Below are 288358 nucleotides of genomic sequence, written 5' to 3'. Positions count from 1 at the left end.
TCTTCACTCTGTGCCTCTGCCGCTCTCATCGCACTCTTCACTCTGTGTCTCTGCCGCTCTCCTCCCACTCTTCACTCTGTGTCTCTGCCGCTCTCCTCGCACTCATCAGCCTGTGCCTCTGCCACTTTCCTCACATTCTTTACCTGTGTCTCTGCCGCTCTCCTCGCGCTCTTCACTCTGTGTCTCTGCAGCTCTCCTCGCACTCTTCAGCCTGTGTCTCTTCCACTTTCCTCACATTCTTCATCCTGTGTCTCTGCCGCTCTCCATGCGCTCTTCACCCTGTGTCTCCACTGCTCTCCTCACGCTCATCAGTCTGTGTCACTGCCACTTTCCACACATTCTTTACACTGTGTCTTTGCCGCTCTCCTCAAACACTTCACCCTGTGTCCCTGCCGATCTCCTCGCTCTCTTCACTGTGTGCGTCTGACGCTCTCCTCGCTCTCTTTACCCTGTGTCTCTGCCGCTCTCCTCACATTCTTCACCCTGTGTCTCTGCCGCTCTCCATGCACTCTTCACCCTGTGTCTCTGCCACTCTCCACGCGCTCTTCACCCTGTGTCTCTGTCACTCTCCTCGCACTCTTCACCCTGTGTCTCTGCCGCTCTCCTCACATTCTTCACCCTGTGTCTCTTCCGCTCTCCTCACACTCTTCACCCTGTGTCTCTGCCGCTCTCCTTGCACTCTTCACCCTTGTCTCTGCCGCTCTACTCACACTATTCACCCTGTGTCTCTGCCGCTCTCCTTGCACTCTTCACCCTGTGTCTCTGCCGCCCTCCTCGCACTCTTCACCCTTGTCTCTGCCGGTCTACTCACACTCTTCACCCTGTGTCTCTGCAGCTCTCCTTGCACTCTTCACCGTGCGTCTCCGCCGCCCTCCTCGCACTCTTCACCCTTTTCTCTGCCGCCCTACTCACACTCTTCACCCTGTGTCTCTGCCGCTCTCCTTGCACTCTTCACCCTGTGTCTCTGCCGCCCTCCTCGCACTCTCCACCCTTGTCTCTGCCGCTCTCATCGCACTCTTCACTCTGTGTCTCTGCCGCTCTCCTCGCACTCTTCAGCCTGTGTCTCTTCCACTTTCCTCACATTCTTTACCCTGTGCCTCTGCCGCTCTACTCGCACTCTTCATCCTGTCCCTGCCACTCTCCTCCCACTCTTCACTCTGTGTCTCTCCCGCGTTCCTCACCCTCATCAGCTTGTGTCTCTGCCACTTTCCTCACATTCTTTACCCTGTGTCTCTGCCGCTCACCTCGCACTCTTCAATCTGTGTCTCTGCCGCTTTCCTCCCACTCATCAGCCTGTGTCACTGCCACTTTCCATACATTCTTTACACTGTGTCTCTGCCGCTCTCTTCACACTCTTCACTCTGTGTCTCTGCCGCTCTCATCGACCTCTTCACTCTGTGTCTCTGCCGCTCTCCTCGCACTCTTCACTCTGTGTCTCTGCCGCTCTCATCGCACTCTTCACTCTGTGTATCTGCCGCTCTCCTCGCACTCTTCACTCTGTGTCTCTGCCGCTCACCTCGCACTCTTCACTCTGTGTCTCTGCCGCTTTGCTCACAGTCATCAGCCTGTGTCACTGCCACTTTCCACACATTCTTTACACTGTGTCTCTGCCGCTCTCTTCACAATCTTCACTCTGTGTCTCTGCCGCTCTCATCGCACTCTTCACTCTGTGTCTCTGCCGCTCTCCTCGCACTCTTCACTCTGTGTCTCTGCCGCTCTCATCGCACTCTTCACTCTGTGTCTCTGCCGCTCTCCTCGCACTCTTCACTCTGTGTCTCTGCCGCTCACCTCACACTCTTCACTCTGTGTCTCTGTCGCTTTCCTCACACTCATCAGCCTGTGTCACTGCCACTTGCCACACATTCTTTACACTGTGTCTCTGCCGCTCTCTTCACACTCTTCACTCTGTGCCTCTGCCGCTCTCATCGCACTCTTCAATCTGTGTCTCTGCCGCTCTCCTCCCACTCTTCACTCTGTGTCTCTGCCGCTCTCCTCGCACTCATCAGCCTGTGCCTCTGCCACTTTCCTCACATTCTTTACCTGTGTCTCTGCCGCTCTCCTCGCGCTCTTCACTCTGTGTCTCTGCAGCTCTCCTCGCACTCTTCAGCCTGTGTCTCTTCCACTTTCCTCACATTCTTCATCCTGTGTCTCTGCCGCTCTCCATGCGCTCTTCACCCTGTGTCTCCACTGCTCTCCTCACGCTCATCAGTCTGTGTCACTGCCACTTTCCACACATTCTTTACACTGTGTCTTTGCCGCTCTCCTCAAACACTTCACCCTGTGTCCCTGCCGATCTCCTCGCTCTCTTCACTGTGTGCGTCTGACGCTCTCCTCGCTCTCTTTACCCTGTGTCTCTGCCGCTCTCCTCACATTCTTCACCCTGTGTCTCTGCCGCTCTCCATGCACTCTTCACCCTGTGTCTCTGCCACTCTCCACGCGCTCTTCACCCTGTGTCTCTGTCACTCTCCTCGCACTCTTCACCCTGTGTCTCTGCCGCTCTCCTCACATTCTTCACCCTGTGTCTCTTCCGCTCTCCTCACACTCTTCACCCTGTGTCTCTGCCGCTCTCCTTGCACTCTTCACCCTTGTCTCTGCCGCTCTACTCACACTATTCACCCTGTGTCTCTGCCGCTCTCCTTGCACTCTTCACCCTGTGTCTCTGCCGCCCTCCTCGCACTCTTCACCCTTGTCTCTGCCGGTCTACTCACACTCTTCACCCTGTGTCTCTGCAGCTCTCCTTGCACTCTTCACCGTGCGTCTCCGCCGCCCTCCTCGCACTCTTCACCCTTTTCTCTGCCGCCCTACTCACACTCTTCACCCTGTGTCTCTGCCGCTCTCCTTGCACTCTTCACCCTGTGTCTCTGCCGCCCTCCTCACACTCTCCACCCTTGTCTCTGCCGCTCTCATCGCACTCTTCACTCTGTGTCTCTGCCGCTCTCCTCGCACTCTTCAGCCTGTGTCTCTTCCACTTTCCTCACATTCTTTACCCTGTGCCTCTGCCGCTCTACTCGCACTCTTCATCCTGTCCCTGCCACTCTCCTCCCACTCTTCACTCTGTGTCTCTCCCGCGTTCCTCACCCTCATCAGCTTGTGTCTCTGCCACTTTCCTCACATTCTTTACCCTGTGTCTCTGCCGCTCTCCTCGCGCTCTTCACTCTGTGTCTCTGCCGCTCTCCTCGCACTCTTCACTCTGTGTCTCTGCCGCTCTCCTCACACTCTTCAGCTTGTGTCTCTTCCACTTTCCTCACATTCTTCACCCTGTGTCTCCACCGCTCTCCTCGCACTCTTCACCCTGTGTCTTTGCCGCTCTTCTCACATTCTTCACCCTGTGTCTCTGCCGCTCTCCATGCACTCTTGACCCTGTGTCTCCACTGCTCTCATCGCACACTTCACTCTATATCTCTGCCGCTCTCCTTGCAGTCTTCACCCTTTCCCTGCCGCTCTCCTCACATTCTTCACCCTGTGTCTCTGCCACTCTCCTCACACTCTTCACCGTGTAACTGCCACTCTCCTAGCACTCCTCACCCTGCGTCTCTGCCGCTCTTCTCGCACTGTTCACCCTGTGTCCCTGCTCCACTCCTCGCACTCTTCAGCCTGTGTCTATGCCGTTCTCCTCGGGCTCTTCACCCTGTGTCTCTGCCGCTCTCCTCACACTCTTCACCCTGTGTCTCTGCCACTCTCCTCGCACTCTTCACCCTGTGTCTCTGCCGCTCTCCATGCACTCTTCACCCTGTGTCTCTGCCACTCTCCTTGCACTCTTCACCGTGTGAGTCTGCCGCTCTCCTCCCACTCTTCACCCTATGTCTCTGCTGCTCTCCTCACACTCTTTACCCTGTGTCTCTGCCACTCTCCTCGCACACTTCACCCTGTGTCTCTGCCGCTCTCCATGGATTCTTCACCATGTGTCTCTGCTTCTCTCCTCGCATTCTTCACCGTGTGAATCTGCCGCTCTCATTCCACTCTTCACCCTGTGTCTCTGCTGCTCTCCTCACACTCTTCACCCTGTGTCTCTGCCGCTCTCCTTGCAGTCTTCACACTGTCCCTGCCGCTCTCCTCACATTCTTCACCCTGTGTCTCTGCCGCTCTCCTCACACTCTCCACCCTGTGACTCTGCCGCTCTCCTCACATTCTGTACCCTGTGTCTCTGCCACGCTCCTCAGACTCTTCACCCTGTGTCTCTGCCACTCTCCTCGCTCACTTCACCGTGTGCATCTGTCGCTCTCCTCGCACTCTTCACCCTGTGTCTCTGCCGCTCTCCTCACATTCTTCACTCTATGTCTCTTCTGCTCTCCTCGCACTCTTCAGCCTGTGTCTATGCCGCTCTCCTCGGGCTCTTCACCCTGTGTCTCTGCCGCTCTCCTCACACTCTTCACCCTGTGTCTGCCACTCTTCTCGCACCCTTCACCCTGTGTCCCTGCCGCTCTCCATGCACTCTTCACCCTGTGTCTCTGCCACACTCCTTGCACTCTTCACCGTGTGAGTCTGCCGCTCTCCTCCCACTCTTCACCCTGTGTCTCTGCCACTCTCCTCAGACTCTTCACCCTGTGTCTCTGCCACTCTCCTCGCTCATTTCACCGTGTGCGTCTGCCGCTCTCCTCGCACTCTTCACCCTGTGTCTCTGCCGCTCTCCTCACATTCTTCACCCGGTGTCTCTTCTGCTCTCCTCGCATTCTTCAGCCTGTGTCTATGCCGCTCTCCTCGGGCTCTTCACCCTGTGTCTCTGCCGCTCTCCTCACACTCTTCACCCTGTGTCTCTGCCACTCTCCTCGCACTCTTCACCCTGTGTCTCTGCCACTCTCCATGCACTCTTCACCCTGTGTCTCCACCGCTCTCCTCGCACTCTTCACCCTGTGTCTTTGCCGCTCTTCTCACATTCTTCACCCTGTGTCTCTGCCGCTCTCCATGCGCTCTTGACCCTGTGTCTCCACTGCTCTCATCGCACACTTCACTCTATATCTCTGCCGCTCTCCTCGCAGTCTTCACCCTGTGTCTCTGCTGCTCTCCTCACATTCTTCAGCCTGTGTCTCTGCCGCTTTCCTCACTCTATTCACCCTGTGTCCCTGCCGATCTCCTCGCTCTATTCACCGTGTGCGTCTGCCGCTCCCCTCGTACTCTTCGCCCTGTGTCTCTTCTGCTCTCCTCGCACTCTTCAGCCTATGTCTATGCCGCTCTCTCGGGCTCTTCACCCTGTGTCTCTGCAGCTCTCCTTGCAGTCTTCACCCTTTCCCTGCCGCTCTCCTCACATTCTTCACCCTGTGTCTCTGCCACTCTCCTCACACTCTTCACCGTGTAACTGCCACTCTCCTAGCACTCCTCACCCTGCGTCTCTGCCGCTCTTCTCGCACTGTTCACCCTGTGTCCCTGCTCCACTCCTCGCACTCTTCAGCCTGTGTCTATGCCGTTCTCCTCGGGCTCTTCACCCTGTGTCTCTGCCGCTCTCCTCACACTCTTCACCCTGTGTCTCTGCCACTCTCCTCGCACTCTTCACCCTGTGTCTCTGCCGCTCTCCATGCACTCTTCACCCTGTGTCTCTGCCACTCTCCTTGCACTCTTCACCGTGTGAGTCTGCCGCTCTCCTCCCACTCTTCACCCTATGTCTCTGCTGCTCTCCTCACACTCTTTACCCTGTGTCTCTGCCACTCTCCTCGCACACTTCACCCTGTGTCTCTGCCGCTCTCCATGGATTCTTCACCATGTGTCTCTGCTTCTCTCCTCGCATTCTTCACCGTGTGAATCTGCCGCTCTCATTCCACTCTTCACCCTGTGTCTCTGCTGCTCTCCTCACACTCTTCACCCTGTGTCTCTGCCGCTCTCCTTGCAGTCTTCACACTGTCCCTGCCGCTCTCCTCACATTCTTCACCCTGTGTCTCTGCCGCTCTCCTCACACTCTCCACCCTGTGACTCTGCCGCTCTCCTCACATTCTGTACCCTGTGTCTCTGCCACGCTCCTCAGACTCTTCACCCTGTGTCTCTGCCACTCTCCTCGCTCACTTCACCGTGTGCATCTGTCGCTCTCCTCGCACTCTTCACCCTGTGTCTCTGCCGCTCTCCTCACATTCTTCACTCTGTGTCTCTTCTGCTCTCCTCGCACTCTTCAGCCTGTGTCTATGCCGCTCTCCTCGGGCTCTTCACCCTGTGTCTCTGCCGCTCTCCTCACACTCTTCACCCTGTGTCTGCCACTCTTCTCGCACCCTTCACCCTGTGTCCCTGCCGCTCTCCATGCACTCTTCACCCTGTGTCTCTGCCACACTCCTTGCACTCTTCACCGTGTGAGTCTGCCGCTCTCCTCCCACTCTTCACCCTGTGTCTCTGCCACTCTCCTCAGACTCTTCACCCTGTGTCTCTGCCACTCTCCTCGCTCATTTCACCGTGTGCGTCTGCCGCTCTCCTCGCACTCTTCACCCTGTGTCTCTGCCGCTCTCCTCACATTCTTCACCCGGTGTCTCTTCTGCTCTCCTCGCATTCTTCAGCCTGTGTCTATGCCGCTCTCCTCGGGCTCTTCACCCTGTGTCTCTGCCGCTCTCCTCACACTCTTCACCCTGTGTCTCTGCCACTCTCCTCGCACTCTTCACCCTGTGTCTCTGCCACTCTCCATGCACTCTTCACCCTGTGTCTCTGCCACTCTCCTTGCACTCTTCACCGTGTGAGTCTGCCGCTCTCCTCCCACTCTTCTCCCTGTGTCTCTGCTGCTCTCCTCACACTCTTTACCCTGTGTCTCTGCCGCTCTCCTCACACTCTTCACCCTGTGTCTCTGCCACTCTCCTCGCACTCTTCAGTCTGTGTCTCTGCCGCTCTCCATGCACTCTTCACCCTGTGTCTCTGCCACTCTCCTCGCACTCTTCACCCTGTGTCTCTGCCACTCTCCATGCACTCTTCACCCATTGTCTCTGCCACTCTCCTTGCACTCTTCACCGTGTGAGTCTGCCGCTCTCCTCCCACTCTTCACCATGTGTCTCTGCTGCTCTCCTCGCCTTCTTCACCGTGTGAGTCTGCCGCTCTCTTTCCACTCTTCACCCTGTGTCTCTGCTGCTCTCCTCACACTCTTCACCCTGTGTCTCTGCCGCTCTCCTTGCAGTCTTCACCCTGTCCCTGCCGCTCTCCTCACATTCTTCACCCTGTGTCTCTGCCGCTCACCTCACACTCTTCACCCTGTGACTCTGCCGCTCTCCTCACATTCTTCACCCTGTGTCTCTGCCACTCTCCTCACACTCCTCACCATGTATCTGCCACTCTCCTAGCACTCCTCACCCGGTGTCTCTGCCGCTCTCCTCGCACTCTTCACCCTGTGTCCCTGCTCCTCTCCTCGCACTATTCAGCCTGTGTCTATGCCGCTCTCCTCGGGCTCTTCACCCTGTGCCTCTGCCGCTCTCATCGCACTCTTCACTCTGTGTCACTGCCGCTCTCCTCGCACTCTTAATCCTGTCTCTGCCGCTCTCCTCCCACTCTTCACTCTGTGTCTCTCCCGCTTTCCTCACACTCATCAGGTTGTGTCTCTGCCACTTTCCTCACATTCTTTACCCTGTGTCTCTGCTGCTCTCCTCGCACTCTTCACTCTGTGTCTCTGCCGCTCTCCATGGATTCTTCACCATGTGTCTCTGCTGCTCTCCTCGCATTCTTCACCGTGTGAGTCTGCCGCTCTCGTTCCACTCTTCACCCTGTGTCTCTGCTACTCTCCTCACACTCTTCACCCTGTGTCTCTGCCGCTCTCCTTGCAGTCTTCACACTGTCCCTGCCGCTCTCCTCACATTCTTCACCCTGTGTCTCTGCCGCTCTCCTCACACTCTCCACCCTGTGACTCTGCCGCTCTCCTCACATTCTGTACCCTGTGTCTCTGCCACGCTCCTCAGACTCTTCACCCTGTGTCTCTGCCACTCTCCTCGCTCACTTCACCGTGTGCATCTGCCGCTCTCCTTGCAGTCTTCACCCTGTCCCTGCCGCTCTCCTCACATTCTTCACCCTGTGTCTCTGCCGCTCACCTCACACTCTTCACCCTGTGACTCTGCCGCTCTCCTCACATTCTTCACCCTGTGTCTCTGCCACTCTCCTCACACTCCTCACCATGTATCTGCCACTCTCCTAGCACTCCTCACCCGGTGTCTCTGCCGCTCTCCTCGCACTCTTCACCCTGTGTCCCTGCTCCTCTCCTCGCACTATTCAGCCTGTGTCTATGCCGCTCTCCTCGGGCTCTTCACCCTGTGCCTCTGCCGCTCTCATCGCACTCTTCACTCTGTGTCACTGCCGCTCTCCTCGCACTCTTAATCCTGTCTCTGCCGCTCTCCTCCCACTCTTCACTCTGTGTCTCTCCCGCTTTCCTCACACTCATCAGGTTGTGTCTCTGCCACTTTCCTCACATTCTTTACCCTGTGTCTCTGCTGCTCTCCTCGCACTCTTCACTCTGTGTCTCTGCCGCTCTCCATGGATTCTTCACCATGTGTCTCTGCTGCTCTCCTCGCATTCTTCACCGTGTGAGTCTGCCGCTCTCGTTCCACTCTTCACCCTGTGTCTCTGCTACTCTCCTCACACTCTTCACCCTGTGTCTCTGCCGCTCTCCTTGCAGTCTTCACACTGTCCCTGCCGCTCTCCTCACATTCTTCACCCTGTGTCTCTGCCGCTCTCCTCACACTCTCCACCCTGTGACTCTGCCGCTCTCCTCACATTCTGTACCCTGTGTCTCTGCCACGCTCCTCAGACTCTTCACCCTGTGTCTCTGCCACTCTCCTCGCTCACTTCACCGTGTGCATCTGCCGCTCTCCTCGCACTCTTCACCCTGTGTCTCTGCCGCTCTCCTCACATTCTTCACTCTGTGTCTCTTCTGCTCTCCTCGCACTCTTCAGCCTGTGTCTATGCCGCTCTCCTCGGGCTCTTCACCCTGTGTCTCTGCCGCTCTCCTCACACTCTTCACCCTGTGTCTGCCACTCTTCTCGCACCCTTCACCCTGTGTCCCTGCCGATCTCCATGCACTCTTCACCCTGTGTCTCTGCCACACTCCTTGCACTCTTCACCGTGTGAGTCTGCCGCTCTCCTCCCACTCTTCACCCTGTGTCTCTGCCACTCTCCTCAGACTCTTCACCCTGTGTCTCTGCCACTCTCCTCGCTCACTTCACCGTGTGCGTCTGCCGCTCTCCTCGCACTCTTCACCCTGTGTCTCTGCCGCTCTCCTCACATTCTTCACCCGGTGTCTCTTCTGCTCTCCTCGCATTCTTCAGCCTGTGTCTATGCCGCTCTCCTCGGGCTCTTCACCCTGTGTCTCTGCCGCTCTCCTCACACTCTTCACCCTGTGTCTCTGCCACTCTCCTCGCACTCTTCACCCTGTGTCTCTGCCACTCTCCATGCACTCTTCACCCTGTGTCTCTGCCACTCTCCTTGCACTCTTCACCGTGTGAGTCTGCCGCTCTCCTCCCACTCTTCTCCCTGTGTCTCTGCTGCTCTCCTCACACTCTTTACCCTGTGTCTATGCCGCTCTCCTCACACTCTTCACCCTGTGTCTCTGCCACTCTCCTCGCACTCTTCACCCTGTGTCTCTGCCACTCTCCATGCACTCTTCACCCATTGTCTCTGCCACTCTCCTTGCACTCTTCACCGTGTGAGTCTGCCGCTCTCCTCCCACTCTTCACCATTTGTCTCTGCTGCTCTCCTCGCCTTCTTCACCGTGTGAGTCTGCCGCTCTCTTTCCACTCTTCACCCTGTGTCTCTGCTGCTCTCCTCACACTCTTTACCCTGTGTCTCTGCCGCGCTCCTCGCACTCTTCACCCTGTGTCTCTGCCGCTCTCCTTGCAGTCTTCACCCTGTCCCTGCCGCTCTCCTCACATTCTTCACCCTGTGTCTCTGCCGCTCACCTCACATTCTTCACCCTGTGTCTCTGCCACTCTCCTCACACTCCTCACCATGTATCTGCCACTCTCCTAGCACTCCTCACCCGGTGTCTCTGCCGCTCTCCTCGCACTCTTCACCCTGTGTCCCTGCTCCTCTCCTCGCACTCTTCAGCCTGTGTCTATGCCGCTCTCCTCGGGCTCTTCACCCTGTGCCTCTGCCGCTCTCATCGCACTCTTCACTCTGTGTCACTGCCGCTCTCCTCGCACTCTTAATCCTGTCTCTGCCGCTCTCCTCCCACTCTTCACTCTGTGTCTCTCCCGCTTTCCTCACACTCATCAGGTTGTGTCTCTGCCACTTTCCTCACATTCTTTACCCTGTGTCTCTGCTGCTCTCCTCGCACTCTTCACTCTGTGTCTCTGCCGCTCTCCATGGATTCTTCACCATGTGTCTCTGCTGCTCTCCTCGCATTCTTCACCGTGTGAGTCTGCCGCTCTCGTTCCACTCTTCACCCTGTGTCTCTGCTACTCTCCTCAAACTCTTCACCCTGTGTCTCTGCCGCTCTCCTTGCAGTCTTCACACTGTCCCTACCGCTCTCCTCACATTCTTCACCCTGTGTCTCTGCCGCTCTCCTCACACTCTCCACCCTGTGACTCTGCCGCTCTCCTCACATTCTGTACCCTGTGTCTCTGCCACGCTCCTCAGACTCTTCACCCTGTGTCTCTGCCACTCTCCTCGCTCACTTCACCGTGTGCATCTGCCGCTCTCCTCGCACTCTTCACCCTGTGTCTCTGCCGCTCTCCTCACATTCTTCACTCTGTGTCTCTTCTGCTCTCCTCGCACTCTTCAGCCTGTGTCTATGCCGCTCTCCTCGGGCTCTTCACCCTGTGTCTCTGCCGCTCTCCTCACACTCTTCACCCTGTGTCTGCCACTCTTCTCGCACCCTTCACCCTGTGTCCCTGCCGATCTCCATGCACTCTTCACCCTGTGTCTCTGCCACACTCCTTGCACTCTTCACCGTGTGAGTCTGCCGCTCTCCTCCCACTCTTCACCCTGTGTCTCTGCCACTCTCCTCAGACTCTTCACCCTGTGTCTCTGCCACTCTCCTCGCTCACTTCACCGTGTGCGTCTGCCGCTCTCCTCGCACTCTTCACCCTGTGTCTCTGCCGCTCTCCTCACATTCTTCACCCGGTGTCTCTTCTGCTCTCCTCGCATTCTTCAGCCTGTGTCTATGCCGCTCTCCTCGGGCTCTTCACCCTGTGTCTCTGCCGCTCTCCTCACACTCTTCACCCTGTGTCTCTGCCACTCTCCTCGCACTCTTCACCCTGTGTCTCTGCCACTCTCCTTGCACTCTTCACCGTGTGAGTCTGCCGCTCTCCTCCCACTCTTCTCCCTGTGTCTCTGATGCTCTCCTCACACTCTTTACCCTGTGTCTCTGCCGCTCTCCTCACACTCTTCACCCTGTGTCTCTGCCATTCTCCTCGCACTCTTCAGTCTGTGTCTCTACCGCTTTCCATGCACTCTTCACCCGGTGTCTCTGCCACTCTCCTCGCACTCTTCACCCTGTGTCTCTGCCACTCTCCATGCACTCTTCACCCTGTGTCTCTGCCACTCTCCTTGCACTCTTCACCGTGTGAGTCTGCCGCTCTCCTCCCACTCTTCACCATGTGTCTCTGCTGCTCTCCTCGCCTTCTTCACCGTGTGAGTCTGCCGCTCTCTTTCCACTCTTCACCCTGTGTCTCTGCTGCTCTCCTCACACTCTTTACCCTGTGTCTCTACCGCGCTCCTCGCACTCTTCACCCTGTGTCTCTGCCGCTCTCCTTGCAGTCTTCACCCTGTCCCTGCCGCTCTCCTCACATTCTTCACCCTGTGTCTCTGCCGCTCACCTCACACTCTTCACCCTGTGACTCTGCCGCTCTCCTCACATTCTTCACCCTGTGTCTCTGCCACTCTCCTCACACTCCTCACCATGTATCTGCCACTCTCCTAGCACTCCTCACCCTGTGTCTCTGCCGCTCTCCTCGCACTCTTCACCCTGTGTCCCTGCTCCTCTCCTCGCACTCTTCAGCCTGTGTCTATGCCGCTCTCCTCGGGCTCTTCACCCTGTGCCTCTGCCGCTCTCATCGCACTCTTCACTCTGTGTCACTGCAGCTCTCCTCGCACTCTTAAGCCTGTCTCTGCCGCTCTCCTCCCACTCTTCACTCTGTGTCTCTCCCGCTTTCCTCACACTCATCAGGTTGTGTCTCTGCCACTTTCCTCACATTCTTTACCCTGTGTCTCTGCTGGTCTCCTCCCACTCTTCACTCTGTGTCTCTGCCGCTCTCCTCACACTCTTCAGCTTGTGTCTCTTCCACTTTCCTCAGATTCTACATCCTGTGTCTCTGCCGCTCTCTATGCGCTCTTCACCCTGTGTCTCCACCGCTCTCCTCACACACTTCACCCTGTGTCTCCGCCGCTCTCTGCACCCTGTGTCTTTGCCGCTCTTCTCACATTCTTCACCCTGTGTCTCTGCCGCTCTCCTCACACTCTCCACCCTGTGACTCTGCCGCTCTCCTCACATTCTGTACCCTGTGTCTCTGCCACGCTCCTCAGACTCTTCACCCTGTGTCTCTGCCACTCTCCTCGCTCACTTTACCGTGTGCATCTGCCGCTCTCCTCGCACTCTTCACCCTGTGTCTCTGCCGCTCTCCTCACATTCTTCACTCTGTGTCTCTTCTGCTCTCCTCGCACTCTTCAGCCTGTGTCTATGCCGCTCTCCTCGGGCTCTTCACCCTGTGTCTCTGCCGCTCTCCTCACACTCTTCCCCCTGTGTCTGCCACTCTTCTCGCACCCTTCACCCTGTGTCCCTGCCGCTCTCCATGCACTCTTCACCCTGTGTCTCTGCCACACTCCTTGCACTCTTCACCGTGTGAGTCTGCCGCTCTCCTCCCACTCTTCACCCTGTGTCTCTGCCACTCTCCTCAGACTCTTCACCCTGTGTCTCTGCCACTCTCCTCGCTCACTTCACCGTGTGCGTCTGCCGCTCTCCTCGCACTCTTCACCCTGTGTCTCTGCCGCTCTCCTCACATTCTTCACCCGGTGTCTCTTCTGCTCTCCTCACATTCTTCAGCCTGTGTCTATGCCGCTCTCCTCGGGCTCTTCACCCTGTGTCTCTGCCGCTCTCCTCACACTCTTCACCCTGTGTCTCTGCCACTCTCCTCGCACTCTTCACCCTGTGTCTCTGCCACTCTCCATGCACTCTTCACCCTGTGTCTCTGCCACTCTCCTTGCACTCTTCACCGTGTGAGTCTGCCGCTCTCCTCCCACTCTTCTCCCTGTGTCTCTGCTGCTCTCCTCACACTCTTTACCCTGTGTTTCTGCCGCTCTCCTCACACTCTTCACCCTGTGTCTCTGCCACTCTCCTCGCACTCATCAGTCTGTGTCTCTGCCGCTCTCCATGCACTCTTCACCCTGTGTCTCTGCCACTCTCCTCGCACTCTTCACCCTGTGTCTCTGCCACTCTCCATGCACTCTTCACCCTGTGTCTCTGCCACTCTCCTTGCACTCTTCACCGTGTGAGTCTGCCGCTCTCCTCCCACTCTTCACCATGTGTCTCTGCTGCTCTCCTCGCCTTCTTCACCGTGTGAGTCTGCCGCTCTCTTTCCACTCTTCACCCTCTGTCTCTGCTGCTCTCCTCACACTCTTTACCCTGTGTCTCTGCCGCGCTCCTCGCACTCTTCACCCTGTGTCTCTGCCGCTCTCCTTGCAGTCTTCACCCTGTCCCTGCCGCTCTCCTCACATTCTTCACCCTGTGTCTCTGCCGCTCACCTCACACTCTTCACCCTGTGACTCTGCCGCTCTCCTCACATTCTTCACCCTGTGTCTCTGCCACTCTCCTCACACTCCTCACCATGTATCTGCCACTCTCCTAGCACTCCTCACCCTGTGTCTCTGCCGCTCTCCTCGCACTCTTCACCCTGTGTCCCTGCTCCTCTCCTCGCACTCTTCAGCCTGTGTCTATGCCGCTCTCCTCGGGCTCTTCACCCTGTGCCTCTGCCGCTCTCATCGCACTCTTCACTCTGTGTCACTGCCGCTCTCCTCGCACTCTTAATCCTGTCTCTGCCGCTCTCCTCCCACTCTTCACTCTGTGTCTCTCCCGCTTTCCTCACACTCATCAGGTTGTGTCTCTGCCACTTTCCTCACATTCTTTACCCTGTGTCTCTGCTGCTCTCCTCGCACTCTTCACTCTGTGTCTATGCCGCTCTCCTCACACTCTTCAGCTTGTGTCTCTTCCACTTTCCTCAGATTCTTCATCCTGTGTCTCTGCCATCTCCATGCGCTCTTCACCCTGTGTCTCCACCGCTCTCCTCACACACTTCACCCTGTGTCTCCGCCGCTCTCTGCACCCTGTGTCTTTGCCGCTCTTCTCACATTCTTCACCATGTGCCTCTGCCGCTCTCCATGCGCTCTTGACCCTGTGTCTCCACTGCTCTCCTCACGCTTTTCACCCTGTGTCTCTGCTGCTCTCATCGCACTCTGCACTCTATATCTCTGCCGCTCTCCTCGCAGTCTTCACCCTGTGTCTCTGCTGCTCTCCTCACATTCTTCAGCCTGTGTCTCTGCCGCTCGCCTCACACTCTTCACCGTGTCCCTGCCGATCTCCTCGCTCTCTTCACCGTGTGCGTCTGCCGCTCTCCTCGCAATCTTCAGCCTGTGTCTCTGCCGCTCTCCTCGCACTCTTCACCCTGTGTCTCTGCTGCTCTCCTCACACTCTTCACCCTGTGATTCTGCCGCTCTCCTCACATTCTTCACCCCGTGTCTCTGCCACTCTCCTCACACTCTTCACCGTGTATCTGCCACTCTCCTAACACTCCTCACCCTCTGTCTCTGCCGCTCTCCTCGCACTCTTCACCCTGTGTCACTGCCGCTCTCATCGCACTGTTCACCCTGTGTCTCTGCCGCTCTTCTTGCACTCTTCACCCTGTCTCTGCCACTCTCCTCACATTCTCCACCCTGTGTCTCCGCCACTCTCCTCGCACTCTTCTCCTTGTCTCTCCCGCTCTCCTCACACTCTTCACCCTGTGTCTCTGCCGCTCTCCTCACACACTTCACGCTGTGTCTCTGCCGCTCTCCTCACTTTCTTCACCCTGTGTCTCTGCCGCTCTCCTCACTCTCTTCACCCTGTGTCTCCATCGATCCCCTCACGCTCGGCACCCTGTGTCTCTGCCGCTCTCATCGCACTCTTCACTCTGTGTCTCTGCCCCTCTCCTTGCACTCTTCACCCTGTGCCTCTGCCGCTCTCATCGCACTCTTCACTCTGTGTCACTGCCGCTCTCCTCGCACTCTTCATACTGTCTCTGCCGCTCTCCTCCCACTCTTCACTCTGTGTCTCTCCCGCTTTCCTCACACACATCAGTTTGTGTCTCTGCCACCTTCCTCACATTCTTTACCCTGTGTCTCTGCCGCTCTCCTCGCACTCTTCACTCTGTGTCTCTGCCGCTCTCCTCACACTCTTCAGCTTGTGTCTCTTCCACTTTCCTCACATTCTTCACCCTGTGTCTCTGCCGCTCTCCATGCGCTCTTCACCCTGTGTCTCCACCGCTCTCCTCGCACTCTTCACCCTGTGTCTCCGCCGCTCTCTTCACCCTGTGTCTTTGCCGCTCTTCTCACATTCTTCACCATGTGTCTCTGCCGCTCTCCATGCACTCTTGACCCGGTGTCTCCACTGCTCTCCTCACGCTCTTCACCCTGTGTCGCTGCTGCTCTCATCGCACTCTTCACTCTATATCTCTGCCGCTCTCCTCGCAGTCTTCACCCTGTGTCTCTGCTGCTCTCCTCACATTCTTCAGCCTGTGTCTCTGCCGCTCTCCTCACACTCTTCACCCTGTGTCCCTGCCGATCTCCTCGCTCTCTTCACCGTGTGCGTCTGCCGCTCTCCTCACACTCTTCACCCTGTGTCTCTGCCACTCTCCTCGCACTCTTCACCCTGTGTCTCTGCCACTCTCCATGCACTCTTCACCCTGTGTCTCTGCCACTCTCCTTGCACTCTTCACCGTGTGAGTCTGCCGCTCTCCTCCCACTCTTCTCCCTGTGTCTCTGCTGCTCTCCTCACACTCTTTACCCTGTGTCTCTGCCGCTCTCCTCGCACTCTTCACCCTGTGTCTCTGCCACTCTCCTCGCACTCTTCAGTCTGTGTCTCTGCCGCTCTCCATGCACTCTTCACCCTGTGTCTCTGCCACTCTCCTCGCACTCTTCACCCTGTGTCTCTGCCACTCTCCATGCACTCTTCACCCTGTGTCTCTGCCACTCTCCTTGCACTCTTCACCGTGTGAGTCTGCCGCTCTCCTCCCACTCTTCACCATGTGTCTCTGCTGCTCTCCTCGCCTTCTTCACCGTATGAGTCTGCCGCTCTCTTTCCACTCTTCACCCTGTGTCTCTGCTGCTCTCCTCACACTCTTTACCCTGTGTCTCTGCCGCGCTCCTCGCACTCTTCACCCTGTGTCTCTGCCGCTCTCCTTGCAGTCTTCACCCTGTCCCTGCCGCTCTCCTCACATTCTTCACCCTGTGTCTCTGCCGCTCACCTCACACTCTTCACCCTGTGACTCTGCCGCTCTCCTCACATTCTTCACCCTGTGTCTCTGCCACTCTCCTCACACTCCTCATCGTGTAACTGCCACTCTCCTAGCACTCCTCACCCTGTGTCTCTGCCGCTCTCCTCGCACTCTTCACCCTGTGTCCCTGCTCCTCTCCTCGCACTCTTCAGCCTGTGTCTATGCCGCTCTCCTCGGGCTCTTCACCCTGTGCCTTTGCCGCTCTCATCGCACTCTTCACTCTGTGTCACTGCCGCTCTCCTCGCACTCTTAATCCTGTCTCTGCCGCTCTCCTCCCACTCTTCACTCTGTGTCTCTCCCGCTTTCCTCACACTCATCAGGTTGTGTCTCTGCCACTTTCCTCACATTCTTTACCCTGTGTCTCTGCTGCTCTCCTCGCACTCTTCACTCTGTGTCTCTGCCGCTCTCCTCACACTCTTCAGCTTGTGTCTCTTCCACTTTCCTCAGATTCTTCATCCTGTGTCTCTGCCGCTCTCCATGCGCTCTTCACCCTGTGTCTCCACCGCTCTCCTCACACACTTCACCCTGTGTCTCCGCCGCTCTCTGCACCCTGTGTCTTTGCCGCTCTTCTCACACTCTTCACCCTGTGTTTCTGCCGCTCTCCTCACACTCTCCACCCTGTGACTCTGCCGCTCTCCTCACATTCTGTACCCTGTGTCTCTGCCACGCTCCTCAGACTCTTCACCCTGTGTCTCTGCCACTCTCCTCGCTAACTTCACCGTGTGCATCTGCCGCTCTCCTCGCACTCTTCACCCTGTGTCTCTGCCGCTCTCCTCACATTCTTCACTCTGTGTCTCTTCTGCTCTCCTCGCACTCTTCAGCCTGTGTCTATGCCGCTCTCCTCGGGCTCTTCACCCTGTGTCTCTGCCGCTCTCCTCACACTCTTCACCCTGTGTCTGCCACTCTTCTCGCACCCTTCACCCTGTGTCCCTGCCGCTCTCCATGCACTCTTCACCCTGTGTCTCTGCCACACTCCTTGCACTCTTCACCGTGTGAGTCTGCCGCTCTCCTCCCACTCTTCAGCCTGTGTCTCTGCCGCTCTCCTCACACTCTTCACCCTGTGTCCCTGCCGATCTCCTCGCTCTCTTCACCGTGTGCGTCTGCCGCTCTCCTCACACTCTTCACCCTGTGTCTCTGCCACTCTCCTTGCACTCTTCACCCTGTGTCTCTGCCACTCTCCATGCACTCTTCACCCTGTGTCTCTGCCACTCTCCTTGCACTCTTCACCGTGTGAGTCTGCCGCTCTCCTCCCACTCTTCTCCCTGTGTCTCTGCTGCTCTCCTCACACTCTTTACCCTGTGTCTCTGCCGCTCTCCTCACACTCTTCACCCTGTGTCTCTGCCACTCTCCTCGCACTCTTCAGTCTGTGTCTCTGCCGCTCTCCATGCACTCTTCACCCTGTGTCTCTGCCACTCTCCTCGCACTCTTCACCCTGTGTCTCTGCCACTCTCCATGCACTCTTCACCCTGTGTCTCTGCCACTCTCCATGCACTCTTCACCGTGTGAGTCTGCCGCTCTCCTCCCACTCTTCACCATGTGTCTCTGCTGCTCTCCTCGCCTTCTTCACCGTGTGAGTCTGCCGCTCTCTTTCCACTCTTCACCCTGTGTCTCTGCTGCTCTCCTCACACTCTTTACCCTGTGTCTCTGCCGCGCTCCTCGCACTCTTCACCCTGTGTCTCTGCCGCTCTCCTTGCAGTCTTCACCCTGTCCCTGCCGCTCTCCTCACATTCTTCACCCTGTGTCTCTGCCGCTCACCTCACACTCTTCACCCTGTGACTCTGCCGCTCTCCTCACATTCTTCACCCTGTGTCTCTGCCACTCTCCTCACACTCCTCACCGTGTATCTGCCACTCTCCTAGCACTCCTCACCCTGTGTCTCTGCCGCTCTCCTCGCACTCTTCACCCTGTGTCCCTGCTCCTCTCCTCGCACTCTTCAGCCTGTGTCTATGCCGCTCTCCTCGGGCTCTTCACCCTGTGCCTTTGCCGCTCTCATCGCACTCTTCACTCTGTGTCACTGCCGCTCTCCTCGCACTCTTAATCCTGTCTCTGCCGCTCTCCTCCCACTCTTCACTCTGTGTCTCTCCCGCTTTCCTCACACTCATCAGGTTGTGTCTCTGCCACTTTCCTCACATTCTTTACCCTGTGTCTCTGCTGCTCTCCTCGCACTCTTCACTCTGTGTCTCTGCCGCTCTCCTCACACTCTTCAGCTTGTGTCTCTTCCACTTTCCTCAGATTCTTCATCCTGTGTCTCTGCCGCTCTCCATGCGCTCTTCACCCTGTGTCTCCACCACTCTCCTCACACACTTCACCCTGTGTCTCCGCCGCTCTCTGCACCCTGTGTCTTTGCCGCTCTTCTCACACTCTTCACCCTGTGTCTCTGCCGCTCTCCTCACACTCTCCACCCTGTGACTCTGCCGCTCTCCTCACATTCTGTACCCTGTGTCTCTGCCACGCTCCTCAGACTCTTCACCCTGTGTCTCTGCCACTCTCCTCGCTCACTTCACCGTGTGCATCTGCCGCTCTCCTCGCACTCTTCACCCTGTGCCTCTGCCGCTCTCCTCACATTCTTCACTCTGTGTCTCTTCTGCTCTCCTCGCACTCTTCAGCCTGTGTCTATGCCGCTCTCCTCGGGCTCTTCACCCTGTGTCTCTGCCGCTCTCCTCACACTCTTCACCCTGTGTCTGCCACTCTTCTCGCACCCTTCACCCTGTGTCTCTGCCGCTCTCCATGCACTCTTCACCCTGTGTCTCTGCCACACTCCTTGCACTCTTCACCGTGTGAGTCTGCCGCTCTCCTCCCACTCTTCACCCTGTGTCTCTGCCACTCTCCTCAGACTCTTCACCCTGTGTCTCTGCCACTCTCCTCGCTCACTTCACCGTGTGCGTCTGCCGCTCTCCCCGCACTCTTCACCCTGTGTCTCTGCCGCTCTCCTCACATTCTTCACCCGGTGTCTCTTCTGCTCTCCTCACATTCTTCAGCCTGTGTCTATGCCGCTCTCCTCGGGCTCTTCACCCTGTGTCTCTGCCGCTCTCCTCACACTCTTCACCCTGTGTCTCTGCCACTCTCCTCGCACTCTTCACCCTGTGTCTCTGCCACTCTCCATGCACTCTTCACCCTGTGTCTCTGCCACTCTCCTTGCACTCTTCACCGTGTGAGTCTGCCGCTCTCCTCCCACTCTTCTCCCTGTGTCTCTGCTGCTCTCCTCACACTCTTTACCCTGTGTCTCTGCCGCTCTCCTCACATTCTTCACCCCGTGTCTCTGCCACTCTCCTCACACTCTTCACCGTGTATCTGCCACTCTCCTAACACTCCTCACCCTCTGTCTCTGCCGCTCTCCTCGCACTCTTCACCCTGTGTCACTGCCGCTCTCATCGCACTGTTCACCCTGTGTCTCTGCCGCTCTTCTTGCACTCTTCACCCTGTCTCTGCCACTCTCCTCACATTCTCCACCCTGTGTCTCCGCCACTCTCCTCGCACTCTTCTCCTTGTCTCTCCCGCTCTCCTCACACTCTACACCCTGTGTCTCTGCCGCTCTCCTCACACACTTCACGCTGTGTCTCTGCCGCTCTCCTCACTTTCTTCACCCTGTGTCTCTGCCGCTCTCCTCACTCTCTTCACCCTGTGTCTCCATCGATCCCCTCACGCTCGGTACCCTGTGTCTCTGCCGCTCTCATCGCACTCTTCACTCTGTGTCTCTGCCCCTCTCCTTGCACTCTTCACCCTGTGCCTCTGCCGCTCTCATCGCACTCTTCACTCTGTGTCACTGCCGCTCTCCTCGCACTCTTCATACTGTCTCTGCCGCTCTCCTCCCACTCTTCACTCTGTGTCTCTCCCGCTTTCCTCACACACATCAGTTTGTGTCTCTGCCACCTTCCTCACATTCTTTACCCTGTGTCTCTGCCGCTCTCCTCGCACTCTTCACTCTGTGTCTCTGCCGCTCTCCTCACTCTTCAGCTTGTGTCTCTTCCACTTTCCTCACATTCTTCACCCTGTGTCTCTGCCGCTCTCCATGCGCTCTTCACCCTGTGTCTCCACCGCTCTCCTCGCACTCTTCACCCTGTGTCTCCGCCGCTCTCTTCACCCTGTGTCTTTGCCGCTCTTCTCACATTCTTCACCATGTGTCTCTGCCGCTCTCCATGCACTCTTGACCCGGTGTCTCCACTGCTCTCCTCACGCTCTTCACCCTGTGTCGCTGCTGCTCTCATCGCACTCTTCACTCTATATCCCTGCCGCTCTCCTCGCAGTCTTCACCCTGTGTCTCTGCTGCTCTCCTCACATTCTTCAGCCTGTGTCTCTGCCGCTCTCCTCACACTCTTCACCCTGTGTCCCTGCCGACCTCCTCGCTCTCTTCACCGTGTGCGTCTGCCGCTCTCCTCACACTCTTCACCCTGTGTCTCTGCCACTCTCCTCGCACTCTTCACCCTGTGTCTCTGCCACTCTCCTCGGGCTCTTCACCCTGTATCTCTGCCGCTCTCCTCACACTCTTCACCCTGTGTCTCTGCCACTCTCCTCGCACTCTTCACCCTGTGTCTCTGCCACTCTCCATGCACTCTTCACCCTGTGTCTCTGCCACTCTCCTTGCACTCTTCACCGTGTGAGTCTGCCGCTCTCCTCCCACTCTTCTCCCTGTGTCTCTGCTGCTCTCCTCACACTCTTTACCCTGTGTCTCTGCCGCTCTCCTCACATTCTTCACCCCGTGTCTCTGCCACTCTCCTCACACTCTTCACCGTGTATCTGCCACTCTCCTAACACTCCTCACCCTCTGTCTCTGCCGCTCTCCTCGCACTCTTCACCCTGTGTCACTGCCGCTCTCATCGCACTGTTCACCCTGTGTCTCTGCCGCTCTTCTTGCACTCTTCACCCTGTCTCTGCCACTCTCCTCACATTCTCCACCCTGTGTCTCCGCCACTCTCCTCGCACTCTTCTCCTTGTCTCTCCCGCTCTCCTCACACTCTTCACCCTGTGTCTCTGCCGCTCTCCTCACACACTTCACGCTGTGTCTCTGCCGCTCTCCTCACTTTCTTCACCCTGTGTCTCTGCCGCTCTCCTCACTCTCTTCACCCTGTGTCTCCATCGATCCCTTCACGCTCGGTACCCTGTGTCTCTGCCGCTCTCATCGCACTCTTCACTCTGTGTCTCTGCCCCTCTCCTTGCACTCTTCACCCTGTGCCTCTGCCGCTCTCATCGCACTCTTCACTCTGTCACTGCCGCTCTCCTCGCACTCTTCATACTGTCTCTGCCGCTCTCCTCCCACTCTTCACTCTGTGTCTCTCCCGCTTTCCTCACACACATCAGTTTGTGTCTCTGCCACCTTCCTCACATTCTTTACCCTGTGTCTCTGCCGCTCTCCTCGCACTCTTCACTCTGTGTCTCTGCCGCTCTCCTCACTCTTCAGCTTGTGTCTCTTCCACTTTCCTCACATTCTTCACCCTGTGTCTCTGCCGCTCTCCATGCGCTCTTCACCCTGTGTCTCCACCGCTCTCCTCGCACTCTTCACCCTGTGTCTCCGCCGCTCTCTTCACCCTGTGTCTTTGCCGCTCTTCTCACATTCTTCACCATGTGTCTCTGCCGCTCTCCATGCACTCTTGACCCGGTGTCTCCACTGCGCTCCTCACGCTCTTCACCCTGTGTCGCTGCTGCTCTCATCGCACTCTTCACTCTATATCTCTGCCGCTCTCCTCGCAGTCTTCACCCTGTGTCTCTGCTGCTCTCCTCACATTCTTCAGCCTGTGTCTCTGCCGCTCTCCTCACACTCTTCACCCTGTGTCCCTGCCGATCTCCTCGCTCTCTTCACCGTGTGCGTCTGCCGCTCTCCTCACACTCTTCACCCTGTGTCTCTGCCACTCTCCATGCACTCTTCACCCTGTGTCTCTGCCACTCTCCTTGCACTCTTCACCGTGTGAGTCTGCCGCTCTCCTCCCACTCTTCTCCCTGTGTCTCTGCTGCTCTCCTCACACTCTTTACCCTGTGTCTCTGCCGCTCTCCTCACACTCTTCACCCTGTGTCTCTGCCACTCTCCTCGCACTCTTCAGTCTGTGTCTCCGCCGCTCTCCATGCACTCTTCACCCTGTGTCTCTGCCACTCTCCTCGCACTCTTCACCCTGTGTCTCTGCCACTCTCCATGCACTCTTCAACCTGTGTCTCTGCCACTCTCCTTGCACTCTTCACCGTGTGAGTCTGCCGCTCTCCTCCCAATCTTCACCATGTGTCTCTGCTGCTCTCCTCGCCTTCTTCACCGTGTGAGTCTGCCGCTCTCTTTCCACTCTTCACCCTGTGTCTCTGCTGCTCTCCTCACACTCTTTACCCTGTGTCTCTGCCGCGCTCCTCGCACTCTTCACCCTGTGTCTCTGCCGCTCTCCTTGCAGTCTTCACCCTGTCCCTGCCGCTCTCCGCACATTCTTCACCCTGTGTCTCTGCCGCTCACCTCACACTCTTCACCCTGTGACTCTGCCGCTCTCCTCACATTCTTCACCCTGTGTCTCTACACTCTCCTCACACTCCTCACCGTGTATCTGCCACTCTCCTAGTACTCCTCACCCTGTGTCTCTGCCGCTCTCCTCGCACTCTTCACCCTATGTCCCTGCTCCTCTCCTCGCACTCTTCAGCCTGTGTCTATGCCGCTCTCCTCGGGCTCTTCACCCTGTGCCTCTGCCGCTCTCATCGCACTCTTCACTCTGTGTCACTGCCGCTCTCCTCGCACTCTTAATCCTGTCTCTGCCGCTCTCCTCCCACTCTTCACTCTGTGTCTCTCCCGCTTTCCTCACACTCATCAGGTTGTGTCTCTGCCACTTTCCTCACATTCTTTACCCTGTGTCTCTGCTGCTCTCCTCGCACTCTTCACTCTGTGTCTCTGCCGCTCTCCTCACACTCTTCAGCTTGTGTCTCTTCCACTTTCCTCAGATTCTTCATCCTGTGTCTCTGCCGCTCTCCATGCGCTCTTCACCCTGTGTCTCCACCGCTCTCCTCACACACTTCACCCTGTGTCTCCGCCGCTCTCTGCACCCTGTGTCTTTGCCGCTCTTCTCACACTCTTCACCCTGTGTCTCTGCCGCTCTCCTCACACTCTCCACCCTGTGACTCTGCCGCTCTCCTCACATTCTGTACCCTGTGTCTCTGCCACGCTCCTCAGACTCTTCACCCTGTGTCTCTGCCACTCTCCTCGCTCACTTCACCGTGTGCATCTGCCGCTCTCCTCGCACTCTTCACCCTGTGTCTCTGCCGCTCTCCTCACATTCTTCACTCTGTGTCTCTTCTGGTCTCCTCGCACTCTTCAGCCTGTGTCTATGCCGCTCTCCTCGGGCTCTTCACCCTGTGTCTCTGCCGCTCTCCTCACACTCTTCACCCTGTGTCTGCCACTCTTCTCGCACCCTTCACCCTGTGTCCCTGCCGCTCTCCATGCACTCTTCACCCTGTGTCTCTGCCACACTCCTTGCATTCTTCACCGTGTGAGTCTGCCGCTCTCCTCCCACTCTTCACCCTGTGTCTCTGCCACTCTCCTCAGACTCTTCACCCTGTGTCTCTGCCACTCTCCTCGCTCACTTCACCGTGTGCGTCTGCCGCTCTCCCCGCACTCTTCACCCTGTGTCTCTGCCGCTCTCCTCACATTCTTCACCCGGTGTATCTTCTGCTCTCCTCACATTCTTCAGCCTGTGTCTATGCCGCTCTCCTCGGGCTCTTCACCCTGTGTCTCTGCCGCTCTCCTCACACTCTTCACCCTGTGTCTCTGCCACTCTCCTCGCACTCTTCACCCTGTGTCTCTGCCACTCTCCATGCACTCTTCACCCTGTGTCTCTGCCACTCTCCTTGCACTCTTCACCGTGTGAGTCTGCCGCTCTCCTCCCACTCTACTCCCTGTGTCTCTGCTGCTCTCCTCACACTCTTTACCCTGTGTCTCTGCCTCTCTCCTCACACTCTTCACCCTGTGTCTCTGCCACTCTCCTCGCACTCATCAGTCTGTGTCTCTGCCGCTCTCCATGCACTCTTCACCCTGTGTCTCTGCCACTCTCCTCGCACTCTTCACCCTGTGTCTCTGCCACTCTCCATGCACTCGTCACCCTGTGTCTCTGCCACTCTCCTTGCACTCTTCACCGTGTGAGTCTGCCGCTCTCCTCCCACTCTTCACCATGTGTCTCTGCTGCTCTCCTCGCCTTCTTCACCGTGTGAGTCTGCCGCTCTCTTTCCACTCTTCACCCTGTGTCTCTGCTGCTCTCCTCACACTCTTTACCCTGTGTCTCTGCCGCGCTCCTCGCACTCTTCACCCTGTGTCTCTGCCGCTCTCCTTGCAGTCTTCACCCTGTCCCTGCCGCTCTCCTCACATTCTTCACCCTGTGTCTCTGCCGCTCACCTCACACTCTTCACCCTGTGACTCTGCCGCTCGCCTCACATTCTTCACCCTGTGTCTCTGCCACTCTCCTCACACTCCTCACCATGTATCTGCCACTCTCCTAGCACTCCTCACCCTGTGTCTCTGCCGCTCTCCTCGCACTCTTCACCCTGTGTCCCTGCTCCTCTCCTCGCACTCTTCAGCCTGTGTCTATGCCGCTCTCCTCGGGCTCTTCACCCTGTGCCTCTGCCGCTCTCATCGCACTCTTCACTCTGTGTCACTGCCGCTCTCCTCGCACTCTTAATCCTGTCTCTGCCGCTCTCCTCCCACTCTTCACTCTGTGTCTCTCCCGCTTTCCTCACACTCATCAGGTTGTGTCTCTGCCACTTTCCTCACATTCTTTACCCTGTGTCTCTGCTGCTCTCCTCGCACTCTTCACTCTGTGTCTATGCCGCTCTCCTCACACTCTTCAGCTTGTGTCTCTTCCACTTTCCTCAGATTCTTCATCCTGTGTCTCTGCCGCTCTCCATGCGCTCTTCACCCTGTGTCTCCACCGCTCTCTGCACCCTGTGTCTTTGCCGCTCTTCTCACATTCTTCACCCTGTGCCTCTGCCGCTCTCCATGCGCTCTTGACCCTGTGTCTCCACTGCTCTCCTCACGCTTTTCACCCTGTGTCTCTGCTGCTCTCATCGCACTCTGCACTCTATATCTCTGCCGCTCTCCTCGCAGTCTTCACCCTGTGTCTCTGCTGCTCTCCTCACATTCTTCAGCCTGTGTCTCTGCCGATCTCCTCACACTCTTCACCCTGTGTCCCTGCCGATCTTCTCGCTCTCTTCACCGTGTGCGTCTGCCGCTCTCCTCGCAATCTTCAGCCTGTGTCTCTGCCGCTCTCCTCGCACTCTTCACCCTGTGTCTCTGCTGCTCTCCTCACACTCTTCACCCTGTGATTCTGCCGCTCTCCTCACATTCTTCACCCCGTGTCTCTGCCACTCTCCTCACACTCTTCACCGTGTATCTGCCACTCTCCTAACACTCCTCACCCTCTGTCTCTGCCGCTCTCCTCGCACTCTTCACCCTGTGTCACTGCCGCTCTCATCGCACTGTTCACCCTGTGTCTCTGCCGCTCTTCTTGCACACTTCACCCTGTCTCTGCCACTCTCCTCACATTCTCCACCCTGTGTCTTCGCCACTCTCCTCGCACTCTCCTCCCTGTCTCTCCCGCTCTCCTCACACTCTTCACCCTGTGTCTCTGCCGCTCTCCTCACACACTTCACGCTGTGTCTCTGCCGCTCTCCTCACTTTCTTCACCCTGTGTCTCTGCCGCTCTCCTCACTCTCTTCACCCTGTGTCTCCATCGATCCCCTCACGCTCGGCACCCTGTGTCTCTGCCGCTCTCATCGCACTCTTCACTCTGTGTCTCTGCCCCTCTCCTTGCACTCTTCACCCTGTGCCTCTGCCGCTCTCATCGCACTCTTCACTCTGTGTCACTGCCGCTCTCCTCGCACTCTTCATACTGTCTCTGCCGCTCTCCTCCCACTCTTCACTCTGTGTCTCTCCCGCTTTCCTCACACACATCAGTTTGTGTCTCTGCCACCTTCCTTACATTCTTTACCCTGTGTCTCTGCCGCTCTCCTCGCACTCTTCACTCTGTGTCTCTGCCGCTCTCCTCACACTCTTCAGCTTGTGTCTCTTCCACTTTCCTCACATTCTTCACCCTGTGTCTCTGCCGCTCTCCATGCGCTCTTCACCCTGTGTCTCCACCGCTCTCCTCGCACTCTTCACCCTGTGTCTCCGCCGCTCTCTTCATCCTGTGTCTTTGCCGCTCTTCTCACATTCTTCACCATGTGTCTCTGGCGCTCTCCATGCACTCTTGACCCGGTGTCTCCACTGCTCTCCTCACGCTCTTCACCCTGTGTCTCTGCTGCTCTCATCGCACTCTTCACTCTATATCTCTGCCGCTCTCCTCGCAGTCTTCATCCTGTGTCTCTGCTGCTCTCCTCACATTCTTCAGCCTGTGTCTCTGCCGCTCTCCTCACACTCTTCACCCTGTGTCCCTGCCGATCTCCTCGCTCTCTTCACCGTGTGCGTCTGCCGCTCTCCTCGCACTCTTCACCCTGTGTCTCAGCCGCTCTCCTCACATTCTTCGCCCTGTGTCTCTTCTGCTCTCCTCGCACTCTTCAGCCTATGTCTATGCCGCTCTCCTCGGGCTCTTCACCCTGTGTCTCTGCCGCTCTCCTCACACTCTTCACCCTGTGTCTCTGCCACTCTCCTCACACTCTTCACCCTGTGTCTCTGCCGCTCTCCATGCACTCTTCACCCTGTGTCTCTGCCACTCTCCTTGCACTCTTCACCGTGTGAGTCTGCCGCTCTCCTCCCACTCTTCACCCTGTGTCTCTGCTGCTCTCCTCACACTCTTTACCCTGTGTCTCTGCCACTCTCCTCGCACACTTCACCCTATGTCTCTGCCGCTCTCCATGCACTCTTCACCGTGTGTCTCTGCTGCTCTCCTCGCATTCTTCACCGTGTGAGTCACCGTTCTCTTTCCACTCTTCGCCCTGTCTCTCTGCCGCTCTCTTTCCACTCTTCACCCTGTGTCTCTGCTGCTCTCCTCGCACTCTTTAGCCTGTGTCTATGCCGCTCTCCTCGGGCTCTTCACCCTGTGTCTCTGCCGCTCTACTCACACTCTTCACCCTGTGTCTCTGCCACTCTCCTCGCACTCTTCACCCTGTGTCTCTGCCGCTCTCCATGCACTCTTCACCCTGTGTCTCTGCCACTCTCCTTGCACTCTTCACCGTGTAAGTCTGCCGCTCTCCTCCCACTCTTCACCCTGTGTCTCTGCCACTCTCCTCAGACTCTTCACCCTGTGTCTCTGCCACTCTCCTAGCTCACTTCACCGTGTGCGTCTGCCGCTCTCCTCGCACTCTTCACCCTGTGTCCCTGCTCCTCTCCTCGCACTCTTCAGCCTGTGTCTATGCCGCTCTCCTCGGGCTCTTCACCCTGTGCCTCTGCCGCTCTCATCGCACTCTTCACTCTGTGTCACTGCCGCTCTCCTCGCACTCTTAATCCTGTCTCTGCCGCTCTCCTCCCACTCTTCACTCTGTGTCTCTCCCGCTTTCCTCACACTCATCAGGTTGTGTCTCTGCCACTTTCCTCACATTCTTTACCCTGTGTCTCTGCTGCTCTCCTCGCACTCTTCACTCTGTGTCTATGCCGCTCTCCTCACACTCTTCAGCTTGTGTCTCTTCCACTTTCCTCAGATTCTTCATCCTGTGTCTCTGCCGCTCTCCATGCGCTCTTCACCCTGTGTCTCCACCGCTCTCCTCACACACTTCACCCTGTGTCTCCGCCGCTCTCTGCACCCTGTGTCTTTGCCGCTCTTCTCACATTCTTCACCCTGTGCCTCTGCCGCTCTCCATGCGCTCTTGACCCTGTGTCTCCACTGCTCTCCTCACGCTTTTCACCCTGTGTCTCTGCTGCTCTCATCGCACTCTGCACTCTATATCTCTGCCGCTCTCCTCGCAGTCTTCACCCTGTGTCTCTGCTGCTCTCCTCACATTCTTCAGCCTGTGTCTCTGCCGATCTCCTCACACTCTTCACCCTGTGTCCCTGCCGATCTTCTCGCTCTCTTCACCGTGTGCGTCTGCCGCTCTCCTCGCAATCTTCAGCCTGTGTCTCTGCCGCTCTCCTCGCACTCTTCACCCTGTGTCTCTGCTGCTCTCCTCACACTCTTCACCCTGTGATTCTGCCGCTCTCCTCACATTCTTCACCCCGTGTCTCTGCCACTCTCCTCACACTCTTCACCGTGTATCTGCCACTCTCCTAACACTCCTCACCCTCTGTCTCTGCCGCTCTCCTCGCACTCTTCACCCTGTGTCACTGCCGCTCTCATCGCACTGTTCACCCTGTGTCTCTGCCGCTCTTCTTGCACACTTCACCCTGTCTCTGCCACTCTCCTCACATTCTCCACCCTGTGTCTTCGCCACTCTCCTCGCACTCTCCTCCCTGTCTCTCCCGCTCTCCTCACACTCTTCACCCTGTGTCTCTGCCGCTCTCCTCACACACTTCACGCTGTGTCTCTGCCGCTCTCCTCACTTTCTTCACCCTGTGTCTCTGCCGCTCTCCTCACTCTCTTCACCCTGTGTCTCCATCGATCCCCTCACGCTCGGCACCCTGTGTCTCTGCCGCTCTCATCGCACTCTTCACTCTGTGTCTCTGCCCCTCTCCTTGCACTCTTCACCCTGTGCCTCTGCCGCTCTCATCGCACTCTTCACTCTGTGTCACTGCCGCTCTCCTCGCACTCTTCATACTGTCTCTGCCGCTCTCCTCCCACTCTTCACTCTGTGTCTCTCCCGCTTTCCTCACACACATCAGTTTGTGTCTCTGCCACCTTCCTTACATTCTTTACCCTGTGTCTCTGCCGCTCTCCTCGCACTCTTCACTCTGTGTCTCTGCCGCTCTCCTCACACTCTTCAGCTTGTGTCTCTTCCACTTTCCTCACATTCTTCACCCTGTGTCTCTGCCGCTCTCCATGCGCTCTTCACCCTGTGTCTCCACCGCTCTCCTCGCACTCTTCACCCTGTGTCTCCGCCGCTCTCTTCATCCTGTGTCTTTGCCGCTCTTCTCACATTCTTCACCATGTGTCTCTGCCGCTCTCCATGCACTCTTGACCCGGTGTCTCCACTGCTCTCCTCACGCTCTTCACCCTGTGTCTCTGCTGCTCTCATCGCACTCTTCACTCTATATCTCTGCCGCTCTCCTCGCAGTCTTCATCCTGTGTCTCTGCTGCTCTCCTCACATTCTTCAGCCTGTGTCTCTGCCGCTCTCCTCACACTCTTCACCCTGTGTCCCTGCCGATCTCCTCGCTCTCTTCACCGTGTGCGTCTGCCGCTCTCCTCGCACTCTTCACCCTGTGTCTCAGCCGCTCTCCTCACATTCTTCGCCCTGTGTCTCTTCTGCTCTCCTCGCACTCTTCAGCCTATGTCTATGCCGCTCTCCTCGGGCTCTTCACCCTGTGTCTCTGCCGCTCTCCTCACACTCTTCACCCTGTGTCTCTGCCACTCTCCTCACACTCTTCACCCTGTGTCTCTGCCGCTCTCCATGCACTCTTCACCCTGTGTCTCTGCCACTCTCCTTGCACTCTTCACCGTGTGAGTCTGCCGCTCTCCTCCCACTCTTCACCCTGTGTCTCTGCTGCTCTCCTCACACTCTTTACCCTGTGTCTCTGCCACTCTCCTCGCACACTTCACCCTATGTCTCTGCCGCTCTCGATGCACTCTTCACCGTGTGTCTCTGCTGCTCTCCTCGCATTCTTCACCGTGTGAGTCACCGTTCTCTTTCCACTCTTCGCCCTGTCTCTCTGCCGCTCTCTTTCCACTCTTCACCCTGTGTCTCTGCTGCTCTCCTCGCACTCTTTAGCCTGTGTCTATGCCGCTCTCCTCGGGCTCTTCACCCTGTGTCTCTGCCGCTCTACTCACACTCTTCACCCTGTGTCTCTGCCACTCTCCTCGCACTCTTCACCCTGTGTCTCTGCCGCTCTCCATGCACTCTTCACCCTGTGTCTCTGCCACTCTCCTTGCACTCTTCACCGTGTAAGTCTGCCGCTCTCCTCCCACTCTTCACCCTGTGTCTCTGCCACTCTCCTCAGACTCTTCACCCTGTGTCTCTGCCACTCTCCTAGCTCACTTCACCGTGTGCGTCTGCCGCTCTCCTCGCACTCTTCACCCTGTGTCCCTGCCGCTCTCCTCACATTCTTCACCCGGTGTCTCTTCTGCTCTCCTCGCACTCTTCAGCCTGTGTCTATGCCGCTCTCCTCGGGCTCTTCACCCTGTGTCTCTGCCGCTCTCCTCACACTCTTCACCCTGTGTCTCTGCCACACTCCTCGCACTCTTCACCCTGTGTCTCTGCCACTCTCCATGCACTCTTCACCCTGTGTCTCTGCCACTCTCCTTGCACTCTTCACCGTGTGAGTCTGCCGCTCTCCTCCCACTCTTCACCCTGTGTCTCTGCTGCTCTCCTCACCCTCTTTACCCTGTGTCCCTGCCACTCTCCTCGCACTCTTCACCCTGTGTCTCTGCCGCTCTCCATGCACTCTTCACCATGTGTCTCTGCTGCTCTCCTCACACTCTTTACCCTGTGTCTCTGCCGCACTCCTCACATTCTTCACCCTGTGTCTCTGCCGCTCACCTCACACTCTTCACCCTGTGACTCTGCCGCTCTCCTCACATTCTTCACCCTGTGTCTCTGCCACTCTCCTCACACTCTTCACCGTGTATCTGCCACTCTCCTAGCACTCCTCACCCTGTGTCTCTGCCGCTCTCCTCGCACTCTTCACCCTCTGTCACTGCTCCTCTCTTCGCAATCTTCAGCCTGTTTCTATGCCGCTCTCCTCGGGCTCTTCACCCTGTGTCTCTGCCGCTCTCCTCACACTCTTCACCCTGTGTCTCTGCCGCTCTCCATGCACTCGTCACCCTGTGTCCCTGCTCCTCTCCTCGCACTCTTCAGCCTGTGTCTATGCCGCTCTCCTCGGGCTCTTCACCATGTGTCTCTGCCGCTCTCCTCACACTCTTCACCCTGTGTCTCCACCGCTCTCCTCGCACTCTTCACCCTGTGTCTCCGCCGCTCTCTTCACCCTGTGTCTTTGCCGCTCTTCTCACATTCTTCACCCTGTGTCTCTGCCGCTCTCCATGCGCATTTGACCCTGTGTCTCCACTGCTCTCCTCACGCTCTTCACCCTGTGTCTCTGCTGCTCTCATCGCACTCTTCACTTTATATCTCTGCCGCTCTCCTCGCAGTCTTCACCCTGTGTCTCTGCTGCTCTCCTCACATTCTTCAGCCTGTGTCTCTGCCGCTCTCCTCACACTCTTCACCCTGTGTCCCTGCCGATCTCCTCGCTCTCTTCACCGTGTGCGTCTGCCGCTCTCCTCGCACTCTTCACCCTGTGTCTCAGCCGCTCTCCTCACATTCTTCGCCCTGTGTCTCTTCTGCTCTCCTCGCACTCTTTAGCCTATGTCTACGCCGCTCTCCTCGGGCTCTTCACCCTGTGTCTCTGCCGCTCTCCTCACACTCTTCACCCTGTGTCTCTGCCACTCTCCTCACACTCTTCACCCTGTGTCTCTGCCGCTCTCCATGCACTCTTCACCCTGTGTCTCTGCCACTCTCCTTGCACTCTTCACCGTGTGAGTCTGCCGCTCTCCTCCCACTCTTCACCCTGTGTCTCTGCTGCTCTCCTCACACTCTTTACCCTGTGTCTCTGCCACTCTCCTCGCACACTTCACCCTATGTCTCTGCCGCTCTCCATGCACTCTTCACCGTGTGTCTCTGCTGCTCTCCTCGCATTCTTCACCGTGTGAGTCACCGTTCTCTTTCCACTCTTCGCCCTGTCTCTCTGCCGCTCTCTTTCCACTCTTCACCCTGTGTCTCTGCCGCTCTCCTCACACTCTTCACCCTGTGTCTCTGCCACTCTCCTCGCACTCTTCACCCTGTGTCTCTGCCACTCTCCATGCACTCTTCACCCTGTGTCTCTGCCACTCTCCTTGCACTCTTCACCGTGTGAGTCTGCCGCTCTCCTCCCACTCTTCACCCTGTGTCTCTGCTGCTCTCCTCACACTCTTTACCCTGTGTCCCTGCCACTCTCCTCGCACTCTTCACCCTGTGTCTCTGCCGCTCTCCATGCACTCTTCACCATGTGTCTCTGCTGCTCTCCTCGCATTCTTCACCGTGTGAGTCTGCCGCTCTCTTTCCACTCTTCACCCTGTGTCTCTGCTGCTCTCCTCACACTCTTTACCCTGTGTCTCTGCCGCACTCCTCACATTCTTCACCCTGTGTCTCTGCCGCTCACCTCACACTCTTCACCCTGTGACTCTGCCGCTCTCCTCACATTCTTCACCCTGTGTCTCTGCCACTCTCCTCACACTCTTCACCGTGTATCTGCCACTCTCCTAGCACTCCTCACCCTGTGTCTCTGCCGCTCTCCTCGCACTCTTCACCCTGTGTCCCTGCTCCTCTCCTCGCACTCTTCAGCCTGTGTCTATGCCGCTCTCCTCGGGCTCTTCACCCTGTGTCTCTGCCGCTCTCCTCACACTCTTCACCCTGTGTCTCTGTCACTTTCATCGCACTCTTCACCCTGTGTCTCTGCCGCTCTCCATGCACTCGTCACCCTGTGTCCCTGCTCCTCTCCTCGCACTCTTCAGCCTGTGTCTATGCCGCTCTCCTCGGGCTCTTCCCCATGTGTCTCTGCCGCTCTCCTCACACTCTTCACCCTGTGTCTCCACCGCTCTCCTCGCACTCTTCACCCTGTGTATCCGCCGCTCTCTTCACCCTGTGTCTTTGCCGCTCTTCTCACATTCTTCACCCTGTGTCTCTGCCGCTCTCCATGCGCATTTGACCCTGTGTCTTCACTGCTCTCCTCACGCTCTTCACCCTGTGTCTCTGCTGCTCTCATCGCACTCTTCACTCTATATCTCTGCCGCTCTCCTCGCAGTCTCCACCCTGTGTCTCTGCTGCTCTCCTCACATTCTTCAGCCTGAGTCTCTGCCGCTCTCCTCACACTCTTCACCCTGTGTCCCTGCCGATCTCCTCGCTCGCTTCACCGTGTGCGTCTGCCGCTCTCCTCGCACTCTTCACCCTGTGTCTCAGCCGCTCTCCTCACATTCTTCGCCCTGTGTCTCTTCTGCTCTCCTCGCACTCTTTAGCCTATATCTACGCCGCTCTCCTCGGGCTCTTCACCCTGTGTCTCTGCCGCTCTCCTCACACTCTTCACCCTGTGTCTCTGCCACTCTCCTCACACTCTTCACCCTGTGTCTCTGCCGCTCTCCATGCACTCTTCACCCTGTGTCTCTGCCACTCTCCTTGCACTCTTCACCGTGTGAGTCTGCCGCTCTCCTCCCACTCTTCACCCTGTGTCTCTGCTGCTCTCCTCACACTCTTTACCCTGTGTCTCTGCCACTCTCCTCGCACACTTCACCCTATGTCTCTGCCGCTCTCCATGCACTCTTCACCGTGTGTCTCTGCTGCTCTCCTCGCATTCTTCACCGTGTGAGTCACCGTTCTCTTTCCACTCTTCGCCCTGTCTCTCTGCCGCTCTCTTTCCACTCTTCACCCTGTGTCTCTGCTGCTCTCCTCGCACTCTTTAGCCTGTGTCTATGCCGCTCTCCTCGAGCTCTTCACCCTGTGTCTCTGCCGCTTTACTCACACTCTTCACCCTGTGTCTCTGCCACTCTCCTCGCACTCTTCACCCTGTGTCTCTGCCGCTCTCCATGCACTCTTCACCCTGTGTCTCTGCCACTCTCCTTGCACTCTTCACCGTGTGAGTCTGCCGCTCTCCTCCCACTCTTCACCCTGTGTCTCTGCCACACTCCTCAGACTCTTCACCCTGTGTCTCTGCCACTCTCCTCGCTCACTTCACCGTGTGCGTCTGCCGCTCTCCTCGCACTCTTCACCCTGTGTCTCTGCCGCTCTCCTCACATTCTTCACCCGGTGTCTCTTCTGCTCTCCTCGCACTCTTCAGCCTGTGTCTATGCCGCTCTCCTCGGGCTCTTCACCCTGTGTCTCTGCCGCTCTCCTCACACTCTTCACCCTGTGTCTCTGCCACTCTCCTCGCACTCTTCACCCTGTGTCTCTGCCACTCTCCATGCACTCTTCACCCTGTGTCTCTGCCACTCTCCTTGCACTCTTCACCGTGTGAGTCTGCCGCTCTCCTCCCACTCTTCACCCTGTGTCTCTGCTGCTCTCCTCACACTCTTTACCCTGTGTCCCTGCCACTCTCCTCGCACTCTTCACCCTGTGTCTCTGCCGCTCTCCATGCACTCTTCACCATGTGTCTCTGCTGCTCTCCTCGCATTCTTCACCGTGTGAGTCTGCCGCTCTCTTTCCACTCTTCACCCTGTGTCTCTGCTGCTCTCCTCACACTCTTTACCCTGTGTCTCTGCCGCACTCCTCACATTCTTCACCCTGTGTCTCTGCCGATCACCTCACACTCTTCACCCTGTGACTCTGCCGCTCTCCTCACATTCTTCACCCTGTGTCTCTGCCACTCTCCTCACACTCTTCACCGTGTATCTGCCACTCTCCTAGCACTCCTCACCCTGTGTCTCTGCCGCTCTCCTCGCACTCTTCACCCTGTGTCCCTGCTCCTCTCCTCGCACTCTTCAGCCTGTGTCTATGCCGCTCTCCTCGGGCTCTTCACCCTGTGTCTCTGCCGCTCTCCTCACACTCTTCACCCTGTGTCTCTGTCACTTTCATCGCACTCTTCACCCTGTGTCTCTGCCGCTCTCCATGCACTCTTCACCCTGTGTCCCTGCTCCTCTCCTCGCACTCTTCAGCCTGTGTCTATGCCGCTCTCCTCGGGCTCTTCACCATGTGTCTCTGCCGCTCTCCTCACACTCTTCACCCTGTGTCTCCACCGCTCTCCTCGCACTCTTCACCCTGTGTCTCCGCCGCTCTCTTCACCCTGTGTCTTTGCCGCTCTTCTCACATTCTTCACCCTGTGTCTCTGCCGCTCTCCATGCGCATTTGACCCTGTGTCTCCACTGCTCTCCTCACGCTCTTCACCCTGTGTCTCTGCTGCTCTCATCGCATTCTTCACTCTATATCTCTGCCGCTCTCCTCGCAGTCTTCACCCTGTGTCTCTGCTGCTCTCCTCACATTCTTCACCCTGTGTCCCTGCCGATCTCCTCGCTCTCTTCACCGTGTGCGTCTGCCGCTCTCCTCGCACTCTTCACCCTGTGTCTCAGCCGCTCTCCTCACATTCTTCACCCTGTGTCTCTTCTGCTCTCCTCGCACTCTTCAGCCTATATCTATGCCGCTCTCCTCGTGCTCTTCACCCTGTGTCTCTGCCGCTCTCCTCACACTCTTCACCCTGTGTGTCTGCCACTCTCCTCGCGCTCTTCACCCTGTGTGTCAGCCGTTCTTCATGCACTCTTCACCCTGTGTCTCTGCCACTCTCCTTGCACTCTTCACCGTGTGAGTCTGCCGCTCTCCTCCCACTCTTCACCCTGTGTCTCTGCTGCTCTCCTCACACTCTTTACCCTGTGTCTCTGCCACTCTCCTCGCACACTTCACCCTGTGTCTCTGCCGCTCTCCATGCACTCTTCACCATGTGTCTCTGCTGCTCTCCTCGCAGTCTTCACCGTGTGAGTCTGCCGCTCTCTTTCCACTCTTCCCCCTGTGTCTCTGCTGCTCTCCTCACACACTTTACCCTGTGTCTCTGGCGCTCTCCTCGCACTCTTCACCCTGTGTCTCTGCCGCTCTCCTTGCAGTCTTCACCCTGTCCCTGCCGCTCTCCTCACATTCTTCACCCTGTGTGTCTGCCGCTCTCCTCACACTCTCCACCCTGTGACTCTGCCGCTCTCCTCGCATTCTTCACCCTGTGTCTCTGCCACTCTCCTCAGACTCTTCACCCTGTGTCTCTGCCACTCTCCTCGCTTACTTCACCGTTTGCATCTGCCGCTCTCCTCGCACTCTTCACCCTGTGTCTCTGCCGCTCTCCTCACATTCTTCACCCTGTGTCTCTTCTGCTCTCCTCGCACTCTTTAGCCTGTGTCTATGCCGCTCTCCTCGGGCTCTTCACCCTGTGTCTCTGCCATTCTCCTCACAGTCTTCACCCTGTGTCTCTGCCACTCTCCTCGCACTCTTCACCCTGTGTCTCTGCCGCTCTCCATGCACTCTTCACCCTGTGTCTCTGCCACTCTCCTTGCACTCTTCACCGTGTGAGTCTGCCGCTCTCCTCCCACTCTTCACCCTGTGTCTCTGCCACTCTCCTCAGACTCTTCACCCTGTGTCTCTGCCACTCTCCTCGCTCACTTCACCGTGTGCGTCTGCCGCTCTCCTCGCACTCTTCACCCTGTGTCTCTGCCGCTCTCCTCACATTCTTCACCGTGTGAGTCTGCTGCTCTCTTTCCACACTTCACCCTGTGTCTCTGCTGCTCTCCTCACACTCTTTACCCTGTGTCTCTGCCGCGCTCCTCGCACTCTTCACCCTGTGTCTCTGCCGCTCTCCTTGCAGTCTTCACCCTGTCCCTGCCGCTCTCCTCACATTCTTCACCCTGTGTCTCTGCCGCTCACCTCACACTCTTCACCCTGTGACTCTGCCGCTCTCCTCACATTCTTCACCCTGTGTCTCTGCCACTCTCCTCACACTCTTCACCGTGTATCTGCCACTCTCCTAGCACTCCTCACCCTGTGTCTCTGCCGCTCTCCTCGCACTCTTCACCCTGTGTCCCTGCTCCTCTCCTCGCACTCTTCAGCCTGTGTCTATGCCGCTCTCCTCGGGCTCTTCACCCTGTGTCTCTGCCGCTCTCCTCACACTCTTCGCCCTGTGTCTCTGTCACTTTCATCGCACTCTTCACCCTGTGTCTCTGCCGCTCTCCATGCACTCTTCACCCTGTGTCCCTGCTCATCTCCTCGCACTCTTCAGCCTGTGTCTATGCCGCTCTCCTCGGGCTCTTCACCCTGTGTCTCTTCCGCTCTCCTCACACCCTTCACCCTGTGTCTCCACCGCTCTCCTCGCACTCTTCACCCTGTGTCTCCGCCGCTCTCTTCACCCTGTGTCTTTGCCGCTCTTCTCACATTCTTCACCCTGTGTCTCTGCCGCTCTCCATGCGCTCTTGACCCTGTGTCTCCACTGCTCTCCTCACGTTCTTCACCCTGTGTCTCTGCTGCTCTCATCGCACTCTTCACTCTATATCTCTGCCGCTCTCCTCGCAGTCTTCACCCTGTGTCTCTGCTGCTCTGCTCACATTCTTCAGACTGTGTCTCTGCCGTTCTCCTCACACTCTTCACCCTGTGTCCCTGCCGATCTCCTCGCTCTCTTCACCGTGTGCATCTGCCGCTCTCCTCGCACTCTTCACCCTGTGTCTCAGCCGCTCTCCTCACATTCTTCGCCCTGTGTCTCTTCTGCTCTCCTCGCACTCTTCAGCCTATGTCTATGCCGCACTCCTCGGGCTCTTCACCCTGTGTCTCTGCCGCTCTCCTCACACTCTTCACCCTGTGTCTCTGCCACTCTCCTCGCACTCTTCACCCTGTGTCTCTGCCGCTCTCCATGCACTCTTCACCCTGTGTCTCTGGCACTCTCCTTGCACTCTTCACCGTGTGAGTCTGCCGCTCTCCTCCCACTCTTCACCCTGTGTCGCTGCTGCTCTCCTCACACTCTTTACCCTGTGTCTCTGCCACTCTCCTCGCACACTTCACCCTGTGTCTCTGCCGCTCTCCATGCACTCTTCACCATGTGTCTCTGCTGCTCTCCTCGCATTCTTCACCCTGTGTCTCTGCCGCTCTCCTTGCAGTCTTCACCCTGTCCCTGCCGCTCTCCTCACATTCATCACCCTGTGTCTCTGCCGCTCTCCTCACACTCTCCACCCTGTGACTCTGCCGCTCTCCTCACATTCTTCACCCTGTGTCTCTGCCACTCTCCTCAGACTCTTCACCCTGTGTCTCTGCCACTCTCCTCGCTTACTTCACCTTGTGCATCTGCCGCTCTCCTCGCACTCTTCACCCTGTGTCTCTGCCGCTCTCCTCACATTCTTCACCCTGTGTCTCTTCTGCTCTCCTCGCACTCTTTAGCCTTTGTCTATGCCGCTCTCCTCGGGCTCTTCACCCTGTGTCTCTGCCGCTCTCCTCACACTCTTCACCCTGTGTCTCTGCCACTCTCCTCTCACTCTTCACCCTGTGTCTCTGCTGCTCTCCATGCACTCTTCACCCTGTGTCTCTGCCACTCTCCTTGCACTCTTCACCGTGTGAGTCTGCCGCTCTCCTCCCAATCTTCACCCTGTGTCTCTGCCACTCTCCTCAGCCTCTTCACACTGTGTCTCTGCCACTCTCCTTGCACTCTTCACCGTGTGAGTCTGCCGCTCTCCTCCCACTCTTCACCCTGTGTCTCTGCTTCTCTCCTCACACTCTTTACCCTGTGTCTCTGCCACTCTCCTCGCACTCTTCACCCTGTGTCTCCGCCGCTATCCTTGCAGTCTTCACCCTGTCCCTGCCGCTCTCCTCACATTCTTCACCCTGTGTCTCTGCCGCTCACCTCACACTCTTCACCCTGTGTCTCTGGCACTCTCCTCACACTCTTCACCGTGTATCTGCCACTCTCCTAGCACTCCTCACCCTGTGTCTCTGCCGCTCTCCTCGCACTCTTCACCCTGTGTCCCTGCTCCTCTCCTCACACTCTTCAGCCTGTGTCTATGCCGCTCTCCTCGGGCTCTTCACCCTGTGTCTCTGCCGATCTCCTCACACTCTTCACCCTGTGTCTCTGTCACTTTCATCGCACTCTTCACCCTGTGTCTCTGCCGCTCTCCATGCACTTTTCACCCTGTGTCTCTGCCACTCTCCTTGCACTCTTCACCGTGTGAGTCTGCCGCTCTCCTCCCACTCTTCACCCTGTGTCTCTGCTGCTCTCCTCAAACTCTTTACCCTGTGTCTCTGCCACTCTCCTCGCACTCTTCACCCTGTGTCGCTGCCGCTCTCCATGCACTCTTCACCATGTGTCTCTGCTGCTCTCCTCGCATTCTTCACCGTGTGAGTCTGCCGCTCTCCTCCCACTCTTCACCCTTTGTCTCTGCTGCTCTCCTCACACTCTTTACCCTGTGTCTCTGCCGCTCTCCTCGCACTCTTCACCCTGTGTCTCTGCCGCGCTCCTTGCACTCTTCACCCTGTGTCTCCACCGCTCTCCTCGCACTCTTCACCCTGTGTCTCCGCCGCTCTCTGCACCCTGTGTCTTTGCCGCTCTTCTCACATTCTTCACCCTGTGCCTCTGCCGCTCTCCATGCACTCTTGACCCTGTGTCTCCACTGCTCTCCTCACGCTCTTCACCCTGTGTCTCTGCTGCTCTCATCGCACTCTTCACTCTATATCACTGCCGCTCTCCTCGCAGTCTTCACCCTATGTCTTTGCTGCTCTCCTCACATTCTTCAGCCTGTGTCTCTGCCGCTCTCCTCACACTCTTCACCCTGTGTCCCTGCCGATCTCCTCGCACTCTTCGCCGTGTGCGTCTGCCGCTCTCCTCGCACTCTTCACCCTGTGTCTCTGCCGCTCTCCATGCACTCTTGACCCTGTGTCTCCACTGCTCTCCTCACGCTCTTCACCCTGTGTCTCTGCTGCTCTCATCGCACTCTTCACTCTATATCTCTGCCGCTCTCCTCGCACTCTTCACCCTGTGTCTCTGCCGCTCTCCTCGCACTCTTCACCCTGTGTCTCTGCTGCTCTCCTCACACTGTTCACCCTGTGACTCTGCCGCTCTCCTCACATTCTTCACCCCGTGTCTCTGCCACTCTCCTCACACTCTTCACCGTGTATCTGCCACTCTCCTTGCACTCTTCACCCTGTGTCTCCACCGCTCTCCTCGCACTCTTCACCCTGTGTCTCCGCCGCTCTCTGCACCCTGTGTCTTTGCCGCTCTTCTCACATTCTTCACCCTGTGCCTCTGCCGCTCTCCATGCACTCTTGACCCTGTGTCTCCACTGCTCTCCTCACGCTCTTCACCCTGTGTCTCTGCTGCTCTCATCGCACTCTTCACTCTATATCTCTGCCACTCTCCTCGCAGTCTTCACCCTGTGTCTTTGCTGCTCTCCTCACATTCTTCAGCCTGTGTCTCTGCCGCTCTCCTCACACTCTTCACCCTGTGTCCCTGCCGATCTCCTCGCTCTCTTCGCCGTGTGCGTCTGCCGCTCTCCTCGCACTCTTCACCCTGTGTCTCTGCCGCTCTCCTCGCACTCTTCACCCTGTGTCTCTGCTGCTCTCCTCACACTCTTCACCCTGTGACTCTGCCGCTCTCCTCACATTCTTCACCCCGTGTCTATGCCACTCTCCTAACACTCTTCACCGTGTATCTGCCACTCTCCTAGCACTCCTCACCCTCTGTCTCTGCCGCTCTCCTCGCACTCTTTACCCTGTGTCTCTGCCGCTCTTCTTGCACTCTTCACCCTGTCTCTGCCACTCTCCTCACATTCTCCACCCTGTGTCTCCGCCACTCTCCTCGCACTCTTCACCCTGTCTCTCCCGCTCTCCTCACACTCTTCACCCTGTGTCTCTGCCGCTCTCCTCACACACTTCACGCTGTGTCTCTGCCGCTCTCCTCACTTTCTTCACCCTGTGTCTCTGCCGCTCTCCTCACACTCTTTACCCTGTGTCTCCATCGATATCCTCACGCTCGTCACCCTGTGTCTCTGCCGCTCTCATCGCACTCTTCACTCTGTGTCTCTGCCGCTCTCCTCGCACTCTTCACTCTGTGTCTCTGCCGCTCTCCTCACACTCTTCAGCCTGTGTCTCTTCCACTTTCCTCACATTCTTTACCCTGTGCCTCTGCCGCTCTCATCGCACTCTTCACTCTGTGTCACTGCCGCTCTCCTCGCACTCTTCATCGTGTCTCTGCCGCTCTCCTCCCACTCTTCACTCTGTGTCTCTCCCGCATTCCTCACACTCATCAGCTTGTGTCTCTGCCACTTTCCTCACATTCTTTACCCTGTGACTCTCCCGCTCTCCTCACACTCTTCACCCTGTGTCTCTGCCGCTCTCCTCACACACTTCACGCTGTGTCTCTGCCGCTCTCCTCACTTTCTTCACCCTGTGTCTCTGCCGCTCTCCTCACACTCTTTACCCTGTGTCTCCATCGATATCCTCACGCTCGTCACCCTGTGTCTCTGCCGCTCTCATCGCACTCTTCACTCTGTGTCTCTGCCGCTCTCCTCGCACTCTTCACTCTGTGTCTCTGCCACTCTCCTCACACTCTTCAGCCTGTTTCTCTTCCACTTTCCTCACATTCTTTACCCTGTGCCTCTGCCGCTCTCATCGCACTCTTCACTCTGTGTCACTGCCGCTCTCCTCGCACTCTTCATCCTGTCTCTGCCGCTCTCCTCCCACTCTTCACTCTGTGTCTCTCCCGCATTCCTCACACTCATCAGCTTGTGTCTCTGCCACTTTCCTCACATTCTTTACCCTGTGACTCTGCCGCTCTCCTCGCACTCTTCACTCTCTGTCTCTGCCGCTCTCCGCACACTCTTCAGCTTGTGTCTCTTCCACTTTCCTCACATTCTTCACCCTGTGTCTCTGCCGCTCTCCATGCGCTCTTCACCCTGTGTCTCCACCGCTCTCCTCGCACTCTTCACCCTGTGTCTCCGCCGCTCTCTTCACCCTATGTCTTTGCCGCTCTTCTCACATCCTTCACCCTGTGTCTCTGCCGCTCTCCATGCGCTCTTGACCCTGTGTCTCCACTGCTCTCCTCACGCTCTTCACCCTGTGTCTCTGCTGCTCTCATCGCACTCTTCACTCTATATCTCTGCCGCTCTCCTCGCAATCTTCACCCTGTGTCTCTGCTGCTCTCGTCACATTCTTCAGCCTGTGTCTCTGCCGCTCTCCTCACACTCTTCACCCTGTGTCCCTGCCGCTCTCCTCACACTCTTCACCCTGTGTCTCTGTCACTTTCATCGCACTCTTCACCCTGTGTCTCTGCCGCTCTCCATGCACTTTTCACCCTGTGTCTCTGCCACTCTCCTTGCACTCTTCACCGTGTGAGTCTGCCGCTCTCCTCCCACTCTTCACCCTGTGTCTCTGCTGCTCTCCTCAAACTCTTTACCCTGTGTCTCTGCCACTCTCCACGCACTCTTCACCCTGTGTCGCTGCCGCTCTCCATGCACTCTTCACCATGTGTCTCTGCTGCTCTCCTCGCATTCTTCACCGTGTGAGTCTGCCGCTCTCCTCCCACTCTTCACCCTTTGACTCTGCTGCTCTCCTCGCACTCTTCACCCTGTGTCTCTGCCGCGCTCCTTGCACTCTTCACCCTGTCTCTGCCGCTCTCCTCACATTCTTCACCCAGTGTCTCAGCCGCTCTCCTCACACTCTTCACCCTGTGACTCTGCCGCTCTCCTCACACTCTTCACCCTGTGTCTCTGCCGCTCTCCTCGCACTCCTCACCCTGTGTCTCTGCCGCTCTCCTCGCACTCTTCACCCTGTGTCTCTGCCGCTATCCTCGCACTCTTCACCCTGTGACTATGCCGCTCTCCTTGCTCTCTTCACCCTGTCTCTGCCACTCTCCTCACATTCTCCACCTGTGTCTCCGCCACTCTCCTCCCACTCTTCACCCTTTGTCTCTGCTGCTCTCCTCACACTCTTCACCCTGTGTCTCTACCGCGCTCCGTGCACTCTTCAGCCTGTGTCTCTGCCGCTCTCCTCGCACTCTTCACCCTGTATCGCTGCCGCTCTCCTCAAACTCTTTACCCTGTGTCTCTGCCACTCTCCACGCACTCTTCACCCTGTGTCGCTGCCGCTCTCCATGCACTCTTCACCATGTGTCTCTGCTGCTCTCCTCGCATTCTTCACCGTGTGAGTCTGCCGCTCTCCTCCCACTCTTCACCCTTTGACTCTGCTGCTCTCCTCGCACTCTTCACCCTGTGTCTCTGCCGCGCTCCTTGCACTCTTCACCCTGTCTCTGCCGCTCTCCTCACATTCTTCACCCAGTGTCTCAGCCGCTCTCCTCACACTCTTCACCCTGTGACTCTGCCGCTCTCCTCACACTCTTCACCCTGTGTCTCTGCCGCTCTCCTCGCACTCCTCACCCTGTGTCTCTGCCGCTCTCCTCGCACTCTTCACCCTGTGTCTCTGCCGCTATCCTCGCACTCTTCACCCTGTGACTATGCCGCTCTCCTTGCTCTCTTCACCCTGTCTCTGCCACTCTCCTCACATTCTCCACCTGTGTCTCCGCCACTCTCCTCCCACTCTTCACCCTTTGTCTCTGCTGCTCTCCTCACACTCTTCACCCTGTGTCTCTACCGCGCTCCGTGCACTCTTCAGCCTGTGTCTCTGCCGCTCTCCTCGCACTCTTCACCCTGTATCGCTGCCGCTCTCCTCACATTCTTCACCCTGTGTCTCTGCCGCTCTCCTCGCACTCTTCACCCTGTGTCTCTGCCGCTCTCCTTGCACTCTTCACCCTGTCTCTGCCGCTCTCCTCACACTCTTCACCCAGTGACTCTGCTGCTCTCCTCACACTCTTCACCGTGTATCTGCCAGTCTCCTAACGCTCCTCACCCTCTGTCTCTGCCGCTCTCCTCACACTCTTCACCCTGTGTCTCTGCCGCTTTCCTCGCACTCTTCACCCTGTGTCTCTGCCGCTCTTCTTGCACTCTTCACCCTGTCTCTGCAACTCTACTCACATTCTCCACCCTGTGTCTCCGCCACTCTCCTCGCACTCTTCACCCTGTCTCTCCTGCTCTCCTCACACTCTTCACCCTGTGTCTCTGCCGCTCTCCTAGAACTCCTCACCCTGAGTCTCTGCCGCTCTCCTCACACTCTTCACCCTGTGACTCTGCCGCTCTCCTCTCACTCTTCACCCTGATTCTCTGCTGCTCTCCTCACACTCTTCACCCTGTGACTCTGCCGCTCTCCTCACACTCTTCACTCTGTGTCTCTGCCGCTCTCATCACATTCTTCTCCCTCTGTCTCTGCCGCTCTCCTCACACTGTCCACCCTGTCTCTGCCGCTCTCCTCCAATTCTTCACCCTGTGTCTCTGCCGCTCTCCTCACACTCTTCACCCTGTGTATCTGCCGCTCTCCTCACACTCTTCACCCTGTGTATCTGCCGCTCTCCTCACGCTCTTCACCCTGTGGCTCTGCCGCTCTCCTCGCACTCTTCACCCTGTGACTATGCCGCTCTCCTTGCTCTCTTCACCCTGTCTCTGCCACTCTCCTCACATTCTCCACCTGTGTCTCCGCCACTCTCCTCCCACTCTTCACCCTTTGTCTCTGCTGCTCTCCTCACACTCTTTACCCTGTGTCTCTGCCGCTCTCCTCGCACTCTTCACCCTGTGTCTCTGCCGCGCTCCTTGCACTCTTCAGCCTGTGTCTCTGCCGCTCTCCTCGCACTCTTCACCCTGTATCGCTGCCGCTCTCCTCACACTCTTCACCCTGTGACTCTGCCGCTCTCCTCACATTCTTCACCCTGTGTCTCTGCCACTCTCCTCACATTCCTCACCCTGTGACTCTGCCGCTCTCTTCACACTCTTCACCGTGTATCTGCCACTCTCCTAGCACTCCTCACCCTGTGTCTCTGCCGCTCTCCTCGCACTCCTCACCCTGTGTCTCTGCCGCTCTCCTCGCACTCCTCACCCTGTGTCTCTGCCGCTCTCCTCGCACTCTTCACCCTGTGTCTCTGCCGTTCTCCTCGCACTCTTCACCCTGTGTCTCTGCCGCTCTCCTCGCACTCTTCACCCTGTGTCTCTGCCGTTCTCTTAGCACTCTTCACCCTGTGTCTCTGCCGCTCTCCTCGCTCTCTTCATCCTGTGTCTCTGCCGCTCTCCTCACACTCTTCACCGTGTATCTGCCAGTCTCCTAGCGCTCCTCATCCTCTGTCTCTGCCGCTGTCCTCACACTCTTCACCCTGTGTCTCTGCCGCTCTTCTTGCACTCTTCACCCTGTCTCTGCCACTCTACTCACATTCTCCACCCTGTGTCTCCGCCACTCTCCTCGCACTCTTCACCCTGTCTCTCCTGCTCTCCTCACACTCTTCACCCTGCGTCTCTGCCGCTCTCCTAGAACTCCTCACCCTGAGTCTCTGCCGCTCTCCTCACACTCTTCACCCTGTGACTCTGCCGCTCTCCTCACACTCTTCACCCTGATTCTCTGCTGCTCTCCTCACACTCTTCACCCTGTGACTCTGCCGCTCTCCTCACACTCTTCACTCTGTGTCTCTGCCGCTCTCATCACATTCTTCTCCCTCTGTCTCTGCCGCTCTCCTCACACTGTCCACCCTGTCTCTGCCGCTCTCCTCCAATTCTTCACCCTGTGTCTCTGCCGCTCTCCTCACTTTCTTCACCCTGTGTCTCTGCCGCTCTCCTCACACTCTTCACCCTGTGTCTCTGCCCCTCTCCTCACACTCTTCACCCTGTGTCTCTGCCAGCCTCCTCGCGCTCTTCACCTTTGTGTTTGCCGCTCTCCGAACACCTTTCACCCTGTTTTCTCTGCCGCTCTCCTCACACTCTTCACCCTGTGTCTCTGCCGCTCTCCTCACACTCTTCACCCTGTGTCTCTGCCGCTCTCCTCACGCTCTTCACCCTGTGGCTCTGCTACTCTCCTCACACTCTTCATCCTGTGTCTCTGCCGCTCCCCTCACTCTCTTCCCCCTCTGTTTCCACGCCTTCCTTGCACTCTCCTCCCTGTGTCTCTGCCGCTCTCCTCACACTCTTCACCGTGTGTCTCTGCCGCTCTCCTCGCACTCCTCACCCTGTGTCTCTGCCGCTCTCCTCGCACTCTTCACCCTGTGTCTCTGCCGCTATCCTCGCACTCTTCACCCTGTGACTATGCCGCTCTCGTTGCTCTCTTCACCCTGTCTCTGCCACTCTCCTCACATTCTCCACCTGTGTCTCCGCCACTCTCCTCCCATTCTTCACCCTTTGTCTCTGCTGCTCTCCTCACACTCTTTACCCTGTGTCTCTGCCGCTCTCCTCACACTCTTCACCCTGTGTCTCTGCCGCTCTCCGTGCACTCTTCAGCCTGTGTCTCTGCCGCTCTCCTCGCACTCTTCACCCTGTATCGCTGCCGCTCTCCTCACACTCTTCACCCTGTGACTCTGTCGCTCTCCACACATTCTTCACCCTGTGTCTCTGCCACTCTCCTCACATTCTTCACCCTGTGACTCTGCCGCTCTCTTCACACTCTTCACCGTGTATCTGCCACTCTCCTAGCACTCCTCACCCTGTGTCTCTGCCGCTCTCCTCGCACTCATCACCCTGTGTCTCTGCCGCTCTCCTCGCACTCCTCACCCTGTGTCTCTGCCGCTCTCCTCGCACTCTTCACCCTGTGTCTCTGCCGTTCTCCTCGCACTCTTCACCCTGTGTCTCTGCCGCTCTCCTCGCACTCTTCACCCTGTGTCTCTGCCGTTCTCCTCGCACTCTTCACCCTGTGTCTCTGCCGCTCTCCTCGCTCTCTTCATCCTGTGTCTCTGCCGCTCTCCTCACATTCTTCACCCTGTGTCTCTGCCGCTCTCCTCGCACTCTTCACCCTGTGTCTCTGCCGCTCTCCTTGCACTCTTCACCCTGTCTCTGCCGCTCTCCTCACACTCTTCACCCAGTGACTCTGCTGCTCTCCTCACACTCTTCACCGTGTATCTGCCAGTCTCCTAACGCTCCTCACCCTCTGTCTCTGCCGCTCTCCTCACACTCTTCACCCTGTGTCTCTGCCGCTTTCCTCGCACTCTTCACCCTGTGTCTCTGCCGCTCTTCTTGCACTCTTCACCCTGTCTCTGCAACTCTACTCACATTCTCCACCCTGTGTCTCCGCCACTCTCCTCGCACTCTTCACCCTGTCTCTCCTGCTCTCCTCACACTCTTCACCCTGTGTCTCTGCCGCTCTCCTAGAACTCCTCACCCTGAGTCTCTGCCGCTCTCCTCACACTCTTCACCCTGTGACTCTGCCGCTCTCCTCTCACTCTTCACCCTGATTCTCTGCTGCTCTCCTCACACTCTTCACCCTGTGACTCTGCCGCTCTCCTCACACTCTTCACTCTGTGTCTCTGCCGCTCTCATCACATTCTTCTCCCTCTGTCTCTGCCGCTCTCCTCACACTGTCCACCCTGTCTCTGCCGCTCTCCTCCAATTCTTCACCCTGAGTCTCTGCCGCTCTCCTCACACACTTCACCCTGTGTATCTGCCGCTCTCCTCACACTCTTCACCCTGTGTATCTGCCGCTCTCCTCACGCTCTTCACCCTGTGGCTCTGCCGCTCTCCTCGCACTCTTCACCCTGTGACTATGCCGCTCTCCTTGCTCTCTTCACCCTGTCTCTGCCACTCTCCTCACATTCTCCACCTGTGTCTCCGCCACTCTCCTCCCACTCTTCACCCTTTGTCTCTGCTGCTCTTCTCACACTCTTTACCCTGTGTCTCTGCCGCTCTCCTCGCACTCTTCACCCTGTGTCTCTGCCGCGCTCCTTGCACTCTTCAGCCTGTGTCTCTGCCGCTCTCCTCGCACTCTTCACCCTGTATCGCTGCCGCTCTCCTCACACTCTTCACCCTGTGACTCTGCCGCTCTCCTCACATTCTTCACCCTGTGTCTCTGCCACTCTCCTCACATTCCTCACCCTGTGACTCTGCCGCTCTCTTCACACTCTTCACCGTGTATCTGCCACTCTCCTAGCACTCCTCACCCTGTGTCTCTGCCGCTCTCCTCGCACTCCTCACCCTGTGTCTCTGCCGCTCTCCTCGCACTCCTCACCCTGTGTCTCTGCCGCTCTCCTCGCACTCTTCACCCTGTGTCTCTGCCGTTCTCCTCGCACTCTTCACCCTGTGTCTCTGCCGCTCTCCTCGCACTCTTCACCCTGCGTCTCTGCCGTTCTCCTAGCACTCTTCACCCTGTGTCTCTGCCGCTCTCCTCGCTCTCTTCATCCTGTGTCTCTGCCGCTCTCCTCACATTCTTCACCCTGTGTCTCTGCCGCTCTCCTCGCACTCTTCACCCTGTGTCCCTGCCGCTCTCCTTTCACTCTTCACCCTGTCTCTGCCGCTCTCCTCATACTCTTCACCCTGTGACTCTCCTGCTCTCCTCACACTCTTCACCGTGTATCTGCCAGTCTCCTAGCGCTCCTCATCCTATGTCTCTGCCGCTGTCCTCACACTCTTCACCCTGTGTCTCTGCCGCTTTCCTCGCACTCTTCACCCTGTGTCTCTGCCGCTCTTCTTGCACTCTTCACCCTGTCTCTGCCACTCTACTCACATTCTCCACCCTGTGTCTCCGCCACTCTCCTCGCACTCTTCACCCTGTCTCTCCTGCTCTCCTCACACTCTTCACCCTGCGTCTCTGCCGCTCTCCTAGAACTCCTCACCCTGAGTCTCTGCCGCTCTCCTCACACTCTTCACCCTGTGACTCTGCCGCTCTCCTCACACTCTTCACCCTGATTCTCTGCTGCTCTCCTCACACTCTTCACCCTGTGACTCTGCCGCTCTCCTCACACTCTTCACTCTGTGTCTCTGCCGCTCTCATCACATTCTTCTCCCTCTGTCTCTGCCGCTCTCCTCACACTGTCCACCCTGTCTCTGCCGCTCTCCTCCAATTCTTCACCCTGTGTCTCTGCCGCTCTCCTCACTTTCTTCACCCTGTGTCTCTGCCGCTCTCCTCACACTCTTCACCCTGTGTCTCTGCCCCTCTCCTCACACTCTTCACCCTGTGTCTCTGCCAGTCTCCTCGCGCTCTTCACCTTTGTGTTTGCCGCTCTCCGAACACCTTTCACCCTGTTTTCTCTGCCGCTCTCCTCACACTCTTCACCCTGTGTCTCTGCCGCTCTCCTCACACTCTTCACCCTGTGTCTCTGCCGCTCTCCTCACGCTCTTCACCCTGTGGCTCTGCTACTCTCCTCACACTCTTCACCCTGTGTCTCTGCCGCTCCCCTCACTCTCTTCCCCCTCTGTTTCCACGCCTTCCTTGCACTCTCCTCCCTGTGTCTCTGCCGCTCTCCTCACACTCTTCACCGTGTATGTGGCGGGGGCACATGGCTGGCCTAGGAAGGGATATGGCTAGTCGGCAGGGGAGGGGGGCGGGCAGCCCCCTGTTCCGGCTGATAACCTGGAACGTAAGGGGGCTGAACGGGCCGGTCAGGCGGGCCCGTGTGTTTGCGCACCTGAAGGGGCTGAAGGCGGATGTGGCCATGCTTCAGGAGACGCACCTGAGGGTGGCGGATCAGGTAAGGTTGAGAAAGGGGTGGGTAGGGCAGGTGTTTCATTCGGGGTTGGGTGCAAAAAATCGGCGGCTGGCGATCTTGGTGGGGAAGAGAGTGTCGTTCAAGGTGTCGAGCACCGTGGCAGGCAATGGCGGTAGGTATGTGATGGTTAGTGGCAAGCTGCAGGGGAAGCGGGTGGTGTTGGTCAATGTATATGCCCCGAATTGGGACGATGCGGGGTTCATGCGGCGTATGCTGGGCCGGATTCCGGACCTGGAGACGGGGGCCTGATAATGGGGAGGGATTTCAATACGGTGCTGGACCCGGCGCTGGATCGTTCCAGGTCTAAGACGGGTAGGAGACCGGCGTCGGCCAAGGTGCTGAGGAGGTTCATGGACCAGATGGGAGGGGTGGACCCATGGAGGTTTGCGAGGCCGGGGGCCAGAGAATTCTCATTCTTCTCCCATGTACACAAATTCTATTCCCGGATTGGCTTCTTTGTCATGAGCAGGGCGCTGATTCCGAGGCTGGAAGATACGGAGTACTCGGCGATAGCCATTTCCGATCATGCTCCGCATTGGGTAGACCTCGAGCTGGGGGAGGAAAGGGACCAGCGCCCGCTGTGGCACTTAAAGGTGGGGTTGTGGGCGGAAGAGGAGGTGAGCAGGCGGTTCCGATTGTGTATAGAGAGGTACCTGGAGGCTAACGACAATGGGGAGGTCCAAGTGGGGGTGGTCCGGGAGGCGCTGAAGGCGGTAGTCAGGGGGGAGCTTATCTCCATTGGGGCCCATAAGGAGAGGAGGGAGAAGAGAGAGAGGGAGAGGCTGGTGGGGGAGATGGTGAGGGTGGATAGGGTAGAATGGGGGTACTGTGACGTCTCCATTGTCCGCAAATTCTGAGGGTAGCCGCCACCACCAGGCTTGTGGTGTACCATGTTGGAGGAAGCGGCAGCGGGACCGTCACCAGCGGCTCCAGGCTCGTGCCCACACAGGACGCCATCTCCAGCCCCTTCCATGCCGCCCCCTCCCCATCCATCACCCACTTACGCACCATCGCCACATTGGCGGCCCAATAATATCCACAGAGGTTAGGCAATGCCAAAACCCCCCCCCCCCCCTATCCCTGCACCGCTCCAGGAACACCCTTCTCACCCTCGGGGTCTTCCGCGCCCACATAAACCCCATAACGCTCTTGTTAACCCGCCTGAAGGCCTTAGGGATCAGGATGGGGAGGCATTGGAACAGGAACAAAAACCTCGGGAGCACCGTCATTTTAACTGACTGCACCCTACCCACCAGGGAAAGTGGCAGCACATCCCACCTCTTAAACTCCTCCTCCATCTGCTCCACCAGCCTCGTGAAGTTGAGCTTATGTAAGGCCCCCCAGCTCCTAGCCACCTGGACCCCCAGGTACCTGAAACTCCTCTCCGCCCTCTTTATTGGGAGCTTACCAATCCCCCTCTCCTGGTCCCCCGGGTGCACGACAAACAACTCGCTCTTCCTCATATTAAGCTTGTACCCGGAGAAATCCCCAAACTCCCCAAGGATCCTCATCACCTCCGGCATTCCCCCCACCGGGTCCGCCACATATAGCAGCAAATCATCCGCATAGAGCGACACCCGATCTTCCTCCCCACCCCGCACCAGCCCCCTCCAGTTCCTCGACTCCCTCAACGCCATGGCAAGGGGCTCAATCGCCAGCGCAAAGAGCAGGGGGGACAGGGGACACCCCTGCCTCGTCCCCCGGTGTAGTCGGAAATACTCTGACCTCCTTCTGTTCGTGGCCACACTCGCCACCGGGGCCACATACAGCAGCCTCACCCACCTGACGAACCCCTCCCCGAACCCGAACCTTTTCAGCACCTCCCACAAATACCCCCATTCTACCCTATCAAAGGCCTTCTCCGCATCCATCACCGCCATTATCTCCACCTCCCCTTCCACCGCCGGCATCATTATAACATTCAAGAGCCTTCGTACATTCGTATTCAGCTGTCTCCCTTTCACGAACCCCGTCTGATCCTCGTGAATGACCTGCGGCACACAGTCCTCTATCCTCGTGGCTAAAATCTTCGCCAACAACTTTGCATCTGCATTTAGGAGTGAGATCGGTCTGTATGACCCACACTGTAGGGGATCCTTGTCCCGCTTCAGGATCAAGGAGATCAGCGCCCGAGACATCGTCGGGGACAAAGCCCCTCCTTCCCTTGCCTCGTTAAAGGTCCTTACCAACAGAGGGCCCAGCAGGTCCGCATACTTCTTATAAAATTCGACCGGGAACCCATCCGGCCCCGGTGCCTTCCCCGCCTGCCTGCTTCCTATCCATTTGACCAACTTCTCCAACCCAACCATCGCCCCCAGCCCTCCAACCCCCACCTGCCCCTCCTCCACCCTCGGGAATCTCAACCGGTCCAGAAAGTGACCCATCCCTCCTCCAGTGGGGGCTCGGACCGATACAGTTGCTCGTAGAAGTCCCTGAAGACCCCATTGATACCCACCTCACTTCGCACCATGCTCCCACCCCCATCCTTAACTCCCCCGATCTCCCTAGCTGCCTCTCACTTCCGAAGCTGGTGCGCCAGCATATTCCTATACCGCCCCCTGCGCCTTCCTCCACTGCGCCTCCGCCTTCCTGGTGGTCAACAGATCGAATTCGGCCTGGAGGCTGCGCCGCTCCCAAAGCAAACCCTCCTCCGGGGGTCTCGGTGTGGTCCCCGATATGGGGGAACCACCAGTTTGTCCCGGGGAGAAGGGACGGAGGGTTCCTGAGTTGGCACAGGGCAGATATTAGAAGGATGGGGGGCCTGTTTGTGGACGGGATGTTCGCGAGCCTGGGTGAGCTGGAGTAGAAGTTTGGGCTCCCTCCGGGGAACACCTTCAGATATATGCAGGTAAGGGCGTTTGTTCGGCAGCAGGTGGTGGAGTTGCCATCATGCAGGGTCCGGGACAGGGTGCTTTCGGGGTTTTGGGATGGAGAGGGGAGGATCTCGGCAAAGTATCAGGTGATGCAGGAGGAGTAGGAGGCCTCGGTGGAGGAGCTAAAGGGTAAGTGGGAGGAGGAATTGGGTGAGGAGATTGACGAGGGGACGTGGGCGGATGCCCTGGGGAGGGTGAACTCTTCCTCCTCTTGTGCGAGGCTCAGCCTAATACAATTTAAGGTGCTGCAGAGGGCACACATGACCAGGGCAAGGATGAGCCGGTTCTTTGGGAGTGAGGACAGATGTGTTAGGTGCTCAGGGAGCCCAGCAAACCACATCCACATGTTCTGGGCATGCCCAGTGCTGGAGGACTTTTGGAAGGGTGTTGTGAGGAAGGTTCCAGGGTCAAGGTGGGCTGGGGGCTCGCAATATTTGGGGTGGCAGAGGAGCCGGGAGTGCAGGAGGCGAAAGATGCCGGTATTCTAGCCCGGCGTAGGATTCTTCTTCCGTGGAAGGATGGCGAGGCCCCAAGCTTGGAATCCTGGATCAACGATATGGCGGGGTTTATTAAATTGGAGAGGGTGAAAATTGCCTTAAGGGGAACGGTGCAAGGGTTCTTCAGGTGGTGGCAACCGTTCCTAGACTTCCTGGCAGAGCGTTAGGAGATGGCCAGCAGCAGCAACCCGGGGGGGGGGGGGGGGGGGGAGACTCGGGGGGGCTGTTTTTTTTGATTGGGCATGTATATTTGCTTTTGTGCTGATGATGGCTGTTAATTTATTATTTGTGTATACGGGGGGGGGGTTCTTTTCTTTTTGTATTTTGTTGTTGATATTTTGTGAAAATTTGAATAAATTATAAGGCAACACAAGGATGTAACTACATAAACACCGGCATTGGGTGAAGCATACAGGGGTGTAGTATTAATCTGGTCAGATTAAGAGGGTTGTTTAGGAGTCTGGCAACAGCGAGGAAGAAGCTGTTTTTGAGTCTGTTCGTGTGTGTTCTCAGACTTCTGTATCTCCTGCTCGATGGAAGAAGTTGGAAGAGTGAGTAAGCCGGATGGGAGGGGTCTTTGATTATACTGCCTGCTTTCCCCAGGCAGCGGGAGGTGTAGATGGAGTCAATGGATGGGAGGCAGGTTTGTGTGATAGACTGGGCGGTGTTTACGACTCTCTGAAGTTTCTTGCGGTCCTGGGCCGAGCAGTTGCCATACCAGGCTGTGATGCAGCCCGATAGGATGCTTTCTATGGTGCATCTGTAAAAGTTGGTAAGAGTTAATGTGGACATGCTGAATTTCCTTTGTTTTCTGATGAAGAATGGGCGTTGTTGTGCTTTCTTGGTGGTAGCGTCAATGTGGGTGGACCAGGACAGATTTTTGTAGATGTGCACCCCTAGTAATTTGAAGCTGCTAACCATCTCCACCTCAGCCACGTTGATGCTGACAGGGGTGTGTACAGTACTTTGCTTCCTGAAGTCAATGACCAGCTCTTTAGTTTTGCTGGCATTGAGGGATAGATTGTTGTTGCTGCACCACTCCACTAGGTTCTCTATCTCCCTTCTGTATTCTGACTCGTAGTTATTTGAGATCCGGCCCACTATGGTCGTATCGTCAGCAAACTTGCAGATGGAGTTGGAACCAAATGTTGCCACGCAAATACAGAGAGTATAGTCGGGGGCTAAGTACGCAGCCTTGCGGGGCCCCGGTATTGAGGACTATTATGGAGGAGGTGTTGTTGTTTATTCTTACTGATTGTGGTCTGTACGTCAGAAAGTCGAGGATCCAGTTGCAGAGTGGGGGGCCAAGTCCTAGGTTTTGGAGCTTTGATATAAGTTTGGCTGGGATTATGGTGTTGAAGGGGGAGCTGTAGTCAATAAACAGGAGTCTGATGTAGGAGTCCTTAATGTCGAGATGCTCTAGGGATGAGTGTAGGGCCAGGGAAATGGTGTCTGCTGTGGACCCGTTGCGACGGTATGCGAATTGCAGTGGATCAAGGCGTTCTGGGAGTATGGAGGTGATGCGCTTCATGACCAACCTCTCGAAGCACTTCATTACAACTGAAGTCAGGGCCACCGGATGGTAGTCATTGAAGCACATTGCCTGGTTCTTCTTTGGCACCGGTATGAGGTGGTCTTCTTGAAGCAGGTGGAGACCTTGGAGCGGAGTAGGGACAGGTTAAACATGTCCATGAACACATCTGCCAGCTGGTCCGCACATGCTGTGAGTGCACGACCAGGGACCCGTCATCTTCCGAGGGTTCACTTTCAGGAAGGCCGATCTGACTTCGGAAGCTGTGATGGTGGGTATGGGTGAGGGGAATGTGCAACGAGACCTGGGTGTGCCTGTACACCAGTCACTGCAAGTAAGCATGCAGGTACAGCAGGTGCTGAAGAAACCAAACATTATGTTGGCCTTCATACCGAGAGTATTTGAATACAAAAGCAGATGTTTTTCTGCAATTATACATGGCCTTGGTTAGGCCACATCTGGAATATTTTGTGCAGATTTGATCTCCTTATTTGAAAAAGGATGTTCCAGCTATGGAGAGAGTGCAGAGACTGTTTACCAGACTGATTCCTGGGTTGGCAGGACTGCTGTATGAGGAGAGATTGAGCCAGTTAGGATTGTATTCATTGGAGTTTGGAAGAATGAGGGGGGATCTCATAGAAACCAATCGTATTCACACAGGAAATGGGTAGATGCAGGAAAGATGTTCCCAATGATGTGAGTGTCCAGAATCAGGGGTTACAGTCTGAGGATGCAGGGTAAACCATTTAGGATTGAGATGAGGAGAAACGTCTTCACCCCAAAGAGTAGTGAGCCTGCGGAATTCTCTACTACAGAAAGCAGTTGAGGCCAAAACATTGTATGTTTTCAAGAAGGAGTTGGATTTAGATTGTGGGGCGAAAGGATTCAAAGGAGGAGTCAAGGAATCAAAGCGGTAACAGGTTGGATGATCAGCCATGATCACAATGTATTACGGAGTAGTGTCGAAGGGCCAAATGGCCTGTTCCTATTTTCTATGGATCTTGGGTTGGGGAACAGAACAGCATTAACATTAGAAATAATCCCACATCAATTATGCAATACATGAAGGATTTGTGGCTGTTAATGCATTCCGAACATCATAAACGCAATAAGTGTCCTGCTTGAAGTAAATGAAATACTTATGAGATGGTACCGTATTATATTTCCATAAGTTACATAGTACATGAATTTCTGTGAATTACATTGACTAATCTACACCCAATGAGGCAGCATTTTGTTCTTAGCTGGCTTCCATAAACAATAATCAGATGACTGACCTGTTAATCTACTTTTGCTGAAAGGAGAAATATTTACCAACACACCAAGAGACCCTGTGCCCTTGCTGAAATAATTTCTTGGGATTTTTTATATACACAGACAGCTCAAATCAACATGCAACTTGAAAGGGATCAAAGCAGCACTCCTTCAGAATTACAGCAGATTTCCAGCCTTGATTATGAGCACAAGCCTCGATAGGACTTGAAACCACAGTCCTCTGACCCAGAGATGCAAAAAGTCCCAATAATCTAAACTGATATGATTTCTACCTTTATCTTTGCAAACTTCCAAATAACTTGCATCTAACACATGGAGCAGAATTCTGTGTGTACCGGGCGGGCATAAAATAACCCGTGATGATGTCACGGGCAGAATGAGGAATCTGTTTTCAACTTATCTCAATCGCGGATGGGAGGGGAGTGGTCCCCTTCAGACTTGTGGCGCTCTCCTCTCAGGGACCTGGGAGCCTGGGCTCAGTTTGGCTGACAGCTCTCCAGGACAGGAATTCCTCCCAAGGTTGCCGCGCACTCGCCATCCTAAGAACTCTACCCATAGAATTCTTGCAATTTAGATTTCAGCACAAATGAATTTGCAGCATTTTATCTGTGAGATCTGGTACATTTACAGGTGCCTGCCTCAGTGCATTTGACCTTCAAGTCTGATGAGAGTGGACCTGTGAGAGAGACGTCTAGGAGGACCCATCATAGGTCTGAGGAGAGGGAGAGTTTATTCTTGTTTGCATTTTGGAGAATCGGTTGTTGCTCCAGAGACCCTGCAATCTATCTCTGAAGAGAATGGCTTGAAGCCTCAGTGGATGCAGAAAAGCGCCTTTCCCCTTACCCTCCAGCGGTGCAGAGACATTCGCCTTTGCAGGGTATGCAGCCTGCAGAGATTGGTAACTGTCATGGAGCCTGATCCATCAGCCTACTCAGGAGCTGCTGGGTCTGCATGTACACCTGCATACCATCCCTTTGGCCATGAGCCAACAGTAGCCAAGCAAGAGGGGGACATAGTGCCTAGGCCCCACAGCTGTTTCTCCAGCAGGCAGTGGGCTACCATGACAAACCAAGAGTGAAGAGGTGTTGCAGCCTACCACAACACGGGGCTCATTTCAAGATACTCCTCAGCCCCTAAACTTGTGGTCTGCAGCAGAATTGGCCACAAAGAAGATTTCTGCAGTGGTGCAAAAGCCTGAGTATGCTGAGACTCCTCCAGACCATGGACACCCAGATGACAGCTGCCAAGGTCATCCAGGCCACAGGGCATTGTATCCAGCAGGCAGCTAACACCTCAGCTAGGGATGCCGGAATCACACCTAGTCGAAGCATTTGGAAGTGCATCAGAAAGAGCATTTAGAATCACGAGGGTGGCATGTGCACTTGTATGTCCGATTATGTTTGCTGTGTTTCATTGTGTTTTTGCAATTATTCCTCTGCCCATCATTCAGCATCTTCTGGCTGCTGGGTGGTTCTGATAATCCTTTGACCATTAGGGGGTGGAGTATGGTCATTTCCGTGTATGGGGCACGAGGCTTGGGGATGCTGGGTTATGGATGGTGGCTAAGTATAACCACACATGCCACCCTGGTGCTTCCCAATGCTTACTGATGAGCTTCCAAATACTCCAACGAGGTGTGTCCCCGTCATCTTTAGCTGAGGTGATAGCCACTTGCTGGATGCGGTGTGAAGTAATATGTCTGATGAAACATGGGGGAGACGTGGCCTGATGATGGTGATAAGCAGCCAGCTCATGGACCTGATGCTAGCTCGAAGCAGATGTGAATAAGGTTGTCACAACGTTTTCTAGCACAACTACAAGGCTCTAACTACGAGTATAGGTGGCTGACGGTGTTGTCCTACCACCTCCAACATATCCTCTTCATCAGAAGAGCGAGTGTCCTCCACTGTTGTGTCCTCCAGATACAAAGCCTTTCCTTTGCTGCACGAGGTTGTGAAACATGCAGCAGATAATAATGATTCTGGAGATTTTGAGCAGGCCGACTATCTCAGTTGCGTCCCGGGTCGGACCATGGCAGGCGTTGTACTATTCCTTAGCTTCAGTGCAAGGATTTCCCACGAGCTTCAGTTGCTATGTTCTGAGCAAGTCTCCCCCGTCTCCAAGGATCTGTCCATTGTCATGTGAGCGGCTCAAACAACCATGGGAGCTTGGAGTGCTGTAGCATGCATACATCACAAGACACCTCAGTCTGGCTAGCAGATTCAGTTTGGCATTATACAAACGTATCCTCTTGAACAGTGCGTTGGTCATTTCCCTAATACATGTGGTGTGCAGCTGCCTGGGATACCCTGCACACATCCCTGGTGAGAACTTGGGATAGCGCCTGAGGCATAAAATCTCAGCACTGCAGTGATTTTCTGCACCACTAGCATAAATTCCATTGATTGCAGGCCATCGTGAAGCACCGCAAAAAATCGTTGATAGACTCCCTTGAGTGGTGCGGTCTTCTTCGGTATTGGCACTCTGACAACTGCATATATTTCATGTGACTTCCAAATTCTGGTACATGGCACAAGCCTTACTGCTGTTTCCCAGGGCATCCTGGAGTGCCCTGCCCTGACACACGCTGCATCTCTTGTTACTCCTACTCCCCAATAACGGTGGGCCTGCAGCTTAGTGCACCCGTTCCTCTCCACTTGCTTGTAGGATCAGGGAAAAGTGGGTCGATGAGTGCCATTTTGGAAGTTGGCCACCTCTCTCTGTTTGACAAAGATTTGCACTCTTATAAAAGGTGACTGCAGAATGGCTGACTTTCCTCTCACGAGTGTGAGCCCTCACCTGAACACCTTTTGTCAGCCTAACACTGGGAAGCTCCGAGGAACAAAGAGACCATGGCATTTTTGTCCATAGATCTCTGAAGGCAGGAGGTCAGGTTAATAGGGTGGTGAAAAAAGCATTTGAGACACTTGCCTTTATCAATCACAGCTGGAGGACTGTGAGCAATTCTGGCCGCCACAGTATAGGAAGGATGAGATTGCACTGGAGGGGATGCAGAGGCAATTCACTAAGACGTTGCCTGGGATGGAACATTTAAGTTATGAAGAGAGGTTGGATAGGCTTGGGTTGTTTTTGCTGGGACAGATAAGACTGAGGGGCGAACTGATCGAGGTGTACACGATTACAAGGGGCATGTAGAGGTGGATAGGGAGCAGCTGTTCCCCTTAGCTGAAGGGTCAGTTACGAGGGGATACAAGTTCAAGGTGAGGGGCAAGAGGTTTAGGGGGGATTTGAGGAAAAGCCTTTTTACCCAGAGGGTGGTGATGTCCTGGAATCCACTGTCTGGGAGGGCGGTAGAGGCGGGTTGCCTCACGTCCTTTAAAAAGTATCCAGATGAGCACTTGGCACGTCATAACATTGAAGGCTATGGGATTAGGTAGGCAGGTCAGGTGTCTTTCATTCATTGGTGCAGACACGATGGGCCGAATGGTTTCTTCTGCAGTGTATTATTCTGTGATTCAATATCCCTGGCATCCCATCATTCCTGTATGCTGCTTGTTAAATTCTAACAGTTATGTTAATTTGACTGAACGATCTTTTACACAATCAGAATTACCTTCCCACCACTTGCATGAGCACCTCCATCTTGCTGCCCCCCAATGTTTACCCCGGTGCCCTTACTTATAAGACGAACAAAGGTCAAAACTGGTTTGCAGGTTAACCCAGTTTATTCACAAACAGCTCTGTTTGCAAACAACTCTTGATTCTCGATAGTTGGCTGCCTGACATTACAAATGCTACCCGTGCCGATTAACTTGATCAAGCCATCGGGTTCAATTCACTGAGCTCCGCCAGCTGTCAAGCTCAGGGTTTTCATTACGAAGGTTATCTCGCATGACCTCTTCCATCATCATAGAGTTGCAGGGGTCAGATTGAGTCTTCGCTGGGGGTGGTTTTCAAGTGACCCTTCTTATCCTCTTCTTAGCACCCTTCTAGAACATTCGCTGGCCTTCAACCAATGAGATCACTGGGTTGGGGTTGCAACACTCAATGGAGTTGCAGATTGCACATATGGAGGATGCCAAGAACCCATTCCCATACATAGTAATAGCGAGAATCCAAGGTGCCAGTGGGGAATACACAACTACTGCATGATAAAATAGGACTGAGTCAGCACGGCTTTGTCAAAGGGAGGACCTGTCTGGCAAATCTGTTAGAGTTCTTTCGAGGAGGTAACAAGGAAGTTAGACAAAGGAGGAGAACCAGTGGACGTGATTTATTTAGATTTCCAGAAGGCCTTTGACAAGGTGCCGCATAGGAGATTGTTAAATAAGTTAAGAGCCCATGGTGTTAAGGGTAAGATCCTGGCATGGATAGAGGATTGGCTGACTGGCAGAAGGCAGAGAGGGGAGATAAAGGGGTCTTTTTCAGGATGGCAGCCGGTGACAAGTGGTGTGCCTCAGGGGTCTGTACTGGGACCACAACTTTTTACAATATACATTAATGATCTGAAAGAAGGTACTGAAGGCACTGTTGCTAAGTTTGCAGATGATACAAAGATCTGTAGAGGGACAGGTAGTACTGAGGAAGCAAGGGGGCTGCAGAAGGATTTGGACAAGCTAGGAGAGTGGGCAATGAAGTGGCAGATGAAGTACAATGCGGAAAAGTGTGAGGTTATGCACTTTGGAAGGAGGAATTTAGGCATTTTCCAAATGGGGAAATGCTTAGGAAATCAGAAGCACAAAGGGACTTGGGGAGTCCTTGTTCACGATTCTCTTAAGGTTAATGTGCAGGTTCAGTTGGCAGTTAGGAAGGCAAATGCAATGTCAGCATTCATGTCAAGAGGGCTAGAATACAAGACCGGGGATGTACTTCTGAGGCTGTATAAGGCTCTGGTCAGACCATATTTGGAATATTGTGAGCAGTTTTAGGCCCCGTATCTAAGGATGTGCTGGCCTTGGAAGAGGAGGTTCACAAGAATGATCCCTGGAATGAACAGCTTGTCGTATGAGGATCGGTTGAAGACTCTGGGTCTGTACTCGGTGGAGTTTAGGAGGTTGAGGGGGATTCTTATTGAAACTTATAGGATATTGCGAGGCCTGGATAGAGTGGATGTGGAAAGGATGTTTCCACTTGTCGGAAAAACTAGAACCAGAGGTCACAATCTCAGACTAAAGGGACGATCCTTTAAAACAGAGATGAGGAGGAATTCCTTCAGCCAGAAGGTGATGAATCTGTAGAACTCTTTGCCGCAGAAGTCTGTGAAGGCCAAATCACGGAGTGTCTTTAAGACAGAGATAGATAGGTTCCTGATTAATAAGGGGATCAGGGGTTATGGGGAGAAGGGAGGAGAATGGGGATGAGAAAAATATCAGCCATGATTGAATGGCGGAGCGGACTCGATGGGCCGAGTAGCCTAATTCTGCTCTTCTGTCTTATGGTCCTTATTTGGTTAAGGCCATTATCTCCGATCCCAGGACAAGTCCAGATTTGCCCTTGCTTGCTCGCCTCTGGCTAGTTTCAATGTTTATTCGAACTTGGCCTGTCCAAATTCCCATCTGTACTGGCTGTGGAGGCTTTTGGCTGCAGTTTAATTTACAGTGCGTACTTTCTCCACGCCGATGGTCATCTGGCCACGACAGATTTTTTGTACTTAACTTGCAATGTTGTGTAGAATTACCTTTTATCTGAGAAAGTTAGATGAATCATTCAGATCGAGCACATTACAAAGGTTGAAATCAGTTGGAGGGAAAGAGATTAATCAAGTAATAGCTTGGTGATGCTATGTTTAAATTTGAAAATACAAAGATTTTAAGAAACCAAGATGGAGGAAATAACTAGTTCCATACTTTTGCGATCCAAGTAAAGAATGAGATAGGAAGTAGCACAATAATCTTTGATTTGAAATGCAGTCAACATGAAGAGAAGAACATGTTTACAGCGCAGTAGGGCTCACAAAAGCGTTAAGTTCAAAGGTGCACTTACCATCATAGAATTTACAAAAGAGAAACACAAGAGGCTGTGATGAAGAAAGTATGGTTGAAGGTTACTGCTGAGCAATACACCTCAGAGAAACATTTGCCGACAAACTGTTCAGGAGCACTATAAAAAATTAATGATAAAGAAATACTTACATGGACGCAAGTCCATAATTCTTTGCCATTTTCCATCAATAGCAAACTAAGCAAGTAAATGTTCAAGTGTAAACCAAATTTCTTTATTTTGTAGTAATAGATTGTACAGGTGCTTTCAGTAAATAATTATAAAAATCTATTTAAATATATTTCCATTTAGCTTTACTCTCCGTAATAAAGCTGTAGATTATTGAATTCTAGGCCACATGATAAACAGGTAAATTATTTATGTACAGCACAAAAATATTTTTTTAAATCTAGTAGAGAATATTACATTGCACAGTGTCACAGCGTGTGATTAATTTTACAAAGGCATTAATGACTGAAGAAAAACAGTCTTTTAAAAATATATTTAACACGTTTCAATATTTAAACAAAATCTGGTGCCCTAAAGTGTTGTTGAATTAAATTCAATCTTATAAAATTGCAACTTTTTCATCCTTGAGGATTCCTTTGCCTTCTTTTAGAAGTGAACAGTATTGTGTGTCTGTCCACACTGAGGGCAGGCAGGATAGTTCAATATGAGTTGTGGGTTGCATTTCACTTATAACGACTAACCGGTTTGCCTCAAACTGGCCAACTAGCGGCTAATTTTCTCGGTGAAAAGCAGGAGATACGAGAGAAAAGTGGAGGAAGGAAAGTGGGGATGGGGGGAAAGAGTAGGAGAAGGAGCAGAAGGAGGAAGAGGGAGGGCGAGAGGAAGCAGGCAAAGGAGGGAAACAGGAGGAAGGAAGAAAGAGGAAGCAGAAAGAGAATGCAATTCAGAAAGAGGCTGTGATTATGCATAGAAACAGCATTGTTTTCTCTTTATTTAAAAAAAAACTGCTGCTTAAACTTTTCCAGAGTCAAACAATATTTAATAACAAAAATAAGATTTCCTATATATAACATATCTGTTTTGTTTAGACAACCCGAACACTTTCTGGAAAAGTTTACAGCTCTGCAGAAGCACAGGTCAATCCTTTGTAGAATGCATTGCACAAAATTAGAATATTTTATCCTCCCAATGTGATGGTAGAAATGAAGAAGATTATGGTCTGGATTTGTCCACAACACATTTCAGCGAAATCAACAATTAAGCGGTTACATGAGTCTTACTGCCCTTTTCCCCCCTCCATTTAAAAATCTGATCAAAGATCATGTAATGCTCGGATCCTCTTTCAGATGGACCAATTATTTTTGATCACATGTGCTTGCATGTAGTCCTCAATCTTGTGGGTTTGGGATTATCAAGTCCAAATCAATTACCTGCAAAGAGAGAAAGAAAAATTAGCAATTTATTTATTAACAATTTTTTTAACATTTCTGTCCGCTGGCCCCATTGATCAAGCATCTTTTTTCTTAATTTTGTCTCCATTGTAAATTATTGTTTCTGAGTTGTGTGTTCAATTCTGGGCATCCGCACCTTGGGAAAGATATTAAAGCCCAGCAGGGGGTGTACAGGATATTTACTAGAATGGTTTGTTCCAGTGATGAGGGTCTTCAGTTCCGTGGAAAGACAAGAGAAGTTACTAGGGGCTTTTCACAGTAACTTCATTAAACATAGAACATACAGTGCAGAAGGAGGCCATTCGGCCCATCGAGTCTGCACCGACCCACTTAAGCCCCCACTTCCACCCTATCCCTGTAACCCAATAACCCCATCTAACCTTTTTGGACACTAAGGGCAATTTAGCATGGCCAATCCACCTAACCTGCACGTCTTTGGACTGTTGGGGGAAACTGGAGCACCCGGAGGGAACCCACGCAGATACGAAGAGAACGTGCAGACTCCGTACAGACAGTGACCAAGTGGGGAATCGAACCTGGGACCCTGGAGCTGTGAAGCCACAGTGCTATCCACTTGTGCAACCGTGCTGCCTGTGAAGCCTTCTTGTGACAATAAGCGATTATCATCAAGTTGGGATTATTATCCTGGGGGCAGAAAAGGTTAGCAGGAGGTTTAGCAGAGGCATTCAAAAATCAAGAAGCATTTTGACTGAGTAAATAAGGAGAAACAGTTTCTAGCAGTTGAAGGGTCCATGTCTAGAGAACACCAATTTAAGGTGATTGGCAAAAGAGCCTGAGCTGAGATAAGGAGGACTTATTTTTATTGTTGCGGGTTATGATCTGGACTGCACATCCCAAAAGTATGGTGGAAGCAGATTCAATAGCAAATAAACACTTGAAGAGGAGAACGTCACTGAGGAAAGAGAGAAGTAGGAATAATAAGGTGGCCCTTTCAAAGAGCTAGGACAGGCATCTGTGATACAGAAGGACCTAAGGGTCCTTGTACCTGAATCACAAAATTTAGTATGCATGTACAGCAAGTCTTAGGAAGGCAAATGGAACGTTGGCCTTCATTGCGCCGGGTAAGGAGTACATTGCTATAACTGTATAGCACACTGGTGAGACCACACCTATGCACAGTTTTGAACTCCTCACTTATTCGGGGGGGGGGGGGGGGGGGGGGGGGAAAGAGTAGTGGAGAATAGACATGCAATGGAGGATGGAAACAGTTCAGAGAAGGTTCACCAGACTGATTTCTGTGATCTAAGGGTTCTCTTATGAGGAACGATTGCGCAGGTTGGGCCATTATTCATTGGAGTTTAGAGGAACGAGAGGTGATCCTTTTGAAATATAAAAAGATGCTGATGGGCCTCGACAGGGCAGATGTTGAGAGGATGATTCCCTTCATGGGGAAATCAGAACTGGGGACACAGTTTCAAACTAGGGGCCGGTTTAGCTCAGTTGGCTGGACAGCTGGTCTGTGATGCAGAACAAAGCCAACAGCGTGGGTTCAATTCCCGTACGGCTGAGGTGAATCTTCAAGATCCGCCTTCTCAACCCCACCCCTCACCCGAGGTGTGGTGATCCTCAGGTTAAGTCACCACCAGTTAGCTCTCGCCCTCAATGGGGAAAGCAACCTAGGGTCATGTGGAACTACGGCGACTTTACTTTTAGGGCAGCACGGTAGCCTTGTGGATAGCACAATTGCTTCACAGCTCCAGGGTCCCAGGTTCGATTCCGGCTTGGGTCACTGTCTGTGCGGAGTCTGCACATCCTCCCCGTGTGTGCGTGGGTTTCCTCCGGGTGCTCCGGTTTCCTCCCACAGTCCAAAGGTGTGCAGGTTAGGTGGATTGGCCATGATAAATTGCCCTTAGTGTTGGGTGGGGTTACTGGATTATGGGGATAGGGTGCAGGTGTTGACCTTGGGTATGGTGCTCTCTCCCAAGAGCCGGTGCAAACTCGATGGGCCGAATGGCCTCCTTCTGCACTGTAAATTCTATGAAATTCTATGAAAATAAAAGGTGTCCCATTTAAGATGGAGGTGAGAATAAATTCTTCTCTCAGAGGGTTGTTAGCTTTTGGAATTCTCTTCCCCAGGCTGGGACATTGAATATATTCAAGGCTCAGTTAGACAGGTTTTTGATCTACAAGACTGTCGAGAACCAGGGGTGGGGGTGGAAAACAGGAAAGTGGGAGTAAGACCATAATCAAATCAACCAACATGTTGAAAGGCAGAACAAACTTGATGAGCCGAATGGCCTACTCCTGCTACGATCTTAGGCATCAGCCAGTCACAGGCAATGTGATTCTTTTGGAATTTCACTCAGCATCTTGATTCACACAGTTAACGCTGCTGAGCGGCTGAACAAATACAACCACACATCAATAATTCGGTATTTGGATATAATGCAGTCACTCCAGCCAGAACGTGTTGTGATGCACCGATAACCTGGTCCAACAGCATCTTAACTAGGATCTTATTGTTTAATCATCTGACAGACTTAGTTATTCTGTTACTAAATGGCCTCAACAAATTACACAATTTCCTTCACATTTCTTTTTTTAAATTAATAATCTTCATTGTCACAAGTAGGTGTACATTCTTGGAGCTAGTTAGTATTCTATTCAAATGCAAAGCAGTAAGAAAGAAATTCTAAGTAACAGATATCTACTTTTATTGCAAACAACCCCATCTGAAAGCTAAGCCTGTTATGCTCTGCTCTCCCGTACATCACAGGTAAAGAAAGGCTTGATTTTGGCCTCTTGCAAATTTCCCCCCGAAATTTCCAAGTTGCAAACTCCCGAATGCAACTGACATTCAGATGACAGGAGGAAGGAAAAGTGATATCTGAAGGTTGCCTTTTCAAGCACATAGGATGATCAGTCTTAGCATTACAAATTAGTGAAATCCACCTTGTTGAGGGCAATTAGGGATGGGAAATAAATGCTAGCATCACCTGGAATACCCACATCCCAGGAATGAATAAAACATAACTGATATTGAGCACTTCTCTTTTGTAATGGCCCTGCAAAACTTGACTGTTAACTGGTGCAATTCTGGGTGCTGTATATTTTCATAATTTAAAAAAAATAAAGATTGAGACGTTAAACAGATAAAAATGTAACTGAGCACTGCACTCAAATCAGTCAAGTGTGCAAATAGATCAACAAAATTGGATAATTACAGCACCAAAGTAGCAGTTGATTGCAAAGAGACAAACCATCAATTAGCTCAGCAAAAAATTTAGAGAGAGCTTCTCATTCAGGGATGGTTCCCAAATTGAGGATGTATTTGAACCATTTCTTGGTTCAGATTCTGAACCTGACCAAAAAGTATTGCAAACTTCAAAAGCTGTAATTTCGAGGCTAACTTGTACTGACCTCAAATGAATGCTTTTAAAAAGGAGCACCCAGTCAGTAGGTGCATTAGTCATATATTCTAAAGTTCTCTAGATTGAAGAATTACCCCTATGGATTCAAAAATTAGAAAGGTTTACATTATTTAGGAAGGGGAGAAGGGAGAGGGAGGTTCCTGGAACCTATCGGAGACAGTGTGACTGAGCACTTAGGCAAGTGGTCAGTTTCAAGAGAGTCCCCACTGATTTGAACGGAGTAAGTCATGCCTTCCTCAATATTAAAATAATTCCCCCAAAAGATTGTAGATATGGTGTCAATTAAAATTTTCAAGACTGTAAACAATAGTGTTAGTGCGGGTATGAAAAGATGTGGGGGACTGACGCAGGTAAATGTAGTTGAGGTACAGGAAGGTCATTCATTGTCTGGTTGAATGAAAAGGGCTCTTGTTCCCAAATGTTTCATCATTCTGCAGTTAAACGTAGAGGGGTTGGGAAAGAGAAAATGATGGGTGGAATGCACTGTGAAAATGTCACTAGTAACCATGCTTAGTTTGTATATATGATTAAGAGAAAAGATGAAAAGCGTCACCGAGGAAGTTGTTCTCAGTCAACTGGCCATAATAACAGAAAAACCTTAACTAAACAAAGCCATGAAAATACTTGGAACTTTTTATTGTTTGTTCACAAATATGGGAAAGGCATAGCTATAATGTTGCTCATTAGAGTATTGCTGAAGATTTGAAAGTAGTTCCCCCTGAATGAATAGCACGACCTACACTTTCCAGTGCATGTTTTGAAGTTCTTTTTATTAAAAAAGGGTAAGAGGTAAGATTTCTTAGATTGTCCTGTTAAAAAAAAACACTGTTTTAAGAAGGACTTCAAGTTGGCTTGGAAATGTCAGGTCCCTGAGGCTCAATCATTAAAGGTTAGCTACAGCAGATTTTCCATTATGTGTTGGAACTGGGTAAATTGCATTCATTCACCAGTCCTTTAGTTTCATTGTGACAAAACTCCGATTTATGACCACCTTCAGCCAACGAGACGATGTTTCAGCCTCTTGTGCTGGAGGAGCTGGGGTTGTTCTCTCAAGAGAAGTTGAGAGGAGATTTGTTAGAAATGTTCAAAGTCATGGAATCCAGATAGCGAAAATAGATAGGAACGGTTCCATTGGCGTAAGAGCCAAGAACTACAGGAGTTGAATGGCAAAAGAACCAACAGGGACAGGCGGAAAAGCTTCTTTGTTTTTAACCCAGAAACATTGAAACACAGAAAATAGGAGTAGGCCACACGACCCTTCAAGCTTGCTCTGCATTCATTATCATGGCTCATCATGCAACTCAATCGTCTGATCCCGCCTTGCCCCATTACCTCTGTTCCCCTTTGCTCACGAGCTATATCTAACTCCTTGAAAACATACAATGGCCAGGATTCTCTATTTGGGAGATGAAGGGTTCCCGTCGGGACTGAAAACAGTGCAATTCGCATTTTCGTGATTTAGGTTGTGCAAATGGGCCAGCACTCTGCCGGCACAAATTGAAAGCAATTCCCGACCCAGTGGGCAATGTAATTGCTGGGGCCGGTATTAGCGCTAGATAGCCTGACAGCTGGAGCTGTTTTTAAGTGCTCCACTCATCACACTCTCATTACAGCCACAAAGATGGTTCAGAGAAGGCCTGCTCCCCCTCTGCACTCTCCCACTGTGCTCCAAATTCCTGATACCCACACTCACTCTGGCTATCTCACTCAGGATGTGCTCTCCTCACACTATTCATGTGCGAAGTCCACTGATAATGCGTTTCCAATAGTCACTTTCTTTTTCCAATAGTCCCTTTCTTTTGAGTTGAGGGGAGCAGCGATGACTCTCACACCAGCTAAACTTTGACATAATCAACACGTTTTGAGGCCCGAATCAGGCGATTGACAATTAATTGCCACTCAGTCAGCTACCATAGCAACCTTTTAACTAAACTATTAAACTGTACTAAACAAACTACATAGTCAGTAGTTAGGATCTGAAACTCACTACCTTAAGAGTGTGGAGAGTCAGATTTAATTGTGGCTTTCAAGAGGGAATTAGATAAGCAGCCAAGGAGAAACAGATTTGCAGGGCTGTGGGGAAAGGGTGAGGAAATGGAACCACCTAGGTTGCACTTGCAGAGAGCCAGCTTAAACATGGAAGAGTGGCCTCCTTCCCTGCTGGAATCATTCTATGATCTAATATTTATATTTACAAAGCTAACTGACTAAACAGTTACTAACACAGGATTTACGTTTCTTTATTCTATAGTAAATTGAAAGGTCAAAAAGATACCTTAGTGTTAGTGAGGCCACACCTGGAACATGTGTTAGTGAGGCCACACCTGGCGTATCGTGTTCAGTATTGGTCTCCTTACCTAAGAAAAGACATTATGTGGAGATGCCGCCATTGGACTGGGGTGAGCACAGTAAGAAGTCTTACAACACCAGGTTAAAGTCCAACAGGTTTGTTTCAAACACTAGCTAGAACATAGAACATAGAACAATACAGCGCAGTACAGGCCCTTCGGCCCACGATGTTGCACCGAAACAAAAGCCATCTAACCTACACTATGCCATTATCATCCATATGTTTATCCAATAAACTTTTAAATGCCCTCAATGTTGGCGAGTTCACTACTGTAGCAGGTAGGGCATTCCACGGCCTCACTACTCTTTGCGTAAAGAACCTACCTCTGACCTCTGTCCTATATCTATTACCCCTCAGTTTAAAGTTATGTCCCCTCGTGCCAGCCATATCCATCCGCGGGAGAAGGCTCTCACTGTCCACCCTATCCAACCCCCTGATCATTTTGTATGCCTCTATTAAGTCTCCTCTTAACCTTCTTCTCTCCAACGAAAACAACCTCAAGTCCATCAGCCTTTCCTCATAAGATTTTCCCTCCATACCAGGCAACATCCTGGTAAATCTCCTCTGCACCCGCTCCAAAGCCTCCACGTCCTTCCTATAATGTGGTGACCAGAACTGTACGCAATACTCCAAATGCGGCCGTACCAGAGTTCTGTACAGCTGCAACATGACCTCCCGACTCCGGAACTCAATCCCTCTACCAATAAAGGCCAACACTCCATAGGCCTTCTTCACAACCCTATCAACCTGGGTGGCAACTTTCAGGGATCTATGTACATGGACACCTAGATCCCTCTGCTCATCCACACTTTCAAGAACTTTACCATTAGCCAAATATTCCGCATTCCTGTTATTCCTTCCAAAGTGAATCACCTCACACTTCTCTACATTAAACTCCATTTGCCACCTCTCAGCCCAGCTCTGCAGCTTATCTATATCCCTCTGTAACCTGCTACATCCTTCCACACTATCGACAACACCACCGACTTTAGTATCGTCTGCAAATTTACTCACCCACCCTTCTGCGCCTTCCTCTAGGTCATTGATAAAAATGACAAACAGCAACGGCCCCAGAACAGATCCTTGTGGTACTCCACTTGTGACTGTACTCCATTCTGAACATTTCCCATCAACCACCACCCTCTGTCTTCTTTCAGCTAGCCAATTTCTGATCCACATCTCTAAATCACCCTCAATCCCCAGCCTCCGTATTTTTTGCAATAGCCTACCGTGGGGAACCTTATCAAACGCTTTGCTGAAATCCATATACACCACATCAACTGCTCTACCCTCGTCTACCTGTTCAGTCACCTTCTCAAAGAACTCAATAAGGTTTGTGAGGCATGACCTACCCTTCACAAAGCCATGCTGACTATCCCTGATCATATTATTCCTATCTAGATGATTATAAATCTTGTCTCTTATAATCCCCTCCAAGACTTTACCCACTACAGCCGTGTGGCTCACCGGTCTATAGTTGCCGGGGTTGTCTCTGCTCCCCTTTTTGAACAAAGGGACCACATTTGCTGTCCTCCAGTCCTCTGGCACTATTCCTGTAGCCAATGATGACATAAAAATCAAAGCCAAAGGTCCAGCAATCTCTTCCCTGGCCTCCCATAGAATCCTAGGATAAATCCCATCAGGTCCCGGGGACTTATCTATTTTCAGCCTGTCCAGAATTGCCAACACCTCTTCCCTACGTACCTCAATGCCATCTATTCTATTAGCCTGGGGCTCAGCATTCTCCTCCACAACATTATCTTTTTCCTGAGTGAATACTGACGAAAAATATTCATTTAGTATCTCGCCTATCTCTTCAGACTCCACACACAATTTCCCATCCCTGTCCTTGACTGGTCCTACTCTTTCCCTAGTCATTCGCTTATTCCTGACATACCTATAGAAAGCTTTTGGGTTTTCCTTGATCCTTCCTGCCAAATACTTCTCATGTCCCCTCCTTGCTCGTCTTAGCTCTCTCTTTAGATCCTTCCTCGCTACCTTGTAACTATCCATCGCCCCAACCGAAACTTCACACTTCATCTTCACATAGGCCTCCTTCTTCCTCTTAACAAGAGATTCCACTTCCTTGGTAAACCACGGTTCCCTCGCTCGACGCCTTCCTCCCTGTCTGACCGGTACATACTTATCAAGAACACGCAGTAGCTGATCCTTGAACAAGCCCCACTTATCCAGTGTGTCCAACACTTGCAGCCTACTTCTCCACCTTATCCCCCCCAAGTCACGTCTAATGGCATCATAATTGCCCTTCCCCCAGCTATAACTCTTGCCCTGCGGTGTATACTTATCCCTTTCCATCATTAACGTAAACGTCACCGAATTGTGGTCACTGTCCCCAAAGTGCTCTCCTACCTCCAAATCCAACACCTGGCCTGGTTCATTACCCAAAACCAAATCCAACGTGGCCTCGCCTCTTGTTGGCCTGTCAACATATTGTTTCAGGAAACCCTCCTGCACACACTGTACAAAAAACGACCCATCTATTGTACTCGAACTATATCTTTTCCAGTCAATATTTGGAAAGTTAAAGTCTCCCATAATAACTACCCTGTTACTTTCGCTCATATCCAGAATCATCTTCGCCATCCTTTCCTCTACATCCCTAGAACTATTAGGAGGCCTATAAAAACTCCCAACAGGGTGACCTCTCCTTTCCTGTTTCTAACTTCAGCCCATACTACCTCGGAAGAAGAGTCCCCATCTAGCATCCTCTCCGCCACCGTAATACTGCTCTTGACCAGCAGCGCCACACCTCCCCCTCTTTTGCCTCCTTCTCTGAGCTTACTAAAACACCTAAACCCCGGAACCTGCAACATCCATTCCTGTCCCTGCTCTATCCATGTCTCCGAAATGGCCACAACATCGAAGTCCCAGGTACCAACCCACTCTGCCAGTTCCCCTACCTTGTTTCGTATACTCCTGGCATTGAAGTAGACACACTTCAAACCACCTACCTGAACACTGGCCCCCTCCTGCGACGTCAAATCTGTGCTCCTAACCTCTATACTCTCATTCTCCCTTACCCTAAAACTACAATCCAGGTTCCCATGCCCCTGCTGCATTAGTTTAAACCCCCCCAAAGAGCACTAACAAATCTCCCCCCCAGGATATTTGTGCCCCTCAGGTTCAGATGTCGACCATCCTGTCTGTAGAGGTCCCACCTTCCCCAGAAAGAGCCCCAGTTATCCAAAAATCTGAATCCCTCCCGCCTGCACCATCCCTGTAGCCACGTGTTTAAATGCTCTCTCTCCCTATTCCTCATCTCACTATCACGTGGCACGGGCAACAACCCAGAGATAACAACTCTGTTTGTTCTAGTTCTGAGCTTCCATCCTCGCTCCCTGAAAGCCTGCCTGACATCCTTGTCCCCTTTCCTACCTATGTCGTTGGTGCCAATGTGGACCACGACTTGGGGCTGCTCCCCCTCCCCCTAAGGACCCGGAAAACACGATCCGAGACATCATGTACCCTTGCACCTGGGAGGCAACATACCAAACGTGAGTCTCTCACGCTCCCACAAAATCTCCTATCTGTGCCCCTGACTATCGAGTCCCCAATTACTAATGCTCTGCTCCTCTCCCCCCTTCCCTTCTGAGCAACAGGGACAGACTCCGTGCCAGAGGCCCGTACCCCATGGCTTACCCCTGGTAAGTCCCCCCCCCCCCCCCCCCAAGTATCCAAAGCGGTATACTTGTTTCTCAGGGGAACGACCGCAGGGGATCCCTGCACTGACTGTTTTTTCCCAGTCCCTCTTACAGTTACCCACCTATCTCCAATCTTTGGTGTAACTAATTCCCTGAAGCTGCTATCTATGACCCCTTCTGCCTCCCGAATGATCCGAAGTTCTTCCAACTCCAGCTCCAGTTCCCTAACTCGGTCTTGGAGGAGCTGGAGATGGCAGCACTTCCTGCAGGTAAAATCAGCAGGGACACTAACTGCATCCCTCACCTCAAACATCCTGCATCCTACAGCGCTCCGAAAGCTAGTGTTTGAAACAAACCTGTTGGACTTTAACCTGGTGTTGTAAGACTTCTTACTAAGAAAGGACGTACTGGCACTGGAGGGTGTGCAGAGGAGATTAATTAGGTTAATCCCAGAGCTGAAGGGGTTGGATTACGAGGAGAGGTTGAGTAGACTGGGACTGTACTCGTTGGAATTTAGAAGGATGCAGGGGGATCTTATAGAAACATATAAAATTATGAAGGGAATAGATAGGATAGATGCGGGCAGGTTGTTTCCACTGGGGGGTGAAAGCAGAACTAGGGGGCATAGCCTCAAAATAAGGGGAAGTAGATTTAGGACTGAGTTTAGGAGGAACTTCTTCACCCAAAGGGTTGTGAATCTATGGAATTCCTTGCCCAGTGAAGCAGTTGAGGCTCCTTCATTAAATGTTTTTAAGATAAAGATAGATAGTTTTTGGAAGAATAAAGGGATTAAGGGTTATGGTGTTCGGGCCGGAAAGTGAAGCTGAGTCCAAAAAAGATCAGCCATGATCTTATTGAATGGCGGAGCAGGCTCGAGGGGCCAGATGGCCTACTCCTGCTCCTAGTTCTTATGTTCTTATCTAAACTAACCCGCTTTAGCTACGTTAAATAAGTTAACCTATAGAAGTAAAACATCCGCACTGCTCTTAAACAGAAAATCAATAAATCATAAATAGTTTGCATAACGATGATTGGTCACATGTGCCTGAAGAAACAGCTTAGCTATTCTCAAGAGTAACTTTGAGAAGATCGCAGCACCTACAAACACACCCGGTTAACCAAAAAGTAGCTTCAGTGCACTAGAAGTCTACAAAATGATGAGGGGCATGGACAGAGTGTATAGTCAGAAGCTTTTTACCAGGGTGGAAGAGTCAATTACTCGGGGACATAAGTTTAAGGTGAGAGGGCCATAGTTTAGGGGAGATGTTGGAGGCAAGTTTTTTTTTTTTTTTTTGCACAGAGGTTAGTGGGTACCTGGAACTCGCTGCCGGAGGTGGTGGTGGATAGTGACATTTAAGGGGTGTCTTGACAAATATATGGTATGATGGGAATAGAGGGATATGTAGAAGGTTTTTGGTCAGACAGGCAGCATGGTCGACACAGGCTTGGAGGACGGAAGGCCCTATTCCTATGCCGTACTTTTCTTTGTAAAAGATGAAATTGATGAGAAATGGGAAATCAAAACATCCGGAATAGGATTTTTATTTTCACTTCCACCAATGGTTAATTTTTGTTCCAGATAGAATAAACCTAGTCTTCCACATTCTTGATGAACCAATATTTTGTTAGAGGATTTTTTTTTTTTTTTAGAAAAAGGATCCAATTATATTTCTTCTTCACTTTTTATAGATTTTGCGTTCACCTGGTGAGATTTAAAAAAATATCAGTTACAGGATGTGGGTGTCACTGGCAATGCCACTATTTATTGCCCATCCCTAGTTACCCTCAAGGTGGCAGCAGTGAGTTGCCTTCTTGAATGTTGCACTCCATGTGGTGTATGTACCACCCTCAGTGCTGTCAGAGAGGGAGTTCCAGGATTTCGATCCAGCGACAGTGAACAACATATTTGCAAGTCGGGGTGGTGAGTGACTTGGACGGGAACATCCATGTGGTGGCGTTCCCATTTGTGTACTGCCTTTGTCCTTCTAGATGGTAGTGGCTAGGGGTTTGGAAGGTGCTGCGTAAGGAGTCTTGATGAGTTCCTGCAGTGTATTTTGTAGGTGGTCACTGTGCGTCAGTGGTGGAGGGAGCGAATGTTTATGGATGGGGTGCTAATCAAAGAGATTGCTTTGGCCTGGATGGTGTCAAGCTTCTTGTGTTGTTGGAGCTGCACTCATCCAGGCAAGGGGAGAGTATTCCAATACACCGCTGACATTTGCCTGGTAGATGGTGGGCAGGCTTTGCGGAGACGGGTTACGAAAGAGGAATCCTAGCCTCTGACCGGCTCTTGTAGCCACAGTATTTATATGGCTTGTCCAGTGTGCTTTCTGGTCAATGGTAACTCCCAGGATGTCGATAGTGGGAGCTTCAGCGATGGTAATGCCTTGGGGGATGGTGAGATTCTCTCTTGTTGGAGATGATCATTACCTGGCACTTGTGTGGCCTGTGCTACTTGCCACTTGTCAGTCCAAGCCTGGATACTGTCCAGGTCCTGCTGCATTTGGACATGGATTGTTTCTACTAGTGTTTTTGGATACTCCGTGTCAGCATCAAGTAACTCCTGGCCAAATGTAACACAATTGGATAGTGAGCAAGGCAACTTTCATAATACCCCAACAAGGTGTCTCATGTCTGCTGCATCAGTTTGATATTTAGATTTTAGATTTTGGGGAGTGTTACAACAGCCTGGTGCAGTCAAATTCTAGCTCCACAGATGCAACACAAGAGAATTAACCAATAATTTGTGTATTTTCTGGAGATCTTTACCCCTTGCCTGCACCATTGAATTACAGGTTCAGAAATAACAGGGATTAAGAGGTTTGAGATGGTTCTTTGCTGCCGAGGTAGAGATCTTTGTAACCAGTGAACTATTGGTGTCTTCAACCAGAACCTGCAAGCTGTAGAATGCTTTCTGGTAAGTAATTTTCACTTTTAACAATCAGGGTCTTCAAACCGAGAATTCCCCCTCAGTGGTTGGCTCAGTCCTGACAGGCCTCTACCAGATTGATGCCCGGTCTCAAGAGACAATTTTAGCATTCTCTACCTGAGAATTTCTAAAAAAGATTGCACATCCGCTCCAGACATCAACCGCTTGTCTGCTGTTTTTGCAGATCAGGATTCACTTCCTGAGAACTCCCACAGCTTAAAAGGACTGCAGAGAGGAAGGTCAGTTTCAGCTCCCTAGCCTTCTGTCCGAGATTTAAACATTTACACGCGTGATAAGGAGATAGAGCTTAAACCAGCATCTGTTTGCCTTAATGTCTGACCAGAATGGAGGAAAAAATAATGGAGCTCTTATCCTGACCCACCTTTCTTCCAGAAGGTTCTGAATAGCTCTACCAATTTGTAAGCGAGAACCAAGGCTTTAACAAGTTCCTTACAAGAGGGTCAGTAAAGGAATTAGACATGAAAATTCAAATCAAAGCAACTGTAGTGAGCACAGAATTTATCAGCTGTTGAATGAAAGTTACAAGGTTAAAACCTTCCTCTGATGTTGGACAGTAGAGGTGGAAACAGACTGTAAAGAAACACTACATATATTCCAAGAGAGAATATTTAGAGTTCCTGATCTCTGGACGGCATCGCTGATTTACTCTGTTGTGACTATGCAATAGGAATGAACTTGCTCTTGGTTGGAACACCCAGCAGGACACTAAAACTTACCATAATCATATATCTAAGCAGATTTTTTAAAACTACTCTCAAAAAGCATACAAAAGCAAGATAGAATCATAGAATCATAGAAGTTTACAGCATGGAAACAGGCCCTTCGGCCCAACCAGTCCATGCCGCCCAGTTTTTACCATTAAGCTAGTCCCAGTTGCCCGCACTTGGCCCATAACCCTCTATACCCATCTTACCCATGTAACTATCTAAATGTTTTTTAAAAGACACAATTGTACCCGCCTCTACTACTACCTCTGGCAGCCCATTCCAGACACTCACTACCCTCTGAGTGAAGAAATTGCCCCTCTGGGCCCTTCTGAATCTCTCCCCTCTCACCTTAAACCTATGCCCTCTAGTTTTAGACTCCCCTACCTTTGGGAAAAGATGTTGACTATCTACCTTATCTATGCCCCTCGTTATTTTATAGACCTCTATAAGATCACCCCTAAGCCTCCTACGCTCCAAGGAAAAAAGTCCCAGTCTATCCAGCCTCTCCTTATAACTCAAACCATCAAGTCCCGGCAACATCCTAGTAAATCTTTTCTGCACTCTTTCCAGTTTAATAATATCCTTCCTATAATAGGGTGACCAGAACTGCACACAGTATTCCAAGTGTGGCCGTACCAATGTCTTGTGCAACTTCAACAAGACGTCCCAACTCCTGTATTCAATGTTCTGACCAATGAAACCAAGCATGCCGAATGCCTTCTTCACCACCCTGTCCACCTGCAACTCCACCTTCAAGGAGCTATGAACCTGTACTCCTAGATCTCTTTGTTCTATAACTCTCCCCAACGCCATACCATTAACTGAGTAGGTCCTGGCCTGATTCGATCTGCCAAAATGCATCACCTCACATTTATCTAAATTAAACTCCATCTGCCATTCGTCGGCCCACTGGCCTAATTGATCAAGATCCCGTTGCAATCCTAGATAACCTTCTTCACTATCCACTGTGCCACCAATCTTGGTGTCATCTGCAAACTTACTAACCATGCCTCCTAAATTCTCATCCAAATCATTAATATAAATCACAAATAACAGTGGACCCAGCACCGATCCCTGAGGCACACCACTGGTCACAGGCCTCCAGTTTGAAAAACAACCCTCTACAACCACCCTCTGCCTTCTGTCGTCCAGCCAATTTTGAATCCAATTGGCAACCTCACCCTGGATCCCGTGAGCTTTAACCTTCTGCAACAACCTACCATGCGGTACCTTGTCAAAGGCTTTGCTAAAGTCCATGTAGACAACGTCTATTGCACTGCCCTCATCTACCTTCTTGGTCACCCCCTCAAAAAACTCAATCAAATTTGTGAGATGATAGAAACAAAACATACCATTCCCAGCTCTTGTACTCTACCACAGGATTTTTCAAACTCAGGGTTGTGACTCGCAGGTGGGTCATGGGCAGATGTTGGGAGGTTAGCAGTGCGATTGGTTGCAGCATTTCTGATTGCAGGAGGAATTCTCATTGATTGCGACCGGCTTTTAAAAATGCCAGTTGCAACCGATGTTCAGATTGCCGGCCATCCCGCGCACGCGTGCCCCCTCAGCCTGGTCTGGCAGTGTGCAGCCCCAGAGCCCAGCGGGCCAGACCACCACCTCCTGACGTCAGCATACTGTCCCAGGGCCAGTTTGTTTAAACAAATGACGGGTGTCCTCCCATCAGTCGTGGCAGCAGAGAGCAGGTCACACACCCCATACACAGACATCACGTGTTCTGGGCGTGAAATCATCGAGCAGAGATTCCTCTATTTTGTAACTGCCAGCACTGAAGAATTGAAAATGAATCGTTTTGTAATAAGGAAGAGAGATCCAGAGACACAAACAGGCCAGGATCTCACAACTAAATTTGCTGGAGAGCGCTGTTCAGGAGAGTCCACAACAGGACAAAGCAGTGCTGTTGTGAGCTCCAGGGCCTCTGGTGGTCAACCCATTAAGAAGCAGAAATCAGGAACAAAGCAGTGTAAAGATGATTTTTTAAGCTATGGCTTTATTAATTGTGCCAATGCAAATGAGAATGCAAAGCCCATGTGTGTTGTATGCAGGGAAGTACTGGCAAATTAAAGTTTAAAACTCCCCAAAATTCAAAGGAATTTGAAGACTAAACATGAGTTTGAGGACAAACCTTGGATGCAGCGAGAATTTAAATGGTCAGCTGAAGGTCCTCAGCAGAAATGTTACCTTTGAATGACATGGTAGCTTACCGTGTAGCTAAATAGAAAATGCCCCACACTGTAGCAGAGATTTACTCTCCCTGCAGCAATAGACATAGTTCATACAGTCCTAGAGAGGTTACCTGAAAAAGGTGAAATGCATCCAAGTTAGCGATAACACAGCGGCTCACCAAATTTGTGAGATTGCTGAGAATTTAGAAGCCTGTCTTATTTCTGGTTTAAAATCAGCATACGAGTTCTCAATACAACTGGAAGAAAGTACAGACAATTCAGATTGTGCAACCTTGCTAGTTTAAGTTAGGTATGTTTGGCACAATGAATTTGTTGAGATTTGCTGTGCTACCTGACATTACCAACAAACACGACTGGCGCAGAGATTTATGAAGCATTGAATAGTTACATGGTTGGAAAGTGCGGGCTCAACTGAGTTCATTACAGAGGAATCACAAGTGATGGGGCAGCCAACATGACTGGGAGAGCAGCGGAGTTACAATAAGGATTAAGGAGCCATCTGGTCAGGACATTGTTTGGAATCATTGTTTTATTTACCGTGAGGCATTGACATCGAAAGAAATCTTGAAGTGGTGTTGAAAGGAATTGTGAATATTGTGAATTTCATTAAATGCAGCGCACTCAATACTTTTGAGGCATTGCGTTCTAATATGGGGACCGAGCACACACGTTTTGTTCCACACAGAGGTACATTGGTTGTCAAGGGGTCAGGTGCTAGTCAGAGTTTACGAACTGAGGAATGAAATCCATGCTTTCCTCCTTGAGAAAATCGTCCTCTCTGGCTGATTAATTTGCTGATGAAACTTGGATGCAAACAATGTCTTACCTTGCGGACATCTTTTCAATTCTAAATGAACTAAACCTAAAATTGCAAGGGAAGGATGATGATTGCTTTCGACAGTTTGAAGAAATGGATGCTTTCCAAAAGACGAAGAAAGTTTGGCAAGTGTGAGGAGAAAGCCAAAATGATATTTAGAAGAAAACAGCCTTAGTAAGGGAACTTTCAATAGGCTGGCAAGCCTTATTCAGTCGTATCAACTGTTTTTGTCACTACTTTCCAGAGGTTTCAGATTTTGAGAGAGAACTTTTGACTTTGAGACCCCAGAGACAATTATTGCAGCTGACTCCAAATGAAGAAACTGAACTTCTGCGCCTCACCTGTGACAGCACATTAAAAACACGCCACAAGTCAATGAGGCTGTCAGCATTCTGTAGTAGCGTCTCCAAGGAGCATCCAGTGCTGAGTAAAGCAAGCCTTTTGTTGCTTTTGCCCTTCACAATGACCCACATGTACGAGGTTGGATTTTCCGTCCTCAGAAAGGTGGAAACAGCTCAAAGGAACCGGCTGAACTCTGAACCCGATATGCACATAGCCCTCTCCTACTGTGAACCTGATTGGAGTGAGATCATGAGGACCAAGCAGGCTCACGTGTCGCATTATAAGAGAAGATGGTGGGTCATGAAGGTTGGCCGGTTGGTAAAAATGGGTCCCGGGCACAAATGTTTGAAAAGCACTGCACTACCAGGTCAAGTGCGCAGTTTTCTTTGTATTTGCCATACCCATTTTTACACATAACCCACCGGGAATCAAGACTATTTGTTTTAATTGAGTCAGATTACTACATTTGCTGTTAATTAAAAATGCTTTTTGCATTTCAGATTTTCCATGGTGCCATTTAGATGGTCTTTTAACTCCTGCTGAGCAGTAATTTCCACATATTCCCATGATTGATAAAAGCAATTTGTCTTCCACTTCCAGCAGCTCTTGACTGTTCAATTGTATTTTGACAGAGATTCTGGCTAAATGATGAGGGTTTATTAGAGCCCCAGTGGCAAGACTATTTTTACACTTGGTGCTCAGACATAATGCAGGTGAGAAACAATCATCTCAGTGATGCAGCATTTGAACAATGTACACAGTGAATCAGACTTAATGGTACTGACTCCATGTTTTGCAATGCAATAAAGGTATCAAAAACATTTTTTTTAAAAATCAAAGTATTTTTATTCACATTTTCAAAATGTTATACATAAACAATAACACAATAAAACTCACCCTGGATTTGGTCAATGAGCCCTATGCACTTCCTTCAACTGGATCAACCCAAACCTCACACATGACAACATTGCATTCGCCCTACGCAGGGCCTCTCACCACACCCTCTCCGACCCCAACTCCTTCTCCCACTTAGCTTTCACTCCCTTCAGACACTGCCTCTTCCACCAGAATCCTTTCTTTTAAAAATAGGCATTTTATTTTAAACGTAAACAATAACGCCAGAGTTAACAATTTGTACATTTTTTCCTCTTTTAGACCCCCTCCCCATCTCTCCCCCCACTTCCCGCAACGATCAGCTCCTCAAATATCATGAACGGCTCCACTGTACCTCAAAAACCCTCTTCTGGCCCCTTAAGGCAAACTTAATCTTTTCCAGCTGAAGAAACTCGTACAGGTCTCCCAGCCAAGCTGCAAACCCCGGTGGTGTATCCGACCACCAATTCAAAAGAATCAGTCGCCGGGCAATCAGAGAGGTGAAGACCACGACACCGTCCCCCGTTCCCTCCAGCAGCTCCGACATCCCCAAAATCGCCACCATGGGGTCCGGCTTCATCTTGGCCCCAAAACACGTGACTGTGATTCGCCGCCCTGGCCCACATTTCTCACATCCATCCGTTACCTCCGGGAAGAACCCACTCACTTGAGCTGACTCATGTGTACCCTGTGCATGACTTTAAACTGAATCAAGCTCATTCTAGCAATGGAGGAGGTTGAGATTATCCCGCTTGGCCCCACACAGGCTCCATCCTATCTCCCACACCAATTCCCCCTCCCACGTCTGCGTAATCCTTTCCACCAGCGCCTTACCCTGCTCTCCCAACCATCCGCATATATCCCCGATCCTGCCCCCCCACCTCATCTGGGAGCAGCAATTTCTCCTCCAGCAGCATGTACACCTAAGTTGGGGGAACGTCGGTAGCTCCTTATGCGCACAGTATCCGACCTGCCAGTACCTAAACTCACTCCCCACTTGTTACTCAAACCTTTCCTGCGAATTTCCCTTCCGAGAACATATCCCTGACCTGCTTCAACCCCTCCTTCTTCCACTACCAATACATCCCATCCCCCCCCACCCCCGGCTTAAACCTGCAGTTCCCATACAGTGGGAACTCAACAAATTCCAGATCTTAACAGTGACTCCACTACCGAACTCCCCATATACTTCTTCGGAGCCAGTGGCAATGGAGCCGTCACCAGAGCCTTCAAACTGGAGCCTCTGCAGGACTCCTCCTCTAACCTGATTCACTCTGACCCCTCCCGCACCAACACTTCATCTTCCCCACATTCGCTGCCATAAGACATAGGAGCAGAATTAGGCCACTCGGCCCATCGAGTCTGCTCCGCCATTCAATCATGGCTGCTATTGTTCTCATCCTCATTCTCCTGCCTTCTTCCCATTACCCCTGATCCCCAACAGTAGTACATCAGATTCGAGAGCGCCACCCCCTTCCCTGCCATTGTAGCAGGGCCCTCCTCACCCTCCCTGCCCACACAAATTCCGAGACAAGCGCCTCCACCTTCTGGAAAACGGTCTCATAGAGAAAAATTGGGAGGGACTGAAAGACAAACAGGAACCTTGGAACACATTCATCTTTACCACCTGTATCCTCCCTGCCAACATCAAGTGCAACGTATCCCACTTTTTAAAGTCCCTCTTGGGGAGGTTTTAAACTAATGTGGCAGGGGGATGGGAACCAGATTAGGAAGTTAGAGGTCAGTAAAGAGGCAGCAACTAAAGCCAGTAAGGTACTAGATAATAAACTAATTGAGACTAAGGGGAAGAGTAGACAGGGAAGAGATGATGAACGCAAAGGGACAGGTGGTCTGAGGTGCATTTGTTTGAATGCGAGAAGTGTAGCAGGTAAGGCAGATGAACTTAGGGCTTGGATTAGTACCTGGGAATATGATGTCAATGGTATTACTGAGACTTGGTTGAGGGAAGGGCAAGATTGGCAACTAAATATCCCAGGGTATAGATGCTTCAGGAGGGATAGAGAGGGAGGTAAAAGGGGTGGAGGAGTTGCATTACTGGTCAGAGATGATATCACAGCTGTGATTAAGGAGGGCACTATGGAGGATTCGAGCAGTGAGGCAATATGGGTAGAGCTAAGAAATAGGAACGGTGCATTACCATTGTTGGGACTTTACTACAGGCCTCCCAAAAGTGAGCATGAAGTAGAGGTACAAATATGTAGACAGATTATAGAAATATGTAGGAGCAATAGGGTGGGCGTGATGGGAGATTTTAACTTCCCCAACATTGAATGGGACTCATGTAGTGTTGGAGGCGTAGATGGAGCAGAATTTGTAAAGAGCATCCAGGAGAGTTTTTTTAGAGCAGTATGTAAATAGTCCAACTCGGGAAGGGGCCATACTGGACCTAGTATTGGGGAATGATCCCGGTTGAAGTTTCAGTCGGTGATTACTTTGGGAATAGCGATTACAACTCTGTAAGTTTTAGAATACTCATGGACAAAGACGAGAGTGATCCTAGTGCTAAATTGGGGAAAGGTCAAGTATAACAAAATTCGGCAGGAGCTAGGGAATGTGGATTGGGAGCAGCTGTTTAAGGGTAAATCCACATTTGAAATGTGGGAGTCTTTTAAGGAAAGGTTGATTAGAGTGCAGGACAGACATGTCCCTGTGAAAATGAGGGATAGAAATGGCAAGATTAGGGAACCATGGATGACGGGTGGAATTGTAAGACTAGCGAAGATGAAAAAGGAAGCATACATAAGATCTAGGCGACTTAAAACTGATGAAGCTTTGGAGGAATATCGGGAAAGTAGGACAAATCTCAAACGCGCAATAAATAGGGCTAAAAGGGGTCATGAAATATCTTTGGCTAACAGGGTTAAGGAAAATCCCAAAGCCTTTTATTCGTATACAAGGAGCAAGAGGGTAACTAGAGAAAGGATTGGCCCACTCAAAGACAAAAGAGGGAATTTATGCGTGGAGTCAGAGGAAATGGGTGAGATTTTTAATGAGTACTTTCCATCGGTATTCACCACGGAGAGGGACATGACGGATGTTGAGGTTAGGGATGGATGTTTAAATACTTTAGGTCAAGTCGGCATAAGGAAGGGGGAAGTTTTGGTTATTCTAAAAGGCATTAAGGTGGACAAGTCCCCAGGTCCGGATGGGATCTATCCCAGTTTACTGAGGGAAGCGAGGAACGAAATAGCTGGGGCCTTAACAGATATCTTTGCAGCATCCTTGAGCACGGGTGAGGTCCCGGAGGACTGGAGAATTGCTAATGTTGTCCCTTTGTTTAAGAAGGGTAGCAAGGATAATCCAGGGAATTATAGACTTGTGAGCTTGACGTCAGTGGTAGGCAAACTGTTGGGAGAAGATACTGAGGGATAGGTTTGTAGCCATCTGGGATGGCCACATCCCGATTACAAAGTGGACACTTGCAAAGAATGCAGGGAAAATTGGACAATACCAAAAAAGCGAGCAGGTGCAAGATCGGTCTGTTGATTAGAGCTGTAGCTCTCAGACAGGGCCGGTACTGCAGAACCATCTACATACTAATGAACCAACCCCAGGAACAAAAGGCAACATTTAGGTAAACAATGCTAAGACAGACATCCCGGCGCCAGAGGAGACTAAAACAAAGCAGACCAACGCCCACCTAGGACACGCCCAGCAACCAGGGAACCCACCCCTCTATTGGAGAAAAATCGATAAGGACGATTGGGAAACGGCCCAATTAATTGGGGCCAAGTTCAAGGCCTGCCCAAAAGCGCGTGAAGCCCTTTTGGAGTATAAAAAGGGCTCCCCAAGAGAGGATCTCACTCTTGGCCTTGGCTCTCAGTGAGTAGAGACCCGCCAAAGCTACACCAAACCAAGTAAGTTCCAAGTCAACGCACGCTACGAGATAGATGGTCCTAGTTGCTATCCTGGATAAAGAACTGGCTGGGCAACAGGAGACAGAGTAGTGGTGGAAGGGAGTGTCTCAAAATGGAGAAAGGTGACTAGTGGTGTTCCACAGGGATCAGTATAAGGTATTAGTGAGGCCACACCTGGAGTATTGTGTTCAGTTTTGGTCTCCTTAGCTGAGAAAGGACGTACTGGCACTGGAGGGTGTGCAGAGGAGATTCACTAGGTTAATCCCAGAGCTGAAGGGGTTGGATTACGAGGAGAGGTTGAGTAAACTGGGACTGTACTCGTCGGAATTTAGAAGGAGGCGGGGGGGATCTTATAGAAACATATAAAATTATGAAGGGAACAGAAAGGATAGATGTGGGGAGTTGTTTCCACTGGCGGGTGAAAGCAGAACCAGGGGGCAGAGCCTCAAAATAAGGGGAAGTAGATTTAGGACTGAGTTTAGGAGGAACTTCTTCACCCAAAGGGTTGTGAATCTATGGAATTCCCTGCCCAGTGAAGCAGCTGAGGCTCCTTCATTAAATGTTTTCAAGATAAAGATTTTTGAAGAAAAAAGGATTAAGGGTTATGGTGTTCAGGCTGGAAAGTGGAGCTGAGTCCACAAAAGATCAGCCATGATCTCATTGTATGGCGGAGCAAGCTCGAAGGGCCAGATGGCCTACTCCTGCCCCTAATTCTTATGTTCTTATTCCTACGTTCAGCTTATAGCTGGTAAATGCCCCGGATCTCTGCAAGAACCCCATAATTCTGCCCATACTTTCCATCTGGGTCTGACACAAACAACAGGTCATCCGCATAAAATGATATCTGGTGCTTGCTACCCCCTCACAATCACTCCCCATTTAAAAAAAAAAAAAATGTTCTAGTACCCAATTAATTTTTCCAATTAAGGGCCAATTTAGTGTGGCCAATCTACCTACCCTGCACATCTTTTGGGTTGTGGGGGCAAAACCCACGCAAATTCGGGGAGAATGTGCAAACCCCACACGGACAGTGACCAAGGGCTGGGATCGAAGCTGGGACCTCGGCGCCATAAGGCAGCAGTGCTAGACACTGCGCCACCGTGCTGCCCAATCACTCACCAGTTAGCCGAAGCCCAAAGGGCCATCGGCAAGGACTCTATAGCCAACGCAAAGAGCAACGGCGACAGTAGGCACCACAGCCTCATCCCCCTATGCAACCCAAAATAACCTGAACTCGAACACTAGCCATGGGGGACGCATACAACAAATAAACCCACATCACAAACTGCGGTCCAAACCCAAATCTTCCCAAAATTTCAAAGAGATACCTTCACTCTACTCGGTCAAATGCCTTCTCCGCGTCCATAGACACAATCACCTCCGGCTCCTGTCCCCTTGACTGAGTCATAATTACATCCAGCAAACACCTCATGTTGCTGGAGACCTGCACCCCCTTCAGAAAACCAGTTTGGTCCTCAGAAACCAGCTCAGGGACACACCCTACCAGCCTACATGTCAGTTCCTTTGCCAGGACTTTCACGTCCATGGTTAGCAGTGAAATGGGCCTGTAGGACCCACACTCCAGTGGTCCTTCATCTTTTTCGGGATCAACAAAATCGACACCCGAGGTAATGTAGCCGGCAACTCTCCCTTTTCCACCACATCACTAAACATACCTACCTGGTGAGGGGCCAACTCCATCGCAAACTGCTTGTAATACTCCGCCAGAAAACTGTTCGGCCCTGGGGCCTTCCCCGACTGCATCCTATTAATACACCTCCCTTAGCCCCAACGGCTCCTCCAACGCGTGCCTCTTCCTCTCCTCCAACTCAGGGAATTCCAACCCATCCAGAAATCGCCCCATATCCTCTGCCTTTCCACCAGGTCAGCCTTATACAACTCCTCGTAGAAAGCTTTAAACACCTCATTATCCTTTCCAGCTCTTCCACCACCTCTCTCTTCTCCGCCCTCACCTGCAATTTCCTTGGACACTGCCTGATGCCGTAATTGGTAGGCCAACATACGACTCGCCTTCTTCCCATACTCATACAGCACCCCCCTCACCCTCCGCAGCTGCCCCACCACCTTATCTGTTTTCAACGGTCAAATTGCCTCTGCAACTTCTTCCTCTCTGCCAAAAGCTCCCTTATGGGGGCTGCCGAGCATCTCCTGTCCACCTCAACTATCTTGTCGAATTACCGCCGGTGCTCCTCCCTCCTGTGGGCCTTGAACTAGATAATTTCCCCTTGGACCACCGACTTCAAGGCCTCCCAAAACGTAGCTGCCGATACCTCACCATTCTGTTTGAGCTCCACATAGTTCTTAATTGCCAGTCATCCCCTCCCACAAAACTCCGGCCAAAAGTCCAGAGTCCAATCTCCACCCTGGCCTCTGCACCTGTCCCAAACAAAGCCTCACATATAACCAGTGTGGTGAGGTCACAATTTCAGCATATTCTGCCACTACCATCCCCATCAGCACCGCCCGGCTCACCAAGAAAAAAGTCAATCCTAGAATACACCCCATACACGTGAGAAGACAGAGTACTCCCTTCCTCCCAGGTTTCCAAACCTCCACGGATCCACCATCCTTATCCTTTCCATGAACCCTGCCAGCTTATGGCTCGCCCTATCCAATCTCGGCTCCATTACATAGTTAAAATCCCACCCCCATGATCAATTGGTGAGAGTCCCGGTCCGGAATCGCTCCCGGTAACCTCTTTACAGGACCAACATCATCCCAATTAGGCGTATACCGATTTACCAACACCACCAGTGTCCCCTCCAACATCCCACTTACTATCACACACCTCCTCCCCCCCCCCCCGCAGGGCCCGCAACTCTCTGGCCCCCATAATCACAGTTCTCTTGCTCAACAAAATGCCCATCCCCCATGAGCCCCCCCCCCCCCCCCCCCCCCCAAGTGAAACACTTGTCCCACCCACCCATCCCTTCCTCAGCCTAATCTGATCTTTCACCCGGAGGTGCGCCTTCTGCAAGAAAATCACCTCCGCCCTCAAGCTCTTCAGGCGTGTGAACACCTGGGACCTCTTCACCAGCCCATTTGGCCTGCGGACATTCCATGTTACAATTCTCACTGGGGGCTTACGCCTCCACCCCGCCACCCCCCTCCGCCATCACCACCCTTAGGCTCTGCCTCACCCATTCCCCTCTAAACTGGGCCCATCCAAAATGGCCTCCTGCCCCACCCATGACCACACTCATCCTCCATACCTGCCACAAAGGTAATCATAAACATTGTCATAAACAACAACCAACTTAATTTGGAATGGTATTACCCAGGTTTAAATTTATTTTTTTTAAATTGGTAGTTTTGCTTCGTTCTGTGGCCAAAGTAACCAAATTACCTCTGACTGTACATGTTTTAACCCAATTTACAACACAAGAGCCAAACCTAAATCTCATCATATGACAAACAGTACCGGACCTATGTTTATTTTTTTAAATATAGAACTGCTTTTCAAAGCTTATATGATATTAATTGTAGCTCTACACAAATTCCTAATGTTAGAACTGAGCAACATGAATATAATTTTGTTGTACTTGTAAGGGGTACCTTTAAATTTCACTCAGGGCATGAAGTTATTTGATATATCTGGTCAAAAGAAGCATGGCTTGGACTAAAAGCTTACGTGAAGAAAGTTCATGGGTAGAACTGCAGATTGCTTGATTATGAAGTGCACAATCTGGTACATTTCTTGTTTGAGAAATGCCTCAAGTGCACTGTGGCTTGCCATAGTCATGTGACTTCTGATGTTTTTATGCATTAAGGTTTCAAGAGAGTAGCCACCATGTGTAATAGTGTGCAGCTAAAACTGAGTGGATTTTCATGGCGGTAAGAAAACAGATGAAAAAAAAAGCAGAGAATAATTAAAACTTCAATCCACAACCTTTGCATAGGACAGTGACTGCGGGAGGGTCAGTATAGCTTTGAATATTCCAGTAGCTGCTCTTATAGAGATGAAGGGAAATTTAAAAATGATTGGAAATTCTTCCAATCTCAATGGTAAAATTATGAAAATTCCATAATTTTAGTGCTTGGAAAGGGTGTTTCAAGCCGCACTGCAGCCTAGGCCAGTGATCATAGAATCAATACAGTACAGGAGGTCATTCGGCCTATTGAGTCTGCACAACCCTCTGAAAGAGCACCCTACCCAGGTCCAATCCCTCGCCCTAACCCCAAAACGACATCTACCCTTTGGACACTAAGGATAATTTAGCATGGCCAATCCACCTAACCTGCACAGCTTTGGATTGTGGGAGGAAACCGGAGCACCTGGAGTGAAGCACGCAGAGACTGGGAGAACGTGCAAACTCCACACAGACAGTGACCCAAGCCGGGAATCGAACCTGGGACCCTGGAGCTACGAGGCGACAGTGGTAACCACTGTGCCATCATGCCACAACCGTGGGCAACCTGGACTAGTGAGTGGCCCTCCGACTCAGTGGGCCGCATGATTTAAATCCAGCTTGTTCACTAACCATGAATAACATTAAATACATTTAATACACACCGAATATTTCATAACGCGTTATAGAAAATGCTTAATCATTCATATATTAATAGAATGGTCATCAACTTCAAATAGTAAAAGCAAAATAAATATTTACACTTTGGGTGCAGAGTGCACGGCTCGCTCAGTCAATGTTGAGGCTAGTCAGCACGCACCTCGCTTCACTTGACCCTTATGTGCGTATCAGTTCAGTCATGCTGGTAGAAAAAAAACTATGGAGATGGAAATCAGCGGAATATGACAAACCTGCACTTCGGGCAGCAGTCAACTAAATGTGTCGTCGGCCACACTCAGAACCCAGATGGGCTGCATGTGACCCCTGAGCCGCAGGTCACCCACCACTGGCCTAGACCTTACTGAGGAGTAGGAAAACCAGTCTTGTGAAATTTGGGAGGCCTTGAAGATCCACTGAACCTTCTACTAATGTTATTTATGAACAGTGGGTGTTCAATACCAGAACTCAGGAAGAGGCAGAAATTAATGATCAGTATGTGACTGCAGAGACACTAGCTGAATCTTGAAAGTATTGGAAACTGGAGGATGATATGATCTGATGGGTCTTACGAACAAAAATCGCACTACCCCATACCAACCACTGAAGACATTTTGCTGCAACCTGCCAAGGCAAAGATCTTTACTACACAAAATGTGAAGGATGGATACTGACAAGTGAAGTTGGATGTACAAAGCAGTTTTCTGACTAAGATCTAAATGGCACTGCAGAGCTACAGACAGTTACACATGCCATTTGGCATTTCTATTGCTTCGGAAGAGAATCAACACAGATGGCATGAGATAGTCAATCACCTTCTCGAAGTGGAAGCAATCATGGATGATCTACTATTGGCATGAAATAGATGGAAGAAACCATCGAAGACCATGATCAGAATCTAGTGAGATAGCTAGAGCGAGTTTGCCAGATGAACCTGAAGCTGAACAGGAAAAAAACTGCAACTAAGATAACTGAAGTCAATTACAAGCAAGCAAAAGGATTTCACGTGGATACTGATAAGTGCAAGCTGTGGCAGATATGCAACAATGTTAACTCCTTGTTTAACGTTTCACCAGTTTCGCTTTTACATTGTTAGGTCAATGGGGCCTGAACTCTTCTTGAGTATTGCGAGATTTGCTTTAACATCATTTACCATGAGAGCCAAATTGATGCCATTTTGGAACGGCTCCTCTCCCTCACTGTTCTCCCTCACTGTTCCCCCCACTCGCTCACTGAGCTGGGAAGCAGGCGAGACCACAATTCAGAGATCAGGAGGAGGCATCAGAGCATGGCAAGGCAAACTGAACAGTGCTTCTCAATCTTTAAGTAATGTGCCTGGCTATTGTCTATGCTTGCGAGCGTCTTAATCACTACCTGTTTTGGAGAGAGAAAATGATGGTCAAGTCTGGCCACAACCAATTCAAAGCATTTTTCTCAAACCATTTCTATCTGCTCCACAGCTTTTGCAAAAATTATTACTTTGCTTGCAGAGATATCATTTGCAGGTAAAGTGCAAGCAAGGAAAGCAGATGGAAATTGCTGACATACTTTTGAGAGCTGGCTGCACTCCCTTTGAAGGAAATTGCTGATGCTAGTCCAGGGTGTGAAATATTCCAGATTGAATAAGAAGCAACAGCACAACATGCTCCGAGAGTCATCAACTCAGCAGAGACATATAATCTGACAAACATCTTGCTCAAGTCAAGCAAACAACACAACCAGGTGCAACTCTAGTGCTACAGGAAATAGTGACAGAAGGACGACCTAAAATCAATAAGGACAAACCTATTGCCACAGAGAGTACTGGACATTCAGGGATGAACTGAGAAGACCATTTTGCACAAAGGAACTAGAGTCATTTTCCCTAAAGAGTTTAAGAAATAAGATGTACATCCATGCAAGCCATCAAAGAATTGAGTCTAGTCTGTGGAATACAAGTGAAATGCTCTAGTGGCCAAACATGAGCAATGAGATTAAGGACCATATCAGCCAGTGCAGTGCTTTTAATGAACCACAAACCATAAGGTAAAGAGCTGCTCATGTCATCCCAGATAAACCACGGATGAAGCTTGCAATAGACCTTTTCACTCTTACAAATGCCTCCGAGGAACAGAGTATTTTGTAACAGCTGGCTACAATTCAGACTACTGGAATTAGACCTGCTGATGTCAATGACCAATAGCGAGATTGTGGAATGTCTGAAAGCACACTTCAGTCATCATGGCATTTCTGACAATAATAATCTATTAGTATCACAAGTAGGCTTGCATTAACATTATAACAAAGTTACTGTGAAAATCCCCTAGTTGCCTGTTCGGGTACAGAGAGGGAGAATTCAGAATGTCCAATTCATCTAACAAGCACATCTTTCGGGACGTGTGGGAGGAAACCGGAGCACCTGGAGGAAACTCACACAGATACGGGGAGAACGTGCAGACTCGGCACAGATAGTGACCCAAGCCAGGAATCGAACCACTGTGCTACCCCGCCCATTTTGTGCAGCGCCAATGGCTGTCAGTTTATGAGTGAAGAATGCAGGCACTTCGTGATACAGCATTTGATACGGTGTGATATGTCAGGTTGGTTAGCAAATTAGAAATGTTTGGGACTGATTGATCCTTGGCAGCATGGATTAGAAGTTTGCTAAGAGATAGGAAACAGAGGCTTGGTATAGATGGGCATTTCTCAGACTGGACACGAGTCGAAAGTAGTGTTCCCCAGGGCTCAGCGCTGCGATCCTTGCTTTTTCTGATTTATATAAACGATTTAGAGATGGGTGTTGAGGGCAAAAATCACTAAATTTGCAGATGATACTAGACTAGGAAGAATAATGAATTGTGAGGATGGCGCTGAGTGACTTCAGGTGGACATTATTAACAAGTTGGCCAAACGGGCAGACACGTGGCTGATGAATTTCAATGCAGAGAAAAGGGAGGTAATGTTTTGTAAGGGCCACGAAGAATCCAGCACGAGTTTTAAGGATACAAAGTAATAACATTTATTTACTATAACATATATACATAACAGTAGCAGCAACTTCCCTTGCTACATACTCCTTCCTGCTGGTTCCTGAACTGGCCAGCTTTATTTATACTAGGAGTTTACTAGTGGTTTCTCCGCCCCCCTCATTGGGGAAGCTCATACTCCCACAGGATTGTGGGATAGTCATTAGTCCCCAGCCAATGGTAAGTAGGCAGGTTATAACATAATGCATTTTGGGAGAAGAAACATGGGAAATGTAGCCATCTGGGATGGCCACTTCCCGATTTCAAAGTGGACACTTTGCAAAGATTGCAGGGAAAATGGACAATGCTGAGAAAACAGGCAGGTTCAGAACTTGTCTGTATATTGGAGCCGCAGCTCCCAGACAAGACCAAAACTGTAGGTCCATTAGCATACTAATGGCCCATCTCCGGGGACAAAAGAGTAACATTTGAGTAACCGATACTAAGGCAGACACCCCGGCGCCAGAGGAGACCGAAACAAAGCAGGCCAACGACCACCTAGGACAGGCCCAGCCATCAAGGCACCCACCCCTTTATTGGATGAAATCAATAGAAATGATCAAGAAACGGCCCAATTGATCGGGGCCAAGTTAAAGGCCCGCCCAAAAGAGCACGAAGCTCCTTTGGGTATAAGAAGGAGCCCCCAAGAGAGAATCGCTCTGTTGGACTTGGCTCTCACAGCGGAGAGACCCGTCCACCAGCTGCGCCAGAAGCAAGTAAGTCCAAGGTCAACGCTCGCTACCAGACGAACGACCTTAGCCGTTCCCCTTCACCACTTCGACCCCAACAGCCTCAGATCCGAACAACGGCCAATGTTCCTCTGACTGAGTGGGCGCCCGAAGCTAAGTATAGGCTTTAGCGGTAGTGATAGTTTAATCTGTAGCGTTTCGTGCATGAGTAGATATTAACTGTGTGTGTAAATAAATAAGCATTGACTTTGAACTAACTAACTGGTGTACCGAGTCTTTGATCAGTATTCGGTTTTGAACCTTGTGGCGGTATCGAAAGATACCTCTAGAGCAAACAAAATTAGGATTAAGGAAGGTGACCATATTGACTGCCATATTCCAAGCCAACCAAAGAGAGCAACAGAAGACAATGCAGGCTCAATGGTGCACCTTTGAGGGGAGTACAGGAGCAGAGGGTCCATTTTAATTCCAGGTTTCATAAGCGTCATTCATGTAGGAAGAGTGGAAAATCTAAAGAGAGAAACAGACTAGGAGAACAAAAAAGTCAAATTAAGTTCTCTGAAGAAAATATAAACTAAGAAAAGCAGGTGTGTGGCGGAGTGAGAAAAAAATTTAATGTGCAAATATTGTTAAAAAATGTAGAAGATTTACAGAAACTACATGGACAGAGCTATCAGGACAGAGCTATTTTGGGAACACATAAAAGGAAAGCAGAGAGCAAACGAAAATGTAAAACATAGAAAAGATTGAGGAGAACAAAAATAAAATAGACAATCAAGGAGGCAAATTTATACCAAATGACATGACATTTTAAAATCAGAAATGCATCCACGATTGCGATTGGTTATAAAACTACTGCAAGATGAAAATAGAAAGTTGCAATTCAATATTTATGTTCCGATACCAATGAGTTCAAATAAGCGTTATAGCAATTATTCCAGCAAATTACAAGGCAAGGATCACAGATCTGCAAGTAAACTTGCAAATTTACAATGAAGTAACATATTTACAAAGGCACAAAGACCCTTGATAATTTTCAAAGTTGATGTATGTGGGGTATATGAACAAGGCCATAAGGATGGCCGATATATTTTAAAAATAAAACACGTAATTAATATAAATGATAATACAAAACAACAGCAGTGTGATGTTTTGCACCACACAGTGGCAAGGCCTTAGTTCTTGCCTGTGATTTTGCACGTAACATGCTATCGATCTTAGCTGGAGGCAATGTCAACCCTTGCCATGCTCACTTATCCTCTGACAGCCGATTTTGGCAGAACCAGTCTGATCATCCACTAAGCTGCACACTGCTAGCAATGTATTAGCATTCACCCTGTGGTTGTCATGTGATTGCTTAGGGGGTGATGGGTGGTGAGTGGAGTAGGAAAGAGACTGAGAAGAGAAATTAAAGTAATTCAGGGAACTGGATAACATTTTCAAAATGACAGAGTATATTCATTTCTATTAAAGGAATCCATCTTTCTAATTTACAGCATAATAATTGCACCTGGAAAGTGAATGCAAGTATAAGTAAAAACTTGAAAGGCCACGCAGAAGTAATTACAGTGACTTTATGGCATTTGTGAATGTGTGAAAATATGATAATGTGAAAAAGCGGAGAGCAGAAGTTTCTCAGCAATTGGAGAAACATTTTTTTTAAAAACATCCAAAATCTTCATCTGTTAACTTTGGCTCAGTGGAGCCTTCTTGGCTCTGAGCCATCAGGTCGTGGGGTCAAGCCTTGTTCTAGAGACTTGAGTATTGATATGCTACGTCATTTAGCCCGGGGTCTGCAACCTGTGGTGGTATGTATTAGGGGTAGTACGGTACCCAGTGATGCCGAGAGGCTCTTGGTGGGCAGACACTGGGTCCTGATTGGATCTGCCGCCTGCTGGCTCCACCCAGTAAGACGGAGTATAAGAACCCGGGTTCTCCCAGCAGCCGCATTCTGTAACCGAGCTGCTGGGGAACAAGTCTGCGTAATAAAGCCATCGATTGACTTCATCTCTTCTCGCCTCGTGAGTGATTGATTGTGCTACAATTTATTACGCAAACTTTAAAGGACTATGGAGCTCCGGATCACCCCGGAGTGTCTGCGAATCAGCCCCCATGCAGCAAACTCAGCGGTCACGTTTAAACACTGGCTAGTGCGCTTTGAGGGATACCTCCGAATGGCCCTCGGCAGACCGACAGAAGACCAGAAAATGCAGGTCCTGCATTCCAGGGCGAGTCCGGAGATCTACACGCTCATCGAAGACGCGGAGGATTTCCCGAAGGCGCTCATCATGCTGAGAGGGATCTACATTCGGCCCATAAACCAGGTCTACGCACGCAACCAACTCGCGATGAGATGGCAAATCCCCGGAGAATCGCTGGACGAGTTCTACAGCGCTGCTAATATTGGGAAGGAGCTGCAACTGCCCATCAGTGACGGCTAACGAACAGACGGAACTCCTAATCAGGGATGCTTTCGTAGCAGGTATGACCTCATCCCAATTCGTCAGCGCCTGCTGGAAAGAGACTCTCTGGGGCTCATGGAGGCACAGGGCTTTGCGGCCTCCCTCGATGTGGCATCGCAGAATGCCCGCGCTTACGCCCCCGACCGCGCGGCAGCCCCTTGGGCTCCGTGGACACCCGCCACGACCGACTCCCCGGCACCCCCCATCCCTGTGCCCCAGAGCACCAGACCACCCGGGGGGGCCCCGCTGCTACTTTTGCGGGCAATTAAAACAACCCTGGCAGCGCTGCCCGGCCCGCTCGGCCATCTGTAAAAGTTGCGGCAAGAAGGGGCATTATTCAGCGGTGTGCCAGTCCCGGGGGGTCGCCGCAATCTCCAGGGGAGAACTGGGATCACAGACTCAACCCCCCCCCAACGATCCATGTGCGACCAACGGGCGCCACCATTTTGGGTTCTGGACTCCATGCGGGGGGGTTGGGCGCCGCCACCTTGTGCCCCGCCGGCCGCGTGCGATTCATGGGAGCCGCCATTTTGTCCGTCCCCGACCGTGTGATCCGTGGACGCCGCCATCTTGGCTGACAGCCAAGGACCCCAGCATGGACGGCCCCACGGGGCCTGAAGAGAACGCCCCGATGCAGCAACCGCGACTGGCTTCAGTGACCCTGGACCAGTCACGGTCCCGGACACTCCAAACGGCAACGACGACGGTGCTGGTTATCGGGTACGAAACGCCATATCTGATCGACTCTGGGAGCATGGAAAGTTTTATCCTTCATGATACGGCAAGACGCTGTTTTCTTTCAATCCACCCGAGTACCCAAAAGATTTTTCTGGCAGCTGGATCCCATTCCGTAGAAATCAAAGGGGTCTGAATCTAATGGTGCAGGGGAGAAATTTTAAGAATTACCGGCTTCATGTCCTCCCCCACCTCTGTGCTCCCACTCTCCTGGGGCTAGATTTTCAATGTAACCTTGAGAGTTTAACGTTCCAATTCGGCGGCCCTATACCCCCACTTACTATGAAATGAAATGAAAATCGCTTATCGTCACAAGTAGGCTTCAAATGAAGTTACTGTGAAAAGCCCCTAGTCGCCACATTCCGGCGCCTGTTCGGGGAGGCTGTTACTATCTGCAGCTTCGCGACCCTCAAGGTTAAACCGCCTTCCTTGTTTGCGAACCTCACCCCGGATTGCAAACCCGTCGCGACTAGGAGCAGACGGTACAGCACCCAGGGCCGAACATTTTTCCGGTCTGAAGTCCAGCGGCTGCTGAAGGAAGGCATAATCCAAGCCAGCAATAGTCCCTGGAGAGCTCAGGTGGTAGTTGTGAAGACCGGGGAGAAGCAGAGGATGGTCGTAGACGAGAATCAAACTATCAATAGGTACACACAGCTAGAAGCGTACCCTCTCCCCCGCATATCCGACATGGTCAATCGGATTGCACAGTACAAGGTCTTTTCCACCGTGGACCTTAAGTCCGCATATCATCAGCTCCCCATCCGCCAGTACACTGCCTTCGAAGCAGACGGGCGGCTCTACCACTTTTTAAGGGTTCCATTCGGCATCACTAACGGAGTCTCGGTCTTCCAACGGGAGATGGACCAATTGGTTGACCAGCACGGTTTGCGGGCCACGTTCCCGTACCTCGACAACGTAACCATCTGCGGCCACGATCAGCAGGACTACGACGCCAACCTCCGCAAATTTCTCCAGACCGCTAACGCCCTGAACCTCACCTACAACAGCACCGACCGTCCAGCCATCCTTGGCTACGTAGTGCGTAATGGAGTGATAGGCCCCGACCCTGAACGCATGCGCCCCCCTTATGGAGTTCCCCCTCCCTCACTGTTCCAAAGCCCTGAAATGCTGCCTGGGCTTTTTCTCTTATTACGCCCAGTGGGTCCCCAACTACGCGGACAAGGCCCGCCCGCTAATTCAGTCCACCGTCTTTCCCCTGTCGACAGAAGCCCGCCAGGCCTTCAGCCGCATCAAAGCGGATAACGCAAAGGCCACGATGCACGCAATCGACGAGTCCCTCCCCTTCCCCAAGTCGAGAGCGACGCATCCGACGTAGTTCTGGCGGCCACTCTCAACCAAGCGGGCAGACCCGTGGCCTTTTTCTCCCGTACCCTCCATGCTTCAGAGATCCGCCACTCCTCAGTGGAAAAGGAAGCCCAGGCCATAGTAGAAGCTGTGCGGCATTGGAGGCATTACCTGGCCAGCAGGAGATTTACTCTCCTCACGGACCAACGGTCGGTAGCCTTCATGTTCGATAATGCGCAGCGGGGCAAGATCAAAAGCGACAAGATCTTGCAGTGGAGGATCGAACTCTCCACATATAATTATTGTATCGTTCCAGAAAGCTGAACAAGCCGTCCAATGCCCTATCCCGCAGCACATGTGCCAACGCACAAGTGGACCGTCACCAAGCCCTCCACGAGGACCTCTGCCACCCGGGGGTCACCCGGTTCTACCACTTCGTGAAGACCCGCAACCTCCCCTACTCCGTCGAGGAGGTCCGAACAGCCACCAGGAATTGCCAAATTGGGGACCCACTGGCCTACTCCTGTTCCTAATTCTGATGTTCTTATTTGCGCAGAGTGCAAGCCACACTTTTTCAGACCAGAGAGAGCGCACCTGATAAAGGCTTCAGGTCCCTTTGAGCGCCTCAGTCTGGACTTCAAAGGCCCCCTCCCCTCCACCGATCGCAACACGTACTTCCTAAACGTGGTTGACGAATATTCCCGTTTCCCTTTCGCCATCCCCTGCCCCGATATGACGGCGGCCACAGTCATTAAAGCCCTCTGCACCATCTTTACACTGTTCGGTTTCCCCGCCTACATTCATAGCGATAGGGGGTCCTCCTTCATGAGCGACGAACTGTGTCAATTCCTGCTCAGCAAGGGCATCGCCTCGAGCAGGACGACCAGTTACAACCCCCGGGGGAATGGTCAGGTAGAGAGGGAGAACGGAACGGTCTGGAAGACCGGCCTACTGGCCCTACGGTCCAGAAGCCTCCCAGTTTCCCGCTGGCAGGAAGTCCTCCCGGATGTCCTCCACTCCATCCGGTCGCTGCTGTGTACCACAACTAATCGAACGCCTCCTTGCCTTCCCTAGGAAGTCCTCCTCCGGAACGTCACTTCCGACCTGGCTGGCAGCCCCAGGACTCATCTTGCTCCGAAAGCATGTGCGGGCGCACAAAGCGGACCCGTTGGTCGAGAGGGTTCATCTCCTCCATGCGAACCCTCAATATGCACTATTGGCACTAACGACATAGGTAGGAAAGGGGACAAGGATGTCCGGCAGGCTTTCAGGGAGCTAGGATGGAAGCTCAGAACTAGAACAAACAGAGTTGTTATCTCTGGGTTGTTGCCCGTGCCACGTGATAGTGAGATGAGGAATAGGGAGAGAGAGCAATTAAACACGTGGCTACAGGGATGGTGCAGGCGGGAGGGATTCAGATTTCTGGATAACTGGGGCTCTTTCTGGGGAAGGTGGGACCTCTACAGACAGGATGGTCTACATCTGAACCTGCGGGGCACAAATATCCTGGGGGGGAGATTTGTTAGTGCTCTTTGGGAGGGTTTAAACTAATGCAGCAGGGGCATGGGAACCTGGATTGTAGTTTTAGGGTAAGGGAGAATGAGAGTATAGAGGTCAGGAGCTCAGATTTGACGTCGCAGGAGGGGGCCAGTGTTCATGTAGGTGGTTTGAAGTGTGTCTACTTCAATGCCAGGAGTATACGAAATAAGGTAGGGGAACTGGCAGCATGGGTTGGTACCTGGGACTTCGATGTTGTGGCCATTTCGGAGACATGGATAGAGCAGGGACAGGAATGGATGTTGCAGGTTCCGGGGATTAGGTGTTTTAGTAAGCTCAGAGAAGGAGGCAAAAGAGGGGGAGGTGTGGCGCTGCTAGTCAAGAGCAGTATTACGGTGGCGGAGAGGATGCTAGATGGGGACTCATCTTCCGAGGTAGTATGGGCTGAGGTTAGAAACATGAAAGGAGAGGTCACACTGTTGGGAGTCTTCTATAGGCCTCCAAATAGTTCTAGGGATGTAGAGGAAAGGATGGCGAGGATGATCCTGGATAAGAGCGAAAGTAACAGGGTAGTTATTATGGGAGACTTTAACTTTCCAAATATTGACTGGAAAAGATATAGTTCGAGTACATTAGATGGGTCGTTTTTTGTACAGTGTGTGCAGGAGGGTTTCCTGACACAGTTTGTTGACAGGCCAACAAGAGGCGAGGCCACATTGGATTTGGTTTTGGGTAATGAACCAGGCCAGGTGTTGGATTTGGAGGTAGGTGAGCACTTTGGGGACAGTGACTACAATTCGGTGACGTTTACGTTAAGGATAGAAAGGGATAAGTATACACCGCAGGGCAAGAGTTATAGCTGGGGGAAGGGAAATTACGATGCCATTAGACGTGACTTGGGGGGGGATAAGGTGGAGAAGTAGGCTGCAAGTGTTGGACACACTGGATAAGTGGAGCTTGTTCAAGGATCAGCTACTGCGTGTTCTTGATAAGTATGTACCGGTCAGGCAGGGAGGAAGGTGCCGAGCGAGGGAACCGTGGTTTACCAAAGAAGTGGAATCTCTTGTTAAGAGGAAGAAGGAGGCCTATGTGAAGATGAGGTGTGAAGTTTCAGTTGGGGCGATGGATAGTTACAAGGTAGCGAGGAAGGATCTAAAGAGAGAGCTAAGACGAGCAAGGAGGGGACATGAGAAGTATTTGGCAGGAAGGATCAAGGAAAACCCAAAAGCTTTCTATAGGTATGTCAGGAATAAGCGAATGACTAGGGAAAGAGTAGGACCAGTCAAGGACAGGGATGGGAAGTTGTGTGTAGATTCTGAAGAGATAGGCGAGATACTAAATGAATATTTTTCGTCAGTATTCACTCAGGAAAAAGATAATGTTGTGGAGGAGAATGCTGAGCTCCAGGTAAATAGATTAGATGGCATTGAGGTACGTAGGGAAGAGGTGTTGGCAATTCTGGACAGGCTGAAAATAGATAAGTCCCCGGGACCTGATGGGATTTATCCTAGGATTCTCTGGGAGGCCAGGGAAGAGATTGCTGGACCATTGGCTATGATTTTTATGTCATCATTGGCTACAGGAATAGTGCCAGAGGACTGGAGGATAGCAAATGTGGTCCCTTTGTTCAAAAAGGGGAGCAGAGACAACCCCGGCAACTATAGACCGGTGAGCCTCACGTCTGTAGTGGGTAAAGTCTTGGAGGGGATTATAAGAGACAAGATTTATAATCATCTAGATAGGAATAATATGATCAGGGATAGTCAGCATGGCTTTGTGAAGGGTAGGTCATGCCTCACAAACCTTATCGAGTTCTTTGAGAAGGTGACTGAACAGGTAGATGAGGGTAGAGCAGTTGATGTGGTGTATATGGATTTCAGCAAAGCGTTTGATAAGGTTCCCCATGGTAGGCTATTGCAGAAAATACAGAGGCTGGGGATTGAGGGTGATTTAGAGATGTGGATCAGAAATTGGCTAGCTGAAAGAAGACAGAGGGTGGTGGTTGATGGGAAATGTTCAGAATGGAGTTCAGTCACAAGTGGAGTACCACAAGGATCTGTTCTGGGGCCGTTGCTGTTTGTCATTTTTATCAATGACCTAGAGGAAGGCGCAGAAGGGTGGGTGAGTAAATTTGCAGACGATACTAAAGTCGGTGGTGTTGTCGATAGTGTGGAAGGAAGTAGCAGGTTACAGAGGGATATAGATAAGCTGCAGAGCTGGGCTGAGAGGTGGCAAATGGAGTTTAACGTAGAGAAGTGTGAGGTGATTCACTTTGGAAGGAATAACAGGAATGTGGAATATTTGGCTAATGGAAAAGTTCTTGAAAGTGTGGATGAGCAGAGGGATCTAGGTGTCCATGTACATAGATCCCTGAAAGTTGCCACCCAGGTTGATAGGGTGGTGAAGAAGGCCTATGGAGTGTTGGCCTTTATTGGTAGAGGGATTGAGTTCCGGAGTCAGGAGGTCATGTTGCAGCTGTACAGAACTCTGGTACGGCCGCATTTGGAGTATTGCGTACAGTTCTGGTCACCGCATTATAGGAAGGACGTGGAGGCTTTGGAGCGGGTGCAGAGGAGATTTACAAGGATGTTGCCTGGTATGGAGGGAAAATCTTATGAGGAAAGGCTGATGGACTCGAGGTTGTTTTCGTTGGAGAGAAGAAGGTTAAGAGGAGACTTAATAGAGGCATACAAAATGATTAGGGGGTTGGATAGGGTGGACAGTGAGAGCCTTCTCCCGCGGATGGAAATGGCTGGCACGAGGGGACATAACTTTAAACTGAGGGGTAATAGATATAGGACAGAGGTCAGAGGTAGGTTCTTTACGCAAAGAGTAGTGAGGCCGTGGAATGCCCTACCTGCTACAGTAGTGAACTCGCCAACATTGAGGGCATTTAAAAGTTTATTGGATAAACATATGGATGATAATGGTATAGTGTAGGTTCGATGGCTTTTGTTTCGGTGCAACATCGTGGGCCGAAGGGCCTGTAGTGCGCTGTATTGTTCTATGTTCTATGCCTCCGTGGCATGCCCCGACGGCCGACAGAACACTGTCTCCCTGCGGGACCTGGCGCCCGTTGGAGCTCCCCACAGCCCCCCCAATACCAATCACCCCCTCCCTCCCGCCGGCGCACCCCACAGCCGCTCCCTTCCCGGGTGGATCGGTCCTCCTCCCGTGCCCGCCCAGGAGTAGTGAAACAGGAACAAACATCGCGACGCTCCCAGAGACGACAGTGCCTGAGCCAGCGCCTGCACCACCACCGGAGCTGAGACGATCGGCAAAGACGACCAGGGCACCCACTCGACTCATTGAATATGCGTGACAAAACCGGCATTGTAAATAGTTAACAGTTGATATCGACGCATAGCCACTGTGTTAATGGAATCCCAGTACCAACCTTGTAAACCCCTACCACCATGCGACCCACCACCCCGCCGGGTTCTTTTTTAACAAGGGGTGAATGTGGTGGTATGTATTAGGGGTAGTACAGTACCCAGTGATGCCGAGAGGCTATTGGTGGACAGACACTGGCTCCTGATTGGATCTGCCGCCTGCTGGCTCCCAGTAAGGCGGAGTATAAGAACCTGGGTTCTCCCAGCAGCCGCATTCTGTAACCGAGCTGCTGGGGAACAAGTCTGCGTAATAAAGCCATCGATTGACTTCATCTCTTCTCGCCTAGTGAGTGATTGATTGCTACACAACCTACAGTCCCAAAGCCACAGGTGACACTTTTTAATGTCTCATTTGTGACTCAGAATCTTTTCCAATTGGATCATATTAACTTTTTAAAGGTTTTTTTCCCACATTAAATCAAGAAAGTTAAGAGTCTGCAGCACTTAACGTTTTCAAATGATATTTTTTCACAAAAACATGTGTTTTAAATAAACCTGTTCAAGTGGTATCACTACATCATGGTTACAGATCATGCCTATGGTTTGAGGAACTGGTTTTATGGTTGTGACCATTATTGTTTCTAATGCAGCTGAGATGATGGATGATTGGCAGCAAATTATGATCGATATAAAGTGCAAATTATGCATTCTACCAGAGATACTTGGTAATCGATTTTCAAACATGAGTTTTTGATATGTGGCTTCCAATAGTTTTTATTTGGAGCAATTTTTAGAAACTAAAGGCTTTTCAGAATTAAAAAGATTGCCAACCGCTGACCTAGATAGACACCCCGTGTAGCACTGAGAAAATGCCTATTTATTGGAGATGCCAGATGATAAACCAGGCCCCGGACAACCTTTGTGTACACAAAACATACCATGACACCCATTTCAAAGACGAGCAGGGGACTCTTCTGGTTTTCAGACCAGAATTTCACGCTCAAACAACACCGTGGAAGACACATCAATTGGTCCTCATCACAGTGATGATTGAGGGACCTTGCCACATTTCTCACATTAAAACAGTGACAACACATCAAAAATCACATCAATCGGCTGTAACACCTTTGTTATATCCTGAGGTCAAAAGAGGTGCCATACAAATGCAAGTTCTTTTTCCTCTTTAAGCACATGTTCTTACAAATGAGTGCAAAAGGAAACTGAACACACAACAGGACGACTGGACCATAAACGAGTGCCAATTGTACACAAATTTAAAAAAAGGGACTGGCAGTTTATTACAGAACAATGGTTGAAAAGTCAGAGCACATGCACATCTTTAATAAACCTGATCTCTGATTAGGTTCCCAGCTCTGCATGCACTCCACAACTGTGAAAGCCCAAGTGCTGGTCTCACACTATTTAGGTGTGCATATTGTTACATATATAAATGGAGACTGGACTGCAAATAGGTGACTCTAGCAACTTTAATTTACCTTTGAAGGATCAGCTACCAACAAAATAAAACTAGTTTATGGATCTCACAGCCCTCAAGTAAAGTACAGCTTTTACTACTTTTAATTATTTATTTACGGGATGTGGGTGTCGCTGGCTAGGCCAGCATTCGTTGGCCATCGTTAACTACCCTCGAGAACGGGTGGTGAGCTATCTTCTTGAACTTCTGCAGTCCATATGTTCCAGTCACAGTATTTATATACCACCATCCTGTTAAAAAAGGGAGTTCCACGATTTTGACCCAGTGACAGTGAAGGAACGGCGATATAGTTCCAAGCCAGGATGGTGTGTGACTTGGAGGGAAACCTGCAGGTGGTGGTGTTCCCATGTGTCTCCTGTCCTTGTCCTTCTCGGTGATGGAGGTGGCAGGTTTGAAAGATGTCTTGGTGATTCGCTGCATTGCATCTTGTAGATAGTACACACTGTTGTCACTGTGCATCAGTGGTGGAGGGAGTGAATGTCTGTGGACGGGATGCCAATCAAGCGGGCTGCTTTTTCCTGGATCGTGTCGAGCTTCTCGAGTATTGTTGGAGCTGCACTAATCCAGGCAAGGGGAGAGTATTCCATCACAGTCCTGACTTTGTATGCCTTGTAGATGGTGGACAGGCTTGGGGAGTAAGGAGGAGAGTTCCTCACCGCAGAACTCACAGTCTTTGACCTGCTCTTGTGGTCACAGTACTTACATGCCTGGTCTAGTTCAAGTTCTGGTCAATGGTAACCCCCAAGATATTGAATCAGGAATTCAGCGACAGTAATACCCTTGAATGTCACGGGGCGATGGTTTGATCCTCTCCTGTTGGAGATGGGCAATATCTGGCACTTTTTTGGCATGAATATTACTTGCCACTTGCCAGTCCAATATTGTCCAGATCTTGCTGCAAATGGGCATCACAAGACATAGGAGCAGAATTAGGCCATTCTCATCCCCATTCTCCTGCCTTCTCCTCATAATCCCCGATCCACTTATTAATCAAGAACCTATCTATCTCTGTCTTAACGACATTCAGTGATTTGGCCTCCACAGCCTTCTGTGGCAATGGGTTCCACAGATTAACATATTGTGGCTGAAGAAATTCCTCCCCATCTCTGTTTTAAAGGATCGACCCTTCAGTCTGAGGCTCTGCCCTCGGGTTCTAGTTTCTCCTAATAGTGGAAACAGCCCCTCCATGTTCTCTCTATCCAGGTCTCTCAGTATTCTGTAAATTTCAATGAGATCCCCCCTCATCCTTCTAAACTCCAATGAGTACAGACCCAGTGTCCTCAACTGTTCTTCATACGGCAAGCTCTTTATTCCAGGGATCATTCTTGTGAACCTCCTCTGGACCCTCTCCAAGACTAGCACATCCTTCCTTACATATGGGGCCCAAAACTGCTCACAATATTCCAAATGGGGTCTGACCAGAGCCTTATACAGCCTCAACAGTACATCCCTGTTCTTGCATTCTAGTCCTCTCGACATGAATGCTAACATTACATTTGTCTTCCTAACTGCCGACTGAACCGGCATGTTAACCTTAAGAGAATCCTGAACTAGGACTCCCAAGTCCCTTTGTGCTTCTGATTTCTGAAGCCTTTTCCCATTTAGAAAATAGTCTATGCCTCTAATCTTCCAACCAAAGTCCATAACTTTACACTTTTCCACATTAAATTCCATCTGCCACTTCTTTGCCCACTCTCCTAGCCTTTCCGGGTCCTTCTGCAGCCTCTCTGCTTCCTCAACCCAACCTGTTCCCCTACATCTTTGTATCAGCTGCAAACTTACATTTCATACAATGCCGAAGGAGGCCATTCGGCCCATTAAGTCTGCCCAGAGCCTCTGAAAGAGCACCCTCCCTACTCCCACTCCCCTATTCCCATAACCCTACCTAACTTGCACATCTTTGAACACTTAGGGGCAATTTAACATGGCCAATCCATCTAACTTGCACATCTTTGGACTGTGGGAGGAAACCAGAGCACTGCGAGCAAACCCACGCAAACACAAGGAGAACATGCAAACTCCACACACAGTTACCAAGCCGGAATTGAACCTGGGTTCCTGGCGCTGTGAGGCAGCAGTGCACTGTGCCACCGTGCCACCAATGCCCTCAGTTCCTTTTTACAGATCATTAATGTATATCGTGAATAGCTGTGGTCCCAACACTGACCCCTGCGGAACACCACTAGAGACTGGCTGCCATCCTGAAAAGACCCCTTTGTTCCCACTTTCTGCCTTCTGCCCGTCAACCAATCCTCTATCCATGCCAGTACCTTGGCCCTAACACCATGGGCTCTTAGCTTATTTAACAGCCTCCTGTATGACCTTGTTGAAGGCCTTCTGTAAATCCAAATGTTCGCCTTTGTCTATCTTCCTTGTTACCACCTCAACGAACTCTAACAGATTTGTCAGGCATGACCTCCCCTTGACCAATCTGTGCTGACGCAATCCTATTGTACCATGCACTTCTAAGTATACCGCAATCTCGTCTTAATAATAGACTCTAAAATCTTACCAACAACCGAGATCAGACTAAGCGGCCTATAATTTCCGGTCTTCTGCCTCCCTCACTTCTTAAACAGGGGTGTTACTTTCCAATCCTCTGGAATCCGCCCTGATTCCAGTGATTCACCTCTTCCCCCTTACTGACTTGAAATTCTGGCATGCCACTGGTGTATTCCACTGTGAAGCCTAATGCAAGGTACTGATTCAGTTCTGCTGCCATTTCTTTGTTCCACGGACTGCTTCAGTATCTGAAGTGTCGCAAACAATGCTTAACTTTGTGAACATCCCCACTTCTGAACTTATAAAGGGGCAGCACGGTAGCATTGTGGATAGCACAATTGCTTCACAGCTCCAGGGTCCCAGGTTCGATTCCGGCTTGGGTCACTGTCTGTGCAGAGTCTGCACATCCTCCCCGTGTGTGCATGGGTTTCCTCCGGGTGCTCCGGTTTCCTCCCACAGTCCAAAGATGTGCAGGTTAGGTGGATTGGCCATGCTAAATTGCCCTTAGTGTCCAAAATTGCCCTTGGTGTTGGGTGGGGTTACTGGGTTATGGGGATGGGGTGGAGGTGTTGATCTTGGGTAGGGTGCTCTTTCCAAGAGCCGGTGCAGACTCGATGGGCCGAATGGCCTCCTTCTGCACTGTAAATTCTATCTATGAAAAAATCACCACCAATGCCTGCACAATCTCCTCAACTGTCTCTTTTAGAACCCTGGGTGTAGTCCATCCAGTCCGGGTGATTTATCCACCTTTTGACCTTTCAGTTTCCCCAGCACCTTCTCCTTAGTGATGGACACGACACTCACCTCTTCCCCCTTACTGAATTGAAATTCTGGCATGCCACTGGTGTATTCCACTGTGAAGCCTAATGCAAGGTACTGATTCAGTTCTGCTGCCATTTCTTTGTTCCACGGACTGCTTCAGTATCTGAAGTGTCGCAAACAATGCTTAACTTTGTGAACATCCCCACTTCTGAACTTATAAAGGAGGGAAAGTCACTGATGAAGCAGCCGAGGATGCTCCTGCGTAGGAACTCTTGCAGTGATGTCCTGAAACTGAGAGGATTCACTTCCAACAACAACAACCATCTCCCTTTGTGCTAAGTATGACTCCAACCAGAGGAGGGTATTCTCCCTAATGCCCATCGACTTTGCGAGGGATTCTTGATGCCACACTCGGTCAAATGCTGCCTTCATGTCAAGGGTAGTCACACTCAACTCGCAAATATTTTTAATGCAGGGTGTCATCACAAAAGAATCAGTCACGGGTGTCAGGTAAAAATATGACTCAACCTACACGGATTAGGACAATTTTGTTGTTTACCACAGTATCTAATAAGTTCATATTAAATTTACCCTGATTTTCAGCTCTTAAATCTTTTTCATAACGGTTCATTACACGCATTAACAGCGCCCCAGAGATTTTTCCCGTAGACCCTCTAGTTTCAGTCAGTAAGTTATCCAAATTTAGGGACCATCACAGCTGTGCCTAGCCCTCTCACCAGGGTGCATGAATAGAGAAGAAGGGTGTGAACGAATGGAGGAAAAAAGGACAGAGAGAACAGTGGAAGAAGGGGAACAGGGGAAAGAGAAAACGGGGAGAGAAGGGCAGAGGAAAAGGTGGGGTGAAGGGAAGAGAGAGAAATATGGAAAGGGGATAGAGCCAAGGGAGAAAGGGAAGAGAGCAAAGGGCAATAATAGAGAGCAAAGGGCAAGAATAGAGAGCAAAGGGCAAGAAGAGATCATTTTGGGCAGCACGGTAGCATTGTGGATAGCACAATTGCTTCACAGCACATTCTCCCCGTGTGTGCGTGGGTTTCCTCCGGGTGCTCCGGTTTCCTCCCACAGTCCAAAGATGTGGTGAGGTGGATTGGCCATGCTAAATTGTCCTTAGTGTCCAAAATTGCCCTTAGTGTTGGGTGGGGTTACTGGGTTATGGGGATAGGCTGGGGGTGTGGGCTTGGGTGCTCTTTCCAAGAGCCGGTGCAGACTCGATGGGCCAAATAGCCTCCTTCTGCACTGTAAATTCTATGAAAAGAGAGAGCAAAGGGCAAGAAGAGAGAGCAAAGGGCAAGAAGAGAGAGTGTGATATGGTACGAATAAAGTAATGGCATGATGGGAAAACTGGTCAATGGGAAGACTTGTCAAAATATTTGATACAATGTAAGAAATGCTGCCCTAACCATTTCAGACTCCTGTAAGACTAATAAGGCCGACTCTGCACAACTTGAAGTATGAATAAGATCAGAGAGGGTCAAGCCATTCCAAAATACTGGACCTCGGCAACTCCTGATAAGACTAACTCGCCGTAACCCAGGGCCGTAGGAATAAGACAAGATAAGATCAGCAAGAAATAAGTCTCCTTCGACCTCTCAACGTTCCCTCCAAGGACAAGATAATGGTATGAGTGATGCGACAAAGATCCCAATAAGGTCAGCAGGCATTGCCTCCATTTCCTACTCCGATCGAATTCCTGACTAAGCAGCAGTCACGCAATCTTGATAATGATAATGTGTAAATACTGAACTGATTTTCTGTAAAAGCGTGGACTTGAGAAGGAATCAGCAGTTTCACTAACTGCTCTCTGACCTCAAGTTTCAGCCATTACTGCATGTAGTCTCTTCGTAAATAAAGCCTTGTTATTTTGTCTCAACGAGCGTTGTTGAATCTTTCTTCTACAGAAGCAGGAAAATATTGACTACAACAAGAGCAAAGGGCAAGAAGCTAATAATAATCTTTATTGTCACAAGTAGGCTTACATTGCAATGAAGTTACTGTGAAAAGCCCCATGTCGCCACATTCCGGCGCCTGTTCGGGTACACAGAGGGAGGATTTAGAATGTCCAAATTACCTACCAGCACGTCTTTCGGGACTAGTGGGAGGAAACCGGAGCACCCGGAGGAAACCCACGCAGATACGTGGGAGAACGTGCAGACTCCGCACAGACAGGGACCCAGCCGGGAATCAAACCTGGGACCCTGGTGCTGTGAAGCTACAGTGCTAACCACTGTGCTACCATGCTGTCCATGAAGAGAGAGCAAGGGGAGGGGAAAGAGAGAGCAAGGGGAGGGGGAAAGAGAGAGCAAAGGGGGGGGGAAGAGAGAGCAAGGGGGGGGGAAGAGAGAGCAAGGGGGGAAGAGAGAGCAAGGGGGGAAGAGAGAGCAAGGGGGGGAAGAGAGAGCAAGGAGGGGAAGAGAGAGCAGGGGGGGGGAAGAGAGAGCAAGGGGGGGGAAAGAGAGAGCAAGGGGGGGAGGAAGAGAGAGCAAGGGGGGGAAAGAGAGAGCAAGGGGGGGAAAGAGAGAGCAAGGGGGGGAAAGAGAGAGCAAGGGGGGGGGAAAGAGAGAGCAAGGGGGGGAAAGAGAGCAAGGGGGGAAGAGAGCAAGGGGGGAAGAGAGCAAGGGGGGGGAAGAGAGAGCAAGGGGGGGAAGAGAGAGCAAGGGGGGGGAAGAGAGAGCAAGGGGGGGGAAGAGAGAGCAAGGGGGGGGAAGAGAGAGCAAGGGGGGGAAGAGAGAGCAAGGGGGGAAGAGAGAGCAAGGGGGGGGGAAAGAGAGAGCAAGGGGGGGGGAAGAGAGAGCAAGGGGGGGGAAGAGAGAGCAAGGGGGAAGCGAGAGCAAGGGGGGAGAAGAGAGAACAAGGGGGAAGAAGAGAGAGCAAGGGGGAGAAGAGAGAGCAAGGGGGAGAAGAGAGAGCAAGGGGGAGAAGAGAGAGCAAGGGGGGGAGAAGAGAGAGCAAGGGGGGAGAAGAGAGAGCAAGGGGGGAGAAGAGAGAGCAAGGGGGGGAGAAGAGAGAGCAAGGGGGGGGAAAGAGAGAGTGGGGGGGGAAGAGAGAGCAAGGTGAGGAAGAGGGAGCAAGGGGAGGAAGAGAGAGCAAGGGGGGGAAGAGAGAGCAAAGGGGCAAGAGAGAGCAGAGGGGCAAGAGAGAGCAGAGGGGCAAGAGAGAGCAGAGGGGCAAGAGAGAGCAGAGGGGCAAAAGAGAGCAGAGGGGCAAGAGAGAGCAGAGGGGCAAGAGAGAGCAGAGGGGCAAGAGAGAGCAGAGGGGCAAGAGAGAGCAGAGGGGCAAGAGAGAGCAGAGGGGCAAGAGAGAGCAGAGGGGCAAGAGAGAGCAGAGGGGCAAGAGAGAGCAGAGGGGCAAGAGAGAGCAGAGGGGCAAGAGAGAGCAGAGGGGCAAGAGAGAGCAGAGGGGCAAGAGAGAGCAGAGGGGCAAGAGAGAGCAGAGGGGCAAGAGAGAGCAGAGGGGCAAGAGAGAGCAGAGGGGCAAGAGAGAGCAGAGGGGCAAGAGAGAGCAGAGGGGCAAGAGAGAGCAGAGGGGCAAGAGAGAGCAGAGGGGCAAGAGAGAGCAGAGGGGCAAGAGAGAGCAGAGGGGCAAGAGAGAGCAGAGGGGCAAGAGAGAGCAGAGGGGCAAGAGAGAGCAGAGGGGCAAGAGAGAGCAGAGGGGCAAGAGAGAGCAGAGGGGCAAGAGAGAGCAGAGGGGCAAGAGAGAGCAGAGGGGCAAGAGAGAGCAGAGGGGCAAGAGAGAGCAGAGGGGCAAGAGAGAGCAGAGGGGCAAGAGAGAGCAGAGGGACAAGAGAGAGCAGAGGGGCAAGAGAGAGCAGAGGGGCAAGAGAGAGCAGAGGGGCAAGAGAGAGCAGAGGGGCAAGAGAGAGCAGAGGGGCAAGAGAGAGCAGAGGGGCAAGAGAGAGCAGAGGGGCAAGAGAGAGCAGAGGGGCAAGAGAGAGCAGAGGGGCAAGAGAGAGCAGAGGGGCAAGAGAGAGCAGAGGGGCAAGAGAGAGCAGAGGGGCAAGAGAGAGCAGAGGGGCACGAGAGAGCAGAGGGGCAAGAGAGAGCAGAGGGGCAAGAGAGAGCAGAGGGGCAAGAGAGAGCAGAGGGGCAAGAGAGAGCAGAGGGGCAAGAGAGAGCAGAGGGGCAAGAGAGAGCAGAGGGGCAAGAGAGAGCAGAGGGGCAAGAGAGAGCAGAGGGGCAAGAGAGAGCAGAGGGGCAAGCGAGAGCAGAGGGGCAAGCGAGAGCAGAGGGGCAAGAGAGAGCAGAGGGGCAAGAGAGAGCAGAGGGGCAAGAGAGAGCAGAGGGGGGGGGAGAAAGAGGGAGAAAGGCGGAAGAGGGAGAAAGGGCAGAAGAGAGGGTGAGGAAAGGTGAAGGAGAGAGCCAAGGACAGGAAGGGGGAGAGGAAGTGATTTGACCCAACTGTCCCGCTATCTACGAAAATTACTTTAAATTTATTTAATTTAAATTTACATCTTTGTGCTACAAGGTGGAAAAAAGTTTGTAGTTTTTACATCATAGTGGATGACAATAGTTTTATTCATTTAACAGGACCACCACACTAGTGTTTCAACACTACAGGTGTCCGCTACATATTTATAAAATTGAATTTGTATGCATTTTTTTTTTAATGTCACAGATTTTCCCGTGGTTTTCCTCTGTGCAATGAATATATCAAAATGATCTTTATCTTTGTGTTAATGTTAGGATTAAACCTAAAAATAGGTCCAAGCATAAAATACCCAAATCCCACTGATTTAATAATCCAATGGCAAGACACATAAAACGATACATTTATTTTAAAATTCAGGACAATATTAAAAGCTTCAGTGCATTTTGGAATATAACGCGAAATAAATGTTTTATGACTGTTATTATTAAAAATCAGTTTATTATCATGGCAGGCCAAGGACTAATCTCCAAGTCAATGGACAAATTAAAAAAACTGTAATGCTGCATTTTGAAAAATTGGAGCACAGAAAAATTTAAATAGCATTTTTTTCTAATTCTTCCACCCTCTATTATAGGGTTGAATCTTATTTAAATGCTGCTAACACCATTGCAGGAAAAATTAGTTGAAGTGACATGCCACATTTATTCTCAAGGCTGAAGTACGAATGTGCCTTTGAAGGCACCAACTTTTGAAGGTGGAATGACTCGAGGAGAAAATCACAGCTGCCAGCTTCTCGTAGCAACCCTGGCTTCTCCCCCTTCAGTTTTAATCAGTTATACCTGAAGCTATCCTTCCCTTTTCGTCATTTTAAAATGTCTGTTAAAAAAATCCATACAACGTACAAAATGCATCTGAACTTAGCTTGCAATGATAGAATAAAAACCATATATCCCAAAAAGATATCCCCTTTAAGCTCCCAATCACATTGTATTTTTTAAGATCAATGACAACAGACAAGGTCAGCAAAAAAAATGTTAATAAAAACACTATGTACCTGTTTCTTAAAAGTAACAATGAAGTTTCCTCTTTAAAGGGTATTGAACATGCCTGCAGATCAATTCAGAGATCTGATTCAATGGATGTAGCTGATAGAGCCAAGAAGTCCAAACATCTGCTTTTTTTATTTTGGATTCAATAACTGTTAAGATGGTGCATCCCCATGCCACTCAACCATATTGACAGGTGGGTGGCACAGTAGCACTGTTGGTTCACAGCACCAGGGACCCAGGTACGATTCCCGGCTGGGTCACGGTGTGCGCGGAATCCGCACGCTCTCCCCGTGTCTGCAGAGGGTTTCCTCCAGGTGCTCCAGTTTCCTCCCACAAGTCCCGAAAGATGCGCTTGTTGGGTAAATTTGACATTCTGATTTCTCCCTCTATGTACCGGAACTGGCGCCGGAGTGTGGCGACTAGGGGATTTTCACAGTAACTTCATTGCAGTGTTAATGTAAGCCTACTTGTGACACTAATAAAGATGAATATTACTCAAGCTGCAATGAAAATCTTACCCAAGTGCATCACATTGCTCTCGGTCCACATGCCTTTCTTCTTCCGCTCGTGCCAACTCGTCTGCCATTAGAGCTTCCTCCAATTTCTTTCGAACTTGATGTACCCGTTCCTCCTGTTTCCTGCAGCATAGTATACAATTTTCTATTGGTTATAGAGAAAGTGTACCATCTTACATTTATTCATGCAGTGACTAAGCAGTAGAAAAATCAATTTTAGCCAGTGCAATATGCGTTAGAACTTGCACCTAAAATGAAATAAAATCCCCACAGAATTCAGTGCATTGCTTCGTCAGCAGCAGTGTACTCCTAAAACTCAGAGGTTACAAGAAATGCATGAGGGTGTGGTATTATCAGGTATTACAGTATTGCAGTAGCCGAGAGGCTGAAGACCATTGGTTAAACCTAGGAGTTTACCATTGGCTGTTGGTATGTAGCTCCGCCCTGACAGATATAAGATCCGGTGCCGTCCCAGCAGCCCTCATTTCTGTACCGAAGCTGCTGGGGAACAGTTCTAGTCGATTAAAGCCTTCAGTTATGTTACTACTTCGTCTTTGATTGTAATTGATGGCGCATCAGTGGGTCCAATCAATACACTGAATTTTATGCCAGTTCAAGTTTAACTCAGAATGACAAACACTGATTGCAACAACTGACCACACGGTCAGTTTCCAGAGGGAGGCACAACAGAAATTCATTACAAGGAGAAGGAAACATGCTAAGGGGAGGACAAGGCATCTATGGTTGGTGAGGGAAGTCAAGGACAGCATAACAGCGAAAGAAAAAGCATACAAAGTGGCAAAGATTAGTGGGAAGCCAGAGGATTAGGAATCTTTTAAAAGCGAGCAGAGGACAACTAAAAAAGCAATAAGGGGAGAGAAGATGAAATAGGAGTGCCAGCTAGCTACATATATAAAACAAGATTGGAGGAGTTTTTTTTCAATATATAAAAAGTAAGAGAGGGGCAAACATAGACATTGGGCCACTGGATAATGTGGCTGGAGAAGTAATAATAGGAAACAAAGAAATGGCAGAGGAATTGAATGGTTACTTTGCATCAGTCTTCACAGTGGAAGACACCAGTGGGATGCCAGAGCTCCAGGAGAATCAGGGGGCAGAGGTGAGTGCAGTGTCCATCACTAAGGACAAGGTTCTGGGGAAACTGAAAGGTCTGAAGGTGGATAGGTCACCTGGACCAGATGGACTACACCCCAGGGTTCTAAGAGATAGCTGAGGAGATTGTGGAGGCACTGGAATCACTGGAAGCAGGAAGGGTCCTGGAGAACTGGAAAGTGGCTAATGTAACACCGCTGTTTAAGAAGGAAAGGAGGCAGAAGACAGGAAATTATAGGCCGGTTAGCCTGACTTCGGTCATTGGTAAGATTTTAGAGTCCATTATTAAAGAGGGGATCGAGGAGTACTTGGAAGTGCACGATAAAATAAGACAGAGTCAGCACGGCTTTGTCAAAGGGAGGTCATGTCTGACAAATCTGTTAGAGTTCTTTGAGGAGGTAAGAAGGAAGTTAGACAAAGGAGAACAAGTGGATGTGAGTTATTTAGATTTCCAGAAGGCCATTGACAAGATGCCACATCGGAGACTGTTAAATAAGTTAAGAGCCCATGGTGTTAAAGGTAAGATCCTGCCATGGATAGAGGATTGGCTGACTGGCAGAAGGCACAGAGTGGGGATAAACATAGAACATAGAACATAGAAAATACAGCACAGAACAGGCCCTTCGGCCCACGATGTTGTGCCGAACCTTTGTCCTAGATTAATCATAGATTATCATTGAATCTACAGTGCAGAAGGAGGCCACTCGGCCCCCCCGAGTCCGCACCAGCCCCCGGAAAGAGCACCCCACCCAAACACAACACCTCCACCCAACACCAAGGGCAATTTGGACATTAAGGGCAATTTATCATTGGCCAATTCACCTAACCCGCACATCTTTGGACTGTGGGAGGAAACCGGAGCACCCGGAGGAAACCCACGCAGACACGGGGAGGACGTGCAGACTCCGCACAGACAATGACCCAAGCCGAAATCGCACCTGAGACCATGGATCTGTGAAGCAATTGTGCTATCCACAATGCTACCGTGCTGCCCTTAAGAACAAATAAATCTACACTATATCATTTTCCCGTAATCCATGTACCTATCCAACAGCTGCTTGAAGGTCACTAATGTTTCCGACTCAACTACTTCCACAGGCAGTGCATTCCATGCCCCCACTACTCTCTGGGTAAAGAACCTACCTCTGATATCCCTCCTATATCTTCCATAAAGGGGGCTTTTTCAGGATGTCAGCCAGTGACTAGTGGTGTGCCTCAGGGGTCTGTGCTGGGACCACAACGTTTCACAATCTACATTAATGACCTGGAAGAAGGAACTGAAGGCACTGTTGCTAAGTTTGCAGACGATACAAAGATTTGTCGAGGGCCAGGTGCTATTGAGGAAGCAGTGGGGCTGCAGAAGGATTTGGACAAACTAGGAGAGTTGTCAATGAAGTGGCAGATGAAATACAATGTGGAAAAGTGTGAGGTTATGCATTTTGGAAGGAGGAATGGAGGCATAGATTATTTTCTGAATGGGGAAATGCTTAGGAAATCAGAAGCACAAAGGGACTTGGGAGTCCTTGGTCAAGATTCTATTAAGGTTAACGTGCAGGTTCAGTCAGCAGTTAGGAAGGCAAATGCAATGTTAGCATTCATGTCGAGAGGGCTAGAATATAAGACCAGGGATGTACTTCCAAAGTGTACTTGAGGCTGTATGAGGCTTTGGTCAGACCCCATTTGGAGTAATATGAGCACTTTTGGACCCCGTATCTAAGGAAGGATGTGTTGGCCTTGGAAAGAGTCCAGAGTAGGTTCACAAGAATGATCCCTGGTCTCCAGTCATCTCGGATTTCCCTGCCACTGGGTCAAGACCTGGCTCCTTTGTGGTGGTTGGTGTGCAATAACCAACCCACGTTAAAAAGAATCCACGCACAAGCATCTTCCATCTCAACCCCACCCCACCCACCCGAATGAATTTTGGGACTGGAAGGTCAGAACCCTGGTGGACAACCCCAACAGCAACAGACCTGAACGTTGCACCGCCATCATAGCCTAGGAACCCTGGCATCACAACATTGACATTGTCGCCCTGAGAGAGACATGACTGGCAGGAGGTGGCCAGCTTAAAGGACAAGGCGGTGGATATACCTTCTTATGGAACAGCAAACCAGAAGAACATAGTCTCTACGGGGTCAGCTTGGCGAACAAATTGGTTGGATGACTCAACGAACCCCCCTGCAAGGTGAGCAGGGGGGCAGGGGGTAAAGGGCCAGTATGGCTCTGAGGAAGAGCAGACAGGGAGATGCTGCTGAAAACAGCGGGACTGGTGGCCTGAAGTGCATATGTTTTAATGCAAGAAGTATAACAGGTAAGGCAGATGAACTTAGAGCTTGGATTAGTACTTGGAACTATGATGTTATTGCCATTACAGAGACCTGGTTGAGGGAAGGACAGGATTGTCAACTAAATGTTCCTGGATTCAGAGGTTTCAGGTGAGAAAAAGGGGGAGGTAAAAAGGGTGGAGGAGTTGCACTGCTGGTTAGGGGCAGCATCACAGCTGTACTGCGGGAGGACACCTCAGAGGGCAACGAGGCTATATGGGTAGAGATCAGGAATAAGAAGGGTGCAGTCACAATGTTGGGGGTTTACTACAGGCCTCCCAACAGCCAGCGGAAGATAGAGGAGCAGATAGGTAGATAGATTTTGGAAAGGAGTAAAAGCAACAGGGTTGTTGTGATGGGAGACTTTAACCCCCAATATTGACTGGGACTCACTTAGTGCGAGGGGCTTAGACGGGGCAGAGTTTGTAAGGAGCATCCAGGAGGGCTTTTTAAAACAATATGTAGATAGTCCAACTGGGAAGGGGCGGTACTGGGCCTGGCATTGGGGATTAAGACCGGCCAGGTGGTAGAAGTTTCAATAGGGGAGTATTTTGGGAACAGTGACCACAATTCAGTAAGTTTTAAAGTGCTAGTGGACAAGGATAAGAGTGGACTAGGGTGAATGTGCTAAATTGGGGGAAGGCTAATTATAACAACATTAGGTGGGAACTGAAGAACCTAGATTGGGGGCGGAGGTTTGAGGCTAAATCAACATCTGACATGTGGGAGGCTTTCAAATGTCAATTGAAAGGAATTCAGGACCGGCATGTTCCTGTGCGGAAGAAGGATAAAAATGGCAAATTTCGGGAACCTTGAATAACGAAAGATACTGTAGGTCTCGTCAAAAAGAAAAAGGAGACTTTTGTCAGGGCTAGAAGGCTAGGAACAGAAAGTCTGTGTACAATATAAGGAAAGTAGGAAGGTGTCAGGAGGGCTAAAAGGGGGCACGAAAAGTCATTGGCAAATAGGGTTAAGGAAAATCCCAAGGCTTTCTACACCTACATAATAAGCAAGAGGGTAACCATGAAAAGAGTTGGCCCACTGAAATTCAAGGGAGGAATCTATGCGTGGAGCCAGAGGAAATGGGCGAGGTACTAAATGAATACTTTACATCAGTATTCACCAAAGAGAAGGAATTGGTGAAAGTTGAGTCTGGAGAAGGGTGTGTAGATAGCCTGGGTCACATTTAGATGCAAAAAGACGAGGTGTTAGGCGTCTTGAAAAATATTAAGGTGGATACGTCTCCAGGACCTGACTGAAGGAGGCAAGAGAGGAAATTGCTGAGGCCTTAACATAAATCTTTGGATCTTCACTGTCTTCAGGTGATGTCCCGAAGGACTGGAGAATAGCCAATGTTGTTCCTTTGTTTAAGAAGGGTAGCAAGGCTAATCCAGGGAACTTCAGGCCGGTGAGCCTTAGGTCAGTGGTAGGGAAATTACTGGAGAGAATTCTTCGAGAAAGGATCTACTCCCATTTGGAAGCAAGTGGACGTATTAGCGAGAGGCAGCACGGTTTTGTGAAGGGGAGGTTGTGTCTCACTAACTTGATAGAGTTTTTCGAGGAGGTCACAAAGATGGCTGATACAGGTAGGGCAGTAGATGTTGTCTATATGGACTTTAGACAAGGTCCCTCATGGCAGAGTGGTACAAAAGATGAAGTCACACGGGATCAGAGGTGAGCTGGCAAGATGAAAACAGAACTGGTTAGGTCATAGAAGGCAGAGAGTAGCAATGGAAGGATGCTTTTCTGATTGGAGGGCTGTGACGAGTGGTGTTCCGCAGGGATCAGTGCTGGGACCTTTGTTTGTAGTACGTATAAATGATTTGGAGGAAAATGTAACTGGTCTGATTAGTAAGTTTACGGATGACACAAAGATTGGTGGAATTGTGGATAGCGACGAGGACTGCCGGAGGATACAGCAGGATTTAGATCGTTTGGAGTCTTGGGCGGAAAGATGGCAGACGGAGTTTAATCCGGACAAATGTGAGGTAATGCATTTTGGAAGGTCTAATACAGGTAGGGAATATACAGTGAATGGTAGAACCCTCAAGAGCATTGACAGTCAGAGAGATCTAGGTGTATAGGTCCACAGGTCACTGAAAGGGGCAACGCAGGTGGAGAAGGTACTCAAGAAGGCATATGGCATGCTTGCCTTCATTGGCCGGGGCATTGAGTATAAGAATTGACAAGTCATGTTGCAGCTGTATAGAACCTTAGTTAGACCACATTTGGAGTATAGTGTTCAATTCTGGTCGCCACACTAGCAGAAGGATGTGGAGGCTTTAGAGAGGGTGAAGAAGAGATTTACCAGGATGTTGCCTGGTATGCAGGGCATAAGCTATGAGGAGAGGTGGAATAAGCTTGGTTTGTTCTCACTGGAACGACGGAGGTTGAGGGGCGACCTGATGGAGATCTACAAAATTATGAGGAGCATAGACAGAGTGGATGGTCAGAGACTTTTTCCCAGGGTGGAGGGGTCAATTACTAGGGGGCATAGGTTTAAGGTGCGAGGGGCAAGGTTTAGAGGAGATGTACGAGGCAGGTTTTTTTTTTTAAAACACAGAGTAGTGGGTGCCTGGAACCCGCTATCGGAGGATGTGGTGGAAGCAGGGATGATAGTGACAAATCATGACAAATACATGAATAGGATGGGAATAGTGTGATACGGACCCTGGAAGTGTAGAAGATTTTAGTTTAGATGGGCAGCATGGTCAGCGTGGGCTTAGAGGGCCGAAGGGCCTGTTCCTGTGCTGTACTTTTCTTTGTTCTTTGTATCTCATGACCCTATGGCTCACCCTGCCCCAGAAGCAGCACATCACAGCGGTCAGTGACTAGGCCCCAACCCTAGATGCAATGGGTGTGACAAATCACTGTCCCGCATCCCAAAGGGAGATGATTTGATTCTCCTCTGCAGCTCCACCAAAACTCGAGTGAGAGGGAACAAGTCGACAGTCAATTGAAGGCCAAGGTGCAACAAAGAATCCGTGACCTAAAGAACGGATGGTGGGTGGAAAGAACGCAGGAGACTCAGGAACTCGCCAACAACCACGATGTGCGCAGCGGCTTCTTCAGTACAATTAAAACCATCTACAGTCTGTGTACCCAAGGACCCACCCCGCTGAGAGCCAAAAAATAGGGAGGCGCTCATCAAAGACCAAGAGCTGGAGAGAGCACTTCAAGGACCCCCTCAACCATGTCACAACCTTCAACGTAAGTGCCCTCGACACCATCCCGCAACTCGCTACCCGCCATCTCAGCGCAACCCCAACTCGACAGGAGGTCAAAAAGGCCATCCGACAGCTGAAGAACAACAAGGCCTCTGGCACAGATGGGAATCCCCGCAGCAGTACTAAAATGCAGTGGAGAGGCATTAAGAATTCACACGCTCAGCACCCTTGTCTGGAAGGAAGAAAGCATGTCAGGTGATCTCAGAGACTCCTTCATTGTCACCATCTTCAAGAAAGGAGACAAGACCGACTGCGGGAATTAGAGGTATTTCCCTACTCTCCGCCACTGGAAAGGTCATTGCGAGATCCTTCTCAACCACCTCCTCCCAGTGGCTGAAGAGCTCCTCCCCTAGTCTCAGTGCGGCTTCTGCCCAACAAGAGGCTGAATGGACATGATCTTCAATGCGTGACAAATTCAGGAAAAGTGCAGGGAGCAGCATCAACCTCTGCAGATGGTTTTCTTCAATCTCACAAAAGCCTTCAACGCTGTCAACTGTGAGGGATTGTGGAACACCCTCCTCAAAACGGCTGCCCGCAGAAATTAGCCACAATTCTCCGCCAGATCTACGATGACATGCAAGCAGTGATCCTCACCAACTGAACAACCACAGGCCCAATGTGTTCGTAAACTGGGGTCAAACAGGGCTGCGTCCTCGCACCAACTCTCTTCTCATCTTCCTCGCAGCAATACTCCATCCTATTACCCTGAAGCTCCTCGCTGTAGTGGAGTTAACCTATTGGACAAGCGGAAAACTGTGAACCTCCAATGCGTCCAGGCCAACACAAAGACCATCCCAACGTCTTTCATCAAGCTGCAGTTCGCAGATGAAGCCTGTATGCGTGCACACTTCAGAGGCTGAGCTTCAAACCATCGTTGAAGCATTCACCGAGGCATAAGAGAATGGGCCTCAGGTTAAACTTCCGAAAACAAAGGTTCTCTACTACTAATAATAATAATCTTTATTGTCACAAGTAGGCTTACATTAATACTGCAATTAAGTTACTGTGAAAAGCCCCTAGACCCCACATTCCGGCGCCTGTTCAGGTACACAGAGGGAGAATACAGAATGTCGAAATTACCTAACATAAAGTCTTTCGGGACTTGTGGGAGGAATCCGGAGCACCTAGAGGAAACCCATGCAGACATGGGGATGTTATGGGCCAGGGTTTAGAAAACGCCAAAGTGTATCATAGAGTTCACCTGACCCACAACTTTTAATAGATTGTGGTATGGGGAGCACTCGGCCCACTCTACAGGTGTGGTACAGCAGAAATGGAAAAGTATTTTTTAAAGCAAAACAATGTTTATTCTATGAACTCAAGTTAACCTTTTTAAAACATACAGTGAACAACTTAGCAATCATTAATTCAAATACAACCCCCAAAGAATACAATACTAAGTAATCCATAAGCTGTCCTTTTAACTTCCAAAAGACTTAAGAAACATCTTTTAACAGAACACATTAGGTTTACATTCACTACTGAGAACATTCATAATTCTGAATTCATCAAATGATCAGGAGATAGTCTTTTCATGGCAGAGAGATCAACAGTACACCTGCTCTGTCTGACTTCAGCTCCAACACTGAAAACAAAACTAAAACACACCCTGCAGCAAACAGCCTAAAACAAAAGTAAAAAGCTGACAGACAGCCCAGCTCCATCCACTCTGACATCACTGCAGTAGTAAACACCCATTTCTTAAAGGTACTCTCACATGACAGGGAGAACGTGCAGATTCCGCACAGACAATTACCAAGCCGTGAATCGAACCTGGGACGAACCTAGCCCGCTCCTGCCACATAAAACTGCCCCCCACCCCCTGACCATCAAAATCCATGGTGAATCGCTGGATCATGTGGATTATTTCCCATTACATACGAACTAGGAGCAGGAGTAGGCCAAGTGGCCCTTCGAGCCTGCTCCGCCATTCAATGAGATCATGGCTGATCTTTTGTGGACTCAGCTACACTTTCCCGCCCGAACACCAGAACCCTTTATTCCTTTATTCTTCATTACTCGTGGCGCGAGCAGACATCAACAATGATATTTAGCATCGACTCCAATGTGCCAGTGCAGTTTTCGGAGGCTTCAGGAACAGAGTGTTCAAAGGCCAAGACCTCAAATCCAGCACCAAGCTCATGGTCCACAGAGCAGCCAGGTCCCCTCCCTAATGTATGCATGAGAAACATGGACAATATACAGCAGACACCTCAAATCCCTGGAGAGATATCACCAATGTTGCCTCTACAAAATCCTGCAAATCCACTGGCAGGATAGGCATATCAACGTGAGCGTCACAGGATGGAGCACGTGGAGGCAAAGCGTAAACAGCGGAAAGACAGCACAGAATCCAAAGCGTCCCACCCACCCACTTCATCAAACACGACTTACCAAACCCGTGCAGAGTCTGCAGATCCAGGATTGGACTATTCAGCCACCACAGAACCCACCTCCCCGGAGGGACTTTTCACAGTAACTTCATTGAAGCCTACTTGTGACAATAAGCGATTATTATTATAATATTATTATTATTAGTAGAAGCAAGTCATCCTCAACCCTGAGGGACTGGCCAAGAAGAAGTATGATGCGGGGGCAAAGGGACACTGATGGATTCGCTCTGGTTGCCCGCCCACCCAAACATACAGCAATTCTACGCTGGGGTGGACAAGGCCTCAGATGGTCAGCCTGGCCATGAGTCCCTTAATTAATAGCTACTTAAAGGTAGTTGACTGCACAGCCTCAATGTTTAGACTGTTGGGAAGATTGAAACTCATAGGAGATGGGAGTAGACCGAAAAACAACAAAGTAACATCTTGGGTGGGCGACCCTAATCGCTTACTTCCTGTTACTCCCAGGTCTTCTATACTTTCTGTGTCCTGGCACCCCCTGAATTTATCTGGGTTGGTTCCTGGGACTTGCGCACCGACATCCTCCTGCATTTCTTCTTTTCTGTCCAATCAGATTAGCCAGCAGCTCTCCAAAGTGGGACCTCCTCTTGAGTAAGGGGTGGAAGTCAAGCCTGCAGTCACTTAATGCTCAATCGAGTATAAATTGGCTGCAGTGGGGAGGTGCTGCCCACCAACTCTTCAGATGGTGGCAGGAGAGACCCTGCCATCTGAAAAATTCAGGCCATGATGATTTTTGACCTTTAAAAATTGCTCAGAGGCTGAAAAAGGAGTGGATTACTAATAGAACATAGAAAATACAGCACAGAACAGGCCCTTCGGCCCACGATGTTGTGCCGAACCTTTGTCCTAGATTAATCATAGATTATCATTGAATCAACAGTGCAGAAGGAGGCCATTCTGCCCCCCGAGCCTGCACCAGCCCCCGGAAAGAGCACCCCACCCAAACCCAACACCTCCACCCAACACCAAGGGCAATTTGGACATTAAGGGCAATTTATCATTGGCCAATTCACCTAACCCGCACATCTTTGGACTGTGGGAGGAAACCGGAGCACCCGGAGGAAACCCACGCAGACACGGGGAGGACGTGCAGACTCCGCACAGACAATGACCCAAGCTGGAATCGAACCTGGGACCATGGATCTGTGAAGCAATTGTGCTATCCACAATGCTACCGTGCTGCCCTTAAGAATAAATAAATCTACACTATATCATTTTCCCGTAATCCATGTACATATCCAACAGCTGCTTGAAGGTCCCTAATGTTTCCGACTCAACTACTTCCACAGGCAGTGCATTCCATGCCCCCACTACTCTCTGGGTAAAGAACCTACCTCTGATATCCCTCCTATATCTTCCACCTTTCACCTTAAATTTATGTCCCCTTGTAATGGTGTGTTCCACCCGGGGAAAAAGTCTCTGACTGTCTACTCTATCTATTCCCCTGATCATCTTATAAACCTCTATCAAGTCGCCCCTCATCCTTCTCCGCTCTAATGAGAAAAGGCCTAGCACCCTCAACCTTTCTTTGTAAGACCTACTCTCCATTCCAGGCAACATCCTGGTAAATCTTCTTTGCACCTTTTCCAGAGCTTCCACATCCTTCCTAAAATGAGGCGACCAGAACTGTACACAGTACTCCAAATGTGGCCTTACCAAAGTTTTGTACAGCTGCATCATCACCTCACGGCTCTTAAATTCAATCCCTCTGTTAATGAACGCGAGCACACCATAGGCCTTCTTCACAGCTCTATCCACTTGAGTGGCAACTTTCAAAGATGTATGAACATAGACCCCAAGGTCTCTCTGCTCCTCCACAATGCCAAGAACTCTACCGTTAACCCTGTATTCCGCATTCATATTTGTCCTTCCAAAATGGACAACCTCACACTTTTCAGGGTTAAACTCCATCTGCCACTTCTCAGCCCAGCTCTGCATCCTATCTATGTCTCTTTGCAGCCGACAACAGCCCTCCTTACTATCCACAACTCCACCAATCTTCGTATTGTTTGCAAATTTACTGACCCACCCTTCAACTCCCTCATCCAAGTCATTAATGAAAATCACAAACAGCAGAGGACCCAGAACTGATCCCTGCGGTACACCACTGGTAACTGGGATCCAGGCTGAATATTTGCCATCCACCACCACTCTCTGACTTCTATCGGTTAGCCAGTTCGTTATCCAACTGGCCAAATTTCTCACTATCCCATGCCTCCTTACTTTGTGCAGAAGCCTACCATGGGGAACTTTATCAAATGCCTTACTAAAATCCATGTACACTACATCCACTGCTTTACCTTCATCCACATGCTTGGTCACCTCCTCAAAGAATTCAATAAGATTTGTAAGGCAAGACCTACCCCTCACAAATCCGTGCTGACTATCCCTAATCAAGCAGTGTCTTTCCAGATGCTCAGAAATCCTATCCTTCAGTACCCTTTCCATTACTTTGCCTACCACCGAAGTAAGACTAACTGGCCTGTAATTCCCAGGGTTATCCCTAGTTCCTTTTTTGAACCGGGGCACGACATTCGCCACTCTCCAATCCCCTGGTACCACCCCTGTTGACAGTGAGGACGAAAAGATCATTGCCAACGGCTCTGCAATTTCATCTCTTGCTTCCCATAGAATCCTTGGATATATCCCGTCAGGCCCGGGGGACTTGTCTATCCTCAAGTTTTTCAAAATGCCCAACACATCTTCCTTCCTAACAAGTATTTCCTCGAGCTTACCAATCTGTTTCACACTGTTCTCTCCAACAATATCGCCCCTCTCATTTGTAAATACAGAAGAAAAGTACTCATTCAAGACCTCTCCTATCTCTTCAGACTCAATACACAATCTCCCGCTACTATCCTTGATCGGACCTACCCTCGCTCTAGTCATTCTCATATTTCTCACATATGTGTAAAAGGCCTTGGGGTTTTCCTTGATCCTACCCGCCAAAGATTGTTCATGCCCTCTCTTAGCTCTCCTAATCCCTTTCTTCAGTTCCCTCCTGGCTATCTTGTATCCCTCCAATGCCCTGTCTGAACCTTGTTTCCTCAGCCTTACATAAGTCACCTTTTTCCTCTTAACAAGACATTCAACCTCTCTTGTCAACCATGGTTCCCTCACTCGACCATCTCTTCCCTGCCTGACAGGGACATACATATCAAGGACACGTAGCACCTGTTCCTTGAACAAGTTCCACATTTCACTTGTGTCCTTCCCTGCCAGCCTATGTTCCCAACTTATGCACTTCAATTCTTGTCTGACAACATCGTATTTACCCTTCCCCCAATTGTAAACCTTGCCCTGTTGCACGTACCTATCCCTCTCCATTACTAAAGTGAAAGTCACAGAATTGTGGTCACTATCTCCAAAATGCTCCCCCACTAACAAATCTATCACTTGCCCTGGTTCATTACCCAGTACTAAATCCAATATTGCCCCTCCTCTGGTTGGACAATCTACATACTGTGTTAGAAAAGCTTCCTGGACACACTGCACAAACACCACCCCATCCAAACTATTTGATCTAAAGAGTTTCCACTCAATATTTGGGAAGTTAAAGTCGCCCATGACTACTACCCTATGACTTCTGCACCTTTCCAAAATCTGTTTCCCAATCTGTTCCTCCATATCTCTGCTACTATTGGGGGGCCTATAGAAAACTCCTAACAAGGTGACTGCTCCTTTCCTATTTCTGACTTCAACCCATACTACCTCAATAGGGTGATACTCCTCAAACTGCCTTTCTGCAGCTGTTATACTATCTCTAATTAATAATGCCACCCCCCACCTCTTTTACCACCCTCCCTAATCTTATTGAAACATCTATAACCAGGGACCTCCAACAAACATTTCTGCCCCTCTTCTATCCAAGTTTCCGTGATGGCCACCACATCGTAGTCCCAAGTACCGATCCATGCCTTAAGTTCACCCACCTTATTCCTGATGCTTCTTGCGTTGAAGTATACACACTTCAACCCATCTCCGTGCCTGCAAATGCTCTCCTTTGTCAGTGTTCCCTTCCCCACTGCCTCATTACAAGCTTTGGCGTCCTGAATATCGGCTACCTTAGTTGCTGGACTACAAATCCGGTTCCCATTCCCCTGCCAAATTAGTTTAAACCCTCCCGAAGAGTACTAGCAAACCTCCCTCCCAGGATATTGGTGCCCCTTTGGTTCAGATGCAACCCGTCCTGCTTGTACAGGTCCCACCTTCCCCAGAATGCGCTCCAATTATCCAAATACCTGAAGCCCTCCCTCCTACACCATTCCTGCAGCCACGTGTTCAACTGCACTCTCTCCCTATTCCTAGCCTCGCTATCACGTGGCACCGGCAACAAACCAGAGATGACAACTCTGTCTGTCCTGGCTTTCAACTTCCAGCCTAACTCCCTAAACTTGTTTATTACCTCCACACCCCTTTTCCTACCTATGTCGTTGGTACCAATGTGCACCACGACTTCTGGCTGCTCCCCCTCCCCCTTAAGGATCCTGAAGACACGATCCGAGACATCCCTGGCCCTGGCACCCGGGAGGCAACATACCTTCCAGGAGTCTCGCTCGCGACCACAGAATCTCCTATCTATTCCCTTAACCATTGAATCTCCTACAACTATTGTTTTTCTATTCTCCCCTCTTCCCTTCTGAGCCCCAGAGCCAGACTCAGTGCCAGAGACCTGGCCGCTAGGGCCTTCCCCCGGTAGGTCATCCCCCCCAACAGCATCCAAAACGGTATACTTGTTTTGAAGGGGAACGGCCACGAGGGATCCCTGCACTGTCTGCCTGTTTGTTTTTTTCCCCCTGACTGTAACCCAGCTATTCTTGTCCTGTACCTTGGGTGTGGTTACCTCCCTGTAACTCTTCTCAATCACCCCCTCTGCCTCCCGGATGATCCGAAGTTCATCCAGCTTCAGCTCCAGTTCCCTAACACGGTCTTTGAGGAGCTGAAGTTGGGTGCACTTCCCGCAGGTATAGTCAGTGGGGACACCGGTGGTTTCCCTCACCACCCACATCCTACAGGAGGAGCATGTAACTGGCCTAGCCTCCATCCCCTCTTACCTTAAAGAATATAGCTGCTGTGTGGACTAACTAGATCTCCGCCCTCCGACTCTGCTCCCAGTCAGCTACACTTCCTGTAAACTCCTGGCTCTCTTCGCACTCTTTGCGGAAATGTCGGAAACAAAATGAAAGGAGCACCTTACTCCCTCCTCACCTAACTCCCTCGGTCACCAAACTCTCACAATCGCACTCAAAAAGCACCAAATTCAGCACTCAGTGCAAACAAAGTCTGTTTTGAATTCCTTTTCTCACCAATCTTCAGCCATTTCCTTCTTACACTTTCTTTCTTTTAAATCACGTTTTCAATATATTTTCCCAAAGTACCTCTTCAGCCAGTAAGAAAACTGGAAAGTAATGTATATGTGTGATCTAAACATAACAGCTCCATTAATGCACCATCTTAATACTGAAACACTAGTCTTTTCATGCTGTGCATGCATTTCTACATGATGTATTCTAAACATCTGACTTAAAGTCAGTGCTTTTAAACTGCTTTTTCTACCTCAAGATTGACAAGATAAGTAGAACAAAAACAAGGTGTTGTACAACAATCTTGTCATTGCCATAATAAAGATTAAATAGAGAGGACGAAGATAACATTATGATTATCTTGCATTTAAAAATGTATACATCCATTTCATCAACATCACTGTTGAGATGACTTGGATCTTATAAGAAAAAACTTATGTATAAATGTATAAACCTTAAAACTGACAGTGCCGATGTATGTCATGATAAATGGCAAGCTCATGAATCAGTTTAGAATATGTGGTCAAAATTGAAGGACATAATTCATTTTTAAGCCTCACATCCTTTCATGCAAGGTTCTTTTTCCCTCAGTTTTCCCAAATGGTCCTTTTGTGGACAGAACTGTACAGGATTAAGCTTTGAGAACAGAAATTAATACCACAGGCCTTTTTCCCAGTTCCTTATGAAAGAAACATGAACCAGTAACAAAGTCAACTGAATTTTCCATACATATGCACACATCTCCATTTTAAGCAAGGACTATTGTTGGAAAGCTTCCACTTTGAAAGCAGATCATTACCAATAGACTTTAATTTGAAATTAAATCAATTAGGGCAGCATGGTGGCTCAGTGGTTGGCACTGCAGTCTCACGGCGCCGAGGTCCCAGGTTCGATCCTGGCTCTGGGTCACTGTCCGTGTGGAGTTTGCACATTCTTCCCGTGTTTGCGTGGGTTTCGCCCTCACAACACAACGATGTGCAAGATAGGTGGATTGAACATGCTAAATTGCTCCTTAATTGGAAAAAATGAATTTGGTACTCTAAATTTAAAAAACAAAATTAAATCAATTACTCTCAAAGCATTTTATTTATGGATTATTTATAGATGGCATACAATGGCTTTATTGTCCTGTAATTTTACAGAGTTTTAAACTCATTAGATTAACTTCATTTGAAGCCTACTTGTGACAATAAGCGATTTTTCTTTTCCTTTCCTTTCCCACTTGAATGCTCGCCATGCATCAGAAAGTAAAAATGGCCTGTTTCCTTTTGTTGAAAGATCCAGAACAAGAGCGCACACGTATACAATATCAGATGAGGGAGATTTAGGAGCAGTGGCAGTGATCAAAGCAGAAGCCATGATAACATTTAAGAATAGGTTAGATAGACATCCATGGGATTAAAAGTGCAGTGATCAGATCAGCCATGGGCCGAGTGGCCTCCCCCTGCTCCTATGTCTTATGGACAGCTGGATATGAACTTTGCTGAGACAGAGGACATATATATATATATATATATATATATATATTAGGCGATATAAATAGTGATAGTAGACTTTTATAAATCACTGATTAGATTTCAGCTGGAGTATTGTTGGGGTGGGGGGGCTATTTCTGGAGCAATTGGGGACATGCTAATGGGCCAGCACTCTGCTGCCGCGAACTCCGAGCAATTCCCGACCCAGTGGGCGTTCTAGCCACTGGGGTTGGAGTTAGCGGCAAACAGCCTGGCAGCTGGAGCTGGTTTTAAGTGCTCCACTTACCACACAAACACACTGCAGACACCAAGATGGTTCAGAGAAAACCTCTACCTAGCCCTCCCCCCCCCCCCCCCCCCCCCCCCCCCCGCCCCAGGTCAGGAGTCTGACATGGGCAAATATCCTTTGTGCCAGAGAAGAGCGGAGGGACATCCTCTTATCCTCTTCTCCAGCGTGGGCCGCACACACAAGCCTGCCCTCCTGTACAATGCCTGGGAGGGCATGGCAGAAAGCAGTCAGCGCTGCCAGTCTCACCAGGAGACGACAGCTTGTGATCCGGAGGGGTGGGTGTTACGGTGAGTCCTCTGCCCAGGAAAGGGCAGAGAACCAGGGAGGGTTCCGTAAGCCTCTAGTTGTCCTCTAGTTGCCCAGGTGTCCTCTAGTTGGGGTGAGCTCTGCCGATCACCTGTTTCCTCTGTAGTGCTTCTGAGGAGTGCCAACACTTGGTGGACTGATTGAGCTTGACCCTTGATGATAGAGCTGGGGTATGAGGGTGACCAGAGGGATGGCCTGGGTGGGCTCCCCGATGACCAAAGGCCTCCTGAGCATTTAACGAACACCTCAATCTTGAGGGGAACACCCCAAGTCCACAGACTTGGCACCAGGTCACTACCCACTACTGCCCCTGGCCCGGGCAGCCATCTGCCAGCAAGCCTGGCAGTTTTCAACGGTTTTTGTTTCGTTAGCCTCCCACTCCCCCTCCACAGCCATGACACCCAGTCCACGTTTGTAAATACATGTATTAATTCACGCCTGCGAGACCTCCGCCTGAGTGGAGCGGGGCATCGAAGGGTGGAGCAGACTGTGTCCGACCCGCTAATCACATTCAAATGTATGCAAATGCTGGTTTTGCATGCCAGCATGGGCCACAGACGTCCTTATCACCACCATTGAGAGTCTGGAGCATGGCGCAAACCTCTATTTTGGCCGGTCGCCCAATTCTCCACTCGATTGCGATTCGCGTTTGCGCCGTCATAAAGTGGAGAATTTCGCCAAATGAGTTTCGTGAGGGAGTGATGTGGTGCATGCATATTTAATTTATTTTCATTGTACTCCCTTGAAACAAATGTCAATATCAAAGAAAAGTAAAGGCTGCTGCAGGAACATACAAATTAGAAGGAATGGGCCATTCAGCCCCCTAATCTTGCTCCGGAAACTTTGGCAGCAGTGCTGTCGCCATCAAGAGCTCAAATAAAAGATGATCGGTTGAATGTTGTACCGTAGTACATCAGGAGGCACTGAGTACTCTTGGTTCTATCTGGGCTATTAGAGCCTTTACATGTTGTCAACCTAGATAATAGTCAATCACAGATAGGGAGGTGAAATGGTGTTTTAGCAGCAGTATTCTAATACCTATTACTCATATGAAATGACAATAAGAGTTAATCTTATAATGAATGGCCTGTTTATATCATAACTGACGGTCTGAAAATACAAGATTACTTGGTCATGATATCTTTGACTACTGAATATCCTAACAATATTCAATGTGAATGATGTGAGAATAGTCAGACGAGGTACCTGAAGGGTAGAAGTTCAAGTTGAACCATATAGCAAAGATAATTCACTGTTTTCCATAAGGGGGGGGGGGGGGGGGGGTGGACTCGTTTGAAGTAATAGAGAAGTATTATATAAAACTGGTTCCATTATGTGAGACTAAATTTTATTTGTAACCTTATCTGGTGAAACTGTCAATCTAAAATGGTACATGTTGAAAATACAACTTTCTTGCTCTTTTAAAGAAGTCTTAAAATGTTTATCCTCACCTGATATCCTTATCTGTGACAACAAATGCTCTGCAGAGTGGTTGGTAAATGTTGAGCCAAACTGCTGGGTTCTTTTCTACAGCTGCAGACAATTGCCCTGTAATGGGTCCAGAGCTGGTATGCAAAGCACTTGCTATTGCAGACAATAGTGCCTCATTTGTGTGACCAGGACCAATACCTTCATTAAAAAAAGAAAATATAGATATTACTGTTTTCATAAATATACAATTATTTTTCTTTAGTAACTGAGGTGCTATGATTGCCAAATTGCTTTAATGTACATATTAGTATTTGACATTAATATAATCATAGTATTCCTGGCAGTAATGTAGTAGAAATGGCTCAGTCATGCTCTTTCGATAAAATTGGCATATTCATTTGACTGGTGCAATAAGGGAATGGGAGGAGATGTGCTGGTGATGTGGGGCAGGGGCAGAGGAAAGGCTGGTGGCAAGTATTTTCATTTCACTTTGAGAATTACATTCTGTTTATTGTCCTTTTGTGTTAATTTAGCATTAGTTTAAGCTTTTAAAATTACCTGGTACAAAGCAATCTTTCCAATTTCTCCATTAGCCAGTCTCATTGTGCAATGTTAGTAATGTGTCATGCTGAAATTGCTTCCTATAGGTACAATACTGTTGGAACATTGAGACTACAACCAGAGGACACCATCTCAGACTAAAGGAATGGTCCTTTAAAACAGAGATGAGGAGGAATTTCTTCAGCCAGAGGGTGGTGAATTTGTGGAACTCTTGGCTGCAGAAGGCTGTGGAGGCCAAATCACTGAGCGTCTTTAAGACACAGATAGATAGAGGCACAGACTGAAGAATTGAAGCTTAAGTGGGAGGAGGAGCTCGGGGGGGGGGGGCAATAGAGGACGGCATATGGGCAGACGCTTTGAGTAGAGTAAACACGACCGCAACATGCGCCAGTCTCAGTCTGATCCAGTTCAAGGTCGTACATCGGGCTCACATGGGCTGGAGGACAAATGTGCTAGATGTGCCGGAGGACCAGCGAACCATGTAAACATGTTCTGGACGTGTCCTAAACTAAGGGGGTACTGGCAGGGATTTGCGGACGTCATGTCCCGGGTATTGAAAAGTAGGGTAGCAATGAGTCCTGAGGTGGCAATTTTGGGGGTTTTGGAGGACCCGGGAGTCTAGGAGGAGAAAGAGGCCGACGCCTTGGCCTTTGCTTCCCTGGTAGCCCAGCGACGAATACTTGTTGGTATGGAGGGACTCAAAGCCCCCGAAGTCTGAAGTATGACTTTCGGATATGGCGAGCTTTCTCGGGCTGGAGAAAATTAAGTTCGCCTTGAGAGGATCGCTGTCAGGGTTCGCCCGGAGGTGGCAGCCATTCGTTGCGATCTTCGCGGAGAATTAATCGTCAGCAGGGGAGGGAAGGGGTTAGGGTAGCGTAGAGTAGGGGGTTGCTTAGGCAGGTTCTTGCGAGAGGGGAGCCGATGCTTGCATTGTGTCTTATTTGCTTTTTGTACACTACGGTATAATGTTGCTATTTTATATGCCAAAAATACCTCAATAAAATAGTTTAATAAAAAAATGACACAGATAGATCAAGGTATGATCTCACTATAGTCACGTACAATTGTCGCAAGACATCTTTGTTCTTGCACGCCAATTCCCAAGCAATGAAGACGAACATGACATCTGCCTTCCTAATTACTAGCTCTACCTACATACTAACCTTTGTGTTCCTTATAAGTACACCCAAGTCCTTCTGAACACCAAGATTTACAAGTTTAAAAAAAATATTCTGTTTTCCTACTCTTACCACAAAATTGAATAATCTCACTTCCTCACATTATACTCCATCTGTCACCCTTTTGTCTACTCACTTAACCTACCCATATTTCTCTGCAGCTGTATTCACTTCACAGCTACTTACTTCATAACTACTTACAGAAGATGCAGGAAAAAAAGCAATTTACTGCCAACTAAGCAGAAAATAGTTTGCAGTTCAGTTCAATTTTACAAATTCAGTGATCGAGAGGAATTCCCGTAGAAATTTGTTTAGAGTTTCAAGAACTCTACTTATTTATGTCTCAAATCAAGATTTATACACTTGCCGGTATATTGCCACATTAGAATTTTAAGAGCAAAGCTGTATTGGACACAAGTAATAGTAACAGCAGCTGAGAGTTTGTAAAGAATGGTGAGAATACCTTAAAAACCAGAAAGCACGGGCAAGATCTGAAACTATGCATGAAATGACAAACTCTGTGCTTGCATTGCTTTATCCCATTATTTCATTACCACACCAGCGGAACATACCTTGTAATCCTTTCGGAAGTTCCATTGATTTAATGATCTGCTCGGCTATGTCACAGGCACTCAAACCTTGCAGTCGTTTCTCCCAAAACAGCTGTTTAGAAAAAAAAAAGGCGCAATTAACATACTTTTAAATAAACAGAGCTGGGGGCGGGATTCTCCGACTCCCCGCCGGGTCGGAGAATCGCCGGGGGGGGGGGGGGGGGGGTGAATCCCACCCCCGCCGGCTGCTGAATTCTCCGGCGCCGGGGTTTTGGCGGGGGCGGGAATCGTGCTGCGCCAGTCGGCGGCCCCGTCGGCGATTCTCCAGCCCGCGATGGGCTGAGTGGCCGCCCGTTTACGGCCAGTACCACCGGCGTATATTACACCAGGTATTTGCAGGCGGGACCTACCTGGCTGCCTGGGCGGCCTCCGGGGTCCTCGGGGGCGCGGGAGGATCTGACCCCGGGAGGTGCCCCCCACAGTGGCCTGGCCCGCGATCGGGGCCCGGGCGGGCCTGTGCTGTGGGGGCACTCTATTCTTCCGCGTCGGCCACTGTGGTCCTCCGCGATGGCCGACGTGGAGATGAACCCCGCCTGAGCATGCGCTGGGATGATGCCAGCACACGCTGGCGCTCCCGCGCATGCGCCAACTCGCGCCGGCTGGCGGAGGCCCTTCGGCGCCGGTTGGCGTGGCAGAAAGCCCCTTCCCTGCTGGCCAGCGCGGCACAAACCACTCCGGTGCCGGCCTAGCCCCTGAAGGTGCAGAGGATTCCACAACTTTGGGGCGGCCCGATGCCGGAGTGGTTCACGCCACTCCTTTGCGCCGTTGTTGCCCGCCCCGCCGATTCCCGCCCCTTATTCCTCCTCTGTCAGGCTAACAAGAGGGCAGTTGTGCAATAGTGTGGCAGAAGGAAACTATATCTATACCTGTTTTCAATACTTCAAAAAGAGGAAATGTCTTTAAACAGTAATTCAACTTAATCTACTTGATGCTTTTGATAGATTTTATATCTATATTCACAACATAATTCATCAAGAAATTCCCTTCCAGTCTTTTTTAAAAATTAATTCCTTCATGAGATGTGAGGATTGATGGCATGGCCAGCTCTTGTTGCCCATTCCCAATTGCCCTTGAACTGAATGGCTTGCCAAACCATTTCAGAGGGCAGTAAAGAGTTAACCACATTTCTATGGGTCTAGAGTCACACGTAGCCAGACCAGGTAAGGCAGCATATTTCCTTCCACAAAAGGACATTGGTGAATGTGATATATTATTACATGGGGATGCAGTGATGTAATGTTGTCACTGGACTAGTAATCTAGAGTCCCAAGGTAATGCGCTGGGCCCCGGGTTCAAATCCTGCCATGGCAGATGGTGGAATTTGAATTTAATTTAAAAATCTGGAATTAAATATCAAATGATAACCATGAAACCATTGTCAATTGTCGGAAAAATCCATCTGGTTCACTAATGTCCTTAATGGAAGGAAATCTGTCTGACTCCAGGCCACACAGCAAAGTGGTTGAATCTTACACCCTTAGGCCATACATGCTGCCCCAGCCAGCAATGCCCTCATCTCATGAACAAATTTTTTTTAAAAAATGGGCAATATTTTAATGGTCATTACCTACCAATGGCTAGCTTTTAAATTCCAGATTAATTGAATTTAAATTCCATCTGATGTTGTGGTGGGGCTTGAATCCTTGTCTTCAGAACAGTCTGGGCCTCTAGATTACTAGTCCAATGATATTACCATTACGCCACCATCTCCGCCCAGAATTGACAAATGAATTCTTCTCTTGAGCCTATTTCGAGGAGTAGATTCTCCTCACTCTTGAAAGCTGGTTTACATTAGTTTGTGATTGTCAGGCTGCAGGCAGAAGATGTCACAGGTGTCCCAATGGACCAAGTTAGATTTGGGCAGCATGTAGCACAGTGGTGAGCACTGTTGCTTCACAGTGCCAGGCTTCCAGGTTTGATTCCTGGCTTGGGTCACTGCCTGTGCGGACTCCTCACATTCCCCCTGTGTCTGCGTGGGTTTCCTCCGGGTGCTTAGGTTTCCTCCCACAAGTCCTTAAAGATGTGCTTGTTAGGTGAATTGGACATTCTGAATTCTCCCTCAGTGTACCCGAACAGGCGCCGGAATGTGGCGAATAGGGGATTTCACAGTAACTTTATTGCAGTGCTAATGTAAGCCTACTTGTGATGTTAATAAAGATTATTATTTTTCTATAAAGCCTGGACGAGAATCTCGACATTTAATAAATAAAGATCGTCTGAATCCCTTCTCACTGAGCCACCAGTTGAAACCTATGTGGAGCAGAGCAGGGAGAAGCAAACGAAAGAGTAGAGGGTGCAAGGCCCCTCCGCGCCCCTTTTGAGTTTTGCAGTGAAAGGTGGCTGGAGTGGGCAGCACGGTAGCATAATGGTTAGCACAATTGCGTCACAGCTCCAAGGTCCCAGGTTCGATTCCCGGCTTGGGTCAGTGTGTGCGGAGTCTGCACGTTCTCCCCGTGTGTGCGAGAGTTTCCTCCGGGTGCTCAGGTTTCCTCCCACAGTCCAGCAAGTTAGGTGGATTGGCCATGCTAAATTGCCCTTAGTGTCCAAAATTGCCCTTCGTGTTGGGTGAGGTTACTGGGTTACGGGGAGAGGGTGTGGGTGTGGGCTTGGGTAGGGTGCTCTTTCCAAGAGCCGGTGCAGACTCAATGGGTCGAATGGCCTCCTTCTGCACTGTAAATTCTATGAGTGACGGGTGGGGTGGAGGGGAGGAAAGAGTGGGTTACCTAATATGCAGGCCCAGGCACGGATTTACTTTTCCTCAGTTTGCGTGGTGTGGTAGCAGCCTAAATGCCAGTCTCTCAAGCTAGTGTTTCAGAATACATCTCCAGAACCTCTTGCCTACGACAATTTGATTTGGGGCAGAAGAGGTGTGGAAACACAGTTTTGTCAGGCATGGAGAATGTTATAGCTTGTCGAAGTTGCCACTTCGGCAACTAGTACCTAACAAAACTCATTCTATGTGGCACTATATTGAAAATAAAATTAAAAGTATTTGATATCCATTGAGAATAAATTGACCATTGTATTGGCTGCGCTCGCTATTGCTTAGTGATCATGGCACACAAGTATATGCAAACTATATTATTTGCTTAGTATGAACACCCAACGTAAAAATGCAGCTAATATGTGACATTCAACATTCAGAATACACAAATCTGTGTAACAATGAATGTGTGCACTAAATATGAATCTACTTTAAAAGAGTCAGCCTTTGTGTTGTCATTGCCAAGAAGGGTCACTGGAAGGAAAGCTCCCTGGAAAAGGCATGGCTAAGTGGGAAATACACAGGACGTCCAGCAGCATCGTTGGATCTCTCTCTACAGATGCTGCCCAACCTGCTGAGTATGCCTAACATTTTCTGTTTATATTTCAGAGTTCTAAGATCCATTGTATGTTGCCTTTATAGGGAAAAATCATTTGAATCATGAAGGCCAGGGATCACACAGAGTTAATGGACACAAAAGCAGCCACTATACCAGCAAGAACAGCCATTGGGGTAACAATAATTCCAAGTGTAAACTAGGATTTCATTTTCACATGTGCATCATACAGACCCTGGGCATCATATTGTTTGTATATAAAACTCATTTATGTACTGATCTAGGTTCACATTTGACTTGTTTAACTCCTGATTCAGCATTGATTTGTGCACAATAATGGTGTGATTTTTTTTTCTTTCTGCAGCAATAACTCAACTACATTTTGTTACAATGTTAATTTATCTTAATGATTAACATTAAACAAACTTAAGCACCATCATTTAATTTGGTGGTGCATTTAAAAATCTGCTATCAATTTGTGAATTGTTTTTGATATGGTCAATTTCTCAATGGCTAGTATAGGGCAGGTATCAGGAGGATGGGGGACCTGTTTATAGACAGGACTTTCCCTAGCATGCAGGCGCTGGAGGAGAGGTTCGGCATACCCCCGGGGAATGTGTTCAAGTACCTCCAGGTTCGGGACTTTCTTAGAATACAGGTGGGGACATTTCCGCTGCTGCCCCCGCGTAGGATCCAGGACAGGGTGGCGTCTGGCATCTGGGTAGGGGAGGGGAAGGTGTTGGACATATATCAGGAGCTGCAGGAGGTGGAGGAAGCCTCAGTGGAGGAGTTGAAGGGCAAGTGAGAGGAGCTGGGTGAGGGCCAGTGGGCCGGCGCCCTGGGCAGGGTGAACTCCTCATCATGTGCCAGGCTCAGTTTAAGGTGGTGCATCGGGCACATATAATGGCGGGGGTACTGTTGATATAATGTGAGTTGGGCATGGAGACAAAACCCACCTTGTTCTGTTTAAAAAAAAAAGGAAAAGCTTTTCTGTTGTGTAAGTAGTTTCACTGTAAGCTTTGGGATATGGTGATTGTTATTTTTTATTATCTGTATTTTTATTTTTGTTATGTAAAAACGCTCTTTGGAAAAACTTTAATGAAACTTTTTTTTTAAAATTCTCAATGGGTATCAAATACTTTTAATTTTATTTTCAATATAGTGCCACATATAATGAATTGGGTTAGGTCTAGTTGCCGAACACTGCTGTTTTACAAAATATTACTCTATTTACACATCGAGCCAAAGATTTCAATCCACAGGACAAAATTACTCATGGTAAAATGAAAATTGCTTCCCGGTATCACAAAGGTTGATACTCTTCTATCCATTCAGGCCACAATATTTTTTTTGCATTCAGAAAATTGTAAAAATCTAGCGAGTGCAAGCAAGGGGTTGGACACTGGTCTTCTGCCTTTGAAATCAGAATTCCAATCTTAACTCAAGCTGATGGCCAAATTGTATCAAAATTCTGATTCATAAACAAGGGGCGAGATTCTCCACTCCCGCGCCGGTTGGGAGAATCACCTGGGCCGCCAAAATTTCCCGGGACGCCAGTCCAACGCCCTCCCGCGATTCTCCCAAGCGTCGGGAACGGCCCGGTTGAGTTCCACGGGCCGCAGAATTGCCGGAGACACCCAAAATGGCGATTCTCCGGCACCACCGCTATTCTTAGGCCCGGATGGGCCGAGCGGCCAGGCCAAAACGGCGGGTTCCCCCTGGCGCCGTCCACACCTGGTCGCTGCCGTCGGGAACAGCGCGCGAACGCTGGGGGGGGGCGGCCTGCGGGGGGGGGGGTGAGGGGGGAACCTGCACCGGGGGGTACCTCAAATGTGGGGTGACCCGCGATCGGTGCCCACCGATTGTCGGGCCGTCCTCTCTGAAAGATCCGTCCGCCATCTTCTTGCGGGGCGGACTTAGAGAGGACGGCAACCATGCATGCGCGGGTGGCGCCGGCCGCATCATCTATGCGGCGCCGCCTTTACGCGGCGACAAGGCCTGGCGCGTGTAGATGACGCGACCCCGATCCTAGCCCATTGTCGGGGCCTGAATCGTTCAGGGATCGGGGCCGTTTCGCGCCGTCGTGAACCTCGACGGCTTTCACGACAGCGTGGGCATTTCGGCGCGGGAGTGGAGAATCCCGCCCAAGGTTTTTAACTGCAGCTTTACAATCTTATCTGTAATATTACAGGTTATCTAAGTTCACTCCATATTCCCATATGGCCTTCAATGAAATGAGGGGCCCGGCTGGCCACTCAAGTGTATCTAAAATGTGACCAAAATCCTCCTGTTTTTAAAAACTAATTTTTTTTTTTTTTTTTTATATACAGAAAGTTTTAAAACAAAGAAGATTAGGACCACAGCTACAATCTAGGAGACAGGTCTCAGTTGTAATAAGTGGATGAGGAGGAAAAAATACACAAATCAAACTTGGTCTGTTGCCCAGTGCTGTTTTGAAGTGGACAGACAAAGGGTGACAGCTTGGTGCATCTTGACTACCAAGATTGTGTCATATCGTCTTGGACTTCTCCCCCATGTCACAAAGCATTATGAATTTTTGGTCAATGTGGTTGACTCATAAATGCTCCTGGGGATGGGGAATAAAAGCTGGCCCAGTCAGAGATGGCCAAATCCCATGAATGAATAAAAAGAAAAAAAATGTTCCATTGTCACTGGGCCAAATTCCTAGAGTTCCTAAGTTGGCAGCGCGGGTTGTGGTATCAAACCCCATTCTAGAAAAATCAGCATGTTAATAAGTTAATATCAGAGTAACTTGTTTTGGAATGAGATGTTAAAACCAAGCCATGGGCGGAATTCTCCCAAGAAATGAACCATTTCAGGCGAGAAAATCGGCACGATTCCCATCTTAATATTGCCATACATAGCCATTGTTTTGGAGGGGGGCATGATTTGCACCGTTAGAGAGGAGCAGGGCCTAAAGAAGCTTGCAAGCCTGGCTTCTCAGAGATGAGGACGCGATTTTTAAAGGTTCCTTAATCTTAAAGTGATAGTAAAGGACCCCCCCCCCCCCTCCCACCCCACCCCACCCGCTGCCCAGCATTGGGACTTCCTTCAGACATTCTCTTCCCCCCCCCCCCAAGTGACTGACACCCTGAAACCGGGTCGCCAAATACCCCCATTTCAGGTCCCATCCCTTGGCAGTGCCATCCCAACTCCCACTTCTTCCCCTTGGGTTTGGACAAATGGTGTATAATTCCTGGTCTGGATTCTTCAAATGGTTAATATTTCATCCATTAATAAGTTTAACAGAGGACTCAAAGTCCTTTTTCCTCGCAGATGAATCTTCTCAGTTGGTCAGAGCCTGCCTGAGAAATGGAAAGTGTCTTTGTGTCTTTCCTTGGAATTTGATTTCTGCAGTAACAGGGAACATTGTCACATCTTTTGAGGTAACGAGGCTACTGTGGTTTTCTAAGACTAGAAATTCATTTTCTGAGAGTCCTAGCCAGTCATGGCCTCAATGACATCCTGAATGCTACCACTGTACAAGTCAAAACAAGCACCTTCAGGAGGGAGGAAAACTAGTTTTCTAGAGAGTTGGAAAATAAAACATAGGATCCAATAATAACAGATTATTGCTGTGCAAAATATCATTAGACCCGGAGCACAGTTTACTATAATTTGTTACTTATATTGAATATTCCACATGTAAACCACTAATATCTTATGGGTAGAGATAAAAAATTAGAGTTATAAAACACATTAAATGAACACTTGGCATGATGGCTGGGGGCAATTTAAGCACGGCGATTACTCATCGCAAATATTTTCTGCAGTTTGCTTTACTCACAAATTGTTGCAATTCTGCATTAAAGAACTGAATAATCCTCTATATATTTTAAACTGTAGGCAGACTAAAATTTCATCCTACTGCATAGTCTGCTGCAGTACATGTGGAATTCCTGCCTAGATTTCAATACTTCACCCTAACACTTGCTGTCGCCAGCTATGGAGTGTTTGAAAGACAAATAACTGACATGGTCAGGGATGCACACAAAATTCACAATTTCATCAAACGTTTGGCCACTCTTTCCGACAGCAATGCCTGTTTCATGCATTTTTATTTTTAAAATAAATTTAGAGTACCCAATTCATTTTTTTCCAATTAAGGGGCAATTTAGCGTGGCCAATCCACCTAGCCTGCACATCTTTGGGTTGTGGGGGTGAAACCCACGCAAACACGGGGAGAATGTGCAAACTCCACACGGACAGTGACCCAGAGCCGGAATCGAACCTGGGACATCGGCGCCATGAGGCAGCAGGGCTAACCCACTGCGCCACCGTGTTGCCCTACTGTTTCATGCATATGCCTCTTCATGCGAGAGTCTGAAATTACATCAGCTTGCAGCTGAAAACTCTCGGGAGGCATTTTAGTACAGAAGGTTACAGAAGGGGATCAGGGGTTATGGGGAGAAGGCAGGGGAATGGGGATGAGAAACTATCAGCCATGATTGAATGGCGGAGCAGACTCGATGGGCTGAGTGGCCTAATTCTGTTCCAATGTCTTATGGTCGCTATTCAGCCCAACCATTCTTTGCCAACTTTGTGCCTCCACCAGAACTATCTACTGCAATTCCCTTTCCCTGTTTCCCCCTCATATTCGGTAATATCTTCACATATTCATCTCGCTCTTAATTGCTCTGATCAACTCAGTTTCAAGTATCATTCATTCAAAAGTGTTCCCAATAACGTTTTGTAAGAAACCAATCAATGTACCTGGTGATAATCCGGAGTTTCTATCCCTTTGTTATTGATCATCAACCAGTATGGACCGTGGATTAAAATTCAACAAAAGCTTCTGCTTTATTAATAGCCAAACATATATTTTTAAAAATAATCTTTCCTCAGTAATGATTTGCAGTAGACCATGCTTTTGTTTAACCTCTTTAATTATAATTCTCTAAACATCAAGGTGATTAGCAAAAAAAATGGTGAAAGCCTACTTTCATTAATAGAATACAAATCTGGGAATGTCTGAATGCCACAAAAGTGATTAAAGTAAACAGACTTATGTTCTCTATATGGAAACGGTTCAATCATATTTTTCTTCAACTCAATATATCTGAAAGCTCGATGACAATCAGAGCTAGTGCACTAAGGCAGGGAGTTGGAAGCAAATCTCTCTGGACTGGATCAATTTCATTTGCGAGATTTATGCTTTCTTCAACTTGAATGACGGCACGGTAGCACAGTGGTTAGCACTGTTGTTTCACAGCGACAGGGTCCCAGCTTCAATTCCTGCCTTGAGTCACTGTCTGTGTGGAGTCTGCACGTTCTCCCCGTGTCTGCGTGGGTTTCCTCCAGGTGCTCCGGTTTCCTCCCACAGTCCGTGGGTTTCCTCCAGGTGCTCCAGTTTCCTCCCACAAGTCCCGAAATATGTGCTGATAGGTGAGTTGGACATTTTGAATTCTCCCTCTTTGTACCCGAACAGGCGCTGGAATGTGGCGACTCGGGGCTTTTCACAGTAACCTCATTGCAGTGTTAATGTAAACCTACTTGTGACAATAAAGATCATTATTATTGCTCCTCAACTCAATGTACTTTAGTGGTTAGGTGGATTGGCCACACTAAATCGCCCCTTGATTGGAAAAAAAATAATAATTGGGCGCTTTAAAAAAAATTTTTAAATGAAGAAAACTGCAATGTTATTTACTTCAGTCCCAATTCTGTTCCTCCACTATACAATTAAACATTCCTTTCTACTTCCCCTTGGTTGAGTGGTGCTTCTGTTTTAAGACTTGTCTGGTGATCAAGCCCCATACTAGAACTCATGTACATATACTAATCTGATCCTTCAATGGAGTAGATATTGGTGCACTTTTGACAGCTTTACCTTTTAACTACAACTTTTAAAGACCTAACCGGGTAATTCTGGTGGTTTAGGGGAACAATAAAGATCCTGGAGTTGTAACCAAAGAACAGTAGGGAGCTCGGTGTCATTATCCGTTTTCTGTCCTAATTCATCCATCGTCAAAAAATAGATTAACTTGTCATTTTGCTGGTGCTTGGGGGATCTTGCCATATGCAAGATGTTGGCAAACGCAACAGTAACTGAATTTCAAAACAGTGGCAAGATTTTCTGGTTGTAATGACATGAAACTGTTAGAATTTGTTGTCATGTCTGTGAAACTAACTTCTTGAGTCCACACATGCATAGTTGAATAGGAAAAGCCATAAATTACTGTCAGTGAGTGCTTGTTTCGCCACAGGGTGCATTGTTGAAGTCATCAGATGATAATCTTATAAATCACTTCATTTCTCATGAACTTCCACTATTTATGCTGTTAGTCCTATCCTGAAAATCCTCAAAAGGTTACAGCTTTTTGAATGAGCTGTAATGGGGTCTTTCAATGGTGCATTGGAGATTCTCCGACCTCCCAGCCACATGTTTCTCAGCAGTGTGCCGTTTGCTGGCAGTGGGATTCTCTGCTCCCGTCGCTGTCTATGGGAATTGCAATTGAAGCCATCCCATAATCGCCGACAGGATCAGAAAATCCCGCCACCAGCGAATGGACAGAGAATTCTGGCCAAAGTCACAAGTTACTGCTGAGCAAACTCCTCTGGTCCTGAAAAACTAATTTTATATTTGCGGAATATCAGATTTCTTCATGATAAAAAATTTTTTTTTTTTAAGTTAATGATATTTTAGCTTCCACCTTCACCCCAATGCATATGTCCCAATCTTTAAGTTTCTCTCTATAATGATTAAGTCAGTGATTTTTACTTGCTGGTTTGTGGTCAGTGAGAATGTGGTTGGCAGCTTAGCCTGCTCTATGATATCACTACTGCAGCCACTTAGGTGGTGCTGGAATGAAATTAATGTCAGGAAGGTGAAATCCACTCCAGAGTTCCTTAGATATTGGTGAACAGCAGTCTTCAAATTTCTTCAACCAAGTACTATCACATCAAAGGGTTTGATTTTGCTATTGGGTGTATTCTGTAGGCCTCCAAATAGCAAGAGAGAAAAAGACAGACAGACAAATCTGTGGGGAAATCGCAGAGATGTTCTAGAACTATAGGGTGGTGATATTACGGAAACTTCAATGCCCAAATATTGATTGGGATAATGTTAGAGTAAAGGATGGGGAAGAATTTCAGAAATGTGTTCAGTAGAATTTCCTTGATCAACATGTTCTTGGTTGAACTGGGTCCAATCCATTGCTGGATCAGGTGCTAGGGAATGAGGTGGCCTGATGGACCAAGTGGGGGAATCACTTGGATAAATGTAATCACTGTATCATGAAGTTTAGATGAGTAAGGAGAAGAGCAAGGAACAATCTATAGTAGAACTTCAAAGAGATGAGAAGGGATCTAGCCAGGGTACAATGGAACCCAAGAAAAACTGACATAAAAAACTGTAACAGAATACGAACATACGAATTAGGAACACGAGTAAGCAACTCGGCCCCTCAAGCGTGCTCTGCCATTCAATAAGATCATGGCTGATCTAATTTTAACTTCAACTTCACACTCCTGCCTACTCCCGAGAATTTTCACCCCTTGCTCATCAAGAATCCATCGACTTCTACCTTACATCTATTCAAAAGTTCTGCCTCAATCATCTTTTGAGGAAGAGAATTCCGAAGTCGCACAACACTCAGGAGAAAAATTTATTCCGAATCTCTGTCTTAAATGGGTGACCCCTTATTTTTAAAACAGTGGCTTTGAAGTTCTAGATTCTCCACATGAGAAAAATCCTTTTCACATCCACCCGGTCAAGTCCCCTCCCAGGTTCTTATAGGTTTCAATCAAGTCACCTCCTTTTCTTCTAAATACACAGTCACAAACAATGGGTGACTTTTAAGGAGAAGATGGTTCAGGTGTAGGCTATCTATATTCCAACAAGAGAAAACTACAGGGGACCAAAGACAGGACTCGTTAGGTAACAAGAGAAATAGAGATTATGATGAAATAAGTAAAAAGAGGATGATTGATGCATGCTAGCTTTAGAATAATAGTCTTTATTATTGTCACAAGTAGGCTTACATTGACACTGCAATGAAGTTACTATGAAAATCCCCTAGTCACCACACTCCGGCGCCTGTTCGGGTACACCGAGGGAGAATTCAGAACATCCAAATTACCTCACAAGCACGTCTTTTGGGACTTCAGAGGAAACCGGACCACCCGGAGGAAACCCACGCAGACACGAGGAGAATGAGCAGAATCCGCACAGACAGTGACCCAAGCTGGGAATCGAACCTGGGACCCTGATGCTGACAGACGATAATTATAGAATGGTAATTAACATAAAAAGGAACACAAATATCTTCTACCAGTATGTAAATAGTAACTGAGGAGTAAGAGGTGGGGTGAGGATATTAGGGACAAAGAAGCCAATTTGGGTAGCACGGTGGCACAGTGGTTAACACTGCTACCTCACAGCACCAGGTTCAATTGCGTGCTTGTCTGTACAAAGTTTGCACATCAAAGTGCTCATCAATGGGCATGAAACATCCTGCCTGATCGACTCCAGGAGCACAGAGAGCTTCATACATCCCAACACGGTAAGGCGCTGTTCTCTCCCCATCCACCCAGTTAATCAAAAAATCTCCCTGGCCTCCGGGTCTCACTCGGTAGAGATAAAAGAGTTCTGCGAAGCGAACCTCACAGTCCAGGGAAGGGAATTAAAAAATTTCAGCCTCTACGTCCTCCCACACTCCAATGTAACTTCCAGAGTTTAACTTTTAAATTTGGCGGCCCTATACAACCCCTCACTGTCTGCAGTCTCGCGACCCTCAAGGTCGATCCGCCTTCCCTTTTTGCGAACCTCACCCCGGATTGCAAACCATTCGCCACCAGGAGCAGACGGTACAGTGCCCAGGACCGGACCTTCATTAGGTCGGAAGTCCAGCGGTTACTGAAGGAAGGTATTATTGAGGCTAGCAACCGTCCCTGGAGAGCTCAAGTAGTGGTTGTAAAGAAATGAAATGAAAATGAAATGAAAATTGCTTATTGTCACGAGTAGGCTTCAATTAAGTTACTGTGAAAAGCCCCTAGTCACCACATTCCAGCGCCTGTTCGGGGAGGCTGGTACGGGAATTGAACCGTGCTGCTGGCCTGCCTTGGTCTGCTTTAAAAGCCAGCGATTTAGCCCAGTGAGCTAAACCGGGGAGAAGCATAGGATGGTCATCGATTATAGTCAGACCATCAACAGGTATACGGAGCTTGACGCGTACCCTCTCCCCCGCATGTCTGATCTGGTCAATCAGATCGCACAATACAAGGTCTTTTCCACGGTGGATCTAAAATCCGCCTACCACCAGCTCCCTATCCGCCCTAGCGACTGCAAATACACTGCATTCGAAGCAGATGGGCAGCTCTACCACTTCCTAAGGATTCCTTTGGTGTCACAAATGGAATCTCGGTCTTCCAACGGGAGACAGACAGAATGGTTGACCAGTACGGTTTGCGGGCCACATTTCCGTACCTCGATAACGTCACCATCTGTGGCCACGACCAGCAGGACCACAACACCAACCTCCGAAAATGTCTCCATACTGCAAAAATCCTTAATCTAACATATAACAAGGACAAATGCGTGTTCAGCACCGACCGTCTAGCCATCCTCGGCTATGTAGGGCACAATGGAGTTATAGGCCCAGATCCCCAACGCATGCACCCCCTCATGGAGTTCCCCCTCCCCCACTGCTCCAAGGCCCTGAAACGCTGCCTGTGATTTTTATCGTATTATGCCCAATGGGTCCCCAACTATGCAGACAAGGTCCGCCCACCATTTCAATCCACAGTTTTTCCCCTGTCGGCAGAGGCTCGCCAGGGCTTCAGCCGCATCAAAGCGGACATCGCAAAGGCCATGAAGCACGCAATCGACGAATCCCTCCCCTTCCAAGGCGAGAATGACGTGTCCGACGTAGCTCTGGCGGCCACCCCCAACGAAGCGGGCAGACCCGTGGCCTTCTTCTCACGCACCCTCCATGCTTAAGAAATCCGCCATTCCTCAGTTGAAAAGGAGGCCCAGGCCATAGTAGAAGCTGTGCTGCACTGGAGGCATTACCTGGCCGGCAGGAGATTCACTCTCCTCACTGACCAACGGTCGGGTGCTTTCATGTTCGATAATGCACAGCGGGGCAAGATAAAGAACAATAAGATCTTACGGTGGAGGATCGAACTCTCCACCTACAACTATGAGATATTGTATCATCCCGGGAAGCTAAACGAGCCTCCTGATGCCCTATCCCGCAGCACATGTGCCAACGCACAAGTGGACCACCTCCGGGCCCTCCACGAGAACCTTTGCCGCCCGGGGGTCACTCGATTCTTCCATTTCATTAAGACCCGCAACCTGCCCTACTCCATCGAGGAGGTCAGGTCTGCCACCAGGAATTGCCAAATCTGCGCGGAGTGCAAGCCGCACTTATACAGGCCAGAGAAAGCGCACCTGATAAAGGCTTCCCGTCCCTATGAACGCCTCAGTATGGACTTCAAAGGGCCCCTTCCCTCCACTGACTGCAACACGTACTTCCTAAATGTGATTGACGAGTACTCCCAGTTCCCCTTCGCCATCCCCTGCCCAGACATGACCACAACCACTGTCATCAAGGCCCTCCAGGGTGTCTTTACACTGTTCGGTTTCCCCGCCTACATACACAGCGATAGGGGGTCCTCCTTCATGAGTGACGAACTGCGTCTGGGAGGGAGAACGGAATGGTCTGGAAGACCGTCCTACTGGCCGCCCTACGGTCCAGGAATCTCCCAGTCTCCCGCTGTCAGGAGGTCCTCCTGGATGCTCTCCATTCCATCCGATCACTGCTGTGTACCACAACTAACCAAACCCCTCACGAACGTCTCCTTGTCTTCCCTAGGAAGTCCTCCTCCGGGACCTCGCTCCCAACCTGGCTGGCAGCTCCTGGACCTATCCTGCTCCACAAACACGTGCGGGCGCACAAGTCTGACCCATTGGTCGAGAGGGTCCACCTCCTTCACGCTAACCCTCAATACGCCTATGTGGCGTACCCCGATGGCTGACAGGATACGGTCTCCCTATGGGACCTGGCACCCACTGGATCCCCACCCACACCTCCACCATCGACCCCACCCTCCCACCAGCATACCCCACAGCCGCCCCCTTCCTAGGTGGATCGGTCCTTCCACTGGTCCCATCTAGGGGTGATGAAACTGCTGAAGAAGCCAAAGCCACGCCCCGGAGCCACGGATGCCCGAGCCGGCGCCTGCATCACCGCCGAAGCTATGACGATCGCAGAGTGCGACCAGGGCCCCCGATTGATGAATTGCTTCATTCTGACTAAATAATTACTGTAAATAGTTGCGACAATTACTGTAAATAGTTGCGACATGTAATGAGGCAAAACACTGTGGGTTATGTATACCAGGTACCACCATAACCTCAACCTCTACCACTGTATAACGCGAGACCACCACCCCTGCCGGACTCTTTTTTTTTTTTTTAAAAACAGGGGGTGAATGTGGTAGTCGGTATTAGGGATATTACGGTACCCTGGATAATGCTGTGGGACCATTGGTGTGGGAGGTATCCGAAACTGCTGTACCATTGGTGAAGCCTGCCTGCTGGTTCCGCCCAGTAAGGCAGAGTATAAGAGCCTGTGTCTCCCCAGCAGCTGCATTCTGTATCTGCGCTGCTGGGGGAAACATCTAGTCCAATAAAGCCTTCAATTGTCTCCAATCTCGCTTCTGGAGTTATTGATCGAGCATCACACACCCCCAACTCTTATACCACCCTCCCTAATCTTACTGAAACATCTATAACCAGGAACCTCCAACAACCATTTCTACCCCTCTTCTATCCAAATTTCCATGATGGCCACCACATCGTAGTCCCAAGTACCGAACCATGCCTTAAGTTCACCCACCTTATTCCTGATGCTTCTTGCGTTGAAGTATACACACTCCGTGCCTGCAAGTACTCTCCTTTGTCAGTGTTCCCTTCCCCACTGCCTCATTACACGCTTTGGCGTCCTGAATATCAGCTACCTTAGTTGCTGGACTACAAATCCGGTTCCCATTCCCCTGCCAAATTAGTTTAAACTCTCCCGAAGAGTACTAGAAAACCTCCCTCCCAGGATATTGGTGCCCCTCTGGTTCAGGTGCAACCCGTCCTGCTTGTACAGGTCCCACCTTCCCCAAATGCGCTCCAATTATCCAAGTACCTGAAGCCCTCCCTCCTACACCATTCCTGCAGCCACGTGTTCAACTGCACTCTCTCCCTATTCCTAATCTCGCTAACACTTGGCACTGGCAACAAACCAGAGATGACAACTCTGTCCTGGCTTTTAACTTCCAGCCTAACTCCATAAACTCGGTTTATTACATCCACACCCCTTTTCCTACCTACGTCGTTGGTACCAATGTGCACCACGACTTCTGGCTGCTCCCCCTCCCCCTTAACGATCCTGAAGACACGATCCGAGACATCATGGACCCTGGCACCGGGGAGTCAACAAACCATCCGAGAATCTCGCCCGTGCCCACAGAACCGCCTGTCTGTACCTCTAACTATTGAGTCCCCTATAACTAGTGCTCTCCTAATCTCCCCCCTTCCCTTCTGAGCCCCAGAGCCGGACCTCGTGCCAGAGACCCGGTCACTGCAGCCTACGCCTGCTAGGTAATCCCCCCCAACAGTATCCAAAGCGGTATACTTATTGCTGAGAGGAACGGCCACAGGGGATCCCTGCACTGACTGCTTCCTCCTCTTCCCACCTCTAACTGTTACCCAGCTACCTTTGTTCTCAGGTGTAACTATGTTCCTGCAGCTTCTATCTATCACCCCCTCAGCTTCCTGAATGATCCTCAGTTCATCCAGCTCCAGCTCCAGTTCCCTAACACTGTCTGAGGAGCTGGAGATGTCTGCACTTCCCGCAGGTGAAGTCAGCAAGGACACCGTTGGTCTCCTTTACCTCGAACATTCTGCAGAAGGATGCCCTAGCTGCCATCACCTCTACTTAGTCTCCCAGTAAAAAAGAATGAAAAAATAGCTTACCTGCTCACAGCACTGAGTCTTTTTTTTTAGGTTAGAGGAGGAGGGAGGGTGGGAGATACTACACGTGTAATGTCTCGGGTTTCCTCACCGTTCAAATTTATTGGGTAATACAAACCTTTCCAGATCTCCCCACAGCCGACTTCCGGTTTCCTGCTGCTCTGAGAAAAAAAAACTCCGAAAAAGTAAGTTAAAAGTCAAAAACTCAGTTTACCTTCCAGCTCTCCCCTCCAAAAATCGTCCCCCTCTCTGCTCGCTCCGCTGGAAGAATGAGGTAGGTCCATTCAAAAGTCTGATGGTAGTAGGGAAGAAGCTGTTCTTGAGTCAGTTGGTACGTGACGGGAGAAGGACCCAAAGAAGAACCAGGCAACGTGCCTCAATGACTACCGTCCGGTGGCCCTGACTTCAGTCGTAATGAAGTGCTTCGAGAGGTTGGTCATGAAGCGCATCACCTCCATACTCCCAGAACGCCTTGATCCACTGCAATTCGCATACCGTCGCAACGGGTCCACAGCAGACACCATTTCCCTGGCCCTACACTCATCCCTAGAGCATCTCGACAACAAGGACTCCTACATCAGACTCCTATTTATTGACTACAGCACCGCCTTCAACACTATAATCCCAGCCAAGCTCATAAAGCTCCAAAATCTAGGACTTGGCTCCCCACTCTGCAACTGGATCCTCGATTTTCTGGCCAACAGACCACAATCTATAAGAATGAACAACAATACCTCCTCCACAATAGTCCTCAATACCGGGGCCCCGCAAGGCTGCGTACTTAGCCCCTTACTTTACTCCCTGTACACACGCGACTGCGTGGCAAAATTTGGTTCCAAATCCATTTACACGTTTGCTGACGATACCATAGTGCGCCGGATCTCGAATAACGACGAATCAGAATAAAGGAGGGATATCGAGCACCTCGTGGAGTGGTGTAGCGACAACAATCTCTGAGTTGCTTCAGTTAACTGTAAATCTACTATCAGTACAAATCATCCATATCAAGAGAGAAAGCCCTCAAGCAGAACAACAGCGTTTCTAACAAAGTTTTAATGAACCCATGTCCATCAACTTTTACACGTTACCGAAAGGGACTTTGTGGAAGATGATTCTTGGGTAGGGTGTATGGACAATCTGGATCATGTTAACATCAAAAAGGAGGTGGAATTGGGTCTCTTAAAATATATTAAGGTGGATAAATTTCCTGGGATGGTTGGGATTTACACTAGAATACTGGGGAAGCAAGGGAGTAAATTGCTGGGGCCTTGACTGATATCTTTGTAACTTCATTGGCTGCAGGTGAGATCCCAGAGGGCTGGAGAATAGCTAATAAGGTACCACAGTTTAAGAAAGGTAGCAGGGATAATCCTGGAAACCATGACTTCCGGTGGCAGCTATGAGGGAGTAGGTCGCACATTTGGTGGCACCTGTTTCGCTCAGACATTTGGACCATTTCCCCTGACCTTTTTGCGCTTTTGAGCGCAGAACTGGAAAGCAATAGTACTCAGGCACTGGACCCATACAGGATTGTATAGACCTGAGAAGCTGGAGGGACCACAAACAGAAGAAGTGGTTGAGTAAGGGCACAGTGGAGGCTGTGAGAGAGACCAGCATGGCTGGTGTTCAGAGCAAGTAGCCGACAGCCCAGCCCACAATGGAGCAGCTGCTGCAGAATATGGAGGAGGGCTTTTTGGCTTTGAAGCGTGACAACTTGGAGCCGCTTCAGGAGTCGATTGATCGGATGGGAAAAAGGTTGGATGATCAGACTGAGAAGCTCCAGCAGTTGGAGAAGTCAGTGGAGGAGCAGGCTGACTTTCAAACGGTGGCGGATGTGGAAATTCAGAGGCCGAGGGACCAGGAAAAAGTGCTTCTGGAAAGGCTGGAGGACCTGGACAACAGATCTCGTGGGCAGAACGTGAGAATCGTGGGCCTCCCAGAGGGGAAAGAGGGGCTAGACGCTGCCGCATTTGCAGAGTGTATGTTTCAGAAGTTGCTGGGGAACGAGGTGTTCCCGCGCCCGCCGGTGGTGGACAGGCACACAGAGTGCAGGTGAGGCAGCCGCGATGAGGGGGTCCCCCACGAGCGATGGTGGTACGCTTTCACAGGTACCTGGACAAGGAACGGGTGCTGCAATGGGCCAAGAGCACACAAAGCTGTATTTGGGACAATACCACCCTCCGTGTGTACCAGGATTTGAGCGCTGAGGTGGCCAGGATGAGGAGAGGCTACAAGCAGGTGAAGGAGATACTGTATAAAACAAGGTGAAATTCGGGCTGCTTTTTCCGGCGCGACTGTGGGTTACGTATAAGGGTCAGCACCACTATTTCGAGGAACCCGAAGAGGCAATGGACTTTGTTAAAAAGCAAGGGCAGGCCCTGAGCTGAGGACATTTGGACTCATGTTATTAAGAAAATGTGGTGTCACTCCCGTTTTGGGATGTATTTTTTTTTTGTGATTGTTTTTTGCGTACTCTTTGCGTGGTTTACCTGAATGTTTCCTGTTTGGGCTCTTTGCTTAGTTGGAGTTTGGCTGGGGGAGAATTAATAAAGAAAACAGTTAAAAGGGTCGGGTTAAAATGGATGCTTCAGGGGAACGTTGTGCAATTTTTTTTCTGTGTTTGTATGGGAAGGATTGAAGAGTGCCTGTTATTTCTTATCTCTTTTTTTTCTTGTTTAACTTGAATTGTGCTATTGTGGGGGTTGTTTATGACTTGTATAGAGTGTTTGCTTAAGTAGGGCAGATCTGGGGAAGTGGTGTGGAGGGGTTGGGGGAGGGTTAAACTGGGAACAATCGGTGGGAGACGGGCTGGAGCTGAGGCTGGGAGCCCCAGGCTAGCTGAGGGCAGCTAGTCAATGGGAGTCGAGGTGGGGGGGTGTCCATATAGTTAGATTAGGGCGGGGGTTAGGTGATAGGAGGGTGTTGCTGGGGGGGGGGGGGGGAAAGAGTTGTTCTGCTGACTGGGAGGGGAACTGGGCATGGTAACAGTGAAGAGGTCATGGGTGGAGCCAGCCAGGAGGCGGGCCAGAAGAAGCGCGACACATGGCTGGGGGGTTGGCCAAGGAAAGGGGACGGCTGATCGGCAAAGGGGGGGGGGGAGCAAAGTGCCCCCCCATCCAGGCTGATCACCTGGAACGTTAGAGGGTTAAGCGGGCCAGTGAAGAGGGCGCATGTGCTTGCGCATCTGCGGGTTCTGAAGGCGGACATAGTCTTTTTTTTTTTTAAAACAACACAGCGCAGTACAGGTCCTTCGGCCCACGATGTTGCACCGAAACAAAAGCCATCTAACCTACACTATGCCATTATCATCCATATGTTTATCCAATAAACTTTTAAATGCCCTCAATGTTGGCGAGTTCACTACTGTAGCAGGTAGGGCATTCCACGGCCTCACTACTCTTTGCGTAAAGAACCTACCTCTGACCTCTGTCCTATATCTATTACCCCTCAGTTTAAAGTTATGTCCCCTCGTGCCAGCCATTTCCATCCGCGGGAGAAGGCTCTCACTGTCCACCCTATCCAACCAACTGATCATTTTGTATGCCTCTATTAAGTCTCCTCTTAACCTTCTTCTCTCCAACGAAAACAACCTCAAGTCCATCAGCCTTTCCTCATAAGATTTTCCCTCCATACCAGGCAACATCCTGGTAAATCTCCTCTGCACCCGCTCCAAAGCCTCCACGTCCTTCCTATAATGCGGTGACCAGAACTGTACGCAATACTCCAAATGCGGCCGTACCAGAGTTCTGTACAGCTGCAACATGACCTCCTGACTCCGGAACTCAATCCCTTTACCAATAAAGGCCAACACTCCATAGGCCTTCTTCACAACCCTATCAACCTGGGTGGCAACTTTCAGGGATCTATGTACATGGACACCTAGATCCCTCTGCTCATCCACACTTTCAAGAACTTTACCATTAGCCAAATATTCCGCATTCCTGTTATTCCTTCCAAAGTGAATCACCTCACACTTCTCTACATTAAACTCCATTTGCCACCTCTCAGCCCAGCTCTGCAGCTTATCTATATCCCTCTGTAACCTGCTACATCCTTCCACACTATCGACAACACCACCGACTTTAGTATCGTCTGCAAATTTACTCACCCACCCTTCTGCGCCTTCCTCTAGGTCATTGATAAAAATGACAAACAGCAACGGCCCCAGAACAGATCCTTGTGGTACTCCACTTGTGACTGAGCTCCATTCTGAACATTTCCCATCAACCACCACCCTCTGTCTTCTTTCAGCTAGCCAATTTCTGATCCACATCTCTAAATCACCCTCAATCCCCAGCCTCCGTATTTTCTGCAATAGCCTACCGTGGGGAACCTTATCAAACGCTTTGCTGAAATCCATATACACCACATCAATTGCTCTACCCTCGTCTACCTGTTCAGTCACCTTCTCAAAGGAGTCTTGTTGCAGGAGACGCCCCGGAAAGTGGCAGACCAGGTTAGGTTAAGGAAGGGCTGGGTCAGTCAGGTCTTTCATTCGGGGCTTGATTCCAAGACGAGGGGGGTTGCGATCCTGATTAATAAAAGGATACAATTTGAGGCGGAGGGCACAGTCATGGATGGGGGTGGCAGGTTCGTTATGGTGAGGGGTAAGGTGAGAGTAGCCCTGGTCAGTGTGTATGCCCCTAATTGGGACGACATGGATTTTATTAGGAGGGTGCTAGGGAAGATCCCCGACTTCGACGCGTCTAAGTTGATCATGGGCGGGGACTTTAATACGGTCCTGGACCCGAGCCTGGACCGGTCATGCTCAAGAACGGACAGGTGGACAGCGATGGCAAAGGAACTGAGAGGGTTCATGGAGCAAATTTGGGGAGCAGATCCGTGGAGATTTAGCCGGCTGACAGCGAGGGTGTTCTTGTACTACTCCCCGAATTGACTACTTTGTTGTGAGTAGGGACCTGCTGGCCGGAATGGTGGGGACAGAATATTCAGCAATTGCCATATCGGACCATGCTCTGCACTGGGTAGACCTGCAGTTTTGGAAGGACAGCTTTCAGCGCCCACCATGGAGGCTGGAAGTTGGATTACTCGCGGACGAGGCGGTGTGTGAGAGGCTGAGGAAATGCATGCAGAATTACCTGCAGGTGAACGATACTGGAGAAGTCTCGGCAGCGGTGCTCTGGGAGGCATTGAAGGCAGTGGTGAGAGGGGAGCTGATTTCAATCCGGGTGTACAGGGCCAGGACAGGTAGAGCAGAGACGGACCGGCTGATTAAGGAAATTTTACGGACGGACAGGAGTTGCGCGGAATCCCCGAGACCACAGTTACTCAGGGAACGACAGAGGCTGCAGGCTGAATTTGGGGTGCTGACTACAGGCAAGGCTGTGGAGCAGCTTAGAAAGGTAAAAGGCGCGGTTTATGAGCATGGGGAGAAGGCCAGTAGAATGCTTGTGCAGCAACTGAGGAAGAGGGAAGCGGCTAGGGAAATAGGGAGGGTAGTGGATGGGGAGGGTAATCTAGTGGGTGATCCAGCAGGACTGAACAAGGTCTTTAGGGACTTTTATAGGAAGCTGTACACTTCGGAACCACCCGGGGGACCGGGGGGATGAGGCGATTCTTGGACGGACTGACCTTCCCAAGAGTGGGGCCCGGGTGTTGGTGGACGGACTGGAGGCCCTGGTAACTTGGCGTCTACGTTAATCAAAGAGATCGGCCTGTATGACCCACAGGCCTCCGGGTCCTTATCCTGTTTCTATGGGGCCTGAAGGTCATGCAGTTGGGTAAAGCCCCGGGGCCGGATGGGTATCCGGTGGAATTTTACAAAGAAATTGCCGGGATAGTGGGTCCGGTGCTGGTCAGGGTCTTTAACAAGGCAAGAGACAGAGGGAGTTTACCGCCGATGATGTCGCAGGCCACCATCTCGCTCATTCTGAAACAGGATAAGGACCCGGAGGCCTGTGGGTCATTCAGGTCGATCTCTTTGATTAACGTAGACGCCAAGTTACTGGCCAAGACTTTGGCGACCAGAATTGAGGACTGTGTACCGGTTGTAATTGTGGAGGACCAAACCGGGTTTGTAAAGGGGAGGCAGCTGGTGGCCAACATAATTAGCTCAACGTGATTATGATGCCCCCGGAGAGTAGGGAGGTAGAGATAGTGGTAGCCATGGATGCTGAAAAGGTTTTTGACCGGGTTGAGTGGGATTATCTGTGGGAGATACTAGGACGGTTCGGGTTCAGGAGGGGGGGGGGGGTTCATAGACTGGGTTAGGCTATTGTATCAGGCCCCGGATGTAAACAGGATGACATCGGACTACTTTAGACTGCACCGTGGGACAAGACAGGGCTGCCCTCTCTCCCCACTGCTGTTTGTGCTGGCCATTGAGCCGCTGGCAATTGCACTGAGAGCTTCTAAGGGCTGGTCTGGGGGGGGGTTGGAACATAGTCTCGTTATACGCGGATGATCTTCTGTTATATGTATCGGACCCAATGGTGGGGATGGACGGTATTATGGCAACCCCGAGGGAATTTGGCCGGTTCTCCGGATACAAACTGAACATGGCTAAGAGCGAGTTGTTTGTAATTCAGGCGAGGGGGCAGGAGAGTAGGCTGAAGGAGTTGCTGTTTAGGCTAGTGGGGGAGAGTTTCCGATATTTGGGGATTCAGGTGGCACGGGATTGGGGCAGGTTGCACAAGTTCAATCTGTCCCGACTGGTAGAACGAGTGAGGGAGGAGGTCCGGAGGTGGGATTTGCTCTCGCTGTCATTGGCGGGGAGGGTGCAGACTGTTAAGAGGACGATTTTCCCGCGGTTCTTGTTTGTTTTTCAGTGTCTCCCCATCTTTATCCCGCGGTCTTTCTTTAAGAGGCTGAATAAAATTATTCTGGGATTTGTATGGGCAGGGAAGTCCCCGCGGGTGAAGAGAGTGATGCTTGAAAGGGACAGAGGAGAAGGGGGGCTGGCGTTGCCGAACTTCAGCAACTATTACTGGGCGGCCAACATAGCGATGATAAGGAAATGGATGGTGGGCGCGGGGTCGGTTTGGGAGCGGATTGAGGCTGCTTCGTGCAGGGGCACTAGCTTAGCAGCCCTGGTCACGGCGCCTCTGCCACTTTTGCTGGCACGGTACTCCACCAGCCCGATAGTGGTGGCGGCTCTTCGGATCTGGGGCCAGTGGAGGAGCCATGTAGGGGAGGTAAGAGCATCGGTGTGGACCCCAATCTGCGGCAACCACCGATTTGCCCCAGGGCGCTTACAAAGAGCTAATGAGAGCTGAGGATACACAGATCGAGTACCTGAAGCTTAAGTGGGAGGAGGAGCTCGAGGGGGGTGTTGGGGGGGGGGGGGGGGCTGGAGGACGGTATTTGCGCAGAAGCCCTGAGCAGAGTAAACACGACCGCAACATGCACCAGGCTCAGCCTGATCCAGTTTAAGGTCGTGCACCGGGCCCACATGACGGTGGCCCGGATGAGTAAATTCTTCGGGCTGGAGGACAAATGTGCTAGATGCGCCGGAGGGCCGGCTAACCATGTACACATGTTCTAGTCGTGCCCTAAACTCACAGGGTATTGGCAGGGATTCGCAGATGCCATGTCCCGGGTGTTGAAAACTGGGGTGGTAATGAGCCTAGAGGTGGCAATCTTTGGGGTTTCGGAGGACCCGGGAGTCCAGGAAGAGAGGGAGGCCGACGTTCTGCCCTTTGCTTCCCTGGTAGCCCGACAACGGATACTGTTAGCATGGAGGGACTCAAAGCCCCCGAGGGCTGAGGTATGGCTATCGGACATGGCGAGCTTTCTTGGCCTAGAGAAAGTCAAGTTCGCCTTGAGAGGTTCGCTACTAGGGTTCGCCCGAAGGTGGCAGCCATTTATTGACTTCTTCGCAGAGGAGTAAGCATCAGCGGGGGGGGGGGTTAAAAAAAAAAAAAATTTTAATCCTGGAAACCAGAGGCCGGTGAGCCTCACGTCAGTAGTAGGTAAATTATTGGAGAGAATTCTCAGGGACAGGACTTCTGCCCATTTGAAAACAAATGGACTCATAAGCGATAGTCAGCATGGTTTTGTGAAGGGGAGGTCATGCCTCACTAACTTGATCGAGTTTTCTGAGGAGGTGACAAAGGTGATTGTTGAGGGAAGGGCGGTAGATGTTATTTACATGGACTTCAGTAAAGCCTTTGACAAGGTGCCTCATGACAGACTGGTACAAAAGGTGAAGTCACATGGATCAGAGGTGAGGTGGTAAGATGGATATAGAACTCGGTCACAGAAGGCAAAGAGTAGCAGTAGAGGTTTTTTTTTCTGGAATGGAAGGTTATGACTAGTGGTTTTCCACAGGGATCTGTGCTTGGGCCTCTGTTGTTTGTGGCGTATACAAACGATTTGGAGGAAAATGTAGCCGGTCTGATTAATAAGTTCACGGATGACACCGAGGTTGGTGGAGTGGCAGATAGTGTTGAGGATTGTCAGAAGATACAGCAGGTCATAGATAGGTTGGAGACTTTGGTAGAGAAATGGCAAATGGGAGTTTAATCCGGACAATGGAATGCATTTTGGTAGATCTAACATGGAGGGGAAATATACCGTAAATGGCAAAACTCTTAGGAATATAGAGAGTCAGAGAGATCTGGGCGTGCAGGTCCACAGATCTTTGAAAGTGGCAACACAAGTGGACAAGGTAGTCAAGAAAGCATACGGAATGCTTGCCTTCATTGGACAGGGCATAGAGTATAAAACCTGGCAAGTCATGGTACAGTTGTATAGAACGTTGGTAAGGCCGCACTTGGAATATTGTGCACAATTCTGGAGGCTTTGGAGAGTGTGCAGAGGAGGTTTACCAAGATGTTGCCTGGTCTGGAGGGTGTTAGCTATGTGGAAAGCTGAATAGACTCGGACTGTTTTCATTAGAATTACAGAGGTTGAGAGGCTCTTTAGCACAGTGGGCTAAAGAGCTGGCTTTTAAAGCAGACTCAGGCAGGCCAGCAGCGCAGGTTCAATTCCCGTATCAGCCTCCCCAAACAGTCGCCAAAATGTGGCGACTAGCGGCTTTTCACTATAACTTCATTCGAAGCCTACTTGTGACAATAAGCGATTTTCATTTCATTTCATTTTAGTAGAATATTTGATTTCCTGCTCACAGGCCAAATTCTTACTCCAATAGAATGTTAACTAAATTTCAAGATAGAAATCACCCTGGAGGTTACAGTAAAATACAATTATCATTCTCTATTACAGAAATAAAAAAGTATCTTAATTAATTTTGAAATATCAAAATAACAGCAGATGCATTTTCCTTTGAGCTGCAATTACGCAGTGTAGTCAAGTCCACAAATATAGAAATTTGATGTACACTGGTTGTGGCTAAATTCCAATTTCGGATTTATCGTTCCTAAATTCAGATTTCGGATTTATCGTTCCCACTAGCATGTTCAACCTCAAAGGTATCTTTTTTCAAAAGGATAAATATTTTCTGAGTCGCTCCGATTGCCTGTTTCGTATTGGTTCCAAGCTTATATCGCCAATACAAAAAGGACGAGGAAGCTGCATTTCGCCACTTTGAAACACAAAAGTTATAGAAATTCATAACGCTGGTGCAGAAAAATTGTTAATAGAATTACAGAAAGTGCAGATGGCCAATCAACCCATTGAGTCTATACCAGCTGTTTTGAAAAGCAATTGGGTTAGTGCCACTCCTCTGACCTTTTCCCATGTGAGCAGGTTTGGCTCACAATAGCATTGCAAAGGCTATAATTGAACTTGTACCTACCACATCATCAGGCAGTGCATTCCAAATCCTAACCACTAATTTTTCTGATCATACCTCCAGTTCTTTTGCCAATCACCTTAAATTTGTTATCTGGTTATTGAGCCTTCCAGTCAGTGCAGTTTCTCTGCATTTACTGTTTAAACGCTTCATGCTATATTTCTCTATCAAATTTCCTCTTAACCTTCAAAGAACAGCAACCACAGTCTCTCCAGTCTATCCACATAACTGCAAACCCTCATCCCTGAAAGCATCCCTCAACCCTGAAAGAATTGGAGTAAATCTCTTCTGCACCCTCTCCTAAGCATGACAAACAGTTCAAAAACCAGAGGCAAACTTATCAAAGGGATCTACACAATGGTGCCTTATTACTTTTGGGATGGAATTTCCGATTTTGATTTATTTGATTGATTTATTGTCACATGTACCGAAGTACAGTGAAAAATATTTTTCTGCGGCCGAGGGAACGTACACAGTACGTACATATTAGGCAAAAGAATAATCAACAGAGAACATTGACAAATGGTTACATCGACAAACAGTGATTGGTTACAGTGCGGAACAAGGGGCCAAACAAAGCAAATACATGAGCAAGAGCAGCATAGGGCGTCGTGAATAGTGTTCTTACAGGGAACAGATCAGTCCGAGGGGGAGTCGTTGAGGAGTCTTGTCACTGTGGGGAAGAAACTGTTCCTATGTCTGGATGTGCGAGTCTTCAGACTTCTGTTTCTTCTGCCTGATGGAAGGGTCTGGAAGAAGGCAATGCCTGGGTGGGAGGGGTCTCTGATAATGCTGTCTGCCTTCCTGAGGCAGCGGGAGGTGTATACAGAATCAACTGATCTAGACTACAAGATGAAGGGTCTAATACAAAAATTACACCCTAGCATGCTTGGGAAGAACAGGTGACTTTGGATATATGGTTCCTGATAAGAACATAAATACTAAGAGTATGATAGATTCATTACTTATTTGGTGTCTTTAAGAAATTAATTGAGTATATGGCTAGGGAATAGAATGATTTTTAAAGAAAATACCTAGTCTGCAAAAATATAGTCACTGTTCAAGTTAATGAATAAACTGTTGAACTTTAAGGTCATGTCTACAAGATACAGAGATTGTTTCAACGAATGTTCGATGTAAACTCTACCTAATGAAACATAATATGAATAAGCCATTGTATTGAAAATACATTTAACAAAAACTGCAACAAAAAGTAACTATAGCGAGGTTGATGGCCAGCTGTGATGCAAAAGTCTTGTGAGAAAGTGCACAAAGATATTAGATTATGCCAGTGGAACATTAGTTAATCTTGAGTAAATGACCAATGTTTAATTAATTAATCATCTTTTAAGTAATTGATACCTATTTGAACAACAAATCAAGAAGCCTCTGCTGAGAATTAGAACCAATGAAAAATAAGCAAGGGATGAAACTATAGATAGGGATTTCCTTAAGAGTAAGACAGTATGATCAATAGTTCGGTTCTGAATTCTTGCTTTTCGGAATTCTTGAATCATCTGTTACATTCCTTTTGATTTTAAGTAATTTCTTTATATTTTCTTTATGTTTATGTTTCAATGCTTTTTCACTATTTTCTGACCAGTTTATGTATTATTTTGATCCAAGTTTTGATTCAGTTCTTATGCGACTGTACCAAAGTGAATAATTAGCAATAAAGTTGTATTTTTGACACTCCAATCAAACAGATTTTCGACTCTTATTTGGAAGATAAATAAAAGATCCTACAGAGTAGGAGTATGCAATTCAGCCCCTCGAGCCTGCTCTGCCATTCAATACGATCATGGCTGATGCCATCTCAACCTCAACTCTACTTTCTTGCCCTTTCTCGACAACCCTTCAACCTATTACTAATTAAAAATCTGTCCATCTCCTCTGTAAATTAGTTAAAGGTTAATCTTTAAAAGTTTCCCAATCTTCCAGCACGGTGTGGCAGCACGGTAGCACAGTGGTTAGCACAGTTGCTTCCCAGCTCCAGGGTCCCAGGTTCAATTCCCGGTTTGGGTCACTGTCTGTGCAGAGTTTGCACGTTCTCCGTGTGCGTAGGTTTCCTCTGTTTGCTCCGGTTTCCTCCCACAGTCCAAAGATGTGCAGGTTAGGTGGATTGGCCATGATAAATTGCCCTTCGTGTCTAAAAAGGTTAGGAGCGGTTACTGGGATGGGGTCTGGGGGGGGGGGGGGGGGGGGGGGGGGGGGCTGGGTAGGTGCTCTTTCCAAGGGCCAGTGCAGACTCGATGGGCCGAATGGCCTCCTTCTGCACTGTAAATTCTATGATTCTAGCCTGTAATTGCCCTTCGCAATATAGTATGCCTTAGTTTTTGTCTTTATGTAATCTTCCACCTTCTTGCTTAGCCATGGATGTTTTATCCCCATCTTACAATCTTTCTTCCTCACTGGAGTATAATTTAGTTGGGAGGAATTGAATATCTCCTTAAATAACTGCCACTGCTCATCAACTATCCTACCTTTAAGTATTCCTGCTCAGTCCACTCGGGCCAAATTTGTCATGTCGACGTAATTATCTTCGTTTAACTCAAAAATGCTAGTATGGGACTCCAGTTTCTTGCCCTCAAACTGAATTTGGAATTCTACCATGGTATGATCACACTTCCCCAGAGGATCCTTAACTATGAGGTCATTAATTGTTACCTCCTGCAATGACCATTCCTGCTGATTCCCTTTTTCCCTGTTTCTTTACTTTTGCTGTTATTTTGATCCATGGATGCTTAATGGAGAGATATCTTTAAGTCGAGCAGGAGAAATGAGGAATTTGAAAGATGTAGCATAATTCACTCTGCTAACTTTGGACAGCAGAACTCAGACTTTTCAGCATCCGAGAGATGGGACTTGCTTCGATTGGTTGGCTGGTGGCCAATGAATTGTCTAAAAAGGCCATATTCTTCCCGGTAACCAGCAGTAATTGGGTCCTGCCTGAGTGAGATGATGTTCAGAAAAAAAGTCAGTGGACACTTGGACACTCAGAGGAAAAGACCTACTCTCTCTTTTTCCCTTATTTTTCTTGAGAAAAGCTGTATTGTTGCTGTATTTCTGAAACAGCAGAGACCTGAATGAATCTACAGTGAAAACCTCAAACTGAAAGAAAGGCGTGCTAAAAACAAAGACGCTTACCTCCCCTCTGTGTTTGTCTGTCCTGTGTGACTGTGCCCCACTTCAGATCTACTGTTTAGGGACCTGTAGATGACTCCCACCAGTGACTTCTTTCCTTTATTATTACCCAAACTGATTCCACTTGTTGATCTCCAGTACCTACATTAAATCTCACTCCAGCACTGATCCTTTCCTTTACTAGAAAAGCTACATCACCTCCTTTTCCTGTCTGTCTATCCTTCCAAAATACTGAGTACCTTTGGATATTCAACTCAGACCTGGTCTCCTTGCAACCATGTCTCAGTAATCAGAAACAAATCATACCTCTTTGTGCTGTTAACTTATTAATTTTGTTACGAATGCTTCGTGAATTTCGGCACAAAGCGTTCACACCTGTTCTACTATCAAATTGCCCTACTCTTATCTGATTCCTTGGTGCAATGACGTTCACACGTTCCATCCCTTCCTTTTATTTTCTGGTAACAATTAGCCTCCTCACTAACCTGCACTCCAACCTTCTCCTTTATCTTGATTTTCTAATTTTCCATGCAACTGAACCACTCCCCCACCATCCTCCAATACTGCTCTCCTTTCTCCCCACTTGAATGGCTCCCTGTACCATGGTGCTGTGGTTAGTTTGCTCAACCTCCCTATGGTCCCCACTCTCATAAGACCATAAGACATAGGAGCAGAATTAGGCTACTTGGCCCATCGAGCCTGCTCCGCCATTCAATCATGGCTGGTATTTTCTCATCCCCATTCTCCTGCTTTCTCCCCATAACCCCTGATCCATCCACACAGGGAGCAAAAATCTCAAACCTGTTGTACAAGGACAAGGGCTGAGGCTCCTACAACCGTACCTCTTGGATCCCTTTACATGCCTCACTCATAGACTCACCCTCCTGTCCCTGACTACTGTAGTTAATCTAAGGGGTGTGACTGCCTCCTAGAACACAGCATCTAAGTAACTCTCCCCCTCTCTTATGTGTTGCAGCGTCCAAAGCTCTGACCCCAGCTCATCAACTCTGAGGCAAAGTTCCTTGAGCAATCAACACAAGTGCCAGGCAATGACCATCTCCTTCAAGAGAGGATCTAACTATCGCCCCTTGACATTCAATGGCATTACCATCATTGAATCCCCCACAATTGACATCCTGGGGACCTTGATCAGAAACTGAACTGGACTAGCCATATTACAAGGGCAGATCCTACAGCGAGTAACTCACCTCTTGACCCCCAAAGCTTGTCCACCATTGACAAAGCACAAGTCAGGAGTGCAATGGAATACTCTCCACTTTCCTGGATGAGTGCAACTCCAACAACACAAGAAGCACGACACCATCCAGGACCGCTTGATTGCTCCTCCTCCCACAAACATTCAAACCCTCCACACAATTGATTAACAGTGGCAGCTGGTGTATCATCTACAAGATGATCTGCAGTAATTCACCAAGGTTCCTTAGACAGCACCTTCCAAACCCACAACCACTACCATCTAGAAGTGAACAGGAGTAGATACCTGGGAATCCCACCACCTGGCTATTTCCCTGCAAGTCACTCACCATCCTGACTTGGAAATATATCGCCGTACCTTCACTGTCGCTGGGGCAACATCCTGGAACTCCCTCCCTGACAGTACAGTGGGTGTACCTACACCTCAAGGACTGCAGCGGTTCAAGAAGGCAACAAACCACCATATTCTGAATGGCAACTAGGAATGGGCAATAAATGCTGGCCTAACCAGCGATGCCCACATCCCGTAAATTATTTTTTGTTTATTGGTATGCCAAACATTTTCTTCACTCTGCCATTCCAATTTAGTCATTATTAGCAACTTATGAACAGTTTCATCTGGTTGGATTGTGGTAGTTGTAAATTGGATTGAGAATGACAAATTGATTTCATGTCTGCCTCTTGCAACCAAAGGCTTAATTGCAAGTTTAAATATCCATCAGCATCTACAGGGAGTAACTCTTGACCAGAAACTGAACTGTGGCAAAAAGAGCAGATCAGAAGCTGGGAATTCTGTGGTAAGTAACTGAATTCCTGACTCCCCAAAGCCTGACCACAAGCACAAGTCAGGAGGGTGATGGAATATTCTCTACTTGTAGTGCACTTAAGATGCTCAACACCATCCAACAGGTTTGGGAACACCTGCAATGGGCACTGACAATGCCTGCATTTTTTGTCCATCCTGATGTTTCTTCAGAAGACAGTGGTAAGATTTTTCTTGAACGGCTGTAGCCATGTGAAACAGGTACACACAAGTGTCGTTTGGGAAGCAGTTCCAGGATTTTGATCCCACAGCTCTGAAGGAACATCAAATCAGTTCCAAGCCAAAATGCTGAGAGTTTTGGAGGGAAACTGCAGCTAATCGTTCCCATGTGTCAACTGCCGCTGTTCTTCAAGGTGGTAAACATTGTGGTTTGGAAGGTGCGGTCAAAAGTGGCTTGGTGAGTTATTGTAGTGCATGATGTAGATAGTATACACTGGTGGTGGTGGGAATGACTATTTGTTGGTGGTGGAAAGGGTGCCATCATGGGAGCTGCTTTGCCCAGGATGGTATGGAACTTCTTGAGTGTTGTTAGAGCTGCACTCACCCAGGAAAGTGAAGAGTTACACTCCTGACTCATGGCTTATAGATGGTGAAAGTAAATTACTCCCCGCATAATTTGCAGCCTCTGATCTGCTCTTGTAGCCACAGTATTTATATGGCTAGTCCAGTTCATTTTCTGGTCAATGGTAACCCCAGGATGTTGATTGGGGGGGGGGGGGGGGATATTTCAGCAATGGCAGTGCCATTGAATGCCAAGAGGAGATTCTCTCTTGTTGGAGATAATCATTGCCTGGCACTTGTGCAGTGCAAATTTTACTTGTGACATATCATCCCAACCTAAATGTTGGCCAGGTCTTGCTTACTACAAGCAACCGCAGATGACCACACAATTAGCAATTTAGATCAGCGATGCGAACTGACAAAGTAGGTTTTTTGATGACCAGAATGCTTTCTACGAACATATGAACGAGTAAGCCATGCAGCCCCTTGAGCGTGCTCTACCATTCAATAAGATCATGGCTGATGTGATAGTAACCTCAAATCTGCATACGACACACCCCGATAATCTATCACCCCCTTGCTTACCAAGAGTGTCTAACCTCTGCCTTAAAATCAAAGCCTCTGCTTCCATAACCTTTACAGGAAGAGAGTTCCAAAGACTCACGACCCTCAGAGATAAGATGTTCACCAGACCTCAGTTTTAAATGGGCAACCTCTTATTTTTAAACAGTGAACTCTGGTTCTAAATTCACCCACAAGAAGAAACATCTTTTCTACATCCACCCAGTCAAGGTCCTCAAGATCTTATATGTTTCAATTTCCTCTCACTCTTTTAAACTCCAGCAGATGCAAGCCCAGCCTTTCCTCATTATACAATCCACCCATTCCAGGTATTAGTCTGATAAACGTTCACTGAACTGCTTCCCTATCAGCTTTAGCTCAACCTGACTTAGTGGGAAGTCTACCAGTGTTCTAAGCTATCAAACAAGTAACAAAAATGATTCAATCTAACTTGGAACTTAAATGAACCAGTCAGTCAGAACTTCCCCAATTTTCCACTAAACAATTTAAAAGTTGATGCGAAATAAGTAACTGCTCTTACATTATTCCTTCCTGCTCATACACCATAATTTATCAGTGAGATTTTACAATGAGTTGTGCAGAAACTATGAAATTGAACTTTGTTGCATATCCCTGATGAACATTGGTATTAGAAAGCAGTAACTAAGTTCCGTCGTCAAACATGCTACCAATATCTTGCCATATATTTCTCCCTTCCACTTTGCTGCGCCCATCCCAATCTCATTGCATTTTCAAAGTTCTAGGGTAATGTTGTCCATTATATTAGCTGCCTAATCCTATGTCCACAAAGTCTAATCACGGATAGACTTTTTTGTTTTGGGAAGGGCACTAATCCCGAAGGTGACGGGGACGGAGTATACGGCTATAGCTATTTCGGACCACGCTCCACATTGGGTGGACCTGGAGATAGGGGAGGAAAAAGAACAGCACCGACCCTGGAGAATGGACATGGGATTATTGGCAGATGAGGGAGTGTGTTTAAGGGTGAGGGGGTGTATTGAAAGGTACTTGGAACTCAATGACAATGGAGAGGTTCAGGTGGGAGTGGTCTGGGAGGCGTTGAAGGCTGTGGTTAGAGGGGAGCTGATATCTATCAGGGCACATAAAGGAAAGCAGGAGGGTAGGGAAAGGGAGCGGTTGTTGAAAGAACTTCTGAGGGTGGACAGGCAATATGCGGAGGCACAGGAGGAGGGACTGTACAGGGAAAGGCAAAGGCTACATGTAGAATTTGACTTGTTGACTACGGGTAAGGCAGAGGCACAATGGAGGAAGGCACAGGGTGTACAGTACGAATATGGGGAGAAGGCGAGCAGGTTGCTGGCCCACCGAGGAAAAGGGGAGCAGCGAGGGAGATGGGGGGGTGAGAGATGAGGGGGGAGAGATGGAGCGGAGAGTGGAGAGAGTGAATGGAGTGTTCAAGGCATTTTATGAAAGATTATATGAAGCTCAGCCCCCGGAAGGGAAGGAGAGAATGATGCGCTTTCTGGATCAGCTGGAATTTCCTAAGGTGGAGGAGCAGGAGAGGGTGGGACTGGGAGCACAGATTGAGACGGAGGAAGTAGTGAAAGGGATTGGAAGCATGCAGGCGGGGAAGGCCCCGGGACCAGACGGATTCCCAGTGGAATTCTATAGGAAATATATGGACTTGCTGGCCCCGCTACTGATGAGAACCTTTAATGAGGCTAGGGAAAGGGGGCAGCTGCCCCCGACTATGTCAGAGGCAACGATATCGCTCCTCCTAAAGAAGGAAAAAGACCCGCTGCAATGCGGGTCCTATAGGCCCATTTCCCTCCTGAATGTGGATGCTAAGATTCTGGCCAAGGTAATGGCAACGAGGATAGAGGATTGTGTCCCGGGGGTGGTTCACGAGGACCAAACTGGGTTTGTGAAGGGGAGACAGCTGAACACAAATATTCGGAGGCTGCTAGGGGTAATGATGATGCCCCCACCAGAGGGGGAAGTGGAGATAGTGGTGGCGATGGATGCCGAGAAAGCATTTGATAGAGTGGAGTGGGATTATTTGTGGGAGGTGCTGAGGAGATTTGGCTTTGGAGATGGGTATATCAGATGGGTACAGTTGCTGTATAGGGCTCCGATGGCGAGTGTGGTCACGAATGGACGGGGGTCTGATTACTTTCGGCTCCATAGAGGGACGAGGCAGGGATGTCCTCTGTCCCCGTTATTGTTTGCATTGGCGATTGAGCCCCTGGCCATAGCATTGAGGGGTTCCAGGAAGTGGAGGGGAGTACTCAGGGGAGGAGAACACCGGGTATCTTTATATGCGGATGATTTGTTGTTGTATGTGGCAGACCCGGCGGAGGGGATGCCAGAGATAATGTGGATACTTGGGGAGCTTGGGGATTTTTCATGGTATAAATTGAACATGGGGAAAAGTGAGTTGTTCGTGGTGCATCCAGGGGAGCAGAGCAGGGAAATAGAGGATTTACCGTTGAGGAAGGTAACAAGGGACTTCCGGTACTTGGGGATCCAGATAGCCAGGAATTGGGGTACATTACACAGGCTTAATTTAACGCGGTTGGTGGAACAGATGGAGGAGGACTTTAAGAGATGGGACACGGTGTCCCTGTCACTGGCAGGTAGGGTGCAGGCGGTTAAAATGGTGGTCCTCCCGAGACTCCTTTTTGTGTTTCAGTGCCTCCCGGTGGTAGTCACGAAGGCTTTTTTCAAGAGAATCGAGAAGAGTATTATGAGTTTTGTGTGGGCCGGGAAGACCCCGAGAGTGAGGAGGGGATTTTTGCAGCGTAGTAGGGACAGGGGGGGGTTGGCACTACCGAGCCTAAACGACTATTACTGGGCTGCCAATGTTTCAATGGTGTGTAAGTGGATGGGAGAAGGGGAGGGAGCGGCGTGGAAGAGATTGGAGAGGGCGTCCTGCAGGGGGACTAGCCTACAAGCAATGGTGACGGCGCCGTTGCCGTTCTCACCGAAGAAATACACCACAAGCCCGGTGGTGGTGGCTACATTGAAAATTTGGGGGCAGTGGAGACGGCATAGGGGAGGGACGGGAGCCTCGGAGCGGTCCCCGATAAGAAATAACCATAGGTTTGTTCCGGGGAGAATGGATGGGGGATTTGGAGCATGGCAAAGAGCTGGGGTAGTACAATTGAGAGATCTGTTCGTAGATGGGACGTTTGCGAGTCTGGGTGCGCTGACGGAAAAATATGGGTTGCCCCAAGGGAATGCATTTCGGTATATGCAACTGAGGGCTTTCGCGAGGCAACAGGTGATGGGAGAAGGGGAGGGAGCGGCGTGGAAGAGATTGGAGAGGGCGTCCTGCAGGGGGACTAGCCTACAAGCAATGGTGACGGCGCCGTTGCCGTTCTCACCGAAGAAATACACCACAAGCCCGGTGGTGGTGGCTACATTGAAAATTTGGGGGCAGTGGAGACGGCATAGGGGAGGGACGGGAGCCTCGGAGCGGTCCCCGATAAGAAATAACCATAGGTTTGTTCCGGGGAGAATGGATGGGGGATTTGGAGCATGGCAAAGAGCTGGGGTAGTACAATTGAGAGATCTGTTCGTAGATGGGACGTTTGCGAGTCTGGGTGCGCTGACGGAAAAATATGGGTTGCCCCAAGGGAATGCATTTCGGTATATGCAACTGAGGGCTTTCGCGAGGCAACAGGTGAGGGAATTCCCGACGCAGGGGGTGTAGGATAGAGTGATCTCAGAGACATGGGTGGGGGATGGTAAGGTGTCGGACATATATAGGGAAAAGAGGGACGAGGGGGAGATCATGGTAGATGAGCTGAAAGGGAAATGGGAAGAAGAGCTGGGGGAGGAGATTGAGGAGGGGCTGTGGGCTGACGCCCTACGTAGGGTAAACTCATCGTCCTCGTGTGCCAGGCTAAGCCTGATACAATTCAAGGTTCTACACAGGGCGCATATGACTGGAGCACGGCTCAGTAAATATTTGGGGGTAGAGGATAGGCGTGGGAGGTGCTCGAGAAGCCCAGCGAATCACACCCACATGTTCTGGTCATGCCCGGCACTACAGGGGTTCTGGGTGGGGGTGGCAAAGGTGCTTTCGAAGGTGGTGGGGGTCCGGGTCGAACCAAGCTGGGGGTTGGCTATATTCGGGGTTGCAGAAGAGCCGGGAGTGCAGGAGGCGAGAGAGGCTGATGTTTTGGCCTTTGCATCCCTAGTAGCCCGGCGCAGGATATTGTTAATGTGGAAGGAAGCCACACCCCCGGGTGTGGAGACCTGGATAAACAACATGGCAGGGTTTATAAAGTTAGAACGGATCAAGTTCGTATTAAGGGGTTCAGCTCAAGGGTTCACCAGGCGGTGGCAACCGTTCGTCGATTACCTCACAGAAAGATAGAGGGAATGGAAAAGAAGAAGACAACAGCAGCGACCCGGGGGGGGGGGGGGGGGGGGGGGGGAGGAACCGGACGGACTCTCAGGGATGTCATTGTATATGTATAGACACTTGTTATAGGTAATGTATATTGGATTTTTGGATTGCATCTTTGAAGAGTAACTATTTTTGACAAGGCAGTTGCCACTCAGTTTTGTTTATGTTTCTGTTTATATATTATTTATTTATTTGTTAAAATTGGCCACGGTTATTTATATTGCTTTGTTGTTGTTCAAAAGAAAAACTATGTACTGTTATGTTTGGCCATAAAATTCTGAATAAAATATATATATTTTTTAAAATATTAGCTGCCTAATTGGCATCCCGGATGTGGTTTATTATTTTTGATTAATAAATAAAATGGAGACTGCTGTTAGCCATGTGATCTCAGGGTTCATTTACCTATAGTGTGCACTTTTACTTTAACTTGGTTCGTAAAAGGAAAAGACAAAATGCAGAGTATCGAAGTGTTTGCTTCAACTTCTTGGTACTGTTTATTAGCTAATCCTCTAAAGTGGTGTTCAATTTGGTGAAAACACCATGGGAACATCAGCAACATTGTTTGCAAAGATGCACTGTCACCAGGGTCACCACGACCAATTGAAATAACCCACATGGTCAGAAGAAAACAAGTCAAATCAATAACAAACAGTTCCAACAGGGCATCATAGCAAAGGGCAAGCAGCATCCATTCTGGATCGAGTCCAAGGGCAGGCCTTGCATGTCTCGTTGAGCAAACAGCATTCTCAGCAAGGGTCCCAGTCAAGTTAAAGTATCGTTCTCAGCTGAAGAATAAAAGAAGAGGAGCTGCACTCTGATTTAACCCTTTTTTACTGGTTTTAACTTGTTCTTTCTGATGCAGGTAGCTACTTTGCAAAATTGAATATTTTACCTAAACAATTAAACCTGGTACTAAAAAATCTACAATGAACAGGTGACAGAAAGATATTTGTCTGTCATAAACATGTGTTTATAAGAGTTGACAACTACAAAGAATCCTGATTATTAGGTCAGTGAAGTAGCAGCATGCTGATGAAAGGGAGACAAACTGGCCTTTGTACTTAAGGGGACTAAGCATGTTTCAGGAATAAGGGCACTGCTGAAAGAATTGAAGCCAGAATTCTACAACTACAGCAACACTGCCTTTACCATTTAAACAAAGGGGATATCAATCGTTGGGTAGTTCTTTTAAGATATGAAGTATCCACCACTACAAAATCAGGCATGTGACCGAACACTTAATACAGAAAATAATCCAAAATTAAAATGTGGTTATTAACTGAAAATCGAACATCTATTTTCCAAAGAACAAGCAGGAGAAACTACATGCATAATATAATGTCAGTGAGAGATGCACAGTCGGGAGACGATACCAAATGAGTAGTGAACTAGGTCAACCTGGGAATTCAGTCCACAAGGAAAAGTGATGAGTGACCTTCTGGAAATGTAAATAAATCACGTCCACGGGTTCTCCTTTGTCTCACCTCCTTGTTATCTCATCAAAGAACTGACAAAGAGTTCTTTGAGGAGGTAACAAAGAGGTTAGACAAAGGAGAACTAGTGGACACGATTTATTTAGATTTCCAGAAGGCCTTTGACAAGGTGCCGCATGGGGGACTGTTAAATAGGTTAAGAGCCCAGGGTGTTAAGGGTAATGGATAGAGGATTGGCTGACTGGCGGAAGGCAGAGAGTGGGTATAAAGGGGTCTTTTTCAAGATGGCAGCCGGTGACTAGGTGTGCTTCAGGGGTCAGTGCTGGGACCACAACTTCTCACAATATACATTAACAATTTGGAAGAAGGAATTGAAAGCACTATTCCTAAGTTTGCAGATGATACAAATATATGTAGGGGACAGGCAGTATTGAGAAAGCAGGGGTCTGCAGAAAGACCTGGACAAGCTAGGAGAGTGGGCAAAGAAGTGGCAGATGGAATACAATGTGGAGAAGTGTGAGGTTATGGACTTTGGGAGGAAGATTAGAGGCATAGACTATTTTCTAAATGGGGAAATGCTTAGGAAATCCGAAGCACAAAGGGACTTGGGAGTCCTTGTTCAAGATTCTCTTAAGATTAACGTGCAGGTTCAGTTGGCAGTTAGGAAGGCAAATGCAATGTTAGGATTCATGTCGAGAAGGCCAGAATACAAGAGCAGGGATGGACTTCGGAGACTGTATAAGGCTCTGGTTAGACCCCATTTGGAGTATTGTGAGCAGTTTTCGGCCCAGTATCTAAGGAAGGATGTGCTGGCCTGGAAAGGCTCCAACGGAGGTTCACAAGAATGATCCCTGGAATGAAGAGCTTGTCATACGAGGGACGGTTGAGGACTCTTGAGTCTGTACTTGGAGTTTAGAAGGATGAGGGGGGGGGGGATCTTATTGAAACTTAACAGTATAATGCGAGGCCTGGATAGAGTGGTTGTGGAGAGGATGTTCCCACTAATAAGAAAAACTAGACCAGAGGGCACAATCTCAGGCTAAGGGGACGATCCTTTAAAACAGAGATGAGGAGGAAGTTCTTCAGCCAGAGGGTGGTGAATCTGTGGAACCCTTTGCCGCAGAAAATGTGGAGGCCCAATCACTGAGTGTCATTAAGACAGAGATGGATAGATGTTCTTAATTAATAAGTGGAACAGGGTTATGGGGAAATGTCAGGAGAATGGAGATGAGAAAAATATCAGCCATGATTGAATGGCGGAGCTGACTCGATGTCTTATTGTCTTAGCAGTGCGAAAAAGGTTAATCAATAGCTGTAAGGTTTACTAAGTTAAGGCCAAGTGAAATAAAATTAATATAAGGAAACCAAAGTAAAATAAACTTCATGGAAGAGAAGTTAAGTTAAGGCATGCTAGCTAAGTCACATTGAATGCATACAGAATTTACAGTGCAGAAGGCCATTCGGCCCATAGAGTCTGCACCGACCCTTACAAAGAGCACCCTACTCAAGCCCATGTATCTACCCTAATCCGTAACCCAGTAACACCCACTTAACCTTTTTGGACACTAAGGGAAATTTAGCATGGCCAATCCACCGAACCCGCACATCTTTGGACTGTGGGAGGAAACCGGAGCACCCGGAGGAAAGCCCACGCAGACATGGGGAGAACATGCAGACTCCGCACAGACAGTGACCCAAGCCGGGAATCAAACCTGGGACCCTGGAGCTGTGAACCAACTGTGCTAACCACTATGCTGCCCAAATATACTTATATGGACTGAGAATCGGCAAAAAAACAGAAAGCAGAAAGGATGAATAAATGGGCCAGTCAGGATAGCAGGCTGCTACTTGTGGGATATTGCAAGGTTCAATGCTGAGTCCACAGCTGTTCACAATATATACAAATGTTTTGGATGTCAGACCGAATGTGATGTTTCCAAATTTGCTGATGACACCAAACTGTGTCCGCAAGTTGTGAGGAGGATTCAAAGAAAATAAGAGAAGGATGCCAAGTGGAGGGTAGTGATGAAGTTCAGGCTCAAAACATTTATGGGTGGGATTTTTTGCCCGTTCACGCTAGCGGGATCTTACAATCGCCATCGCAGGATTCAGAGGTAAGGAGCGTGTTCAATGTGAAATCCCGTTGACAACAGCGGGACCAGAAGTTTCCGCCACTGGCCATTGGCGAGACCCCTCCGCTGCAGCAGAGCATGCCGTTGGGGGGGGGGGCGGGAATCCCGCCGTACATCTCCCATCATCCAGCATAGGGCAGTAGAGCAGAGCTGCTGATTGGCTGTTGCGGGGGATATTTGCATACGTGCATTGTGGTCATCGTAACTTGAAGGTGGTTTGTGGAGGAGCTGTTGTCAAGTGACACTTAAACCCAAAACACTTCTTCAGTGTTTCCCTCCCTACCCCCTCCTCTAACCAAAAATAAAACAACCGCTGGAAGGATCCCAGCCGAGAGGAAGGCTCGAGGGCAGGTAGAAGTAGAAAGAAGTTCAACTGTGATGTCACAGCCTGCAGGTAAGCGAGTGACTGATGACTGGTAAGTAGTTTTTCTTTTCCCGGAGGGGTTATCATAAGAACATAAGAACTAGGAGCAGGAGTAAGCCATCTGGCCCCTCGAGCCTGCTCCACCATTCAATGAGATCATGGCTGATCTTTTGTGGTCTCAGCTCCACTTTCCGGCCCGAACACCATAACCCTTAATACCTTTATTCTTCAAAAAACTATCTATCTTTATCTTAAAAACATTTAATGAAGGAGCCTCTACTGCTTCACTGGGCAAGGAATTCCATAGATTCACAACCCTTTGGGTGAAGAAGTTCCTCTTAAACTCAGTCCTAAATCTACTTCCCCTTATTTTGAGGCTATGCCCCCTAGTTCTGCTTTCACCCGCCAGTGGAAACAACCTAGGGTGGAAACTTAGATATAGGACAGAGATATTATCTCTGGGTTGTTACCCGTGCCACGTGCTGGTGAGACAAGGAATAGGGAGAGAGAGAGAGACAGGAGTTGAACACGTGGCTACAGGGATGGTGCAGGAGGGAGGGTTTCAGATTTCTGGATAACTGGGGCTCATTCTGGGGTTGGTGGGACCTCTACAAACGGGATGGTCTACACCTGGACCAGAGGGGTACCAATATCCTGGGGGGGGGGGGGGGAAATTTGCTAATGCTCTTCGGGAGGGTTTAAACTAGTTGAGCAGGGGCTTGGGAACCTGAATTGTAGCTCCAGTATACAGGAGGTTGAGAGTAGTGAGGTCACGAGTAAGGTTTCAAAGTTGCAGGAGTGTACTGGCAGGCAGGAAGGTGGTTTAAAGTGTGTCTTCTTCATTGCCCGGAGCATCCGGAATAAGGTGGGTGAACTTGCGACATGGGTTGGTACCTGTGACTTCGATGTTGAGGCCATTTCGGAGATATGGATAGAGCAGGGACAGGAATGGTTGTTGCAGGTGTTGGGGTTTAGATATTTCAGTAAGCTCAGGGAAGGTGGTAAAAGAGGGGGAGGGGTGGCATCGTTAGTTAAGGACAGTATTACAGTGGCAGAAAGGACATTTGATGAGGACTCGTCTACTGAGGTAGCATATGCTGAGGTTAGAAACAGGAAAGGAGAGGTCACCCTGTTAGGGGTTTTCTATAGGCCTCCAAAAAGTTCCAGAGAAGTAGAGGAAAAGATTGCAAAGATGATTCTGGATAGGAGCGAAAGCAACAGGGTAGTTGTTATGGGAGACTTTAACTTTCCAAATATTGCCTGGAAACGCTATAGTTCGGGTACTTTAGATGGGTCCGTATTTGTCCAATGTGTGCAGGATGGTTTCCTGACACAGTATGTAGATAGGCCAACGAGAGGAGAGGCCATATTGGATTTGGTACTGGGTAATGAACCAGGACAGGTGTTAGATTTGGAGGTGGATGACCACTTTGGTGGTAGTGACCACAAATCGATTAAGTTTACTTTAGTGATGGAAAGGGATAGGTATATACTGCAGGGCAAGAGTTATATCTAGGGGAAAGGCAATTATGATGCGATGAAGCAAGACTTAGGATGCATCGGATGGAGAGGAAAACTGCAGGGGATGGACACAATGGAAATGTGGAGCTTGTTCATGGAACATCGACTGCGTGTCCTTGATAAGTATGTACCTGTCAGGCAGGGAGGAAGTGGTCAAGCGAGGGAGCCGTGGTTTACTAAAGCAGTCGAAACACTTGTCAAGAGGAAGAAGGAGGCTTATGTAAAAACATGAAGACTCAGTTAGGGTGCTCAAGACTTACAAGTTAGCTAGGAAGGACCTAAAGAGAGAGCTAAGAAGAGCCAGGAGGGGACATGAGAAGTCTTTGTCTACAGGAATTGTACAAGACTGGAGGATAGCAAATGTTGTCCCCTTGTTTAAGAAGGGGAGGAGAGACAACCCCGGTAACTATAGACCAGTGAGCCTTACTTCTGTTGTGGGCAAAGTCTTGGAAAGGTTTATAAGAGATAGGATGTATAATCATCTGGAAAGGAACAATTTGATTAGAAATAGTCAACATGGTTTTGTGAAGGGTAGGTCGTGCCTCACAAACCTTATTGAGTTCTTTGAGAAGGTGACCAAACAGGTGGATGAGGGTAAAGCAGTTGATGTGGTGTATATGGATTTCAGTGAAGCGTTTGATAAGGTTCCCCACGGTAGGCTACTGCAGAAAATACGGAGGCATGAGATTCAGGGTGATTTAGCAGTTTGGATCAGAAATTGGCTAGCTGGAAGAAGACAAAGGGTGGTGGTTGATGGGAAGTGTTCAGACTGGAGTACAGTTACTAGTGGTGTACCACAAGGATCTGTTTTGGGGCCATTGCTGTTTGTCATTTTTATAAATGACCTGGAGGAGTCATGGGTGTTGTATGGGTGAGTAAATTTGCAGATGACACTTAAGTCGGTGGAGTTGTGGACAGTGCGGAAGGATGTTACAAGTTACAGAGGGACATAGATAAGCTGCAGCGCTGGGCTGAGAGGTGGCAAATGGAGTTTAATGCAGAAAAGTGTGAGGTGATTCATTTTGGAAGGAATAACAGGAAGACAGAGTACTGGGCTAATGGTAAGATTCTTGGCAGTGTGGATGAGCAGAGAGATCGCGGTGTCCATGTACATAGATCCCTGAAAGTTGCCACCCAGGTTGAGAGGGTTGTTAAGAAGGCGTACTGTGTGTTAGCTTTTATTGGTAGAGGGACTGAGTTTCGGAGCCATGAGGTCATGTTGCAGCTGAACAAAACTCTGGTGCGGCCGCATTTGGAGTATTGCGTGCAATTCTGGTCGCCGCATTATAGGAAGGATGTGGAAGCATTGGAAAGGGTGCAGAGGAAATTTACCAGAATGTTGCCTGGTATGGAGGGAAGATCTTATGAGGAAAGGCTGAGGGACTTGAGGCTGTTTTCATTAGAGAGAAGGTTAAGATGTGACTTAATTGAGGCATACAAGATGACCAGAGGATTAGATAGGGTGGACAGTGAGAGCCTTTTTCCTCGGATGGTGATGTCTGGCACGAGGGGACATAGCTTTAAATTGAGGGGAGATAGATATAGGACAGATGTCAGAGGTAGGTTCTTTACTCATAGAGTAGTAAGGGCGTGGAATGCCCTGCCTGCAACAGTAATGGACTCGCCAATACTAAGGGCATTCAAATGGTCATTTGGATAGACATATGGATGATAAGGGAATAGTGTAGATGGGCTTTAGAGTGGTTTCACAGGTCGGCGCAACATCGAGGGCCGAAGGGCCTGTACTGCGTTGTAATGTTCTATGTTCTATATGTCCTGCTGAACATCCCAAAATGTTACAAACTCAAAACCTCCGTACCATAATTTAACATGATGTGGAGATGTCGGCGTTGGACTGGGGTGGACTCACCTGATAAACGCTCCCAAAGCTAGTGATTCCAAACAAACCTGTTGGACTTTATACTGGTGTTGTAAGACTACATATTTATACATCACAGCAAACTCTGCCCAGAATTTCAGTCTTTACAGGAGCCAGTCCAATAAACTCTCAGTTTCCAACAGCCTCGGTTCTCACCGTTTCGCTGAGTCTTACCCATCCAGTGAACAGTGAAAGTATTTTCACTCAGTCTCATGAGAAATTATGAACTGACCTCCAGCAGCATGGCTCATTCAGTTGATTTTGTCTTCATGTGTCCTTAAATTTCCATGGTTTCTGTCCTACCTGCATTCTGCCTGGTGCTCACAGAGAAATATTTTTCCATCTGTTGACTACAGCAGAAGCAGTCCCTGTCTTTCTTTGTGGACACACTCTCAAATATATACATGACAAAGCTAGATGCTCTGTCCTTAGTTCTCGGGTGTTAATTCTACACATGGATTTTAATACGCCTTCAACACCATCACCCCGACAAGACTACCAAACTCTGCAATCTTGGACTTGACCCCTCCCTGTGCAGCTGGATCCTCGACTTCCTACCAACAGACCGCAATCTGTCAGGATAGGCAACAGCACCTCCTCCACAATAGTCCTCAACACCAGGGCCCCGCAAGGATGTGCTCAGTCCTCTACTGTACTCCCTATACACACGACTTTGTGGCAAGATTCAACTCCAACTCAATCTATAAGTTTACAGAAGATATGTCTGTGGTGGGTAATTTCTCAAACAACGACGAATGAGGATACAGAAGGGAGATGGATCACTTGGTTGCATGGTGTACCGAAAACAACCTCTCACTAAATGTTGAAAAGACCAAAGAACTGATCATCGACTTCAGGAAGCGTAGTATGACACACACACCTGTGTGCATCAATTACTCCGAACTGGAGATGGTCGATAGCTAAGTTCCTGGGGGTCACCATCACCAACAGTCTGTCCTGGTCCACTCACGTTGATACAACAGGAAAGAAAGCCCAACAATATCTCTACTTCCTACGGAAGCTAAAGAAATTCAGCATGTCTGCATCGACTCTCTCATACTTCTACAGATGTGCGAGAGAGAGCACCTTATCCGGCTGCATTATAGCTTGGTATGGCAACTGCTCGGCCCAAGATTGCAAGAAACTGCAGTGTATGGTGAACTCAGCCAAACGCATCACACAAGCTTACCATCCTGCCATTGATTCAGTCTACACCTCCCGCTGCGTCAGGAAGGCAGACAGCATTGTCAGAGACCCCTCACACCCAGGCTTTGTCCTCTTCCAGACCCTTCCATCAGGCAGAAAATACAGAAGGCTGAAGACCCGCACATCCAGACATCGGAACAGCTTCTTCCCCACAGCTACAAGACTCCCTCAATAACTCTCCCTTGGACTTATCTGTTCCCTGTAAGAACACTATTCACAACGCCCTATGCTACTCTTGTTTGGCCCTTGTTCCGTACTGTAACCAATCATTATTTGTTGATGCACCATTTGTCAATATATTCTGTCAATTACTCTTTTACCTATTATGTACATACTGTGTACGCTCCCTTAGCCGCAGAAAAATACTTTTCACTGTACTTTGGTACATTTGACAATAAATACCAATCAATCAAAATCAATTAATAATAGCCTGTGACCTAGCCCTATCTCCATGGTAACCAGGCCACACAGGCTCTCCAGTCGCAGGTCCAGGCAGACCCAGCCACAGGTCAAATATTCAATTTTTATTACTCCGTTTTACCTTCAATTATTGGGACTGTTTAAAACACATAACCATCTCGCTTTCTTGTTCAAAGTGCCTAGTCCTTTTCACCTTGCACATGCTTCAAACCTACAATGGTAGTGATTTTCAATTTAGGCAAAAATGAGATAATTCACTTTGTACATAAAAAGAATCGAAAAGAACACTTTCAAAATAGTGGAAAGCTAGAAATACTGGAGCTAAACTGGACGAATTGTCTAAAATTCTCTTCTTCATACATCACCAAGAGTGATGTGGAGCTGCCGGCTTTGGACTGGGGTGTGCACAGTAAGAAGTCTTACAACACCAGGTTAAAGTCCAACAGGTTTGTTTCGAATCACTAACTTTAGGAGCACAGCTCCTTCATCAGGTGAGTAGCTCCGTAGCACCCAACACAGACTGAGCTGGCTGAGTCCTAAAGGACATAGCTGCTAGACTGGAACTATGGCAGGTGGCGAGGGAACCAACAAGAGGGGAAAACATCCTTGACCTCACCAGCCTGCCTACTGCAGATGCATATATCCATGACATTATCAGTAGGAGTGAACACCATGTTCTTTTGGAGACTTTTGGAGACAAAGTCCCATCTTCATACTTGAGGATAGCTTCCATCTTGTATTGTCGCACGACCACTCTGCTAAATGGGATACATCTCAATCAGATCTAACAACACATGGCTGGGCATCCATGAGACACTGTGAGCCATCCGAAATATACAACCACAATCTACAACCTCTTGGCCTGGCATTTCCCCCACTTTGCCATTACCACCAAGTCAGGGCATCAACCCTGCTTCAATGAAGAGTACAGGAGGGCTTGCCAGCCAGGAGCAGCACCAGCCATACCAACAATTGTCAACCTGGTGATGCTACAACGTACATGCCAAACAGCAGAAGCACAAGTCCATAACTAATGGGTCAGATCTAAGCTTCGGAGTCCTCCCACATCCAGTTGTGAATGGTGGCAGGCACTCAAACAACTCACTGGAGAAGGAGGCTCCACAAATATCCCCATCCTTAATAATGGAGAAGCCCAGCACATCACAGTCAGAAGTGCCAAAGTGGATCATCCATCTTGGCCGCCTCCGGAAAGCCCCGGCATCACAAATTGATTGATATTGATTATCACATGTACCAAAATACAGTGAAAAGTATTTTTCTGCGGCCAAGGGAACATACACAGTACGTACATAATAGATTAAAGAATAATCGACAGAGTACATTGACAAATGGTACATCAACAAATCACAATTCAATTCACTCTACATGAGATTGAGAAATGGCTGAAGGCACTGGATATTTCAAATGTTATGTGCCTTGACAATATTCCGTCAATTGCACTGAAAACTTTGCTCCAGAACCTGCCGCACCCCTCAAGCTGTTTCAATATCGCCACAACACTGGCATCTAGCCAGCAATGTGGAAGAATGCCCAGTTATGTCCTGTAGACAAAAACAGGACAAATCCAACCCGGCCAATTACTATCGCATCAGTTTACTTTTGATCAGTAAAATGATGGAAGGAGTCATCAACAGCTATCAAGTGGCACTTACTTAGCAATAACGTACGCATGTATGCTCAGTTTGGATTCCACTGGGGTTACTCAGCTCCTGACCTCATTTTAGCCTTGATTCAAACATGGACAAAAGAGCTGAACTCAAGAGGTGAGATGGGAGCGACTGCCCTTGACATCAAGGCAGCATTTAACAAAGCATCATATCACATCAAGGAGCCCTAGCAAAACTGGTCAATGGAAAATAGGGTGAAAATGCTCTGCTGGTTGTAGTCATACCTAGATAGTTGCGGTTGTTGGGGTTCAATGATCTCAGTTCCAGGACATCACTGCAGACGTTCCTCATGGTAGTGTTAGAAGACTTCCGGGTGTGGCTATACAGAGCTAGGTCGCATATTCGGTAGCTCCCGCTTGGAACGGACTTTTGGGCTCTTTTACAGGGCCCCCACGGCATTTGTTTGACATTTCCCGGTGTGGGAAGAAGACTGCAGCATTCCCCTGACAGTGTCCCCCAGGAATGTTATGTCTTTTGGTTACCAGACCCGGCAGAAACAGTAAAAGATTTGGCTTGAGCTGCAGGAATAGACAAATGCCTCTTCCAGCATGCAGGCGGGGGAAGGGCAAGCTTAAAGCTGCAATCTGACTTGAGGGCCTCTATCAAAGGTGAATTCTAGCAGCAGAGGGAACAACTGTGAAAAGATCTACCAAGGCCATTGAAGAAGCGGGGACGAGACTTCCGGTGGCGGCCATGGAGGAGTAGGTCGCGCATTCGGCAGCTCCCGTCTGGAACCGACTCTCAGACCTTTTTCAGGAGTTTCCATAGACTTTTTGGGGCAGACTGGTGAAGCAAACACTGCCAAAAGGATTCCCTCTCGAGACTTCCGGTTGCGGCTATGCGGAGCTAAGTCGCACATTCGGCGGCTCCCGCAAAAACGGACTTTTGGGCGCTTTTCAGGGCCCCCAAGGGCACTTTTCCGACGTTTCCCGGTGTGGGAAGGAGTTAATAATAGCTCCCCGTCAGTATATGGCTTTAACTAGGAGCGGGGGCGACAAAAAAGTTGTGGTGGACCAGAAGAAGGGAGGGAAGAAGGACAAAACGGCAGCGGGCGGAGACCAGGCAGCGTGGAGGCAGTGGGCGGAGGAGCAACAGGAGGGTATCCAGCACTGCCTCAGAGAGATTAAAACAGACCTGCTGGAGCCGATGAAGGCTTCTATTGATAAGCTGCTGGAGACACAGACGGCCCAGGGGGTGGCGATCCGAGAGGCTCGACAAAAGATCTCTGACAATGAGGACGAGATTTTAAGACCTGCCGGTAAAGGTGGAGGCACACGAGGCGCTCCACAAGAAATGGCAGGAGCGGTTCGAGGAGATGGAGAATCGGTCGAGACGGAAGAATCTGCGGATTCTGGGCCTCCCGGAGGGGCTGGACGTGGGGGCCTATGTGGTCACCATGTTGAACTCGCTGATGGGAGCGGGGTCCTTCCAGGGGCCCCTGGAGCTGGAAGGGGCCCATAGAGTGTTGGCGAGGAGGCTCAAGGCTAACGAGTCTCCGCGGGCAGCGCTGGTGAGGTTCCATCAGTTCGTCGATCGGGAGCGTATGCTCAGGTGGGCCAAGAAGGAGAGGAGCAGCAGGTGGGAGAACGCGGAGGTTCGGATATATCAGGACTGGAGTGCGGAGGTGGCGAAGAGGGGGGCCGGGTACAATCGAGCGAAGGCGGTGCTGCACAGGAAGGGGGTGAAGTTTGGCATGTTGCAGCCGGCGCGACTGTGGGTTACCTACAAGGACCGGCACCATTATTTTGAGTCTCCGGAGGAGGCGTGGGCCTTTGTTCAGGCCGAGTAGCTGGACACAGACTGAGGGTCGGGATGGGCGATTGGGGACTGCGGTGGATATGTTATGCCTATTTTTGGTTCGGGGTGGGAGGGGAAGGGGGGGCCTTTGCATTGTTTTGGGTTTCTTTTTCTCTGTGTTTTTCTCTTTCGGGTTGGGGAGGGTGGATGTGGCGGGTTGGGCACTGCTTTGGTTGGTGGCGGGGCCTGGTAGGTGGAGAGCGTGAGCTTTTTTCCCGCACCGAAGACTGGGGGGGGGCGGGGAAGCGAGGATTGTTTCCCACGCTTTGAACGGACGGGGGAGGGGGAGAGACTGTGGATGGGGAGCGGGAGAGGAGGGTGTGCCACACAATGGGAGGAGTCGAAGGGGAGGCAGGAGTGGCCGGAGTCAGCTGACTTGCGGAAGTGCAATGGGGGGAGTAAACCAGCTAGGATGGGTCCTAGCCCGGGGTTGGGGGGGGGGGGGTGATCAAGTTGCTGCTGCTAAGGTCAAGGGGGAGCTGGAGCGAGTGGGGGCGGTCGAGACGGGGGTATGCCGCTGAGGGGAACGGGCTGGGTGTGGGGTGCGGGTGCGTGGCTGGCCGAGGGGGGATCATGGCTAGTCGGTGGGGGAGGGGGGCGGGTAGCCCCCTGATCCGGCTGATAACCTGGAATGTAAGGGGATTGAATGGGCCGGTTAAGCGGGCCCGCGTGTTCGCGCACCTGAAGGGGCTCAAGGCGGATGTGGTTATGCTCCAGGAGACACACCTGAAGGTGGCAGACCAGGTAAGACAGGTGTTTCACTCGGGGCTAGATGCCAAAAATCGAGGGGTGGCGATCTTGGTGGGAAAGAAGATGTCATTCGAGGCGTCGAGCATTGTGGCAGATAATGGCGGTAGGTACATAATGGTAAGTGGTAAATTGCAGGGAGAGAAGGGTGGTACTGGTCAATGTGTATGCCCCGAATTGGGACGATGCGGGTTTTATGCGGCGTATGTTGGGTTGGATCCCAGACTTGGAAGTGGGGGGCCTGATAATGGGGGGGAGACTTTAACACGGTGTTGGATCCGGCACTGGATCGCTCCAGGTCTAGGACAGGTAGGAAACTGGCGGCGGCTAGAGTGTTGAGGGGATTTATGGACCAAATGGGAGGGGTGGACCCTTGGAGATTTGCAAGGCCGGGGGCGAGGGAATTTTCATTCTTCTCACATGTCCATAAGGCTTATTCTCGAATCGACTTTTTCATTTTGAGTAGGGCGCTGATAGCGAGAGTAGAGGATACAGAGTATTCGGCAATAGCCATTTCTGACCATGCCCCGCATTGGGTGGACTTGGAGATGGGGAGGAGAGGGACCAGCGCCTGCTGTGGCGCTTGGAGGTGGGGCTGTTGGCGGACGGGGAGGTGAGCGAGCGGGTCCGAGGAAGTATAGAGAGGTACTTGGAGACCAACGACAACGGGGAGGTCCGAGTGGGGATGGTATGGGAGGCACTGAAGGCGGTGGTGAGGGGAGAGCTGATCTCCATTAGGGCCCACAAGGAGCAGAGGGAGCAGGGGGTGGGGGCTGGTGGGGGAGATGGTGAGGGTAGACAGGAGGTATGCGGAAGAGCCTGAGGAAGGATTGTTGAGGAAGAGGCGCAGCCTCCATGCCGAATTCGACCTGGTGACCACCAGGAAGGCGGAGGTGCAGTGGTGGAAGGCCCAGGGGGCGGTCTACGAGTATGGGGAAAAGGCAAGCCGGATGCTGGCGCATCAGCTTCGGAAGCGGGACGCAGCTAGGGAGATCGGGGAGTTAAGGACAGGGGAGGGAGTGCGGTGCGGAGTGGGGTTGGCATCAATGGGGTCTTCAGGGACTTCTACGAGGAATTGTACCGATCCGAGCCCCCACGGGAGGGAGGGAGGGATGGGCCGTTTCCTGGACCAATTGAGGTTTCCAAAGGTGGAAGAGGGACTGGTGGCGGGACTGGGGGCCCCGATTGGGCTGGAGGAGCCGATCAAAGGGATAGGAAGCATGCTGGCGGGGAAGGCACCGGGGCCGGACGGTTTCCCGGTCGAGTTCTATAAAAAATATATGGACCTGTTGGGCCCGCTGTTAGTTAGGACCTTTAATGAGGCAAGGGAGGGGGGGGGGGGGGGGGCTTTACCCCCAGGCACTGATCTCCTTGATCCTGAAGCGGGACAAGGATCCCCTGCAATGTGGGTCTTACAGACCGATTTCCTTGCTAAATGTAGATGCCAAGGTGCTGGCGAAGGTCTTAGCCACGAGGATTGAGGATTGTGCGCCGCAGATCATCCATGAAGACTAGACGGGGTTTGTGAAGGGGAGACAGTTGAACGCGAATGTGCGGAGGCTTTTGAACGTTATCATGATGCCGGCGAGGGAGGGGGAGGCGGAGATAGTGGTGGCAATGGACGCTGAGAAAGCTTTCGATAGGGTAGAGTGGGGGTACCTGTGGGATGTGCTGAAGAGGTTCGGGTTTGGGGAGGGGTTTGTCAGGTGGGTTAGGCTGTTGTATAAGGTCCCGATGGCGAGTGTGGCCACAAATAGGAGGTCCAAGTACTTTTGGTTGCACCGAGGGACGAGACGGGTGTCCCCTGTCCCCCCTGTTCTTCGCACAGGCGATTGAACCTCTGGCTATGGCACTGAGAGAATCGAGGAACTGGAGGGACTTGGTGCGGGGTGGGGAGGAGCATAGGGTGTCGCTTTATGCGGACGACCTGCTGCTGTATGTGGCGGACCCGGTGGGAGGAATGCCAGAGGTAATGAGGATCCTGAGGGAATTCGGGGACTTTTCGGGGTACAAGCTCAATATGGGGAAGAGCGAGCTGTTCGTAGTTCAGCTAGGGGACCAGGAGAGGGGGATTGGCGAGCTCCCACTAAAAAGGGCGGAGAGGAGCTTCAGATATTTGGGGTCCAGGTGGCCAGGAGCTGGGGGGCCCTGCATAGGCTTAACTTTACAAGGCTGGTGGAGTAAATGGAGGAGGAGTTCAAGAGGTGGGACACATTGCCGCTGTCCTTGGCGGGTAGGGTGCAGTCAATCAAAATGCCGGTGCTCCCAAGGTTTTTGTTCCTGTTCCAGTGCCTCCCCGTGTTTACCCCGAAGGCTTTTTTCAGGCGGATTAACAGGAGTATAATGGGGTTTGTGTGGGCCCGAGGGACTCAGAGTGAGAAGGGTGTTCCTGGCGCGGAGTAGAGATAGGGGGGCTGGCGCTGCCCAACCTCTGTGGGTACTACTGGGCTGCCAATGCGACGATGGTGCGCAAGTGGTTGATGGAGGGGGAGGGGGCTGCATGGAAGAGGCTGGAGACGGCGTCCTGTGTGGGTACGAATCTGGGGGCGCTGGCAACGGCGCCGCTGTCGCTCCCTCTAAGGAGGTATACCACGAGCCCGGTGGTGGTGGCGGCCCTCAAAATTTGGGGGCAGTGGAGGTGGCATAGGGGGGAAGTTGGGGCCTCGGCGTGGACCCCATTCCGGGGGAACCACCGGTTCGCCCCAGGAAGAACAGGTGGAGGGTTTTCGGGGTGGCACAGGGCAGGGATACGAAGGTTGGGGGACCTGTTTGTGGACGGGAAGTTCGCGAGCTTGGGTGAGCTGGAGGAGAAGTACGGGCTCCCCCCGGGGAACACCTTCAGGTACTTACAGGTAAGGGCGTTTGCCAGACAGCAGGTGGTGGAATTCCCGCTGCTACAGCCCCACACAGTACAGGACAGCGTGCTCTCGGGGGGGGGGGGGGGGGGATGGGAGTGGGGAAGATCTCGGAAACTTACCAGGTGATGCAGGAGGAGGAGGCGGCCTCGGTGGTGGAGTTGAAAGGTAAGTGGGAGGAGGAGTTGGAGAGGAGATCGAAGAGGGGACGTGGGCAGATGCCCTAGGGAGGGTGAATTCTTCCTCTTCGTGCGCGAGGCTCAGCCTCATACAGTTTAAGGTGCTGCACAGGGCACACATGACCGGGACAAGGATGAGCCGGTTCTTTGGGGGTGAGGACAGGTGTGTTAGGTACTCAGGGAGCCCAGCAAATCACACCCATATGTTCTGGGCATGCCCAGCGCTGGAGGAATGTTGGAAGGGCGTAGCGAGGACGGTGTTGAGGGTGGTAGGATCCAGGGTCAGACCGGGCTGGGGGCTCGCAATATTTGGGGTGGCAGAGGAGCCGGGAGTGCAGGAGGTGAAAGAGGCCGGAATTCTGGCCTTTGCGTCCCTGGTAGCCCGGCGAAGGATTCTCCTTCAGTGGAAAGATACGAGGCCCCCAAGCGTGGAATCCTGGATCAGCGATATGGCAGGGTTCATTAAATTGGAGAGGGTGAAATTCGCCTTGAGAGGGTCGGTACAAGGGTCCTTTGGGCGGTGGCAACCGCTCTTAGACTTTCTGGCAGAACGATAGACATTGGTCAATGGCAGCAGCAGCTCGGGGGGGGGGGGGGGGGGGGAGAGAGAAGGGGGGGGTTTACTTTATTTTTGTTTATGTTATTTACACTGGAGGGTCTGAGGGGGTGTATACACCTGTTGTGTTAAGTCGGGGTGTTAATGTTAATTTATTATTTATGTACAGGGGGGAGGGGTTTGGGGGGTTGCTTTTTTAGATTGTGTTTTGTACTCAACCCTGTTGGGTTCTTTTTTCTTTCTCATTTTGTTATTGATATTTTATGAAAACCTTAATTAAAAGAATTTTATTTTTTTAAAAATGGTAGTGTTAGAATAATGGACCAGATGACAACTTTTATTAGGATACTGGATGATAACCCCAAACAATTTTCCTATTTGTAAAACTGCGAGGAAAGGATACTTCACCCCAGGAGTGATGACTCTGCCCAATATCTTTTATGTTAAAACAAACTTTAATGTAACACAAAATTAACCACTTTATCAAAGAAACAGCTTTACAATTATCAGTTAAACAAGTTCTTAAACACAAGGAAAAACTTGAACATATTATCTACATCCGCCCTAATTCCAATTAAGGAACCCAATACAGCTCAAATGCCACTTATAAATAAAGCTAACAAAATGGGATACTTTCTTGTCTGTGCAGACCTTTGGAGAGAGATCCTTTCAAGAGAAGATCCAGAAGACTTTCGTCTTATCAGACTCTTCTGCTCAAACTAATAGCATTTAGCAAAACTGCTGTTCAACTTAAAATCCTATAACGAATTACAAAACTAAAGACAGACCTGGTTCTTCCCATTAATTACATCATCCGCATCACACTGGGTTCCATGACCTTCTTAGATCAGACTAAATACAATCCCCCATAAATGATCCACTCTTCAGGGAATCCCGAGCAATCAAAACTTGATTCCATTCGCCCCTTATCTGTAACCAAGTAAGTGGTTGGAATGAATGATTACCTCACCTTTTATAATTCTTTATTTACAGCTTTAGTAGACACACTGCTGGAATACATTTTAAACCAGGGTATAAATAACATTTCTGCCACAAGTAGGGAATATATGATATAGCAATTTCTACATTCATCACAGTAGTGTCTTCAGCTGCTTATCAATGACCTCCTTCCATCAGAAGATCAGTGGTGGGGATGTTCACTGATGATTTCACAATTCTCAGCACCATTCGAGGCTCCTCAGACATTGGTGCAGTCCTTGTCCAACTGATGCAGCAAGACTTGAACAATATCCAGGCTTGGGCTGACAAGTGGCAAGTAACATTTGTGCCACACAAGTGCAAGGCAATAGCCATCGCCAACAAGAGATAATCTAACTATCGCACCTTGACATTCAAAGGAATTACCATCACCAAATCCCCCACTATCAACATTCTGGGGGTAACCATTGACCAAAAACTGAACTGGACTAGCCATATAAATACTATGGCTACCAGAGCAGGTCAAAGGCTCGGAGTCTTGTGGCAAGTAACTCACCTCCTGACTCCCCAAAGCCCGTCTACCATCTACATGGCGCAAATCAGAGGTGAGGTGGGATACCCTTTGTGCCTGGATGAGTGCAGCTCTTGCAACACTTGACACAATCCAGGCCAAAGCAATGCACTTGATTGCCACCCCTTCCAGAAACATTCACTCCCTCCGCCACCGATGCACATTGGCAGCAGAGTGCAGGAGCTACAGGATGCACTGCAGGAACTCACCATGGTCCTTTGACAGCACCTGCCAATTCCACTACCACTGCCATCTATAAGGATAAGGGCAGCAGGTGCATGGGAACACCACCACCTAGAAGTTCCCAGACAAGCTCTTCACCATCCTGACTTGTAAATATATTGAAGTTCTTTCATTGTCACTGGGTCAAAATCCGAGAACTCCTTCCTTAACAACACTCTAGTTGTACCTACACCATGCTAGGGGCTAGTTTAGCACAGTGGGCTAAACAGCTGGCTTGTAATGCAGAATAATGCGAGCAGCGCGGGTTCAATTTCCATATCAGCCTCCCCGAACAGGCGCTGGAATGTGGCGACTAGGGGCTTTTCACAGTAACTTCATTGAACCCTACTTGTGACAATAAGCGATTATTATTATTATTATTATGGGGACTACAACGGTTCAAGAAAGCAGCTCACCTTCCTAAGGGCAATAAGGGATTGACAACAAATGTTGACTTAGCCAGCAACACTCAATTCCATTAATGAATTTAAAAATTAACAATAGGAGATGAATTGTTATAATCGGAGATTGATAGATTAGTTACCCAAATATATTGAAGGGACAGAGGACAAAGGTGGATATATGGAGTTAGATCACTGAAAGGTCATGATCACATTGAAAGTGAAGAGCTTTCCTAATATAATTCTTGTTCCTATGTTCATACAGGTCAAAGCTGTCAACTTTAGAAGAAAATTTACTACTGGAACCCAGAATTGGTAAATAATTATTGAAATGCATTTTTGAAGGAGAAAAGGAATTTTCAAAATCGTAGATACTGCAGTGCTGAGAGAAATGAAAATTAAAACAGGGAGTGCAGCGTGGAGGTGTCAAGAGCCTCTTTAATGATACACAAATCTGAAAAATGTCTCCAACACGGAAGTCAGACCATATCCACGTTTTGGCACTTGTTTCAAATAAAAATAATTGCTTTATATTAAGCACATGAGAACTTGGTTTAGTTAACTGCCTGAATTAGAGAGTTGAGCATAAAATCTGGACTGACAGTTCAGTGAGGTACTGAGGAAATGCCCAATTCGTTCCATTTTGGGAAATGCCATCTTTCAGAAACGTCAAACCAAGAAAACATCTGACAGTTCAATAAGATACAAAACATCCAAAATAAATAGCACCAAAGCAAACAGGTACATCAGTGTTTGTGGAACCACATTATACATAAAATGGCTGCCACAACTGATAAAGCAACAGTGAATTTACTTCTCAGTAACCATCAATTAACACATTTGAGACATGTTTGCTGATGTACTAATATAAAGTTTAACCTTCACCAGTATATGATTTTATTCTGGATGGGTAGGCCTTTTTTTTCTCAAACAAAGCTTTGACTCTGACGAATTTTGTTTTTATCAGGTAGATCTGGACAACTGAACAATTATCCGATATGAAGTACAACTCAGACTTATGGACTGGTCTGAGCTGGTAAATCTCGGAAGAGGAAAACATTTTCTATGCTATATTTTCTACAATGCACCTTTAGAGACACCTATTGGTGACTTGGTGCTACACCAATAGTGATCTTCGATATACTGAATTTTTAAAAATCCATTTACAGGATGCGGGTGTCACTGGCTAGGTCAGCATTTGCTGCCCACCCCTAGTTACCCTTCAGAAGGTGGTAGTGAACTGCCTTCTTGAACCGCAGCAGCCTCTGAGGTATAAATACACCCACAGTGCTGTGTGGGAGGGAATTCCAGGATTCTGACAGCGACAGTGAAGGAACAGAGATAGTAAGGAAGACTTTGCAAGGTTGACACAGCTGGGTTTGTCATTGTTGTTTCCGGTGCCTAGGCCGATTGCCTGGTGGTCCGTCCAGTTTCATTCCTTTTTTGATTTCTTTGTAACGGTGGAATATAACTGTGTGACTTGCTGGGTCATTTCAAATGGCATTTAAGAGTCAACCATTGTAGGTCACATGTAGGCCAGGTAAGGACAGCAGATTTCCATCCTTTAATGGGATATTAGTGGGCTTTTAGTCAGTCAGATTTTTACGACAATCGTCAATGATTTTGTGTTTTTGAGTTTAAATTCCACCATCTTCATGGTGGTATTCGAACCCAGGTCCTCAGGATTACCCTCGGTCTCTGGATTACCGATCCAGCGACAAAACCACTGTGCCACCACCTTCCCTACGTGTAGAATAAGCTCTCTTAGCGAAACTCAAAAGTAAACCGCATACTTAAAATTCTGAACTATTCAGAATAGGGTAACCCTCCCAATCTGACCACAATGCACAAAAGTTAGCTTTGCAGTAAGTTGTTAAGCTGATCTAAAGAGAATATGTCATGTTGATTCTAACCTTCACCATTCCATGCTACTAAAGGCAAAAATATTTCTCATGATTGTTGTGTCTACAGCAGCATATCAAGTTAACAGTTAAAATTAGATTGCAATAGAAACCAAGTGTTTAATTTAATGTAAAAGTAGAGATGCAGTAAAAATATAATTGAATATTTTACACAGTGTTTATTATAATAATACTAATCTTCATTTGTGTCACAAGTAGGCTTACATTAACACTGCAATGAAGTTACTGTGAAAATCCCCTAGTCGCCACAGCCGGAGCCTGCTCGGGTACACAAATTCAGAATGTCCAATTCATCTAACAAGCACATCTTTTGGGACATATGGGAGGAAACCGGAGCACACGGAGGAAACCCACGCAGGCACGGGGAGAACGTGCAGACTCCTCATAGACAGTGACCCAAGCCGGGAATCGAACCCGGGTGTCTGGCGCTGTGAAGCAACAGTATTAACCACTAGGCTACCGTGTTGAAAATGCACAGAAGATTGATAAGAGTTTGGAAAGACAGTTGGTTTCAGGTATTGTCCTCCAGGACTACATATCTGAGAAGAGTTCAATCCCACCTCCCCGCTCCCCAAGCTCCCTGCAGGTTATAGGTTTGCGCACTTTGATGCATTCCTCGTCTACAGGTTCAGGAATTGAGCACTAATCCAAACTGACACTGTGTGCAGTATTCTGGGAAAATCTGCAATGTCAGGGGTGCTATCTTTCAGATGAGATGTTCAAATCAGGCATGTCTGCCTGTTCAGACAAACAAAAATTGTCATGACATTAGATAATACTAGAAAAAAAACGAAGTATGGACAGTTTGCATGGATTTCCCAAAAAAAGGCAATAGCCGCCAACAGTTCCTTCAGGAGATAACCATGTTGGTATGGGAAATACATTGCATGCTCTCTCCATATAACTTTCTAATGGACATTTGCTGAATGGATTTGTTGGTAAAATAAAGGCATGTGATTTTATAGAATATAAAATAAATGCATTATATAAACTATATCTTCATATTTACATGGAAAATTACTTTACCTCGGAAATTTATTCTTACTTTTGTGTGATAAGTTCTGTTTTGAATTTAATCTTGGAACAAGAGGAAATAAATAGGAACAAAGAGATGTTGAACCACAGGATTAAGCAAAATGCAGTCTGCCTTCCTGAGGCAACGGGAGGTGTATAAAGAATCAATGTGGGGGTGGCAAGCTTGTGGCTGAGTTCACCACACTCCGCAGCTTCTTGCGATCTTGGACCATGCAGGTGCCATACCATGATGTGGAGATGCCGGCGTTGAACTGGGGTGAGCACAGTACGAAGTCTTACAACACCAGGTTAAAGTCCAACAGGTTTGTTTCGATGTCACTAGCTTTCGGAGCGCTGCTCCTTCCTCAGGTGAATGAAGAGGTCTGTTCCAGAAACACATATAAAGACAAATTCAAAGATGCCAAACAATGCTTGGAATGCGAACATTAGCAGGTGATTAAATCTTTACAGATCCAGAGATGGGGTAACCCCAGGTTAAAGAGGTGTGAATTGTCTCAAGCCAGGACAGTTGGTAGGATTTCGCAGGCCAGATGGTGGGGGATGAATGTAATGTGACATGAATCCCAGGTCCCGGTTGAGGCCGCACTCATGTGTGCGGAACTTGGCTATAAGTTTCTGCTCAGCGATTCTGCGTTGTCGCGGGTCCTGAAGGCCGCCTTGGAGAACGCTTACCCGGAGATCAGAGGCTGAATGCCCTTGACTGCTGAAGTGTTCCCCGACTGGAAGGGAACATTCCTGCCTGGTGATTGTTGCGCGATGTCCGTTCATTCGTTGTCGCAGCGTCTGCATGGTCTCGCCAATGTACCACGCTTCGGGACATCCTTTCCCGGTAGACAACGTTGGCCGAGTCGCACGAGTATGTACCGCGTACCTGGTGGGTGGTGTTCTCTCGTGTAATAGTGGTATCCATGTCGATGATCTGGCATGTCTTGCAGAGATTGTCATGACAGGGTTGTGTGGTGTCGTGGTCACTGTTCTGAAGACTGGGTAGTTTGCTGCAAACAATGGTTCGTTTGAAGTTACGCGGTTGTTTGAAGGCAAGTAGTGGGGGTGTGGGGATGACCTTGGCAAGATGTTCATCGTCATCAATGACGTGTTGAAGGCTGTGAAGAAGATGACGTAGTTTCTCCGCTCCGGGGATGTACTGGACGACGAAGGGTATTCTGTCGGTTGTGTCCCATGTTTGTCTTCTGAGGAGGTCGGTCCGGTTTTTCGCTGTGGCGCGTTGGAACTGTCGATCGATGAGTCGAGTGCCATATCCCGTTCGTACGAGGGCATCTTTCAACGTCTGTAGATGTCTGTTACGCTCCTCCTCGTCTGAGCAGATCCTGTGTATACGGAGCACTTGTCCATAGGGGATGGCTTCTTTAATGTGTTTAGGGTGGAAGCTGGAGAAGTGGAGCATCATGAGGTTATCCGTGGGTTTGCGGTAAAGCGAAGTGCTGAGGTGACCGTCCTTGATGGAGACGAGTGTGTCCAAGAATGCAACTGATTTTGGAGAGTAGTCCATGGTGAGTCTGATGGTTGGGTGGAACTTATTAATGTCATCGTGTAGTCGTTTCAGTGATTCTTCGCCGTGGGTCAAAAGGAAAAAAATGTCATCGCTGTATCTGGTGTATAACATCGGTTGAAGGTCTTGTGCGGTGAGTAGGTCCTGTTCAAACTTGTGCATGAAGATGTTGGCGTATTGGGGTGCGAATTTGGTCCCCATGGCTGTTCCGTGCGTCTGGATGAAGAACTTGTTGTCGAAGGTGAAGACGTTGTGATCCAGAATGAAGCGGATGAGTTGCAGAATTGCGTCTGGAGATTGGCAGTTGTCGGTGTTGAGTACTGAGGCTGTTGCAGCAATGCCGTCGTCATGGGGGATGCTGGGTTAGAGTGCCGAGACGTCCATTGTGACGTGGAATCTTCCTGGTTCAACTGGTCCATGGGTGCTGAGTTTCTGTAGGAAGTCATTCGTGTCGCGACAGAAGCTGGGTGTACCTTGTACGATGGGTTTCAAGACGCCCTCGATGTAGTCAGAGAGGTTCTCACACAGGGTCCCATTGCCTGAAACGATTGGGCGCCTGGTGTGTTGGCCTTATGTATTTTTGGGAGGCAGTAGAGATCTCCAATGCGGGGAGTACGTGGGATGAGAGCACGTAGGGTGCTCTGAAGATCTGGATCCAAGGTCTTGATCAGTCTGTTAAGTTGGCGGATGTGTTCCTTGGTCGGATCTGCGGGTAACTGTCTGTAGTGTTCTTGGTTGTTCAGTTGTCGGTATACTTCTTTGCAGTAGTCCGTTCTGTTCAGTACGACAGTGGCCCCCCCCTTTGTCTGCTGGTTTGATGACGATGCTGTGGTTGGTCTTGAGAGCGCGGATGGCATTGCGTTGTGCTTGGGTGACGTTCGGGGTTGTCTTGTGAATGCGACTGATGAATCTGGCATTGACGCGACTCCTGACGGCTTGAGCATACATGTCGAGTCTCAGGCAGCGGCCTTCCGGAGGGGTCCAATTCGACTCTTTCCTCTTCGGTTGCCGCACCGCAGATCTCTCGGTCTGCTGTTCCGGTTCATTGGTAGTCGGCTTGGGTTCGCTGTTGGCCTCTTGGGGTCTGTGGAAGAATTCCCGGAGCCTCATTCGCCTGATGAATTCCTCCGTGTCTGCCGCGAGACTGATGGGGTCCATTTTGGTGGTGGTGCAGAAATTAAGCCCTCTGCTGAGGACTTCGATTTCGTCTGGTTGAAGGGTGCAGTCTGACAAGTTGACAATAGGTTTCCCTGTATTGTTTTCTACTGTGACACCGGGGGTGGCTTGGTTGCTGCCGGTTGTGATGCCAAGTTTCTCAAGCTTTCTGTTCTTGGTATGCATATAGGTGGCAACACACCAGGTCGCCCAATCGTTTCAGGCAACGGGACCCTGTGAGAACCTCTCTGGCTACATCGAGGGCATCTTGAAACCCAGCGTACAAGGTACACCCAGCTTCTGTCGCGACACGATGGACTTCCTACAGAAACTCAGCACCCATGGACCAGTTGAACCAGGAACATTCCTCGTCACAATGGACGTCTCGGCACTCTACACCAGCATCCCCCATGACGACGGCATTGCTGCAACAGCCTCAGTACTCAACACCGACAACTGCCAATCTCCAGACGCAATTCTGCAACTCATCCGCTCATTCTGGATCACAACGTCTTCACCTTCGACAACAAGTTCTTCATCCAGACGCACGGAACAGCCATGGGGACCAAATTCGCACCCCAATACGCCAACATCTTCATGCACAAGTTTGAACAGGACCTACTCACCGCACAGGACCTTCAACCGATGTTATACACCAGATACATTGATGAAATTTTTTTCCTTTGGACCCACGGCGAAGAATCACTGAAACGACTACACGATGACATTATTAAGTTCCACCCAACCATCAGACTCACCATGGACTACTCTCCAAAATCAGTTGCATTCTTGGACACACTCGTCTCCATCAAGGACGGTCACCTCAGCACTTCGCTTTACCGCAAACCCACGGATAACCTCACGATGCTCCACTTCTCCAGCTTCCACCCTAAACACATTAAAGAAGCCATCCCCTATGGACAAGCGCTCCGTATACACAGGATCTGCTCAGATGAGGAGGAGTGTAACAGACATCTACAGACGTTGAAAGATGCCCTCGTACGAACGGGATATGGCACTCGACTCATCGATCGACAGTTCCAACGCGCCACAGCGAAAAACCGGACCGACCTCCTCAGAAGACAAACATGGGACACAACCGACAGAATACCCTTCGTCGTCCAGTACTTCCCCGGAGCGGAGAAACTACGTCATCTTCTTCACAGACTTCAACACGTCATTGATGACGGTGAACATCTTGCCAAGGTCATCCCCACACCCCCACTACTTGCCTTCAAACAACCGCGCAACCTCAAACGAACCATTGTTTGCAGCAAACTACCCAGTCTTCAGAACAGTGACCACGACACCACACAACCCTGTCATGGCAATCTCTGCAAGACGTGCCAGATCATCGACATGGATACCACTATTACACGTGAGAACACCACCCACCAGGTACGCGGTACATACTCGTGCGACTCGGCCAACGTTGTCTACCTCATACGCTGCAGGAAAGGATGTCCCGAAGCGTGGTACATTGGCGAGACCATGCAGACGCTGCGACAACGAATGAACGGACATCGCGCAACAATCACCAGGCAGGAATGTTCCCTTCCAGTCGGGGAACACTTCAGCAGTCAAGGGCATTCAGCCTCTGATCTCCGGGTAAGCGTTCTCCAAGGCGGCCTTCAGGACCAGCGACAACGCAGAATCGCCGAGCAGAAACTTATAGCCAAGTTCCGCACACATGAGTGCGGCCTCAACCGGGACCTGGGATTCATGTCACATTACATTCATCCCCCACCATCTGGCCTGCGAAATCCTACCAACTGTCCTGGCTTGAGACAATTCACACCTCTTTAACCTGGGGTTACCCCATCTCTGGATCTGTAAGGATTTAATCACCTGCTAATGGTCGCATTCCTAGCATTGTTTGGCATCTTTGAATTTGTCTATATATGTGTTTCTGGAACAGACCTCTTCATTCACCTGAGGAAGGAGCAGCGCTCCGAAAGCTAGTGACATCGAAACAAACCTGTTGGACTTTAACCTGGTGTTGTAAGACTTCGTATGGTGCCATACCAGGCTGTGATGCAGGCGGATAGGATGCTCTCTATGGCACATCTGTAGAAGTTTGTGAGGGTCGATGCAGACATGCCAAATTTCTTCAGCTTCCGTATGAAGTAGAGACGCTGTTGGGCTTTCTTGACTGTTACATCAATGTGAGTGGATCAGGACACACTGTTGAGGATGGTGACCCCCAGGAACTTAAAGCTATCGACCATCTCCACTTCAGAGCCATTGATGCAGACGGCAGTGTGTGTCCTGCTACGCTTCCTGAAGTCGATGATCAGTTCCTTGGTCTTTCCGACATTTAAAGAGAGGTTGTTTTCGGTACACCATGCAACCAAGTGATTTATCTCCCTCTTGTAGTCTGATTCGTCGTTGTTTGAGATGCGGCCCACCAGTCGTATCATGCACAAATTTATAGATTGAGTTGGAGTTGAATCTTGCCACAAAGTCATGTGTGTATAGGGAGTACAGTAGAGGACTGAGCACACATCCTTGCGGGGCCCCGGTGTTGAGGACTATTGTGGAGGAGGTGCTGTTACCTATTCTGACAGATTGCGGTCTGTTCGTGAGGAAGTCAAGGATCCAGCTGCACAGGGAGGGGTCAAGTCCAAGATTGCATAGTTTGGTTATTAGTCTTGTCGGGATAATGGTGTTGAAGGCGGAGCTGTAGTCGATGAACAGCAGTCTTACATAGGTGTCCCTGTTGTCGAGGTGTTCGAGTGTTGATTGTTGAGCCAGGGAGATAGCATCTGTTGTGGACTGGTTGCAGTGATAGGCAAAATGCAGTGGATTGAGACCGTCTGGGAGGCTGGCAGTGATCCGTCTCATGACTAGCCGCTCGAAGCATTTCATGATAACAGACGTCAGGGCCACCGGTCGGTAGTCATTGAGGCAGGCTACCTTGTTCTTCTTTGGTACTAATATTATGGCGGTCTTCTTGAAGGAGGTGGGGACCTCAGAGCGGAGGAGTGAGGTGTTGAAGATATCTGTGAATGCACTCGCTGGTCTGCGCAGGCTCCGAGTGCTCGCCCAGGGACTCCGTCAGGGCCCGTCACTTTCTGCCTTGTAGATGGTAGTCAGTCAAGTATCACAGTCTTAGCCCTGTCCTTATAGCCACATTACACATGACTGATCTAGACGGGCAGCACGGCGACGCAGTGGATTAGCACTGCTGCCTCACGGCGCCGAGGACCCAGGTTCGATCCCGGCTCTGGGTCACTGTCCGTGTGGAGTTTGCACATTTTCCCCGTGTTTGTGTGGGTTTCGCCCCCACAACCCAAAGGTGTGCAGACGAGGTGGATTGGCCACGCTAAATTGCCCCTTAATTGGAAAAAATTAATTGGGTATTCTAAATTTAAAAATTAAAAAAATAGAAGATTTTTTTTTTTAAATGACTGATCTAGTTAAGCTTCTGCTGCTCAGTGATGACCCCAAGAATTTTGATGGTTGGTAGTTCAATGATGGTATAGTTGCTGAAGGTCAGGATGGACCTTGCCTGGTACTTCAGTGGTGTAATTTTAGGAAAGAAATGTCAGGATTTTGAGCCAGTGACAGTGAAGGAACATCAATATATTTCCAGGTCAAGATGGCATGTGGTTTGGGGAAAGCTTGCAGATGTTGGTGTTCCCATGCATCCACGCACCCTTGTCTGCCTAAGTAGTAACGGTTAGGTGTTTGGAAGATGCTGTTGCAGGAGGCTTGACAAAGTCACTGCAGTGCACTTGTATATGTTACATGCTGCTGCTACTGTGCGTTTATGGTGAAGGAAGTGAGTTTTTAAGGTGCATGGGGTACCATTCAAGTAAGCTGCTTTGTCCTGGGTGGTATCAAGCTTCTCAAATGTTGTTGGAGCTGCACTGAGGCAAGTAGAAGAGTATTCCATCACACTCCTGACTTGTGCCTTGTTGATGGGGAGTGAGGTGGTAACTTAATCTCTGCAGAATTCCCAGCCTCTGACTCATTCTTGTTTAGCCACAATGCTTATATGGCTGGTCCAATTAAAGTTTCCCCTCCCCCGTCCAGGATGTTGATAGTGGGCGATTCAGCGATGACAATACCATTGAATGTCACAGGGAGATGGCTGGATTCTCCCTTGTTGGAGATATTCATTGCCTGGCATTTGTATGGTATGAATGTTACTTGCCACTTATCAGCTCCAAGCCTGAAATGTTGTTCAGGTCTTGCTGCATATGGACACAATCTACTTTAGCATCTGAAGAGTCACGAATGGTAAACACTTTGCAATTTTCAGTGAACATCCCCACATCTGACTTTATGATGGATGAAAGGTCATTGATCAAGCAGCTGAGAGGATGGGCCTACGATACCTGGAGGAACTACTGCGGCAATGTCTGGGACTTAGATGCTACAACTTCAACAGCCACAACCATTTTCCTTTGTGTTCAGTATGACTTTAACCAGTAGAGATTTTTCCCAGATTCCCACTGACCTCAGTTTTCCTAAGGTTCATTCATGCTACCCTCGGCCAAATGCGACCTTCATGTCAAGGGCGGTCACTCTCAACTCATCTCTGAAATGCAGCTCTTTTCTCCATGATTGAACCAAGGCTGTAATGAGGTCAAGGAGTTGAGTGGCCCTGGTAGAACCCAAACTGAGCATCCATGAGCAGATTTTGCTGTGTAAGTAGTGTTTGATAGTACTTTCGACAACCTTTCCAAAACTTTGCTGATGATCATGAATAGACTTACATTGACCCGTGCGGGACCAAAAGAACTATAGCAACAAGACTCCACCACCAGCCAGGTCCATTATAATTTCTTTACTCCAACCCACGTGGTGTCCCACTCCTGAAGCTCCCCCACAAAACTACTGAGCCAAGTTTCTGCAGTCGGCCCCATCATCTTTTTCCCATCTTGTGGTGTCCATTCTACTGCCACTCTGGTGGGGCATACATTCAGGTGGCATTCAGCCAGTCTTGCGCACCTTTTAGTCATAATAACCTGCAGGCACTTCTTCATTGATGTTGTCTCTCCATGTAATGCCCAGGATCTTGCACAGACAACGTTGGTGAAAAGATGTCCAACGTGCGTGACATTTTTGCTGTTCTCTTCCATGTCTCGTTGGCATTGATTGCGATTGGTACTATTATGGACATGTAGAGCCAAGTTTCAATGCCCAGAAGGTGGGGAGCCATTGGATGACCGATGCCACTTTGCTAATTCTCACGTGGTTGCTAATCTCTGACATCACCCTCCCTGGAGAGGTTACTTCCCAATGGAAAACGGTTTATGCCCTTGATGTTCAGTTGCCTGATGGTGATGGGAGGTCCTCGTTGCCATCCAGCTGTCATCGGCTTTCTCTTCTTACAGCTGATGCGTCGACTAGCCTTGGTGCCGCTCCTCTCAAGATTGGTGGTCAGGAGGCAGCACGGTGGTGCAGTGGTTAGCATTGCTGCCTACGGCGCTGAGGACCCGGGTACGAACCACAGCCGTGGGTCACTGTCCGTGTGGAGTTTGCACGTTCTCCCCGTGTTTGCATGGGTTTCACCCCCACAACACAAAGATGTGCAGGATAGGTGGATTGGTCACGCTAAATTGCCCCTTAATTGGAAAAAATAATTGGGTACTCTAAATTTATTGTTTTTAAAGACTGGTGGGCAGCATGGTGGCACAGTGGTTAGCACTGCTGCCTCACAGGGCCAGGGACCTGGCTTCTATTTCAACTGTGTGCGTCTGCGTGGGTTTCCTCCCACAGCCCAAAGATGCACAGGTTAGGTGGATTGGTCAAGATAAATTGACCCTCATGTCCAAAGGTTAGGTGGAGCAATGGAGTTACAGGGATAGGGCGGGGGGAGTGGGCCCAGATAGAATGCTCTATCAGAGGGTTGATACAGACCCGATGGGCTGAATGGCCTCCTTTAGCGCTGTAGAGATTCAATGCCATTAGAGGATGAGCAATTCTTTGGCAGCAAGGTGATATATTCTCCAAACTACAGGTCCATAAACTGGTGGTGTTGCCCTGGGATGCCCAAGTCTGCACCCACCAACACGTTGCCCATGACATAATTCATAACCAAAAGGACGAGGATGACTGGGGAGCGCATGCAGCCTTGCCATACTTATGTGATGTTGTGGGATGCTCTACCAGAGTAACTGCCATTGGGTACTATTAAAGGTCTCCTTGAAATCAACAAAGTTGATAACAAGTGACTCTATTATGTTCCTGAGCATAAATATCTACTCGTTCCATGATCTGTCAACATGGAAACCCTTCATGAAGGGTACTGTCTACTTCTGCTATCAATCTGTTGAATAGCACCATGCTAACAGCTGTGTTATATCCCTCCAGTTGACGCAGTCAATGAGGTTCCCGGTCTTTGAAAGCTTGACAATGACTCCTTGCCTCCAGTCATCTGGGACATTCTCTGCAGTCCAGATCACATTGAAAGGTCCATGCTTGCTATGTTTCAATAGTTCTGCTGGTATCTCATCATTTCCAGGTGCCGTGCAGCTCGTCAGCCTCTTGATGGTTCCTTGGATCCCTGGTTCGGCAATTTTTCCCAGGTTAACGTTCAACTATTGAGGTGTGATGTGATCATTGAACTCAATACGGAGCTGGGCTGGTTGAGGATCTCCCCAAACTGTTCCACCTAACTTGCCTCCTCCTCATCCATCAAGAGTGTCCTACTGCCCTTACCAATCAGTTCCCATTCAATCCTGTACAGTATCTTTCAATCATTCCGATTTGCTGTTGTTGCCTCCCTGCCTTTCAACTCTACCCACTCCCATTTGTCTCTTCTGCCGAATTTTGTCACAGCTTTATCCAGTCTTCTGTACTTCTCATTGTCTTCTCACCTTTTTCAACATTCTTTTCCTGGCCCCTCTTGCTCGTCAGCAGTTTTGTTTCTCCAGTCAACCTCCACAATGAGTCAGTGACCCATCGGCCTTTGTTTGTTCCCCTCTCCTTCAGTGCGCACTTACGATCCCAGGGCATACAAGGCTACGGGCCCCCAAGTGCTGGAAATTGGGGTTAGAATAGCTTTAGGTGGGTTTCTTTGGATGGCGTAGACAGGATGGGCCGAAGGGTCTTTTCTGTGCTGGATGACTCGATGACTCCAGTTGTTTTTAAATTTAGAGTACCCAATTCTTCTTTTTTCCAATTAAGGGCAATTTAGTGTGGCCAATGCACCTACCCTGCACACCTTTTTGGATTGTGGGGGTGAGACCCTTGCAAACACTGGGAGAAGTGCAAACTCCACATGGACATTGACTTGGGGCCGTGATCGAACCGGTTCCTCGGCACCATGAGGCAAAAGTGCTAACCACTGCGACACCATGCTGCCTGCTTATGACTCCTGTCTGATGGTGAATTCTGCATTCTCTTTAATCCTTCTCTTGAAGATTTCCCACTGATCCTCAACATGGCCCGGCTTCATTAGTACATTGAATCTGTTGGAGGGGTCAGCTGGAAACTGCCTGTCGTGTCCTTATCTTTCAGTTTCACCATTGTAAATGGCCATTGTAAGTTTGAGAGATTAGATTGACCGGGTTGGATTTGACCTGCTGTGTCATTTTCCACATAGCCAGGTAGATGCTAGCATCGTAACTATACTGAAATATCTTGGCTTCAGCTACGGCTGATTCTGGAGCACAAGTTCTGTGCACTATTACTGGAATGTTGTCAGGGCCCAAAGCATTTGCAGTATCTAATACCTTCAGTTGTCCTTTGATGTCACATGGAGGAATCAAATTGGCTGAAGACTGGCATCTGTGAGTCTGGAAGCAGAGATGGATTGTCCACCCAGAACTTCTGGCTGAAGATGGCTGTAAATGCTCCAGTCTTGTCCTTTGCACTGATGTGCTGGGCTCCCCCATCATTGGGAATGAGGATATTTTGTGTAACCCCCACCTTGTTAGTTGGAATTCTCTTGAGCTGTGTAAGCTCAATCATTGATTATGTTCTTGACTGATCGACAGATTACTAGATGCTAATGGCAGCAGGCGACATGGGGATATCACAGGAAAAGAGTTTTGAAGTAAACTGCCAGCCATAATCGCTCTCGGGCGGGAGGCAGTAATCACCAAGAGGTTTCCTTATCCATGTTTTACTGATGTCATGAGACTTCATGGGGTCCAAATTCAATGTTGAGGACTCACAGGGAAACTCTGTCTTGACTGTATACCACTGTGCCGTCATGTCTGTTCCACCAGCCACAGACTAAGAAAATGATCATAGCATCTGTGATATTGTCTGTAAGGTAGGATTTGCAGCAGGTTGTTGCTTGACTATTCTGTGGGACAGCTGTCCCAATTTTGACACAAGCCCCCAGATGTTAGTCAGGAGGACTTTGCAGGTCTGACACGCTCAGTGTGCCGGCGCCATTTCCGGTGCCGCGGTGGACTGTTTGGTTTCATTCCTTTTATACTTTTCGGTTATGGGCGAGGACAAACAAGTGGTTTGCTCGACCAATTCAGGAGGACATTTAAGAGTCAACCACATTATTGTGGATCTGGGGTCACGTCTCGGTAAGGACATCAAGTAAGGACAGCAGATTTAGGGAGGCAGTGGCATAGTGGTATTGTCACTGGTCTAGGAATCCAGAGACCCATGATCTGGGGACCCAGGTTTGAATCCCACCACAGCAGATGATGGAATCTAAACTCAATAAAGTATCTAGAATTAAAAGTCGGAAAAACCCATCTGGTTCACTAATCTCTTTTAGGGAAGGAAATCTGCCGTCCTTAACTGGTCTGGCCTACATGTGACTCCAGACCGACAGAATGTGATTGACTCTCAACTGCCTCCTCAAGGGCAATTAGGGATGGGTAAAAATGCCAGCGCAGCCTGCGACACCGACGTTCCATGAATTAATAAAAAGATGGATTTATACTTTTACCATAACTGGGACTACCTTTTATATTCTTTTTTTCAAAAAACATTTTTATTCTCCATTTTCACATTTCCTTCAGAATTTACACCCCACCAACAAATAGTAAACGGTAACGAATACAATGTCAATCCCCTTATTAACAGCAACGATCCCATCCTTCCACCACCCCCCAAACAACAGCCCACCTGACAATATAAGCATCAAATAAGACGAAACCTCCCAAGGAGAAAAAAAAGGAATCGCCTATGGTCACCGTTGGCATATATAGTCCACCCACCCCCCCCCCCCCCCCCCTAATATTCAGCTCCATCCAATCCCCAAAAGAGTACCGTGAATTACACCCATGAATTGTAGACACCCCTCCCATTCTCCCCTCCCAGACTCCTGTCCTCCACTTCCTCTTGTAAACTTCTCCCCCCAACCTCGGTTCCTTCCCCCAACTTTTCACCCCAGCTAGACTCATCGAAACCGGTTCTAACAGGCCCTGATGGCCGCAGGCCCTCCCCCCACCTCATTCCCGTTCACTGGCCAGCTTAAACCGGCCAGCGTGGAGGCCCCCACTGGCGTCTCCTTCCCCCTTGCCTGGTCCCAGGAAAACCAAGAAATTCCCTTTAGCACACCACCTCGGCCTACACACCCAAGCCCCAAAGAACCATTGCAAATGAAAGTCCCAACTCTTCCCTTCTCCAAATATACAGCGTTGACTAATTTAGTACATACACCAACACGCAGTGAAAAAATAAAGTTACATAAGGCTACATCGGTACACGACCCGCTCTCAGTCCCATTTCTCAATTCTGCCTTCGCAAACTCCTCCGCCGCATCCGCCGTCCCAAAATAAAAGTCCTTCGATTTGTCGGTCACCCTCAACTTAGCTGGGTTTACTACGCTGCACTGCACCTTACTGATGTACAGTGCCTTCTTCACCCGGCTGAAGGCAGCCCGCCTCCTCGCCAGCTCCACTGTAAAGGCCTGGTATATGCGTATACCAGCTCCAGCCCACTGCACCACCCCGCTTCTGCTTTGCCCAGCACAGGACCTTCTCCCTCACGCTGTACCTACGGAAACACACAGTTACTACTCTTGGCAGCTCACTCGCCTTTGGTATAGGCCTCCATGACCGATGAGCCCGATCCAGTTCGTATCGAGAGGGATCCTCCCCCTCCCCCAATAGCTTTGCCAACATCATGGCAAAATACTCCATCGGCCTCGGGCCTTCCACCCCTTCGGGCAGACCCACAATCCTCAGATTCTGCCGCCTGGATCTGTTTTCCAGGTCTTCTATTTTGGCTCGCAGACTCTTGTTGGTCTCTGACACCTGCCGCAACTCCTTCCCCATCGACGTGAGTTGATCACTGTGCTGCGATAATGCCTCTTCCACTTCCTTCAGTGTCTCACCTTGCTCCCGCACCTCCACCGATGCCCTCACCGGGGTAATCGTCTCCTCCACCAGCACTTTCAATACCGCCCCCATCTCCTTTATCGCTTCCATGTGCTTTGTGAACTGTTTTTCAAGTTCCACAGCCATCACCTTAGTCATTTCTTCAGCTGTGAGCAATGCGGCCTCCCCTGGTGCCCCAGCCTCTGCTTTCCTTACAGTTCCTGCGTTGACTTTTCCACTCACCGGTTGACTTTCATTAACCCCCTTTTTCACGGCCGTTTTTTTCCCCAAACTTGGACATTTCTCCTCACTGTGCCTTTACAGCTTTTTCAGCCTCCGTTGCCCCTGGGACCGGGTTAAAACCCCAAAATTTCTATTCCCGAGTGGGAGCCCTCCAGTTTGCGGCTGCCTCCCGCCCGCTGTCACCGGAAGTGTCACCTTTTAAATTCTGGGTTAATTCATTAAATTTAAATTTCACCAGCTGTCCTGGTGGGATTTGAACCCGTGCCCCCAAAGCATTAGCCCCGGACCTCTGGGTTACTCGTCCAGTGTCATTACTACCAGACCACCACTTCCACATAAGGAAAGCGACCATACACACAACCTCATCCCTTTCACAGATTTCACGGCAAATTACGCTCATGAAAAAGCAGTAACCTTGTGAGGAAAATTGCCGTTCCAGTGCTCAGAGGTTTAATTCTAACCCCTGGAAGGCAACGGAAAAAGTAAAAACATAAAGATCTACTGGGTGCGAATTACAAAAAAGGACATCCACCATCCGAAGAGGAATTTTGAGAGCTACAAAAGATTCCCAATCATCAAATTAGTGGTACAGATGCTCGTGGCTAGCTAGTGAGGAAGGCCACAGCTCAATCAGAGTGGGACAAATATTTGTAAAACGCTAATATTTCTAAATGAGGCTGCTCCTGCAAGTAAATGAAGTAACCAACCAAACATCTAGCCTTCAACTTAGTGCATATTAAGAATATTACTGCACAGCCTGTTATCCATGCTTTAAAATTAAAACAAAAATCAGATGAATAACTGTCCATTTGTTATACTAACAAAACTAAATACAATTTATTAAGAAAGCCACAACGCAATGTCGTAACACAATAACATCTCAATACATTCTAACTTGAGATACGATGGGCTAACAATCATTCATATAACCCGCTTGAAGAACATTTACGTGATGAGAAAATTGGACTTGGTCTTAAGATTCTTGTACAGAACATAGCCAAAGTGGTACGATGGCATTCTGTACAATATTTGACCTATACTTATTGCTAATCACATTAAAACCTTTTATGATTTCCTATCCAACCAGAAAATGTATACAGCAGCATATTCATCAAAGAAAGTCTTTCTCCCAGATAGAGTGGAATACTATGGTAATATGGCAGTCTTAAAAACAGCTTTAGTGAACTAGCAATTTTTTATTCGTTCATGGCACGTGGGCGTCGCAGGCTGTGCCAGCATTTATTGCCCATCCTTAATTGCCCTCGAGGGAGGAGTCTGGACTCACATGTAGGTCAGACCAGGTAAGGAAGGCAGATCCACTTCCCTGAAGGACATTAGTGAACCAGATGAGTTTTTACGACAATCGACAATGGCTTCATGGTCATCGTTAGACTTTTAAGTACAGATTTTTATTGAATTCAATTTCACCATCTGCAGTGGTGGGATTTGAACCTGGGTCCCCAGAGCATTACTCTGGGTGTCTGGTTTATTAGTCCAGTGACAATACCACTACACCACCACCTCGCCTTAGCATCCCAATTATGAAGTGAGACTTTTCAGCTAAATAAAGTAGAATTGTTTGGAATCACTAGCTTTCTCAGGTGAGAGGCAAGGTTGAGAAGAATAACCTCAGCCAGTACAGGAATAGAACCCACACACGTTGGTCTCGCTCTGCATCACGGACCAGCTGTTCAGTCAACTGAGCTAAACCGGCCCCCACTAATTGGAAGGCAAAGAAGTCATTATCAATTTTTTTTTAACTTCAGAAAATTGTGGAATGAGTTACTGAAGTGAATTTAAATGGGCAAACTCAATTTCTAGAGAGCAAAAATAAAAGCAGTACTGCAATTCATCAGAAAAGGATTAATTTATTTTAGATAGGTTTGCAATAAGTCACCAATTGATATCCAACAAACATCAAATCAATGGATGACCTGACAATCAGCCGAGAAAATCTACCACAGTTAAATATGTCCCAAATTCTAATACAACTATTCGGGAGCAACAAGAACCGGTGATCCTGCTGTCTCCAGCATTTTGTCTCCTCAACCCAGAACTCTATTTTTAAATACTTTGAGGGACACTTGGGAAATCAGCTGACCTACCAAGCCATATGTCTGGTGAGTCTGTTTGGGTGTGTATATTTTCCGGCTGACACTCATGTAGATATGGTGGTGACTGTGCAAGCCAATGCCCTGCTGGCTGTGTAACAGAGCTGATGGAAGCTATCATACAAAGTTAGGTGCGATAGTAAGCTGGGAGAGGGACACAAAGAGGCTGCAAAGGGATACAGGCAAGTTAAGCGCGTGGGGAATAAGGTGGCAGATGGAATAGAATGTTGGGAAATTTTAGGTGATTTGCATTGGTAGGAAGAATAGAAAAGCAGAATATTTTTTCCCATGGTGAGAAAAGTTTGAAATGATGCTGCGAGGTTGCTTCCCCTGGTTGGATAATCTAAAGCTAAGGATATAGTAAAGGGCCAATCATTTAAGACTTCAATGAAGAGGAATTTCTTCACTGAAAGGGTTGCGAATCTTTAGGAAATTTTACCCGCAAAAGCCATGGATGCTCAGTCACTGAGTATATTCATGGAAGCGACTGACAGTTTTTTGACTGTACACGGATCAATGGGCATGGGATTGCCCGGGAAAGTAAAATGGAGGTCAAAGATCAGCCACCAACTTATTGAATAGCGTCTCAGGCTGAATGGGGCTGAGTTAGGAATTGGGGAAAATTAATATGAAAAAATTAAACTGGGATAAAACGTAAAAAGGGAGTTGATAAGAGTAACTGTCTGAAGAGAGTTTGATATATAAATTCGCATTTTAGTGAGAAAAGCCGATGTGAAGAGGGGAAAACAATGGGGTATAGAAGAGGAAACTGCAAAGTGGAGATACAAGGAAATTGACATGTATAATGCTAAAAGTCAGATCCACAGGGTGGGTAACATCAAAGGGAAAGAATGAAATGTCCATAGCACAATAACTGGAAAAAGAGAAACATTAGCAGCTACCTCAAAGACATACCCAACTGTAGAAACAGTCTCCCCCGAAAATAAGTTATTGCTAAACGGGCAGCTGGTTAAAATCTAAAACTCGAACTGAGAAGATATTGTATACGTTGAAATTGAAGAAGGTTTTCCCCAAACGTGGCCAAATAACCCTCGAGTGGTAATTATCTGCTGGTTTTAGCTCATTGAGTTATATAATATTGGATGTTGTTTAGGAACAAGGGGCATCTCAGTGTTCAGGAAACGTAGGTAGTTGGGAACCAAGGTGTAACTTCATGTAAAACTGTGTGTAGTATATTACAATCCTACCTATTGTGTGTTTTATTTTCTGTTAAGTTAAGAAATATTTATTATTAATTGATCACACCGTACTGGACCATTCCTCCCTGGTTTGCATCTCTTTTCTCAAGAGTATACCAAATTGAAAATATGTACAACATGTTGCATGTCAAAGAATGCAACTCATTTGGGGAAAGATAACGAGCCAAATTTAAAAAGCAAGTCATGCTGAAGCTTTAGCAATCTATAAATGAGGAAAGTGAAATAAAGTTGCCATTTTTCATGGTGTGCAAATGCTGTGCACTAAAACACATTTACACAGAATGTTAAACTTACTTGTTGTGGTTGTTCTGTTATTCTCTGAAGTTCTGATCTTACTTTGTTGTTAGGGTGATCTGTAACTTTAGTTACTGGTTGCTTGAAGATGGATGCAGTCTGTCTTATTGGCAGAGTTGTGTTCAAATCTAGTTTGCCCTGTACAAAGAGAAAGAAAAATTAATGGTTAAAATCGGATTGCACTTTGTTCTTTATATATCATAAATCCCCTGTGCAGGATTCCACACTCCGTAGGGAGCAATGGTCTGCTTTTGGGTACCAGCAATGCGTTGTCTGTATAGCATGCAAGTCAGCATTCCAGTCTGACTTTGACTTTTGTTTCTTTGAAGAAGCTAATCAGTTATGCTGGCATCCTCTCAAGGTGCAGTAGGCCAAGATTAGGCTGCGCTCAAGACAAATCATTCCATTCCACAACAATATTCTAACAAATAGGAATGTTCCCACAGCAATACACTAGTCGAATTCTGCAAAAGTTGCCACTCTAACAAGAACATTTAAGAAAGACTGCAGAAAGGCTGTAAGACCCTTGAGATAAGCATTTATCGTGTACAAGACACTAAGATAGCTGCACATTAGTGTACAGCACCAAAAGCCCTGTAACTGTATATGAACTGTTAAGCTCGTATACAATCTACATAAGCAAATGTACACATGACAATCATCCTGGATCCAAAAGCACTTAAAGTTCAAGAGACAATAGCTAAGTTTTTCCTTTCAGATTTTCTATCTAAATTAGGATATGTCTTTCTGCAGAACATGCTCAAGAAAACAAGAACTCACTCTATATATTGCTCTTCTCTACTTTCCACTCTCCAATTCTCACACTCAGTAATAGTGATATGAAAGTGACACTGACATTTCCCATAACATGACCAAGTCATACTTAATGTTGAATCCGAAGAACTGAAAATCAGTGGGTCCTAGATCCAGAGTGCAGCCAAGGAGAAGTTTGATTTTAAATAGATTAAATGAGACAAATATCAAAAGTAATTTTAAATAGTTCAGTAAATTAAAGAAAAAATAGGATGCAAAATAAATTCAGTGGAAGTGGATTAGAAAACATTGCAAGCAGTTGTGGAATTTACCAATTTTCTTTAAAAATGTTTATGTTACTTTATTAATGAACGAATTAAGCAGAGTACAGTAACACGGCACATGAGAAAAGGGGCATTTTTTCAGTGTCAATAGGGGACATCTGGTCAATCTCTGCAGCAGAGATAGAGAATCTGGTGAACTGGTGCGCCGACAATAATCTCTCCCTCAATGTCAACAAAATGAAGGAGATTGTCAGCGACTTCAGGAAGCATAGAGGAGAACATGCCCCTATCTACATCAATGGGAATGAAGTAGAAAGGGTCGAGAACTTCAAGTTTTTAGGTGTCCAGATTACCAACAACCCGTCCTGGTCCCCCATGCCGACACTATAGTTAAGAAATCCCACCAATGACTCTACAGTCTCAGACTAAGGAAATTTGGCATGTCAGTTACGACTCTAACCAACTTTTACAGATACATCTTTGAAAGCATTCTGGTTGTATCACAGCTTGGTATGGTTCCTGCTCTGCCCAAGACAGCAGGAAACTACAAAAGGTTGTGAATGTAGCCCAGTCCATCACGCAAACCAGCCTCCCATCCACTGACTCAGTAGCACAGTGGTTAGCACAATTACATCACAGCTCCAGAGTCCCAGGTTTAATTCCTGGCTTGGGTCACTGTCTGTGTGGAGTGGAGTCTGCATGTTCTCCCCGTGTGCGCTTGGGTTTCCTCCGGGTGCTCCGGTTTCATCCCACAGCCCAAAGATGTGCAGGTTAGGTGGATTGGCGATGATAAATTACCCTTAGTGTCCAAAAAAAAAAGATTAGGTGGGGTTGTTGGGTTATGGAGATAGGGTGGAGGCATGGGCTTAAGTGGGGTGCTCTTTCCAAAGGGCCGGTGCAGATTCAATGGGCCAAATGGCCTCCTTCTGCACTGCAAATTCTATGATTCTATGGCTCTGTCTATAATTCCAGCTGCCTCGGAAAGGCAACCAGCATAATTAAAAATCCCAAGCACCCTGGACATACTCTCTTCCACCTTCTTCCGTCAGGAAAAAGATACAAAAGTTTGAGGTCACGTACCAACCAACTCAAAAGCAGCTTCTTCTCGGCTGCCATCAGACTTTTGAATGGGCCTACCTCGTATTAAGTTGATCTTTTCTCTATACCCTAGTTATGACTGTAACATTACGTTCTGTAGTCTCTCCTTCCCTATGAACGGTATGCGTTGTCTATATAGCATGCAAGAAACAATACTTTTCACTGTATACTAATACATGTGACAATAATAAATCAAATTAAAGTAACTACTTCTGAGGGTGCCCACAAACTTTTAAAATCATCAACAAACATGAGGGGACCGAGTCTTCTCGGTGAGTCATCAGAGATTAGTGAATAAGTCAGTAAAATAAACGGGCAAAACAGACCTTGAGAGTGACCTGTCAGTGATTGGACTTTGTAATCAATATAATCAGTGAAATAACCAAGTACTGAAGAAACTAAAGAAATTAAAATAACAGATTGATTAATATTGGTAGAAATAGCGAGACAGACAAAAGGCCTGTTAAGCACACAAGAAAATACATCATCAAATAAATGCAAACCTTATTCTACCAATTCTACCAGACAACCTACACAAAAGCTGAAGGGAAAATGGGGAAGGGATACATTGACATAAATACAAGAAAACACAGAAACACAGCTAATTGGTGTTCAGAGGACCGGAGGTCAAACCCAACAATAAAGCATTTCAATGCAACAAGACAAGAAATAATAGCTGTAAGAGATGTAAATGGGCTCGAAATAATGGATAAAAGTAGAATAGCAAATGTTCTGAATCTTACTTGCATAGAAATTACAACACAGAAATAGCCCATGCAGTCCAACCAGCCCATGTTGAATTTTATCTACCACACTCTAGATGTAAACACCATACATGCACCCTGCTCCCATATCCATTTACAGGGTTTTCCTCAACCCCCACACTCGGCCTTCTGTCAAATCACTTATTCTATTTATTCTTTAAAGCTGATAAGCCTCCGCTTCATGCAACAGCATTAAAATACGTCTTTAAGAAAATGCTGTACCTCGGTGTTTAAAACATTATCAAAAATTCTTGAGGTGGAAATATTACCTGGACCTCGAAGACGATTTTGGGGTGACGGAAACAGAGAACTAATAGAAGGTAAAGAGCCATAATGGTGGCCTTTGCCACATCGATTGCCCAAAGGCGAATATTAGAATGGGAATCCGAAGATCTGCCAAGAATATATCGACATGGTTGGGGGATATTGTGGAATTCCTTATACTTGAAAAAAATCAAGTTTCCCCTTTTTGGCTCAGGTGGGGAATTCTGGACGAGATAACTATTCTTGTCTCTATTTGCAGATCTAATTGTTGCCAGCGGGTAAAGGGAGGGGGGTAGGAGAGATGGGATAACGGAGGAGGAAAAAGCACATGTTTTGATAGAAATAAGCGAAAAAATCTCAAATTGGGAGGATTGTATTTTGTTTATTTTATTATTGATTGATTGTTTATATTTTATGTATACCCCTTATTTGAATAAAAATACTTAAAAAGAAAATGAGTCTGCCCTCCAACCTAAATCTCATACATTTAATCTTAAGTTCATACCCCCCCCATTTGAGATCCTCAATCACTGAACAGTCCAATTCTATCTATCCTGTTAAATGCCTGCATTACATAAACAGCTATCAAAACATCCTATGTTCGCCATAGTTCTCATGTCGTAACCCAACTTTTCCAATTTCCTTCATCTGTATTTTCTCATCCTAGTGAAACTATGCAAATTCTACTGCTTGAACATTCTTCCAATAGTGTAAAACTCAAACTACTTCAAATGTTTTCATACTGAAGATTTATACAGATTCATCATTACCTCTCAACTTTTACTTTCTATACCTCATATTATGTACCACTCTCAATGCCTTATGAACTTGAACCCCCAAAATATCTGCTCTTCTACATCACCAGGTCTCTGCCATTCAAAGAATTATCAAAAAGTAGCACCTTGTGCTTACTGTCACGGAATTGTGAGATATCTTTTGATCATTACATCATCTTATCAATATCATCTTGCAGCTGGGACCTCAAGAATAATGTACTGTGCAGTCTGCAGGTTTGGATCCTACTTTGTCCTCTATATCCAAATCATTGATGCACATAGTGAACAGAAGCAAAACACTGTGCACCACTAGTACCCCATTCCAGTCCTTGCCTTTATCTCCTACCTGGCTTTCTCCCTTCTAATCAGCAATTCATCTAATTTGATAGATTTTCTTCAATTCCACATAATTCACTCAAAATTCCAAATGATTCTTTGACAAAAGCTTCCCAAAATTTGATATGCACTTGAATTATGTGCTTTAATATGAATTGAACTCCACTGCTCCCCCTTTCTCCACTCTTCCAATTCCAATTTTACCCAAAATCTAATTTTAGAAGTACAGTTTGCACTTCACTTAGAGGTACAGTTTCTCCTTCAATTCTAAGTCTTCGATATGCAACAACATGCTGTCTGCCAGCCAAACTAACCTGAGCAAAATCAATGATTTACATAAACGAGATGGAAGACCCAGTCAAGCTCAACACAAATGAACCAGAGAACAGATGCTATTTATCCCAAAGTGCTGGCATAAATTAGAGCGATTTACAAGGCAATGATCTTGGAATTCCTTGAAAATGCCTGCAACTAATTTTGGTCATCGACTCAGGATTCCAGAACTGAAATTTGATTTTTGAATACCTGTACCCTACAATTCCAACAACTAATTCCCATTTTGAAAAATGGTCAAATAATATCAAATATTGACAGGGACACAATTTTGAAAAGGTAAAAAGTCAATTTAAGGTTGGTATTAGAAATGTTTTCATTACCCAAAACGTGGTCAATGCATCGGTTAGATCACCAAGAAACAAGAGCAGCAATGAAAACTCTGGAATCTTTTAAGAAACAATTCGATGTTAAAATGGAACGTTTCCAACATCTTTCTATATAATAACTAAAATGGCCCAAGTGGCCTTCATAACCCATAACTATCTGAGATACTGAAATCGCAAAAAAGCACGAGCAACGGGTGGCACGGTCGTTAGCAGTGTTGACTCACAGCACCAGGGATCCGGGTTCACTACCGGCATTGGGGACTGTGTGGAGTTTACACTTTCTCCCCATGTCCACGTGGGTTTCCTCCAGGTGCTCTGGTTTCCTCCCACAGTCCAAAAATTTGCAGATTAGGTGGATTGGTCATGATAAATTGTCCCGTGATGTCCAAAGTTATGTAGGTTAGTTAAGGGGCTATTTGGATAGGACGGGAGAGTGGGCTTGGATGGAATGTTCTTTCAGAGGGTTGATGCAGATTGGATGGACCGACTGGCCCCCTTCTGCACTGTAGGGATTCTATGATAACCCAATAACAGAATTGTTTCAAACTATCCACAGATATTGTCAGTGATAATGGAGAAATGGCAGACATGTTGATCAATTACTTTGTCTCAATATTATTTACAGTTGAAAAGGTGGACAACGGGACTTCCGGTGGCAGCCATGGAGTGAGTGGTCGCATATTTGGTAGCTCCCGCTCGTGGTGGTCTTTGCCCCAGTTTGTAGCAGGAACTTTGGAGGAAAAAGGTGCGGAAGCGACAGCAGAAGAGATTGACCCCCTAGTTTATGGAGCGGTGGACCAGAAGTACCCGGAAAAAAACAAACCAGTTGGCTGAGGCAGGTGAGGTGCCAGCAATGCACACGGAGGTGGCGGATGCCCTGCCGGCTCAGTGGTCGATGGTGCAGTTAGTGAGCTTCTTGAACGAGAAGTTCACCCAGCAGCGGAAGCGAAGTTCGGAGGACCTAGCCCTGGCGATAGACTCGATCAAGGCGGTGGTTGACCGTGTTGAGATGAGACTAGCAGCACAGGGACAGGCGATCTAGAGGTTAGAGGAGCTGGCAGGGAAGCATGAGGAACAGTCCACCTCGATGGCGGCGGAGTTGGGACTGATGCGAGGCCAACAGAAGCGACTGCTGAAGAAAGTGGATGACCTGGAGAACCGATCTCGTAGGGAGAACATCCGGATCGTGGGCCTGTCGGAGGGGAGCAAAGGGACGGATGCGGGTGCATACGTTGGGAAGATGCTGGAGGAGCTGCTTGGGGAAGGTGCATTTGACTGGCCGTTAGAGGTGAATCGAGCCCAAAGGACGCTGATGCACAAGCTCCAGTGGGGTGAGCCGCCGAGGGCGATGGTGGTACGGTCGTACTGGTCCCTGGATAAGGAACGTATCAGGACGTGGGCCAGGTAGACGAGGCATTGCAACGGGGAAGGTGGTGAGATGATGCGTGTGTACCAGGACCTGGGGGCAGAGCTGGTAAAGAGGAGGGCGAGCTTTAATAAGGGCAAGTCGGCCCTGTACAAGAAGGGTGTAAAGTTCGGACTAGTGTACCCGGCTCGCCTATGCGTGACCTATGGGGGCCGGGAGTTGTACTTTAGCTCGGCGGAGGACGCAGCGGACTTCATGAAAGAGAATGGACTGGCAGGAGAAGGTGAACTTTGATGGAGGAGAAGTGGAGTGAATGTACTGTATTGCGAAAAATTTTGTTCGCTTTTCTTTTTTATGTTTTTTGACTTTAGGCTGGTTCACAGTTCTTTGTCAAGGGATGAGGGGTGGTTCTCTGTTCGGACCTTGGGAGGGATTGTTTGTTTGTTTTTACTTGTTGCCTTTGCTTTGATTGTTTGCACCATGAGAGCGGGAGGAAAGGAATCAGTGGGGGGGGGGGTAGGATGCTAGACGCCATGGATGGTTCTGCCAGGCTAGCTGGGCGGGCTAGTTCACGTAAGCGCAGTGGGGGGTGAGCTGAAGATCTGTTGGGGGGGGGACAGTACTGCTGACGGGGAGGGAACTTTCAAAGTGGAAGAGGATGGTGGATGACGGTCGTTGCCGAAGACTGGCCTAGGAGAGGATATGGCTGATCAGCAGGGGAGGTGGGCGAGGTGCCTCCGACCAGACTGGTCGCGTGGAACGTGCCGGGACAGAATGGGCCAGTCAAAAGGGCCCGTGTGTTCGCGTACTTGAGGCAATTGAAGGCGGATGTGGCCATGCTGCAGGAGACACATTTGAAGGTGGGGGACCAGATTAGGCTAACGAAGGTATGGGTTGGGCAAGTGTTCCATTCGGGGTTAGACTTCAAAACGAGGGGGGTGGCAATCTTGGTTAATAAGCGGGTGGCGTTCGAGGTGGGGAATATTGAGGTGGACCTGGGGTAGATACATTATGGTTAGTGTTAAACTGGAGGGAATGGCCGTGGTGTTGGTGAATGTACATGCACTGGGATGACGTGGAATTTATGAGACCAGTACTGGGGAGGATTCCGGCCCTAGATTCACATCGACTGATTATGGGGGGAGATTTCAACATAGTCCTTGACCCAAGGCTGGACCGGTCATGTTCGAAGTCTGGGAAGGTATCAGCAATGGCTAAGGAGTTCCGGGGGTTCAAGGAGCATATGGGGGGGGGGGGGGAGGATCCGCTGAGATTCGGGAGGCCGAGGAGTAAGGAGTTTTCGTTCTACTCCTATTTGCATAGCCTTTTTTGCGATGGACAAAACGCTGCTGGTTGAGGTGGTAGATGCTAAATATTCAGCAATAGTGGTGTCAGACCATGCCCCACACTGAGTGGACTTGCAAGTTAGTAAAGGAAAGGCCCCCGCAATAAAGGTTGGTTGTGGGGCTGTTAGTGGAGGAAGACGTGTGAGCGGGTGAGGGAAGCCATTCGGAGATACATTAACAATAATGATACGGGAGAGGTGTCAGCGGGGGTGGTATGGGAGGCATTGATGGTGGTTATCAGGGAAGAATTAATCTCAATTCGGGTCCATAAGGAGCAGGCAAAGTTTTACAGATGGGCGGGAGCTACGTGGAGACACCGGACGATGGGCTCCTGAAGGAGCGTCAGAGACTGCAGCTAGAATTTGGACCACTGTGCACAGGTAAAGCGGTGGGACAGCTGAGGAGGGTAAGGGTATATGAATATGGGGAGAAAGCTAGTAGGATGCTGGTGCATCAGCTGAGGAAACAGGAGGTGGCGAGAGAGAGAGGGAAAGTGAGGGACAAGGGGGGGGGTTTGTTCTGGACCCGGTGGGGGTGAATGATGTGTTTCGGGAGTTTTACAGTAAATTGGACAAATCGGAACCCCCAGGTGGGGAGGAGGGGATGAAACGATTTCTGGAGGGACTGGAGTTCCTGAGGATAACAAAGAAGAAAGAACTGTACAGCACAGGAACAGGCCCTTCGGCCCTCCAAGCCCATGCCGACCATGCTGCCCGACTAAACTACATTCTTCTACACTTCCTGGGTCCGTATCCCTCTATTCCCATCCTATTCATGTATTTGTCAAGATACCCCTTAAATGTCACTATCGTCCCTGCTTCCACCACCTCCTCCGGTAGCGAGTTCCAGGCACCCACTACACTCTGTGTAAAAAAACTTGCCTCGTACATCTACTTTAAACCTTGCCCCTCTCACCTTAAACCTATGCCCCCTAGTAATTGACCCCTCTACCCTGGGGAAAAGCCTCTGACTAGCCACTCTGTCTATGCCCCTCATAATTTTGTAGACCTCCATCAGGTCGCCCCTCGACCTCCGTCGTTCCAGTGAGAACAAACCGAGTTTATTCAATCGCTCCTCATAGCTTATGCCCTCCATACCAGGCAACATTCTGGTAAATCTCTTCTGCACCCTCTCTAAAGCCTCCACATCCTTCTGGTAGTGTGGCGACCAGAATTGAACACTATACTCCAAGTGGGGCCTAACTAAGGTTCTATACAGCTGCAACATGACTTGCCAATTCTTATACTCAATGCCCCGGCCAATGAAGGCAAGCATGCCGTATGCCTTCTTGACTACCTTCTCCACCTGTGTTGCCCCTTTCAGTGACCTGTGGACCTGTACACCTAGATCTCTCTGACTTTCAATTCTGTTGAGGGATCTACCATTCACTGTATATTCCCTACCTGCATTAGACCTTCCAAAATGCATTGCCTCACATTTGTCTGGATTAAACTCCATCTGCCATCTCTCCGCCCAAGTCTCCAAACAATCTAAATCCTGCTGTATTCTCTGACAGTCCTCATCGCTATCCGCAATTCCACTAACCTTTGTGTCGTCTGCCAAATTACTAATCAGACCTGTTACATTTTCCTCCAAATCATTTATATATACTACAAACAGCAACGTTCCCAGCACTGATCCCTGCGGAACACCACTGGTCACAGCCGTCCAATTAGAAAAGCATCCTTCCATTGCTACTCTCTGCCCTCTATGACCTAGCCAGTTCTGTAACCACCTTGCCAGCTCACCCCTGATCCCATGTGACTTCACCTTTTGTACCAGTCTACCATGAGGGACCTTGTCAAAGGCCTTACTGAAGTCCATATAGACAACATCCACTGCCCTACCTGCATCAATCATCTTTGTGACCTCCTCGAAAAACTCCATCAAGTTAGTGAGACACGACCTCCCCTTCACAAAACCATGCTGCCTCTCACTAATACGTCCATTTGATTCCAAATGGGAGTAGATCCTGTCTCGAAGAATTCTCTCCAGTATATTCCCTACCACTGAAGTAAGGCTCACCGGCCTGTGGTTCCCTGGATTATCCTTGCTACCCTTCTTAAACAGAGGAACAACAATGGCTATTCACCAGTCCTCCGGGACATCACCTGAAGACAGTGAGGATCCAAAGATTTCTGTCAAGGCCTTAGCAATTTCCTCTCCAGCCTCCTTCAGTATTCTGGGGTAGATCCCATCAGGCCCTGGGGACTTATCTACCTTAATATTTTTTAAGATGCCCAACACCTTGTCTTTTTGGATCTCAATGTGACCCAGGCTATCTACAAACCCTTCTCCAGACTCAACATCTACCAATTCCTTCTCTTTGGTGAATACTGATGCAAAGTATTCATTTCGTACCTCGCCCATTTCCTCTGGCTCCACACATAAATTCCCTTGCCTATCCTCCAGTGGGCCAACCCTTTCCCTGGCTACCCTCTTGCTTTTTATGTACGTGTAAAAAGCCTTGGGATTTTCCTTAACCCTATTTGCCAATGACTTTTTGTGACCCCTTCTAGCCCTCCTGACTCCTTGCTTCAGTTCCTTCCTACTTTCCTTATATTCCACACAGACTTCGTCTGTTCCCAGCCTTTTAGCCCTGACAAATGCCTCCTTTTTCTTCTTAACAGGGCCTACAAATATCTCTCGTTATCCAAGGTTCCCGAAAATTGCCGTATTTATCCTTCTTCCTCACAGGAACATGCCGGTCCTGAATTCCTTTCAATTGACACTTGAAAGCCTCCCACATGTCAGATGTTGATTTGCCCTCAAACATCCGCCCCCAATCTAGGTTCTTCAGTTCCCGCCTAATATTGTTATAATTAGCCTTCCCCCAATTTAGCACATTCACCCTAGGACCACTCTTATCCTTGTCCACCAGCACTTTAAAACTTACTGAATTGTGGTCACTGTTCCCGAAATGCTCCCCTACTGAAACTTCTACCACCTGGCCGGGCTCATTCCCCAATACCAGGTCCAGTACCGCCCCTTCCCTAGTTGGTTTGTCTACATATCGTTTTAAGAAGCCCTCCTGGATGCTCCTTACAAACTCTGCCCTGTCTAAGCCCCTGGCACTAAGTGAGGCCCAGTCAATATTGGGGAAGTTGAAGTCTCCCATCACCACAACCCTGTTGTTTTTACTCTTTTCCAAAATCTGTCTACCTATCTGCTCCTCTATCTCCCGCTGGCTATTGGGAGGCCTGTAGTAAACCCCCAACATTGTGACTGCACCCTTCTTATTCCTGATCTCTACCCATATAGCCTCACTGCCCTCTGAGGTGTCCTCCCGTAGTACAGCTGTGATATCCTCCCTAACCAGTAGCGCAACTCCGCCACACCTTTTACATCCCCCTCTATCCCACCTGAAACATCTCAATCCTGGAACGTTTAGCTGCCAATCCTGCCCTTCCCTCAATCAGGTCTCTGTAATGGCGACAACATCATAGTTCCAAGTACTAATCCAAGCTCTAAGTTCATCTGCCTTACCCGTAATACTTCTTGCATTAAAACATATGCACTTCAGGCCACCAGACCCGCTGTGTTCAGCAACTTCTCCCTGTCTGCTGTGCCTCAGAGCCACACTGTCCCTATTCCCTAGTTCTCCCTCAATGCTCTCACCTTCTGACCTATTGCTCCCGTGCCCACCCCCCTGCCATACTAGTTTAAACCCTCCCGTGTGACACTAGCAAACCTCGTGGCCAGGATATTTATGCCTCTCCAGTTTAGATGCAACCCGTCCTTCTTATATAGGTCACACCTGCCCCGGAAGAGCTCCCAGTGGTCCAGATAACGGAAACCCTCCCTCCTACACCAGCTGTTTAGCCACGTGTTTAGCTGCTCTATCTTCCTATTTCTAGCCTCACTGACACGTGGCACAGGGAGTAATCCCGAGATTGCAACCCTAGAGGTCCTGTCTTTTAACTTTCTGCCTAGCTCCCTGAACTCCTGATGCAGGACCTCATGCCCCTTCCTGCCTATGTCGTCAGTACCAATATGTACAACGACCTCTGCCTGTTTGCCCTCCCCTTCAGGGTGCCCTCTACCCGTTCGGAGACATCCTGGACCCTGGCACCAGGGAGGCAACATACCATCCTGGAGTCTCTTTCACGTCCACAGAAGCGCCTATCTGTGCCCCTGACTATAGAGTGCCCTATTAATATTGCTCTTCTGCGCTTTGACCCTCCCTTCTGAACATCAGAGCCAGCCGTGGTGCCACTGCTCTGGCTGCTACGGTTTTCCCCAGATAGGCTATTCCCCCCGACAGTATCCAAAGGGGTATACCTGTTCGAGAGGGGGACAACCACAGGGGATTCCTGCACTGAATGCCTGCCCTTTCTGGTGGTCACCCATTTCTCTGCCTCCACCTTGGGCGTGACCACATTTATATAATTGCTATCTATGACGCTTTCCGCCACCTGCATGCTCCTAAGTGCATCCAATTGCTGCTCCAACTGAATCATGCGGTCTGTGAGGAGCTCCAGTTGGGTGCACATTCTGCAGATGAAGCCATCCGGGACGCTGGAAGCCTCCCGGACCTGCCACATCTCACAGTCAGAGCACTGCACCCCTCTAACTGACATTGCGTCAATTAATTAGTAAATTAAAGTTAAAAGTTTTTGTTTTTTTTAAATTTAAAAAGTTACTGTTAAGAACATAAGAACTAGGAGCAGGAGTAGGCCATCTGGCCCCTCGACCCTGCTCCACCATTCAATGAGATCATGGCTGATCTTTTGTGGACTCAGCTCCACTTTCTGGCCCGAACACAATAACCCTTAATCCCTTTATTCTTCAAAAAACTATCTAACTTTATCTTAAAAACATTTAATGAAGGAGCCTCAACTGCTTCACTGGGCAAGGAATTCCATAGATTCACAACCCTTTGGGTGAAGAAGTTCCTCCTAAACTCAGTCCTAAATCTACTTCCCCTTATTTTGAGGCTATGCCCCCTAGTTCTGCTTTCACCCCCCAGTGGAAACAACCTGCCCGCATCTATCCTATCTATTCCCTTCATAATCTTATATGTTTCTATAAGATCCCCCCTCATCCTTCTAAATTCCAACGAGTACAGTCCCAGTCTACTCAACCTCTCCTCGTAATCCAACCCCTTCAGCTCCTGAATTAACCTAGTGAATCTCCTCTGCACACCCTCCAGTGCCAGTATGTCCTTTCTCAAGTAAGAGACCAAAACTGAACACAATACTCCAGGTGTGGCCTCACTAACACCTTATACTATTGCAGCATAACCTCCCTAGTCTTAAACTCCATCCCTCTAGCAATGAAGGACAAAATTCTATTGCCTTCTTAATCACCTGTTGCACCTGTAAACCAACTTTTTGCGACTCATGCACTAGCACACCCAGGTCTCTCTGCACAGCAGCATGTTTTAATATTTTATCATTTGAATAATAATCCCTTTTGCTGGTATTCCTACCAAAATGGATAACCTCACATTTGTCAACATTGTATTCCATCTGCCGTATTCCATCTGCCAGACCCTAGCCCATTCACTTAGCCTATCCAAATCCCTCTGCAGACTTCCAGTATCCTCTGCACTTTTTGCTTTACCACTTATCTTAGTGTCGTCTGCAAACTTGGACACATTGCCCTTGGTCCCCAACTCCAAATCATCTGTGTAAATTGTGAACAATTGTGGGCCCAACACTGATTCCTGAGGGACACCACTAGCTACTGATTGCCAATCAGAGAAACACCCTATAAACCCCACTCTTTGCTTTCTATTAATTAACCAATCCTCTATCCATGCTACTACTTTCCCCTTAATGCCATGCATCTTTATCTCATGCAGCAAACTTTTGTGTGGCACCTTGTCAAAGGCTTTCTGGAAATCCAGATATACCACATCCATTGGCTCCCCGTTATCTACCTTGAATGTCCTCAAGAAATTCCACTAAATTAGTTAGGCACGATCTGCCCTTTATGAACCCATGCTGCGTCTGCCCAATGGGACAATTTCCATCCAGATGCCTCGCTATTTCTTCCTTAATGATAGATTCCAGCATCTTCCCTACTACCGAAGGTAAGCTCACTGGCCTATAATTACCCGCTTTCTGCCTACCTCCTTTTTAAAACAGTGGTGCCACGTTTGCTAATTTCCAATCCGCCGGGACCACCACAGAGTCTAGTGAATTTTGGTCAATCATCACTAGTGCATTTGCAATTTCCCTAGCCATCTCTTTTAGCACTCTGGGATGCATTCCAACAGGTCCAAGAGACTTGTCTACCTTTAGCCCCATTAGCTTGCCCATCACTACCTCCTTGGTGATAACAATCCTCTCAAGGTCCTCACCTGTCATAGCCTCATTTCCATCAGTCACTGGCATGTTATTTGTGTCTTCCACTGTGAAGACCGACCCAAAAAACCTGTTCAGTTCCTCAGCCATTTCCTCATCTCCCATTATTAAATCTCCCTTCTCATCCTCTGAAGGACCAATTAGCCACTCTTTTTTGTTTTATATATTTGTAGAAACTTTTACAATCTGTTTTTATATTCTGAGCAAGTTTAGTCTCATAATCTATCTTACTCTTCTTTATAGCTTTTTTAGTAGCTTTCTGTTGCCCCCTAAAGATTTCCCAGTCCTCTCGTCTCCCACTGATCTTTGCTACTTTGTATGTTTTTTCCTTCAATTTGATACTCTCCCTTATTTCCTTAGATATCCACGGTCGATTTTCCCTCTTTTTACCGTCCTTCCTTTTTGTTGGTATAAACCTTTGCTAAGCACAGAGAAAAATCACTTGGAAGGTTCTCCACTGGTCCTCAACTGTTTCACCATAAAGTCTTTGCTCCCAGTCTACCTTAGCTGGTTCTTCTCTCATCCCATTGTAATCTCCTTTGTTTAAGCACAAAACACGAGTGCTTGATTTTACCTTCTCACCCTCCATCTGTATTTTAAATTCCACCATATTGTGATCGCTCCTTCCGAGAGGATCCCTAACTATGAGATTTTTGTAAGGGCCACAAAGAATCCAGCACGAGTTTTAAGGATACAAAGTAATAACATTTATTTACTATAACAATATATACATAACAGTAGCAGTAACTTCCCTTGCTACCTTCTCCTTCCTGCTGGTTCCTGAACTGGCCAGCTTATTTATACTAGGAGTTTCTCCGCCCCCCTCATTGGGGAAGTTCATACTCCCACAGGATTGTGGGATAGTCATTAGTCCCCAGCCAATCGTAAGTAGGCAGGTTATAACATCCCTCCCCCCCAAAGTCCAAGAAATCCACCGAAGACCCTGGCGAAGGAAGGCGTCGGACTAGTTTGGCCGCAGGCCGGACACCATTTGCACGTGGCGCTGGATCAGGCGGCGTGTAACGAGACGGAGACCAGCGCTTCCGTGCTGAACGGCGCGGTTGTACATACACGGCCCGTGGACCCGAGGATTCCCCCTCTGATGCATCCTGTGTCTCCATCTCGTAGTCAGAGTCTGCTGCCTCCGTCATGTCAGTGTCTCTATCTCCATTTGGCCTGTAACGACCTGCGCAGGCTTCGAGTGAGGCACCAGTGGAAGATTTTGAGGACTACCTTCCCTTGTCTCTGGTCTTTGCGGCTGTTGAAATGAGCTCCGGGGGCGGGGAATCCTTTGAGGGGATGATCTTCTGGACCGGACGTGGTCTACAAGTTTTCGCTGGAGACGACCCTGGGCTTGCACTTGGTAAGATATAGGGCCCGTTTGGCGAAAGATTACACCAGGAACCCATTGGGCACCACCAGCAAAATTCCGCACGAATACTGGGTCACTGGGCGCAAACTGCCGGATCGGACGATGCCGAGACAATCCCTGTCCCTGCCGTTCTTGTGTGCGGCGTACTTTTGCGCCAATGTCCGGGAAAACCATACTAAGGCGGGTGCGGAGTCTCCGGCCCATTAGGAGTTCTGCGGGAGCTACCCCAGTCACTGCATGGGGGTGGTCCTGTACGTAAACAAAAAGCGAGCCAGTCTCGTGTCCATTGATCCGGAAGACTGCTTCTTTAGGCCTCTTTTGAATGTCTGCACTGCACGCTCTGCCAACCCATTTGAAGCCGGGTGGTAAGGGGCAGTACGGATATGGCGGATGCCGTTCATCTTTGTAAACCTAGCAAACTCCTCACTCGTGAATGGAGTGCCATTATCCGTGACCAGCACCTCGGGGAGGCCATGCGTACTAAATGATAAACGCATCTTTTCAATTGTTGCGCAGGACGTTGTCCCCTGCATCTTATGCACCTCCAGCCATTTGGACTGGGCGTCAATTAGTAGAAGGAACATGGATCCCTGAAAAGGGCCTGCGAAATCTGCATGCAAGCGTGCCCAAGGCCGCCCTGGCCATTCCCAGTGATGTAGGGGCGCGGCCTGCGGAAGCTTCTGATGCTCCTGGCAAATGGAGCAGTTTTGGGCCACCTTCTCAATGTCGGTGTCGAGGCCTGGCCACCAGACATAACTCCGGGCCAACATTTTCATCTTGGTCACGCCCAGATGCCCATTGTGCAAGTCTGATAATATCAGCTCCTGGCCTTTTTCCGGGACAATCACACGCGTCCCCCACAAGAGGATGCCGTCTTCCACGCTGAATTCTGACAGCTTGGAGGAAAATGCCCGCAACTCGCCTGGGAGCTGTCTACGCTGCCCACCATACAGGACTATGTACCGAACCTTTGACAGGACTGGCTCCGTTTGGGTTCACTCACGGATCTGTGATGCCGTGACAGGCAAGGTGTCCATAAAATTTAGGGTTGCAACCACCTCACCGGTCGTGGGGGTCAACATGGGGCCGGTCGATAAAGGGAATCGGCTCAGTGCGTCGGCATTTGCTATCTGCATACCTGGTTTGTGCTCCAGAGAATACTCACATGCAGCAAGCAACAAAGCCCAGCGCTGGATCCGTGCAGAAGCAATGGGCGGTATTGGCTTATCCTCTCTGAAGAGTCCCAGCAGGGGCTTATGATCAGTCACGATAGTGAAATGGCGGCCGTACACATACTGGTGGAAGCGTTTCACCGCGAAAACCACTGCCAGGCCCTCCTTCTCGATCTGCGCGTACTTTTTCTCCGCTGCAGTCAATGTGCGGGAGGCGAAAGCTATCGGTCGCTCGGCCCCGTTCTCCATCTTGTGGGACAGGACGGCCCCAATACCATACGGGGATGCATCACATGTGACGAGCAAAGGCTTTCCCGGATCATAGTGGGTTAGTAACCCAGACGACGACAATTGTTGCTTTACCCGCCGGAAAGCGGTTTCTTGCGGCTGACCCCAAACCCAGGTGTGATTTTTCTTTAGCAGCAGGTGCAAAGGGGCCAGCGTAGTTGCCAGATTGAGGAGGAACTTCCCGTAATAGTTTACGAGACCGAGAAAAGAACGAAGATGCAAAGTGTCAGTCGGGGTGGGGGCATGTTGAATTGCACGCACCTTCTCTGCGACGAGGTGCAGACCCTCGCGGTCCACCCGATAACCTAGGTAGACTACTTCTTTTGCCTGAAATACGCACTTTGTGCGACGTAAACGGACTCCAGCCTCCGAAAGGCGTCTAAGGACAGCCTCCAGATTTTCCAAATGCTCTTGCTCCGACGTCCCTGTAATCAACACGTCATCCAGGTAGACAGCCACACGTGGTAAACCTCTCAAAATGCCCTCCATAACACGTTGAAAAATTGCGCAGGCAGAGGATACTCCAAAGGGCAACCGTGTATATTCATACAGGCCCCGGTGTGTATTTATTGTTACATATGGTCGGGAGGCAGGGTCCAGCTCCAACTGCAGGTAGGCGTGACTCATATCTAATTTTGTGAATGAGAGTCCACCTGCAAGTTTCGCGTAGAGATCCTCGATGCGAGGCATTGGATATTGGTCGAGTCGGGAAACCGTATTCACTGTAGGTTTATAGTCGCCACACAAGCAAACTGTGGCATCTGGCTTCATTACTGATACAATTGGTGCTGCCCAGTCAGCAAAACGGACGGGCCTGATAATATCCAAACTCTCCAAACGAGTGAGCTCCCCTTCTACCTTCTCGAGCAAGGCGTAAGGCACTGGGCGCGCCCGGAAATAGCACGGCGTGGCTCCTGGTTCAACTTGGATACGGGCTACGGCCCCTTTTATTTTCCCCAAACCAGGCTGGAATACCTCTGGGTATCGTCCTAGCACCTCAGTCAACCCTCCAGAAACTGTTTGGAGGATGTGCTGCCATTGCAACCGCAAATGGCGCAACCAGTCCCGACCCAACAGGCTGGGCCCATGGCCACGCACTACGATAAGTGGGAAACGCCCCTCCTGGCGTCCATAGACAACAGGGGTCATTGTAGTTCCTGCAATGTCCAGTGGTTCCCCAGTGTAGGTGGCCAACCTGGCCTGTGAGTCAGTTAATGTAAGAGTCTGTATACCCTGCTTGATGCGGTTGAATGTCCTCTGGGCGATCACAGAGACCGCTGCGCCAGTATCCAACTCCATCTCCAGCGGGTGGCCATTTACCCGTACTGTCACCTTAATGGGGGCCACACAGGGAGCTGCCACACAATGCAGCTGCAGGCAGTCGTCCTCCGTCTCCACGTCCTCTGGAGTGGTCGCCGCAGGTTCATCCACATGGAAGGTACGGCCTCTGGGCTGGTCCCAGTTACGGCCCCTGGGCTGGTCCCAGTTTCGGTCGGAACGACGGCGCCTCTGGCGTCCCCAGGACCGCCATCCGCAACGGGGTCGGCGCCTACAAGTCTGACACGGACATGGCTCCTCATCCATTGGCTCTGGAGAAGGCTCCCTTCGGGGAGGAATGTCCGATGGCCACTGGCGTCGGTCCGGACGTTGCCTCGCCCAAGGTACCGCAGGAGTGCGGGGGGACGTTTTTGGGCGGAAAGGGTTGCGCCCCAAGGCATGCACTTCCATTCCCTGTAGCTCCTGTACTCCTCGCTCTGCGCTCTCTCGGGACAAGACTATTTGTATTGCCTGTTGAAAAGTCAATGTTGGCTCCGCTAACAACCTTCTCTGGGTTACTGCATTGTTAATACCGCAAACCAAACGGTCGCGTAACATTTCTGACAAGGTCTCACCATAGTCACAGTATTCCGCAATCCCGCGTAGCCTGGATAAAAAAATCGGCAAGGGATTCTCCAGGGGTCCTCTCAGCGGTATTAAACCGGTGCTGGACTATCGTGGACGGGGTTGGGTTAAAGTGTTGCCCCACTATATTCACAAGTTCGTCAAACGTTTTGGTGTCCGGCGCAGCTGGGTACGTAAGGCTCCTAATCACCCCAAACGTATGCGGGCCGCAGGCGGTGAGCAATATGACCACCTGGCGCTCGTTTTCAGTGATATTGTTTGCCCGGAAATAGTAACGCATCCGTTGTGTGTACTGGTTCCAGCTTTCCAGCGCAGCATCAAAAACATCCAAACGTCCGTACAGAGGCATGGTATAATAGAAAACAACTTCCAACCTGTATCCAACAAAAATCCAGGGAGGTGGCTTCAGCAGTGTAGACAGCTATTTACTTTTACCTTCGTCGCCAGTTTTGTAAGGGCCACGAAGAATCCAGCACGAGTTTTAAGGATACAAAGTAATAACATTTATTTACTGTAACAATATATACATAACAGTAGCAGTAACTTCCCTTGCTACCTTCTCCTTCCTGCTGGTTCCTGAACTGGCCAGCTTATTTATATTAGGAGTTTCTCCGCCCCCCTCATTGGGGAAGTTCATACTCCCACAGGATTGTGGGATAGTCATTAGTCCCCAGCCAATCGTAAGTAGGCAGGTTATAACAGAGATCATTAATCAATCCTGTCTCATTACACAGGACCAGATCTAGGACCGCTTGTTCCCTCGTAGGTTCCATTACATACTGTTGCAGGAAACTATCGCGGATAGATTCTATAATCTCCTCCTCAAGGCTGCCTTGACCGACCTGGTTAAACCAATCGACATGTAGATTAAAATCCCCCAAATGTTACTATTTGGTGGCCTATAGACTACTCCTATCAGTGACTTTTTCGCCTTACTATTCCTGATTTCCACCCAAATGGATTCAACCTTATCCTCCATAGCATCGATGTCATCCCTTACTGTTGCCCGGATGTCATCCTTAAATAACAGAGCTACACCATCTCCCTTACCATCCATTCTGTCACTCCGAATAGTTTGATACCCTCGGATATTTAACTCCCAGTCGTGACCATCCTTTAACCATGTTTCAGTAATGGCCACTAAATCATAGTCATTCACGATGATTTGCGCCATCAACTGATTTACCATATTCCGAATACTACGAGCATTCGGGTAAAGTACAGTTATGTTGGCTTTTTTACCTCTGTTCTGAATCTTAACACCTCGATCAGTAACCTCTCCTAAGTTATATTTCCTCTTAACCTTTCTCCTAATTTTCCTTGTCGTTGAACCCATATCTTCATGTAACAACCTGCCGCGTTGCTTACCATTAATGTTTTCACTTCCTGTTTTATTCCTTTTAGTATTCCTGGTCCTATTCACTGAACTCCCCTCAGTCACTGTACCTTGTACTGTCGCCCTTTTTGATTTTTGACTGTGGCTTCTCTGCCTTACACTTTCCCCCTTACTGCCTTTTGTTTCTGTCCCTGTTTTACTACCTTCCAACTTCCTGCATCGGTTCCTATCCCCCTGCCACATTAGTTTAAACTCTCCCCAACAGCTCTAACTATCTGTTTCCTCGCACTAGATTTCTACTATAAATGTGAAAGCTAAATATAGTACTCTCCGATCTCTGGTTTAGATACCCCTCTAAATTATAATTAAGTAATTATGTTTAATTAGTTACCAATGCTAATTTTTTTTAATTTAGTGTAGATTCCCAACCAGCCACTCAGGTCACAGCTTTTCTGTGATGTCACTTCAGTTTCCCCCACCCCACACACACACAATTTGAAAAGGTAATTAAAGTAAAAATGAGTAAAAATCACTTACTTACCTTCTGAGGGTCTCAGATGTTCTCAGGTTCTCTCCCTGCTGATTAAAAGTTACAGGCCAGAAGAAAGAGAGAACAAAACAGTAGGGAAAAAGCACCTTCTCCCACTCTTCACCGAATTACCTCACTGCACCAAATTACCAAGTTTCAAATTCTCACTCTGTCTGCGTCTGACTCACTCAGGCTGTGTCTTTTTGACCAGCTCAACGCTTAGATGAGGAGTTGGTGGAGGGTCTGGGTGCTCCAATTGGGCTTGGGGAGGTTATAGAGGGGTTGGGGGCGATGCAATCGGGCAAAGCCCCGGGACCGGACAACTACCCGGTTGAGTTCTATAAGTAATTCTCCTGGTCGCTGGGGCTGTTATATGAATCAAAGGAGTTGGGAGTGTTCCCCCCAACATTATCGTAGGCATCAATTTCCCATATCTTGAAACGGGATAAAGATCCGGAAAGCTGTGAGTCGTATAGGCCAATCTCCCTGCTAAATTCAGGTGCAAAATAGCTGGCAAAGATCTTGGCCACACGGATAGAGGACTGTGTTCCGGGGGTAATAAGGGAGGACCAGACAGGATTTGTTAAGGGACGACACCTGGCGACCAACATTCGGCGGCTCCTTAATGTAACATTGATGCCTGCGGAGGGGCCGAGGTCGAGGTGGTGGTGGCCAAGGTTGCAGAAAAGGCCTTTGACTGGGTGGAGTGGAAATATCTGTGGGAAGTCCTGGGAAGGTTTGGGTTCAGGCAGGGATTTGTGGATGGGTCTGGTTGCTTTATCAGGCACCGGTAGCAAATGTAAGGACGAATTGGGTGCAATCAGAATATTTTAGCCTGTGTCGGGGGATGAGACAGGGATGTCCACTCTCTCCACTACTGCTTGCCATGGCCATAAAGTAATTGGCAATGGCGCTGCAAACATCGAACATTTGGCGGGGTATAGTGAGAAGGGGGGTGGAACACAGGGTATCACTCTATGTGGATAATGTGCTCCTTTATATAACTGACCTGTAAAGGGGGGGGGGGGGGGGGGATTGCAGGAATTAGGAGGCTACTGGAGAAATTTGGCTGGTTCTCAGGTTATAAATTAAATATGGGCAAGAGCAAGGTTTTTGCGATCCAGGCAAGGGGGCAGGAGAGGAGATTGAGGGAGTGCTGTTCAAGGTGCTGGGAGGGAGTTTTAGGTACCTGGATATTCAAGTGGCACGGGATTGGGGTTGGCTTCACAACTTAAATTTGGGCAGGTTGATAGAGCAGGTGAAAAGAGACTTCCGAAGGTGGGACGTGCTCCCGCTGTCATTGGCGGGCAGGGTACATACTGTGAAGATAACAGTCCTCCCGAGATTGCTGTTCGTTTTTCAGTGTCTCACAATTTTCATCCCTAAGGCGTTTGTTAGGAAGATGAATGCGACAATCTCAGGTTTTATTTGCGCAGGGAAAGCCCCGCAGGCGCAGTCAGGGCCTTTAGGAGGTGGCAGAGGGCAGGGATCGAGAGATTCGGAGATGTTTTTATTGAGGAGGATTTCCTGAGTTTGGAGGAGCTAGAGGAGGAGTTTGAGTTGCCAGGCGGGAATGGATTCCGGTACTTGCATGTGTGGGATTTTGTTCGGAGGCAAGTCCCGGGCTTCCCGCGTCTCCCGCTAAGGGGGCTACAGGACAAGGGGATGTCAAAAATAGGGATTGGAAAGGGGAAGGTCTCGGAAAGATATAAGGAACTGACGGAGGGGGGGGAAGGGGTCCCAATCGGGGAGGTGAAGAGGAAGTGGGAGGAAGAGTTGGGAGGGGAGTTGCAAGTCGGGTTATGTGAGGTGGCCCTGAGGAGAGTCAATGCATCCTCGTCGTGCGCCACTTTAGCCTGATGAAAGTGGTCCACATGGCTCATATGACCGTGACCCGGAAAAGCAGGTTTCTAGAAGAGGTGAAGAACAGGTGTGGGCGGTGTGGGGGTGATCCTGCGAACCATGTGCATATGTTCTGGGTGTGTCCGAAGCTGAGGGGATTTTGGCAAGGATTCGCAGATGTCATGGAGGGACGCAGAGCCTCCAAAGTTGGGGGTTTGGATCAGCGACATGGCGGGGAATCAAATTCACCTTATGGGGTTCGTTACAAGGGTTTGCTCGGAGGTGGCAGCCGTTCATTGACTTCTACAAGGAAAATTAGGCTGTAAATGGGTGGGGGTGGGGGGAAGGGAGAGGCATGGAACTGACGAATAAAGGTAGGAAAACCAATGAAAGGAGAACCTTGAGATGGAGTCGTTACGTGGACCATGATAGTTAGTGTTTATACTTGGGGGAAGATGGTTGTTATTGTGGATTTTTTGTGTTTGTTGGATCTCTTTGTTTAAAATATTTTATAAAAAAAGAGGACAACTCGCCGGAAGTCCCCAAAATATTAACAGTCAAGAGGACAGGGACTTAATATAATTAACGTTAAGTACAGCATAAGTAACTAGGTAATTAATGGGACTAAAGAGTGACAAATCCCCAGGGCCTAATGGTTTCCATCCAAGGCTGTTAAAGGAAGTAAGGGTCCACTTTGTACAGCTGTTAATTATAATCTTTCAGAGTTCCTTAGATTCAGGTGCAGTCCCTCTGGATTGGAAAATTGCACTTGTCACTCCACTTTTTAAAGAAGGGAGAAAGGGGGAAACCAGGGAATTACAGACCAATTAGCCTAACATCTGTGGTGGGGAAATTGCTGGAGTCTATAATTAGGGATGGCGTAACTGAACACCTAGAAAAACACGATCAAGGAGAGCCAGCATGGATTTGTAAATGGAAGGTAATGCCGGTCTAATCTTATTGAATTGTTTGAAAAGGTGACTAAGGTAGTGGATATGGCAATGTCTATGAATGTTATTTATATAGACTTCCAGAAGGCATTTAATAAAGTCCCACACAAGAGACTGTCAACTGAAGTGGGAACCCACGGAGTTGAGGGCAAATTATTGACATGATCAGAAATGGGCAGGTTTCAGAGAGTGGGGATAATCTAATTGGCAGAAGGTGACTAGTAGTGTACCCACAGGGATGTGTTGGGACCTCAATTATTCATATTCTTCATTAATGACTTGGATGATGGCATAGAAAGTCATATATCCAAATTTGCCGATGATATCAAATTAGGTGGCATTGTAGACAGCCTAGATGATAGCATAAAATTGCAAAGAGATATTGACAGACTAGGTGAACGGGCTAATTCGTGATAGATGGAATTCAAATGTAAGCAGGTGTGAGGTTATCCATTTTGGACCAAAGATGAATAGAGCAGGGCATTTTCTAAATGGAAAGAGATTAGGTACACTGGATGTCCAAAGAGACTTGGTGGTTTAGATGTATAGATCCTTAAAGCGCCAGGAACAAGTGCAGAAAATAATCAAAAACGCTAATAGAATGCGAGCCTTTATATCTAGAGGAGTGGAATATAAAGACTCAGAAGTTAGGACTTCCGGTTGCGGCTATGCGGAGCTAACTCACACGTTCGGCAGCTCCTGCTAAAAACTAACTTTTGGGCTCTTTTTAGGGCCCATAATGGCGCTTGTTCGACGTTTCCCGGTGTGGGAAGGGGACAGCATCATTCCCCCGATAGTGTATGGATTGGACCAGGAGTGGGGCGATTTTAAAAGTGGCATTGAAGCAAAGAAAGGTGCGAGGAAGGAGAACCAAGATGGCGGCGGGCAGAGACCAGGCAGCATAGAGGCAGTGGGCGCAAGAGCAGCAGGAGCTTCTCCAGCGCTGTTTTAAGGAACTGAAAGCGGAGCTGATGGAGCCGATGAAGGCTTCAATTGATAAGCTGCTGGAGACCCAGACGGCCCAAGGGGCGGCGATCCGGGATGTCCGGCAGAAGGTCTCGGAGAACGAGGACGAGATCCTGGGCCTGGCGGTGAAGGTGGAAGCGCACGAGGCGCTCCACAAGAAATGGCAGTCGAGGTTCGGGGAGATGGAGAACCGGTCGAGGCGGAAGAACCTGTGGATCCTGGGTCTCCCGGAGGGGCTGGAGGGATCGGACTTGGGGGCCTACGTGGTCAGTATGCTGAATTCGCTGATGGGAGCGGGGGCCTTTCAGGGGCCCTTGGAGCTGGAGGGGGCCCACCGAGTGCTGACGAGGAGGGCCAAGCCCAGCGAGCCGCCGCGGGCGGTGCAGATGCAGTTCCACCAGTTTGCTGATTGGGAGTGTGTGTTAAGGTGGGCCAAGAGGGAGCGGAGCAGCAGGTGGGAGAATGCGGAGGTCCGAATCTACCAGGATTGGAGCGCGGAGGTGGCAAAGAAGAGGGCCAGTTACAACCGGGCAAAGGCAGTGCTGCACAGGAAGGGGCTGAAGTTCGGTATGCTGCAGCCGGCGTGTCCGTGGGTCACCTATAAGGACCGACACCATTATTTAGAGTCCCCGGAGGAGCTGTGGGCCTTTGTTCAGGCTGAAAAACTGGACTTGGACTAAGGGTCGGGGACGAGGCGGAGGGATGGTTGGGGATTGTTGTGTTGTGTTGAGGGGGGGTTCTTTGTTTGTTGGTGGTTGATTGGGCATTGTTTTGATTAGGACCGCCGGGTGGGCTCGTCGGGGGGGGGGGTAGGTAAACCGCTTGGGGGGTTGATGGTCGGTAGGGGAGATGGGGGCCCGCAAGGGGCGGGGCGGGGGGGGGGGGGAGAAAGAGGCCTGAGTTGGGGGTAGTGGGACCAGGCCTGGAAAGGGAGCTGCGCCAGAGGAGGCGGGGCTGAGCTTTTTCCCACGCTTAGGGTTGAAGGGGCGGGGCCGGAGCTGGGAAGCGCGGGCTTTTCTCCCGCGCTGGGAGTGGAATGGATGAGAGCCTGCTGGTGGGGGGGGGGGGGGGGGCAGTTCCACACTGGGGGGGTCGATGGAGCGGCGGGAGTGGCCGGGGTCATCTGACCTACGGGAGTGCAATGGGGGGTAGCAATGCAGCTTGGGAAGACCTAGCTGGGGGGGTTTGCTGCTGGAATGGCCAAGGGGGAGCTGGAGTTGGTAGAGGAGGTCGGGGCGGGGGTTTGCCACTGTGGCGAACGGGTCGTGCGGGGGGCGCGGGCACGTGGCTGGCCTCGGAAGGGCTATGGCTAGTCGGCGGGGGAGGGGGGTGAGTAGACCCATGATCCGGCTGATAACCTGGAATGTAAGGGGACTGAATAGGCCGGTCAAGCGGGCCCGGGTGTTCGCGCACCTGAGGGGGCTGAAGGCGGGTGTGGCCATGCTTCAGGAGACGCACCTGAGAGTGGTGGATCAGGTAAGGTTGAGAAAGTGGTGGGTAGGGCAGGTGTTTCATTCGGGTTTTGATGCAAAAAATCGGGGGGTGGCGATCTTGGTGGGGAAGAGTGTCGTTCGCGGCGTCGAGCATTGTGGCAGACAATGGCGGTAGGTATGTGATGGTAAGTGGCAAGCTGCAGGGTGAGCGGGTGGTGTTGGTCAATGTATATGCCCCGAATTGGGACGATGCGGGGTTCATGCGCCGCATGCTGGGCCGGATTCCGGACTTGGAGACAGGGGGCCTGATAATGGGGGGGGGGGGGGGGGGGGGGGGGGGATTTCAACACGGTGCTGGACCCGGCACTAGATGGCTCTAGGTCTAGGACGGTCAGGAGGCCAGCGTCGGCCAAGGTGCTGAGGGGGTTCATGGACCAGATGGGAGGGGTGGACCCATGGAGGTTTGCGAGGCCGGGGGCCAGGGAATTCTCAATCTTCTCCCATGTCCACAAGGTCTACTCCCGGATTGACTTTTCTGTCATGAGCAGGGCACTGATTCAGAGGGTGGAGGATATGGAGTACTCGGCGATAGCCATTTCTGATCATGCTCCGCACTGGGTGGACCTCGAGTTGGGGGAGGAGAGGGACCAGCGCCCGTTGTGGCGCCTAGAGGTGGGGCTGCTGGCAGACGAGGAGGTGAGCGGGCGGGTACGGGAGTGTATAGAGAGGTACCTGGAGGCTAATGACAATGGGGAGGTGCAAGTAGGGGTGGTCTGGGAGGCGCTGAAGGCAGTGGTCAGAGGAGAGCTGATCTCCATTAGGGCACACAAGGAGAGGGCGGAGAGGAGAGAGAGGAAGAGGTTGGTGGGGGAGATGGTGAGGGTGGATAGGAGGTTCGCGGAGGCCCCGGAGGAGGGATTGCTTAGGAAGTGGCGTAGCATCCAGGCTGAGTTTGATTTGTTGACCACCAGGAAGGCAGGGGCGCAGTGGAGGAAGGCGCAGGGGCGGTATATGAATACGGAGAAAAGGCGAGCCGGACGCTGGCGCACCAGCTTCGGAAGCGGGAGGCAGCTAGGGAGATCGGGGGAGTTAGGGATGGAGGAGGGAAGTGCGGTGGGTATCAATGGGATCTTCAGGGACTTCTACGAGGAACTGTACCAGTCTGAGCCCCCACTGGAAGAGGGAGGGATGGGTCGCTTCCTGGACCGGCTGGGGTTTCCGAGGGTGGAGGAAGGGCAGGGGGCGGGGTTGGGGGCACCGGTTGGGTTGGAGGAGTTGGTCAAAGGGATAGGGAACATGTTGGCCGAGAAGGCACCGGGGCCGGATAGGTTCCTGGTTGAATTTTACAAGAAGTATTCGGACCTGCTGGGCCCACTGTTGGTAAGGACCTTCAACGAGGCAAGGGAAGGGGGGGCTCTGCCCCCGACGATGTCTAGAGCGCTGATTTCTCTGATCCTGAAGCGGGACAAGGATCCCCTACAGTATGGGTCATATAGGCCGATCTCACTCCTAAATGTAGATGCAAAGTTGCTGGCAAAGATTTTAGCCATGAGGATAGAGGACTGTGTCCCGCAGGTCATACACGAGGATCAGACGGGGTTCCTGAAAGGGAGGCAGTTGAATACTAATGTACGGAGGCTCTTGAATGTTATAATGATGCCGGCGATGGAAGGGGAGGCGGAGATAGTGGCGGCGATGGATGCGGAGAAGGCCTTTGATAAGAGTGGAATGGGGGTACCTGTGGGAGGTGTTGAAAAGGTTCGGGTTCGTGGAGGGGTTCGTCAGGTGGGTGAGGCTGCTATATGAGGCCCCGGTGGAGAGTGTGGCCACGAACAGAAGGAGGTCAGAGTATTTCCGGCTACACCGGGGGACGAGGCAGGTGTGTCCCCAGTCCCCCCTGCTCTTTGCACTGGCGACTGAACCCCTGGCCATGGCGTTGAGGAAGTCAAGGAACTGGAGGGGGCTGGTGCAGGGTGGGGAGGAGCATCGGGTGTCACTCTATGCGGATGATTTGCTGCTATGTGTGGCGGACCCGGTGGGGCGAATGCCGGAGGTGATGAGGATCCTTACGGTGTTTGGAGGGGGATTGGTGAGCTCCTGCTAAAAAGGGCGGAGAGGAGTTTCAGGTACCTGGGGGTCCAGGTGGCTAGGAGCTGGGGGGCCTTACATAAGCTCAACTTCACGAGGCTGTTGGAGCAGATGGAGGAGGAGTTTAAGAGGTGGGATGTGCTACCACTCTCCCTGGTGGGTAGGGTGCAGTCAGTTAAAATGACGGTGCTCCAGAGGTTTTTGTTCCTGTTCCAATGCCTCCCCATCCTGATCCCTAAGGCCTTCTTCAGGCGGGTTAACAGGAGCGTTATGGGGTTTGCGTGGGCGCAGAAGACCCAGAGGGTGAGAAGGGTGTTCCTGGAGCGGTGCAGGGATAGGGGGGGGGGTTGGCAATGCCTAACCTCTGTGGGTATTATTGGGCCGCCAATGTGGCGATGGTGCGTAAGTGAGTGATGGAGGGGGATGAGGCGGCATGGAAGAGGCTGGAGATGGCGTCCTGTGTGGGCACGAGCCTGGAGGCGCTGGTGACGGCGCTGCTGCCGCTTCCTCCAACGAGGTATACCACGAGCCCGGCTACCCTCAACATTTGGGGGCAATGGAGACGTCACAGGGGGGAGGTGGGGGCCTCGATGTGGTCCCCGATTCCTGAGCTGGCACAGGGCAGGTGTGATGGGGGATCTGTTTGTTGACGGGAAGTTCGCGAGCCTGGGTGAGCTGGAGTAGAAGTTTGGGCTCCCCCCCCGGGGAACACCTTCAGATATATGCAGGTAAGGGCGTTTGTTCGGCGGCAGGTGGTGGGAGTTCCCACTGCTGCCGCCACGTAGGGTCCAGGACAGGGTGCTGTCGGGGGTGTGGGTTGGAGAGGGGAGGATCTCGGCAACGTATCAGGTGTTGCAGGAGGAGGAGGAGGCCTCGGTGGAGGAGCTAAAGGGTAAGTGGGAGGAGGAGTGGGGTGAGGAGATTGACGAGGGGACGTGGGCAGATGCCCTGGAGAGAGTGAACTCTTCTTCCTCTTGTGCGAGGCTCAGCCTCATACAATTTGAGGTGCTGCATAAGGCTCACACGACCGGGACAAGGATAAGCCGGTTCTTTGGGTGCGAGGACAGGTGTGTTAGGTGCTCAGGGAGCCCAGCAAACCACACCCACATGTTCTGGGCGTGCCCAGCGCTGGAGGACTTTTGGAAGGGTGTAGCGAGGACTGTGTCGAGGGTGGTAGGTTCCAGGGTCAAGCCAGGCTGGGGACTCACAATATTTGGGGTGGCAGAGGAGCCGGGAGTGCAGGAGGCGAAAGAGGCCGGTATTCTGGCCTTTGCGCCCCTGGTAGCCCGGCGAAGGATTCTTCTTCAGTGGAAGGATGCGAGGCCCCCAAGCGTGGAATCTTGGATCAACGATATGGCGGGGTTTATTAAATTTGAGAGGGTGAAATTTGCCTTAAGGGGATCGGTGCAAGGGTTCTTCAGGCGGTGGCAACCGTTCCTAGACTTCCTGGCAGAACGTTAGAAGATGGCCAGCAGCAGCAGCAACCCGGGGGTGGGGGGGGAGGTTTTTTCTTTCTGTGTTTTGTTGTTGATATTTTGTGAAAAATTTGAATAAAAATTTTTTTTTTTTTTTTTTAAAGACTCAGACGTTATGCTGCAGCTATACAAAACCTTGGACCGAAAGGAGATGTTGGGAAGAACCTCTTCACTCATAGGGGGCAGAAGTTTGGAATTCTCTCCCACAAATAGCAGTTGCAGCTAGAACATTTGTTAATTTTAAATCTGACTTTTGTTAAGCAAAGATATTAAGGGATATGGGCCAAAGGCAGGTATATGGAGTTAGGCCACAGTCAGCCATGATCCCATTAAATGGCGAGACAGGCTCAAGAGGCTGAATGGCCTACACTGTTCCTATGTTTGAAAGGATTAAGCATTAGCTGGGGAGTTTTAAACTAAACTCGTCTCTCAACACCTATATACATAATTTTCACATTCAAATGCTATTTTAAATCTTGGGTATTAGTTATGACAGATTAATTCAATTAAAAAGTCAATGAAAAATAAACCGCAGTTTAAAAAATTACCATCAATGCCCAGACCTGAATAACAAGTAACATAATTGATGAAGTGTTTTAAATTTTAATTATGTCAATACATTCTGCTCTTAAGCAAAGCTGCTCAATTCAATTTCTGATAATTCATTTTACTTAAGCACCAAATCTCCAGGCGGATACTTTACTTACATTACTTAGTTCAAATTAAAAATATTTCCATTTTTAAACTTCATATTACAGAAAAGTTGTAGCTATATGGGTTATACATTTTCATACAGGAGTATAAAACCTATTTCCTGTTGTATTGTATGTATCAACATATGCAATCATTTCTTAAACCTGTAGAGGGAGGTCTTGGTTTTAAAAAACCTGAAAGCTAATGTATTGTTTTGTAGGGTCAATGTTAATTAACATGAGAGGAGAAAGAGGGGGGAGGCACAGACAGACAGAGTATGAGAGATATGAACATGCATGTCAAGGTTTGTGTTAGCTACAATATACAGAACAAATTTAAGCCAGTTAATTACAGCTTTATCAGCCTCCTCCTCCCAATCAACAGAAAAGCAATTTATCCAAAACCATTCGACTCCAGACCTCATCACAACATTGATCCAAATAGGGCCAAAAGAGCCAGATACAAGAGGTAAGAATTGTTGTTATTAGCAGTTTTGGGCATTATGGCCCAAAAGGCCCCGTGGCAATTTTGAAGTCAATGGAATTCAATAGAAAAAACTTCCGGTGACACAAGCCACATCTGACACATAGAAACATGATCATAATTGTCAAAGATCCATCAAAGTAGCCCATGGATACCACTTTCAGAATTCCTTTCGAGCAACATCAGAAGTGGGGTCATTTGCTGATGATTCCACAAATGCCATTTTACAACTCCAATAATGGGAATGTCAGGCAGCATGGTAGCACAGTGGGTAGCACTGTTGCTTCACAGCTCCAGGGTCCCAGGTTCGATTCCCGGCTTGGGTCACTGTCTGTGCGCGTGCTCCCAGTGTCTGCGTGTGTTTCCTCCGGGTGCTCCGAGTCCCACAAGTCCCAAAAGACATGCTGTTAGGTAATTTGGACATTCTGAATTCTCCCTCCACGTAACCGAACAGGCCCGGAATGTGGCGACTAGGGCCTTTTCAGTGACATTGTTGCAGTGTTAATGTAAGCCTACTTGTGACAATAAAGATTATTTAATTATTTAATTGAATTTAAACCACATCAAGACAACATTTCCTACCTTGCAATTACCTTGTCCAAAATACCTGGCTTCCCCAGACTTTCAACATTTCTAACTCCCCTACGATCAATAGCGAGGGAATCACCAGTGACCAGAAGCTTATCAATACCGGAACCGGGCCAAGGGTGCAGCAGAGACAGGATGCACATGCCACTCTTCCCGACAATGCAGCTCCATTGAGCAACAAGATTCAAATCAGGGTCTGATGGATTCTCTGAGAAATGTGCAAGATACATGAGATAGCTGTGAACCAAATGTGTGTGAATTACATGGGAATTGCTAGATGCAAAATGGCCATGGTCCATTCAATTCACCTTCTACCATCCCGGTATTCACACGATACAATGATTGTGGAATTGTTCGCGAAGCAGCACAAAATCAATTACTATGGTTTCTTTCATTCATTCATGGGATTTAGGCTTCACTGGCAAGGCCAGCGTCTATTGCCCATCTCTAATTGCCAAGTGGCTTGTTAGGCCAATTTCAGAGGACAATTAAAGAGTCAGCCACATCGCTTCGGGTCTAGTCGAGTCCAGTCATGAAATGAAATGAAAATGAAATGAAATGAAAATCGCTTATTGTCACAAGTAGGCTTCAAATGAAGTTACTGTGAAAAGCCCCTCGTCGCCACATTCCGGCGCCTGTTCGGGGAGGCTGATACTGAGAGGCCACATCAAGGACACACAAGTTGGCAAGCAGATTGAAAAGTATCATGTAATAGGTTCATGAATTATACTGGAAGGCAGCTCTCAATACAGCCACTAAAGAAACATTGAGGCATTACCAGGCGGTTAGATATCAGAGCATTTGTCCCTGTATCCATTATTCAGTGCCTTTCATGACTGGAATACAAAGAAAAAAAACGGCAGCTGCTCAAGTTTTCTTTGCATCTCAGATGATGGAATCAACGTTCTATGGTTAGGAGAATGACAATAATGCTTTGTATTACCACACTTTGTTTCAAATCATTGCTGATCACCACAGAGCTCTTGAGAATTTCCCAGTAGCAGTTGTCTTTCTAAGGAGGGTTAAAGGCTTTCTTTTACAATTACATACTGCTCTCTTTTGGAGGAGGGCGAAGAAAAGAAAGCAGAAAGGAATGTTGGGTCTTCCCAAACAGGGTAGATGGTTCCAAAATGATCTGCCTAAATTCAACCCTCCCTAATACTCCAATACCTGCATCAGATGTGTCCTTGAGTACTCGAAGTTAACTAGCTATCCTAGATTATTAATGGGGCCTGGAGCAAAAGCCTCAGAGTTAAGATTTTTCCTACTCAGCGCCAAACAGGATTGCAGGCCAATGTCCCAAATGGCATTAGACACATGTTGCCAACACCGAAGGTTCAGGAAGCCCCAATTATCTACAGGGTTATTTCTGGAATTCAGCATATGTGCCACCAAAACACGGAGTAGCTACACACATGTCAAACCAAAGCCTCCTGGGCAGTTTGGGAATTAGTTTGCAGGCACACGCATTTGGGCAGCACGTAGCATTGTGGATAGCACAACTGCTTCACAGCACCAGGGTCCCAGGTTCGATTCCCGGCTTGGGTCACTGTCTGTGCGGAGTCTGCACATTCTCCCCGTGTGTGCGTGGGTTTCCTCCGGGTGCTCCGGTTTCCTCCCACAGTCCAAAGATGTGCGGGTTAGGTGGATCGGCCATGCCAAATTGCCCATAGTGTCCAAAATTGCCCTTAGTGTTGGGTGGGGTTACTGGGTTATGGGGATAGGGTGGAGGTGTGGACCTTGCGTAGGGTGCTCTTTCCAAGAGCCGGTGCAGACACGATGGGCCGAATGGCCTCCTTCTGCACTGTAAATTCTATGACAATCTATGATAATCACACCGCATCAGAAAACAAACTATCCACATTATAAATTCTGGCTGTGTGGGTTTCTATGTTGCTTAATTTCAAGATTATCACATTGATGGGTTTCTTTAACATAGCGAAAGGTATCTGCTCATGTCTGACACCAGGCTGACCAAAAGCACAGAAAAGGCCATCATAGCCAGACAACTGTCACAATACCAGAATGCTGGAATGCTGTCCCTTGTCCCAGTGGATTCTATATACAATGGGTTTTAATTGACCAACCTAAATGTGTATTCTAAAGTCTGAAAACAATAGGAGAATGGCAACAATGCACTCATGTTTTATATTGTCAGCATTTCTCATCAGTATGTAGAGGAAATTAAAGAGCTTGTATTCAGCTGATGTTTTCCAACCAATGGGTGCAAAAGCAAACTTAATAAATCCATTCTGTTCATCTTCTCAACTTAAAATCACAATTGTAATTAAAATAAAGCAGCAAAGGGCTAGATAAATATAGCTATACTTAGGAGGAAGAAATTACATGTGCAAATAAAATAGGCAATGGCACAAATTAGTGAAAATGCCATTAAAACAAAACAAATATATTCCCATTAAGCTTGGATGTGAATTGTGATGCTAAATGTAATTATTTTAACAGTCAATATAGTCAAATGCCAATGATCAGTTCTACATTCTTTCTCCTTCCCTCCATATTTGGAGTGAGGCCTCATCTCATCCCAGACTATTCACTGCTCTCCAAGTGAAAGCACAAGTAGGCATTATCTATATGGAGGCTTCTGTTTAATTGGTTACTGGAAGAACAAGATCGATCCAATTCAACTTGAACCTGAACCTGAAACTCCTCCCCTGCGGAAAAACATTTGACCTCTGCACACTGCCTTCACTTTCCAGTTGGTAAACAATAAGAACTCACCTTATAAGGAATTGGAAGGCTCTGATCTGCAGCCACCACTCGTTGGCACCGGGTGATGCCCATGGATACTCCAAAGATAATATTCATAAAAAATACTCAGTGCTATTAAAATTGTATATCTGAAACACACCCAGAACAGAATACGGAAATGGTACAATACCTTTGATTGATTTATTGCTTCATTCCGAAGGCGCTGTTTCGTCCTCTGTAATTTATTCGCCATCATCATCCCGGTCCGAAAGTCAAAGCTATTGAGGTCGATACTATTTCCCAGGTATCGAGCCAGCTGAGGCTTACTCCTGAACTTCTTACCACTTGGGCTGAAAGGTGGAAGAGAAATTTTAAAAAATAGCTGGTCTAGTACCAGTTGATAAGGAAGACTCAAATGCCATTATTATGGTCTCAACAATAGACGCTGGGGCTTAAAATCAAGAAAATGTACAAGAGACAAATGCCAAATATACAGCATTTAGTATGTGTTTATTCAATACAGTGGTTAGGTCATCAGTACAGGAAATCCAAAGTAAAATTTGTAGCGTTTTGTTTTGTTCAGTGCAGTTACGTCTTAAAAAAACACAAATCCCATATACTGAAGTTATTTGGCATGTAAATGCCACAAAAGTCAGTGTCCAAGAGTTTCAGATACAACTTCATAACAATGTTGGTTGGATGGATAAAGGGGTTTATGACAGCATCAGCAACTCAAATTGGTAGCATCAGCACTGGCTGCATCAGCAAGAGTGCTAGCAAAGGTGCTGAAAGCATACATCTTCTTGCAGGGGTGAACAAGCACTGATACCAGGAGATCGCAGACAAGGCCAAAAGATATTTCCCAATTGTACTTCCATTTCTCTCCTCCCAAGTCCAAGCAGAGAGCATAATAAATAATTTGTTTTGCATATCTGTAATGAGATTTGTCCAAACAAATATTGTATTTTGGAATAGTTAACTTTGCAGGCAATTTATATCACTACATGCAGAAAGTTGTTACAATATTGTCTGTATTCCATTCACTCTCCCTGCATTTTCTCGCCTTCATTTTCCTCCAAGTGAACCTTGCTGCGCCAGTTTGAGAATATGCAAGTAAGGTAACATTACAGAGAGACAAATTTCATTAGGTGGAGAAATGGGTTTATGGTGTATAGCTCCAGGTGAAGAGCTAGAACTGGCGATGGGTCAAATGTAAAAGTAAAGTAGCCATAGTCCCAGATGACCATCCTTCAAAGGAGAGAGCTGACTGGTGGTGATTTAACCTGAGGATTACAACACCTCAGGTGAGGGGCAAGGTTGTGAAGCGCAGGGCCTTCATGAATAACCTCAGCCGGGACAGGAATTGAACCTGTGCCCTTGGCCTCACTCTGCATCACAAACCAGCTGAACAGCCAACTGAGCTAAACTTGGTCAATTGGACACATTCTGTTTCTGTAAGTTCTATGACTAAGATTATCTACCATGATGGGCAAAAGGACAAAGGACCAGTCTTCTGTGAGAAGCGGTGGCAGAATATGCCATAGATGTGAAAGGTACCTCCAATTAGCAAGAAACATGAGAAAAATCTGAAAGACTGGCCTTAAGCAGCTGCTCAAATGTCAGTTTGATGCCCATTTATAGTTTGCGTAAGGGGTGTTCAGCAAGCAAGCAACATTAAACACCTTGCAGGACAAACAAAAATTGTTTATGCGTGAAAGGACATTTGTTAAATGCTTTTAAAATCTGAAGCTGGTTATTTATCGTAATTGCTGCATTATAATAAGTGTGCCCAATTGAGGTTTCAACCTTGCAAGGAACTCCTCACTTGTACCACCATCGTACAGAAGTCCATGAACAATTGAAACATAAATTTGCACGGACTTCCAGTGGTGGCTATGAAGGAGTAGGTCGCACATTTGGTGGCTCCCGCTTGGGTCGGACCTTTGGACCTTTTTCCCCGATTTTTTAAAATCGGACTTGATTCGGTAAATTGATGGTGGAGGCAATTGTGGAGTGGATTCCTATATCGGTGCTTGAGGAGGCGGACTAGAAGTGCTCGCAAAGGAAGAAATAGACAAACAGAGAAGGCTTGGGCTGAAGCTGCAGCGGGAGAAAGCATGGCGGACGACCGGGGTCCTGGCTTGACGATCCAGCGGTCGACAGAGCAGCTGATGCAGTTCATTCACGAGGGCTTTGCCAAGCAGAAAGAGGAATGCTTGGACCCGATTAAAGAATCGACTGCGCGGCTGGAACCTAGACTGGAATCCCAAGACCGGGTGATCCAGAAAGTAGAGAAGGTGCGCAGGAGGAACATCAAACTGTGGTGGAGTGGAGGTGCGGATGCTGAGAGACCAGCAGAAAAGGCTCCTGGAGAAGGTGGAGGACCTAGAGAATAAGTCCCGCCGGCAGAACTTGAGAATCGTCGGTCTCCCGGAGGGGTCCGAAGGAGCAGATGCTGGGGCATACATAGCGGGCATGTTTGAGAAGTTACTGGGAGATGGGACGTTCTCCCGACCCTTGGAGGTGGACAGGGCTCACAGAGCGCTTGTGAGGAAGCCGTGAGGAAGCTGCGAGTAGACCCCCCCCCCCCCTCCCCCCCCCATCCCCCAATGGGCAATGGTGGTGAGATTCCACAGGTACTTGGACAAGGAGCGTATTTTACGGTGGGCCAGGCAGACACGGAGTTGTAAATGGGAGAACAGTATCAGCGGATCTATCAGGACCTGAGTGCGTATGTAGCCAGGAGAAGAGCGGGGTTCAACCAGATAAAGTCGACCCTTTTTAAGAAAAAGGTGAAATTTGGACTGTTGTATCCGGCCCGTCTTTAGGTCATGTGTGAGGAGCAACATTTTTATTTTGAGTTGCCTGAGGAAGCGGTGGACTTCGCTAGAAGGAAAGGACCGGTGGCGGAGTAAGGACTTTGAACTTTTCTGCTGCGCTCATGTTAAAAAAAGTTTCTTGTTTTTCGGATGTTATTTGTAATGCCTTCTGTATTGATTTGGGGCCTGTTGCAGAGCAGAGTGAGTTAAAGTTTACATTTGCACTGATGGGGGATGGAGGTGTGTTTCTTAGATGTTGGATCTTCAGTTTGATCTTTTCTTTGTCGTGGAGTTTTTTCGGGCAATTGTGTTAGGAATGCTTTTCTTTTGAATATGTACCCCCGAGCCGGGGGGAGAGGGGGGGAAACAATAGGTGGGAGAATGTCTGCCACCATGGGCAGGGGGCACCAAGTTAGCTGGGCGGGCTAGCTCACAGAAGTGCAGTGGGGGATGAGCAGGTGTTATGGCTTGCTGAAGGGGTTGGTTTACATAATGATCACATGGAGAGTGAGTGGGCTAAATGGGCCGGTTAAGAGGGCATGCATGTTCGCGCATTTGAGGGGACAAGAAGGCGGATGTGGTAATGTTACAGGAGACGCACCTTAGAGGGGTCGCGATCCTGATTAATAAGCGAGTGGTATTTGAGGCGGGAAGAATAGTTGCGGATGTGGGAGGCCGATACAATATGGTCAGTGGGAAGCTGGAGGGCTTGCTAGTGAATGTGCACGTGCCAAATTGGGATGATGTGGAGTTTATAAAGAGGATGTTGGGGAAGATCCCAGATCTGGATTCGCACAAGTTTGTCATGGGAGGGGACTTTAACACAGTTATTGACCCTGGTTTAGGCCGGTCGAGCTCAAGGACGGGCAGGGTGCCAGGAATGGCGAAGGAGCTAAAGGGGTTCATGGAGCAAATGGTGGGGGGGGGGGGTGGACCCATGGAGATTTGGCAGCCAAGAGTGAAGATATTCTCCTTTTACTCACACGTGCATAAAGTGTACTCCCGGATTGATTTCTTAATTTTGAACAGGGCTCTACTGACGGGGGTATTGGACACGGGGTATTCAGCGATCACAATCTCATGCCCCGCACTGGGTTGACCTACAGGTTAGCAAGGAGAATAGCCAGCGCCCGCACTGGAGGCAGGACGTGGGATTTTTAGCTGATGAAGAGGTGTGTGGGCGGCTGAGGAAATGTATTCAGAACTACCTGGAAGTCAATGACACGGGCGAAGTTTCGGCGGCGGTGGTCTGGGAGGCATTGAAGGCGGTGGTTAGAGGGGAACTGATCTTGATACGAGCCCACAGGGTGAAGGTAGACAGAGCAGAGACGGACCGATTGATAAAGGAAATATTGCAGGTTGACAGGAGGTATGCGGAGACCGCCGAGGCAGGGCTTCTAAGGGAGCGACGGAGGCGAAGTTTGGCTTGTTAACTACAGGGAGGGCAGTGTGAGGAAAGCGAGGGGGGCGATCTATGAACATGGGGAAAAGGCCAGCAGAATCCTTGCGCAGCAGCTTAGAAAGAGGGAGGCAGCCAGGGATATAGGGAAAGTAAAGGACAGGGACGGGAACCTGGTCAGAAATTCAACAGGGGTTAATAAGGCGTTCAAGGAGTTTTACAGCAGGTTATACGAGTCGGAACCCCCAGCTGGGCCGGAGGGGATGAGGTACTTTCTCGGGGGCTGAATTTCCCGAAGGTGGACAGGGGGTTGGTAGAAGGGCTGGGGGCCCTGATCGGGTTGGAGGAAATAGGAGAGGGGCTGAAGTCCATGCAGTCGGATAAAGCCCCGGGGAGTTCTACAAAAGGTTTTCTGGGATATTGGGGCTGCTGTTGATGAGGACATTCAATGAGGCAAGGGAGCGTGGGGTACTTCCCCTGGCGATGTCACAGGCCACGATCTCATTGATCCTAAAGCGGGACAAGGACCCGGAGCTATGAGGGACCTGCAGGCCGATATCCCTACTAAACGTGGACGCCAAACTGCTGGACAAAATCTTGCCCTCTAGGATTGAAGACTGTCTTCCGGACGTGATTGGGGAGGACCAGACGGGATTTGTTAACAGTAGGCAGTTGGTGGCCAACGTAAGAAAGTTATTAAATGTGATTACAAAGAACAAAGAACAAAGAAATGTACAGCACAGGAACAGGCCCTTTGGCCCTCCAAGCCCGTGCCGCCCGACTAAACTACAATCTTCCACACTTCCTGGGTCCGTATCCCTCTATTCCCATCCTATTCATGTATTTGTCAAGATGCCCCTTAAATGTCACTATCGTCCCTGCTTCCACCACCTCCTCCGGTAGCGAGTTCCAGGCACCCACTACCCTCTGCGTAAAAAATTTGCCTCATACATCTACTCTAAACCTTGCCCCTCTCACCTTAAACCTATGCCCCCTAGTAATTGACCCCTCTACCCTGGCGAAAAGCCTCTGACTATCCACTCTGTCTATGCCCCTCATAATTTTGTATACCTCTATCAGGTCGCCCCTCAACCTCCTTCGTTCCAGTGAGAACAAACCGAGTTTATTCAACCGCTCCTCATAGCTAATGCCCTCCATACCAGGCAACATTCTGGTAAATCTCTTCTGCACCCTCTCTAAAGCCTCCACATCCTTCTGGTAGTGTGGCGACCAGAATTGAACACTATACTCCAAGTGTGGCCTAACTAAGGTTCTATACAGCTGCAACATGACTTGCCAATTCTTATACTCAATGCCCCGGCCAATGAAGGCAAGCATGCCGTATGCCTTCTTGACTACCTTCTCCACCTGTGTTGCCCCTTTCAATGACCTGTGGACCTGTACTCCTAGATCTCTTTGACTTTCAATAATCTTGAGGGTTCTACCATTCACTGTATATTCCCTACCTGCATTAGACCTTCCAAAATGCATTACCTCACATTTGTCCGGATTAAACTCCATCTGCCATCTCTCCGCCCAAGTCTCCAAACAATCTAAATCCTGCTGTATCCTCCGACAGTCCTCATCGCTATCCGCAATTCCACCAACCTTTGTGTCGTCTGCAAACTTACTAATAAGACCAGTTACATTTTCCTCCAAATCATTTATATATACTACAAAGAGCAAAGGTCCCAGCACTGATCCCTGTGGAACACCACTGGTCACAGCCCTTCAATTAGAAAAGCAATTATGATGCCCCTAGAAGGTAGGGATGTGGAGGTAGTGGTCGCAATGGACGCAAAAAAGGCTTTTGATCGGGTGGAATGGGAATATCTGTGGGAGGTACTGATGCAGTTTAGATTTGGGTAGGGGCTTTATTGACTGGGTCAGGTTATTGTATCAGGCTCCGGTCGCGAGCGTACAGACGAACAGGTCAACATCGGACTATTTCAGGCTGCATCGGGGGACGAGACAGGGGAACCCCCTCTCCCCTCTGGGCGGACGCGTTGACTCTACTCAACATGTGCCAGGCTCAGCCTGATACAATTTAAGGTCGTTCACCAGGCCCACATGGCAGTGGCCGGATGAGCAGGTTCTTTGAGGTAGAAGATAGGTGTGCAAAATGTGCGGGAGGACCAGCAAACCATGTCCAGATGTTCAGGGCATGCCCGAAGCTTGGGGGATTCTGGCAGGGGTTTGCAGACGTCATGTCCATGGTGTTAAAAACAAGGGTGACCCCGAGTCCAGAGGTGGTGATTTTCAGGGTGTCGGAAGACCGGTAATCCAGGAGGAGAAAGGAGAAAGAGGCAGACGTTCTGGCCTTTGCTTTCCTGGTAGCCCGGAGACGGATATTATTAGCTTGAAGGGACTCAAAGCCCCCGAAGTCGGTGATCTGACTAACTGACATGGCTAGCTTTCTCTGTTTGGAGAAAATCAAGTTCGCCTTGAGCGGGTCAATGTTAGGGTTCGCACGGAGGTTGCAGCCGTTTGTCAACTTTTGGGGGGAAAATTAACCGTCAGCAGAAGGGGGGGGGGGGGAAGATTGGGGGTTAGCTTAGTTCAGAGTAGGGGGTTAGTAAAGGTGGGACCTGTAAGGAAGATGTCTTTTACACTATGTTTATAATTTCATGTACATTGTTTATTTTGTTGTTGTAGTAGAACCATGAATACCTCAATAAAATGTTTATTAAAAAAAACATAAATTTGCACTACCATTGGTTCTTCAGAGCAAGGGTCTTGGAAACAGGGAATGATGGAACAGAATGCACTAGATTTTGTGGCGAGTGGCAAAGAACGGCATACATGGTTCACCGTACTCGTGTGGGGTTTTGGAGTGGCGACTTGCAGTTTTTAAGTGATCTAGCAAGAGCCCTTCTACACAGGATCTGTGGCATATGACAAGAGGACAAGCAACAGCATGGCTCTTCAACCAAAATCTAATTGAAGGAATATCACCGAAAGGCAGAGATTTTAAACTAGGAAATAGAAATTAGATTTACTTCATTTTATCATCATCCAAAAGCGACTAACATGAGGACAAGAAAGATGCATTATGAGAAAGAAAGAGAGAAATTACAGATGCCAGATGCGATGAAAGGCTGAGTAAATTGGGTCTATGCTCTTGAGAATTTAGACGCACGAGATGTGATCTCATTGAAACATAAGATTCTGAAGGGCTTGCAGGCTTAGCCCTGCACAAAAGGAAGTGGAGTTGATCCTGTGCAGTGTCTCGATCCAGAGTCTTTCCCCATCTCCACACCCAGTTCATCCCCCCCATTTCCGTTGTGTTTCGTCCAGCGGGGTCCTGACCTTTTCTGCAAGTCGGCCGTTTCTGTCGCCACATTTATCTCCTCCCAGCCAGCCCAGCGCCACCATCATATCTAAAAGTGTGTGTCCAAGTAGCTGGGGAAACATTTTGGTTTCTTTGCGGAGAAAATCAAGCAGTACCGAAGCTCATTCCCTTTTGGGTGTTGGATCTTCTCTGTTAGTTTCCTCAGAGTCGCTATTCTATCGTCCACCTACATGTCCTTCATCCTCAAGGTCCCTCTGTCCTCTTTCCATGTCCTAAACATGGTGTCCATCCTAGCCGGTGTAAATTTATGATTGTTGCAATTGGGGGTCTCTACAGACATATCACCGAGATTGAAGTGGCGCCTGAACTGATTCCAGGTCGTTAATGTAACCACTACCATCCTAGGGTATGTGTGCAGGGGGAGCCGGGGGTGAGGCCGTGGCCAGAGCCCGGAGAGACGTTCCCGTGCAGGAGGCTTCCATATGGACACAGTCCGCCTCTGGCTCCCTCAGCCACCTGCTTACCCTCTCTGCGTTTGCCCCCAATTCGTAGAGTAAGAGGTTTAGCAGGGCCAGACCTCACACGTGTCACCCTCTCTTCAAGATGGCTTTCCATACCCGAGGGATTGTTCCCCCCAGGCAAAGACCATGATTAGCTTATCAACCTTGGTGAAAGAGGATTTGGGGGTGAAGATCGGGAGCGATCTGAATATGAAGAGGAACTGGGCAGCACGTTCATTTTGATCGTCTGCCCCCTTCCTGCTGGCAAGAGTGGAATTCAGTCCCATCTTAGTAGACACTCTTTATCTCCTCTACCAGGCTGGAGCTCATCCAGTTGTGAGCTATCTGTATCCCCAGATATCTGAACCGGGTTTGGGTCATTTTAAATGGCAGTTCCTCCAGCTCTGCTCCTTCCCCTTTGAAATTCTCCGGGAAGATTCCGCTCTTCCCCAGGTTGAGTTTGTACCCTGTGAAGGCACCAAACTCTCCACAAAATCCCTTTTCCATGCTGGCTAGGGGGTGCGATACATGGAGGAGCACCCGGTCATCAGCATGGAGTGAAACTCTGTGCTCCCTGCCCCCTCTCCAAATGCCCGTCCACCACTCTGCCGGTCTGAGAGTGATGACCAGTGGCTCAATTGCCAGTGCGAACAAGAACACGGATAATGGACACTCCTGCTTCATTCCCCTATGCAGTCCAAAGTACTCTGAGCTGGTGGCGTTCAATTCAAGGCTGATTCAAAATGGACATTTTTTTTGGTCTCTCAGGAAATCAAGGGATATAGGAAGCAGAAGTTCAGCCATGATCTTATTGAATGGTAGAGCACGTTCAAGGAGGCAGTTTGGTCCAATCCTGCACCTATATATGTTTTACCTAGAAAAGGTAAAAGGGATTTGTTTGCTCAAAATCTCCAATACTATTTATATTCTGAAGGAATGAGAGTCCACACATATAGAAGTAAATTCACAGTGCTAGAGTAATTATTATGATTTCACACATCAGCAAAAATTCACTAACATTATTTGGCATGTTAACTGGGTAACTACATGCTCTCACATGGATTTCAATGCCATGTCTATTGGCAAAGCACTGAGCACAGTCCGTGGAAGACCAGGGTAACACAGGTAAACATTACCTGATGCCCCCATTTAACTGCAGATACGCATACTCCGGAAACTGCCCATCTGATTTACTCCATAATATCGGTGAGCTGATAGTCTCACAGGTATTCTCAACACAAAATCCAGTTCAATTCTTGCATCAACTACTTCAAAGGCCTCCATAAACTGGGTTGAAGATGCTCTGAATCCCAAATGTGAAATCAGGCCAAAAGTGAAAAATAATTTCACCACGTTGAAAGATTTTATCACCAGTCACTTATTTTCACCACCATGCAATGGGAAAAAAACCCGGTTATGGGAGTTAGAGAGTCATTCAGCACAGAAACAGGCTCTTCGACTCACCATGTCAATGCTGACCATCAAATCGCAATCTATATTAATCCCATTTACCAGCACTTGGTCCACAGTCTATTTTGCCTGGGCGATTTAAGTGCTCATCCAGATGCTTCTTAAAAGTTGCAAGACTACCCGCCTCCACCACCCTCTCAGGCAGCGCGTTCCATATATTCCCACCCTCCGGGTGAAAAAATGTTTCTTCAGGTCCCCCTTCTCACTTTAAAGGTCACAAGGACACAAGGAGGATACAGGACACTCTGGGGGAGGGGAGGGGGGGGGGGGGGGGGGGGGAGTTAACTAATATGGCAGAGGGTAGGAACTTATGTAAAGATTCAGAGCAGGAGGAATCAAGAACAAGAGAAAAACACAGCGCGTAGAATAAGACAAGTAATACAAGGGCCTGTATCAGATAATGACACTGCAAAGAAAAGTAGGGTTGAGACAAGGAACATTAAAAGTATCTAAATGTTCGGAGCATTCAAAATAAAATGGATGAATTATTTGTGCAGATAGATAGGGATATGATATAATTGGGATTACAGAGACATGGCGCTAAGATGACCAAGGATGGAAACTAAACATTGGGGGCTATTCAGTTTTTAGCAAGGGCAGACAGACAGCAAAAGGTAGTGGAGTTGCACTGCTGATTAGAGAAAATATTGATACAATATTGCGAAACGGTATCAGCACAGACAATGTGGAATCTGTATGGGTTGAGTTAAGGAACACCACGGGGCAAAAAACATCTGTAGGGGTGGTATACACACCACCAAAATGCAGTGGTAATGTTGGGAATAGCATTAGACAGGAAATCAAAGATGCATGGGTCCTGAATCTCAATACTGGAAAACATTATTGAAAGGAAGGACAGTGGACTGGCAATGGGAGGAATTCACAGAACAAATAGGTGAACGCCAAAAGTTGTTTATTCCTGTTTGGCGCAAATGTAGGAAGGGAACCACGCCAAACCATGGCTTACAAGGGAAATTAGAGATAGGATTAGATTCAAAGAAGAGGCATACTAATTAGCAAGAAAAAGCAATAGACCAGAGGATTGAGAACAGTTTAAAATTCAGCAAAGGGGTTGATTAATTGAAAAATACAATATGAAAGAAAACTTGGGGAGAATAGAGAAACTAACTGCAAAGGTTTCTACAGGTATGTAAAAAGAAAAAAAATCTATAAAAATGAATGTAGGCCCCTTATATTCAGAAATGGAAAATTCATAACGGGGAACAAAGAAATGGCTGAAGAATTAAATTTGTACTTTGTTTCTGACTTCAGAAACTAATGTACTGGAAGTTCTGAGTAACAAGTTTTAGTGAGGAGCTGAAGGAAATTAATGGGATTGAAGGCAGATAAATCACCAGGACCTGATAATCTTCACCCCACAGTATTTAAGGAAGTACCTCTATAAATAGTAGATTCATTGGCGGTCATTTTCCAAAATTCTTTAAGCTCTGGAATGGTTCTTCCAAATTAGAAGATAGCTCATATAACCCCACTATTCAGAAAGGGAAGTAGATAGAAAACAGGGAACCATAGACCAGTGAGCTTAATATCAGTAGTAAGGAAGTTGCTCGAGTCCATTAAGGATTTCATAGCAGAGCATTTGGAAAGCAGTGATGTAATCAAAGTCAATATGGATTTCCGAAAGGGAATTCATGCTTGATAAATCTACTAGAATTCTTGAGTATGTAACTAATAGAGTTGGCCAGGGAGACACGGTGGAAGTGGTTCATATCGACTAGCAGAAGGTTTTGGACAATGTCTCATCGAGCAGATTACTATGTAAAGTTAAAGTGCATGGGATCGCAGGTAGTGTCTTGAGATGGATAGAAAGCTGGTTAGCAGACGGGAAGCAAAAATGTTGGAATAAATGATTGGCAGGCAATGACTAGTACAGTACCACAGGAATCTGTGCTAGGACCCCAACTGTTCATGTATATTAATGATTTGGATGAGGGAACTAAGTGGAGTTACCTCTGAATTTGCAGATGAGACAAAATTAGGTGGGAAGATGAACTGTGAGGAGTTTGCAGAGATGCTTCAATGGGATTTGGATAGGCTGAGTGGGTGGGCATATGCACGGCAGATGCAGTATAATGTGAATAAATAGGAGATTATCCACTTTGGTGGAAAAAATAAGGCGGCAGATTATTATTTGAACGGGTGTAAATTGAGGTGGATACTCAGTGAGACCTTGGTGCCCTTATGCATCAGCCGCTGAAAGTAAGCATGCAGGTACGCAGGCAGTAAAGAAGGCAAATGGAATGTTGGCCTTCATAGAGAGGATTTGAGTATAGGAATAGGGATGTTTTACTGCAATTGTATCGGGCATTGGTGTGGCCACACCTGGAGTACTGTGCGCAGTTTTGGTGTCCTTATCTGAGGAAGGATGTTCTTGCTATGGAGGGAGTGCAGCAAAGTTTTACCAGGCTGATTCCTGGGATGGCGGGACTGTCATATGAGGAGAGACTAAGTCGGTTAGCATTATATTCATTGGAGTTAAGAGGAGGGAGACCTCACAGATATTTATAAAATTCTAACAGGATTAGACAGGGTAGATTCAGAAAGAATGTTCCCGATGGTGGGGGAGTCCAAAACTAGGAGTAATTGTTTGAGAATAAGAAGTAAACCTTTTAGGATTGAGGTGATGAGAAATTTCTTCACCCAGAGAGTGGTGAATATGTGGATTTCACTTCCACAAAAAGTAGTTGAGGCTAACACATAGTGTAATTTCAAGAAGGAATTAGATATAGCTTTATTTGGTTTTATTATTGTCACATGTATTAGTATACAGTGAAAAGTATTGTTTTTTGCATGCTACACAGACAATGCATACCGTACATAGGGAAGGAAGGAGAGACAACAGAATGTAATGTTACAGTCATAACTAGCATGTAGAGAAAAGATCTTAATACGAGGTAGGTCCATTCAAAAATATGATGATAGCAGGGAAGAAGCTGTTCTTGAGTCAGAAGATACGTGACCTCAAACTTTTGTATCTCTTTCCTGACGGAAGAAGGTGGAAGAGAGTATGTCCGGGGTGCATGGGGTCCTTAATTATGCTGGTTGCCTTTCCAAGGCAGCGGGAATTATAGACCAAGTCAATGGATGGGAGGCTGGTTTGCGTGATGAACTGGGCTACATTCACAACCTTTTGTAGTTTCCTGCGGTCTTGGGCAGAGCAGGAACCATACCAAGCTGTGATACAACCTGAAAGAATACTTTCAATGGTGCATCTTTAAAAGTTGGTGAGAGTCATAGCTGACATGCCAAATTTCCTTAGTCTTCTGAGAAGGTAGTCGTTGGTGGGTTCTTGGGGCTTAAGGGATCAAGGGATATGAGGGGAGGGGTTGGTGGGCGGGGGAGGCAGGATCAGGGTATTGAACTTGAACAACCATGATCAAAATGAATGGTTGAGCAAGCTTAAAAGGACCAAATGGCCTCTTTCAGCTTCCATTTTATATGTATCTATGTATGTTTGCATTAATTCTGACCCATGCATTTTCTCTCCAAACATCCTATTAGAATTCAGGGCCAGGAGGTTATGGTGTTCAGGTAAATGATGGCAGGGGTTCCCCGACAGTGACACCATGGCAGTGCCACTGTATCTGCTGCCTAGCCATCCATGCTGACATTTTACCAGCGGCTTGGGAGGAGTTGGGTGGCTATCAGAGGCAAGATTTATCCCCAGCGGGCGGTGGAAATCCCTCCACAAGCTAATTGGCAGCGGTTAAATAACCACAAAATAAGGAGGGGGCAAGAGGTACCCCTGATGTTTCGGCCTGGAGTGGAAACCCTGCCCCCACTGCAAACTCCAGCTCCTGGAGTCAAGGAATTGTGACCTAGTCATAAATTGGAACTATATTTTAATATGGATTCATCTGCTTGATATTATTTTAAATTTAGAAGTTGAGGTTGAGGCAATGCTGTTGAAAGGTTCAATGTAACTTATTTATTTTGGGGCTCCATGCCCCAATGGATAAACCTTAAGATGTTGTATACTTTATTAACCACACTCTCAACCTGTCCTACCAACTTTACTGATTTATGCACATATACCCCCAGGTATATGTGTTCCTGCAAGCCCTTAAAATGGTACCCTCTATTGTATATTGTCTCTCTACATTCTTTCTACGAAAATGAATCACTCTGCACTTCTCTGCATCTGGGGCTGTTTAGTACAGGGCTAAATCGCTGGCTTTGAAAGCAGACCAAGGCAGGCCAGCAGCACGGTTCAATTCCCGTATCAGCCTCCCCGAACAGGAGCCGGAATGTGGAGACTAGGGGCTTTTCACAGTAACTTCATTTGAAGCCTACTTGTGACAATAAGCGATTTTCATTTCATTTTCATTTCACTAAGTTTCACTTGCCACTTGTTCACCCATTCCATCAACAGGTGTATATTCTCCTCATTGTTCACAATACTTCCAAACTTAGTATCGTCCACAAACTTTGACTGGGTGTCCTAAACACCAAAGTCTTGGTCATTAATATAAAAGAGGAAGAGCAGGTTCATAACACTGGCCCCTGGGGAACTCTACTATAAACCTTCTTCCAGTCCTAAAATAAATAAATATATTAACTACTGGGTCTCCACTTTCTGTTACGCAGGCTATTTCATATCCAATGTTTCTGCTGTTCTTTCTATTCCATGGGATCTAACTTTGGTCACTGTCTGCCATGCGGCACTTCCATCACATGCCCTCTGTACATCGTGGCAATAAATAGCTTTACCCTCATCAACCCTCTCTGTGACCCCATGAAAAACTCAAGCAAGTTAGTTAATCACAAAAGTGCTGCATGGGGCAAGGACGAAAGGGAAGGTTTGTGTTAGGGTGGAAGACCGGAAAGATCGAATGACATGAGAAAGGAAATAATTTCAGATTGTAAACTCCGTCCCCATTTTGTTTCCTTTTCTTTGCTCATTTCAGTTTTCGTTTTTCAGCCAGCAGCATACCTCCTCTACCCAAAGCTTTGACTTATTTGCTTCTTTCCCTGCCACATCTTCATTCGCTGGGCCTTGGAGAATTACGTTTGCTGCCATTCAATCTCTCAAACAAAACTTTAATTTTGAACCTTTATTTAGCCAGGTTAGTCAATTGAGAACGAATTCTCTTTCCAATAATGACCTGGCCAAGAGGTCAATGCCGCAGCAACAGAAATTACGCAATAAAATTTAAAACACGAAAAACAACAAACTACAAACTAGCAGTGAAAGAGAATTGCTCGGTTAGCAAGTACAAGTATCGATCGTCAAAGCCTTAACCCTTCGGTGAAAGGCATGCACAGTAACAATTAGTGAGCTTCAGCTTTAGTTGTATCTTGTCCCTTCATTTCATCCCTGCTCCACCCACAATGGGAAGCAGTAATATGGTGGTATGGCTACTGGACTAGTAATCCAGACACCCAGGGGACCCAGGTATGAATCTCACCACGGCAGGGTGTGAAATTTGAATTTGTTGTCATAAAACCCCATCTGGTTCACAAACGTCTTTTAAGGAAGGAAATCTGCTGTCCTGACCTGGTCTGGCCTACATGTGACTCCAGACCCACAGCAATGTGGTTGATTGAATCTTAACAGCCCTCTGAAATGGTTTAGCAAGGCACTCAGTTCAAGGGCAATTAGGGATGGGCAAGTGTTGACCCAGCCAGTGATGCCCACAGCCCATGAATGAATAAAAAACTTTTCTCAGTTCTGATGAAAGGTCACAGACCTGAAATGTTAACTCGGTTTCTCTCAGTACATTGACCTTGTCTCCTGAGTGTTCCATCCAGCATTTTCTGCTTTTATTTTAGTTGAACACCATCAGACCCACATTGGTTTTCTTTAATTACCCAAAATTTGCTCAAGTGACTATGCCAACTGAAACATTTATGAAGGATACAATGATCAATGTCTCCTAAATGTTCCCCTCTGATTCATATCATTCCCAAGGTCCAGCAATGCCTCCTTTCTCACTGCACTGGAAACATATTGCTCTCTTCACCTGACTGCAACAGATTTTGGTGAAAACGGGTATACTTGTCAATTCCATGAATGTTTAACTGTTTATGTGCTGTGACCACAAAAGACACAGTCAGATAAGTTTTCTTGAACTTAAAAAAAAAAAGGATAGTTTTATTCTACTTAATCCAGCCTAAACATTTTTTTTTAAACACTCTTAATTTCACATGTTCACACACACTAAATTCACATAATCACAAATCCAGTAAAATTAAAAATGGGTATATGGTACTTGGAAGGATGGTTACTTGGCAAACTTCAGCCTGAAGTCAGTGGTTCTGCTGCATTTAGTATCGAGGCAGCTTAAAAGGGGCAGATGGATGATTTATTTGTTCTTCTGGAGATGGTAGCGCTGGTTTAAGTTATTTTTTAAAAATCTCTGTCTGTGGGATCGGGATAGTCAAACTCTGAAGACAAGTGTTCAAAACTGGCAAATTGTGTGGAGAGAAACTTTGGGTTTTGTTCCTTCAGCATCGTTGATTCTGGAAAGAAAGCTAGTGCTTAAACACACAGAGGACTGGTTTTACATGACCTTCTCCCCAACTACCCAGTGAACCAAATATGGTTGTGGCTTGTGTACTCCAGTTACCTTGATCAGAGCCATCTGGGATTACCTTTGTCAGCCAGGGTTCCATTGCTCAAATGATGGTGCAATAGCTGGTCGAGATTGTCTGGACAATTTGTGAATAGGGTTGGAGATAATCCCCACAAATCCTCTTTCAAAGCCATTGTTCCCAGTGTGGCTTTGCAGGCAGATTGTCTCCATTTCAAAAGTTTTGGAATGCAAAAAGAACCATGGTTGAAATGCAAAGCTAACTTTGACTGTGATCCTAAGTCACTGAAAAGTGATATGAGTTTTTTGAAAAAATAATAAATTAGGGGTTTCCAGCTAGCACATTCAAAAACATGGGTTTCACAACAACCTTTGTTTGTTCCTGAGCTCTAGTCAAATAGATATGCCCTTGATCCTTCTGCCACATCCTCTCTCTCCAGCACTGCAATGTTCTCCTTAATCAATTCTGTCTACTTTCCTAAACACCTTGCATCCAAGAATATTTAATACCCAGTCCTGCCATTCTTTCAGCCAGGTCTCTGTTATCACCACAACATCATTTTTCACGTAGTTATCCGATGTCTGAAACTCACTAATCGTATTTACCACACTCTGCATTCACATACATGCACAGTAATTCTAATTTAGACTTTATTACTTTCCCACTGATGTTCAACCCACCTGCTACTTTACTATTTCCTACTCTTTCCCACTGATGTTCAACCCACCTGCTACTTTACTATTTCCTACTCGCGTACTGTTTTTCCCAATATTCTTTGTACTCGTCGTCATAGAGTTTTACACCACGGAAAGAGGCCCTTCAGCTCATTGTGTACGTACTGAACATCAAGCACCTAACTCTCATTTCCAAGAATTTGGCCCATAGCCTTGTATGCTCTGGCATTCCAAGTGCTCATCTAAATACTTCTTAATGTTGTGAGGGTTCCTGCCTCTATCACCCTTTCAGTCAGTTGAGTTCCCGAGTCCAACCACCCTCTGGGTGAAAACTTTTTCCTCACATTTCCTCTAAACCAATCATCTTAATTCTATGCCCTCTGGTTATTGGCCTCTCCACTAAGGGGAAATGTACCTTCCTTTCCACCCTATCTATGTCCCTCATACTTTTATGCACTTGTCGTTCTCTGGTATTATCTTGTTCTCTAGTAATACCTTCTGGCTAGGTTAGATTAACAGCACCAGCAAATCACAGGAAAATTAGTCTCAGCTGCGTTTAGGTACACCCACTTAGCCTGGAAAGCTCCCATCTCCACCAGAACTGACCCCAATGTCCCAAGAATCCATAGCTGCCTCTCGCAACCTCACTTTCATCTGCTCAATGCTATTTCTATACTTGCATGCTTTGGTACCGGGAGTAATCCAGAAATTAGCGAATTTAAAAAGTTATTTTCTACCCAAGCGCACCCGCCCCCCCCCCCCCCCCCACCCCCCACCCCCCACCCCCACCTCCATAAACATGCAATCCATAAATCTCTCAACCTCATGGATGTAATGCAATGACGTCAGCTGTTGCTCAAGTGCCAAAATTGGGAGCCTGAGCTGCTGCATTGGATGAAACTTCCTGCACATATAGTTACCCAGGATACAAGAATGCCCTGGAGTTCCCACATGAAACGGGATATGCACTCCAGGAAGCTGTCCTGCCACTCCTCTAATGAAACTTATTACTTTAAAAAACTCACGGCTACTCTCTGCTCTTTCGTCACTTAAATAATAATAATCTTTATTATTATTGTCACAAGTAAGCTTACATTAATTCTGCAATGAAGCCACTGTGAAAATCCCCTAGTCACCACCCTCCGGCGCCTGTTCGGGTTCACGGAGGGAGAATTCAGAATGCCCAATTCACCTCACAGCATACCTTTTGGGGTATGGAGGTTAACTGAAATGTTTTACTTATCCCTTATTATTTTTCAATGTGTACTTATCCCTTATGAGTTTTATGTTGTCTATGTCCTTAGACGAACTTCCTAACATTGACAAAGGGGAACAAATCTACAATATCTACCAGCCAATCAAGTCACGGTTGTCCTGTGTTGTCAAAGTTTGATTTTCTTTTTCTCTCTCATTTCAGAGATCCCGGGCTGCTTCGCACTCTTCCCGGCGCCTGCTTCATGGTGATCCCAATATAAATTTATTTTCCAAAAGGCAGTGGGGTCCATTCTACACCATTGGGTGTTTGCTACATTAAAAACTCTACATTAGTGCCTCATTTTGCTCTAAATTGCTGCTTTTCCCACTCACCTGCAGCCAAAAAAACTGTCTAAATCTCAAATAATAACACATACTTTATTTAAGTCATCATACTTTCCGCATTGACTGAAAATAAAACAACAAATCAGAACTGAAGGTGCAGCACAGTAATGAAAGTTAAAAGTGGCTAATTAGCCATAGCATCTGTTAGACTGGACAGGAAAATAAAAGAATTGATCATTCTTGAAAATGTTGATACCTCCAAAATTTCTGCAAGTTTTCCAACAATACCACATCAGATTCACTTCCATAACGGTTTTGGTCTTGGCACAAATCACAGCCTGACTGTGACAATGGTGTAATATGCCTCCATGAGTGTCCACAGCCTTTGACATTGGTTGATCAAGCCACTTTCTAATGCCTCGGTTTGGTTAATAAATAATAATAATAATAATAGCTTATTGTCACAAGTAGGCTTCAATGAAGTTACTGTGAAAAAACCCTAGTCGCCACATTCCGGCGCCTGTTCGGGAAGGCTGGTACGGGAATTGAACCCACGCTGCTGGCCTTGTTCTGCATTACAGGCCAGCTGTTTAGCCCACTGAACTGGTTATCCAGTTCAGTGGGATTGCTCTTGCTTGCTTCAACTCATACCTATACAATGCAGCCAAAGGTTTTCCAGCAGTAGGCCCTTTCCATTCCACACCAACATCTCCAGAGATGCCCATGGGTTTTTTCTTGGTTGCCCTTCCTCCTTTACATACTGCCTACATCCACTTCTAACAGTGCACCCCCCCCCCGATGGCCAGCTGCTGCATAAACTTTAAAAAAACAAAATTCCCGTAGCCATTTCTACAGTTGACTTAATCAAATCTCACCTGGCCATCCTCCAAATCTCCACCCCCCCTAAAATGCATCCATATATACTCCAGCATCACTGCCTCCTTCAAGCCCCTTCTTAAAGGTAACTTCTCTGATCAAGCTTATAGTCATCCCTCATATCTCTTTACCTCAAGGGTATACGCATACTTGATAATCATTTAAGATGTGGTAACTAATGCTTAAATTCCAATTTCAAAAGCGATACCAGATTCCATTAAAAATTGCAGAAGAAGCTTGAAGACATAGACATCGGAGCTCAGACCAGATTCAGGTGGGAATTGAAAAGTGATTTGGGGAGTGGAGGGAGAGGCCCAACTAGTAAGCCATAGCAAAAAGGCAGAAATCACGAAAGAGGAGTGGGGGAAAGGAAGAAAAAAGGGGACAAGGAGAAGAGGGAGAAAGATAGGAAGAAAAGGAGTAAAAAGTACTGGAGGATAAAAAAAGACGGGATTCAAAAAATAAAAGAAAATCAATTGGGTTATTGTTACACAAAGGACAGGAATGTGGGTGAGAAGAGTGATGCATGTTGGTCTGAAGGCAAGAAAATGACAGTAAGCATGGCAACAATTTCTTGGAAAAGGTGGGGCCTACAACATTCAGAAATCTAATGGCATGCCAGTGAGTCATTGCTGAGAACGGAGATCTGCTTTATTAAAATTTGTGACAAGGCCAAGTGACACATAGTCCAAAGTACCAGGGTCAAAGGATGTGACTGAGCGGCTGCAGGACATTCTGAAAGTGGGGGGCGGGGATTCTGAAAGCCAAATTTAGGAAGCTAGGAAGTAAATTTTAAAAGTACGACCTCAAAAGGTAGCAATCTCCAGATTATTCCCAATGCAAAGTACTAACAAGAACAGCCGCAGGAGGCCAGATGATTGCATGGCTGGAGAGATGGTGAAGGGGGAAGGACTTTGGATTCCTGAAGTATTAGTACCAATTCTGGGAAAGGTGGGATATGGACAAGCTGGACAGGTTGCACCCCTGCAGAACCAGGGTTAATATCCTCTCAGGGGGAATTGCTAGTGCTGTCGGGGAGGGAACCTGTGCGAAAGATTCAAGAGAAGGAAACAAAGATAAAAATGAAAGACAGAAAAATGGGAAGCAAAAGTGGAAGGCAGAGGAAACGAGAGCCAACAGCAAATAGGGCCATAATACAAAACAAAGTGTGTCAAAAGGTTAAAAAGAAAGCACTTATCTGAATGCAAAGGCCATTTGCAATAAAGTAGATGAATTAACAGCTCAAATTGGTGTACATGGGTACGATAAGACTGGGAACTGAATACCCAAGGGTACTCGATAGTTGGGAAGGACAAGCAAAAAGGAAAAAGAGGTGGGGTGGTGTTGTCAGTTGAGGATGAAATTAGTACAATAGTGAGAGAGGAGGACATTGGCTCAGAAAATCTAGATACAGAATCAGTCTGGGTAGAGCTAAGAAGCAACAAGGGGTAGAAAACATTAATGAGAGTTGTCTCGAGGCCGCCAACTAGTAGTGGTAAGTAATGGAATTAAACAGGAAATTCGAGATGCATCTAACAAGGGTGCCACAGTAATCATGGGCGACTTTAATCTACGTATAGATTGGGAAAATTAAATTAGCAACAATACTGTGGCAGGTGAATTCCTGGAATATGTATGAGATGCCTTTTTAGAGCAATATGTTAAAGAACCAATGAGGGAACATGCCATCCTAGATGTATTATGCAATGAGAAGTGGTTCATTAATAATCTTGTTGTGTGGGGTCCTTTAGGGAACAATGACTGACCACAATATGATAGAATTCTTCATTATCATGAAAAGCAAAGAAGTTCAATTTGAAACTAGGGTCCCAAATCTAAACATTGGAAACTATAAAGGTATGAGGTGTGAGTTGGCCAAGAAAGATTGGGGAATGTCATTAAAAGGCATGGCGACTGATACTTAAAGAATGAATTCATGCACTGCAGCAGTTACACATTCTTTCTGGTGCAAGAACACAACAAGCGACCCAATCACGGCTTACAAAAGAAATTAAGGAAAGTATATGAGGATTGGGAGAACTTTAGTATTCAGTAAAGGAGGACACAGTGATTGAGGTGAAAAATAAGAGTATGAGAGTAAACTTGCAAGTAATGTGAAAGGTGATTGTAAAAGCGTCTATAAGTATATAAAAGAAAAACATTTTCAGGGCACATCTCACCAAGGGCAAAGTCATTTTTGGGGGTTAAAGTGTGAGCGGTGCCCGAGAGGGCCCGCAAACCATATGCAAATGTTCTGGTTTGCCCCAAGTTGGTGGGTTTCCGGGACTTTTTTTTAAAACACCATATCGGCAGTTTTAGATGTGGATTTGGAGTCCTGCTCATTAGTTGCGATATTTGGGGTATCGGACCAGCCGGAATGGAGGACAGGTATAATATGGCGGATGCTCTGCCTTTTGCCTCGTTGTTGGCTCGGCGGTGGATTCTGCTGAGTCGGAGGCAGGCGACACCGCCAAGTGCCACATTGTGGCTGGGTGATTTGATGGAGTTTGAAAGAAAGCATATGGCATGCTTGTCTTCATAGGATGGGGTATCGCGTACAAAAGCTCAAACATTATGTTACAGTTATATAGAACGTTGGTTATATAGAATTTGGAATACTGTGTCCAGTTCTGGTCACCACACTACCAGAAGCAAGTGGAGGCTTTGGAGAATGTACAGAAATGGTTTACCAGGATGTTGCCTGGTATGGAGGGTATTAGCTATGGGAAGAGATTGAATAAACTGGGATTGTTCTTCCTAGAGATGGAGGCTGAGGGGGCGACCTAATAAGAAGTTTATAAAATTATTAGGGGTATAGATAGGATGAACAGTTGGAGGCTTTTTCCCAGGCAGAATTGAAAATCACAAGGGGACACAAGTTCAAGGTGAGGGGGGACAAGTTCAGTGGAGATGTGAGGGAACGTTTTTTTTTTACACAGAGGGTGGTGGTGGTGGCCTGGAATGCACTGCCAAGTGAGGTGGTTCAGGCAGATACGTTAGCAACCGTTAAGACTTATCTGGATAAGCACATGAACAGACGGGGTATAGAAGGATACAGGTAGTTGGTCTAGATGGGACTTGTGATCGGTGCAGGCTCGGAGGGACGAGGGGTCCACCCACGTCGACACTACGACCAAGAAAGCACAACAGCACCTGTACTTCCCCAGGAAACTAAGGAAATTCGGCATTTCCACATTGACTCTTACCAATTTTTACAGATGCACCATAGAAAGCATCCTATCTGGCTGCATCACAGTTTGGTATGGCAACTGTTCAGCCCAATACCGTAAGAAACTACAGAGTGTCCTGAACACAGCCCAGTCCATCACGCAAACCCGCCTCCCATCCACTGACTCTGTCTACGCTTTCTGCTGCCTTGGAAAGCGGGCAGCATAATCAAAGACCCCTCCCACCCGGATTATTCTCTCTTCCATCGGGCAAAAGTTACAAATGTCTGAGAACACACACCAACAGATTCAAAATCAGCTTCTTCCCCGCTGTTACCAGACTCCTGAATGACCCTCTTATGGACCAAACTGATCTCTCTACGAATCTTCTCCGCTGTTGTAGTACTACACTCCGTATGCTTCACCAGGTGTCTATGTACTTGCATTGTGTATCTATCGTATGTCCAATGTTTTTCATGTATGGAACTATCTATCTGGACTATACTACGCAGAACAATACTTTTCATTGTACCTCGGTACACATGACAATAAATCTAAATCTAGTGGAATAGATAAGGGTGAACCAGTGGATGTAGTGTATTTGGATTTTCAGAAAGCTTTTGACAAAGTCCAAATTACTAGGTTAGTGTGCAAAATTAAAGCACCTGTGATTGGGGGTATTACATTGGCATGGATTGACAATCGGTTAGCAGACAGGGAACAAAGGGTAGGAATAAATGGGTCTTTTTCCGAGTGGAAGGTAGTGACTAGTGGAGTCCCACATGGATCAGTGCTTGGGCCCCAGCTATTCACAATATACAATGATTTTGATGAGGGAACCAAAAGTAATATCTCCAGGTTTGCTGACAACACATAATTTGATGGAAAGGCGAGTCCTGTGGAGGACGTTAAGAGGTTTCAAGGTGATTTAGACAAGTTGAGTAAGTGGACAAATACAGATGCTGTATAATATGGGTAACTGTAAAGTTATCCACATCAGACAGAGAAACAGAATGGCAGAGCTTCATTTAAATGGTGATATTTTGGGAAATTTGACGTACAAAGGGACTTGGGTGCCCAAGTACACCAGTCACTGAAAGCAAGCATGCAGAGACAGCACGCAGTTGGGAGGGCAAATGGTATTTTGGCCTTCATTGCAGGAGGATTTAAGTACGGGAGAAAGGATGTCTGATTGCAGCTGTACAGGGTCTTGGTGAGACCACACCTGGAGTATTGCGTGTAGTTTTGGTCTCCTCGTGTAAGAAAGGATGTGCTTGCCAGAGAGGGAGTGCAGTGACTGATCCCTGGGATAGCAGGATTGTCGTACGAGAGATTGGGTCGACTGGGCCTGTATTCAATGGAATTCAGAAGAGCAAGAGTGTATTTCATTGAAACATATAAAATTCTGACAGGGCTGGACAGACAGGGTGCAGGAATGTTATTTCCTTTGGCTGGGTGGTCTAGACCAAGGGTTCACAGTCTCAGGAAATGGGCTAGGCCATTTAGGACTGAGATAAGGAGAAGCTTCTTCACTCAGAAAGTGGTAAACCTGTGAAATTCTCTACCAGAGAACCTTTGGAGGCCAAGTCATTAAATATATTTAAGAAGGAAATAGATAGATTTCTATATTCAAAGTGTCAAGGGATATGGGGAGAGCACTAGAGATGTTGAGATAGACAATTAGCCATGATCATGTTGAATGGTGGAACAGGCTCAAAGGACTTAATAACCTACTCCTGCTCCTATTTTCTATGATTAAATAGAGGAGATACTCTGGAACTGAAAGGTCAGCAGTTAATTGGAGTGAAAAATGGTGGCATGGTTTCAATGGCACTGAACTAGTAACCCAAAGGCCCGGGCTAATGCCTTGGGGAAAAGGGTTGGAATCTCGCCAAGGCAGCTCTGGAATATAAAGCTAGTCTCAGTAAGGTGACCATGAAACTATCATTTGTAAAAATCCATCTGGTTCACTAATGTTCTTTTGGGAAAGAAATACTGACCTCGACTGGTCCACATGTGATTCCAGATCCACAACAATGTGGTTGATTCTTATCTGCCCTCTGAGATGGCCCAGCAAGCCACTCAGTTCTACGGCAATTAGGGTTGGGCAACAAATGCTGGCCGAACCTCATCCCCTCAATGAATAAAACATGAGATAAGTTCCCAAAAGAAACACAGGCAATTGTGAGCCCTCCCTAGACTACTAAATCAAATTTTCATATCCATGAGGATCACTATCGGGCATCAGCTAGCTCTTACATTTTTTCCAGACAAAGTTTAGTGAATGAATGAAAAGACATGCTAATTTTTTTAAATATCCGAGTTTAATTTGGGTTAAATGTTAAATTGGAGAGTAGAAAAGAGTGAGACATAGAGCCAGACAGTGGCACTGACTCAGCGAGAAGGAACACTTTTGAGATAAGGAGAAACATTAAGCAGCATTTCACAATCACATTCAGTAAGAATGACTAAAAGTCAAAACTGAGCATTTCAAAACCTAGATGATGAGGATACTGAAAAAATCATTGTTACTGCACATGCTCGACATTTATTGCTCGAAGGACAGGGCAGGTAGTCTTATTGAATCACAAACACCGTGGGTGTGCCTACACCACAAGAACTGCTGCAGTTCAAGGCGGTAGTTCACCACCACATTCTCAAGGGCAATAATTGCTGGCCCAGGCATCGATACCCACTTCCCATAAATGAATAAAAACAAACTTGTACTGAGGGTAGGGAAGAGACCATTAAGTGATTGCACTTCAGGGGACCACAGAATCCCTAAATCATGTACTTCAGGGTGAGGTGTTGTCTAGGTTACTGCTACAGAACAAGGCTTGAGATCTCTGGAGTTATGACACTATGACTCACCAGTGATTCACCCAACAGTACCATGCTGTCTGTAGCAGTACTGTTATTAAAAATACTTAAAGTGTTCATGCAGAATTATAGGGTGTCGAAATGCAGATAATGTGTACACAATTCTGCCAAGATTGGTTGACTTACACAACCCTGCTACCCAAGAAGCACATTTGAGTATGATGCAAGGAAACAGATCTCTGGGAGGTGCCACAAGTGTAATTCAGTGCAGTACATCGGAGAACATCAAAGTGCAAAAATGAGACTTGAGCAGTTTGGGGATCAGCAACACCCTGGATTTAATTATTGCTTTGAAATCAGGGTCCCTGGTTATATCTGTATTTTTCTGTTAATTATAGGTTTTATTTTGCAGCAAGCACAAGCATAGAGGCAGCATTACTACTCTATTTTTTGTAGTGCATTTACTGGAAAAAAATGTCAAAAGGCATTGCACAGTAGAAATAGATACTGTACCATGGCGGTGGGGGATGGGATTGGTGGAGAGAATGAAATTAAGAGCGATCACCAAACACTTGGTCAGAAGGTGGAAAAGTAGAGAGTGGTGGAAGGGTTGAGAATGTTCCATGGCAAACAGTCAAAAGTGCTTCAACCAATGGTGCGGCAAAAGGGTTAGAAGTGAACCAAAAGGTAAGTCAGAGGGCCAAACATTGGGAGAGGCTATTTTTTTATTTGTTCATGGGATGTGGCCATCGCTGGCTGGGCCAGCATTTATTACCCATCCCTGAGGGCATTTAAGATTCAACCACAATGCTGTGGATCTGGAGACATACATAGGCCAGACCAGGTAAGGATGGCAGATTTCCTTCCCCAAGGAATATTAGTGAACCAGGTGGGGTTTTACAACAATAGACAATAACTTCATGGTCATCATTAACTTGTTAATTACAGATTTTTCTTTTTACTGAATTCAAATTTCACCATCTGACGTGGCGGGATTCGAACCAGGTCCCCAGGGCATATCTCTGGGACTCAGGATTACTACCACTACGCCACTGTTTCAAAGGTAGGGTGCAGTGAGGAGGTGCAGGAGATGAAGATGAGAATTTTAAATCTAATGGCTGTGAGGCAGAGAGTGTGAATATATAGGATGGGCACCTGGGACATTAAGAAAAGAATAAAGAATCAGAGAATGGTTGCTGCACTGAAGGGGAGCCCTTCAGCCCAATCTGCCCCTGGTTGGCCTTCTGAAGAAGTTTACCCTGAATGTCTCACCCCCTCCCGCCCCCACACCCTCGCCACCGGAGATGGATTCAATGTCCTTTTAAACGCATCATTAGACTCTGCCTTCGCCACAATCTGGGGCAGTGCATCCCAGACCCTAACCACGTCCTGTGTGAAAAGGTTTTTCCTCATGTCGCCATTGCTTCTTTTGTCAATTACCTTAAACTTGTGCCCTCTGGTTCTCAATCCTACTGTCAATGGGAACAGTTTCTCCCCAGCTACCCCATTCAGATTCCTCATTATTTTGAATACCTATATCAAATCTCTTCTCAATCTTCCCTTCTCCGAGGTGAACAGTTTCAACCTCTCCAATCTGTCCACACGACTGAAGTCCCTCACCCCTGAACCATTCTCGTGAACCTTTGCTGTACCCCCTCATATCCTTCCTAAAGTGTAGGGCTCAGAGCTGGATGCAATACTCCAAGTGAGGTTGAAACTGTCAGTTTCATATAGACAGCTGAATCGTTGAAAGACCCGCAAAAATGATACTGGGGGATGAATATTAAGTCTAGGAATAACAAAAGTGTGGATTTTTAAAAAGTAATTCATAGGATATGGGCATCACTCGCTAGGCCTGCATTTATTGCCCATCCATAATTGGCCTTGAGAAGGTAGTGGCGGTGAGCTGCCTTCTTGAATTGCTGTAGTCCATGTGGTGCAATACACTCAGTGCTGTTAGGGAAGAATTTGGCACCAGACTAATGAGGTTGGGGCAGAGATGGGCAATATTTCTGGGAAAAAGAGTTCTTGGAGATTGATAAGGGTTTAAGCTCAGCTCTGGATCAAACAGTGCAATAAGAGCGGCACGGTGGCACAGTGGTTAGCTGAAAGAGGCTAAAAGCTCTTCCACAATTTGGAATAGAGTGAAAGGTTCGAAAAGTGTAGATTAATTAGAAAAATGGGTGCAGGACTAAGAAATTTGGGCTGGAGCAGGATGCAAACGTGACAAGGATTGGATTCGATTTGTTTATTGTCATGTGTACCGAGGTACAGTGAAAAGTATTTTTCTGCGAGCAGCTCAACAGATCATTCAGTACATGGGAAGAATAGGGAAGAAAAGAAAATACATAATGGGGCAACACAAGGTATACAATGTAACTACATAAGCACTGGCATCGGATGAAGCATACAGGGTGTAGTGTTAATGAGGTCAGTCCACAAGAGGGTCATTTAGGAGTCTGGTAACAGCGGGAAGAAGCTGTTTTTGAGTCTGTTCGTGCGTGTTCTCAGACTTCCGTATCTCCTGCCCGATGGAAGAAGTTGGAAGAGTGAGTAAGCCGGGTGGGAGGGGTCTTCGATATGCTGCCCGCTTTCCCCAGGCAGCAGGAGGTGTAAATGGAATCAGTGGATGGGAGGCAGGTTCGTGTGATGGAATGAGCGGTGTTCACGACTCTCTGAAGTTTCTTGCGGTCCTGGACCGAGCAGTTGCCATACCAGGCTGTGATGCAGCCAGATCGGATGCTTTCTATGGTGCATCTGTAAAAGTTGACATGCCGATTTTCCTTAGTTTCCTGAGGAAGTTTAGGCGCTGTTGTGCTTTCTTGGTGGTAACGTCGACGTGGGTGGACCAGGACAGATTTTTGGAGATGTGCACCTCTAGGAATTTGAAACTGCTAACCATCTCCACCTCGGCCCCGTTGATGCTGACAGGCGTGTGTACAGTACTTTGCTTTCTGAAGTCAATGACCAGCTCTTTAGTTTTGCCGGCATTGAGGGAGAGATTGTTGTCGCTGCATCACTCCACTAGGTTCTCTATCTCCCTCCTGTATTCTGACTCGTCGTTATTCGAGACCCCTCCCACTATGGTCGTATCGTCAGCAAACTTGCAGATGGAGTTGGAACCAAATTTTGCCACACAGTCGTGTATGTACAGGGAGTAGAGTAGGGGGCTAAGTACGCAGCCTTGCGGGGCCCCGGTATTGAGGACTATTGTGGAGGTGGTGTTGTTCATTCTTACTGATTGTGGTCTGTTGGTCAGAAAATCGAGGATCCAGTTGCAGAGTGGGGAGCCAAGTCCTAGGTTTTGGAGCTTTGATATGAGCTTGGTTGGGATTATGGTGTTGAAGGTGGAGCTGTAGTCAATAAATAGGAGTCTGATGTAGGAGTCCTTGTTGCCAAGATGCTCCAGGGATGAATGCAGGGCCTGGGAAATGGAATCTGCTGTGGACCGGTTGCGACGGTACGTGAATTGCAGTTGATCAAGGTGTTCTGGGAGTATGGAGGTGATGCACTTCATGATCAACCTCTTGAAGCACTTCATTACAACTGAAGTCAGGGCCACCGGATGGTAGTCATTGAAGCACGTTGCCTGGTTCTTCTTTGGCACCGGTATAATGGTGGTCTTCTTGAAGCAGGTAGGGACCTCAGAGTGGAGTAGGGACAGGTTAAAGATGTCCGCGAATACCTCTGCCAGCTGGTCCGCGCAGGCTCTCAGTGCACGACCAGGGATCCCGTCTGGGCCCGTCGCCTTCCGAGGGTTCACTTTCAGGAAGGCCGATCTGACTTCAGAAGCTGTGATGGTGGGTATGGGTGAGTTATGGGCTGCTGGGGCACTCAACAGCAGATTGTTGGTTACCGGACATGGGACGATTTCAAGCGAAGGACAAAGATTTGCAAATCAACGTACTAGAAGAGGCTAGCAGGGCTAAATGAGGCCATGAAATATCATTGGCAAACAACATCAAGGAAAGTCCCAAGGCCTTTTATACATATACGAAGAGGAAGAGGGTAGCTAGGGAAAGAGTAGACCCACTCAAGGACAAAGGAGGGAAGTTATGTGCAGAGTCAAAGGGAGTTGCTAAGGTCCTCAATGAGTACTTTGCATCAGTATTTACCAAGGAGCGGGACATGATGGATGTTGAGGTTAGAAATGGGTGGGTGAATACTCTAGGTCATGTCAGTATAATGAAGGAGGAAGTATTGGAGATCTTGAAATGCATTAAGGAAGGACAAATCGCCTGGGCCGGATGGGATATATCCAGGTTACTGTGGGAGGTAAGAGAGGAAATATCTGGGGCCTTAACAGATATCTTTCCATCATCTTTGGTCACAGGTGAGGTTCCAGAGGACTGGAGAATGGTCAAATGCTGTCCCTTTGTTTCAGAAGGGAAGCAGGGATAATCCAGGTAATTATAGGCCAGTGAGTCTGAGGTCAGTGGTGGGGAAGCTGTTGGAGAAATACTGAGGGACAGGATTTGTTCACACTTGGAAACGAATGGACTGTTAGTGATAGGCAACATGGTTTTGTGCAGGGAAGGTCACGTCTTACCAACTTGATAGAGTTTTTTTTGAGGTGACAAAATTCATTGATGAGGGAAAGACTGTGGATGTCATCTACATGGAATTTAGTAAGGCGTTTGACAAGGTCCTCATGGCAGATTGATACAAAAGGTAAAGTCGCATAGGATTCGGGGTGTGCTAGCTAGATGGATAAAGAACTGGCTTGGCAACAGGAGACAGAGAGTAGCAGTGGAAAGGAGTTTTTCAGAATGGAGATCTGTAACTAGTGGTGTTCCACGGGGATCAGTGCTGGGACTACTGTTATTTGTAATATATATGAATGATCCAAATCCAAAATGATCTGAAGGAAAATATAAATGGTCTGATTAGCAAGATTGCAGTTGACACTAAGATAGGTAGAGTTGCAGATAGTGAAGGGAACTGTTAAAACATACAGCAGAATATAGATAGATTGGAGAGTTGGGCAGGGAAATGGTAGATGGAGTTCAATTAGGACAAATGTGAGGTGATTTATTTTGGAAGATCAAATTCAGGTGTGACTTATACAGTAATGGCAGAACCCTTGGGAGCATTGACATACAGAGGGATCTGGGCGCTCGGGTCCATAGTTCCATGAAAGTGGCAATGCAGGAGGATAAGGTGGTGAAGAAGGCATATGGCATGCTTGCCTTCAAGGGCTGGAGCATTTAGTACAAGATTGGGCAGGTCATCTTACAGTTGTATAAACCTTTAGTTCAGCCACATTTGGAATATTGCCTGCAGTTCTGGTTGCCATATTACCAGAGGGACGTGGATGCTTTGGAGAGAGCGCAAAGAAGGATTAACAGGATGTTGCCTGGTCTGGAGGGTGGCTATGAGGAGAGGTTGAATAAACTCGGATTGTTTTCGTTGGAAAGACGGAGACTGAAGAGAGACCTGATTGAGGTCTACAAAATTACAAGAGGTATAGACAGGGTGAATAGTCAGAAGCTTTTTCCCAGGAGGGAAGCCTCAAAGGCTTGAACTTTTCTTTGTTCTTTTAGAAGATTTTAGTTTAGACGGACAGCATGGTCGGCGCAGGCTTAGTGGGCCAAAGGGCCTGTTCCTGTGCTGTACTTTTCTTTGTTCTTTGTAAGACAAGGGGGCACAGGTTCAAGGTGAGACGAGGAAAGTTTAGGGGAGATATGCAGGGAAAGCTTTTCACGCAGAGGGTGATGGGTGCCTGGACGTGTTGCCAGTGGAGGTGGATGAGGCAGGCACGATAGCAGCGTTTAAGATGTATCTTGATAGACACATGAACGGGCGTGGAATGGAGGGATACAGATCTTTTGGGCAATAAGTAGTAGGTCTCAATAAGGAATCAGGATCAGCAAAGGCTTGGTGGGCCGAAGGGCCTGCTCCTGTGCTGCAAATTTCTTTTTTCTTAAGACAAGGAGCCAGTTAAGGTGGCCAGGATGTGGCTTAGCACAGACCGAAGCAGTTTACATACCCTCAAGAGTGAGCTGGAGACGACATTTCTACGAGGAAATTATTAAATCAGGAGCTGAGGTACAGTTTCTGTCGGGGGCTGACCAGGATAGATTCTGTCTTACCGCTACTGTAAGACATTCTGGGTCATCACAACTGGGCACCAGCCACTGTTGAGCTAAAAGCCAATCTGGCTCCCCTACAGGTGGATTAGAAAAACCCGCAAAACACAGTGACAGGGAATTAGGTGTGTTAATGGAGAGATAAAGATAGGTATCATATGCATACATACAAAAGGTGAATTCTTGTTTGCAGAACATGTTAATAAAAATGAGGTTGCATAGGGTTGAAGGCAAATTATTGGGTAGATAGGGAATTAGTTAGGAGGAAGGAAACGGAGATGAAGGCCAAAAGTATACCCCAAATTAGTAGGCTGTGACAAGTGGGAATCTGTGCTGAGGCTGCAGTTTTTCATTATAGTTATGAATGACTTGGATAAAGGAATAGCAAGCCACATATTTAAATTTACAGCAGACACTATGTGAGGTGGCACGGCAATTAGTATAGATGAAAGCAGGAAACTGCAAGGCGACAGGCAGTGTTGGATGGTGCAAGTGGGTAAAAATATGGCAGACGGAGTTCAACGTGGGACAGCATGAGGGCATCCACTTTGGACACAAGAAATATAGATCAGAGAATTTTCTAAACAGCAAGATACTCAGAACTGTGGATGAACCGAGAGATTTAGGGATCCAAATACAGAAATCATGAGAAGTGGAGAGGTACAAGATGAATAATGGAAAATTGGTCTGCATTTCAAGAGAGCTGGAATATAAAAAGGGTGAAAGTTCATTTCCAGCTACTGGAATACTACATTCAGCTCTGCGCACTGTACCTCAGGAAGCATATATTTTTCTTGGGAGGGATACACTGGCGGAGAAGGCTCATATGTTCCCCAGAATTATACCTGGACTGAAGGGGTTATGAGGGATAGTTGCAGAGACTAGATTTTTATTCCTTTGAACATATAAGATTAAAGGGTGACCTAATTGCGGTGTTTAAGATAATTAGATGTCAGCCACTGCTCAGTGGATAACACTCTTGCTTCTGAATCAGTGGGTTTTGGATTCCAGGCCAGCACAAAAACCTAGGCTGACACTCCAGCGCAGCAATGAAGGGGTGCTGCACTGTTGAAAGAGCCATTTTTTAGATGAGACATTAAACTAAGGCCTGGACTCTCGGGTGGACAAAAAGGATTCCATGGGAATATTTCAAATAGGAACCGGGGCTAATATTTATCCCTCAGTCCATAATCAATGAAAAAACAGATTATCTGGTTATCATCATGTTGCTTTTTACGGAGTTTACTGTGCCCAAACTGGCTGCCTCATTTCCTATATTACAATGGGCATGTGATACAGTGGTCATGTTATGGAACTAATGTTCTGGAAACAGGAGTTCAAATCCCATCACATTAGCGAGGAAATGTAAATTCAGTTAATGAAATTAAGATAGAATGAATAAGAATAAAAAAGTTAGTCTCAGTAATGGTGACACTGAAACCATCTTTGAGGAAGTAAATCTACCACATTTTCTAATTTAACCGACGTGACAATAGACCTATAGCAACATACTTGACTTCAGAGTCACACGGGCCCCAAATGTTAACTCTGTTCCTCTCTCCACAGATGCTGCCAAACGTGCTGAGTTTTTCCAGCAATTTCTGTTTTCATTTCAAATTCCCAGCATCTGCACTATTTTGCTGTTAATTTAATTATGCCTGACTATTAACTGGTATGGCAACTGCTCGGCCCAAGACTGCAAAAAACTTCAGAGAGTCGTGAACACTGCCCAGTCTATCACACAGACCCGCCTTCGATCCATTGACTCCATCTACACCTCCTGCTGCCTGGGGAAAGTGGACAGCATAATCAAAGACTCCTCCCACACGGCTTACTCACTCTTCCAACTTCTTCCGGAAGATACAAAAGTCTGAGAACACGCATGAACAGATTCAAAAACGGCTTCTTCCCTACTGTTACCAGACTCCGAAAGGACCCTCTTATAGACTGATCTGATTAATACTACACTCCTGTATGCTTCGCCCGATGCCGGTGTCTATGTATTTACATTGTGTACCTTGTGTTGTATTACGCATTTTCTTTTCATGTACTAAATGATCTGTTTGAGCTGCACAAAGAAAACTACTTTTCACTGTACCTCGGTACACGTGACAATAAACAAATCCAAATCCACTCTGAAATGGTCTAGCAAGCCAGTAAGCTGTATCAAACCCCATGACAAAACGTAAGAATACAACCGGACAGATGGCAAAACATCGACCGGAGCACAATATCCGAAAGTGACAAAGACACACACTGTCCAATCGACCCTGCAAAGCCCTCCTCACTAACATCTGGGTACTTGCGCCAAAATTGGGAGAACTGTCGCACACACCCATACCCTTCAGCCAATGTCCCAGACATCGCCATCCTAGGTTATGCCATTTCACACTGGCAGGGCAGCCCAACTGGAGGGGGCAGCACAGTGGCACACCATCAGGAAGTAGTGGCCCTGGGTGTCCTCACTGCAGACCCTGGACCCCATGATGTCGCATGGCATTAGGTACGGCATCCTACCAATCACTATTCACTGCCCTCCCTCAGCTAATAAATGAGTGCTTCACCATGTTGAATACCACTTGGAAGAAGCCTGAGGGCAGCAAGGGCACAGAATGCACTCTGGGGGGCCTGTCAAAATGGTTCAGTATTATCGACCAAGCTTTCCAGGTCCTGAAGGACATATCCGTCAAATCCTTGACAGGCGGTGACTCAATGAGGAAAGCACACTCCTTTCTGCCATGACAACTTTGAAGAGGATGGTGAACAAGAGCCTGGTCCAGCCTTCACCAAAGGCCTGCACGCATGTGTTATTTAGCATGAGTTACTAGATAGCAATTCAGGGCAGCAATGTAAGTGATCTCTCATCCCCACAACTATTATCTGAAGGGTAGAAAAATACTGCATTCCTACTATCCTTTAAGATTTTGAAGAACAGTATCTCTTAGTACTGCTAGTGTTGACAATCTACCTCATCTATAACTCTGATTTGACGTCCTAGGCTTCCATTGTTGATGCTGCAAGCCCTATTGAGCACTTTAAACTGGTGGTTACTATCTTTCATGAAAGATACACTAAAGCAGCTGAATTTAGCACGAATAATCTTAACATCTACTGATAGCGAAATATGGGCTCAAAGGATTAGTACGAGGGGAACATTTCAGTGCATTTGCAACTAACTTCCAAAGGCTAATTGGTCACTATGCTACGACTGAATTAATTGATAGTACACCTTGATATCAGCCATAACCTGAGAAAAGTTACAATTTCTCAGAATTCCCAATCCCTATATTGAGGCAATATTTGCCAACCCCTCTCTACAATCAGCTGCAGTCGGTCAAAATTCAGAATGTATCAGTTTTGGAAAAATCTTTACCCCCCTCTACTACTGCATGGGGTCGGTTAGCTCAGTGTGCTGGACAACTGGTTTGTGATCCGGGGCAACACCAACATCGCCGGCTCAAATCCTGTACCGGTTGAGGTTATTCATGAAGTTCTCAACCTTGTCCCTCGCCCGAGTTGTGGTGATCCTCAGGTTAAATCACCACCAGTCAGCGCTCTCTCTCAAAAGGGGAAAGCAGCCTATGGTCCTCTGGGACTATGGTAACTTTCATTTCATTGCCCTCTGTATCCTCACCATTGATCAGCTCCATTATCTCACATCTAACACAGTCTACTTGATCGGACACCTGATTCACCATCTGAAACATGCACACTCTTATCACCAGCACACTGTAGCTGCACCGTGCAATTACCTACAGCATGCACTACAGCAAGTCAGCAGGGTTTCAGCAAACCCTCACAAACCCACGACCTTTACCACCTAAACGGCCATGATGTGGAGATGCCAGCGTTGGACTGGGGTGGGCACAGCAAGAAGTCTTACAACACCAGGTTAAAGTCCAACCGGTTTATTTGGAATCACTAGCTTCTTCACCTGATGAAGGAGCTACGTTCCGAAACCTAGTGATTCCAAATAAATCTGTTGGACTTTAACCTGGTGTTGTAAGACTTCTTACTGTGCCCACCTAAAAGGCAGCAGACACATGGGAACACCATCATCAATTTCCCCTGCAAGTCACTCATCACCTTGACTTGGACACATATAGTCATTCCTTCATCATTGCTGTTTCAAAACCAGGAACATCCTATTTAACAACAAAATGAAAGTACCCTGGGCCATGACTGCTCATCATGACCTCTCAAGGGCAACGATAATAAATGCTGATCTTGCGAGGAAAGCCCACAGCTCAAGAATCACTTTGAAAAACATCTACCCCTCAGATACCTGAAATAATAATCCAAGAATCCTCAGTAATAAACTCCTTTCCCAGTTCCCACGCTAATCATTTCCCTCCATTTCCCCACATCGAGCCACCTCACTCTGAATGCCTTAGCCCAATATCTACTCCACACCCCAATCCTACAAGTATATAAAATAATATCAACCCAAAAAGGGCCTGGAGCAATATGGCTCCCTGGCAGCTATAATAATAGGCCCCACTGTTCCGATAGCAATATCTCCAACCCAAGTACACGTAGTAACATCCCCATCAAAACCTATACTAACATTTCCCCTTCCCAAACACCCAGAACCCATGGTCCAATGGTAATACTCCCCCGACAAGCCCGTAGTAATGGCTCTCTCATGTACCTATCCCCCAAATTACTTCAAATAATGTTCCAACCTGCATGACGAACAAGCATTCATCATCCTGCAGTTCCTGCAGTAATACCACTCCTGCCCCGGTACCTGCATTAATTCCACTCCTGCCCCGGTACCTGCAATAACACCACCCCTCCCCAGTACATGCATTAATACCTCCACTCGCCAGCACCTGCATTAATACCACCCATCTCCAAGCCCTGTATTAATACCACACCCTCCTTTTCTGTATTAATACCATTCCTCTCCCAGTACCTGTATTAATATCACCCCTCCTCCAGTACACGCAGCAAAGACACCCTCCCCCGTACGAGTCACAATGCCACCCCTCCCACAATTAATTTAGGAATGCTATCCCACTATCCAGTACCTGCTGTAATCCCACAAATACATGCTGTAAATACCACTCCAGCTAACTGGTGTGATACCACCCTTCTCCCCACTGTACCGGGAGTGATGGAACAATACCATCCACCCCCCAGGTACCAGAGTGATGGAACAATACCACCCACGCCCCAGGTGCCTGGAGTGATGGGCAATACCACCCACGCCCCAGGTACCTGGAGTGATGGGCAATACCATCCATGCCCCAGGTACCTGTAGTGATGGAACAATACCACCCATGCCCCAGGTACCTGAAGTGATGGGACAATACCACCACCCCCCCCCCCCCCCCGGAACCTGAAGGGATGGGACAATACCACCCCCCCCCACCCCCCGGAACCTGAAGGGATGGGACAATACCACCCCCCCCCCCCAGGTACCTGTAGTGATGGAACAATACCACCCACCCCCCAGGTACCTGGAGTGATGGAACAATACCACCCACCCCCCAGGTACCTGGAGTGATGGAACAATACCACCCACCCCCCAGGTACCTGGAGTGATGGAACAATACCACCCACCCCCCAGGTACCTGGAGTGATGGAACAATACCACCCACCCCCCAGGTACCTGGAGTGATAGAACAATACCACCCCACCCCACCCCCCAGGTACCTGGAGTGATAGAATACCATCCTCCACCCCCAGGTATCTGTTGATACCCCCAGTACCTGCAGTAATGTCCCCATACCTGTCATAGTAACCCCAATACTATAGCAATAACTCCTAGTACCTTTAGTGATACACCCAATTCATGTAGTAATAACCTCCCAAAACCTGTAGTAATTATATTCCCGTACTTGTAATAATAGCACCAGTTCCTGTAACAATACCCCAGCATCTGTAACAATACCAACACCTGCGATAGTAACCCCAGTGCCTGTAGTAATAGCCCCACTACCTGTAGTAATAACCCCAGTACCTGTAGTAATAAACATCGCTCTTGCCGGCGCTCAACCCTGACTTCCGGATCACCTCCTCCTTTTTCCAGCCGGGGGGCAGACACGGACAATCTGAACGCTTCCTCTCCATGGCAAAAGAGAGAGACAGTCCCAGAAGAGCGAGTACGGTTCCCCGGGCCGGACTGAACTGGACAAAGCTGGGCTGGCCTTACAGCGGCCCCTCCCTCCGCTCCCACCCAGTCGCCGTAGCTCCGCCCTCTGGCCCTGCCCAGGTGGCCCCGCCCACTGTCCGTGGAACCCCGCCCCTTCCCGGGGTGATCCCGCCCCCACCGCGAGGCCACACCCCTCCCACGCCCCCACAGGCCTGCATCCCCGCGGAGCCCACTGGATCCTCCCTCGAGCCGGGACACCGACCCCGCCCTTTCCCCGGCTGGCCCTGCCCCTTCCCTGGTTGGCCCCGCCTCTTCCCCGTATGGCGCCGCCCCTTCCCCGCAGAGCTCCTCCCCTCGGGGCTCACCCGGGACCCGGCAACGCCCCTGACAACCGCCTCCTCAGCCAGTCTCGCCAAAGAGTGATAACACCGGGCCGGTCCCCTCCCAAACAGCTGGTTGCGAACAATATTTTGTATTCAATAGTCACCAATTATCGGATAAATCTTTTTCACAAAGTTCCAACTGAACTTATTTGAATAAAACTTCAAATCCTCCGCGGGAGCCAATGACAAGCCCTGAGTCATGGTGGCCGACCACAATGCTCCCAGGGTGAGTCAGTCTACATCTTTCACATTGTGTACTGACCTCAGGCTGTGACCAACCTTCACATTCTGGTGATGGACACTCGTTTGGCCCCAAGCCATGTTCCAACAGGCTTAAGTCTGGAGATCATCAAATCCAAACCGAGGCAACAAATGCCTGTTAAGTTTTTTTTAAATAATCTTTTTCTTATTTCACATCTTGCCATTTTAAGCCATTATGGTTACTCATGATTTCAACTAATCGCCATCACCAATTTTTTGAAAAAGACGAGTGACATCCCACACCCTTCAGTCCCATTGCTCTGACTCGCCATTCTGTGCCATATTGAAATTGGGAAACATTGCAAAAGGAGGTGGAAGCCTGGCAGCATTACAGATTCGATCAACTTGCCATCTGACCTTAGTGCAATCTAAAGGAGAGAGTCCTGTTTTTGCAAAACAACCTGAACTGAAATATTTGGGACGAAGTGACCTGTTTTATTCCAGGCCAAGTGCCAGCAAAACAACGGCGAGTGCAGCCCCTCCACAGGAGGAGGTACTTTCAGTTCTGGTCACACTCAGCCTAGAGCAACACTAAAAGCCTGTTCCAAATGAAAACTTGTACAGGTAATTTGGAAATTTGTGTTCAGGAAACAATTATTGTGCCACCAGTCATAGAAAGCTTAAATTGAATCTATGGACACCAAAATAGGGGTAAGAACCTACTCCTGTGAATTTATGCATTGGGATTTGTGATAGCAGCATAATTAGGTACAGGAGCAGGTCCACCAAGAGATCCTCAAAATTGTCCACCCTGCATGAATCATGAATTCATAGAAAGTTTACAACACAGGAAGAGGATATTTGGCCTAATGTGTCTGCGCCAGCCACAAAACAAGTCTAATCCCACTTCCAGTATTTGGTCTATAGTCCTGCAGCTTATAGCACTTCAGATGCATTTCCATATACCTCATAAATGAGTTGAAGGTTTCTGCCTCGACTGCCCTTTCAGGCAGTGAGTTTCAGAACCCCATCAACCCACCTCTGGGTGAAAAATGTTTTCCTCATCTTCCCTCAAATATTTCTACCAATCATTTTGAATCTATGCTCCCTAATCACTGACCTCTTTGCTAAGGTAAGTAGATCTTTCCAATCTACTCTATCCAAGCCCTTCACAATGTTGTACATTTCAATAAAACCTCCCCTCAGCCTCCTCTGTTGCAAGGAGTACAACTCCAGCCTATCCAAACTTTTCTCATAGCTGCATTTTCCAGTCATGACAACATTCTTGTAAATCTCCTGTGGATCCTCTCCAATGCAATTATACCCTTTCTGTAATGAGGTGACCAGAACTGCACATGGTACACAAGTTGTGGCCGAACTAATGATTTATACAGTACCAACATAACCTCCCTGTTCTTATATTCTACACCTCGGCTATAAGTATTCCATATGCCTTCCTAACCACATTATCAACCTGTCCTGCTACCTTCATGAATCTGTGAGCATTCACTCATGATGACCAAAGTCTCAGGGAAATGGGAAACCAGAAGTTGAGCAACTGCTCTTTTAGGTAATAAAATAGAGGCTGGGACCTCTGGCACTGCCATGTAACAGTAGTCATTACTCAACATGATCTCAGATTGAACGTGGTTACGCTGACAACAAAATGCCTAAGGCACAGGTTGGCTGCCACTGTACTATACAACACTTCACAAATCAGATCCACTGTGGCTCACCCATGCCACTTGGCAAAGTATTTCACTAGGGAGTATCTTGATTAAAGATCAATGCGAAGAAGTGAATAGTGTGTAACAGCAATAAAATTTTGCAAATCTAATATATAGGATGGAATGGCATGGAATGAATGTCTGTAAATTAGCTATATATTTTTTTTAATTCAGAGCACCCAATTATTTTTTTCTCCAATTAAGGGGCAGTTTAGCATGGCCAATCCACCTACCATGCACATCTTTGGGTTGTGGAGGTGAAACCCATGCAGACACGGGGAGAATGTGCAAATTCCACACGGACAGTGACCCAGGGCCAGGATCAAACCCAGGTCCTCAGCATCGTAGGCAGCAGTGCTAACCACTGCGCTACCATGCCACCCAACTAGCTATATTGTGAAACAAAAATAAAATGCTGGAAGATCTCTGCAGGTCTGACAGCATCTGTGGACAGAGAACTGAGCTAATGTATCAAGACAATTTGACAACGAGCCATCCAGACTCGAAACATTAGCTATGTCAAACCTGCAGAGATTGTCCAGCATTTTTGTTTTGTTTCAGATTCCTGCATCTGCAGTAATCTGCTTTTATCTTAGTTATATTGTGACGTGCATGGGGAATGAGTTCACACTAACCGTCAGTTCTGTCCAAAAAAGGTGAGATTTGACGGAATCCTTCCCCTCAATGTTCTGGTTTTATTTCCCAACATTGATAGTGTATATAATACCAGGACATATCAGTGGCTAATATGTCAGGTGACATCCGTCCAGCTCTGGCACCATCTAGCACATCCCTGAATCTAGTGACTCTTGGCAAGGAACAACCTTCTTCCTGATTTGGGGAACAGTGTCAGGGCTGGTGCCCTATGAAGGTTTACATTTGATGCAGACAGTTGACGTTGTACATCCTACTGCACAAAGTTTTACAGTGTGGTTTCCAAAATTTTATATTAAAAGTAGGAAAACCTTTAATTGAGGACTTTATTACAGAGACATTCACTATTTAATAGCCACAAATTGACAACTCTTAACCTCTATATTCTCATTCCTGGTGTGAAATGGAACTCCTGTGTAAATGTAGAATTTATCTCTGATGCACTGTAAATAATAGCTTTGTGACTTTTAATGATAATTTATAAAGTTGTCAGTAATGTGAAGATGTTGAGAATGTCGATTATGATCAAAAAGAGTGAGAAGTTTCACAAACATATTTCAATACATGAGATTAAAATCAGAAACTGCTGAAGACATAAACCGGTCAGTCAACATCTATTAAAAGAAAATATATTTTCGGCGGGTATTCTTTAATGGGCATTGCTTGCACTTTCTATTTATTTCTATATATATATACTTACACAGGATGTGGGCGCTGCTGGCAAGGCCTGCATTTGTTGCCCATCCCTAACTGCCCTTGAGAATGTGGTAGTGAGGGGCCAGTTTAGCTCAATGAGCTGGACAGCTGGTTTCTGATGCTGAACAAGACCAGCAGTGCGGGTTCAATTTCTGTACCGGCTGAGGTTATTCATGAAGGCTCCCCCTTCTCAACCTTGCCAATCACCTGAGGTGTGGTGATCCTCAGGTTAAATCACCACCAGTCACTCTCTTCCTCACAGGGAAAAGCAGCCTATGGTCATCTAGGACTATGGCAACTTTACCTTACCTTTACACAAAAGACATGTGAGCAAAGTTATAGCTCATAGAATAAAAGGGACAGGGGCAACATGGATGTTGATTTAGCTGAGTGACAGAAAGTAGTGGTTAAGGGATGTTTTTCAGGCAGGAGGAAGGTTTGCAGTCGGGTTCCCCAGAGGTCAGTGTTAGGACCTTGCTTTTCAGGACGTCACAGTGGTTAGTACCGCTGCCTCACAGCTCCAGGGTCCCGGGTTCAATTCCGGGCTCGGGTATCTGTGAGATGTCTGCACATTCTCCCCATGCCTGCGTGGGTTTCCATTGGGTGCTCCTGGTTCCTCTCACATGCTAAACTGCCCCTTAGTGTCCAAAAGGTTAAGTGGGGTTACTGGGTTATGGGGATAGGGTGGAGGCGTGGTCTTAAGTAGGGTGCTTTTTCCAAGGGTCAGTGAAGACTCGATGGGCCAAATGGCCTTCTTCTACACTGCAAACTCGATGATTCTATGATTCATATTCCCGAACTACTCCAGTTCTAATGCTGTCATGTGGGGTAGGTACATCCCACAGTGCATGTCTGGATATGAAGTTGAGGAGAGGATCGGCCTTGGCTGTGTTATCTTTGCTCTTTTTCAAGTAGTCTGTCAGCAGACAGCATCCAGTCTCAGGCCTGAACAAAATGGAACCGATGTCCAAGGGAGGGTGTTTGCTAGAGCTGTTGGGGAGGGTTTAAACTATTGTGGCAGGGGGATGGGAACCGATGCAGGAAGTCGGAAGGTAGTAAAACAGGGACAGAAACAAAAGGCAGTAAGGGGGAAAGTGTAAGGCAGAGAAGCCATAGTCAAAAATCAAAAAGGGCGACAGTACAAGGTACAGTGACTGAGGGGAGCTCAGTGAATAGGCCCAGTAATACTAAAAGGAATAAAACGGGAAGTAAATACATAAATGGTAAGCGACGCGGCAGGTTGTTACATGAAGATATGGGTTCAACGACAAGGAAAATTAGGAGAAAAGTTAAGAGGAAATATAACTTTGGAGAAGTTAATGATCGAGGTGTTAAGATTCAAAACAGAGGTATAAAAGCCAACATAAGTGTACTTTACCTGAATGCTCGTAGTATTCGGAATAAGGTAAATGAGTTGATGGCGCAAATCATCGTGAATGACTATGATTTAGTGGCCATTACTGAACCATGGTTAAAGGATGGTCATGACTGGAAGTTAAATATCCGAGGGTATCAAACTATTCGGAAGGACAGAGTGGATGGTAAGGGAGGCGGTGTAGCTCTGTTATTTAAGGATGACATCTGGGCAATAGTAAGGGATGACATCGGTGCTATGGAGGATAAGGTTGAATCCATTTTGGTGGAAATCAGGAATAGTAAAGCGAAAAAGTCACTGGTAGGAGTAGTCTATAGGCCACCAAATTGTAACATTATGATGGGGCAGGCAATAAACAAAGAAATAACTGATGCATGTAGAAATGGTACAGCAGTTATCATGGGGGATTTTAATCTACATGTCGATTGGTTTAACAAGGTCGGTCAAGGCAGCCTTGAGGAGGAGTTTATAGAATGTATTCGCGATAGTTTCCTAGAACAGTATGCAATGGAACTTACGAGGGAATAAGCGGTCCTAGATCTAGTCCTGTGTAATGAGACAGGATTGATTAATGATCTCATAGTTAGGGATCCTCTTGGAAGGAGCGATCACAATATGGTGGAATTTAAAATACAGATGGAGGGTGAGAAGGTAAAATCAAACACTCGTGTTTTGTGCTTAAACAAAGGAGATGCCTACAATGGGATGAGAGAAGAACTAGCTAAGGTAGACTCGGAGCGAAGACTTGATGGTGGAACAGTGGAGAACCTTCCAAGCGATTTTTCACAGTGCTCAGCGAAGGTTTATACCAACAAGAAGGAAGGACGGTAGAAAGAGGGAAAATTGACCGTGGATATCTAAGGAAATAAGGGAGAGTATCAAATTGAAGGAAAAAGCATACAAAGTGGCAAAGATCAGTGGGAGACTAGAGGACTGTGAAATCTTTAGGGGGCACCAGAAAGCTGCTACAAAAGCTATAAAGAAGAGTAAGATAGATTATGAGAGTAAACCTGCTCAGAATATAAAAACAGATAGTCAAAGTTTCTACAAATATATAAAACAAAAAAGAGTGGCTAAGGTAAATATTGGTCCTTTGGAGGATAAGAAGGGAGATTTCATAATGGGAGATGAGGAAATGGCTGAGGAACTGAACAGGTTTTTTGGGTCGGTCTTCACAGTGGAAGACACAAATAACATGCCAGTGACTGATAGAAATGAGGCTATGACAGGTGAGGACCTTGAGAGGATTGTTATCACTAAGGAGGTAGTGATGGGCAAGCTAATGGGGCTAAAGGTAGACAAGTCTCCTGGCCCTGATGGAATGCATCCCAGAGTGCTAAAAGAGATGGCTAGTGAAATTGCAAATGCACTAGTGATAATTTACCAAAATTTACTAGACTCTGGGGTGGTCCCGGCGGATTGGAAATTAGCAAATGTGACACCACTGTTTAAAAAAGGAGGTAGCCAGAAAGCGGGTAATTATAGGCCAGTGAGCTTAACTTCGGTAGTAGGGAAGATGCTGGAATCTATCATCAAGGTAGAAATAGCAAGGCATCTGGATGGAAATTGTCCCATTGGGCAGACACAGCATGGGTTCATAAAGAGCAGGTCGTGCCTAACTAATTTAGTGGAATTTTTTGAGGACATTACCAGTGCGGTAGATAACGGGGAGGCAATGGATGTGGTATATCTGGATTGCCAGAAAGCCTTTGACAAGGTGCCACACAAAAGGTTGCTGTATAAGATAAAGATGCATGGCATTAAGGGGAAAGTAGTAGCATGGATAGAGGATTGGTTAATTAATAGAAAGCAAAGAGTGGGGATTAATGGGTGTTTCTCTGGTTGGCAATCAGTAGCTAGTGGTGTCCCTCAGGGATCAGTGTTGGGCCCACAATTGTTCACAATTTACATCGATGATTTGGAGTTGGGGACCAAGGGCAATGTGTCCAAGTTTGCAGACGACACTATGATGAGTGGTAAAGCAAAAAGTGCAGAGGATACTGGAAGTCTGCAGAGGGATTTGGATAGGTTAAGTGAATGGGCTAGGGTCTGGCACATGGAATACAATGTTGACAAATGTGAGGTTATCCATTTTGGTAGGAATAACAGCAAAAGGGATTATTATTTAAATGATAAAATATTAAAACATGCTGCTGTGCAGAGAGACCTGGGTGTGCTAGTGCATGAGTCGCAAAAAGTTGATTTACAGGTGCAATAGGTGATTAAGAAGGCAAATGGAATGTTGTCCTTCATTGCTAGAGGGATGGAGTTTAAGACTAGGGAGGTTCTGCTGCAATTGTATAAGGTGTTAGTGAGGCCACACCTGGAGTATTGTGTTCAGTTTTGGTCTCCTTACTTGAGAAAGGACGTACTGGCACTGGAGGGTGTGCAGAGGAGATTCACTAGGTTAATCCCAGACCTGAAGGGGTTAGATTACGAGGAGAGGTTGAGTAGACTGGGACTGTACTCGTTGGAATTTAGAAGGATGAGGGGGTATCTTATAAAAACATATAAAATTATGAAGGGAATAGATAGGATAGATGCGGGCAGGTTGTTTCCACTGGCGGGTGAATGCAGAACTAGGGGGCATAGCATCAAAATAAGGGGAAGTAGATTTAGGACTGAGTTTAGGAGGAACTTCTTCACCCAAAGGGTTGTGAATCTATGGAATTCCTTGCCCAGTGAAGCAGTTGAGGCTCCTTCATTAAATGTTTTTAAGATAAAAATAGATAGTTTTTTGAAGAATAAAGGGATTAAGGGTTATGGTGTTCGGACCAGAAAATGGAGCTGAGTCCTCAAAAGATCAGCCAAGATCTCATTGAATGGCGGAGCAGGCTCGAGGGGTCAGATGGCCTACTCCTGATCCTAGTTCTTATGTTCTTAAGTAAAATATCAAAGGGTGGGCATTGCCTGTAGAACCACACTCCATCATACACCACAGGGTTTTCCAAAAATAAAGAAAGTTGGGGGCGGGGTGGGGGGGGGGTGTTGGAACTTGAAAAATATAGGGGGCGATTCTCCGAGCCCCGGGCCGGTGTATCGCCGCAACCACGCCCCGACGCGCGATTCTCTGAGGCGTGGAGAATCGGCGCCATTTGCACCGGCGTGCTTGGCGCGGCGCGGGCCGCTGGAATCGGCAGGGCTGCTAATTCTCTGGCCCAGATGGGCCGAGCGGCCACTCCGATACTCCGAGTCCCGCCGGCGCCATTCACCCCTGGTCGCTGCCGGCGGGAATTCTGCGGGAACAGTCGGGGGCGGCCTGTGGCGAATGTATTACGACAACCATTCACCATTGTATTGCATTGTACTACGTTGTTGCCCTTGTGGGCTCCACCTATGGGCCATTGTACCACATTACACCGCACTGTATCATGTTGGTGCCCTTGTGGGCTCCTTCCCTGGCTCCGCCCCCCTTGGGGGAGGTATATAGATCTGCTGCCTGCAGACGGCTCTCAGTGCAGAGAAGTCGCGGGCAAGCACAGTTTTAGCTGATTAAAACCACTGTTCACTTCATCTCTTCGTCTCATGTGAATTGATGGTCGCATCAGCCTCTTCACTGGGGGGGGTCCTCCGATGGGGTCTGGCCCGCGATCGGGGCCCACAGATCGGCGGGCCGGCCTCTCCCCCCCCCCCCCCCCACGGGCCTACATTCTGGCGCGCCGGCCCCTGAACACTGACGCCATCTTGAGTCGGGGCCGGCGTGCTAAAGATGTCCCCCGCGCATGCGCAGGTTGGCGCAGCCCAACTGCGCATGTGCGGGTTGGCATGGCGCCCGTTTGGGCCGCGAAAGGAGGCTGGAGCGGCGTGAACCGGTCGTGCCAGGGCCCAGTTCACGCCGTCGTGAAATGCGACGGCATTCATGACGGCACGTACACTTGGGCTCCATATCGGAGAATCGCCCCCAATGTGAAAGAGATTGGCAACACCCAGTGCCATGAAATGGCAAGAAATGCAACTCCTCCACCTGCTGTCTGTCCTAAACTGGACCACATCAAGTAGAAAGCTGTCAACTGGAGGCCGCAGCTATTCAAAATAGAAACGAGACGCTTTCTTAAGGGCAGTATAACCTCATCTGGCACCTTCAGCAGTTTCGCTGAAAAGTCATTTACAGCAGCGAGCAGACCAGATAAAGAAATTAAATGAATTCCAAATGTGATTAAAGCACGTCAATTAATGAAAGATTTTAAATAAAAGATTGACCCTGTTCTTTCTTAAAAGAACAAACGCAAGACTATGTATTTTTCTGAAAAAAATCATCCGAAACCATCCAAACACACACTTCTCTGAATAGCAACCAACAGTGGGAACTTTTGACGGGGCTGTTGCTCCGTGCACAGG

The 288358-nt window shown here is 48.7% G+C and overlaps 1 protein-coding gene across 1 annotated transcript; it reads right to left on the bottom strand.

The window, feature by feature from the left end:
* Positions 1–62487: 62487 nt before the first annotated feature.
* mbd2 (methyl-CpG binding domain protein 2) lies at positions 62488–279045 on the bottom strand. The gene is made up of 7 exons (XM_072497410.1): positions 278853–279045; positions 241875–242034; positions 207899–208036; positions 132541–132631; positions 130250–130427; positions 112354–112473; positions 62488–62900 (listed from the first exon to the last, which is right to left on the bottom strand). The coding sequence occupies exons 1-7, from the start codon at positions 278960–278962 to the stop codon at positions 62897–62899; spliced, it is 801 nt and encodes a 266-aa protein (XP_072353511.1). The 5' UTR covers positions 278963–279045; the 3' UTR covers positions 62488–62896.
* Positions 279046–288358: the final 9313 nt, after the last annotated feature.

This window comes from Scyliorhinus torazame, chromosome 3 (genome assembly GCF_047496885.1).
Source record: "Scyliorhinus torazame isolate Kashiwa2021f chromosome 3, sScyTor2.1, whole genome shotgun sequence".
NCBI lineage: Eukaryota > Metazoa > Chordata > Chondrichthyes > Carcharhiniformes > Scyliorhinidae > Scyliorhinus > Scyliorhinus torazame.
The sequence above is the reverse complement of the archived record's forward strand: the minus strand, read 5'-3'. Positions and strand labels throughout refer to the sequence as shown.

Coding starts and splice junctions, on each gene's coding strand:
- mbd2 (XM_072497410.1), bottom strand. CDS start 278,962: ATGGAGAGGAAGCGTTCAGATTGTCCGTGTCTGCCCCCCGGCTGGAAA. Junction 130,428..132,540: donor ACTTCCGAAAGGATTACAAG/GTATGTTCCGCT, acceptor TTTTTAATGAAG/GTATTGGTCCTGGTCACACA. Junction 112,474..130,249: donor GTCACAGATAAGGATATCAG/GTGAGGATAAAC, acceptor ACTATGCTGCAG/GAAACAGGAGGAACGGGTAC.